The following is a 288,358-nucleotide window of genomic DNA, read 5'->3' on the forward strand; positions in this document are numbered from 1 at the left end:
GCATATTTTCCCGACTCGAAATTTACCATAGGTTTGTTCATTATCTTGCCTCTTAACCTTCCCACTCTTGCATTTCATAACAGGAAGAACTCAGATGAGGCTGACCTTGTCCCAGCCAAAGAAGCCAACGTCACTTGTCCCCAGGTGGTCATCTCTTTCTATGAGGAGCGCCTTACCTGGCACTCTTATCCCGCAGAGGAAGAGGAGAAGAAGGAGGAGGAGAAAAAAAATTAGCTAAGTGGACACGTCAGAGGAAGAGAATGCGAGGTGCAGGGTTGTAATTAAAGTACAGTACATACTCCTGTAGAGCTTAGTTTACTGTAATGGCCACTTTGGCAAGTGAAAAAGTCCAGGGAGTGGGGTGTTAGTTTCCACCATTTTATTTTCTAATTATTTTTTGGGGGGAGGGGAGGCTTCCTGTGACATGAAGATACATACTTCCATTTATCAAAATGTTTATTGAATATTTTTTATTGAATATTTTTAAAAGTATGTTTACCAGTAATTTGGTTATAGTGTTCTGTTGTGATTTCTAGCCATAAATTTTGGAGGCCAAAATGGGTGTGCATTGAAACAGAAGCTGTTATTAAATCTTATACAGTATGTGTACAGCTGTCCATTCATGTTGGCTGGGCTGTGGCAAGCAATTTGATCTCTTTCGTAAAGTTGTGTAAAAAATTAAGACGGCTGACAGTATTTTAATGCTGGCTGCTGAAGTCGATCAATTGAACAAGGCAAATATTTTTGGGACATACATTATTTTGTCTCTTAGTCCATCACCACCCACTAGTGGTCCTGCAAATTGCAAATTCTCCTGCATTCCTATTTTGGTTAGCTCAGTCCAAAACACTGATATTAAATATGCACAGCTAAACCAAAATACATACCTGGTTGTAATTGACCTCACTGTTGTAGCAAAGGGCACATTTTCCCTCATCCCATTGGTGGCTTAATATTTGACAGGAGGGATGATGTAGAGTTTGTTAGCTAAGCGGTTACTATTGTGTCCGGGCTGCAGCTAATGAATATTTTATTCTTCGAGTATCCTACTGAAAAGTCTATCCAATTATCAACTATTCGGATAAAATGTGTTTTTGCTTGGTTAAGAGCAATTATGAATACAAAAACAAACACATTTCACTTAATGAACAACCAGTAGGTTTCCTTTTTATATACTCTATATTCTCAACAGTTTTTATTTTTTGTGCATAGCACCAAACAGTATTTTATTGGCGAGAAACACTTTTGAGTGGGGAAATTTCAGTAAATATAAACAAATTTCTGTTAAAACATGGCATTTCTTGTATCAAAAACATGAGGCATTAATTAAAAAAAAAAAGCATTAACAGCCTTTGTGCAACTTCACTTAAGCAGCTAGCATTTTAGCATGTGACATTACAGTAGGTTCATGGCTGCGCTTTTATGACCTTGGACCAGCTCACGAGGAATAAGACAAATATATCGTTTATATTACCATGTATTACAAAGTTTTAGAACCTTTCAAACTAAAATGATAACACGTCAAAAGGGGAAAAACAAAGATTTGCTTCATTTGACTTCACCAAAGCCCTACTCTTGGGGTACATGCACCATTTTAGTCCTCTCTGACCACTTTTCCCAGGTTTTTTACCTACATGACTCAAAATGTAGCCAATTAAAGATCAGATGGTAGTACACTGGCTATATGTCACATAGTGCCTGAGCAAAACGTACAAGCGCCGTGTAGGAAGTATTTTTATGGTGGCAGGCATACTGTTGTCACCATTGTAGTAAACCAGCCAAAAATTCAACAGTAGTCATAATTAATAGAGACGTAGTTCCCCTCAGGGCTATGTTGTTAGTAAGGTACATTAACATTAATCTCACTTGAGTTGCGTAGCGTTTAACTTACCTCTTTTTGGGTTCTATGCGGCTTCATACTGGGCATCTTTGGTGGAGAGCAAGGTCCGCGTTACGACGATTACGTCACAGTGCTCGCCTCGCTCTTCAGAATGAAATGCTCGCACACTTTCCCATTCTCCGCATTTGTGAAACTCTTCGTCGCTGCCATGTTCCCGCTTCATCAACCAAATAGATTCGCTTCCGCATCCTACTTCCTTAAGGCCTCTTTATACTCCAGCGGTCGCGTGGCCGACAACGCCCGTAATTGCATCACATTGACCAACGAATTGGCCCGCGTGGCCGTTCTGCGTAGCATGAAGCGCACACGGCAAAAATTGTTGCTGCGCGTAGAATGCCGCGTAGATCATCTCTCGTGATTGTTCCATTTTAGTCACATGCTGTGACGATGTAATCAGCATTCCTCCCGGTTCCACATAGCGCCTACGCCGCCGCCTTCTCGATCGATTTTGCAGCATAATTAAACGTGTCCTCTGGTCATCCAGGTCCATTTGTTCTAGCAGACTCTGTTCCACGGTTGCCATTGTTGTTGCTTTGTTCCTTGTTACGGAAAGGAACGTAAAAGCAGCTTCCGGAAATGGCCACAAAACGCAGAAGAAACTCCACCCTGTGGGGTCCTAGCCAATTCTTGGGGGAGAACTGCAGCACACTTTCCAAACAGCGCTCGTGGGTTGCACTCGAGTAAAAAGGCAAACTGCGTGCGGGCTAGCCGCAGTGACGTCAGCGCGCTCGCCGTCCGCGCGAGTATAAAGAAGCCTTACGTTGACGTAAGCGCATTGTACCATATGAACGCTCGTGCATCCTTTGAGTTTCACACTAAAATTAACAGTTCCCAGGGGCAGAGAAAATTGCTCACAGTTTTTTTCTGTCGAGGTACTCAAAATACCGGAGTGTACTCATTACAGCCCTAATTTCAGTTCAACTCCAGCCTCTAGGTTGTTTCTCGATGAGACTGTAAAAGTATGCCATCCAATCACAATTACAATTTAGGAAATTACTGACACTCACTGATATACACTATGCCTCTTCACTGTCTTCTTGCATGTTCACTCTGTTGATCCATGTGCTTGCATACAGTTTTGTCAAACATTTTGTGCAGTTTTGCATTATAATAAAAACAGGATAAACGTGACATTTAAATTGTTTGTGACCAATTTTCTTTTTCCTCAGCCTTTCATCTTTTGGAACAATTACCTGGTTTTTGAATGATATTGAGAAGAGAATTATTTTATGCTCTGCAGTTGTTAAAGTGCAATTTACTTTTAAGCTACTGTAGTAATACAAATAACAGCTGTATATATGCATTGACAGAATAAACATGCGGTTAGAAGTAGCCTAGGCATTTTCATATAATTTGATCAATAATGGTAAAGACATTGCCCACTGAATTTCCTTTTGAAAATTAATTGTACTGATATGAGTGTTTGAATTATTGGCAGTTGTTATCCATCAAAAGGTCATAATTGTTTCTAAGAAAAATATTTGCTTAACTTTTTAAATGCCAAAATGTCTCTACTGTTAGGTGTCCGAAATGGAATTTCTTCATTTATTTTATCTTCTGAAGATGCGAATTGCATTTTGGTATATATAAGATTTTTCACCTATTGCTTAATATGCCTTTTCCATGAAAAACTGACTCGATTACATCTTGGTGTTTTCAGAGTTCTTTTTTTTGTTTTTGTTCTTTTCAAACGGTTCTTTGTCACTCAAGCTGTCTTAACCGTTAATGCCACTGGAGAGAGCCTCATTATGTTGTTGGAATAAACCAGCGGGATCTGTGAGCTGAAGTGCTAGGATGAGGCATCTGTTTTGCATTAACACAGTAGCAGGCTGCAAAATATATATATTTTTCTGAATATGTATGAAGAGTGAAAATGAACTATTGCATGTCTTTACCATTATGATTGTATGAAGACATGTATAATCGGTTTGAGTAGTTAGGGTCATTTATGCACTTGTATCTGCAGAGTTTGAAGGGCAACACGAAAATTGTGCAACATGATTTTTTTAAAGCTGTTTGTCTTTGCCATTGTGCACTTTTTTCTTTACCGTTTTAAAAAGTGTATTTCAGTGGGTCACCACCATTTGCTCTGTCATTAAGGGTTGCCTTTACTGTGAATGCCTAAAATGTTATATGATCAATAACTTTTTGAAAAATACGACTAAGCATGGCTGTTTTAGTATGGGAGACATTTAACCCATTAAACCAAGGTGGCATAAAAAAACAAAATTTGGACAAGCACTGCACACAACTCTGAAGAGTAATGGTTCACGGATGTGAGAACTAATATTACATTGAACATGTTTTCTATATTTAGTGCACATCCATATGTTCCCCATTCATACATTTTACCTTGTACATACCAATACAATTACCTGGTGGACTCCTGTGACATCAGCTGGAATACAATGTACAAAACTCAAGTATGTCAAAACGACCAGTACAACAAATCACGTGGACTTTATGAAATAGTAGGCCTTTAACACAAGATAGATGATTATTTTTTTTATTTTATTTTTTTGCAACTAAAACTGCTGTATTTAAATTTATCGTGCAACCCCAATTCCAATGAAGTTGGGACGTTGTGTTAATCATAAATAAAAACAGAATACAATGAATTGCAAATCATGTTCGACCTACATTTAATTGAATACAGTACAAAGACAAAATATTTAATGTTCAAACTGATAAACTTTGTTTTTAGCAAATAATCATTAAGTCAGAATTTCATGGCTGCAACATGTTCCAAAAAAGCTGGGACATGGTCATGTTTACCACTGTGTTACAGCACATTTTCTTCAATAAATGTTTGGGAACTGAGGACACTAATTGTTGAAGCTTTGTAGGTGGAATTCTTTCCCATTCTTGCTTGATGTACAGCTTCAGCTGTTCAACAGTCTGGGTTCTCCGTTGTTGTATTTTACGCTTCATGATGCGCCACACATTTTCAATGGGAGAGAGGTCTGGACTGCAAGCAGGCCAGTCTAGTAGACACACTCTTTTACTATGAAGCCACGCTGTTGTAACACGTGCAGAATGTGGTTTGGCATTGTCTTGCTGAAATAAGCAGGGGCGTCCATGAAAAAGACATTGCTTGGATGGCAGCATATGTTTCTCCAAAACCTGTATGTACCCTTAAGCATTAATGGTGCCTTCACAGATGTTTAAGTTACCCATGCCATCACAGATGCTGGCTTTTGATCTTTGCGTCCATAACAGTCAGGATGGTTCTGTTCCTCTTTGGCCCGGAGGGCACGACGAGTCCACAATTTACAAAAACAATTTGAAATGTTGACTCGTCGGACCACAGAACACTTTTCCACTTTTCATCAGTCCATCTTCAATGAGCTCGGGCCCAGAGAAGCCAGCGGCGTTTCTGGGTGTTGTTGATAAATGGCCTTTGCTGTGCATAGTAGAGTTTCAAGTTGCACTTACAGATGTAGCGCCGAACTGTATTTACTGACATTGCTTTTCTGGTGTTCCTGAGCCCATGTGGTGATATCCTTTACACATTGATGTCTGTTTTTGATGCAGTGCTGCCTGAGGGATTGAAGGTCACGAGCTTCCAATGTTGGTTTTCGGTCTTGCCGCTTATATGCAGTGATTTCTCCAGATTCTCTGAACCTTTTGATGATATTATGGACCGTAGATGATGAAATTCCTAAATTCCTTGCAATTGTACGTATAGGAACATTGTCCTTAAACTGTTTGACTATTTTCCCACGCACTTGTTCACAAAGAGGTGCACCTCGCCCCATCTTTGCTTGTGAATGACTGAGCAATTCAGGGAAGCTCCTTTTATACCCAATCATGGTACCCACCTGTTCCCAATTAGCATGGTGATTTGTGGGATGTTCCAAACAGGTGTTAGATGAGCATTCCTCAACTTTCGCAGTCTTTTTTGCAACCTGTTCCAGCTTTTTTGGAATGTGTTTCAGCCATAAAATTCCAAGTTAATGATTATTTGCTAAAAACAATCAAGTTTATCAGTTTGAACATTAAATATCTTGTCATTGTATTGTATTCAATTAAATATAGGTTGAACATGATTTGCAAAGCATTGTATTCTGTTTTTATTTATGTTTAACACAACATCCCTACTTCATTGGAATTGGGGTTGTATTTAGACACCTCATTGAAGTAATTATCAGCTCCTGTGCAAGTCTTGTACATTTTTATACTTTCAATATTGTTTTATGCAAACCTGTTATACATCAGTCTTCCGAACAGTCTGTTGTGATTCATTTTGTCTTGCCTCTAAAGCATTTCTTTTCATTCATCAAATTAGTATAGTTATTTTGCATGTATCTTGCAATGTCACTATTACTGGCCATTCACTTTTATCTGTTAAACAATAAAGTTTTTGATTTTCTTAAATGTGAATGATTTTTTGTTTAGAAATTATCTGACACACTTACCCTTGTGGGGAAAAGGAACAAAGAGAATTCAAGCCCATTAAATACAGTTGGTCTGTTATATTGCAGCCATTTGCTAAAATAATTTGTTAATTTTTTTCCTCATTCATGTACACACAACACCCTATATTGACAGAAAAAAAAACTGAATTGTTGAGATTTTTGCAGATAAAAAAAGGAAACTGAAATATCACACAGCCATAAGTATTCAGACCCTTTACTGTGACACTCATGTATTTAACTGGTGCTGTCCATTTCTTCTGATCATCCTTGAGATGGTTGTACACCATCATTGGAGTCCAGCTGTGTTTGATTATACTGATTGGACTTGACTATGAGGCGGCACGGTGATTGACTGGTTAGAGCGTCTGCTTCACAGTTCTGAGGACCAGGGTTCAATTGTCGGCCCTGCCTGTGTGGAGTTTGCATCTTCTGCGTGGCTGCGTGGGGTTTCTCCGGGCACTCCGGTTTCCTCCCACATCCCAAAAACATGCATGGTGGGTTAATTGACAACTCTAAATTGCCCGTAGGTGTGAATGTGTGTGGAATGGTTGTTTTTTTGTATGTGCGATTGGCTGGCAACCAGTTCAGGGTGTACCCTGCCTTCTGCCCGATGATAGCTGGGATAGGCTCCAAGCACGCCCGCGACCCTCGTGAGGAGAAGCGGCTCAGAAAATGGATGGATGGATGGACTTGACTATGAAAGCCTCACACCTGGCTATATAAGACCTTACAGCTCACAGTGCATGTCAGAGCAAATGAGAATCATGAGATCAAAAGAACTGCCTGAAGAGCTCAGCGACAGAATTGTGGCGAGGCACAGATCTGGCCAAGGTTACAAAAACATTTCTGCTGCACTTACGGTTCCTAAGAGCACAGTGGCCTCCGTAATCCTTAAATGAAAGACGTTTATGGGCGACCAGAAACCTTCCTAGAGCTGGCCGTCCGGCCAAACTGAGTAATCGGGAGAGAAGAGCCCTGGTGAGAGAGGTAAAGAAGAACCCAAAGATCACTGTGGCTGAGCTTCAGAGATGCAGTCAGGAGATGGGAGAAAGTTCTAGAAAGTCAACCATCACTGCCGCCCTTCACCAGTCGGGACTTTATGGTAGATTGGGCGAAGGAAGCCTCTCCTCAGTGCAAGACAGTTTGCAAAAAAAAAAAAAAAAAAAAAAAAAAAAACAATCCAAGATGGTGAGAAATAAGTTTCTCTCATCTGATGAGACCACGATAAAACATTTTGGCCTTAATTCTAAGCGGTATCTGTGGTGAAAACCAGGCACTGTTCATCATCTGTCCAATCCAGTCCCAACAGTGAAGTATGGTGGTGGCAGCATTATGCTGTGGGGGTGTTTTTCAGCTGTAGGGACAGGACGACTGGTTGCAATCGAAGGAAAGATGAATGCATCCAAGTACAGTGGTTAATCAGGATGAAAACTTTCTCCAGTGCTCAGGACCTCAGACTGGGCAGAAGGTTCACCTTCCAACAAGACAATGACCCTCAGCACACAGCTAAAATAACAGAGTGGCTTCAGAACAACTCTGTGACTGTTCTTGAATGGCCCAGCCAGAGCCTTAACTTAAACCCAATTGAGCATCTCTGGAGAGACCTGAAAATGGCTGTCCACCAACATTCACCATCCAACCTGACAGAACTGGAGCGGATCTGCAAGGAGGAATGGCAGAGGATCTCCAAATCCAGCCGCATTTTCTTTTTGGGAGAAAATGTAAGACTTAAGTACGCCTTATGGTCGTGAAAATACGGTAAATGATTTTAGCAAATGGCTGCAATATAACAAGGAATGAAAAATGTAAGGGGGTCTGAATACTTTCCGTACCCACTGTATATATGAATTTATTAAATTAATTTAATATATGCACCGATCCTGTTTATTGAATGACAAACCAAGTCTAAGATGGTTGGTGATCGAGGGACAGCAGATGTATTCACTATTTTACCAATTAGCTGTTTTCCAAAGTTCTACAAAGTGTAATACCTATAGTTTGAGTGCCCCTTTTAATATTTAGTGCATACAAGTAACTCCAAACAAATAGGTTACAAGATATAGTCCTTATTTGTTTATTGGGTGTTAATTATGTTTACAAAGTACAAGACTCGAGAATTTCATAAAATGTTTTTGTAAAAAGCTAAACAACTAAAGCCGTTCAAAATGGTGTTTAAGGTGCCACATTGAATATCAGCAGGCATATAAGACTTCCATAAAATGCAATAAATATAAATAACATGCAATTTATGAGTATTCTTCTTTTCCTTTCGGCTTGTCCCTTTACGGGTCGCCACAACACGTCATCCTTTTCCATGAAAGCCTTTCTCCTGCATCCTCCTCTCGAACACCAACTGACCTCATGTCTTCCCTCACGACATCCATCAACCTTCTCTTTAGTCTTCCTCTAGCTCTCTTGACTGGCAGCTCCATCCTCATCATCCTTCTACCAATATACTCACTATTTCTCCTCTGTATGTGTCCAAACCCTCGAAGTCTGGTCTCTCTAACTTAGTCTCCAAAACATCGAACCTTGGCTGTCCCTCTGATGAGCTCATTTTTAGTTTTATCGAACCTGGTCACCCCAAGAGCGAACCTCAACATCTCCATTTCCACTACCTCCAGCTCTGCTTCCTGTTGTCTCTTCAGTGCCACTGTCTCTAATCCGTACATCATGGCTGGCCTCACCACTGTTTTATAAACTTTGCCCTTCATCCTCGCAGAGACTCTTCTGTCACATAACACACCTGACACCTTCCTCCACCCGTTCCTACATGCTTGGACCCGTTTCTTCACTTCCTGACCACACTCACCATTGCTCTGGAAGGTTGACCCCAAGTATTTAAAGTCCTCCCCTTCTCTTCTCCCTGTAGCCTCACTCTCCCCCCACCACCCCCCTCATTCATGCACAAATATTCTGTCTTTCTTCGGCTAATCTTCATTCCTCTGCTTTCCAGTGCAGGCCTCCATCTTTCTAACGGTTCCTCCACCTGCTCCCTGCTTTCACTGCAGATCACAATGTCATCTACAAAACATCATGGTCCACAGGGATTCCAGTCTAACCTCATCTGTCAGCCTATCCATCACCACTGCAAACAGGAAGGGGCTCAAGGCTGATCCCTGATGCAGACACACCTCCACGTTAAATTCGTCTGTCACACCTACAGCACACCTCACCACTGTTCTGCTGCCCTCGTACATGTCCTGTATTATTCTAACATACTTCTCTGCCACTCCAGACTCCGTATGTAGTACCACAGTTCCTCTCTGGGTACTCTGTCATAGGCTTTCTCTAGATCTACAAAGACACAATGTAGCTCCTTCTCACCTTCTCTGTACTTTTCCATCAACATCCTCAAGGCAAATAATGCATCTGTGGTACTCTTTCTAGGCATGAAACCATACTGTTGCTCGCAAATGCTCACTTCTGTCCTGAGTCTAACCTCCAAGTCCTATTTCCCATAACTTCATTGTGTGGCTCATCAACTATATTCCTCTATAGTTCCCACAGCTCTGCACATCACCCTTGTTCTTAAAAATGGGCACCAGTACACTTTTACTCCATTCCTTAAGCATCTTCTCACACGCTAGAATTCTATTAAACGAGCTGGTCAAAAACTCCACAGCCACCTCTAGATTCTTCCATACCTCCACAGGAATGTCATCAGGACCAACTGCCTTTCCATTTCCATCCTTTTCAATGCCTTTCTAACTTCCCCCTTACTAATCATTGCCACTTCCTGGTCCACCACACTTGCCTCTTCTACTCTCCCTTCTCTGTCATTTTTCTCATTCATCAACTGCTCGAAGTATTCTTTCCATCTATCTAGCACACTACTGGCACCAGCCAACATAGTTCCATCTCTATCCTTAATCACCCTAACCTGCTGCACATCCTTCCCATCTCTAACCCTCTGTCTGGCCAACCTGAATAGATCCCTTTCTTCTTCTTTAGTGTCCAAGCCTTTGCCACCTCTACCTTTGCCCTGTGTCGCATCTCAATGTATTCCTTTCGCCTCTCCTCGGTCCTCTCAGTGTCCCACTTCTTCTTAGCGAACCTTTTTCATTGTATGATTTCCTGGACTGTGAGGTTCCACCACCAAGTCTCCTTCTCTACTTCCCTGCCAGAAGATGCACCAAGTACTCTCCTGCCTGCCTCTCTGATCACCTTGGCTGTAGTGTTCCAGTATTCTGGAAGCTCTCCTGTCCACCGAGAGCATGTCTCACCTCTTCCCGAAAAGCTGCACAACACTCGTCCTGTCTCAGCTTCCACCACATGGTTCTCTGCACTGCCTTTGTCTTCCTAATCTTCCTCCCCATCACCAAAGTCATTTTACACACCACCATCCTATGCTATCTAGCCACACTCTCCCCTACCACTACCTTACAGTCGGTAAGCCTCCTTCAGATGACATCGTCTGCACAAGATGTAATCCACCTGCATGCTTCTACCTCCGCTCTTGTAGGTCACCGTATATTCTTGCCTCTTCTAGAAAAAAGTGTTCACTACAACCATTTGTATCCTTTTTGCAAAGTCTACCACCATCTGTCCCTCCAAGTTCCTTTTCTGGATGCCGTACCTAACCATCACTTCTTCATCACCCCTATTTCCTTCACCAACATGTCCATTACAATCTGCACCAATCATGACTCTCTCTCTGTCTAGGATGCTCAATACCACTTCGTCTAGCTCCTTCCAGAATTTCTCTTTCACCTCCAGGTCACATCCTACCTGTGGGGCATAGCCACTAATCACATTATACATAACACCCTCAATTTCAAGTTTCAGCCTCATCACTCTATCTGATACTCATTTCACCTCCAAGACATTCTTAGGCAACTCTTCTTTTAAAATAGCCCCGACTCCATTTCTCTTCCCATCTAAACCATGGTAAAATAATTTAAACCCTGCCCCTAAACTTCTAGCCTTACTGCCTTTCCACCTGGTCTCCTGGACACACAATATATCAACCTTTCTCCTAATCATCATGTCAACCAACTCCCCAGATTTTCCTGTCATAGTCCCAACATTCAAAGTCCCCACATTCAGTTTTAGGCTCTGTGCTCCAGCATGGAGGAGCCTCCACGGGCAATCTTAAATCGAGGGACGTCTGATGTATCCTCCGCGGAAGTCCCAGAGCTCCTCAATGCACCAGCTGGATCGTGAACACAGCAGAACTTCTAAATAAATTGTTAAACTTCTGTTTTTGTCATTCCTTAATTTTTTGTAGTTTGAATATAAATATTTTGCTGAGTCTGTTGTTTGGGGCAGTATTTTATCGAAGGAATGTGTAGTAATTAGGCTGTCATTTTGTGAAATGCATTTGGGCACATAAAGAAAACAAAATTATGTTCAACAGTTGATTTTATTTTGACTGTGTTGATTATATTTGACTTTAATGTAATTCCACTTCACATACAAAGCAAGTGGACATTTGTTGTGATAGTAATAATTTAGCCACGCCGACTGTTCATTTGTGACACGTCAATGTTGTGACGTCTCCATGAAATGATGTCATCAAGAAACGATTGCCTTATTTCTACCAAACATTCCTCTGTCCTCCTGCATCGCCCCTCTTCGAAGACCTCATGACAAAGCAGAGTCTGGGGACTTTGAGGCGGGTTCTCCTATCTCTGGGGTTGAGCTCACTGGCTAAGGCTGTCCGCATGTTGAAGTGTCCTTGGGCAAGACACTGAGCCCTAATTTGCTCCCAGTGGGCCTGGCAGCGCTTTGCATGGCAGTAGTTGTCCATTGGTGTATGAATGTGTGTTGAGTAGGTGAATGTGAGGCTTTGTGAAGCGCTTAGGGCACTGTGATGGTGTAGATAAAGCGCTATATTAGTGCAGTCCATTTACCAAGGTGGTTAAAAAGCTCCTAACATCCGCCCGGAGTTCCTGAAGGCTCTGGATGTTGTGGGGCTGTCCTGGTTGACATGCCTCTGCAACATTGCATGGACATCAGGGACAGTGCCTCTGGATTGGCAGACCAGGGTGGTGAGCCCCCTTTTTAAGAAGGGGGACCGGAGGGTGTGTTCCAACTATAGGGGGATCACACTCCTCAGCCTCCCGGTAAGGTGTATTCAGGGGCTGTTCGGTCCCTGTATGACCGGTGTCAGTTTGGTCTGTATTGCCGGCAGTAAGTTGGACTCCTGTGAGAGTTGGACACAGGCTGCTCTTTGTCACCGATTCTGTTCATTACCTTTATAGACAGAATTTCTCAGCACACCTGAGGTGTCGAGGGGGTTCGGTTTGGTGACACCAGTATTACGTCGCTGCTTTTTACAGATGATGTGGTTCTAATGGCTTCATCAAGCCGTGATCTTCAACTCTTGCTGGAGTGGTTTGCAGCCGATTGTGAAGCAGCTGTGATGAAAATCAGCACCTCCAAATCTGAGGCCAAGGTCCTCAGTCACAATTTACCAATCGAGCTACGTTCCTACCCTTACCTATGGTCACAAGCTGTAGGTTGTGACCGAAAGAACAAGATCGAGGATACAAGTGGCCGAAATGGGTTTCCTCCGCAGGGTGTCCGAGCTCTCCTTGAGAGATAGGGTGAGAAGCTTGGTCATCCGGGAGTGGCTCAGAGTCGTGCCGCTGCCCCTCTGCATCAAGAGGAGCCAGATGCTGGTGGCTCGGGCATCTGGTTAGGATGGCCCCTGATGAGGTGTTCCGGGCACGTTCCACCGGGAGGAGGCCCCGGGAACGAGCCAGGACATGCTAGATAGACTACGTCTCTCGGCTGGCCTTGGAACACATCAGAATCCCCCCAAAAGAGCTGGAAGAAGTGGCTGGAGCAAGTGAAGTCTGGGCTCCCCTGATTAAGCTGCTTGCCCCCACGACCTGACCTCAGATAAGCGGAAGAAAATGGATGGCTAAAAAAATTGGAAATATAAACCCCAGATTTCTATCTTGTATTGGGCTAATGGCAAAAAAAATTAGAAACCTGAACAATAGTTGAACTTGAGTGGGCAGCTTAAGGAAATGAAAGGAAAGGATAATTTGGAATGGGGGACGGTGGGAGTCAGACAGAGCCGTAGATAGATTTTTATCTACGCTCTGCCCTCATATTGTCAAAGAGAATTTGTTCCTAAACAAATTCCTAAACAAACCTAAATGCAACAGGCTGAAGGTAACAGAACCTCATTGTTTTTTCAGAGTGACCCTAATAGACCATGTTATTTCATGTTTGAGCGCCGCAAAAAAAAATCTTGCACACATTTGACAGTTTTCATCCATCCTTCTTGCGGCGCTACCAGGCATTTGGGGCACGGTGAAATCTCGCTTTGGGCCCCTCCATGTAAATGCTGCAAATGGAAAATACTATTTTCTAGGGCCCTTGTCAGTCACGGACTCATAGAAATGGAATGGGGTGGGGGGGGGGGTGGGTGTGAACTTTTATTTATTTATTTTTTTATTATTATTTTTTTTTTATAAATCATATCAACAACACAGACCACAAACCAGGAGCCTCTTCAAATTCTCGTTTTTGCTGAGGAACTTTCCTATCCAAGCGAGATGACCCAGAAGTACTTGGAGGACAGGTTGTTCGAAATCTAAAAATACTTAGGAAAGGTGCCTCTATGCCACCTTTAGCATAGGTTACTCCTGAGCAACCTTCACGAAAGAAAAGGCGATATATTGCCGACAATCCTTTATGGCATCAATATTTTAAGCAATAAACCAACAGAGTTTACAGACTACACGAAGACACTCGCGAGTTTCATGCTAGAGACTTTAAAGACAATTAAAACTTATTTTAATAAAAAACAAAAATATTACGGAACTGTATATACAGTACAGCATAAATTAACATGCATCAAGAATACAGGCTGAGTGAACAAGAGCAATATGAACATAAACATTTGCCTCAGTAATTGATCAACATTACTATCCATACAAGAAAAACAGCTGTAAACACGAAATATTATAAAGTGCAGAAACGTCCGAGGGGTAAAACTTTGAGTGATTGAGAAAAAGGATAGAATTAAAAAAAAAAAAAAAAAAAGCTGGAGACCTGTTTTCATTAATATTTAAAAAACACATAACATACTGTACACACACAATGGCCAGGGGGTGATATACAATCAGTGACCAAAAGGCAGATTATCATATTACAGGACTACATTATAAAGAGCAGTTAGATTGAAGGTTTTAATGGCTTAAAAATGTCTAATAGTCTTAATACTGTATGTCTGATTTAATTTTACTTTCAATATTTTGTTGTTGTAGAAACACATGGGTAGAATCTGCAAATTATTTGAAAGGATACGTCTTTCGTTTTATTCTTAGATATTGTGGAAGTCCGCAACCTAAAGACTTACAGTATGTCTGCAATAGTCGGCATTGTGCGACATCAGTTTGGAAAAACTGGGCGCCCCTGATTAAGCTGCTGCCCCCACGACCTGACCTTCTGAGATTGGACTTTCCGAAGAGGCCCATGGTCTAAATGTGTCCTTCTATCCATCCACTTTCTATACTGCTTAGCCTCACTTGGGTCGCAGGTGAGCTGGAGTGTTAAATTAATGACATTAAATTAGATTTTCAGACGGCTGGCACTGGAGTAAATAATGAGATAACCTGCATTCAAACCAATGGGGTTAAAGTCAGTCCAGGCCAGCTAAAACTGAATGTAACGTTCAATATTTCTATTATTTTTTTAAATTATTATTTACATGTTGTCGCTGCCTGGTGTTGACACTTTTGTATTTCTTCACCTACATTCTGGACTTCTACATACAGTGTTGTTTCATGAATTCAATGAATGTCAACGTGGGGGGAAAATGTAGGCTAACAGTACCGTATAATAGAGAAAGTTAAGGTGAGCTACAATTTTGTATTATTTTTACCCAGCGCCAAATTATTTCAAAATCTGAAATGGAAAACTCACTGGCGTACAAAGGGGGAAGGTGGGAGGATGACCTCAGGCATCCACCTAGGGGGAGGCAGGGGTTTGGCGGGGGGGCATCCAAAAGGGTTGGGAATTGAAAATCACTGATGCACCCCCCCAAATCTGACTTATTTTCGCTTGGCAGAAAATGCTATTTAACTGGTAAAATTTCCATCCTCACCAGGCACTGAGTCAACAGCCTATTGCTGTAGCTCTGACTCACTTTGTATTTTTCCTATTGCTGTAGCTCTGACTCACTTTGTATTTTTTTTCTCCTTTCTTGAATCTCTCTGCCCATTTGCTATTTTTATAGTAAAAGATGTGTTGTTGGAAGTGTCAAAGCTATCAGAGATTTTTTTCCCTTTTTGTTTGCGATGCCTCACCTATAACCGTGAGGAACTACTGCCGTTGTCGCCTCTTACATAGTTGACCTATGACTGATGAGAGCCGGCGTTAAATAGAAGTGAGGGAGAGAACCCAATAGGACAGGACATTTGAACCGTTTTTTTCCTGTTGAACATTATCGGGTATATGAGGATACTCGCCAACTGACGAACTAACGGTTGTTGTTGCTCCAGAGTTCCATGTCAGGAGGAAGGAGTTTCAACTTCCACCTACATCAGAATTTTGATCATGTCCTGGGAGATGTGGGGGACTTTGAGTCTGTGTGGGACACTTTCGTACCTCCATTAGTGAGGCGACCGACCGAAGCCGTTGCCGTAAGGTGGTTTTTGCTTGAGCCCGTCACAATAATTTTTTTTAAAGACGATATATTTTCGCAAAAACTATCACGATAAATATTTTTTTTAATGCATCTGAAATCATGACAAATAAGGCCTGCCCTTATTGTTTTTAGTTTATTTGCTTTAAAATGAGTATTGTTGTTATTTTTTGTAATATCCTTTATTTTTTCTCTATTTAATTGCTTTTCTTTACTCTGATATGGATCCCCCTGAGTCTGAAATAAAGGAAAAAGCCCTGCAAGACTAGTCTGGTTTGTATGCAGTCTTCTATTCTGATTATAATCGGTTTAGAAGCCTAAACCTAATGAAAATGCTCCATATAAACATCTCAATCGGAATAAACAGGCCGAATCTGAATGGAATTTCATTTGGTTTCACACAGGCGGAATATTCCTTTTGCCAAACCGATCAGAAGTCAATTTTCTCCATGTAGATGTCATTCAGAATAGTTGGGAAAAGCTGTCTGTGCATGCTTCGAGTTGTCTGTGCATGCTTGATCGCGACGTTAAAACCGTATTTTCACGACTATAAGGTGTGCCGTATTAAAAGGAATGATGCCGGCTTTTACGAAAGCGCGAACAACAGTGCAAGCAGACATGTTAGCCCAAGCATCCATTCAAAAATTGTGTCATAACTCGCCCAGTGCTGCCTCCTAGTCTTAGTGAAGCTGTGTTCGCCATCTGTCATTCATCGCTCCCACGCCGTTCGCAACTTCACTTTGAACGCCCTTGTTTACACCAATGTCCAGCGGTTGGAGTTCCTTCGTCAAGCCTCCCATAATGATGGCAAGCTCCGAGTTATTGCACTCAGTCGAATGGTGACTGTAGAGACTGTTCTTTGATCATTAATCCATTCCTCGAGTTGGTCTTCCAACTCGGGCCACCTCGCCTTGTTTCCGCGGAAACTCAGCTTCGTCTTCTTGACTTGACGAAGCTCGTTTTCCTAGTTCCTCCACTTGCGAACCATGGATTCGTTGATCTTGAATTCTCGCGGCTGCTCGATTCCCATGTTCCTCCGCATAACTGATAGCTTGCAGTTTAAACTGTGCTTCGTAAGCGTGTCTCTTCGTAGGTGCCATTTTCGGGGGCCCTGAGCCAAACTGATATTGTTTTGCACAATGCGCATACCGCCCCTATATACCTACTGAGGGCGTGCCTTTAGCGTCCTCTGTCACGCACACCCTTCCCCCTTTACGTCCGCATGCTGTCCTTAGCCACTTCCGCTTTTCCTCTACATAAGCAGCGTGTCAGCAGGAAATGCTTCCAGTCAGTCAAGTGGAGCGCTTATCAAGTCACACAACATCTTTTACAGATTTTTGTAACCCGGTGCACACATAAGGCGCCCCGTCCATTTTGGAGAAAATGTAAGACTTTTAAGTGCGCCTTATGGTTGTGAAAATACGGTACACGGTAATGTCGGTTATGCACGGCATAAATATGGTGGGTCCCGATGGAGCCCGTATGCGACAGAGATCTTGTTTTTAACTGTTGTTTTAATTAAGCATGTTTTTTGTTTTTTTTTTGTTTTTTTTAAATGTATAAAAACAATCCCAACTACTGTGCTGAATAGACGGACCTCCATCTTGATAAATCACGTGATGTCTCACGGGTGTTCTGATTAAATGTAGTGCAAACCATGGAGACACCCGATCGGAATAGATCATGTCACGTCATCAGTTGACCAGAGATCTTCAATCGGAATGATTTCAATCGGGATGACAAACATGTCTCCGTGTAAACCCGGCTATTGTCAGGTTGGTCCGCTAAAGATGAGCCCTTCAGCTGTCCATCAAATATACATTGACGTTCGCTGTAGTCAACTACTGGCTGAATAATGTGTCCCATTCAGGTAATGCTTGATAAACAGTTAATGTTCACGTGTCTTCCGCTGGACTTCAACCAAAGTCCAGCAATTTATTTGTGTTAATTGGGGAATAACACCCACAGCAACTCAGAGAGGCATTGACGCTTTAAACGACTTTTCCGGAGTGGAGCGAGCTGTTTAGCTTCTTAACGCACTAGCTCGTTATCTCGCGGCCAGCCTAGCAAACACAACAAACAGTTAACTTTCTTTTAAGTGTCTCTGTTGTGTGAATCTATACGCTGCATATGGAGCAAGGCTGTGTAGTATTGGATAGAGCCAACACTGGCCGGGGGCATCCCATGACCCCACTAGCGGCTAATGACACAGCCGTCCAACTCTGTCAACTCACTGTGTGATCCGCGCGCCGGCTCACCATAACAATGGCAATTCATTGAGTCCAGAAAAACTGTCGTGTCCATTTTATTTATTGAACGATAAGTCGATAGTAATTATCGTGACAGGCCTATCGATGTTTATCGTGGCAGTAATCCCCAAATCCATGGGTGGATATGGGCTATGAGGGATGCCGTCAAGCTGAAAGAGTCCTATTGGGGCTTTTTGGCCTGTGGGACTATGGAGGCAGTTGATGGATACTGGCAGGCCAGGCAGAATAGAGCTTTGGAGGTTGCTGGGGAAAAAACTCAGGCATGGCAGAAGTTCAGTGAGGCCATGGAGAGCAACTTCCAGGCTGCTTTGAGGAAATTCTGGGCCACCATCCAGAAGCTCAGGAGGTGAAAGTACTGCACCATCAACACTGTATGGTTCGGATGGGGCACCGCTGACCTCGACTTGTAAGGATGCTGCTGCAGCGCATAGAGATGAAGCAGATCAGGTGGCTTGGGCATCTGGTCAGGATGCCTGATGGAAGCCTCCCTGTTGAGGTGCTGCAGGCTCGCCCATCCGGTAGTAGACCAAAGGGACAACCCAGGACACGCTGACGAGTCGCCTGGGAAAGTCACCAGATCCCCTGAGATGAAATTGGAGGAATTGATTGGGGAGAGGGAAGTCTTGGCTTCCCTGCTTAACCTGCTACCACCGAGACCCGACCCAGATAAATGGATGAAAAGATGGATGGTTTTGTGTTCACTCTTTATGTACAGCAATTTGTTTCAACTTAGGTCACAAGTTCAAAATCTGAAAGCAGATCTTAGTATATTACATAATTCATAATAAATTTGGACAAACATGGTGCAACGTAGGTCATGATTCATAAACAAATTGTATCGATAAAAATGTGACATTGTGATTTCCTACACCATTAGTTTAAAGTGTTGGGTGTTATTTATCTGATTCCTAAATCCATCCATCCATTTTCTGAGCCGCTTCTCCTCACTAGGGTCGCGGGCATGCTGGAGCCTATCCCAGCTATCATCGGGCAGGAGGCGAGGTACACCCTTGAACTGTTTGCCAGCCAATCGCAGGGCCCATACAAACAAACAACCATTCGCACTCACAGTCACACCTACGGGCAATTTAGAGTCTCCAATTAATGCATGTTTTTGGGATGTGGGAGGAAACCGGAGTGCCTGGAGAAAACCCACGCAGGCAAGGGGAGAACGTGCAAACTCCACACAGGTGGGGCCGGGATTTGAACCCCGGTCCTCAGAACTGTGAGGCAGACGCTCTAACCAGTTGGCCGCCGATTCCTAAATCATTGTTAAAAATACTGTGAGAAATCATTAACATGATCAGTCTTCAATAATAATGAATGTGAATAATTAATAATGACGTATAATTAATGGTAATTTGAGGGACGGAACTGCGGGGCTGGGTGTGGTGGTACTCTCTCCCTCTGTTTGTCCCGCCGGATGGGCCCAGCCTGCAGGAGCCATGCCTCCTAATCACAGACTAAGCACACACTCAAACCATTCACTGTGCATATTTTTTCACTCGTCACATCCGAGCACACACACATACGCAGGGTTTCTTGGGGGGCTGGTGCAGGGTCGTGGCGTCTGACTGGGATTCATTATGTCAGTGCTGCTTCCCTGTCTAGACACTCTGCTTCTCCGCCGTCACTGCCCCCCAGGTCTTTTAATGCATTACACACACTCAACCCCTTTGTTTTATGCATGAGATACACTGATTTCGGGGGGCGGGGGTTGCTGTGGTGAAGCAGTGCTCTGCAGCAGTGGGGGTTGGCTGGATGGGGTGGCGTTGGGCCCCTACGGCCTCCTCCAGGTCGATGGTTTTGAGGCACCTCGGTGGGACCAGTGGACCATCCTGGGTCCCTCGATGTGGTTGGTGTCCCGTCCACCACGCTGCTCCTGGGTGGGTTACTGGGCCCAACCTCACCTCTCGGGTGGGTGGGGTGGGGTCCTCAGTCCCCGCGGTGCAGGCGCAACAATTACAGGACACTTTTGAAGGTTATTGTGCATGCGAGACGGTGTCAATTCACTTGCATGCACATCCCAAAAACATGCATGGTAGGTTAATTGAAGACTCTAAATTGCCCGTAGGTGTGAATGTGAATGTGAGTACAAATGGTTGTTTGTTTATATGTGCCCTGCGATTGGCTGGCAACCAGTTCAGGGTGTACACCGCCTCCTGCCCGATGATTGCTGGGATTGGCTCCAGCACTCCCGCGACCCTTGTGAGGATAAGTGGCTCAGGAAATGGATGGATGGATGGACAACGTCCTAACTTCATTGGAATTGGGTTTGTACTAAGTCCATGATAGTCACTCTATGGAGGTCTAAATAGCCAAAATATGTGACCTTTAAGTGCGCAGAGGATGTTTCTGTCACCAAGATCGTCACATCAGGGACCAAAAGACAAAACATGGATGACCAAGGAGGTACGAGCCGCACGAGCCAATGCCGCCTTCAAATCTGGTGACGGTGAGGCTTTCGGAAAAGCAAGGTCAAACCTGAATCACACTATCAGAGCAGCAGAGCACACCCAAGGTCAGCATATCCATGTTTTTTTATCCAGGACCTGGTTAAGAATTAGACATCCTTGGAAGGACATCTGTCCCCTCCCCCTATCAAGACAAAATCAGCCTCCTCAATGAATGAAATACATTTTTGGGTTGGTTTGAGGGATGAAACACCAACCCTGCAATGAATGCGACCGCACGCTTGACGAGCAGACACTCAAACATGAAGCAGAGATGTGCGGAGGACACTGAGAAAAGTTAACTCACGGAAGGCAGTCGGCAGTCCCTCCAGGATTTCGCAGACTTTTTGGGATTATTGCGGACAAAAATGCCTGATTTTGTGGCAGTTTTTTTAAAAAATATATATTGCGGTGAACGTTGGAATCATTTAGGCTTCTTTCATTAACATCACGGGAACAAGGACTTTTGCAAATTAGCTAGTACAATCTTTTGTCAGTTTTTAGCCTAAAAAAGTTCCAGGATGCAAAGGTTTAAAAAAAATATGCTTTATTAGCAAAAATAAAATAAAAAAAGAAAACAAGAGTGTCAAGTGCAAAGAACACCCAAAAAAATGTCAGTGACACTCACAAACATGTTCCTTAGGTACTCCTATGAGATTCATTATGTATGCAATGCATGTAATGTGTAGTTAATAAAGACTGTAGTGCTGCTGTATATACCTTCTTCATGTATGCTGCATTGTCTGTATCAAATGCAATCACATTTTCACTGGCAATGGAGTATTCTTGCAGACATTTGATGACAAGAGACAGAGACTGTAGAATGGTTGCACTCCTCTAGGAGGACAGTGCCTGAAAGGTAGGGCAGCATCCTCCCAGAATCATCTTTATCCAGGGGGGCAATGAGGATGTTCAATTCAGATTTCCCCTCAACATCTGGAGTTTCGTCAAATATCACGGCAACGGGCCTTTGAAATGGGTCTTTTAAGTGCTTCTATTTAATTCTGGTAAACTGCAGCAAGGTATTTTTCTAGAAGCTGATGAAATCCAGGGATGGCTCCTCCTCTTCTTCTTTTCCTTTCGGTTTGTCCCTTTAGGGGTCGCCACAGGGCGTCAAACTTTTCCATGTAAGCCTATCTCCTGCATCCTCCTCTTGAACACCAACTGCTCTCATGTCTTCCCTCACGACATCCATCAACCTTCTCTTTGGTCTTTCTCTAGCTCTCTTGACTGGCAGCTCCATCCTCATCATCCTTCTACCAATATACTCACTATTTCTCCTCTGTACGTGTCCAAACCATCGGAGTCTGATCTCTCTAACTTTGTCTCCAAAACATTGAACTTCGGCTGTCCCTCTGATGAGCTCATTTCTAATTTTATCCAACCTGGTCACTCCGAGAGCGAACCTCAACATCTTCATTTCCGCCACCTCCAGCTCTGCTTCCTGTTGACTCTTCAGTGCCACTGTCTCTATTCCGTACGTCATGGCTGGCCTCACCACTGTTTTATAAACTTTGCCCTTCATCCTAGCAGACTCTTCTGTCACATAACACACCTGACTCCTTCCTCCACCCGTTCCAACCTGCTTGGACCCGTTTCTTCACTTCCTGACCACACTCACCATTGCTCTGGACGGTTGACCCCAAGTATTTAAAGTCCTCCCCTTCTCTTCTCCCTGTAGCCTCACTCTCCCCCCACCACCCCCCTCATTCATGCGCAAATATTCTGTCTTTCTTTGGCTAATCTTCATTCCTCTGCTTTCCAGTGCATGCCTCCATCTTTCTAACTGTTCCTCCACCTCCTCCCTGCTTTCACTGCAGATAACAATGTCATCTGCAAACATCATGGTCCACGGGGATTCCAGTCTAACCTCATCTGTCAACCTATCCATCACCACTGCAAACAGGAAGGGGATCAGAGCTGATCCCTGATGCAGTCCCACCTCATCCTTAAATTCGTCTGTCACACGTACAGCACACCTCACCGCTGTTCTGCTGCCCTCATCCATGTCCTGTATTATTCTAACATACTTCTCTGCCACTCCAGACCTCCGCATGCAGTACCACAGTTCCCCTCTGGCTACTCTGTCATAGGCTTTCTCTAGATCTACAAAGACACAATGTAGCTCCTTCTGACCGTCTCTGTACTTTTCCATCAACATCCTCAAGGGAAATAATGCATCTGTGGTACTCTTTCTAGGCATGAAACCATACTGTTGCTCACAAATACTCACTTCTGTCCTGAGTCTAGCCTCCACTACTCTTGCCCATAACTTCATTGTGTGGCTCATCAACTTTATTCCTCTATCGTTCCCACAGCTCTGCACATCACCCTTGTTCTTAAAAATGGGCACCAACACACGTTTCCTCCATTCCTCAGGCATCTTTTCACGTGCTAGACTTCTATTGAACAAGCTGGTCAAAAACTCCACAGCCACCTCTCCTAGATGCTTCCATACCTCCACAGGAATGTCATCAGGACCAACTGCCTTTCCATTTTTCATCTCTTTAATGCCTTTCTAACTTCCCCCTTACTAATCAGTGCCACTTCCTGGTCCACCACACTTGCCTCTTCTACTCTCCCTTCTCTCTCATTTTCCTCATTCATCAACTCCTCAAAGTATTATTTCCATCTCGCTAGCACACTGCTGGTACAAGTCAACATATTTCTCTATCCTTAATCACCCTAACCTGCTGCACATCCTTCCCATCTCTATCCCTTTGTCTGGCCAGCCTGAATAGATCACTTTCTTCTTCTTTAGTGTCCAAGCCTTTGGCACCTCTACCTTTGCCCTGTGTCGCATCGTCCTCTCAGTGTCCCACTTAGCGAACCTTTTTCATTGTATGATTTCCTGGACTGTGAGGTTCCACCACCAAGTCTCCTCCTCTCCTTTCCTGCCAGAATATACACCAAGTACTCTCCTGCCTGCCTCTCTGATCACCTTGTCTGCAGTGGTCCAGTCTTCTGGAAGCTCCTCCTGGAAGCTCCTCCTGTCCACTGAGAGCATGTCTCACCTCTTCCCGAAAGGCTGCACAACACTTGTCTCAGCTTCCACCACATGGTTCTCTGCTCTGCCTCTGTCTTCCTAATCTTCCTCCCCACTACCAGAGTCATCACCACCATCCTATGCTGTCTAGTCACACTCTTCCCTACCACTACCTTACAGTCGGTAACCTCCGTCAGATTACATTGTCTGCGCAAGATGTAATCCACCTGCGTGCTTCTACCTCCGCTCTTGTAGGTCACCCTATGTTCGTGCCTCTTCTGGAAAAAAGTGTTCACTACAGCCATTTGCATCCTTGTTGCAAAGTCTACCACCATCTGTCCCTCCAAGTTCCTTTCCTGGATGCCGTACTTACCCATCACCTCTTCATTACCCTTATTTCCTTCACCATCATGTCCATTACAATCTGCACCAATTACGACTCTCTCTCTGTCTGGGATTCTCAGAACTACTTCATCTAGCTCCTTCCAGAATTTCTCTTTCACCTCTAGGTCACATCCTACCTGTGGGGCATAGCCACTAATCACATTACACATAACACCCTCAATTTCAAGTTTCAGCCTCATCACTCGATCTGATACTCTTTTCACCTCCAAGACATTTAGCCAACTCTTCTTTTAAAATAACCCTGACTCCATTTCTCTTCCTATCTACACCATGGTAAAATAATTTAAACCCTGCCCCTAAACTTCTAGCCTTACTGCGTTTCCACCTGGTCTCCTGGACACAATATGTCAACCAACTCCCGATATCTTCCTATCATAGTCCCGACATTCAAACTCCCCACATTCAGTTCTAGGCTCTGCTTTCCTCTTCTCTTTCTGCAGAAGAACCCGCTTTCCACCTCTTCTTCGACTTCGACCCACAGTAGCTGAATCTCCAATGGCGCCCGGCAGGTTGACAGACAGTTGGTGGCGGACGTTGTTAACCCGAGCCACGACCGATCCGGTATGGAATTCTTTGGATAAACGCTCATATTTGTTTGGCAAAGTTTTAAGCCGAATCCTCTTCCTGATGCAACACTCTGCATTTATCTGGGCTTGGAACCGGCCTACAGGTTCCTACCGGCCATAGGGCTACATTCCAAGGCTGGCTCCTCTATTGACTACTTTTTCTTTTAAAAATGTTCTCAAAGCAGGGTGGTGAGCATATAGAATGACTATTTATACTTTAGTCTTGGCAAATCAACTGCTTATGGTTCAAATCACATTTCATGCTGGTTGGAGTCAAATCAAGACAAACGGTTCTCAAAATCTCGCAGCTGCGCTTGGGTAGCCGTGGCCCAATTGTTAAAGATCATCGCCTGCCACCGTGGGAGACCTAGGTTCAAGACCCCGACAGGACCATCCGCCAACATCCTCCGGACTCACGGCTGTGGTGTCCTTGAGCAAGACACTGATACCCCGAAATGCTCCCCGGGCGCGTCAGCTGCCCCCTGCTCCAGTGTGTTCCACTAACGTGTATGTGTTCACTGTGATGGGTTAAATGCAGAGAACAAATTTCATGTGCATGCATGCATGTTCATGACAATAAAAGGTGATTCTTCTTCTTCTTGTAAAGTTGACACTCACACAGATATCAATGCATACATTTGGAATATTTCTGCAGAGTTTGTGCAATATCAAACAGAAATTTATCTTTGGGTAACAAACAACTGAACGGAAGTTCACGGGTTGCAGTACTCTCCGACGCCAGCGGATGACACCTTGCGTGCATGTTTGGATATTAAGCAACTAGTATTAGTAGCTGTATTTGCATTCCATTGATCTGTACCAGCTTGGTCTCCCGGAGAGACTTGTTCAAACGAAGAAAAGGACTCTTTGATGAATGTAAACCAATAATTCGAGGGGACCTGCCAATAAATTTAGGGTCAGGGTCGGCGTCTTCTCGTGGCTGTCTCGAACAGAAGGCCTGCTGGGAAGAATGCAGTTTATCAAGCTGTGGGGGTGTCACTGTGATACCTCAGGTTGGGGGGAGCATGGCCGCTACATATCCCCCTTTTTGTCGGCTCGATGGCGGGTCTAGGCGACAATTCCTTGGAAGGTGGCACAGGTTGGGCGGTACGGCGCAGCAATGCAGTTACCAGAGTACAACATTAATGCATACCACCCCCTTTACAGCCATCACAGTTGTCCATAACAACTTCTTATTCAAGGTGTGTGTCTCTATGTGAATATAGATGTCAATGTAGGTGTATCTATGTGGTGAGGTCAAGAGATTGCACAGTTGAAAGAAAAAAGGAAAAAGCTAACACGGGCATTAACGGAGAGTCTTTGTCGCCTTCTCCAGAAATAGGAAAGAGGAGAAGAAAAAAGGGGGGGGAAAATCAGCCCAGCTCCTTCCTAGTGAAACAGAGGGAGTCTAAAAAAAAAAAGGGGGGGGGGGGGGGGGAACCTGAAACTTCTACTATTAGGTGTGAAGCTTACTCAAATAGCAAACCAAAAGAAGAGGTGAAAGACAGGGGTTCTAGTCTGGACAAAGGAAAGAAACCTTAGCCTAAGTAAAAGAAGAAGCGAGGAGGTCCGGGAAAGAGCTCAGTCATGGGGGGGACCTCCTGCACAGTTTGAACTGGTTAATTTTTGGGCTCAACCATTCCTTTCCACCGGAAGACCTCAGGCAAGAATTGGAGTTGTTCTGAGTAGTGCCGCAGCTCCTGGGTCTTTCAGTAGAGCAGGGAGGCTATGCTGAAACTCCTGTAGTGGTCGAGGTTCAAATTTACTTTATTCAAGCATTTTGTGGTCAAATTCTAATTTGTGCTGTTTGAAAAACTTAGAAATCACAATTTGGCTGTCGTAGCTGCCAGATGGCAGGTTGTACCCAGTGAAATCCACAGAGAAGAGCATGGTTATGGCCTGCCTATTTTGGTTTGGAGCTGCATGACAAGCGCTACTTTTAGCGTGTTGCTTAGCGACCAGGAATTGCCTACTTTGTTAGCCATGCGTTGTTGTGTGGTGGGGATTTTGGGCTGCAATTCCCGAAGTTGTGTCTCGATAGTAGTAAGGCTACAAACGTCACCGGTGGGGGGTGCTGTGGATGCGTTTTATTTCAGTCGTTATGTTATCGGTTTGCGGCGGAGCAGAGCATTCGGTTTCACCGGTGTGTTGGTTAAGCATTTGCGTTGGCAGACTGTAGCAAGGATGCTGTCACGGAGGTTGGACCTGCTTGACCGATCTTGTCTCACTGTGTTGACCATCATTCATTTCGTGCATGGTTCATCGTGGGCGGATACCCGTGTGACCCCCCCCCCCCCTTCGCTATGTGGGGCCACGAGTGGCTGAGAAATGAGCTCCACGGAGGTGCAAGAAGAAAAGTCCACGATAATGCAAATGAGAGAAACCCAGAGTTAAGCTTGCGTAGCTCGCAGGAAGGAATAATTGCAAGAGTGGCCGCCAAGGTGAGCCACAGAAAGATCAAACAAAAAGCAGGCAACTTCAACATCACGAACAACGTAGAACAGAAGGAGGCGTTTTTCACCAGTGGTTGCTCCAGGTGCAACAGAGAAGAGGTGTTGCCTGAGGGAGCAAAGGGTGGGCAGTGTGGGTAAAATGGCACAGAGGTGCACTTTGCAAGGTCCAGAGAAGAAGTGCACGGCAAGTCCGATGTCTTACGGAGTGATTTCTCACTCCGTAAATTAAACACGTCCACGGACATGACAGTGATGTCTGCTGCAGTATCCACGAGTCCATCACATTGGAACGTACGGTCAAGTGTGGTTGTCAAGTAAAATTTCCCTGACGTGTCATAAACGGTGAGCTTACCAAGAAGGTGCCGAAATGGCTGCTTGTCTTTTTTGTTTGACAGGTCGCTGGAACCATTCAGTGAGTCGCAGGGCATGGTCGAAGACTGTCGAGGTCTAATTGTCTAACAGGGTTTTGGTCCATGAATTTTGATTTTAGTAACAGGTGGTACCTGGTCACCGCAGTGGTCGCTTATGTGCGTGCTGACGGTCTATTGGATGGGACTCGTCATCGCTAATTGGAGCGTCAGCCGAATGCACGGAGACGTCGGCGTCAGAACAAACTATCACAGCAGGCTGGCCGGGCATGGGAGCGCCGCATCCAAGCAGGGGCTCAGGCTGTCGTGGGCCTTGCTTCATATTATTCGCCAAGCTGTGGATGATCTCAAAAATAGCGTGTGCAGCAGTATCAAATTCTCCGTTAACGACCCCTTGTGGGGTTGCGAAGGTGGATTCATGACTTTTGGGCTTGTCGTGTTTGAGCGAACAGTATCGGGAGTCCATTTTTACCGGCAAATGTTAAAAGTTTTGGCGCGCGTCATCACTTTACGACCAAAAATATTGTGAACCGACAGCTTTGTGTTGGTCTTTTTATGCTTAGCGAAGCCTTTTGCGGCTAGGTCGCGCAGTTTTGAGCTGTACAGCGTGCGAGGGCATGCTGGCACTCCCAAATGGCGTTTTACATGTGTGTGCATGTTTTCAACAAAAAGTGTTTTGAAATGTATGTCTTCTTCCATGTTCCGTTCATTTAAATTTCCGAAGTACGCTTTACAGAAGCGACAGTAGTAAGCTTGTGGCGTTTCGAGGCTCCCGTTTAACAGTAAGAGCTGCAGATATGCCGGTTGCGGCTTCCGGATCGTCAAATTTACGGGACAAAGCCTGACAGAGGGCTTGATAGTTAGCTGGTTGTCGTTCGATTAAGCTACTCACTTCTCGACGAGACGTAACTTTAATAAGGTACAATCTGTCGTCTGTAGTAGCGCTAGGAAATATTTTAACGTAAAAGTCAATGTCTTTAAGGTACACGGCTGTGTCGTGTGAGCCGTCAGATTGAGGTTCGAATCTCGGAATGTTGCGCACAATTCTGTCTGTCTTTTAAGCTCATACCTGTAGAGACGCCAGGATAAGAGACAAACGCAGGGGAGTCATTGAAGCGGGCTGCAGTTCGCGCGGCGGGCTCTCGATTTGGCGTGGCAGGGGTCATTGACTGTAACCCGGGGAGGTCGGAACCAAGTTCTGCTTTGTCGAGCTTATGACTGACAAGTGTGCGCTCATTGATTTCATCAGACAGTGTTTGCTGTAGGAAGACTTGTTGCCCGTTGACAATTAATTCGTGGGCTGCCTATAATTCCTGTCAAACAAGTGTTATTTCGGCTTCCTGTTCTAGCTTTAGCTTTTGAAGACGGCACGTCAGATTCTAGTACTGTCAATTGTGACATGAGTTCATATGAGTACTCAACCCTTTTAGCGCGTTCCTCTTTGAGCACCTCAGAGGTCTGTTTGAGCTGTCTGATTTCCTCAGTCGCATTACGCAGGAGGCACTCTGCGCGCATGTTAGCTGCTTTGGCTTGGCGTAATTTGGCTTCTGAGGGGTGATCGGTCAACTCCGACAGATCGCTTTTGAGTTCCGAAATTTCGGATGTGGCGGCTTGCAAAAGTGTTGTCTGTGTGCAGTTTGTTTGTGTGCACGAAGCAAGAGCTTGTTTGAGCTCCTCATTTTCACAGGCCAGTGCGGCACTGGGGGTGAGGTGCACACTGTGTGCCTTTGCATCTTCAAGCTGAGTTTCAACATCAAGGGGGCTGGCTTGTGCAAGGTTTAAACGAGTCTTGGACTCTGCTAGCTGTGCCATTAAGTTGATTTGTTGTTGCTGTTCAGCTTCTAGTTTGAGTTTGAGCGTTCGAAAGAGATTTTTATCTGTTAAGGTTTTGTGCTCAGCGTCACTCATAAGTTGTGCCATGTTGCTATTGAGGGCTTCCTGCCGTAATTGCGATGCATGTGCAGGAGCTGGACGTTGTGCAACGAGATTGCTTCTACTTTTAAGCAGTACGTCTAAATTGGAATAGAGGCACAATATAAGCGGTTAATTAATTGTTAAACAATTAAATAGCGTTTGCAAACTATGGTGTCAAGGTTCACCACGTCATTAAAAGTATTTGAGACCATGCGTAGAAGCGGTAATCGAATAGAACAAAATTGTAAAATTTTGTGTCGAAATTGCTGCGTGAGGTTTAGCAATTTGATCTTTGCTGTCAACCAGTTCAGGGTGTACCCCGCCTCCTGCCCGATGATAGCTGGGATAGGCTCCGGCACGCCCGCGACCCTAGTGAGGAGAAGCGGCTCAGAAAATGGATAGATGGATGGATTTAAAACAATTGCGAAGGCATTTAGGTGGAGTGAGACGAATCAGCTTGTCAACTAAATTTGAAAGTAATTTAACTAATTAATTTGTTAAGCTTTGATAAATAAATTAAATTTAGTTAGGATTTTGTTAAACCAATTGACTTGACTGTGTATGATGGCTATCACTGCAAGTCAATTCAATTTGTGAACGCAAGTTAGGACTTTAGCTAATTCACATAAATTTGATTTAACTTTGGTAATATTAATATTATAATTAGGTTTGTGAATTAATTAATTGCTTTTATGGCTTCCAATGATGTTGGCTTTGGCAGAGAAGGAAGGGCAAAACGAAAAAAGAATTTCCCCCAAAAATTCCTTGAAAAAGTTAATGAAAACAAATCAAATCAACTTAAAACAAAAGCCCAAAGTGATTAAAAATAAACAAGCAATTAATTAAAAACTCCACTTTAAAAAGAGATCCGTTAAGTAATTGTGGTTACTATAATGTGTTGTGTTAACTCAAGTTGCACGGTGCCGCGCACGTATGTGAACGGAAAGTGGCATTTATCGCTGTCAAAATTGGTTAAAAATAAAAAGGCACAAAGCTTCAATTGTACAATTGTAGTGGTGGTGTTTAAGCAAACGAGCAAAAACGGGAACGTTTAAATTAATAACAATTGCGATCGTGGCGTTTCGAAAAACGAGTAAAACGGAAGCTTTTAAATTAATAAAAGGCACTTGGTCGCGATCATGAGTGAATGCAATACCTTGTCTCGTAAAGGGGCACCAGGGTCACCGTTTATATGTATAAAAATGTAGGAGAAAGCGACGACAAACCTTTTATCACTCCCGTAATCTGAAGGTTTCTACATTTTATGAAATACGAGTTCTACGTCCGCCCACGGCGCTGTTACCCTGCAGAGCGCCGGTGGAAATTCAACTACTGTGGGTCGAAGATGAAGGAGAGGTGGAAAGCAAGTTCTTAGGCAGAAAGAGCACAGAGCCTAGAATTGAATGTGGGGACTATGACAGAAAAATCTCGGGAGTTAGTTGACATGATGATTAGGAGAAAGGTTGATATATTGTGTGTCCAGGAGACCAGGTGGAAAGGCAATAAGGCTAGAAGTTTAGGGGCAGGGTTTTAATTATTTTACCATGGTGTAGATGGGAAGAGAAATTGAGTCGGAGTTATTTAGTAGGAGCCAGTAATGTGCTGGACAGATGGAAAGAATACTTTGGGGAGTTGATGAATGAGGAAAATGAGAGAGAGAGGGAAGAGTAGAAGAGGCGTGTGGTGCACCATGAAGTGGCAAATATTAGTAAGGGGGGAGATAGAAAGGCATTAAAGAGGTGAAAATGGAAAGGCATTTGGTCCTGATGATATTCCTGTGGAGGTATGGAAGCATCTAGGAGAGGTGGGTGTGGAGTTTTTGACCAGCTTTTTCACAGAATTCTAGCGGGTGAGAAGATGCCTGAAGAACGGAGGAAAAGTGTGCTGGTGCCCATTTTTAAGAACAAGGGTGATGTGCAGAGCTGCGGGAACTATAGAGGAATAAAGTTGATGAGCCACACAGTGCAGAATCTATGACGTCCACATAGATTTTAGCAAGTCCACAGCTTTGTATAAAGGCATCAATTCGTCTGCGTTGTAAATCCTCCGTATTCACTCTGCTTTGAGATGACCTTTGTGCATGGATTACTTCATGGTTGAGCAAAGGATGTGGTCTGATGAACCGTGTATGTGCATATGTTTGTGAAGCTATGCCCCTGGTAGCCCTCGGTTGTGCTTCTGACTCAGAAAATTTTAAAACAATTTTATTAAACATTTTTGTTAACAATATACCGAGAAAAAAACACAGTTTAATACATTGATTCTTTGGTAAAGAGGCTTCAGTATCAGTAGTTCTGATCAGCCAGTTGATGAGGCCCTTGTATAAGCTAAGTAGCACACAGGTATACACACGGACGTGCGCTTGCCCTCATGTGGGTGACTCAAACAATCTAGGAAATGATGTATTTGTCGCTATACATTATAGGTAATGTAGTCCAAACGTTTTGAATGAAATTCGATCTCGTGTGTCGCAGGAAAGGACTTAATTTGTAAAAAAATAGATAATTACGCTTACCCTGTGGCAAATGTTGAATCGGTTGTGTGATGTAACGGCTGGCTGGTCATTCGTGAAATGGCGTAGCCGGAGCGATCCCATTGATGGGCGTTGTGGGAGGAGCGCGTATCCCATGGTTACTGTGTAAAGAATCAATCCGGAAGTTCCTGGTCTGATTCAGCCGCTCGCCACTCCCCGGTAATGTCGGACTGTTGTCTCAGGGAATTCGCTATGCTTCTGACTTCACCGTGCTAGGGGGCATGAACACACCGTCGTGATAAACTGCTCTAAAAGTTTTTTGTTGGCTCTCTGTTGATTGAATACAATTCACCAATTCTGTAGGAAATAATAATAATAAAAAAAAAAAAGAGAGAGGTTAGCTACACACCTAATATTCATCCAGCACGTGTCAAACTCTTGTAGAGTCACCGCGCATTTCCCGGTCATAATTCGATGAAGCATCTGATGCCACCGCTAAAAAATAAAAAGTAAAAAAAAAAAAGTGAGGGATGATGTGTTAGACTGTTTGTAATCGATATGAAAAAACTAATTATACTTGACCTACAATGCTGATCGTCAAAAATTAGTTCTCACAGTTCGATGGTAGTCCAGAATCGTAAAGAATATTACATCAGAGTCAGAGTAAATATACATGTCACTGAAAGGAAAGTAAAAACGGTGTCGTATATTTAAGTAGTACCAAATGTAGAGTTCCTTTGATAGGACCAAATGTTTTGAGATCAGTATTCAAGCCAACCATCTTTTCTTTGTATTTCTACATCAACGGAATTCCTTCAGCCCTTTGTATGTTTATTCGGGTTTTCCTTCTCTTCTCAGACAATAACCTGTCTTTGGTTTACAGCAGACGGTTCACGTCTTCAAAGAGGGCTGATTTGCATTTTAGGAGATTAAGGGTACCATTTGTGCACCAGGCCAGTTTGTTAGATGCCACCAGGCAGGAGTGGGTATTTCACAGAGACAGAGTGTCATCTTGTGGCCAGCAGAACCCACCTTCCGGGTAAACCCAGGAGCTGGGCTAATTCCACGCCCAGATAATTAAACCTTTATAAACTGGCATCCAGGAGTTTCGGGGGCTTTTTCGTTGTCCTGGCTTTGTAAGCAGCTGCTCTGACACTAAGGCTTGTTCAATAAATCGAATTAGCCCAAAAGCCAAGTGTCTCTAAGTCTTTCATTACTGCCCAACGGAAGCCGGTGTTCTCCCGGGGGACCATCAACTCAGAACCACAGGCGAAAAAAATCCACCTCAAAGTGGCGTCACGAACAGGATTCTTTGCTACATTTCCAGGTGACGGGGCCGCGTGGCTGGTTCAGATTGCATGCCGGCGAGAAGGTGAGCGCTTCCTCACTGTTTGAATCTGGCGGCAGCGCGGTGCTCTCGTCGTGAGTGGCTTGCGTGCGGCATTGAAACGGCTGTTGTGGGTGTGCCTGTGTATCTGTGTTGGCGGGGGTGTGTGACTGCTTCGTCTAAATTTGTTGTTCTTTTTGTTTTAAGAAAGTAATGAGGCCCTCTTGCATGAATGTGGAGACACGCGATGGAGTCAAATGAGAGTTTCAAAGTGAAACAAAGTGGTACCGGTAGGATGCTCGACAGGGTTCGTGCGCTTGGCTTCAGAACGGATGCATTCATGCGAATGTTTGAGCTCGCATAACGGCATGATGTCAGTCAGGCCGTATATTAGCAAGTCATGTCACTTTGTGAGTGCAACAGCCCATAGTCTTTAGTTACCGATTGAAACAACCTGGCCAGGTTACCATTTAGCAGAATGAGAGTGAAAGCGGCGGCACGGTGGCCGACTGGTTAGAGCGTCAGCCTCACAGTTCTGAGGACCCGGGTTCAATCCCCAGCCCCGCCTGTGTGGAGTTTGCATGTTCTCCCCGTGCCTGCGTGGGTTTTCTCCGGGCACTCCGGTTTCTCCCACATCCCAAAAACATGCATGAATTGGAGACTCTAAATTGCCCGTAGGCATGACTGTGAGTGAGAATGGTTGTTTGTTCCTATGTGCCCTGCGATTGGCTGGCAACCAGTTCAGGGTGTACCCCGCCTCCTGCCCGATGACAGCTGGGATAGGCTCCAGCACGCGCGCGACCCTAATGAGGAGAAGCGGCTCAGAAAATGGATGGATGGATGGAGAGTGAAAGCGTGGTCTGTGAGAGAAGTGACGTCAGCGGTCCATGTGAGGCCACCTGAGCTAGCTGACACGGTCATTGGCATTAAGTTATCACAATGCCGCTGGGTGAGAGGATAAGGCAGCAGAATACATATTTAAGGCGGGGCCGAGGTGGATCTGTTTCTGGAGACGAGGGTTCAACTCCCAGTCGTTGTTCATTTACACTAATCTGAGGCAGAGTGTCATCAAGTTGTGAGGAAATTAAGTAACAAATCATGGGAGCTCTATTTGGGAACTAAGTGGCTCACAGGAGATTTGGGGGGAAAACGTGATTACCGTATTTTCACCACCATAAGGCGCACTTAAAAGTCTAACATTTTCTCCGAAATGGACGGGGCGCCTTATAATGCGCCGCGCCTGCTGTGTGCACCGAGTTCTAAAATCTGTAAATGTGTGACTTTGATGAGCGCTTCGCTTGACTGACTGGGAGCATTTCCTGCCGACACGCTGCTTATATAGAGGAAAGGCGGATGTGACTGAGGACAGCATGTGGACATTAAAAGAGGAAGGGTGCACGTAAAAGAGGACGCTAAAGGCACACCCCCAGTAGGTATATAGCGCCCGTATGTGCATTGTGCAAAACAACATTGGTTTGGCTAAGGACCCCCGAAAATGGCACCTACGAAGAGACACACTTACGAAGGACAGTTTCAACTGCAAGCTATCAGTTACACAGAGGAACATGCGAATCGAGCAGCCGGGAGAGAATTCAAGATCAACGAATCCATGGTTCGCAAGTGGAGGAAGCAGGAAAAGTGCAGGAAAACGTCGCCAAGTCAAGAAGACGAAGCGCCAGGCGAGTATCGCCACCATATGTGAATGGATTGTGTATGCCTGGGCTAAGGTATCTGCTTTGACTGTTGTCTGAGCTGTCGCGAAAGCCGGCATCATTGCAACGAGACTGACTCCGACAATGACGAGAGGGAACCCGGCATGTTTGATAGAGAACTTGCCCAGCTGTTCATTTCGGATACAGAAGATGAGGACTTTGATGGATTTGTGGATGAGGATTGATAAAAAAAATAACGTGAGGATATTGTTAAATACTTCAATAAAGTTTCAACTGAACTCAGTTTTGCTACCGCTGCCTTTTTAAAAATGTTTTAAGCTAGCGTATGTTTTACAATGCCTGCGCCCAATAATACGGTGCGCCTTATGTATGTGTTAAATACAGAAATAGACCCCGTAACTGAGACTGCGCCTTTTAATATGGTGCGCCTTATGGTCTTGAAAATACGGTATGTGTGAATGATACGAATATTCTATGTGATACGACTTATTGTGTACAAGATAAAGAAAACCTTACAACTATGATAAATATAATTATATAAATATATATGTAAATACCCCTCCTTGAGCCGTCACCTTATTGTGGTGGAGGGGATTGTGTGTCCCAATGATCCTAGGAGCTAAGTTGTCTGGGGCTTTATGCCCCTGGCAGGGTCATCCATGGCAAACAGGTCCTCGGTGAGGGACCAGATAAAGCATGGCTCAAAGACCTGATGACGACAAACAATGGACTCACTTTTCCCTTGCCCAGATGCAGGTCACCGGGGCCCCCCTCTGGAGCCAGGCCTGGAGGTGGGGCTCGAAGGCGAGCGCCTGGTGGCCGGGCCTGCACCCATGGGGCCCGGCCGGGCACAGCCCGAAAGGGTAACATGGGTCCCCCTTCCCGTGGGTTCACCACCTCTGGGAGGGGCCATAGGGTCGGGTACAGTGCGATCTGGGCGGTGGCCGAAGAAGAAGCTGGCTCTCGGGACGTGGAATGGCACTTAAAAGTCTAACATTTTCTCCGAAATGGACGGGGCGCCTTATAATGCGCCGCGCCTGCTGTGTGCACCGAGTTCTAAAATCTGTAAATGTGTGACTTTGATGAGCGCTTCGCTTGACTGACTGGGAGCATTTCCTGCCGACACGCTGCTTATATAGAGGAAAGGCGGATGTGACTGAGGACAGCATGTGGACATTAAAAGAGGAAGGGTGCACGTAAAAGAGGACGCTAAAGGCACACCCCCAGTAGGTATATAGCGCCCGTATGTGCATTGTGCAAAACAACATTGGTTTGGCTAAGGACCCCCGAAAATGGCACCTACGAAGAGACACACTTACGAAGGACAGTTTCAACTGCAAGCTATCAGTTACACAGAGGAACATGCGAATCGAGCAGCCGGGAGAGAATTCAAGATCAACGAATCCATGGTTCGCAAGTGGAGGAAGCAGGAAAAATGCAGGAAAACGTCGCCAAGTCAAGAAGACGAAGCGCCAGGCGAGTATCGCCACCATATGTGAATGGATTGTGTATGCCTGGGCTAAGGTATCTGCTTTGACTGTTGTCTGAGCTGTCGCGAAAGCCGGCATCATTGCAACGAGACTGACTCCGACAATGACGAGAGGGAACCCGGCATGTTTGATAGAGAACTTGCCCAGCTGTTCATTTCGGATACAGAAGATGAGGACTTTGATGGATTTGTGGATGAGGATTGATAAAAAAATAACGTGAGGATATTGTTAAATACTTCAATAAAGTTTCAACTGAACTCAGTTTTGCTACCGCTGCCTTTTTAAAAATGTTTTAAGCTAGCGTATGTTTTACAATGCCTGCGCCCAATAATACGGTGCGCCTTATGTATGTGTTAAATACAGAAATAGACCCCGTAACTGAGACTGCGCCTTTTAATATGGTGCGCCTTATGGTCTTGAAAATACGGTATGTGTGAATGATACGAATATTCTATGTGATACGACTTATTGTGTACAAGATAAAGAAAACCTTACAACTATGATAAATATAATTATATAAATATATATGTAAGTACCCCTCCTTGAGCCGTCACCTTATTGTGGTGGAGGGGATTGTGTGTCCCAATGATCCTAGGAGCTAAGTTGTCTGGGGCTTTATGCCCCTGGCAGGGTCATCCATGGCAAACAGGTCCTCGGTGAGGGACCAGATAAAGCATGGCTCAAAGACCTGATGACGACAAACAATGGACTCACTTTTCCCTTGCCCAGATGCAGGTCACCGGGGCCCCCCTCTGGAGCCAGGCCTGGAGGTGGGGCTCGAAGGGGAGCGCCTGGTGGCCGGGCCTGCACCCATGGGGCCCGGCCGGGCACAGCCCGAAAGGGTAACATGGGTCCCCCTTCCCGTGGGTTCACCACCTCTGGGAGGGGCCATAGGGTCGGGTACAGTGCGATCTGGGCGGTGGCCGAAGAAGAAGCTGGCTCTCGGGACGTGGAATGTCACCTCTCTGGCAGGGAAGGAGCCCGAGCTGGTGTGTGAGGTCGAGAAGTTCCAAATAGATATAGTCGGACTCGCCTCCATGCACAGCTTGGGCTCTGGTACCAGTCCTCTCGAGAAGGGTTGGACTCTCTTCCACTCTGGAGTTGCCCACGGTGAGAGGCGCAGAGCAGGTGTGGGTATACTTATTGCTCCCCGGCTCGGTGCCTGTACGTTGGGGTTCACCCCGGTGGACGAGAGGGTAGCCTCCCTCCGCCTTCGGTGGGGGGATGGGTCCTGACTGTTGTTTGTGCCGATGCACCAAACAGCAGTTCAGAGTACCTACCCTTTTTGGAGTCCTTGGAGGGGGTGCTGGAGAGCGCTCCCGCTGGGGACTCCATCGTTCTGCTGGGGGACTTCAATGCTCACGTGGGCAATGACAGTGAGACCTGGAAGGGTGTGATTGGGAGGGACGGCCCCCCCGTCAAGAACCCGAGCGGTGTTCTGTTATTGGACTTCTGTGCTCATCACGGATTGTCCATAACGAACACCATGTTCAAGCATAAGGGTTTCCACACGTGAACTTGGCACCAGGACACCCTAGGTCGCAGTTCGATGATCGACTTTGTGGTCGTGGCATCGGACTTGCGACCACATGTCTTGGACACTTGGGTGAAGAGAGGGGCGGAGCTGTCAACTGATCACCACCTGGTGGTGAGTTGGCTCCGATGGTGGGGAAAGATGCTGGTCCGACGTGGCAGGCCAAACGTATTGTGAGGGTCTGCTGGGAACGTCTGGCGGAATCCCCTGTCAGAAGGAGTTTCAACTCCCACCTCCGACAGAACCTTGCTCATGTTGCGGGGAAGGCGGGGGACATCGAGTCCGAGTGGACCATGTTCCGCGCCTCCATTGCTGAGGCGGCCGACCGGAGCTGTGGCCGTAAGGTGGTCGGGTGCCTGTCGTGGCGGCAATCCCCGAACCCGTTTGTGGACACCAACGGTGAGGGATGCCATCAAGCTAAAGAAGGAGTCCTATCAGGCCTTTTTGGCCTGTGGGTCTCCTGAGGCAGCTGATGGGTACCGGCTGGCCAAGCGGAATGCAGCTTTGGTGGTCGCTGAAGCAAAAACTCGGGCAAGGGAGGAGTTCGGTGAGGCCATGGAGAAAGACTTCCGAACGGCTTCGAGGAAATTCTGGTCCACCATCTGGCGTCTCAGGAGGGAGAAGCAGTGCGCCATCAACACTGTGTATAGTGGGGGATGAGGCACTGCTGACCTTGACTCGGGATGTTGTGAGCGGTTGCGGAGAATACTTCGAAGACCTCCTCAATTCCACCGACACGCCTTCCCGTGAGGGAGCAGAGTCTGGGTTCTATGAGGAGGGCTCTCATGTCTCTGGGGTTGAGCTCACCAAGGTGGTTAAAATGCTCCTCAGTGGCAAGGCCCCGGGGGTGGATGAGATTCGTCCGGAGTTCCTCAAGGCTCTGGATGTTGTAGGGCTGTCCTGGTTGACACGCCTCTGCAACATCGCGTGGACATCAGGGACAGTGTCTCTGGATTGGCAGACTGGGGAAGTGGTCCCCCTTTTTAAGAAAGGGGACCAGAGGGTGTGTTCCAACTACAGGGGGATCACACTCCTCAGCCTGGGTGCTGGAGAGGAGGGTCCGTCGGGAAGTTGAATCTCAGATTCAGGAGGAGCAGTGTGGTTTTCGTCCTGGCTGTGGAACAGTGGACCAGTTCTACACCCTTGGCAAGGGTCCTCGAGAGTGCATGGGAGTTCGCCCAACCAGTCTACATGTGTTTTGTGGACTTGGAGAAGGCGTTCGACCGTGTCCCTCGGGGGGTCCTGTGGAGGGTGCTTCGGGAGTTTGGGGTACCGAATCCACTGATACGGGCTGTTCGGTCCCTGTACGACCGGAGTCAGAGTTTGGTCCGCATATCCGGCAGTAAGTCGGACTAATTTCCGGTGAGGGTTGGACTCCGCCAAGGCTGCCCTTTGTCACCGATTCTGTTCATACCTTTTATGGACAGAATTTGTAGGCGCCGCCGAGGCGTAGATGGGTTCCGGTTTGGTGGCCTCAGTATTGCATCTCTGCTTTTTGCAGATGATGTGGTTCTGTTGGCTTCATCAAGCCGTGACCTCTAAGTCTCACTGGAGCGGATTCGCAGCTGAGTTTGAAGCGGCTGGCATGAGCATCACCACCTCCAAATCTGAGACCATGGTCCTCAGTCGGAAAAGGGGGGCGGGCCCTCTCCAGGTCGGGGATGAGATCCTGCCCTCAAGTTGAGGAGTTCAAGTATCTTGGGGTCTTGTTCACGAGTGAGGGAAGAATGGAACGGAAGATCGACAGGCGGATCGGTGCAGCGTTTGCAGTGATGCAGACTTTGTATCGATCCGTTGTGGTAAAGAAGGAGCTAAGCCGAAAGGCGAAGCTCTCGATTTACCGGCCGATCTACGTTCCTACCCTCACCTATGGTCACGAGCTGTGGGTCGAAAGAACAAGCGGCCGAAATGGGTTTCCTCCGCAGGGTGTCCGGGCTCTCCTTTAGAGTGAGAAGCTCGGTCATCCGGAAGGATCTCAGAGTAGCGCCGCTGCTCCTCCACATCGAGAGGAGCCAGATGAGGTGGCTGGGGCATCTGATTCAGATGCCTCCCGGACGCCTCCCTGGTGAGGTATTCCGGGCATGTCCCACCGGGAGGAGACCCCAGGGATGACCCAGGACACGCTGGAGAGACTACATCCTTCGGCTGGCCTGGGAACGCCTGGTGATCCCCCCGGAAGAGATGGATGAAGTGGCTGGGGAGAGGGAAGTATGGGCTTGCCTGCTAAAGCTACTGCCCTCGCGACCCGACCTCGGATAAGCGGTAGAAAATGGATGGATGGATATATGTAAATATCTATAAAGCGCTTTAAATGTTACCAATTATATTTATTGCATAAATAAATAAGGTATAAGTATTGTCTGTATACATAGGTTTGCACTCGATATTCTGGAAGATAAATTAAATAATAGATAAATTAACGCGTGTGCAGGCGGATGTGATCATGCCAGGGTTGCGTCGTGGCTTTCTACTTCCGGGTTGATGGAGCGAACCAGCCGCGCCTCAGCGTGCCCGGGGGAAGCAGCCTGAAAATAGTAACGTACATTTTTCTTGTCAGAAGACGCTTCGGTGTTTGGATAAAGGAGGCTGTTAACTCTTGTGGAGCCGCGGCTGTGTTAAGGCACTTTTCCAAACAGGTCGGAGAGGTTTCGATGTAGCTCGGGGCGTTTCCGGTCCGTTTCGGGCTGCACCCGGAGTTTGAAATAATGGCTTGCAAGTTGCTGACTGAGATGGAGTTTACGGTATGAGCGTGATGTGGAATATAATAAGTGGATGAGTGTATTTTAGTGCGTTACGAGTGAATCACGGGTCGTGTATATGCGGGATGACATGAGTGTGCGCGGCGAGACGGCAATCGCAGCTAGCTGGCTAAATGTTTTCAATGGATGTAACTAAAAGGGGTGTATAGTACTTTTTAAAGTCAGAAAGGGGGAATGCGAAAGACATTTGTCAGGGTTACAGAATTACTTTTGTGTAGTGCCGAAGGGATTATCATTTAAAAGCATGGAAGTTTAATATTTGACTCGTGTGATGACAATGACGTTAGAAAGTGGGTAAAGGACTTTGCGGTGAGCTCAGTTAGTAGGGAGAACTTGAGAAATTATTTGTTAATTCATGTTGGATCGGGGATTTGAAATTTATGGCTTAGAGAGCACTTGAACTGATAAGAGGATCGTGAGAGGTACATTAACTCTTACGGTGGCTCTAGTCTTGTTTGCGCCGAGAAGAAGAGCTTTGATGTATGTTGCAAAGTAATGAAAGATGTGTTAACTTGCGTGTCAGAGGGAGTCATTTTTCATTTTTACGGAGTGGCACACAAGTAAGCGGCCGGAAGACTGTAATTAGGGATAATAAAGTGAAGTAACGAGGGAAGAGCATATTTGTAATATAGAAGCACTTTTGTCATAACATTAAGCTGTAAACCAGTCTATGCTCCATGAAAATTTGGGAATACAAAGAGAGTCTGTTATTATCGTAAGTAGATGTACATAAAAGTTCCTGTTTGTGGCAAACCGGATTAAGAAAATTACTCAAGGGACACAAGTCGACAATAGACATCCTTACAATATTAAGTTAATACAGTATAATCAGAATCAGAATCATCTTTATTTGCCAAGTATGTCCAAAACACACAAGGAATTTGTCTCCGGTAGTTGGAGCCGCTCTAGTACAACAGACAGTCAATTTACAGAACACTTTGGGGACATAAAGACATTGACAAAAAACAATTGTGCAAAAAGATGCAGAGTCCTCTAGCACTTAGAGCAGTTCGAATGACTAATATTGCAATAGTCCGGTGCAATGACCATTGTGCAAAGGGTGCTGAGACTTCAAGGAGTGTATGCGGTTTAAAGTGACGAGTAGTCCGATCATCTGGGACAATGTTGGTTGTGCAAATGTTACAGATACTCCTCAATCAGTGTGCAAATGGAGCAGATGCTACTCTGGCATGAGTGGCCAGTATATGCAAATAGTGCAGCATGGCGAGACAACTACAGTGAGTGCACGAGTAATACATAATTGGCCCCACAGAAATGTGACAACGAACTCAAGTCAAAAAATTTCCAGCTTGTTGTAATGGAATTATAGGTTAGGTGTTTAAGAAGTTGATCGCAAGAGAGAAGAAGCTGTTGGAATGTCTACTAGTTCTAGTTTGCGTTGATCGGTAGCGCCTACCTGAGGGAAGGAGCTGGAAGAGCTTGGTGACCGGGGTGCAGACGGTCCGAGAGGATTTTGCACGCCCTTGTCTTAGTTCTGGCAGCGTGCAAGTCCTCAATAGGTGGGTAGGGCGGTACCGACAATCCTTTCAGCAGTTTTGATTGTCCGTTGCAGTCGGAGTTTGTCCTTTTTTGTAGCAGCACCAAACCAAACTGTGATGGAAGAACACAGGACTGATTCGATGACCGCTGTGTAGAACTGTCTCAGCAGCTCCGGTGGCAGGCCGTGCTTTCTCAGAAGCCGCAGGAAGTACATCCTCTGCTGGGCCTTTTTGAGGACAGAGTTGATGTTGGTCGCCCACTTCAGGTCCTGAGAGATTGTAATTCCCAGGAACTTGAAGGTCTCGACGGTTGACACAAGGCAGCTGGACAACGTGAGGGGCAGCTGTGGCGAAGGATGCCTCTGAAGTCCACGATCATCTCTACAGTCTTGAGCGTGTTCAGCTCCAGGTTGTGTCGGCCGCACCACAGCTCCAGCCGCTCCGCTTCCTGTCGATATGCAGACTCGTCACCGTCCTTGATGAGGCCGATGACAGTGGTGTCATCTGCAAACTTCAGGAGCTTGACAGTCGGGTTTGCTGAGGTGCAGTCGTTCGTGTAGAGAGAGAAGAGCAGCGGAGAGAGGACACAACCTTGGGGCGCCCCAGTGCTGATGCTGCGTGTGGATGAGGTGGCCTCCCCCAGCCTGACCTGCTGTGTCCTGCCCGTCAGAAAGCTGTAAATCCACTGGCAGATGGCAGGTGAGACGCTGAGCTGGAGAAGCTTGGTTGAAAGGAGTTCAGGGATGATGGTGTTGAACGCTGAGCTGAAGTCCACGAACAGGATCCTCGCGTAGGTCCCTGCACTGTCGAGGTGTTCTAGGATGAAGTGCAGTCCCATATTGACTGCATCATCCGCAGACCTGTTTGCTTGGTAGGCAAACTGCAGGGGGTCCAGCAGGGGACCTGTGACACTCTTGAGGTGGTCCAGCACGAGACGTTCAAAGGACTTCATGACCACAGATGTCAAAGCGACAGGCCTGTAGTCATTCAGACCAGAGATTGCAGGTTTCTTGGGGACTGGAATGATGGTGGAGTGTTTGAAACAGGATGGAACTTTGCACATTTCCAAAGATCTGTTGAAGATCTGAGTGAAGATTGGAGCGAGCTGGTCCGCGCAGACTTTGAGGCAGGATGGGGACACATGGTCCGGTCCTGCCGCTTTGTTAATCTTCTGTTGTTTGAAGATGCGTCTCACATCCTGTTCATGGATGGTTAACGCAGAAGTCAGAGGTGTGGTTGTGGTCGCGTGTGCGGCCGGGTGGGTGTGTGGAGTGAAACTGTCCTTTTCAAATCTGCCATAGAAGGTATTCAAGTCGTTGGCTAGTGTGCTATTGTTCTCAGCTTGGGGGGATCGTCGCTTGTAATTAGTCAGCGATTGGAATGCATGCCAGACTGATTTTGAGTCGTTCGCGCTAAACTGTTTTTCCAACTTTGCTGCATAGATCCTCTTTGCAATGTTAATTTCTTTAGTAAGCTGGTTTCTAGCTCGATTATACAGGGCCCTGTCCCCGCTCTGATATGCATCTTCCTTAGCTTGGCGAAGCTGCCTAAGTTTAGCAGTGAACCATGGCTTGTTGTTGTTGAATGTCCGAAATGATTTTGTTGGTACACAAACCTCTTCACAGAAACTGATATAGGATGTGACAGTGTCCGTATATTCATCCAGGCTGCCAGCTGAATTTTCAAAGACACTCCAGTCTGTGCAGTCTAAACAGCTTTGAAGTTCCATCTTGGCTTCTTTGGTCCATTTTTTGACTGTTTTCACTGTAGGCTTCGCACATTTAAGTTCTTGCTTGTACGTCGGTATTAAGTGAATTAAGCAGTGATCAGACGAGCCCAGGGCTGCACGAGGTATAGCACGGTATGCGTTTTTTACCGTAGTGTAGCAGTGGTCTAAAGTATTTTTTTCCCTGGTAGGACAGTCGATTTGCTGCTTGTATTTAGGGAGTTCGTGGTTGAGTTTAGCTTTGTTAAAGTCCCCGAGAATAATGAGGGGTGAGTCCGGGTGTTTTTTTTTCAATTTCGTTGACTTGTTCGGCGAGCGTTAGCAATGCGGCATTCGTGTTAGCTTGCGGTGTAATATAGACTCCAGCCAGTATAAACGATGCAAACTCATGTGGCGAGTAGAATGGTTTACAGTTCAAAAACAGCGACTCCAAATGCGGGCTGCAGTGTGTCTGAGCACCGTGACGTCCGTACACCATTTTTCGTTGATATGGAGGCATATCCCGCCGCCCTTCGTTTTCCCCGATGATTCCATGTCGCGGTCCGCTCGATGAATGTTGAAGCCGGGAAGCATGACGGCGCCATCGGGTACAGCGTCGCAAAGCCAGGTCTCCGTGAAGCACATGGCTGCGGAACGTCCGAAGTCTTTACTGGTATTTAACAGAAGATGAAGCTCGTCCATTTTGTTGGGTAGGGAGCGTACATTCGGGAGGTGGATCGACGGGAACGCCAATCTATGTCCTCTCTTGCGGAGTTTCACCTGAATGCCGGCTCGTTTTCCTCTGTGGCGCCGCTTCCGCCTCCATGCGCCGAAAAACGCGGACGCCGCTCCGTTGAGTAACTCGGGGAAAAAACTGAGCGGATTTTCGAAAGTTGGTGACAGAAAGTCCGGAGTAGCCTCCTTGATGGTTAGCAGGTCTCCCCTTGTGTAAGTGAGTCATGTAAGGTCTCCAAAGACGGACGAAAAACACAAGAACAAAGACAATACTAGAGAGCGCGCTACCGAGGCGACCACACTGGTAGGCGCCATCTTAGCACAGTATAGTGAATGCAATCCTTTCCATTCACAGAAGAGGGAAGATGTGCCAGAGGTGTTAAGTTGATTCGCTGCTTAGCATAGTGACTTGCCAGTTCGGTAAGAAGGAAAAAATACGATAGATGAGAATAGAGGGAGTTAGGGTGTTTGTAGCCCAGCTACATACGCCATGAGACAGTGCCTAATTTGCATCATCCATCCATCCATTTTCTGAGCCGCTTCTCCTCACAAGGGTCGAGGGAGTGCTGGAGCCAATCCCAGTTATCATCAGGCAGGAGGCGGGGTACACCCTGAACTGGTTGCCAGCCAATCACAGGGCACATATAAACAAACAACCATTCACACTCACATTCACACCAACGGGCAATTTAGAGTCTTCAATTAACCTACCGTGCATGTTTTTGGGATGTGGGAGGAATCCGGAGTGCCCGGAGAAAACCCACGCAGGCACGGGGAGAACATGCAAACTCCACACAGGCGGGGCCGGGGATTGAACCCCGGACCTCAGAACTGTGAGGCAGACGCTCTAACCAGTCGACCACCGTGCCGGTAATTTGCATCATGTACAAGGGAAATTATGTGGAGTACTTGTCTTTGAGAATATAATATGAGGATTAATCTGTTTGGTTGTCTCCCCAGATTCAGCATTAGAGCAGGGAGGACAAAGAGGATTTTTCCATCTGTCTGGCAAGTAAATTTTGAGGAGGTTTATTTATTTGCATTCTGTCTCCGAATTCAGGTTGATTGACTAGTTAATGCTTCCTGGAGCCATAGCAGACAGAAGAACCCGTGAAATCCTTCTTTGCCCCAGAGCCTTAAAATTGCAGGGAAATAGCATCAAAATTTTTATGACACGACACAGGCGTCCCAGCTGGGGGACCAGCTTTACGACTGGGAGCATGTGCGAGTTTACGATCGGCGGAGCAGATGGTTGAGTGTAAGTGACTGAGATCAGGATGGTTGCAGAACATGTGCAACTGTAAAATGGAGAGTAAGAACAAAGGTTAGCTCGACTTAAAAATGGGGGCTTAGTTGAAGAAGTTAGAAGGTAAGCGGATATAAGAAGAACTTAGAAAGTATGCACTTGACAGAAATGCCGTTTGCTGTACAGGTGACTATGGGAGGCCCTGGTAGTGTCAGCTTGACCTTATTGACAAGTGAAAACCCAGTGTGCCCCATCTCATTCTGTACAGCGGCTGTTCTGTCGCCGGTTTCGGCTTGGCCATGCTAGGGAAGAACACCCTCGACAGTAACAGAGACTAAAGCAATGCTGGGCAGTCAGGAAGAGGGGCCCGGCTGTTAATATTTGTCATGATTGAATCAGAGAGACTCTTCAACCTGATGACTGCGTCTATATGAATGATGTTTCTTATGACAGAAAGGGAGCCAATGAAAGGACTTTGCGGTGGAGACTGTGAAAGCTGGGAAAGAAAAGAGGAGCTGAATGATCCTGTCTCAACGTGTACCAAGTTGGTTGGAATAATATGATGAAAGTCTGTTTCAGTGGGGGACAAAGTGGACACGACTAGAAGCCATCAAGGATGCTGTTTGGCTGAGGTCGGCGTCGGTCGGTGATCAGTGACTCGTCGGAACATGATCTTTGTTCCGGAGTAATAAAAAGTGGGATACAAGGGGGGTGGTATTGCAAAGGCCAGGGAGAGATTTACAACAGGATCGATTTATTATTAACAATGGATAGAGGCCATGGGCCTCATGTACAAAAGGTGCATATGCACAAAAACGTGGCGTCTGTTCTTTTTCACGGCAAAGTTCAGATGTATCAAGAGTGACATAACCGTGGAAATGTGCGGTGCTTCACGCCAACTGTATTGCTGGCGTACGCACGTTTCTGCAGCTTTTGGTGCTTTGGCGACACTTAGAGGTGATGCTGGGAAAATTTTCTCATATATCTGTACACCAGAGACACATGAATAATTAGCACTGATAACAATTCATGCCTGGCAACATTTGATTTCAACAATGCAATTGAGGCAATGACAGATAATTCATTTGTTAACCAGTGTATTTAATGAACCACTGATATTTGTGAGGACACCTATTAATTGATCAAGGCGATCATTTATGCCGCCTATGCCCTCACAATCGCTTCGTGACTCCAGCACATGCACTGAAAAAAAGAGTCCTTTGAATTTACTGAATTAGAACATGTACATCGGTTGCACATGATTAAAATGTGTTTAAATTGACATAATTTACCCCTCTTTTCAGTGTGCGTGTCCTCTCCTGTGTATTAAAAATAATAAATTGAGTAATCAAAAAGGACTCAAAGTTTTTTATATCCTCTTTGCTATGCTTATGTGCTTCTATTTTAATTCAAAAGATTACAAATACCGTACATACAACATTTACACATGAACCTTTATCTCACAGGGCTGAGTGTAGGTTATCGTATGAACACATTTGTTATGAATTCTAAAAATATATGATATTAACTTTGTGGTGTGATCATAGTGAGCCACGTGTCCTCCCATCACCCCTGAGAGAGCAGCGTCAGCTATGATTGCAGCGATTCTCTCCTCGAATGGGGTGAGGCCCTCTGCGCCGGTTCTTCCGCTTTTTTTTGGCCACATTTTGGCGGTGGGTTTCTAACTGTTCCTCCGCTTCACATCCACCTTCATGTCTAACCACTTCTTTTTTTATTTCAGCGTGTGCGCGCTATTCTGTCTCCACAGCATTGACAGCCGCACACTCGCTGTCCCATTCGCTCCTCTTTCGCGTGTTGTTAACGCCTGAGGACAGCATGCCAAAGAGGATTTGGCACTTCATTGAGCAACTTCACATTCAGAAAAAATATTTTTCTTCATTACCTTGCTCATTTTCCTTTTTTTCTGATCATGCATCTTAGGTGCAGGGTTCATTTAAATATGATTTGCATATTCAAATGTGGGCGTGGACAGGGAGGAGTCGGCTCCTCCAACGTGCGCTCATTTCGATTTTGATTGGAATGTACGAAGGAAATGTACTTGGATTCATGAGTATGCAGAGTTTCATACATCTGAATATTTTTGTGTGTACGACATTTTCTGGATTTGAACGTACGCCATGTTTTAGGAGGAAATCCACGCAAGTCTTTGTACATGAGGCCCCTGGTCTGTAGTGGTAGAGGGTGACTTGATTTTGAAAATATGCTAAATGTAATATTGGGAATTAGGGGACTTAAACAAATAGTTAGTTACAGCGTATTAGCAAAAGCTATGAAGGACACCTGTAGACTTGTAAAGGTACCTGGGGAAAATTATGCGCAGTGACGTGTGGTTTGTTGAGCGACATTTAAGCAAGCCGCTTCTTTTACACTTGGAGATTTTTATGTGATTCTTTGTTTATTGACATTGACACTTTTGTGAAACATGTTAACAATGAATTGGGGAATAATATCAATGTTTGGTGACAATCGCCGACTTGTCCCTTCTCCGGAGTATGTATACAGAAATTATGTAGTCCACCCCCTTGGCAGGAGCATCTTTTGCAGAGTTGTGATTAATTTATTAAAGGGCTTGTTTGCAGGACTTGTCAGCTGGGCCTCTGCGATGGGGAAGACCATCTGTTTAAATGTGGAGGGTGTTTTGTATTCCTGTTGTTGTGTATTTGCTGTGCTAGTAGCCTTTAGGAACTTTGCTGTACTGACTCTCACCAGTAGCATCTACTGTCGGGTGGACCAGGGACAGCTGTCGACAAAGCGTGCCTCGGGTAAAGTGGACACATTGATTCGTAATGTATCCCAAAGGGAGGTTAGTATTCCAATTTCGAACTTTGATTCAACATTCTACTTTTATTGGAGTTTTCTGGTTTAAGCAAGTGCATCACAGGATGTTGGATGGAGAAGAGAAGCTGTCTCCATGAGGGGACGGTAGATGGATGAAAGTTTAGGAAGAAATGGTGCATGTCTAGTGGGGTGCAGAGTATGACCGATATAGGAATGTCTAATGCAATAATGTCCAGGAATTTCACATGATATGGTAGTAAGTACATAAGCGTCACAATGACGCTGAGTACGATGTGATTGAGGGGAAATAATAATAAAAAAACATCTATTAACACCCCTGCAGAATGTATAATTCATCAGTGGCAGATGGAAGTTGGCATTAACAATAAAGATATAGTAACTATGGTATAATGAGTTATTATAGTCTGGGGTCTACTATGTACTAGATGACGCAGTCGGGTCCGAACTCGGATCTAAAAGATGTAGTGGACTAAAAGGGGAACGGTGAGAAAATGAAGGCAAATTTAAGTTATATTACGACTGAGGGTTAAAACATTACAAGCAACTGTGGGTTGATAGGGGAGTGTGCCAAGACTCCACTGGCTTGTGGAGAAATCATGAGGGTCTCATAGTGGCACCCCCGGACCTGTTGGGTCTGTTAATTCATGTGGCGCATGGGCAAGCCCATGGCGCAAGGGGGGAAGTGAAGTAGAAAATTACGAAAGAATATGGTTTTTGGGCACCATATTTGCTGGAACAAATTGACTATATTATAGGCAGATGCAGCCCTATGAGGGGCACAAGTCAGTGCAAACTGTAGGCCCGGATAAATGCAGAGGGTTGCGTCAGGAAGGGCATCCGGCTTAAAACTTTGCCAAACAAATATGAGCGTTCATCCAAAGAATTCCATACCGGATCGGTCGTGGCCCGGGTTAGCAATGTCCGCCACCGGCGCCATCAACCTGCGGGGCGCCGTTGGAAATTCTGCTACTGTGGGTCGAAGTCAAAGAAGAAGAAGAGGTGGAAAGCGGGTTCTTCGGCAGAAAGAGAAGAGGAAAGCACAGAGCCTAGAACTGAATGTGGAGACTTTGAATGTTGGGACTATGACAGGAAAATCTCGGGAGTTGGTTGACATGATGATTAGGAGAAAGGTTGATATATTGTGTGTCCAGGAGGCCAGGTGGAAAGGCAGTAAGTTTAGGGGCAGGGTTTAAATTATTTTACCATGGTGTAGATGGGAAGAGAAATGGATTATTTTAAAAGAAGAGTTGGCTAAGAATGTCTTGGAGGTGAAAAGAGTATCAGATCGAGTGATGAGGCTGAAATTTGAAATTGAGGGTGTTATGTGTAATGTGATTAGTGGCTATGCCCCACAGGTAGGATGTGACCTAGAGGTGAAAGAGAAATTCTGGAAGGAGTTAGACGAAGTAGTTCTGAGCCTCCCAGACAGAGAGAGAGTCGTAATTGGTGCAAATTGTAATGGACATGTTGGTGAAGGAAATAGGGGTGATCAAGAAGTGATGGGTAAGTACGGCATCCAGGAAGGGAACTTGGAGGGACAGATGGTGGTAGACTTTGAAACAAGGATGCAAATGGCTGTAGTGAACACTTTTTTTCCAGAAGAGGCACGGACATAGGGTGACCTACAAGAGCGGAGGTAGAAGCACGCAGGTGGATTACATCTTGTGCAGACGATGTAATCTGAAGGAGGTTACCAACTGTAAGGTAGTGGTACGGGAGAGTGTGGCTAGACAGCATAGGATGGTGGTGTATAAGATGACTCTGGTGGTGGGGAGGAAGATTAGGAAGACAAAGGCAGAGAAGAGAACCATGTGGTGGAAGCTGAGACAGGACGAGTGTTGTGCAGCTTTTCAGGAAGAGGTGAGACAGGCTCTCGGTGGACGGGAGGAGCTTCCAGAAGACTGGACCACTGCAGCCAAGGTCATCAGAGAGGCAGGCAGGAGAGTACTTGGTGTATCGAGATAGAGAGATGGAAATATGTTGACTGGTGCCAGCAGTGTGCTAGCTAGATGGAAAGAATACTTCGAGGAGTTGATGAATGAGGAAAATGAGAGAGAAGGGACAGTAGAAGAGGCAAGTGTGGCGGACCAGGAAGTGGCAATGATTAGTAAGGGGGAAGTTAGAAAGGCATTAAAGGGGATGAAAAATGGAAAGGCAGTTGGTCCTGATGACATTCCTGTGGAGATATGGAAGCATCTAGGAGAGGTGGCTGTTGAGTTTTTGACCAGTTTCGTTCAGTAGAATTGTAGTGCGTAAGAAGATGCCTGAGGAATGGAGGAAAAGTGTACTGGTGCCCATTTTTAAGAACAAAGGTGATGTGCAGAGCTGTGGCAACTATAGAGGAATAAAGTTGATGAGCCACACAATGAAGTTATGGGAAAGAGTAGTGGAGGCTAGACTCAGGACAGAAGTTAGTATTTACGAGCAACAGTATGGTTTCATGCCTAGAAAGAGTACCACAGATGCATTATTTGCCTTGAGGATGTTGATGGAAAAGTACAGAGAAGGTCAGAAGGAGCTACATTGTGTCTTTGTAGATCTAGAGAAAGCCGATGACCGAGTACCCAGAGAGGAACTGTGGTACTGCATTCGGAAGTCTGGAGTGGCAGAGAAGTATGTTAGAATAATACAGGACATGTACGAGGGCAGCAGAACAGCGGTGAGGTGTGCTGTTGATGTGACAGATGAATTTAAGGTGGAGGTGGGACTGCATCAGGGATCAGCCCTAAGCCCCTTCCTGTTTGCAGTGGTGATGGATAGGCTGACAGATGAGGTTAGACTGGAATCCCCATGGACCATGATGTTTGCAGATGACATTGTGATCTGCAGTGAAAGCAGGGAGCAGCTGGAGGAACAGTTAGAAAGATGGAGGCATGCACTAGAAAGAAGAGGAATGAAGATTAGCCGAAGTAAAACAGAATATAGGTGCATGAATGAGAGGGGTGGTGGGGGAAGAGTGAGACTACAGGGAGAAGAGATCGCAAGGGTGGAGGACATTAAATACTTGGGGTCAACCGTCCAGAGCAATGGTGAGTGTGGTCAAGAAGTGAAGAAACGGGTCCAAGCAGGTTGGAACGGGTGGAGGAAGGTGTCAGGTGTGTTATGTGACAGAAGAGTCTCTGCTAGGATGAAGGGCAAAGTTTATAAAACAGTGGTGAGGCCAGCCATGATGTACGGATTAGAGACAGTGGCGCTGAAGAGACAACAGGAAGCAGAGTTGGAGGTGACGGAAATGAAGATGTTGAGGTTCGCTCTCAGAGTGACCAGGTTGGATAAAATTAGAAATGAGCTCATCAGAGGGACAGCCAAGGTTCGATGTTTTGGAGACAAAGTTAGAGAGAGCAGACTTCAATGGTTTGTACACGTCCAGAGGAGAAATAGTGAGTATATTGGTAGAAGGATGATGAAGATAGAGCTGCCAGGCAAGAGAGCTGGAGGAAGACCAAAGAGAAGGTTGATGGATGTCATGTGGGAAGACATGATGGCAGTTGGTGTTCAAGAGGAGGATGCAGGAGATAGGCTGACATGGAAAAGGACGACGCGCTGTGGCGACCCCTAACGGGACAAGCCGAAAGGAAAAGAAGAAGATAGGCAGATGCACCATATGTCTGAAAAACAATGTCAGGAGAGGGGTGATAACACCTCCAGGTTACATTCCAACACCCAATTGCTTGAATGTTGTCTACAGATTTGATAAAATGAGTTTAAAATCATATGTGAATATAAAATAACCTCAACTTGATACTCTCTTTAGTCAGAGGTCAAGCATATCGGACTGACTGTTTATACTTTAGTTTTGGCAAATCAACTGCTTATGGTTCAAATCACATTTAATGCTGCTTGGAGTCAGAGTTCAAGCATTTCGGACTGACTGTTTATACTTTAGTTTTGGCAAATCAACTGCTTATGGTTCAAATCACATTTCATGCTGCTTGGAGTCAAATGAAGACAAACAATTCTCAAAATCTCGCAATTGCGCTTGTAAAGTTGACACACTGACACAGACATCAAGGCATACATTTGGAATATTTCTGCAGTGTTCGTGAAATATCAAAACAGATATTTATCGTTGGTTGAACATCAAATGAGAGTTCACGAGTTGCAGTACTCTCTAACGCCTTGCGTGCACGTTTTAATGTTAGGGAAATAGTTGGTAGCTGTATTTGCGTTACGTCGTCGACTGGTCCCTTTTGGGCTGTTGTGAGTTCAAATGAAGAAAGGACTCTTTGATGACTGTAAACCAAGATTTCGAGGGGACCTGCTAATTCATTTAGGGTCCACTAGGCGTCGTCTTGTGGGAGTCTCACAGCAGGGTGGCTTCGAAGGATGCAGTTTATCAAACCGTGGTGAGTCACTGTCACCTCAGTTTGCGGGGAGCATGTCTGCTGCACGGCCTCCGTAGGGTGTCCGGTCTCTCCCATAGAGATCAGGTGAAAAGCTCGGTCATCCGGGAGGGGCTCAGAGTAGAGCCGCTGCTCCTCCGCATTGAGAGGAGCCAGATGAGGTGGCTCGGGCATCTGCTTAGGATGCCTCCTGGGCACCTCCCTGGTGAGGTGTTCCGGGCACATCCCACTAGGAGGAGACCCCAGGACACGCTGGAGAAACTATGTCTCTGGGCTCGGAACCCCTCGGGATACCCCCGGAAGAGCTGGATGAAGTGGCTGGGGAGAGGGAAGTCTAGGTGTTCCTGCTAAAGCTACTGCCCCTGCGACCCAACCTTGGATAAGCAGAAGAAAATGCATGGATGGATGGATGGAAACTTACCGCAGAATGTAGAAGGGGATCCCGGAGGCGTTGGAAATCACAACACTAAAATTTTAACTATTTCTCCTAATACCTAAACCTAATAATTACATTTCTGAATGACAGAGGCAGATTGATGGTACTGAAATCGGTCAAAGCCAAAAAGAAACTTCTATTCAAGTACGTCCTGGTGCACTTCTATCCCGACCTGGCGACTGGGATACACTAATTTTAGAAGGAGTTCGACTCCGTCAGACATAGGCTTCATGACAAGGGGATTCGATATGCTTCTACCAGCCAGGCTTCTAGTGACGTACGAGGCTCAGGCGCGGGTTTTCGCAAGTCCGGCAGAGGTGGAAACTTTCATCAATTGGTTGGGACAAACGGAGGAACAGCGCTAACAGCTAGCCCGGTAGCATAAAGTCAACTCCATGAACCACGACGTGGCGATTAGGAGAGAAGAATGCTGAATGGGGACCTTTTTCATCATGGGTAATATTTTGGCAAAATACAAAATAAGCTAAGAGATGAATACATTATCCATTGCACCATTTTGGTTAATGCCGCAACATATTTCTTTAACATGTATTTGATAAATGTCTCAGGGATATGGATGGAGGAAGGAGAGGTAATTAAGTGGAACAATTGTGAGTTTTGGCCTTTCCTCACTGTGCGGAGAGGTCATCTGCTTTTCTAGGAAGTGAAGTGAGGGATAGGGTTAAAGCCTTGTTCAATGGCATCATCAATTTAAATGCAGTTCAGAGCATCCATCCATCCATCCATTTTCTGAGCCGCTTCTCCTCACAAGGGTCGCGGGAGTGCTGGAGCCAATCCCAGTTATCATCAGGCAGGAGGCGGGGTACACCCTGAACTGGTTGCCAGCCAATCACAGGGCACATATAAACAAACAACCATTCGCACTCACATTCACACCTACAGGCAATTTAGAGTTGTCAATTAACCTACAATGCATGTTTTTGGGATGTGGGAGGAAACCGGAGTTTCAGGCACATCAAGGATTTATGTTTTTTGTGGAATTTTAGTTTTTGTCTTGCAAGAGTCCCATTACTAACTTTATGGAAAATCTCTAACAGGCTGTAATTGGCAAATATGTCCAATGAGTTAGAGATCAAATTTACATCGTGGACTTGTAGAGGGTTGCAAAAATTTGTCAAGGTCAAACAGGTTATGAGGAGGTTAAAAGAGCTGAAGTTATTTGCCTCCAAGAAAAACACTTGGTTGGAAAGGATGATATGAAAATGGGGAGAAGGCAGGGGGGTGTAATATAATCGGCACCTTACCTTTTACAACCCAGCCGAGAGGGGTAATGACATACATAGGACCATTCCATTCAGGGTCAAAAAAGTGATTATAGATAAAATGGGCAGATACTTGATTGTGCCTCTTACAGTCTTCAATGAATATCTTCATTTAGTCAATGTTTATGCTCCATATAAAGGTGACCCTAAATTTTTGAATGATCTGTTCCTAAATTTGGCTTCTCTACAAGGAATATATATTATTGCAGAAGATTACAACTGCCCCTCCTTGAGCCGTTACCTTATCGTGGTGGAGGGGTTTGTGTGTCCCAATGATCCTAGGAACTAAGTTGTCTGGGGCTTTATGCCCCTGGCAGGGTCACCCATGGTAAACAGGTCCTAGGTGAGGGACCAGACAAAGCACGGCTCCAAAAACCCCTATGACGAGTACAATTAATGGATTCAGGTTTCCCTTGCCCGGACGCGGGTCACCGGGGCCCCCCTTTGGAGCCAGGCCTGGAGGTGGGGGAGCCAGGCCTGGACGTGGGCCTGGAGGTGGGGCTCGAAGGCACAGCCCGAAAGGGTAACGTGGGTCCCCCTTCCCATGGGCTCACCACCTGTGGGAGGGGCAATAGGGGTCGGGTGCAGTGCGAGCGGCCGAAGGCGGGGACCTTGGCGATCCGATCCCAGGCTACAGAAGCTGTTTCTAGGGACGTGGAATGTCACCTCTCTGGCAGGGAAGGAGCCCGAGCTGGTGTGTGAGCTCGAGAAGTTCTGACGAGATATACTCGGACTCCCCAGTCACATTTATTCAAGATATGCAATATTGTCCAAAATATCATCATAAGAGTGTCTCATTCTGTCCCATATTCACTGAAATGTCCTTGTGTTTAACATAGTCCAGAAATCCTCCTTGAAAGGTGTCCAGTTTACCTCCCAAAATATATGTAATCTTCTCCAAAGGTACATGCAGAGACAGTTCTTTAAACCACCCTATACAATACTTGGTTTTCCAAATGACCTCCATGACAGTGCAATCACTCTCTATGCTTGTAACAAATATGTCTATAAACATTCGTTCAAATTTATTTAGTTTAGGCTCACTGGATAAAGGCCGAGCAGACATTTTTTTGGGTCCAATCCCGCATTCACATACAGAATTGTTTGCATCATTGACCTAACATGTCACGTACGTGGTTAGGGCAAAGGCGAGGAACGCAAGGCAAGAACATGGTGGACCCAATTCCAGGGAAGCAGGAAGGCAAGGCAGGAGTGCGGGAATCTCCAAATAATAATATTTAATCACAATGACAAAGACACTGGCGACTATGACATGGCAAGACGTGACAACGACAATGAACCGACAAGAACTGAAAGAAACAAGGGAACTAAATACAAACAAATTGACGAGACAACGAGGAACACCTGGACAAGATATGAGTGGCTGGAGAGAGCTGATTGGTCGACGCAAAGTAGACGAGAACAGGTGGACACAACAACCTAATGAGCACACGACAAACATGGAACACAGGAAAACATGGAACAAAACTAAACACAACCCAAACCAAAACATAGACCATGACATAACATCTTCCCAGAATTCCTGTAACCTAGGACAACTCCATATACAGTGGAACAATGTCCCTGTATCCCTCACCACACCTAGTGCAAGTATCCGGTGTATTAGAATCAAACCTATTACGTTTTACGTTTTCTCCTTAGCCAATTATATTGTAATAGTTTGAGCAGTGTGTTGCCTGTTTGTTTTTGGGCTTTTACACAAATTGACTGCCTTTGTTCCATTGTAATATCTTCCTTTAAGTCATTTTTCCATTTGTTAAGTTTACATTGCAAGCTCTATATAGAAAACTCAGCCAGCATGTTGTAGAATTTAGAAACGATACCTCTTCCAAATGGATCTTTGACTAGATGTTTCTCCAGTAATGACATTGGTGGGATCTGCATGTCCCCTCCTTGTTTAGCTGCTATTAAGCTTCCAAGTTGCAAAAATGTAAAAAAAAATGATTTTGAGGTATACCAAACTTACAAACAATCCTTAAATGAATGAAGATTTCCATTTTAACTATCAAAACTTTACCTTAACTGTCCCACACCCTGTTTGGCCCAAATTTTGATGCCACCGTCAGCTCTGCCCGGTTCAAAATAATTTCCCCAAACACGGCTGAAGCGGGAGAGGAAAGAAAATTCCTCCATATATTTCCTAACCGCCAGCCATACAACTATCATATTTCTCACTATAGGATTACATGTGCTCTTTTTAAATTTGTTTAGGATCGTCTGAGTAAATATAAGATGGCATTGGTATCTTCAAAGAAACATAACTCTGATTCCTTCCACACATGTGAGCCCTCCTCTGTGTAATAATACATCAAAGGTCTCAATTGTGCAGCCCAATAGTACCATAACATGTTAGGACATTGGCGCCCAACCCTGTCGTAAGGTAAATACAGAAGAGACAAACAGAGTCTGGACAGTCTATTTTTCCATATAAAATTAATGATTAATTGTTTTCATCCTGGGAAATAGGGTTAGGAGGTGGCAGGGGATGATGTTCTGAAACAAATACAAAAGTTTGGGGAGTATATTAATATTTAAAATGTTAATCCTCCCGATCAAGGAAATGGGTAAAGCCGACCATCTATCAATCAACTTGGATATATATGTCATTACTGGGGTAAAATTTGTGGTTACAATATCACATAACAAAGGGACAATTTCAATACCCAAATAAGTAAATTTAGTCACTAATTGAAAGTGGCATGGGGAGAACATGCAAACTCCACACAGGCGGGGCTGGGGATTGCACCCCGGTCATCAGAACCGTGAACCTGTGTGGGTTTCTCCTTCCACATGCCCAAAACATGCTAGGTTAATTGAAGACTCTAAATTGCCCGTAGGTGTGAATGTGAGTGCGAATGGGTGTTTGTTTCTATGTGCCCTGCGATTGGCTGGCAACCAGTTCGGGGTGAGCCCCGCCTCCTGCCCGATGATAGCTGGGACCTATCCCAGCTATCGGGAGTGCTGGAGCCTACTCCAGCCTACTCCAGCACTCCCGCGACCCTAGTGAGGAGAAGCGGCTCAGAAAATGGATGGATGGATGGACCAGCAATGGTCTCCCTGCTCTCATCCCTCAATGCGGTAATAGTTCTTTCAGTTTGCAATTGTTTAATGCGCCATGCTAAGATCCATCCATCCATCCATCCATTTTCTTCTGCTTATCTGAGGTCGGGTCACGGGGGCAGTAGCTTGCTATGCGTTAATAGTTCTTTCATTTTGCAATGGTTTAAAGGTCAGAGGACAAAGATTTTGAAATTTCTCTTGATAACTCTAGAACCTCTTTACAAACCACAGCTGCCATTTCAAAGTGATTATAGGGCATATGTACAACAGTTATATCAATAAATATGATGCAGAATGCGCCTTCTGCTTTTTGTATCCCGCGCCTTCTGGTCTTTGTCTCTTTCTGGCGCTGTGACGTCACACAAGCCAAACATCTTGTTTATTCGGCGTTGTGTGCTATTGTTCCATGCTGTTGTTCCCGTCCTTGAATATTTGTTGTCGTATGATTTAACAATGTCACAATGGTTTATTGTGTGGCATTTGGTTGTACAAATGGTTCAGGCAGTGGCAAGAGTTTTTTTGGCTTTCCAAGTGAAGAAGAAATACGTGACCAATGGATAGTGAAAGTCACTTGACAGGGGAAGAAACGTGTTCAACTATGGGAGCCTAGCAAGCATTCCAATCTCTGTGCCGATCACTTCGAACCGGTGTGTTTTGAGAAAGCATTGGATACACGTGTGTATCCAATGCTTTCTCAAGCATTGGATACACACGTGTTGGATACACACGCTTGGATACACGCATTGGATACACACGCTTGGATACACGTGTGTATCCAAGCATTGGCTGCGGTGCAACCAATGCTTGGCTGCAACCACAGCTGCGGTGCAAACTATTTTTCTTACGGCCATCGGGACATCCACCGCCAGCAAGAGAACTAAATCTCGTAGCAGTGAAGCGGCACAGACAAGAGGTGAGCATTTCCTTGTATATACTCTATTATGGTTACTATGCACTGAGGAGTAGGAAAAAAAGACCCACACTGTACTTTTCAGTACTGTCGTCTGTACCTTTCCCTATATGACAAGCCAACAGACACATGGCAAAGACTTTGTGTGCGGCGTGTTATAATGCTACTCAAGCGAGGGGCACACTATATATAGGAAGACTGCATCCTATGTAAAAGCTTATGCTGTGTCACTGAAACATACAACTCCAATTCCAATGAAGTTGGGACGTTGCGTTAAACATAAATAAAAACAAAATACAATGATTGCAAATCATGTGAGGTGGATAGGCAGACATGGTGCATCTGATTTTTTTTGCCTGTGGTTCCGAGTCGGAGGTCACCCGGGAGAACTCCGGCTTCCATTTGGCAGGAATGAATGAAAACTTCGAGACACTTGGCGTTTGGGCTAATTTGATTTATTGAACAAGCCTTAATGTCATACCAGCTGCGTACAAAGCCAGGACAACGAAAAATCCCTTGAAACTCCTCGATCTCAGTTTATAAAGGTTTAATTCTCTGGGCGTGGAATTAGCCCTGCCCCTGGGTTTACCCGGAAGGTGGCCGCGCCACATGACCATATTTGGAGTGTTCTCCTGGCCACAAGGTGACACTCTGTGTCCGTGAAATACCCACACCAGCCTGCTGGCGTCTAACAGACTGCCCTGGTGCCCAAATGGTACCCTTATCTCGTAAGATGCAAATCAGTCCTCTTTGAAGACTCGAACCTCTGCTGTAAACCAAAGACAGGTTATGGTCTGAGAAGAGAAGGAAAACCCTAATAAACATACAAATGGTTGAAGAAAGTCCTTTGATGTAGAACTACAAAGAAAAGATGGTTGGCTTGAATACAGATCTCCAAATATTTGGCCCTCTCAAAGGAACTCTGACTTCGGTACTATTGAAATATACTACATATTCCCCCCTTTAATGAGATCCCCGAACTCATTACGAGACATAGAAGCAGCAACGACACCTGGCAAGAAACAACAAACCAGCGTTAGGCCAAAAAGATAACCTATTATCTACAATTTGGACGAATCTACTTGGTCAAGAAAGTGTATAATGCTCCAAGGCATCTACTTAAGGTTAACCATTAACTAGGAAAAACAATTATCCTAATAAGGCAGAATCACTCCCTGCGTCCCCTTGTCGCCTCCTGAGGTCACACGGGAGTACCAAACAGCCAAATAAACCAAGTCTCCTTCCCACGAACAATAACGACACAACGCTCACCAATCCTAAATTTATGCATTTGTACGTGCAGCCTCGTGGGAGCGCCAAGGATTCGCGGCTCTCAATCGAAAAACCTCTCTCTTAAGAGACAAGGAAAAGCGAGAGAGCCATATCAAGCCTCCTTCAGAGCCCCTTATAGCAAATCACCGAAGGGGACCCTGACACGGATGACAAAACATACACAACAGAATAATACAATCATAGAAATGAATGCAAAAACAGTGGAAACCACAAAAATAAAACTGTGGAAGCAAACATATTAAAATACACACAAATGAATATAGAAAAAATTCTTAATGGTGGTCTCCCTCCATATGGTCTACAGCTCGTGACATTGATGAAGAAATTCAGGACCCTTCTGCTCAGGCCCCGCTGTCCATTAGCACAATCCATGAACAAGTCCCAGAGTCTAGGTTTATACAAGCGGGACCCCGAACAGCTCCAGAACACTCCTGGAAAAACAAAAACATCTGCCAGTATTTTGCAACAAAATCAAACATAATACAACAAATTGTCCAATGGATATCTAACAATACATCAGATGGAGGACAGTCATGTGCACAGAGCAGGAGCAGACACAGTAGGGGGAGTCGTTTAATACTTGCCAATACCCCCCTTGCATCGCCCTTGGCCTCCAAACCAATGTGGACATGACTCCTGTGCGTACCACCGCTGAATATTTTTTATTTATTTATTATTATTTTTTTAAACAAAGTAGCATGACGGAATCTTTGTAAAGAAAGTGACTTAACTTCCAATTAAAAACAATCCACAAAAGTTCCCATTGGATATGCATGTAATACCCTGGACCCCATTGTTACCACATCACCATAAGTTTCATCCCCCTTTAACCCTCCTGTTATGTTACGGGTCAAATTAACCCGTTTTAAAGTTTGAAGATCTCGGAAAAATAATGACAAGTATTTTTGCAGGATTAAACCTCTTCTGCAAGCCTTAATTAGTGTAATCAATATATGAAAATGGTTCACTTCACATATTTGCAACCACCCCCTGCATGTTTTTATATATATATATATATATATATATATATATATATCCACCGTCCACCGTGCCACCATATATATATATATATATATATATATATATATATAAAAACATGCAGGGGGTGGGTGGTTGCAAATATGTGAAGTGAACCATTTTCATATATTGATTACATATATATATATATATATATATATATATATATATGGCGGCACGGTGGACGACTGGTTAGAGCGTCAGCCTCACAGTTCTGAGGACCCGGGTTCAATCCCCGGCCCCGACTGTGTGGAGTTTGCATGTTCTCCCCGTCCCTGCGTGGGTTTTCTCCGGGCACTCCGGTTTCCTCCCACTTCCCAAAAACATGCATAAATTGGAGACTCTAAATTGCCCGTAGGTGTGACTGTGAGTGCAAACGGTTGTCTGTGTGTTTGTGCCCTGCGATTGGCTGGCAACCAGTTCAGGGTGTACCCCGCCTCCTGCCCGATGACAGCTGGGATAGGTTCCAGCACGCCCACGACCCTAGTGAGGATAAGCGGCTCAGAAAATGGATGGATGGATGGATATATATATATATATATATATATATATATATAGATACTGTTTGGGTCAATTTGACCCACCAGTCAAACTGGAGGTAAAAGGGTGTCAGAAATATGTGTCAGACTATACCTTTCTTTGCAACTGTGAGACTTAGTCTCTCTCTCTCTCTCTCTCTCTCTCTCTCACACACACACACACACACACACACATGCACATGCACACAAACCACACAAGCACACTCCCACACCTTGTTCATACTGCTATTGCTTTTTACTGTGTTCATTTCTGGTTCACAAACAGCGCATGTCTGTAAAACAAAATTTAAATGATGTAAAACTATTGTGTCTTATATGTTTGTCTTTCAAAAGTAATGACGTGGCGAAACAATAAAACATTTGAAGATGTTTCTTCTTTTTTTTTTTTAAATGAAAAATTAGTGAATTATCCTAATTAAACCATTACCTGTGAGAAGTAGGGAACAAGAATATTGATAGAAGTATAGTATTGGAGTTAATAATTAAATATTAAAAATTGTTGGGAATTTTATGGTTTTTTCGGACGTCTTTTGGATAATTAAAAATTCCCCGGGTCAAATTGACCCGGGAAAATCATTGACGTTCCTGACAAATGAACATAACAGGAGTGTTAATACGGGCAACCGTGAGCAGCAAGGTACAGAAGCAAAACGTCACACACAAAGCCAATACGAGCGCGCTTGAAATTTGAACTAACACTGCACCCATAGGCCCAAACCTATCCCGTAACGAGGTATTGGCTGAACAGCCTGCTTCAGCCGAAGGGCCAAAAGCGTCTCGAATGACCTTTAACGCTTCCACTACGCAGGTGATATTATCTAAGTTGTTTTGTATCAAAGTGTAAAAAGCATCTCCTCAAACTCAGAGAAACACGCAAACCACCATGCCTGGCTAAAATGTAGTCAAGTGCCATATCGTGTTTGAGCAAAGTTGGTCGATGGCTTCTCTGTATATTCGACAAAAGCTCAAATTCATTAATCGTTTCATTCGCAAAACCCTGCATAGTGTACGTTATATTATCAGTGTGATCAGCCAAAAATGTCACTCCATACCATGGAAAACTCCAATGCCTCCCATTGAGCTTGACGGTTCTTTAAATCCCCTAAATCACTTTACTCCTTCTTGTGACCCCACTGGCCCGAAAAAATAGTCCTTGTCCCTTTCACTCGCGACTAGCCTGGTATCAGATTTCATGCCGGGTGTGGGTTCAGCAGTTTTCCTTTTGACATCAGACTTTACGGGATCTTTATTCCGTCGACTGCCTTTAGAGGAAACAATACTTCCTTTAATAGTTATCCCTTGAGATGGGGCTCTAACTCGTTCTTTGTCTTCTACCAGGTCAAGGAAATGGGTATTATAGGTTTGCTTTAACTATTTAGTAAGGTCACCCCGACAATTCGATAACGGTCTTATACAAGAACCTGTATATGGTCCCCAGTCTGTGGTTTGGACACGCTGTATGAATAGTGCACAGTCACCTTTGACCACAACCCTCCTCACAGTATTAAACAACAAGAGATTATCGTCTAAAGTTAACCTTGGCAGATCAAGTTTTTCCCATGATTATCTTTCCACTCGGGACCTTGTTTACAAAGATCAGTATCATATTGCGGACACCCACACGTTAGTCAAATGGAGTTCCCTTCAACTGGTTTTACCATATCATCAAAAGTCCACAACTAGTTCCCGCATTGGCCCATTGGGTGTTGGAATGTAACCTGGAGGTGTCAGTCATCACCCCTCCCCTGACATGGTGCATCTGCCTATCCATGCATCCATTTTCTGAGCCGCTTAACCTCACAAGGGTCGCGGGAGTGCTGGAGCCTATCCCAGCTATCATTGGGCAGGAGGCAGGGTACACCCTGAACTGGTTGACAACAAAGATCAAATTGCTAAACCTCACACAGCAATTTTAATTTGATCGAATTAATTTGTACACAAAATTTGACAATTTTGTTCTATTCGATTACTGCTTCTATGCATGGTCTCAAATACTTTGTGACATGATGAACCTTGACAAGAGTTTGCGAATGCTATTTAATTGTTTAACAATTAATTACACCGCTTCTATTTTGCCTCTATTTCAAATTAGACGTACAGCTCAAATGAGCTTAAAGTAGTAGCAATCTAGTTGCACAAGTCCAACGACACCCAGGTACACCCTGAACTAGTTGCCAGCCAATCGCAGGGCACATAGAAACACACAACCATTCGCACTCACATTCACACTTACGGGCACTTTAGAGCCTTCAATTAACCTACCATGCATGTTTTGGGGGATGTGGGAGGAAACCGGAGTGCCCGGAGAAACCCCCGCAGGCATGGGAAGAACATGCAAACTCCACACAGGTGGGGCTGGGGATTGAACCCCGGTCCTCAGTCTGTGAGGCAGACGCTCTAACCAGTCGTCCACCATCTGCCTATAATATTGTCAATTTGCTCCAGCCCATATGGTGCCCAAATCCATATTCTTTCATAATTTACACACCCCTTGCGTCATGGGCTAACTCATGCGCCTCCTGAATTCACAGACCCAACAGGTCCGGAGTGCCACTATGAGACCCTCCTGATTACCGTGCTATACCGTGCTTTACCTCGTGCAGCCCTGGGCTCGTCTGATCACTGCTTAATTCACTTAATACCCACCTTAAATGCGCGAAGCCTACAGTGAAAAAGTGGACCAATGAAGCAAAGATGGAACTTCAAAGCTGTTTAGACTGCACAGACTGGAGTGTCTTTGAAAATTCAGCTGGCAGCCAGGATGAATATACGGACACTGTCACATCCTATATCAGTTTCTGTGAAGATGTATGTGTACCAACAAAGTTATTTCGCACTTTCAACAACAACAAGCCGTGGTTCACTGCCAAACTTAAGCAGCTTCGCCAAGCTAAGGAGGACGCATATCAGAGCGGGGACAGGGCCCTGTATAATCACGCTTGAAACCTGCTGACCAAAGAAATTAACATTGCAAAGAGATACTATGCAGCAAAGTTGGAAATACAGTTTAGCGCTAATGGCTCTAAATCAGTCTGGCATGCATTCCAATCGCTCACTAATTACAAGCGACGATCCCCCCAAGCTGAGAACAATGGCACACTAGCCAACGACTTGAATACCTTCTACTGCAGATTTGAAAAGGACACTTTCACACCCCACATCCATCCAGCCGCACCCCGACCACAATCACCCCTCTGACTTCTGCGTTTACCATCCACGAACAGGATGTGAGACGCATCTTCAAAGAACAAAAGATTAACAAAGCGGCAGGCCCAGACCATGTGTCCCCATCCTGCCTCAAAGTCTGCGCGGAAAGGCTTGCGCCAGTCTTCACTCAGATCTTCAATAGATCTCTGGAACTGTGCGAAGTACCATCCTGTTTCAAATGCTCCACCATCATTCCAGTCCCCAAGAAACCTGCAATCTCGGGTCTAAATGACGACAGGCCTGTCGCCTTGACATCTGTGGTCATGAAGTCCTTTGAACGTCTCGTGCTGGACCACCTCAAGAGTGTCATAGGTCCCCTGCTGGACCCCCTGCAGGTTGCCTACCAAGCGAACAGGTCTGCGGATGATGCATTTATCCTCGACAGTGAACAGGAACCTCGACAGTGCAGGAACCTACGCGAGGATCCTGTGCATGAACTTCAGCTCAGCGTTCAACACCATCATCCCTGAACTCCTTTCATCCAAGTTTCTCCAGCTCAGCGTCTCATCTGCCAGTGGATTTACAGCTTCCTGACGGGCAGTACACAGCAGGTGAGGCTGGGGGAGGCCACCTCATCCACACGCAGCATCAGCACTGGGGCGCCCCAAGGTTGTGTCCTCTCTCTGCTGCTCTTCTCTCTCTACACGAACGACTGCACCTCAGCGCACTCGGCTGTCAAACTCCTCAAGTTTGCAGATGACACCACTGTCATCGGCCTCATCAAGGACGGTGACGAGTCTGCATATCGACAGGAAGTTGAGCGGCTGGAGCTGTGGTGCGGCCGACACAACCTAGAGCTGAACACGCTCAAGACTGTAGAGATGATCGTGGACGTCAGGAAACATCCTTCGCCTTCGCCCTCCACATCCCGGTCACCAGCTCTTCCAGCTCCTTCCCTCAGCTAGCTGCTACCAATCAATGCAAACTAAAACTAGTAGACATTCCAACAGCTTCTTCCCTCTTGCGATCAATTTCTTAAACACCTAACCTACAATTCCGTAACAAAATGCTGGCAATTTTTTGACTTGAGTTCGTTGTCACATTTCTGTGGGGCCAATAATATATTACTCGTGCACTCACTGTAGTAGTTTCGCCACGCTGCACTATTTGCATTTCTGTTGTTGACCAATACTGGCCACTCATGCCAGAGTAGCATCTGCTCCATTTGCACACTGATTGAGGAGTATCTGCAACATTTGCACAATCAACATTGTCCCAGATTATCGCGCTACTCGTCACTTCAAACTGCATACACTCCTTGAAGTCTCGGCGCCCTTTGCACAATGGTCATTGCACCGGACTATTGCAATATTAGTCATTCAAACTGCTCTAAGTGCTAGATGACTCTGCATCTTTTGCACAGTTGTCAAAAAATAAATAAATAAATGTACCGGCATTACCAGATAACTATTAACCCTTGATTGCTCAGTGACTGTTTTCTGTCAATGTCTTGATGTCTCAAAAGTGTTCTCTGTCAATGGACTGTCTGTTGTCATACTAGTGCGGCTCCAACGACCGGAGACAAATTCCTAGTGTGGTTTTTGGACATACTTGGCAAATATAGATGATTCTGATTCTGACTCATACATTGAAGCGTTTTCTGACAACAAAAACATCCGGTGCAGTTTCTAGGCTGCTTCCCCGGGCCCGCTGGCCCGCTTTGGTAACCCGGAAGTAGAACGTCACGACGCAACCCTAACGTGATCACATCTTCCCGGCACACGCGTTAAGTCCATCATTTTAATTTATCTTCCCGAATATCGAGTGCATACCTATACATACACACAATTTATATATGTAATAAATATAATGGGTACCTTTTAGAGCACTTTATAGATATTTTCATATATATTAATATAAATATATTTATCATAGTTCTAGGGTTTTCTTTATATTGTGTAGACAATTAATAAGTCATATTACACAGAATATTCATATCACTCACACTTAGTCCACGTTTTTTTCCCAAATAGAGCCCACCTGATCTGTTACTTAATTTGCTCACATTTGATGACGCCCGGCCTCAGATTAGTGTAAATTAATACCGACAAGGAGTTGAACCCTCGAATTCAAAACACAGGAATAAATCCACGTCGGCCCCGCCTTAAATATGGATATGTCCCCTCATCTTTTCACAGAGAGCGCCGTGTGTGATTACTTAATGCCAATAACCGTGTTAGCTAGCTTTGGCGGCCTCCCATGGACCGCAGACGTCACTTCTCTCAGACCACGCTTTCACACTCTCATTCTGCTCAATGGTAACCTGGCCAGGTTGTGTTCAATCAGTAACTAAAGACTATGGGATATTGTACTCACATGATGACATGCCTTGCTAATATACGGCCCGACTGACGTCATGCAGGTATGCGAGCTCAGACATTCGCGTGAATGCATCCGTTCTGAAGCCAAACACACGACTCATGTCGAGCATTCTAACAGTAACACTTAGTTTCACTTTGAAACTCTCATTTGACATCATTGCGTGTCTCATTCATCCAAAAGGGCCATCCCCCCCATGTTTTCTTAAAACAAAAAGAACAACAAATTTAGACGAAGCCTTCAAACACCCCCGCCAACACAGATACACAGGCACACCCACACCAGCCGTTTCAATGCCGCACGCAAGCCACTCGCGCGAGCGCTGCACGGCCGCCAGATTCAAACAGTGAGGAAACACTCACCTTCTAGCCGGGATGAAATCTGAAGTGGTCCCGTGGTGCCGTCGCCTGGCAGTGCAGCAAAGAATCCTGTTCGTGACGCCACTTGGAGGTGGATTTTTTCGCCTGTGGTTCCGAGTCGGCGGTCACCCGGGAGAACTCCGGCTTCCGTTGAGAAGGAATTAATGAAGACTTCGAGACACTTGGCGTTTGGGCTAATTCGATTTATTGAACAAGCCTTAGTGTCATAGCAGCTGCGTACAAACCCAGGACAACAAAAAAGCCCTCGAAACTCCTCGATCTCAGTTTGTAAAGGTTTAATTTTCTGGGCGTGGAATTAGCCCCGCCACTGGGTTTACCTCCGGGGCTAATGGCCGCGCCACATGATTTGGAGTGTTCTGCTGGCCACAAGGTGGCACTCTGTGTCTGTTAAATACCCACACCCGCCTGCTGGTGTCTAACAGACTGGCCTGGTGCCCAAATGGTACCCTTATCTCGTAAGATGCAAATCAGTCATTTTTGAAGACTCGAACCTCTGCTGGAAACCAAAGACAGGCTATGGTCTGAGAAGAGAAGGAAAACACTAATAAACATACAAATTGTTGAAGGAAGCCCTTTGATGTAGAACTAAAAAGAAAAGATGGTTGGCTTGAATACAGATCTTCAAACATTTGGCCCTCTCAAAGGAACTCTGACTTCGGTACTATTGAAATATAGTCCACATGTTCAACCTATATTTAATTGAATACGCTACAAATAAAAGATATTTAATGTTCAAACTGATACACTTTATTGTTTTTAGCAAATAATCATTAAATTAGAATTTTATGGCTGCAACATGTTCCAAAAAAGCTGGGACAGGGTCATGTTTACCACTGTTACATCACCTTTTCTTTTAACAACATTCAATAAACGTTTGGAAATTGAGGACACTAATTGTTGAAGCGTTGTAGGTGGAATTCTTTCCCAATCTTGCTTGATGTTCAGCTTCACCTGTTCAACATTCCGGGGTCTCCGTTATCGTATTTTATGCTTCATAATGCGCCACACATTTACAATTTTTTTTTTTTCAATGGGAGACAGGTCTGGATTGCAGGCAGGCCAGTCTAGTACCCGCACTCTTTTACTACAAAGCTACGCTGTTGTAACACATGCAGAATGTGATTTGGCATTGTCTTGCTGAAATAAGCAGGGGCGTCCATGAAAAAGACATTGCTTGGATGGCAGCATATGTTTCTCCAAAACCTGTATGTGCCTTTCAGCATTAATGGTGGCTTCACAGATGTGTAAGTTACCCATGCCATTGGCACGAACACAGCCCCAGATGCTGGCTTTTGAACTTTGCGTCCATAACATTCCAGATGGTTCTTTTCCTTTTTGATCCGGAGGACAAGACGTCCACAATTTCCAAAAGCAATTTTAAATGTGGACTCGTCAGACCACAGAACATTTTTCCACTTTGCATCAGTCCATCTTGGATGAGCTCGGGCCCAGAGAAGCCGGCGGTGTTTCTGGGTGTTGTTGATAAATGGCTTTTCTTTGCATAGTGGAGTTGCAAGTTGCACTTACGGATGTAGCGCTGAATTGTATTTACTGACATTGGTTTTCTGAAGTGTTCCTGAGCCCATGTTCACTTAACACATTGATGTCGGTTTTTGATGCAGTGCCGCCTGAGGGATCGAAGGTCACGGGCATTCAATGTTGGTTTTCGGCCTTGCCGCTTACATACAGTGATTTCTCCAGATTCTCTGAACCTATTGATGACATTATGGACCGTAGATGATGAAATGCCTAAATTCCTTGCAATTGTACATTGAGGGGCGGTACGGTGGCCAACTGGTTAGAGCGTCAGCCTCACAGTTCTGAGGACCGGGGTTCAATCCCCGGCCCCGCCTGTGTGGAGTTTGCATGTTCTCCCCGTGCCGCGTGGGTTTTCTCCGGGCACTCCGGTTTTCTCCCACATCCCAAAAACATGCATGAATTGGAGACTCTAAATTGCACGTAGGTGTGAATGTGAGTGTGAATGGTTGTTTGTTTGTATGTGCCCTGCGATTGGCTGGCAACCAGTTCAGGGTGTACCCCGCCTCCTGCCCGATGATAGCTGGGATAGGCTCCAGCACGCCCGCGACCCTCGTGAGGAGAAGTGGCTCAGAAAATGGATGGATGGATGTACGTTGAGGAACATTGTCCTTAACCTGTTCGACTGTTTTCTCATGCACTTGTTCACAAAGAGGTGAACTTCGCCCCATCTTTGCTTATGAATGACTGAGCAATTCAGGGAAGCTCCTTTTATACCCAATCATGGCACCCACCTGTTCCCAATTAGCCTGTTCACCTGTGGGATGTTCCAAACAGGTTTCTGATGAGCATTCCTCAACTTTCTCAGTCTTTTTTGCCACCTGTCCCAGCTTTTTTGGAACGTGTTGCAGCCATAAAATTTTAAGTTAATGATTATTTGCTAAAAACAATCAAGTTTATCAGTTTCAACATTAAACATCCTGTCTTTGTAGTGTATTCAATAAAATATAGGTTGAACATGATTTGCAAATCATTGTATTCTGTTTTTATTTATGTTTAACACAACATCCCAACTTCATTGGAATTGGGGTTGTATATGAATATACAATACGTATAGTCGTGCTAAAAAATATTGGCACCCTTGGGGTGACATTATTTCAAGCCACGACTGTATAAACAGACATGCTTTTGAAATACTCTCACATCGAGCCAGTGGCCACTTTCTTTTTCTGTTGTACAGCTGCTACTTGGCTGCTCGTCGTCGTCACTATCATGTTTCGGCCTCCTGATCGGCGCAAACATGTACACTTTGACGATGTTCAGTTGGGTGCTCCTGTACGTCGAAATCCTCCTCCTCCAATATGTGTCATAAATCAGAATCAGAATCATCTTTATTTGCCAAGTATGTCCAAAAAACACACAAGGAATTTGTCTCCGGTAGTTGGAGCCGCTCGAGTACGACAACAGACAGTCAATTGACAGAGAACACTTTTGAGACATAAAGACATTGACAAAAACAGTCACTGAGCAACAAAGGGTTGCTAGTTATCTGGTAATGCCGGTACATTTTTTTTTTCTTTTTTTTTGATGCAGAGTCCTCCAGCACTTAGAGCAGGAAGTCAATAAGATCCAGATTCTGGAGCCAGGAGGGCTGTAATTTCCATTTTGGGGTCTCGCCGTAGACCTGAATCCACATAGATCAAATTGTTAGGGGCATGGTTGGAGATCAAAATACTGTCAAAATTACAATCCTTTATTTTATTCATCAAGCTAGCCAAAATTAGAAAGTAATCAATTCGTGAGTATGAATTGAATGTACTGGAATAACATGAAAACATTGACCGACTGCGATCCCTCCAAATGTCCCTTAAGTTCAGCTCTTTCATAAAATGTCAGATACTTTCTCTATACTGTTTGTGGGGGTCATCCACATGTGTAGATTGGTCTATTCTTTCCATCGCACAGTTGTAATCTCCTGCAATAATATATAATCCTTGGAGAGAAGCCAAATTTAGGAACAGATCATTGAAAAAATTAGGGTCATCTTTATTTGGAGCACTAACTAACTAAATTAAGATATTCTTTACAGATTTTAAGAGGCAGAATCAAGTATCTGCCCGTTTTATCTGGAATCACCTTTTTTTACCCTGAATGGAATGGTCCTATGTATTCGTCATTACCCCTCTCGCCTGGGCTGTAAAAGGTGTCGAATATACTTCCCCCTGCCATCTCCTCATTTTCATATCATCCTTTCCAACCAAGTGTTTTTCTTGGAGGCAAATAACTCTTTTAACCTCCTCATAACCTGTTTGACCTTGACAAATTTTTGCAACCCTATACAATTCCAAGATGTAAATTTGATCTCTAACTCTGTGGACATATTTGCCAGTTACAGCCAGTTAGAGATTTTCCATAAAGTTAGAAATGGGACCCTTGCAAGACCAAAACTAAAATTGCACAAAAAACCTGAACCTTTGATGCTGTGAACTGCATTGAAATTGATGATGCCATTGAACAAGGCTTTTACCCCATCCCTCACTTCACTTCCTAGAAAAGCAGATTCTTCTTCTTTTCCTTTGGGATTGTCCCTTTAGCGTGTCATCCTTTTCCATGTAAGCCTATCTCCTGCATCCTCCTCTCGAACACCAACTGCCCTCATGTCTTCACTCACGACATCCATCAACCTTCTCTTTGGTCTTTCTCTAGCTCTCTTGCCTGGCAGCTCCATCCTCATCATCCTTCGACCAATAAACTCACCATTTCTCCTCTGGACGTGTCCAAACCATCAAAGTCTGCTCTCTCTAACTTTGCCTCCAAAAAATCGAACCTTGGCTGTCCCTCTGATGAGCTCATTTCTAATTTTATCCAACCTGGTCACTCCGAGAGCGAACCTCAACATCCTCATTCCGTCACCTCCAGCTCTGCTTCCTGTTGTCTCTTCAGTGCCACTGTCTCTAATCCGTACATCATCGCTGGCCTCACAACTGTTTTATAAACTTTGCCCTTCATCCTTGCAGAGACCTTTCTGTCACATAACACACCTGACACCTTTCTCCACCCGTTCCAACCTGCTTGGACCCGTTTCTTCACTTCCTGACCACACTCACCATTGCTCTGGACGGTTGACCCCAAGTATTTAAAGTCCTCCAATCTTGCTATCTCTTCTCCCTGTAGCATCACTCTTCCCCCACGACCCCTCTCATTCATGCAGATATATTCTGTCTTACTTCGGCTAATCTTCATTCATCTGCTTTCCAGTGCATGCCTCCATCATTCTAACTGTTCCTCCACCTGCTCCCTGCTTTCACTGCAGATCACAATGTCATCTGCGAACATCATGGTCCACGGGGATTCCAGCCTAACCTCATCTGTCAGTCTATCCATCACCACTGCAAACAGGAAGGGGCTCAGGGCTGATCCCTGAGGCAGTCCCACCTCCACGTTAAATTTGTCTGTCACACCTACAGCACACCTCACCACTGTTCTGCTGCCCTCGTACATGTCCTGTATTATTCTAACATACTTCTCCGCCACTGCGGACTTCCGCATGCAGTTCCTCTCATGATACTCTGTCATAGGCTTTCTCTAGATCTACAATGACACAATGTAGCTCCTTCTGACCTTCCCCTGTACTTTTCCATCAACATCCTCAAGGCAAATAATGCATCAGTGGTACTCTTTCTTGGCATTAAACCATAATGTTGCTCGCAAATACTGTCCTGTCCAGTCTAGCCTCCACTACTCTTTCCCATAACTTCATTGTGGGCGATCAACATCAACTCCGTCCTCAAAAAGGCCCAGCAGAGGATGTACTTCCTGCGGCTTCTGAGAAAGCATGGCCTGCCACAGGAGGTGCTGAGGCAGTTCTACACAGCGGTCATCGAATCAGTCCTGTGTTCTTCCATCACAGTCTGGTTTGGTGCTGCTAGAAAAAAAGACAAACTCCGACTCCAACGGACAATCAAAACTGCTGAAAGGAGGAGTACCCCCCTCCCCACCCTTGAGGACTTGCAGGCTGCCAGAACTAAGACAAGAGCGTGCAAAATCCTCTCGGACCCTCCACATCCTGGTCAACAGCTCTTCCAGCTCCTTCCCTCAGGTAGGCGCTACCAATCAATGCAAACTAGAACTAGCAGACATTCCAACAGCTTCTTCCCTCTTGCAATCAACTTCTTAAACACCTAAGTTACAATTCCATTGCAAGATGCTGGGAATTGTTTGTCTTTTTGTCTTGAGTTTGTTGTCACATTTCTGTCGGGCCAATTATATATTACTCGTGCACTCACTGTAGTAGTCTCACCACGCTGCACTATTTGAATATCTGTTGTTGACCAACACTGGTCACTCACGCCAGAAGAGCATCTGCTCCATTTGCACACTGACTGAGGAGTATCTGCAACATTTGCACAATTAACATTGTCCCAGACTATCATACTACTTGCTTGAAGTCTCAGCGCCCTTTGCACAATGGTCATTGCACCGGAATATTGCAATAATATTGTCTGTTGTCGTACTAGAACGACTTCAATTAACGGAGACAAATTCCTTGTGTTTTTTGGAAATACTTGGCAAATAAAGATGATTCTGATTGTGTGGCTCATCAACTTAATCCTCTATAGTTCCCACAGCTCTGCACAGCTCTTATTCTTAAAATTGGGCACCAGCACACTTTTCCTCCATTCCTCAGGCATCTTCTCACCGCTAGAATTCTATTGAACAAGCTGGCCAAAAACTCCACGGCCACCTCTCCTAGATGCTTCAATACCTCCACAGGAATGTCATCAGGACCAACTGCCTTTCCATTGTTCATCCTCTTTAATGCCTTTCTAACTTCCCCCTTACTAATCATTGCCACTTCCTGGTCCACCACACTTACCTCGTCAACTCTCCCTTCTCACTAATTTTCCTCATTCATCAACTCCTCGAAGTATTATTTCCATCTATCTAGCACAAGACAAGCACCAGTCAACATATTTCCATCTCTATCTTAATCACCCTAACCTGCTGCACATCATTCTCCTCTCTATCCCTCTGTTGGCCAACCTGCATAGACCCCTTTCTCCTTCTTTAGTGTCCAACCTGGCATACATGTCATCATATATATGCCTATTGTTTGGCCTTTGACACCTCTACCTTTGCCCTATGTCGGATCTCAATGTATTCCTTTCGCCTCTCCTCCTTCCTCTCAGTGTCCCACTTCTTCGTAGCTAACCTTTTTCCTTTTATGATTTCCTGTACTTTGATGTTCCACCACCAAGTCTCCTTCTCTCCTTTCCTGCCAGAAGATACACCAAGTACTCTCCTGCCTGCCTTTCTGATCACCTTGGCTGCAGTGGTCCAGTCTTCTGGAAGCTCCTCCTGTCCACCGAGAGCCTGCCTCACCTCTTCCCGAAAAGCTGCACAACACTCGTTCTATCTTTGCTTCCACCACATGGTTCTCTGCTCTGCCTTTGTCTTCCTAATATTCCTCCCCACCACCAGAGTCATCTTTCACACCAGCATCCTATGCTGTCTAGCCACACTCTCCCCTACCACTACCTTACAGTCCGTAACCTCCTTCAGATGACATCGTCTGCACAAGCTGTCATCCACCTGCGTACTTCTACCTCCACTCTTGTAGGTCACCCTATGTTCCTGCCTCTCATGGAAAAAAGTGTTCACTACCGCCATTTCCATCCTTTTTGCAAAGTCTACCACCATCTGTCCCTCCAAGTTCCTTTCCTGGATGCTGAACGTACCCATCACTTCTTCATCACCCCTATTTCCTTCACCAACATGTCCAGTACAATCTGCACCAATGACGACTCTCTCTCTCTCTGGGATGCTCAGAACTACTTCGTTTAGCTCCTTCCAGAATTTCTCTTTCACCTCTAGGTTACATCCTACCTGTGGGGTATAGCCACTAATCACATTTTACCTAACACCATCAATTCCAAGTTTCAGCCTCATCACTGGGCCCCCCACTGGAGCCAGGCCTGGTGGTGGGGCTTGAAGGCGAGTGTCTGGTGGCCGGGCCTGCACCCATGGGGCCCGGCCGGGCACAGCCCGAAAGGGTAACATGGGTCCCCTTTCCCATGGGCTCACCATCTGTGGGAGGGGCCATTGGGGTCGGGTGCAGTGTGAGCTGGGCGGTGGCCGAAGGCAGGGACCTTGGTGATCCGATCCCCGGCTACAGATGCTGGCTCTAGGGACGTGGAATGTCACCTCTCTGGCAGGGAAGGAGCCCGAGCTGGTGTGTGAGGTCGAGAAGTTCCGACTAGATATAGTCGGACTCGCCTCCACACACAGCTTGGGCTCTGGTACCAGTCCTCTCGAGAGGGGTTGGACTCTCTTCCACTATGTAGTTGCACACGGTGAGAGGCGCCGAGCAGGTGTGGGTATACTTATTGCCCCCCGGCTTGGCGCCTGTACGTTTGGGTTCACCCCGGTGGACGACAGGGTAGCCTCCCTCCGCCTTCGGGTGGCGGGACGGGTCCTGACTGTTGTTTGTGCCTATGCACCAAACAGCAGTTCAGAGTACCCACCCTTTTTGGAGTCCTTGGAGGAGGTGATGGAGAGCGCTACCGCTGGGGACTCCATCGTTCTGCTGGGGGACTTCAATGCTCATGTGGGCAATGACAGTGAGATCTGGAAGGGCGTGATTGGGAGGAACGGCCCCCGCCCGATCAGAACCCGAGAGGTGTTCTGTTATTGGACTTCTGTGCTTGTCACTGATTGTCCATAATGAACACCATGTTCAAATATAAGGGTGTCCACACGTGCACTTGGCACCAGGACACTCGAGGTCGCAGTTTGATGATCAACTTTGTGGTCGTGTCATCGGACTTGCGGCCGCATGTCTTGGACACCCGGTAAAGAGAGGGGCGGAGCTGGCAAATGATCACCACCTGGTGGTGAGTTGGCTCCGATGGTGGGGGAAGATGCCGGTCCGACGTGGCAGGCCCAAACGTATTGTGAGGATCTGCTGGGAATGTCTGGCAGAATCCCCTGTCAAAAGGAGTTTCAACTCCCACCTCCGACAGAACTTTGCTCATGTTCCGGGGGAGGCGGGGGACATCGAGTCCAAGTGGACCATGTTCCGCGCCTCCATTGCTGAGGCGGCCGACCGGAGCTGTGGCCGTAAGGTGGTCGGTGCCTGTCGTGGCGGCAATCCCTGAACCCGTTGGTGGACACAAACGGTGAGGGATGCCGTCAAGCTGAAAAAGGATTCCGCTCGGGCCTTTTTGGCCTGTGGGACTCCTGAGGCAGCTGATGGGTACCGGCTGGCCAAGCGGAATTCAGCTCTGGTGGTCGCTGAAGCAAAAACTCGGGTATGGGAGGAGTTCGGTGAGGCCATGGAGAAAGACATCCGGATGGCTTCAAGGAAATTCTGGTCCACCATCCGGCGTCTCCGGAGAGGAAAGCAGTGCACCAACATCACTGTGTATAGTGGGGATGGGGCGCTGCTGACCTCGACTCGGGACGTTGTGAGTCGGTGGGGAGAATACTTCGAAGACCTCCTCAATTCCACCGACACGCCTTCCCATGAGGGAACTACTTCGTCTAGCTCCTTCCAGAATTTCTCTTTCACCTCTAGGTTACATCCTACCTGTGGGGCATAGCCACTAATCACATTTTACCTAACACCATCAATTCCATGTTTCAGCCTCATCACTGGGCCCCCCACTGGAGCCGGGCCTGGTGGTGGGGCTTGAAGGCGAGTGTCTGGTGGCCGGGCTTGCACCCATGGGGCCCGGCCAGGCACAGCCCGAAAGGGTAACATGGGTCCCCTTTCCCATGGGCTCACCACCTGTGGGAGGGGCCATTGGGGTCGGGTGCAGTGTGAGCTGGGCGGTGGCCGAAAGCGGGGACCTTGGTGATCCGATCCCCGGCTACAGATGCTGGCTCTAGGGACGTGGAATGTCACCTCTCTGGCAGGGAAGGAGCCCGAGCTGGTGTGTGAGGTTGAGAAGTTCCGACTAGATATAGTCGGACTCGCCTCCACACACAGCTTGGGCTCTGGTACCAGTCCTCTCACAGCTTGGGCTCTGGTACCAGTCCTCTCCCATGAGGGAAGGCGTGTCGGTTCAATCCCCGGCCCCGCCTATGTGGAGTTTGCATGTTCTCCCCGTGCCTGCGTGGGTTTTCTCCGGGCACTCCGTTTCCTCCCACATCCCAAAAACGCGCATTAATTGGAGGCTCTAAATTGCCCGTAGGTGTGACTGTGAGTGCAAATGGTTGTTTGTTTGTATGTGCCCTGCGATTGGCTGGCAACCAGTTCAGGGTGTACCCCGCCTACTGCCCGATGATAGCTGGGATAGGCTCCAGCACGCCCGTGATTCTAGTGAGGAGAAGCGGCTCAGAAAATGGATGGATGGATAGTTTCAAATTAGGTCACTGATGGTGTAGTGGTACATTCGCCTGACTTTGGTGCGGGCAGCATGGGTTCAGTTCCCACTCAGTGACGGTGTGAATGTGAGTGCGAATGGTTGTCCGTGTCTATATGTGCCCTGCGACTGACTGGCAACCAGTTCAGGGTGTAGTCCGCCTTTCGCCCGAAGTCAGCTGCGCCAGCGCTCCGCGACCCTAACCAGGATAACCGGTGTTGAAAATGGATGAATGGATAGTTTCAAATTTAGTTGACAAGCTGATTCTTCTCACTCCACCTAGATGCCTTCACAATTCTTTCAAATCAAAGATTAAATTGCTAAACCTCACGAAGCAATTTAAATTGATCCAATTAATTTGTACACAAAATTTGACAACAATTATGTTCTATTCGATTACTGCTTCTATGCATGTTCTCAAGTACTTTTAAAGTTACGTGATGAATCTTGACACCATAGTTCGCAAGCGCTATTTAATAGTTTAACAATCAATTACACCGCTTATATTGTGCATCAATTCCAAACTCGACGCACCGCTCAAACGAGCTTACATTACAAACCATTCAGTTGCGTACCGCGTACAGCTACTGCACACGCAACGCAATTATAGCAGAACTTGTAAAAAAAAAAGTCCCAGCCATTATGAGAATCTCGACACGTTAACACGGCTTGTAAGTAACCTTACTAAAGACCTCCTCCTGGATTATGCCGACTCTGTCAAAGATGCGAGTCTTGAAGCCCTCAATACCAACATGGCACAATTTATGAGTGACGCTGAGCACAAAACCTTAACAGATAAAAATATTGCTTGAACGCTCAGTTGCATAGTTGTAAACCTAGTGTCACAGCTAAAATGGAGTGATGTGGAAGAAAACAGAATGAAACTCAAACTGGAAACTGAACAGCAACAACAAATCAATTTAATGACACAGCGAGCAGAGTCCAACACTCGTTTAAACCTTGCACAAGCCCGCCTCGTTGATGTTGAAGATGCTCAAAGATGAACGCGCTAAAAGCGTTGAGTACTTGTGAACTCATGTCACAATTGACAGTACTAGAATCTGACATGTGCCGTCTTCAAAAGCTAAAGCTAGAACAAACAAACAAGCTCTTGCTTCGTGCACACAAACAAACCGCACACAGACAACACTGTTGCAAGCCGCCGCATACGAAATTTCGCAAATCAAAGGCTATCTGTCGGAGTTGACCGATGACCCCTCAGAAGTCAAATTACGCCAAGCCAAAGCAGCTAACAAGCGTGCAGAGTGGCTCCTCGTAAGGACATCAGACAGCTTAAACAGACCGTTGAGATGCTCAAAGAGGAACTCGCTAAAAGCGTTGAGTACTCATGTGAACTCGTCACAATTTACAGTACTAGAATCTGACATGTGCCGTCTTCAAAAGCTAAAGCTAGAACAGGAAGCCAAAATAACACTTGCTCGACAGGAAATACTGGCAGCCCACGAATTAATTGTCAACGGGTCTTCCTACAGCAAACACTGTCTGATGAAATCAATGAGCGCACACTTGTCAGTCTGCCTCATAGGATCGACAAAGCAGAGCTTGGTTCCGACCTCCCTGGGATATGGTCAACGTCCCCTGCCACTTCGCAATGCCCCTCACCGACCCTGGCACTGCCAAATCGAGAGCCAGCTGCGCAAACTGCAGCCTGCTTCAATGACTCCCCTGCGTTTGTCTCTTATCCTGGCGTCTCTACAGGTATGATCTTAAAAGACAGACAGAATTGCGCGCAACGTTCCGAGATTCTAACCTAAATCTGATGGTTCACATGACACACACATGACTCCAGTGACCTGTCAAACAAAAAAGACAAGCAGCCTTTTACCTTAAGGACATTGACGATTTCCTTGTGCTATTACTAATGATAGATTATATCTTATTAAAGTTACGTCTAACCAAGAAGTAAGTAGCTTAATTGAACAACAACCAGCACATGTATTGTCTCACTTTCAAGCCCTCTGTCATGCTTTGTCCCGTGAATTTGACAATCTGGAGGCCGCAACTGGCTTATCGGCAGCTCTTACTGTTAAAGAGGAGAGCCTCGAAACGCCACAAGCTTACTGCGGTCAGTTGCGTAAAGCGTACTTCGGAAATTTAAACGAACCGAACATGGAAGAAGACATACATTTTAAAACGTTTTTTGTTGAAAACATGCACGCACATGTTAAAAAACATTTGGGAGTGGCAGCATTGCCCTTGCACGCTGTCCAGCTCACAACTGCGCAACCTAGCCGCTAAAGGCTTCGCTAAGCATAAAAAGACCAACACAAAGCTGTCAGATCACAATATTTTTGGCTTGAGCTGCCAAAATAATGACGCGCACCAAAACTTTGAACATTTGCTGGAAAAAACTGACGCCTGGTCCGGTTCGCTCGAACGCGATACGCCCAAAAGTCATTCATCCTCCTTCACTAACAAAGATTTGGGTACTGCTGCACATGCTATTCTTGAGATCATCCGCAGCTTGGCGAATAATATGAAGCAAGACCTACGACAGCCTGAGCCCATGCTTGGAGGCCACGCCCCAAAGCCCGGCCATCCCGCTGCAATGGTCTGTTCTGTTCTCACTCAAACTTCTCTGTGCATTTGGCTGATTCTCCAATTAGCGATGACAAGCGTCCCGTCCAACAGACCATGGGCAAGCACAAAAGCGACTACTGTGATGACCAGGTACCACCCATTACTAAAATAAAATATTTGCGGACCAAAACTCAATTCGACAATTAGACCTCGACAGTCTCCGACCATGCCCTGCGACTCACTGAATGACTCCAGTGACCTGTCAAACAAAAAAGACAAGCAGCCTTTTCGGTGCCTTCGAGGTAAGCTCACCGTTAATGACATGTCAGGGAAATTTTACTTGACAACCACAATACAACAGACACGTGCACAGCAGACATTGCGGTCATGTCCGAGGACGTGTTTGACTTACTGCGTGACAAATTACAGCAGGAAAGTCATACACTTAACCTCCAACACTGTGAAATGAAAATTCGCCCCCTTGCCTTGATGAACACAATTAAACTTGCTCGTGTGGTTACATTGGACAATAGGGCCACATTCCAAAATTCATCCTGTGTTCGTGTGACCTGTCAAGTCAGTACCTTTGCTCATTGGACAAGATCTGCTAAGTCGTTTCATGCCATTAGAAGAAGAAAAAGAAGAATCACTTTTTATTGTCATGAACATGCATGCATGCGCACGAAATTTGTTCTCTGCATTTAACCCATCACAGCGAACACATACACGTGTTAGTGGAACACACTGGAGCAGGGGGCAGCTGACGCGCCCGGGAAATATTTCGGGGTATCAGTGTCTTGCTCAAGGACACCACAGCTGTGAGTCCGGGGGATGTTGGCAGATGGTCCAGTCGCGGTCTTGAACCTAGGTCCCCCACGGTGGCATCGATGAGCTTAACCATTGGGTCACGGCTTAATTCACTATACTAGGCGTGAGATTTATGCACAGGTGCGGCGACCCCTAAGACGGCCAGAACACGAGAGAATCGTCCCAGTGCTACACTCTGAGCCTCCTGGATGCGCCGCCTCTACCAAAATCTCCCCCAGATGACAGCTTGACAAAAAGGGGGTGCACACCGGTGTCCACCAGTGGCCGCACTCATGCTTTCAAGCTTTTGAGACCACAGGACCCCTTGGTGAGATGCAAAACTGCACCCTGAGTCGCACATTAGGGGCCCTATCCCTCATCATTGGTCCACCTATTCAGCTGTCATGCTAACGTTGATTGTGTCTTTCTTGATTAACTAGCCGTCACTTTCAGTGGTAAGTGGTAAGTCATTGTGCTTATTTCATGATTTTCACACATGCATTGCTTCAACAGCACAAAACGTGTTGTCTCTTATGACAGACGACGAACTTCCCGTGCACTTCTTCTCTGGACCTTGCAAAGTGCACCTCTGTGCAATTATACCCACCCTGCCCACACCTTTTGTCAGGCAACACCTTACATCTTCTGCAGTAACCACTGGTGGTGAACGCCTCCTTCTGTGCTGCTTCACAGCCTTCCTCTTCTGTTCCACATTATTTGTGATGTCGAAGTTGCCTGGTTTTCGTTTAATCTTTCTGTGGCTCGCCTTGGCATCCACGCTTTCAATTCTTCCTTGCTGCGCAAGCTTAACACTGGTTTCTCCTTGGCTTTGCACTTGCTCATTTGCCTTATCGTGGACTTTTGTTACTGCGCCACCGTGGCGCTCACTTCTCAGCCACTAGGAGCCCCACGTAGCGAAAGGGGGGTCAAACGAGACTCCGCCCACGATGCACCATGCAGGAAACGAAGGATGGTCAACACAGTGAGACAAGCAGGTCCAACCTCCATAACAGCATCCTCGCTACACCAAGTCCGCCAACGCAGATGCTCAACCAAGACACAGGTGAAACTGAACGTGCTGCTCCGCCGCAAACCGATAACATAGCGACCGAAATAAAACAAATTCTGTCATGAACGGAACAGAGGATAGGACCCAAAAATGCAAGACTCCAAAACAAATGGACAGTTTCCAAAAAGAGAGGTTTAATAGACGGGCATAGGTCGGTACACGGGCAGGCAATCCAAGAAGGGCAACAGTATCCAAGAACATGAGGCAAAGAGGCAAGGTCGATAATCGGAACAGGGTCAAAGTCTTACTGTGAGTCTGTGACAAGGAATGCTGGAACGTGACGACAAGGTACAACGAACTGGCAACGAGTGGGAATGAGACACGAGGTTAAATACAATCGGTAATTAGGTATGAACGAGGCACAGGTGGTGAAGATGCTCACAGGAGCAGGTGTGTGAGAAACGAGAGAGAGGAAGACAAAACCTGGAACACACGCACACACACACACACACACACACACACACACACACACACACACACACACACATAACAGTACCCCCCCCTTAACGGCCGGCCCCAGACGGCCCTGGGGCCCCTGGATGCGCAACGTGGAAGTCCCGAATGAGCGAATCATCCATGATAAACGCAGACGGTACCCATGAACGTTCCTCAGGCCCATAGCCCTCCCAGTCCACCAGATATTGAAACCCCCTCCCCCTCCGACGAGACGACAACAGCCGCTTCACAGCGAAGACAGGGCCCCCATCCACAAACTGGGGAGGAGGAGGGGGCCTGGAAGGCGGGACCAGAGGGGACTCCCGGGCTGGTTTGAGTAGGCTGACATGAAAAGCAGGGTGGACTCGCATCGACCTTGGGAGCCTCAGCTTCACGGTGACAGGGTTGATGATCTTTGTGATGGGGAAGGGCCCAACGAACCTGGGAGCGAGCTTCTTGGACTCCACCCGGAGTGGAATATGTTTGGTCAAGAGCCAAACTCGCTGACCCACTTTGTAGTTCGGGGCCGGTGTCCTCCGACGGTCAGCAGCGGCTTTTTGTAGGACCGTCCCTGGCGCAGCAGCATCTGTCGGGCTCGCTCCCAGGTCCTCCTGCAGCGTCTCACCAAGGTTAATGCCGCTGGAACTGTGGACTCAGGGGCTATGGCAGGAAACAGAGATGGTTGGTAACCATGCACAACGTGAAAAGGCGATAGACCAGTGGATGCAGAGGGGTCGGGTGGCGGTCGCTGGACGAGCGCCGCCGGAGCAAGGACGGGTGGCGGCCGCTGGACGAGCGCCGCCGGAGCGGGAACCTGGCGCAGCTGCCGAGGAGCAGGAACGGGTGGAGGGGATTTGGCCTTGGACTTGGAAAAAACGTCTTTAATATCCTGGTAACAGGTGGGCACTTGAGATAAATCAGGATCCCCAGATGGGGTCTGTGGATTGTCCTTAGAAACATGACCCTGAACATCACATGGCGGCTTGAAACAGTTCCGGGCGCAATTGCTGCCCCATGACATAACCTGCCCAGAGGACCAGTCAATGTGGGGGTTATGTAATCTCAACCATGGGTTCCCTAAGATAAGGTCCTGATTCATGGCGTCAAAAACATGAAAACTAATGCGTTCCGAGTGAGAATCGGGAAATGTCAATGTGAGTGTTTGAGTGGGGTGAGTGATTTTGCCCATAAAACTGCCGTCTGCAGCATAGGTGTTGCGGTGGCATTTTATTTCAAAGGTTCTAAGGTGCATACGTTTAACGAGGATGGAGTTGAGTAAGTTTGCGTCAGAACCAGAGTCAATTAATACAGGTGTATGAATTTCTTGATCAGGAGAGCATAGTGTCACTTTAGGAAGAACCCGTGTAGGGTCTTCCTTCATCAAATTCAGACTCACCTCTCCCGTGCCCTTGCTACCGGCATCGGCAACTTTGACGTGACAGTTGCTCACGGAATGACCCAACTGACCGCAGTAGAAGCCCCGCCCTTCCCTCAGCTGGCGTTGACGTTCCTCAGGGGAGAGACGGAACCTGCCCAGTTGCATGGGTTCCTCCGTGGGGACGTTAGCCAGTGGGTTGAGACCGGAACCAGGGGATCTGCCTTGGTTTGGCTGGTCACCGAGGCTTGTCCTCAAAGTGCGCGGTGACGCAGCCTTCCGCCGATCTCCATCCAGCTCGCGATCCAAAAGCCTCTTGTCGATTTTTACGGCGAGAGCGATGAGAGTGTCCAAGTCGGTCGGCAGGTCTAGCGGGACTAAATGATCCTTGACGGCGGGGGATAGTCCTTGAAAAAAGGCATCGAGTAGCGCCCGATTATTCCAATGACTCTCAGCTGCTAGAATGCGAAACTCAATCGCGTAATCTGACACACTGCGCATGCCTTGTCGTAAGGTGACAAAGGAGCGAGCTGCCTCACGATCAGGAGTGGAAAATTGAAAAATTTGCTCCATAGTCTTTACGAAAAAAGCCCATGAATGACACGTGGCGGAATTGCAGCTCCATTCAGCAGTAGCCCACGCCTCCGCACGACCAGTCAGGTGGGAAATGATGAAAGCGATCTTTGCCCGCTCGGTGGGGAAGGCAGCTGCCTGGAGCTCAAAGTGGAGTTCGCACTGCGTGATGAACGGCTTAATGTTCCCAGAATTTCCAGAGAACCTCTCTGGTCGAGAGAGCTGTGGGCAGACAGCAGCGGAGGTGGCAGGTGGCTGCATGTTGACTGTTTCCTTTTCTTGGATAATTTTCATAAGAAGTTCAAACTGTGAGGCCACCTGTCTCATCATATTGTCCTGATGCCTTGACAGTCCCTCTAGATGAAGGTGGAGGGCAGCAAGCTGCTCATCCTGCTTCGAGAGGCGTTGACCCTGCGCTTGAAGGGCTTTGCGGACCGGGTCTGAGTCTGCTGGGTCCATGTTATGGCCAGTTTGTTCTGTCATGAACGGAACAGAGGATAGGACCCAAAAATGCAAGACTCCAAAACAAATGGACAGTTTCCAAAAAGAGAGGTTTAATAGACGGGCATAGGTCGGTACACGGGCAGGCAATCCAAGAAGGGCAACAGTATCCAAGAACATGAGGCAAAGAGGCAAGGTCGATAATCGGAACAGGGTCAAAGTCTTACTGTGAGTCTGTGACAAGGAATGCTGGAACGTGACGACAAGGTACAACGAACTGGCAACGAGTGGGAATGAGACACGAGGTTAAATACAATCGGTAATTAGGTATGAACGAGGCACAGGTGGTGAAGATGCTCACAGGAGCAGGTGTGTGAGAAACGAGAAAGAGGAAGACAAAACCTGGAACACACGCACACACACACACACACACACACACATGACAAATTCACAGCGCCCCCACCGGCGACGCTTGTAGCCTTACTACTATCGAGACACAACTTCGGGAATTGCAGTCCAAAATCCCAACCACACGACAACAAATGGCTAACAAAGTTGGCAATTCCTGGTCATTAAGCAACATGCTAAAAGTAGACGTTTTAGTTCTCAACATCTGCTGTTTCGCTTTAAAACAAAATCGGCAGGCCATAACCACGCTGTCGTCTGTGCTCCTCACGGTTTATGCTCACACACAGTTCGCTAGCTTGTTGATGAATGACAGGCTAAATGAAATTGCTCACTTTCTAGACAATTTAGGAATCGATAAAATTCTCCCTTATTAGGGACCCCTCGTCTTAATTGAAATTATTCGGTCTACGGCCCTGACAGGCTGGATGTGTTTGTCGGCAATCTTTTTACTGCAGCAGGAGCTGAAGATGGCCAGCTTTTCCTTGTAATCCGGTAGTCCTTGCCCGGATGGATAGATCAAAAGCACCAAGACGCACCTCCTTGAAAATGTTCGATTTTAATTTCTTCTGCAAGCGTTATTGCCCTCAGTCGAAGGGTGACAGTCGAGACGCTTTGCTCTTTGCTCATTAATCCATTGCTCGAGTTGGCCTTCCAACTCGAGCCACCTCGCTTTGTTTCCGCGGAAACTCAGCTTCTTCTTCTTGACTTGGCAAAGCTCGTTTTCCGGCTTCCTCCACTTGCGAACCATGGATTCGTTGATCTTGAATTCTCTCACGGCTGCTCTATTCCCATATTCCTCCGCGTAACTGATAGCTTGCAGTTTAAACTGTGCTTCATAGGCGTGTCTCTTTGTAGGTGCCATTTTCGGGGGTCCTTAGCCAAACCGATGTTGTTTTGCACAATGCATATACCGGCGCTATATACCCACTGGGGGCGTGCCTTTAGCGTCCTCCTTCGTGAGCACCCTTCCCCCTTTACGTCCGCATGCTGTACTCAGTCATGTCTGCCCTTCCTCTATATAAGCAACATGTCGGCAGGAAATGCTCCCAGTCAGTCATCGAAGTCACACAACAACATTTACAGATTTTGGAACTCGGTGTACACATAGGGCGCACCGCATTACAAGGCGCCCCGTCCATTTTGGAGAAAATTTAAGACTTTTAAGTGCGCCTTATGGTCGTGAAAATACAGTAAATATGATTTGCATATTTAAATGTGGGCGTGGACAGGGAGGGGTCTGCTACTTCAACATGTGCGCTCAATCCTACGGTGATTCGGATGTACGAAGGAAATGTGCTTCGATTCATGCTTACGCACAGATTCATACATCTGGATATTTTTGTGCGTACGATGTTTTCTGGATTTGAGCGTACGCCATGTTTCAGTAGGGATTCCACGCAAGTCTTTGTACATGAGACCCCAGGTCCCCAATTGCGAACCATTATCCTTGTACTGTGATTGTGTATGGTGGGGTGTCGTGCATTAAAACTGGGGAGACTGGTGGGGGTGAGACGAGACGGTCACACGGCAATGAATACCCACAACCGTCACCCCCACCCAGGCCAACCAACTCCTCAAAGGATGTGCGAATGTATGTGGTGCATTAAAAATCCGCGGGGAAAAGGCATGGTGGGCCAGAGAGCAGGCTGGAGTGCCGGAATGCCTGGCCGAGTGTCCTCCCCAGCCCGAACACTCCCCTCCCCCTACTGACTGGTGTATGATACATTAAAACTGGAGGCCCGCCAGGGCAGAGAAGGGGGGCGACCAAACTGGAGACAAGCACAGAAGTGCCAGTACCCGGCCCATGTCCGCCTCATCATGTCTCGTGCCAGCCCCCTAGGGGGCCCTGAAGGAGATGTGATTGTACATTGTGAATAATAAAAATGTGCTGTGTGTGACGTAAGAGGCTAGACTCCTGCGGGCCGGCCCGACCAGCTGGAAGACGAGAGAGAACCCCCTCCCCCAGCCATCACCCAGCGACCAGAACAGGGCACAGAAGGCGGGCCTGTCCAGAAGGAGGCGCCAACATCCTAACGTCGGCCCCAAGCCAGCTGTGGACCCCACACAGCTGAAGCAAGCAGGGGATCCCAGGTAGAGGGAAGAGGAGGAAACAGGCCCGGGATTCAGCAGCACCGACCCCAGCCCCCCACCCAGAGACCAGGACGAGGCCCCCGGAGTGGGGCCAGCGGGCACCTACCCGCCCTAGATTGTTTATCTTAATTATATTACAATATTATTTTCCATTACTATTACTTATGTGTAATTGACAAATTACCAAATTGAAAAAAAAAAATTATGACAAATTGCGGCTGCACAGTGACCGACTGGTTAGAGCGTCTGCCTTACAGTTCTGAGGACCAGGGTTCAATCCCCGGCCCCGCCTGTGTGGAGTTTTTATGTTCTCCCCGTGCCTGCGTGGGTTTTCTCCGAGCACTCCGGTTTCCTCCCACATCCCAAAAACATGCATGAATTGGAGACTCTAAATTGCCTGTTGGTGTGAATGTGAGTGCAAATGGTTGTTTGTTTGTATGTGCCCTGCAATTGGCTGGCAACCAGTTCAGGGTGTACCCCGCCTCCTGCCCGATGATAGCTGGGATAGGCTCCAGCACGCCCGTGATTCTAGTGAGGAGAAGCAGCTCAGAAAGTGGATGGATGGATGGATGACAAATTGCCAAATTAAATAAAAAAAAATAGCAACTGCAATTGTGGAGTTAGTAAATGTCTTGCATTTTTTATTTTTGGTGATTATTGAATTTTCGTGAATATGTTTGACAATTAATTGCAAACGAAATGCAATATATCCGCAAACTTTTACCTGTAGGAAGTAGTGGTCTCCCATTACCATCTACTACAGAAATCAGAATGAGAAAGTGTTTTTGATTTTTGGTGAATATTTTTGATCGGAAATTGCACACACTTTCACCAAAATTCAAGATACCAGCAAAGTTTGACATGTAATAAGTAGTGGATGCCCACTGCCAACCACTACAGCAATCAGAATGAGAGAGGGTGTTTTTATTAATTTTTGGTGAATATTTCTGATAATTAATTGCACACAGTTTAACCAAAATGCAAGATATCAGCAAAGTTTGACCTGTAGCAAGTAGTCTACTCCCATTGCCAAGTGCTACAGCAATCAGAAAGAGAAAAAAGTTTTTTATTTTTTTATTTTTGGTGAATAATTTTTACTTAAAAAAAAATTGCACACAGTTTAACTAAAATGCAAGATATCAGCAAAGTTTGACCTGTAGTAAGTAGTGGACTCCCATTGCCATCTACTACAGCATTCAGACTGAGAAAAAGCCTTGATCGTGTAACTTGTAGGCGATCAAAGGGCAATGGCAACACGAACGCACTACGTTAAAATTAAAGTTGACTGTTCCCAAACAGAACAGACACGTGGTTTGAATATGGCGAAGGTCAGGCGAATATCAAACGTCTGGCTAACTTTCTCTCGCTGCTTAAGTGAGCAATGCTAAATTGCACGCTCAACATTTTAGATAAATGAGCCCAAACACTACTTTGAATGAAAGTAAAAAACAGGTTGAAAACTTTTATAGCAGGAGCATCGTATTAAATAAACCACGTTTTATATTTGCCGCTTCCCGATTGTCTGTGTCGTCAAAAGTGAAGTGCTGCGCCTCCTGCCTGGCTTTACCTGTTGAATGAACCAACTCGTACTTGTTTTCAGTAACTTAATGCGATGAATAAAGGGCTAATGCTAACGCACTACGTTAAAATTAAAATTGACTGTTCCCAAACAGAACAGACATGTGGTTTGAATCATATGTGAACAACGACCTTTATTGTTAGCAAGGACGTTAATTTGTGCGTATTTACTTTAACGTTAGCTTACGCAAGCAATGCTTTTAAGCGTACCCCCAACATTTTAGATAACTGAGCCCAAACGCTATTCCGAATGAAAGTTACCCCTAAAACATGTCGATAACGTTTTATAGCATGAGCACTGTGTTAAATAAAACACCTACTCTCGGTATTTGCCACTTCTTGATGATGTAGGTCACCTGCTGTTTCTGCCTCCTACCTGCCTGCAGTTACCTGCTAAATGACCTGGATTCCCGCGTGTGCCCGACTTTCAATTGTTCGCTGGTGGTGACGTCAGCTTTTGACAGTTACAGATTTTAAATTTTTCACGCATTTGGTCTGCGGACCCGCTCCGATCAGCTCCTTACCAATCACTTTGACTGTCAGTTTGATGGTCTGGCCCACAGCTGGCACACATCTGTCCAACGGCCTTGATTGCTATGAGGATCTCGCGACTCGAGGGCGGATCCGCCCCAGACTCAGCTGCTGTCTGGTATGCCATACTGACCTAATGATTAATGTGCACAATTTAGACAATGTCGTTGACAGATACATTCATGTTCCATGAAAAAGTCCAAAATTAATGACAGTGTTAGGAGAAGCGGTTCAGAAAATGGATGGATGTTAAAAACTCACTGTTTCTTTTAAGTGTTCAATAGTGTACTGTAACTATGAGTATCACCTTTTCGAAATTTCAGACAAACCAATAGATTGACAAGGTGGCGCTTTGAGACTACAAAGAATGGCACATGACTAGAGAGAGCCAAAAGCATCAGCTTCAGAAGGAGGAAGTGATATGGAAAAAAATAATCAGTGCTTTTGCGGCTCTTTTTCAACTGTAACTAAAATTGTAATCATGGAAATTTCCAAATGCAACTGTAATTAAATTACACATTTCCTACCACAATTACTTACATTTTGTAATTAAATTACTATTCTCGTTACGTGTGATTAGTTGACTCCCCAACACTGCACACACTGTATGGCTACCTGGAAATAAAAACTGCACTGTTGCTCTCTTGTCTCATATTCATGTTTTGATATCAAACAAAACTTTTCAGTCCACATCAAACATGAATGGTTTGACCTCAGTGTTCCAATACTTTTGGAGGGGAATTAATGACTCAGGAGCAGACTTTTATTGTGAAATTACCAGAGAGCGAGGTCGTGAGCGCCACCTGTCGAGTGACATGGGCATATGGTTTTATTTGGTTGTCTGCAGCGTGAGCCAATAGTATCTGTCTGCGGCAGGGCGGCCCTGTAAGGAAAAATACTGTAGCCTGCCCTGTACTAGCCGTATGCGAGCGAGGTGGTGTGACAGCTCAGAGGTGTCCACGTCAACATAGCGAACGAAAGAGCACGTCGGCAATGGATTCTACGTCTCTGGTGAGCCTCTCCATCGTTTCACGGGACTTAGAATACGGGTTTCACTTTGGTGGGGGATTGTTAGTCATATTTAATGTGATGATGATACTGTCTTTGCATTTGTTTCCCTAAATGGCAGCTGTGGTTGGCAGGTAGCATACGGACAACCACGGGGTTCAGTGTCTATCAGAATAGCAGTTATTTCTTAGATGATTTTATTTGAATTGGACACAGCTACTGCCGATAGATCGCGACCAACTAATATGGCGTTTTATGCATTCCTTTACCATTTAGTGGGGCTGAGCTTGATATTCATGAAAGGGTTGTTATTACCATGAGTTGCTTTGTCTGCTTGACGAGTGAGCAGTGGAGGTGCCACGTCCACTGCATTCTCTCTTTCTCTCTCTCTCTCTCTCTCTCGCTCTCTCCCTCTCTCTCTCTCTCTCTCTCTCTCTCTCTCTCTCTCTCTCTCTCTCTCTGGCCAAATTATATTTACTAGGACAGCACTTGGAAAATATAAGGACTCAAGAAGTACATGCAATTTATATCTCAAAATAAATCAATGGGTATCTGTTGTGCGGACGTCAGCCAGCTCGATTTCTTCCGGTCAGTCTTCCTCCAAGCAAAATGACTGCATTCTTCACGTTTTCACGCAGTATTAGAAATTTCGCTGATTGACGACGTACAATACCTTGCATAGGTGTCAAAAGTATTCACGTTCATTACTCAAGTATTAGTATTGATATGAGGGTTTAAGAAGACTTATGAAGAAGTTGAAGTATCAACTCAAGCTTTTTACTCAAGTAAAAGTGTAAAAGTAATCGGTTCAAAACTACTTTAGTTTTTTAGTTTTCTTTAGTTTTTCTAGTATCAAAGTAAAAGTAATGCAAAGGGAACAAATTCAGTGAAGGACAAAAGCTAAGGCCATGTAACAGTGGCCTATTGTGCACTACCCCACCTCCCAATGGTTTTTTTCTCAAGGCCATGATGACTATAATCCATCCATCCATCCATTTTCTGTACCACTTATCCTCACTGGGGTCAAGGGCGTGCTGGAGCCTATCCCAGCTATCTTCGGGCGAGAGGTGGGCTCCACCCTGAACTGGTCGGCAGTCAATCAAAGGGCACACAAACAAACAAACATTCGCACTCACATTCAGACCTACGGGCAATTTAGAGTCTTCAACCAACCTACCATGCATGTTTTTGGGATGTGGGAGGAAACTGGAGTACCTGGTGAAAAACCACGCAGGCACGGGGAGAACATGCAAAGTGCACACAGGCAGGAACACACAGGCACTTGAACCCCGCTCCTCAGAACTGTGAGGCAATTGTCCACCGTGCCGCCTGATGACTATAATGTTATATTAAAATGTTATGTTGAAGGTTGCCTGTTTCAGCTCCATATATGGAGACTGAAAATTATCACATTTAGTCGGCCTACAATGGAAATACATTAAAGAACCATGTGTACTACTGGTAATTAACGTGTGTTTGATAGAACGGCAGACATGATGACTAGTTACCTAAAGTATTGTAATAGTGCAAAAAGTCAAACATCAGTGACAGGTTATCAATAACATTTATTATAAATTAAAGTGTGCATCCAAACTTAGATGCAGCAATCTGTTAGGGCCACTTATGTAAGATGACAAAACTGGCCAAAGTAATTAGTGTACACAGGGCAGGTTTGGGGCGGCACGGTGGACGACTGGTTAGAGCGTCTGCCTCACAGTTCTGAGGAGTGGGGTTCAATCCCCGGCCCCGCTTGTGTGGAGTTTGCATGTTCTCCCTGTGCCTGCGTGGGTTTTCTCCGGGCACTCCGGTTTCCTCCCACATCCCAAAAACATGCATGCTAGGTTGATTGACAACTCTAAATTGCCCGCAGATGTGAATGGTTGTTTGTTTGTATGTGCCCTGCGATTGGCTGGCAACTAGGTCAGGGTGTATGACGGATGATAGCTGGGATAGGCTCCAGCACGCCCGCGACCCTAGTGAGGAGAAGCTGCTCAGAAAATGGATGGATGGATGGAGGGCAGGTTTGGTAGCAATTACGGCGTATACATGAAGTGCTGTCAAAATGAATCATTAATCCAAGTCCAATGAGATTAACGTTAGTCTATTTTACTAACATAACATTCACTTTAGGGTGCATTTGTGTTAATTATGAGTGCTATCAAATGAAAGTTTGATAGCACTCATAAAGTATTTTTTTTTACGAAAAGTATTTCGTATTTTGGGCGAATGTGAACTGAATTTAGTTCATTTTTGCTGGATGAACACAATTGAGAACACGCTAATTCTGGCATCTGTGTGCGGTTTTCGAATGAATGTTCATTTAAGAGTGCCGGGTTTTGTTAGGGACTTCCAGGACAAAATCCGTATGAGCACACTAAATACGAGCCTTCATATGTTGGGGCACAAACGGGGTATTTGGCAACCGATTCAGTGCGGCCACCATTAATGTTTACATGTGCGAGGTGCGTTCAGTGACACTTCATAAATGGGGGAGAATGTGTTCTTTATTTGTATCAGAATGCTTTAGTTAAAAACACTGTAAACACTGTCATCATATGGAATTTATTTTGTTTTGCAATATTAGACGAGATAAAATATTTTGTTAACTCATTCACTGCCAGCCATTTTCTGAGCAGGGAACCCCCTAGACTGCCAGGCATTTTTGAGCAATTTCACTCATTTTTCAAGCCCCGCAGAATGTTTACTATGAATATGTAAACACCAAAACCACCAAAAGAAAGATCAGACTCTCTTCTTTCATAAAAAAAGGTCGTCTCTAGCTTATACCATTATTTAGTAATCAACTACTTCCAGCCAAATCTGTTTCTGGAGGAAACAGATTTGGTGAACGCAGACAGATCAAGCAGAACAATGACTCTGACACCAATGTTTTTTCTTTGGTGAAAATCGCAAACATCTGAACATAAAACAACACTGAGAAAGTTCTTTTGACAGAAAAAAAATGTATTTGCAAGTATAACTATGTATAGAAAAACATTAGACAAAAATGCGTGAACCAATGGGGGTCCCACACTTGCACTTTTTCCCTCCAAATTCTCCTCCTCAACCGTTTCAGAATCAGAATCAGAATCAGAATCATCTTTATTTGCCAAGTATGTCCAAAACACACAAGGAATTTGTCTCCGGTAGTTGGAGCCGCTCTAGTACAACAAACAGTCAATTTACAGAACACTTTGGGGACATAAAGACATTGACAAAAAACAATTGTGCAAAAAGATGCAGAGTCCTCTAGCACTTAGAGCAGTTCGAACGACTAATATTGCAATAGTCCGGTGCAATGACCATTGTGCAAAGGGCGCTGAGACTTCAAGGAGTGTATGCGGTTTAAAGTGACGAGTAGTGCGATCATCTGGGACAATGTCGGTTGTGCAAATGTTACAGATACTCCTCAATCAGTGTGCAAATGGAGCAGATGCTACTCTGGCCTGAGTGGCCAGTATATGCAAATAGTGCAGCATGGCGAGACAACTACAGTGAGTGCACAAGTAATACATAATTGGCCCCACAGAAATGTGACAACGAACTCAAGTCAAAAAATTGCCAGCTTGTTGTAATGGAATTATAGGTTAGGTGTTTAAGAAGTTGATCGCAAGAGGGAAGAAGCTGTTGGAATGTCTACTAGTTCTAGTTTGCGTTGATCGGTAGCGCCTACCTGGGGGAAGGAGCTGGAAGAGCTGGTGACCGGGGTGCAGACGGTCCGAGAGGATTTTGCACGCCCTTGTCTTAGTTCTGGCAGCGTGCAAGTCCTCAATGGTGGGTAGGGGGGTACCGACAATCCTTTCAGCAGTTTTGATTGTCCGTTGCAGTCGGAGTTTGTCCTTTTTTGTAGCAGCACCAAACCAGACTGTGATGGAAGAACACAGGACCGATTCGATGACCGCTGTGTAGAACTGTCTCAGCAGCTCCGGTAGCAGGCCGTGCTTTCTCAGAAGCCGCAGGAAGTACATCCTCTGCTGGGCCTTTTTGAGGACGGAGTTGATGTTGTTCGCCCACTTCAGGTCCTGAGAGATTGTAATTCCCAGGAACTTGAAGGTCTCGACGGTTGACACAAGGCAGCTGGACAACGTGAGGGGCAGCTGTGGCGAAGGATGTCTCCTGAAGTCCACGATCATCTCTACCGTCTTGAGCGTGTTCAGCTCCAGGTTGTGTCGCCCGCACCACAGCTCCAGCCGCTCCGCTTCCTGTCGATATGCAGACTCGTCACCGTCCTTGATGAGGCCGATGACAGTGGTGTCATCTGCAAACTTCAGGAGCTTGACAGTCGGGTTCGCTGAGGTGCAGTCGTTCGTGTAGAGAGAGAAGAGCAGCGGAGAGAGGACACAACCTTGGGGCGCCCCAGTGCTGATGCTGCGTGTGGATGAGGTGGCCTCCCCCAGCCTGACCTGCTGTGTCCTGCCCGTCAGAAAGCTGTAAATCCACTGGCAGATGGCAGGTGAGACGCTGAGCTGGAGAAGCTTGGTTGAAAGGAGTTCAGGGATGATGGTGTTGAACGCTGAGCTGAAGTCCACGAACAGGATCCTCGCGTAGGTCCCTGCACTGTCGAGGTGTTCTAGGATGAAGTGCAGTCCCATGTTGACTGCATCATCCGCAGACCTGTTCGCTTGGTAGGCAAACTGCAGGGGGTCCAGCTGGGGACCTGTGACACTCTTGAGGTGGTCCAGCACGAGACGTTCAAAGGACTTCATGACCACAGATGTCAAAGCGACAGGCCTGTAGTCATTCAGACTAGAGATTGCAGGTTTCTTGGGGACTGGAATGATGGTGGAGCGTTTGAAGCAGGATGGAACTTCGCACATTTCCAAAGATCTGTTAAAGATCTGAGTGAAGACTGGAGCGAGCTGGTCCGCGCAGACTTTGAGGCAGGATGGGGACACATGGTCCGGTCCTGTTGCTTTGTTAATCTTCTGTTGTTTGAAGATGCGTCTCACATCCTGTTCATGGATGGTTAACGCAGAAGTCAGAGGTGTGGTTGTGGTCGCGGGTGCGGCCGGGTGGGTGTGTTGAGTGAAACTGTCCTTTTCAAATCTGCAATAGAAGGTATTCAAGTCGTTGGCTAGTGTGCTATTGTTCTCAGCTTGGGGGGATCGTCGCTTGTAATTAGTCAGCGATTGGAATGCACGCCAGACTGATTTCGAGTCGTTCGCGCTAAGCTGTTTTTCCAACTTTGCTGCATAGATCCTCTTTGCAATGTTAATTTCTTTAGTAAGCTGGTTTCTAGCTCGATTATACAGGGCCCTGTCCCCGCTCTGATATGCATCTTCCTTAGCTTGGCGAAGCTGCTTAAGTTTAGCAGTGAACCACGGCTTGTTGTTGTTGAATGTCCGAAATGATTTTGTTGGTACACAAACCTCTTCACAGAAACTGATATAGGATGTGACAGTGTCCGTATATTCATCCAGGCTGCCAGCTGAATTTTCAAAGACACTCCAGTCTGTGCAGTCTAAACAGCTTTGAAGTTCCATCTTTGCTTCATTGATCCACTTTTTGACTGTTTTCACTGTAGGCTTCGCACATTTAAGTTCTTGCTTGTACGTCGGTATTAAGTGAATTAAGCAGTGATCAGACGAGCCCAGGGCTGCACGAGGTATAGCACGGTATGCGTTTTTTACCGTAGTGTAGCAGTGGTCTAAAGTATTATTTTCCCTGGTAGGACAGTCGATGTGCTGCTTGTATTTAGGGAGTTCGTGGTTGAGTTTAGCTTTGTTAAAGTCCCCGAGAATAATGAGGGGTGAGTCAGGGTGTTTTTTTTCAATTTCGTTGACTTGTTCGGCGAGCGTTAGCAATGCGGCGCTCGTGTTAGCTTGCGGTGTGATATAGACTCCAGCCAGTATAAACGATGCAAACTCACGTGGCGAGTAAAATGGTTTACAGTTCAGAAACAGCGACTCCAAATGCGGGCTGCAGTGTGTGCTGAGCACCGTGACGTCCGTACACCATTTTTCGTTTATATGGAGGCATATCCCGCCGCCCTTCGTTTTTCCCGATGATTCCATGTCGCGGTCCGCTCGATGAATGTTGAAGCCGGGAAGCGTGACGGCGCCATCGGGTACAGCGTCGCAAAGCCAGGTCTCCGTGAAGCACATGGCCGCGGAACGTCCGAAGTCTTTACTGGTCTTTAACAGAAGATGAAGCTCGTCCATTTTGTTGGGTAGGGAGCGTACATTCACGAGGTGGATCGACGGGAACGCCAATCTGTGTCCTCTCTTGCGGAGTTTCACCTGAATGCCGGCTCGTTTTCCTCTGTGGCGCCGCTTCCGCATCCATGCGCCGAAAACCGCGGACGCCGCTCCGGTGAGTAACTCGGGGAAAAAACTGAGCGGATTTTCGAAAGTTGGTGACAGAAAGTCCGGAGTAGCCTCCTTGATGGTTAGCAGGTCTCCCCTTGTGTAAGTGAGTCGTGTAAGGTCTCCAAAGACGGACGAAAAACACAAAAACAAAGACAATACTAGAGAGCGCGTTACCGAGGCGGCCACACTGGTAGGCGCCATCTTGGAATATACTTGTAGTGTTTGCTCAATAGTCCAGGTTTTTATTACCTTGTGCATAAAATCTAGCTAAGATTTATCCACATCTGGATTTTATGCGCGGCACGGTGGCCGACTGGTTTAGAGCGTCAGCCTCACAGTTCTGAGGAGTGGAGTTTGCATGTTCTCTCCGTGCCTGCGTGGGTTTTCTTCGGGCACTCCGGTTTCCTCCCACATCCCAAAAACATGCATGAATTGGAGACTCTAAATTGCCCGTAGGTGTGAATGTGAGTGCGAATGGTTGTTTGTTTGTATGTGCCCTGCGATTGGCTGGCAACCAGTTCAGGGTGTACCCCGCCTCCTGCCCGATGATAGCTGGGATAGGCTCCAGCACACCCGCGACCCTAGTGAGGAGAAGCGGCTCGGAAAATGGATGGATGGATTTTATGCTTTGGTGGTGTTGAATGGAATCTTGTTTGGTTCTCATTCTCCCTGAAACCAGTCCCTACTTCTGCTCGAAGCACAACCTGGACAGTTTAGAAATATAACTATTACTATAAAAATACATTGTTGAAATTGCTGTCGTGGGACGTGGAGGAAAAAAAAGCTTTCAATTACCTTTTTTGTCTTCACTGCGTACTGGAATGGGAGTCGAAAATCTGCTGGATGCATAACCTGTAAGTTTTAAAAAATACATACGATTAATAGAGAATAGTTTTTATTGATCACTTTTTTTCCTCCAAATTCTCCTCCTCTACCGTTTGCTCAATAGTCCAGGGGCCTCATCTACAAAAGGTGCATATGCACAAAAACGTGGCATACGCTCTTTTTCACGGCAAAGTTCAGATGTATCAAGAGTGAAATGACTGTGGAAATGTGTGGTGCCTCACGCCAACTTCATGGCTGGCGTACGCACATATTGACAGTTGTTGGTGCTTTGGCGACACTTAGAGGTGATGCTGGGAAACTAATAAATCTGCACATCAGAGTGAACAATTAGCACTCATGAACAATTAATGCCCGACAACATTTGATTTCAACAATGTAAAAGAAGCAAGAACTCGGAATTCACTTGTTAACCAGTTTATTAAATGAATCACTGATATTTGTGAGTACGCCTATAAATTGATCAAGGGGATCAGCCGGTTGTTGGAGTGTAATTGCGTCGGAGACGCTGGGGATGGAACGGGATGCCAGGAACGGGGGATGAATCCTGACACCAGTGATGCCAGCACTGAAAAAAAGAATCCTTTGAATTTAATTAGAATCAGAATCATCTTTATTTTGCCAAGTATGTCCAAAAAAACACACAAGGAATTTGTCTCTGGTAGTTGGAGCCACTCTAGTACGACAACAGACAGTCAATTGACAGAGAATACTTTTGAGACATAAAGACATTGAGAAAAACAGTCACTGAGCAATAAAAGTTTGCTAGTAATCTGGTAATGCCGGTACAATTATTTTTTTCATCCATCCATTTTCTGAGCCGCTTCTCCTCACTAGGGTCGCGGGCGTGCTGGAGCCTATCTCAGCTGTCATCGGGCAGGAGGCGGGGTACACCGTGAACTGGTTGCCAGCCAATCGCAGGGACATAGAAACAAACAACCATTCACACTCACAGTCATGCCTACGGGCAATTTAGAGTCTCCAATTAATGCATGTTTTTGGGATGTGGGAGGAAACCGGAGTGCCCGGAGAAAACCCACGCAGGCACGGGAAGAACATACAAACTCCACACAGGCGGGGACGGGGATTGAACCCGGGTCCTCAGAACTGTGAGGCTGACGCTCTAACCAGTCGACCACCGTGCCGCCACAATTATTTTTAAATTTTTATTTATTTATATTTATTTATACTAACCCTTTTGACAATTGTGCAAAAAGATGCAGAGTCCTCTAGCAATTAGAGCAGTTTGAATGACTACTATAGCAATAGTCCGGTGCAATGATCATTGTGCAAAGGACGCCGAGACTTCAAGGAGTGTATGCAGTTTAAAGTGACGAGTAGGGCGATAATCTGGGACAATGTTGATTGTGAAAATATTGAAGATACTCCTCAGTCAGTGTGCAAGTGGTGCAGATGCTACTCTGGCATGAGTGGCCAGTATTGGTCAACAACAGATATGCAAATAGTGCACAGGTAATGTATAATTGGTCCGACAGAAATGTGACAATAAACTCAAGACAAAAAATTGGCAGCAAGTTGCAATGGAATTATAAGTTAGCTGTTTAAGAAGTTGCTGGCAAGAGGGAAGAAGCTGTTGAAGTAGTTTTAATTTGCATTGTTCGGTAGCGCCTACCTGAGGGAAGGAGCTGGAAGAGCTGGTGATGTGGAGGGTCCAAGAGGATTTTGCACGCTCTTGTCTTAGTTCTGGTAGCGTGCAAGTCCTCAAGGGTGGGTATGGGGTACCGACAATCTTTTAAGCAGTTTTGATTGTCCGTTGCTGTCGGAGTTTGTCTTTTTTTGTAGCAGAACCAAACCAGACTGTGATGGAAGAACACAGGACTAATTCGATGACCGCTGTGTAGAACTACCTCAACAGCTAGTGTGGCAGGCCGTGCTTTCTCAGAAGCCGCAGGAAGTACATCCTCTGCTGGGCCTTTTTGAGGATGGAGTTGATGGTGATCGCCCACTTCAGGTTCTGAGAGACTGTAATTCCCAGGAACTTGAAGGTCTCGACGGTTGACACAAGGCAGATGGACAACGTGAGGGGCAGCTGTGGCGAAGGATGCCTCCTGAAGTCCACGATCATCTCTACAGTCTTGAGCGTGTTCAGCTCCAGGTTGTGTCGGCCGCACCACAGCTCCAGCCGCTCCGCTTCCTGTCGATATGCAGACTCGTCACCGTCCTTGATGAGGCCGATGACAGTGGTGTCATCTGCAAACTTCAGGAGCTTGACAGTCGGGTTCGCTGAGGTGCAGTCGTTCGTGTAGAGAGAGAAGAGCAGCGGAGAGAGGACACAACCTTGGGGCGCCCCAGTGCTGATGCTGCGTGTGGATGAGGTGGCCTCCCCCAGCCTGACCTGCTGTGTCCTGCCCGTCAGAAAGCTGTAAATCCACTGGCAGATGGCAGGTGAGACGCTGAGCTGGAGAAGCTTGGTTGAAACGAGTTCAGGGATGATGGTGTTGAACGCTGAGCTGAAGTCCACGAACAGGATCCTCGCGTAGGTCCCTGCACTGTCGAGGTGTTCTAGGATGAAGTGCAGTCCCATGTTGACTGCATCATCCGCAGACCTGTTCGCTTGGTAGGCAAACTGCTGGGGGTCCAGCAGGGGACCTGTGACACTCTTGAGGTGGTCCAGCACGAGACGTTCAAAGGACTTCATGACCACAGATGTCAAAGCGACAGGCCTGTAGTCATTCAGACCCGAGATTGCAGGTTTCTTGGGGGCTGGAATGATGGTGGAGGGTTTGAAACAGGATGGAACTTCGCACATTTCCAAAGATCTGTTGAAGATCTAAGTGAAGACTGGAGCGAGCTGGTCCGCGCAGACTTGGAGGCCGATTGGGGACACATGGTCCGGTCCTGCCGCTTTGTTAATCTTCTGTTGTTTGAAGATGCGTCTCACATCCTGTTCATGGATGGTTAACGCAGAAGTCAGAGGTGTGGTTGTGGTCGCGGGTGCGGCCGGGTGGGTGTGTGGAGTGAAACTGTCCTTTTCAAATCTGCAGTAGAAGGTATTCAAGTCGTTGGCTAGTGTGCTATTGTTCTCAGCTTGGGGGGATCGTCGCTTGTAATTAGTCAGCGATTGGAATGCATGCCAGACTGATTTTGAGTCGTTAGCGCTAAACTGTTTTTCCAACTTTGCTACATAGATCCTCTTTGCAATGTTAATTTCTTTAGTAAGCTGGTTTCTAGCTCGATTATACAGGGCCCTGTCCCCGCTCTGATATGCATCTTCCTTAGCTTGGCGAAGCTGCTTAAGTTTAGCAGTGAACCACGGCTTGTTGTTGTTGAATGTGCGAAATGATTTTGTTGGTACACAAACCTCTTCACAGAAACTGATATAGGATGTGACAGTGTCCGTATATTAATCCAGGCTGCCAGCTGAATTTTCAAAGACACTCCAGTCTGTGCAGTCTAAACAGCTTTGAAGTTCCATCTTGGCTTCATTGGTCCACTTTTTGACTGTTTTCACTGTAGGCTTCGCACATTTAAGTTCTTGCTTGTACGTCGGTATTAAGTGAATTCAGCAGTGATAAGACGAGCCCAGGGCTGCACGAGGTATAGCACGGTATGCGTTTTTTACCGTAGTGTAGCAGTGGTCTAAAGTATTATTTTCCCTGGTAGGACAGTCGATGTGCTGCTTGTATTTAAGGAGTTCGTTGTTGAGTTTAGCTTTGTTAAAGTCCCCGAGAATAATGAGGGGTGAGTCCGGGTGTTTTTTTTTCAATTTCGTTGACTTGTTCGGCGAGCGTTAGCAATGCGGCGTTCGTGTTAGCTTGAGGTGTAATATAGACTCCAGCCAGTATAAACGATGCAAACTCACGTGGCGAGTAGAATGGTTTACAGTTAAAAAACAGCGACTCCAGATGCGGGCTGCAATGTGTGCTGAGCACCGTGACGTCCGTACACCATTTTTCGTTGATATGGAGGCATATCCCGCCGCCCTTTGTTTTCCCCGATGATTCCATGTCGCGGTCCGCTCGATGAATGTTGAAGCCGGGAAGCATGACGGCGCCATCGGGTACAGTGTCGCAAAGCCAGGTCTCCGTGAAGCACATGGCCGCGGAACGTCCGAAGTCTTTACTGGTCTTTAACAGAAGATGAAGCTCGTCCATTTTGTTGGGTAGGGAGCGTACATTCGCGAGGTGGATCGACGGGAACGCCAATCTGTGTCCTCTCTTGCGGAGTTTCACCTGAATGCCGGCTCGTTTTACTCTGTGGCGCCGCTTCCGCCTCCATGCGCGGAAAACCGCGGACGCCGCTCCGGTGAGTAACCCGGGGAAAAAACTGAGCGGATTTTCGAAAGTTGGTGACAGAAAGTCCGGAGTAGCCTCCTTGATGGTTAGCAGGTCTCCCCTTGTGTAAGTGAGTCGTGTAAGGTCTCCAAAGACGGACGAAAAACACAAAAACAAAGACAATACTAGAGAGCGCGTTACCGAGGCGACCACACTGGTAGGCGCCATCTTGGATTTTGTGTTGACACCGGACGCAAAACATTTGCCTCCATGGCTTGGCAGCGGAGGGGCGTAATAAAATAGCGTCCACCAAGCAGCTGTTCAGTGTGGACAATGGTAATGTCAGACGCAGGATTTTTTTTCCCAATATCTTAAAAATCACTGTTATGACCGTAACGAGTCAACGTTCAGTGATTTCTGTAACAAAATATGGCTGAACTGACAAAAACAAGACATTGCCATGTCCAAAGTGCTTGGTCAGACAGCTGCTGTGGCTATCCTCACTGAGATGATTAGATGTGTCGCGAAGTCATCACAACGTGTTAACTTTAACACTCCCTTACACACTGGCGCCTTTCCACCTCTGTTATGCATCGGATACTAATTTGGAAGACAGCAAATCTGCGTGTCGACTACTTTTCACACAGGGCTAACAGCGAGCCGGGCAAACATTTTTTTATTAAGTCATAGTTGTAGTGATAATAATAAAACTAATTTTGCATTAATTAATATATTTTATTGTCAATATTTTCTTTTTATCACATCTTGTGTGGGGCGGGGGGATTGGTTCTGTGTGTGTGTGAACTATGAGTAACAAAAGCATAACGGCGTGAAAATATAATTTTCCCTCAGGATTATTTGATAAATGAATAGGATAAATAACTAACTACATCGGGCTCATTCCCATCATAACTTTACAACTTTTCACTGAGTTTAGTACTTAACTGATAAAATTTGTGCGTGTTAATGTACCACATGTCAGTTACGGAAAGCAATTATTTTAAGTTCAGTATTCTTTTTATACATGAGGTGTTACTTCAGATGAATAACGGGAAAAAAAACTTCCTCATTTTAGTTTACTTATCTTAATCTTCATGCTCGTTCCCCCCAAGGTGAACTTTATACAAGCTGGAAATAAGTCTTAAGTGTCTGGTCTAAGTTCTGTGATACACTCCGACTGTGAATCTATGCTAGTCAGTGCATAACAGAACTTTGTCCCGAGTCTAAAAAACTCTTCTGACAAACAAATGGACAGGTGAAAGAGTCTTTTGTTACATCCACATCTGGATATGGATTGAACATAAAATGGTCACAACAACAGAATGATAAAAAGATCAGTTTCATCAAGAAAAGCTTTCAGTGCCATGCTTTGTGCTTTTTTTGATTATGCATTTTGTCAATTCAGCTATCCAGTTTCTATATGCTTGTCCTCATTAGGGCTGCGGATGAGCTGTGACCTATCCCAGCTGACTTTGGGTACACCCTGGACTGGTCGCCGGTAAATCACAGGATACATATAGACAAACACTGATCTATTGACAATTTTGAGTCTTCAATCTAATTATCTGATTGGACATGTTTTTGGATATTAGAGGAAAGTACCCAAAGAAAACCTGTGTAAACACAGGGAGAACATTCAAATTCCACAAACAGGGCTCAAGACTGTGACCAAATTGGTCGCATATGCGGCCTTTTTTTCAGCTTTGTGCGATTAAAAAATTTGTCACAATTGCACGTTTTAAAGGAAACCCTGATTGTAATGACAAATACGTCTTAAAATACAACCACTGACCTCTACTTTTGAAATACAGTGCTACATAAAAATAATTCTTTTAAATTATGTAAATAGTTTTTGTTTGTGACTATTGTTTTTGCGTGCGCAAAGCCCACAAATTTTCTTTTTACATACTACATTATCAATGCTGCTACATTTGTCACGGCAATAAAACCAGTTGTTTCCCCGAGTGACATCACATATGATGGTCTCAAAATTACGATTATGTGTGTATGTTGGGGGATGTGTGTGTGTGTGGGGGGGGGGGCTATACGCTAACTGCAAAGATTGCCTGCTTAATTTGTCTCTCGTTTTCATTTCACTCATTATAACAAATACAGTCATGGGCAAACCTTAGCGAGCAAATCAATCAATCTATCAATCAATCTATCAATCTATCAATCTATCAATCTATCTATCTATCTATCTATCTATCTATCTATCTATCTATCTATCTATCTATCTATCAATCAATCAATCAATCAATCAATCAATCAATCAATCAATCAATCAATCAATCAATCTATCTATCTATCTATCTATCTATCTATCTATCTATCTATCTATCTATCTATCTATCTATCTATCTATCTATCTATCTATCTATCTATCTATCTATCTATCTATCTATCTATCTATCTATCTATCTATCTAAACCCTCGCAACCCTTTTTATAGCATAGACATATGAAGATGTCCAAGGTGAAAAAGACTTATTTAAAGAGGATTGTGTATGAAAACAAACTATCATTAATATAAAGTGCAATAATTATCCATGTTCTGTTTGGGACTATGATTTTAAATACACTTAAGGTAAATTGGTTTGTTTTGCTTGTAAATAGATTTCAAAATAGTGTGAATAATAATAAATGATACTTTGATATGGTGGTGGTACACTTAGGCAATTGTTTTTAAATGTAAGTCAATCATATGATTGTGGTAATGCTCAAGGTTAAGTGGTTTTCCCAGGGGAAGAGGGTTAGGAGCCCTCACTATAAGAGCTGGCTGCTGGACCCTGTTAGTCAAACAAATGATCAAATAAAAGTCAAGCTTTTGTTTTGTTTTGTCTTTTTTAAATGAATTTAACTGTTTTGTCTGCCACTGCTTGTTACATACACATTTTTTGTTCACAGAAAAATATTTTGCAAAAATATATCAAGTCAGGCGGCACGGTGGCCGACTGGTTAGAGCGTCTGCCTCACAGTTCTCAATGTGGAGTTTGCATGTTCTCCCCGTGCCTGCGTGGGTTTTCTCCAGGCACTCCGGTTTCCTCCCACATCCCCAAAAAATGCATGGTAGGTTAAGTGACAACACTAAATTGCCCGTAGGTGTGAATGTGAGTGTGAATGGTTGTTTGTTTGTATGTGCCCTGCGATTGGCTGGCAACCAGTTCAGGGTGTACCCCGCCTCCTGCCCGATGATAGCTGGGATAAGGCTCCAGCACGCGACCCTAGTGGGGAGAAGCAGCTCAGAAAATGGATGGATGGATGGTCAGCTCAGAAAGTCGGCTTTTGGCGAAATTCGCTGTTTTGAACTCAAAATAGGCCATTTACGTGAACCCGAGGTTACGCCTCTGTGCTTGGGGCCTGCTTTGGATAAGTCACCGGAATTGACGAGACCAGAAGAAAAACACTTCTGCCGCTGCTGCTGTTAAGAAATAACTGTACTTTTACTCCGTTACAATGATCTAAATGTCACTCAACTTTAAGCAGGCATCAGGGGCAGGTGGAGATGGTTGCATCTGCCTCACAGTTCTGGGGACCGGGGTTCAATCCCCAGCCCCGCCTGTGTGGAGTTTGCATGTTCGCCCCCTGCCTGCGTGGGTTTTCTCCGGGCACTCCGGTTTCCTCCCACATCCAGCCCTCCCGCGACCCTTGTTAGGATAAGCGGCTCAGATAATGGATGGATGGATGGGTTCGTGAGGAATTTCCAAGATAACAATTTTTCAAAGTTGCTATCTCAACTTTGAAAAATAAAACTTCAGTGGTAGAATGTTGAAAATTCACTTCGATGCATTACTTTTGACCCAGTAGCAGCCAATTTGTGTTGGATATCAGTCCAGATTAAGCGTGTTCATCCTTCAATATAAAATGACACTCCCTGAAAATAGGTCAGCTGCAGTCTGAAGTTGGTCAAGTATTTAAATCTGTTGTCATGATGCTGAGTTGGGACTAGAAAAACGTTTAACATTTACATCCTGCTTCTTTGCAGGAACCTTCCCTCTACACAGTGAAAGCTGTTTTCATTCTTGACAATGATGGCAACAGACTTCTGTCAAAGGTAAACTTAATACAACTGAATTTGAATGAAGTCGGGACGTTGTGTTAAACATAAATAAAAACAGAATACAATGATTTGCAAATCATGTTCAATCTATATTTAATTGAGTACACTACAAAGACAAGATATTTAATGTTCAAACTGATAAACTTGATTGTTTTTAGCAAATAATCATTAAATTAGAATTTTATGGCTGCAACACGTTCCAAAAAAGCTGGGATGGGTGACAAAAAAGACTGACAAAGTTGATGAATGCTCATCAAACACCTGTTTGGAACATCCCACAGGTGAACAGGCTAATTGGGAACAGGTGGGTGCCATGATTGGGTATAAAAGTAGCTTCCCTGAATTGCTCAGTCATTCACAAGCAAAGATAGGGCGAGGTTCACCTTTTTGTGAACAAGTGCATGAGAAAATAATCTAACAGTTTAAGGACAATGTTCCTCAACGAACAATTGCAAGGAATTTCGGGATTTTATCATCTACGGTCCATAATATCATCAAAAGGTTCAGAGAATCTGGAAAAATCACTGCATGTAAGCGGCAAGGCCGAAAACCAACATTGAATGCCCGTGATCTTCGATCCCTCAGGCGGCACTGCATCAAAAACCGACATCAATGTGTAAAGAATATCACCACATGGGCTCAGAAACCATCCATCCATTTTCTGAGCCGCTTATCCTGGGAGTGCTGGAGCCAATCCCAGCTTTCAACGGGCAGGAGGCAGGATACACCCTGAACTGGTTGCCAGCCAATCGGTAGCGCCTACCTGAGGGAAGGAGCTGGAAGAGCTCGTGACCGGGATGTGGAGGGTCCGAGAGGATTTTGCACGCTCTTGTCTTAGTTCTGGCAGCGTGAAAGTCCTCAAGGGTGTGTAGGGGGGTACCGACAATCCTTTCAGCAGTTTTGATTGTCCGTTGCAGTCGGAGTTTGTCCTTTTTTGTAGCAGCACCAAACCAGACTGTGATGGAAAAACACAGGACTGATTCTACTGTTACAGCGTGTTGTGCTAGTACAAAGTTGGAACTTGTGTGAAAGTGGTATTTTACCCCAAAATTAGTCGGAACTAATTTTGTACGTTTTGACAACAATTGTCAAGTTTTACTCACAACCGTAGATCAGTTGGCCATGGGGATGTTCTGTCTCTGAGCATCTCAGGAGGGAAAGAGGCAGCTTCAGATGAAAAAAGGGAAAATAAAACAGGCAGAAAAAGGAAAAAATAAGTATTTCTTCACGCGTTCTGAGGGAGAATACGACCATTTATCTTTCTGCCTTTTTCATGGACCCGCTGGTAAATCAGTGCGCTCACGCTTGGCTGGAAGCGTAACTTGTACTTTTAGCAGCAGCTTCTCTGATTGCCTGGCAGTGGACAAGTCGAGGGCGGGAAGCCGAGTTGCCATCCCAGGTTTCGCGTTGGCCCAAACCGCGTAGTTCGAACAAAGGAAAGGGGGTGTGGGGGGGCTGGCCGAAGCCACCCCGTAGCTGAGGATGTTCGCCAGGAGGAACAGAAAGCCAAGAACCAAGAGCACAAGAAAGACAAGAACCAAGATATGGCGGAAGTCGAAGAGTTAAATACCCAGGGGGCGTGTCTAAGGGACAGGGGAAGTGGAGAAGACCACACCCATCGACTTGGATTTAGTCTACAATTTGGCCCATAAAAATGGGTTTAAAAATCATATATTAATATAAAATACTCCCAACTTTGTACTCCCCCACACTTAGGAAAGAAACATAATTACAACAATTGTTACAACTCTCGCTAAACTTATGTTCTTGGCAGAATCAGTTTTTACAGGTTGATATCAAACACAATGGCACATTCAGAAGAAAAAATTCAGAAGGCAACCTGTAAAAACACAATCACACAGGCATCACTGTGTACATTTAGAATATTCCTGAAGGTTTGTTTTGCTTATTATACTGAACAAAAATCTGCCACACCTGTGAGGTGGGATGGATTATCTCGACAAAGGAGAAATGCTCACTAACACAGATTTGTGAACAATATTTGAGGGAAATGGCCTTTTGTGTATGTAGAAAAGGTTTTAGCTCACGAAAAATGGACGCATGTTGCGTTTATATTTTTGTTCAGTGTACAAACGTGGAATTTCTTTGTCATTTTAACATCCACAGACAGTGTCTCTAACCACCACTGGGGGGTGATTGTGTTCCATTGTTCAGTCATCAATCACTTCTTTCCCCCACAACCATGCTGTGCAAGTCATGAGATTTGCAACCAGTTTTATGGCATCAGATGATATAAACCAGGTTTCCTGTGTCTTGTGAAATTCTGGCTAGTTGAGGTTCAGGAGGCAGGAATGCAACAGTTTATCAGTTCTTGGAGTTGCCATGACAACTGGGCCATAGTCGCTACAATAATAGAGTAGAGAGAGTCTCAAACATTTTGGCTCATCGCTTTAAAGCTCTTCTAATGCTGGAAGACACAGATTTGTCAACACACAAAGACAAAATTGTAAACGGCATTGTTCAAACTTGTGGTCTGGATAGAATTTCTTTTGAAATGCTTAAAGCAGGAGGTAACAAATGTAATAAGATCCTTGTCAAATGATTTCAACTAAAATTTAAACCAATCTGATCGGCTTGATTGGTATCAGCAGATAATTAGCATTTTATGCTGATCGCCCGATCGGCTTTCATGTCATAATTCGCCGATCCAATCAATAAAGTCATCGATCGACTCCGTAAAAGACATTTACTCCGCGTCGCCGTTGTGTATGTATCAAAAACCTAGTTTATTTTTAGCCTTGTCACGTTTCTTGTGGCGTAGTACTATAACTATCTGGCGGCCAATAAAGTTTTTTCAATCTTTTCGGTGAAAGAATCACTCCCATCGGTGTGGGACTATTTTGCGGTGTCTCAGACAAACAACACGTATGTTATTTGCAGTCTGTGGACAACTGATTTTTGTCGTGGGGAACGTCATCTAAATGCTTCAACACAACACATTTGATCGAGCACCTAAAGAATGTGCACAAGGAGGAGCATGCCGCGTTCAAGCAACGCAGCGTGGAGGAAAAAAAAAAAAAAAAGGAAAAGCCAAATGGACGCAAACGCTGGACAACACCCGTCCATATAGCCGGGACAGTGACAAAGTTAGAGTAAGCTTCTCATTAGCAGTATTTGTTAAAGTAATTTAATTCCAATAAAGTAATTTAATGACAGTAAGTTAGCACCCATTATTTCTGTCATGTTGTAATGTTGTCATGTTGTAATGTTTGACCTACACCTATGTCAGTGGCCAATCCTTGAATGCCCCCTCGAGGTAATTGTTTTAACTTTTGTCTAAAATGCTAGAGAATACTTTTAAGATCCTCATTATACAGTACACAAGTATATACAATAAATGAACAAGTTATGGAAATAGACCCATTGCTCCATCTTGTGATCGGATCGTTGATTGGTTATCGTTTTTTTAAACTTGCTGATCGGTGATCGGCCCCAAAAATCCTGATTGTGTAATCGGCCCCAAAAATCCTGATTGTGTAAAGCCTAATTTCAATGCTGCTTGAACTTGCAAGAAGTACCGGCGACATAGAAAGACGCAGAAATCATTTTGCCACATAAATCAGGAGATAAAATGGACCTAAGAAATTATCGCCCAATAAGAATGCTTTCAACGATTTAAAAAGTCTTTGCAAAGATTTTGGACAAACAAATTGGAATCAAACTCAATGAAGCACAGTCGATAGAACAAGCGGGGTTTCATAGCGGTTTTAATACTATGGACCACATACAGACAGTTCAACAAATAATCGATCAACACTACGAATACGAAATGTCTCTATGTGTAGCCTTCATCGACTATGAAAAATCTTTGACTCAGTCACCGCCACTTCGATACTGCAGGCACTGGTAAATCAAGGGATAGAGCCGACCGATATCAACATTCTACAATCAATATACAACAATTCTTCTGGTTCAATACGAATTGATGATGAAAGAGTGCAAATAAGTATTGGAAAATGCGTCAGGCAAGGCGACACACTGTCTCCGAAGCTATTTACAGCTTGCCTTAAATAAATATTTTAAAAGCTCAATTGGGAAAAAGAAGGACTAAAAATTAATGGCGCTTATTTGAGCCTTCGTCGTTTTGCAGATGAGATTTTATTCTCCTACGATGCTGAACAACTACAGCGTCATATTCAGGAATTTGACTTAGAAAGCCGTTGCTCAGGTCTCAAAATGAACAAAAACAAAATGAAGGTCATGTTCAATCGTTACTGTCCACAAAATGATGTCAGAATGGACCACTATCTCCCAGACGCCGTCGACAACTACATCTATTGAGGCCAACTTGTAATAATGGATGGAAATACAACCACTGAAGTTGAACGCCGCAAAAAAGCTTGCCTGGCAGCCTTATGGAAGGCTTAGTGTTTATATTCAAGAACAATCTTGCCATTTGCATGAAAAAAAATGTTTTGAATCAATGTATTTTACCAGTCCTCACTTACGGGAGTGAAACTTGGACCCAAAGGAACATCCATCCATCCATTTTCTGAGCCGCTTTTCCTCACTAGGGTCGCGGGCGTGCTGGAGCCTTTCCCAGCTATCATCGGGCAGGAGGCGGGGTACACCCTGAACTGGTTGCCAGCCAATCGCAGGGCACATACAAACAAACAACCATTTGCACTCACATTCACACCTACGGGCAATTCAGAGTCGTCAATTGACCTAGCATGCATGTTTTTGGGATGTGGGAGGAAACCGGAGTCCCCGGAGAAAACCCTCGCAGGCACGGGGAGAACATGCAAACTCCACACAGGCGGGGCCGGGGATTGAACCCCGCTCCTCAGAACTGTGAGGCAGACGCTTTAACCAGTCGTCCACCGTGCCGCCCCAAAGGAACATGGAACGCCAAATGTTGAAAGTATCAATCAGACAGACAGCAGACGCGAGTTACGAACGCCATTCAAAACATAAAAAGCCTTAAATGGAAATGGGCTGGCCACGTTGCCCGAGCTGACAAAAGGGGGACCACAGAAACTATCAACTGGATACCACTGGGCGCAAAGCAGCCACGTCGAAGACCTGAAAGTAGATGGACAGATGAAATTATTAAACACACCGGAATACACTTCATGTCATAAGTTGCCGATCCGATCAATGATGTCATCGATCGGCTCCGCACAAGACATTTAACTCCGCGTCTTCATTGTGTATGAATCCAAAAGCTAGTTTATTTTTAGCCTTGTCACATGTCTTGTTGCACAGTACTGTAACTATCTGACGGCCAATAAAGTTTTTTCAATCTTGTCGGTGAAAAAACACGTCGGTGTGGGACTATTTTGCAGTGTCTCAGACAAACAACACGTAAGTTATTTGCAGTCTGTGCACAACTGAAGTACGTAGTGCGGAACGTCATCTAAATGCTTCAACACAACAAATTTGATCGAGTACCTGAAGAATGTACACAAGGAGTATGCCGCATTCAAGCAACGCAGGGTGGGAGGGGCAGAAAAAAAAAAAGGAAACTGTCAAACGGACTCAAACTGGACAACACCCGTCCATATAGCTGGGACAGTGAGCAAGTTAGAGTAAGCATGTCATTAACAGTATTTATGAAAGTAATTTAATTGCAATAAAGTAATTGATTTCACCAAAACTTATGTCAGTGGCCAATTCTTGAATGCCCCCTAGAGGTCATTGGTGTTTTAAGTTTTGTCTAAAATGGTAGAGAATAATTTGATCTGGGACGGCTCCAGCACACCCGCAACCCTTGTGAGGATAAGCTGGACAGAAAATGGATGGATGGATACAGTATACAAGTATATACAATTAATGAACAAGTCATGTAAATAGACACATTGCTCCATCTTGTGATGGGATCGGTGATCGGTTATAGTTTTTTTTTTAAACTTGCTGATCGGTAATTGGCCTAATAAATCCTGATCGTGTAAAGCCCAATATATATATATATATAAATATATATATATATATATATATATATATATATATATATATATATATATATATATATATATGTATATATATCCATCCATCCATCCATTTTCTGAGCCGATTCTCCTCACTAGGGTCGCGGGCGTGCTGGAGCCTATCCCAGCTGTCATCGGGCAGGAGGTGGGGTATTGGTTGCCAGCCAATCGCAGGGCACATACAAACAAACAACCATTCGCACTCACAGTCAATTTCACTCCGGACAATTTAGAGTCCCCAATAAATGCATACTTTTGGGATGTGGGAGGAAACCAGAGTGCCCGGAGAAAACCCACGCAGGCACGGGGAGAACATGCAAACTCCACACAGGCGGGGCTGGGGAATTAACCCGGGTCCTCAGAACTGTGAGGCAGACGCTCTAACCAGTCGTCCACCGTGCCGCCATATATGGATATCCATATCTACCCGGGGTTCAATCCCCGGCCGCCTGTGTGGAGTTTGCATGTTCTCTCCGTGCCTTTTCTCCGGGCACTCCGGTTTCCTCCCACATCCCAAAAACATGCATGGTAGGTTAATTGACAACTCTAAATTGGCCATAGGTGTGAATGTGCGTGCGAATGGTTGTTTGTTTGTATGTATCCCAGTTCAGGGTGTACCCCGCCTCCTGCCTGATGACAGCTGGGATAGGCTCCAGCACGCCCGCGACCCTCGTGAGGAGAAGCGGCTCAGAAAATGGATGGATATATATATATATATATATAAATATATAAATATATATATATATATATATATATATATATATATATATATATATAGTTTTGGACCATGTTCCATTCCTCCATTGCCAAGGCGGCCGACCAGCACCAACTACCTTACGGCTACAGCGCTGGTCGGCCGCCTTGGCAATGGAGGAATGGAACATGGTCCACTCGGACTCAATGTTTCCCGCCTCCCCCGAGACGTGGGTGAAGTTCTGCCGGAGGTGGGAGTTGAAACTCCTTCTGACAGGGGATTCTGCCAGACGTTCCCAGCAGACCCTCACAATACAGTTGGGCCTGCCAGGTCGGACTGGCATCTGAGCCTACTCACCAACAGGTGGTGATCAGTTGACAGCTCCGCCCCTTTCTTCACCCGAGTGTCCAAGACATGCGGTGTGAATGTGAGTGCGAATGGTTGTTTGCTTATATGTGATTGCGATTGGTTGGTGACCAGTTCAGGGTGTACCCTGCCTCTCGCCCAAAGATAGCTGAGATCGGCTCCAGCACGACTGCGACCCGAGTGAGGATAAGTGGTCGGGAAAATGGATGGATGGAGAAGACAATTATACAAGTATATATTATGCACAAACTTGAAACCTAAACCCTTCAATATCCAATCCAATCTATCAGCAATGTTATTTGTTTGTTTGTTTGCTGTGTTTTAATTTTGACTTTTGAAATCTGATTCATCAGATTTTAGACTTTAAAGATTTTTTTAAACTACAATCCACTGTATTGACTGATTTTTTTTGTGTGTTCAATGAAAAGTCGGTGCTTGAAGTCTAATGTTCTGGTTTAGTTTATGTACAAACTGTATTTGCTTTCAGTGAGTTGCACTTCGTGATTGCACTCTGTTGTTTATGCAGTTAGTCTTGGGTAAATCTGGAATTCTTGGATAAATAAAAAAAAAAAAAAAAAAAAATATATATATATATATATATATATATATATATATATATATATATATATATATATATATATATATATATATATATATATATATATATATATATATATATATATATATATATATATATATATATATATATATATATATATATATATATACACACACACACACACAAATATACAAATATACAAATATACCCATCCTGGAGCCATCAACTTATCGTGGTGGAGGGGTTTGTGTGTCCCAATGATCCTATGAGCTAAGTTATTCTGGGGCTTCACACCCTCTGGTAGGGTCACCCATGCCAGACAGTTCCTAGGTGAAGGAGCAGACAAAGCACGGCTAAAAGACCCCTATGATGAACAATATGTATGGTTTTAAGGTTTCCCTAGCCTGGATGCGGGTCACTGAGCCCCCCCCCCCCCTCCCCCCTCTGGAGCTAGGCCTGGAGGTGGCCTGTGCCTGGTGGCCGGCCGGGTCTTCACCCACGGCTAAGCACAGTCCCCCGGCGGTTTTTTTAAACTCGCTGATAGGCCCCAAAAATCTTGATCGTGTAAAGCCTACCGACTTTAACAAAGCTAAACTCAACCACGAACTCCCTAAATACAAGCAGCACATCGACTGTCCTACCAGGGAAAATAATACTTTAGACCACTGCTACACTACGGTAAAAAACGCATACCGTGCTATACCTCGTGCAGCCCTGGGCTTGTCTGATCACTGCTTAATTCACTTAATACCGACGTACAGGCAAGAACTTAAATGTGCGATGCCTACAGTGAAAACAGTCAAAAAGTGGACCAATGAATCCAAGATGGAACTTCAAAGCTGTTTAGACTGCACAGACTGAAGTGTCTTTGAAAATTCAGCTGGCAGCCTGGATGAATATACGGACACTGTCACATCCTATATCAGTTTCTGTGAAGAGGTTTGTGTACCAACAAAATCATTTCGCACATTCAACAACAATAAGCCGTGGTTCACTGCTAAACTTAAGCAGTTTCGCCAAGCTAAGGAGGACGCATATCAGAGCGGGGACAGGGCCCTGTATAATCGAGCTAGAAACCAGCTGACGAAAGAAATTAACATTGCAAAGAGGATCTATGCAGCAAAGTTGGAAAAACAGTTTAGCGCAAACGACTCTAAATCAGTCTGGCATGCATTCCAATCGCTGACTAATTACAAGCGACGATCCCCCCAAGCTGAGAACAATAGCACACTAGCCAACGACTTGAATACCTTCTACTGCAGATTTGAAAAGGACAGTTTCACACCACACACCCACCCGGCCGCACCCGCGACCACAACCACACCTCTGACTTCTGCGTTAATCATCCATGAACAGGATGTGAGACACATCTTCAAACAACAGAAGATTAACAAAGCGGCAAAGCACCATGTGTCCCCATCCTGCCTCAAAGTCTGCGCGGACCAGCTCGCTCCAGTCTTCACTCAGATCTTCAATAGATCTTTGGAAATGTGCGAAGTTCCATCCTGTTTCAAACGCTCCACCATCATTCCAGTCCCCAAGAAACCTGCAATCTCGGGTCTGAATGACTACAGGCCTGTCGCTTTGACATCTGTGGTCATGAAGTCCTTTGAACGTCTCGTGCTGGACCACCTCAAGAGTGTCACAGGTCCCCTGCTGGACCCCCTGCAGTTTGCCTACCAAGCGAACAGGTCTGCGGATGATGCAATCAACATGGGACTGCACTTCATCCTAGAACACCTCGACAGTGCAGGGAACTACGCGAGGATCCTGTTCGTGGACTTCAGCTCAGCGTTCAACACCATCATCCCTGAACTCCTTTCAACCAAGCTTCTCCAGCTCAGCGTCTCACCTGCCATCTGCCAGTGGATTTACAGCTTTCTGACGGGCAGGACACAGCAGGTCAGGCTGGGGGAGGCCACCTCATCCACACGCAGCATCAGCACTGGGGCGCCCCAAGGTTGTGTCCTCTCTCCGCTGCTCTTCTCTCTCTACACGAACGACTGCACCTCAGCGAACCCGACTGTCAAACTCCTGAAGTTTGCAGATGACACCACTGTCATCGGCCTCATCAAGGACGGTGACGAGTCTGCATATCGACAGGAAGCGGAGCGGCTGGAGCTGTGGTGCGGCCGACACAACCTGGAGCTGAACACGCTCAAGACTGTAGAGATGATCGTGGACTTCAGGAGGCATCCTTCACCACAGCTGCCCCTCACGTTGTCCAGCTGCCCTGTGTCAACGGTCGAGACCTTCAAGTTCCTGGGAATTACAATATCTCAGGACCTGAAGTGGGCGACCAACATCAACTCTCTCCTCAAAAAGGCTCAGCAGAGGATGTACTTCCTGCGGCTTCTGAGAAAGCACGGCCTGCCACCGGAGCTGCTGAGACAGTTCTACACAGCGGTCATCGAATCAGTCCTGTGTTCTTCCATCACAGTCTGGTTTGGTGCTGCTACAAAAAAGGACAAACTCCGACTGCAACGGAAACTCAAAACTGCTGAAAGGATTGTCGGTACACCCCTACCCACCATTGAGGACTTGCACGCTGCCAGAACTAAGACAAGGGCGTGCAAAATCCTCTCGGACCCTCCGCACCCCGTTCACCAGCTCTTCCAGCTCCTTCCCTCAGGTAGGCGCTACCGATCAATGCAAACTAGAACTAGTAGACATTCCAACAGCTTCTTCCCTCTTGCGATCAACTTCTGAAAACACCTAACCTATAATTCCATTACAACAAGCTGGCAATTTTTTGACTTGAGTTCGTTGTCACATTTCTGTGGGGCCAATTATGTATTACTCGTGCACTCACTGTAGTTGTCTCGCCATGCTGCACTATTTGCATATACTGGGCACTCATGCCAGAGTAGCATCTGCTCCATTTGCACACTGATTGAGGAGTATCTGTAACATTTGCACAACCAACATTGTCCCAGATGATCGCACTACTCGTCACTTTAAACCGCATACACTCCTTGAAGTCTCAGCGCCCTTTGCACAATGGTCATTGCACCGGACTATTGCAATATTAGTCATTCGAACTGCTCTAAGTGCTAGAAGACTCTGCATCTTTTTGTACAATTGTTTTTTGTCAATGTCTTTATGTCTCCAAAGTGTTCTGTAAATTGACTGTCTGTTGTACTAGAGCGGCTCCAACTACCGGAGACAAATTCCTTGTGTGTTTTGGACATACTTGGCAAATAAAGATGATTCTGATTCTGATTCTGACAACTTAGCTCCGAGATCATTGGGACACACAAACCCCTCCACCACGATTAGGTGACAGCTCAAGGAGGGGGCCTGTTCTTCAAAGTTGGGTGATGCAATCAACCCAAGAAACAGCTCACAAAACTTGTGAATATTGGCGGAAATTAATCCCTGGCCTCAGGCGGCTGGCTGCCCTCTACAAGGAGGCGTTACAGCGAAAACAAGCCTGCACAAATTCATATAACCTCACTATTTTCACTCGTTATTGTAAAAAAAAAAAAAACTATTTCAGACTTTGAATACAGGCGACAATTACGCCCCAGACTTGTTTGTGAGCCAACCAAGTACATTCACTTGTATGGGGATGTAAGACCTACTTCTGGTGCTTACATCACAGCTCAAGTGGGGTTTCGACCGAAATGTGAGCAGGTCAAAATCTGTTAAAAACCATCAGAAAATAAGTGTAACATAAATACTGAGTCTTTTTTTTGGGGGGGGGGGGGGAGAGAGAATTTCAGCAGGCAATGTTTTTAAGTCCAGAACTATGGAATAAATGCCAGTGTTCACAGAATTAAAGGGCTCTTTTAAGAAATTTGAAAGTGTTAAAAATAGGTTGAGAACAAATCTATTGATGCTGTTGAAGGTTCTATTGTGAGTGAAGTGAAGTGAAGAAAACTTCCCCTTGTCCCTCATTTTGCAAGCCATGGGCAATATGTTGCCTGACAACTGAGTCTGGATGTTTTTTTAGGCAATAACTAGTGAAAGTAGTGAGTTTTGATGCATTTGAGTAAGCCTGTTTTGTTAAAAATTGATTGCTGTAACGCTTCGGTATGAACTAGTGTGTCAGCAGCAGAGGTAGGTCTGTCCATATTCATTTAAGCCTATTAAACTTCTCATCATTTTATTGTTATAACCCATGGCTCTCAGACCTTTGAAATCAAGTCGGCCAGCTGGAGTGGGAGTGAGCTCGGCTGGCCATTGTGATTGTTGGGCTGCTCACCCCTCGCACCATCCAAGCAGCTTCCTGCGCCAGCCGGCCGGCTTCCGCAATCTGGTGGAGTGTTATACCATTTTAGTCAATGACAGCGTAATAAATTTTTTAGTGTATTAAATCAGCGATTGAACATGAGTTTGGGGTGGTCTTGTGTGGATGTCGGTGTGCAACGGTATTTGAAAGCAATGTAAGGTACAATACCAACTTAAACGATTTAGTGCTTGATAACTCAAGGCATTATTTTGATTTCCTAAAAAATTTTGATTTTGGAGATGTGAGGATTCTGCCTGACAGCAACGGCCAACAGTATGTAGCTTGTTAGTGCTGAATATTTACAAACTCTGTATGGTTTTCTTAGTAAATAAAGCTGCGTAATAAACCGGAACTGGCGAATACATGTCACATTCTCGCAATAGTAAAAAGACCTAAAATTAGCGGCCCCCATAAGCAAGTAGATGGAATGTTTTAAACGTACAGTATATTTTTAGAATAAACACTTTGTAGATTTACGTAAACAACAGCTGCTAAAGAAGATGTGCACATTTAGAGTATTGCACGTTTGACATCTTGGGTTTAGTTCTCCTTTTATATACAGTGCTTAACAAATGAATGAGACCCAATTAAAGTTTCGCACCACAGTTGCCCTAAAGTATCAGAACACGTTGGCAATAAGGAGAAGATAATATGTGACAAAGTGTCATTAATATTGTTATCAATTAACTTTATAATTTATGGTTGTATACCTTTTTTTGAAAAAAATAGTAAAAGCACATTATTATTACACTGGCATTTCTGAACGGAAAATACATTGTTTAGTTGAATGTGAATTTGGTTTCAGAAAGCCAGTGGGTTATTAAAAAGCTGACTTTATTTAGAAATTGCTCACTCTTTTTCAAAACGTTGACCAATGTATGATGGTGTTTTTTTTTTAAATGACAGGCGTGAGCGCTGTTTGTGCTCAACTGATTTTTTTCCCCCTTTCTTCACCCTCCATCTGACCTATTTTAGTACTATGACCCTGAGCTTTACTCCTCCATGAAGGACCAAAGGAACTTTGAGAAGAACATTTTCAACAAGACTCACAAAGCAGACAGTAAGTTTCATTTTGTGTCTCTGCTTTGTGTAATTGTACTGTTATTTGCACTCTTCTCTAATGTCATGTACTGTTGTCTACAAGTTCAACACACAGCCAAAAGCAATTTTACATTAGCATTAGAAAAAATATATTACTTTAATTTAATTTTAAAACAACAATATTTCAGTCATATCATTTAAGCAGTCCTATCACATTGTGCACTTTGAAACAGGGCTATGGCTATTCAGCTTGTGTATTTATTAGGGATGGAACGTTTTTTGAAAAACGTCAAAACGATTCGGTTTGACTGTTTTGGTTCAGTCCGCATGTGTTATGTTTGGTTCAAAACATGCATGACTTCTTTTTTTCCATTTAACAATGAGGTGACAGTGTCATGCGTTGTTAAGATTCCCATGCACTTTCCTGGCAGGAGACGCCCCGCTGCAACATGATTGGCTCCTGCTACGCAGATGTAATGAGATGACCATCCCAAACATCTTCTTTAAATTTGTATTAAGATTAAGTGTTTGAGGAGAAAGGTTGAGGGCTCTTTCCCTGAGGTCGTTGCAATAATCCTCTATTTGACTTCACCTAATCTTTGTCGAGGATTTTTCAAGCCGTCTTTTAGAAGCTGCCACTCTAATCATCTTGCGTATTACACAAAGATAGATAGGAGACTAAAGCCTCTAATGCACCTCTGTTGCTGACCGACGGGAGACAAAGAGCGTTAAAAAGCAGATGTATGCAGTTTATATAGGACTGGCCGATGCCAAGGACATTACAAAGCCAACTGGGCTGGCTAACCCTCTTTTAAGTCCTTAAAAGGTCAAATGTAGCAAGGATAACTATCAAAACATGCACTTCCTTAACTCATTCACTGCCAGCCGTTTCCTGAGCAGGGAACCCCTTGACTGCCAGGCATTTCCGAGAAATTTCACTGATTTTTGAAGACCCACAGAATATTGTGTACGATGACGATGTAAACACAAAACCACCAAAAAAAGATCAGACTCCCTACTTTCATCAGAAAAAAAAAGTTTGTCTGTAGCTTATACCGTCAGCTGTCAAATATAGGCTACTTTCAGCCAAATCTGTTTCTGGAGGAAAAAAACAGACAACAGCCTTTTGTGAAAGCAGACACATCAAGCAGAACAATGACTTTGACGGCAATATTTTTTTTCTTTAGTGTAAATCCCAAACATCTGAACATAAAACAACACTGAGAAAATACTTTTGACAGATAAAAAAATTATTTACAAGTATAACTATGTACAGAATTTACATGCATGAACAAATGGGGCTCCCACACTTGCACTTTTTCCCTCCAAATTCTCCTCCTCTACCGTTTGCTCAATAGTCCAGGTTTTTATTACCTTGTGCATACAATCTAGATTTATCCACATCTGGATTTTATTCTTTGGTGGCGGTGAATGGAATCTTGTGTGGTTCTCATTCTCCCTGAAACCAGAGAAAAAATAAAGCTTTCAGTTACCTTTTTTGTCTGCATTGTGTACTGGAATGGGAGTCGAACGTCTGCTGGATGCATAACCTGTAAGTTTTAAAAAATTCATTACTACAGAATAGTTTTTATCGATGACATGTTTTGCAAGGGTAAAATAAAACATTACTTTTCTTCGTCGCAATCCTAAAAGACGTTTGACTCCCGTGTCTTGAATTCCTGCTAGATGGACGAGCTGTAAGTGGAAAATTATTATCAATACTGGTAACAGATGTTACATTGTAATGTGAATTAGTGGGACTAAATTATGTTTTTATGTAACAAGGAGCGGCACGGTGGACGACTGGTTAGAGCGTCAGCCTCACAGTTCTGAGGACCCGGGTTCAATCCCCGGCCCTGCCTGTGTGGAGTTTGCATGTTCTCCCCTTGCCTGCGTGGGTTTTCTCCGGGCACTCCGGTTTCCTCGCACATCCCAAAAACATGCATGAATTGGAGACTCTAAATTGCCCGCAGGTGTGAATGTGAGTGCGAATGGTTGTTTGTTTGTGTGTGCCCTGCGATTGGCTGGCAACCAGTTAGGGGTGTACCCCGCCTCCTGCCCGATGACAGCTGGGATTGGCTCCAGCGCGCCAGCGACCCTAGTGAGGAGAAGCGGCTCAGAAAATGGATGGATGGATGTAACAAGGATTGAAGGAGCGTGTTTGCTCGCTAAATGTAGCTAATGCTCGCTGCAAACGAGTTACCTTCCTGGGACTTCGTCGGTCTTAGTCGGAGGAAGCTCGGGATGAAGCTCAGCTGCTTCCAGGCTATCCAGAGGGAGTTCACTCATCTGACGATTCCGGATTTCATTCATTAAAATCCTGGTCGGCAGACGATCAGCTGGCAAGGGGCCGAGAGCATCTCGCCATATGTATGGGCCGGCATTTTGGGCGATAGCTTTGCAACAAAGCGATCGGCTCGAAGCATCATCCTTTATTCGCCCGCATGATCTAAGGTGTCATTCCTGTCAGTCGCAGGAATATTTTTCTTGCCTTGATGCAAATTCTAGTACCGAAAGCATTTTTGTTTTACATTTTTGTTTTATTTTGTCTTCTCTCTTTTCCGCCATTATGTTTGCACGATACATTATTCTTCTAATTGTCTCCTGCCCCCCCCCTTCTTCTTCCTCTGAGGGAGGGACGTTCACCTCAAGGCATTGGTGCCATTCCTCACTGCAGTTATCCAGTGGCTTGATGGTCACACATAAACTGCACAAGACCCTCCCCCACCCACCCCCGTTAAAGAACGCCATTGACGTCTTTAGACGCCATTGGCAGGGAATAGATGGATTCTGAATGATATCTTTGGATGGCATTGGCAAGGAATGAGTTAAAAGGACAAGAGACCTTTTACCTATTTCCCTATGCATCTATTTCAGCACATAGCGTTTCCTGTCTCGCTATGGAGACGACTTTCAGTTTTAAGGAACTGGCCGCTCAACCTTTATGCGCCAGAGGACAGCCCAAATCATTAATCTTTTCTTGTATATGTGTGCATAACATATACTCATAATATTATCTAATTATAATTGAAGACATACAACAAGACACAATGTATTCAGTAAATAACATTTCATTGCAAACTCCCACTTACACAATGAAAAGGTCCTATTACTTCATCAAACTCATATATGATGATGTGGGCACAAACAATTGTGGGTCTTAACTCTTGGTTACCATAAAGAGAAATATAGATAATATGCTGCCAAAAGCGGTTACTGATTATATATGTTTACTAATATACATTGAGCAAGCAAATGAGTATAAGTGTATTGGCCTGTCTGTGTAAAAGACATATGTCCTGACCTGTTGGACTTCTATTCTGGCTCCATCTGGTGGTGGTGGGGTGGGGTGGGGTGGGGTCTCGGGTTCAGTGTAAGGGCAGGTGGAAAGGACCCAATGGCCTCATCCCCTTCGTTGCCCTCAATGATCACACACTCATCAGCCTTTGCGATCTTGTAAGGCTCGTGGCCGTCAGGTTTAGCCCATCCTTTTCCTTCCTCTCCTTCAGGCTCCGGAAAGGTGGCCCTGAAATCGGAATCTCCACATCCATTCCACTGTGGCTGTCTTACCGTGCTGATGGAAATAAGTTCCACTGCCCAGGTGAGAGGTTATACAACACCCACCATCAGGAAACAGCCATGTAGAGTGGTAAAAGGGGTGGAAGCTGCCAATCGGATCTCTGCTATTGCTCCAAACAGAGGGGTGTTGACTGACTGACCGACGTCACAAGGGTCACATTGGTGATCACCCTCAAATACTCTTGGCGTGTCAGATCATCATGGGGGAAAGACTCACCTTTAGGCAGATATAGACCATTAGGCAAGAACCATCCCCGGCCAGGCGCACAACGGAAGCAGCATGGTCCTTAGAATGTATTGCCATAGACTCAGTCCCATCTCATTGTAAACATCCCGCAAAGAACGCATGTAGGTATGCGTTTTGTCTAAAATTCATGAGTCCACCACAGTCTTATACACCAAAAAGGAAAATACAAAAAGAAATTGAGCAAATCTCATTTGATTTATTTAATCCTTACCTCCTCGTCCCTTCACCATACTAAATTTTTAGAAGGTGGTGAAGGTTGTTCATTTGCCTTACGTCTAAGGGGTCCAGTCCTGATTTGATCACTGAGCATAACAGCCTGTAGTTTAGACCTCCCTTCCTTTGTGGTAGGGTGCAAAGTGAAAAATGCAGCATAGGTCATGAACCAGATTATTAGGGTTGTTTGAGTAACAAATTCATACCACAGCAGAAGGGAAATGACTCTCCAGATTACTCCCCATATTAACAAATTTGGCAGTTCGGAATATCCATTCTCCCTCCTTGTCCATTCGCCATACTAAATTTTTAGAGGGTAGTGAAGGTTGTTCTTTAGCCTTACGTCTAAGGGGTCCAGTCCTAATTTGATCACTGAGCATAACAGCCTGTTCCTTAGACCTCCCTCCCTTTGTGGTAAGGGGCAAAGAGAAAAATGCCATGTAGGTCATGGACCAGATTATTAGGGCTGTTTCAGGAACAAATTCATACCACAGCAGAAGGGAAATGACTCCCCATACTACAAGTTTGGCAGTTCGAAATAGCCACATTCTCCTTGACCGTGGTTGTAATTGAGAGACAAGGCACATGATATACAGTGCAAAGGCCATGGCCAACATTCCTTCAATTATTACTGCCCCATATAATAGTGGCTATGCATAAATGGCCCATCGATGGCAGCCCATAATACAATCAAAACAGTTTCAGCTATGCCTTCTTATTTATTCGGCCATGTATGTATGGAGACCAAAAATGTTACCCAATCCCAATTTATAAATATTAAAGTAAAACTGCAAAACCAGTGTCTTAACAATTGATACTACTAACAAAAAAGGACATGTGGGTTGGTAAAGGTCCCAACGGCCAGTGGAACAGTAGCATACCCTTGTTAAATACAGGCACCAATATTCTGTTTCACTGATATCATGAAGGGCTCCGAGTCTCCTATTAGCTTGTAAAATCGAGTTCACTGTACGATTGTTACCATTGCTTGCCATGGTTCAGACTATCTATCTTCTTATTAGCTATGCTCAGTTTAAAAACAGGAACTTCAGTTTAAAAACAGGAACTGGACTACACAGGGTACAGCTCAGCTTGAAAACAGGAACTAGACTACTCGGGGTGTGGCGCAGCCTCCTGTTTTAAAGGGTGAGAGGCGCCTACCTGGAGCTGTGCAATCTTCATGAAGGACTTCTGGACCGTACCCTTGACTTTGGGTACCTCTTGTTCCGGTTTCTACATACAACATATGTTCCTCCTCTAACGGCTGCAAAGACTACCATGGCGGTGATGATAATGCCACCTCCCAACAGCAGCCAGTGCCAGGTCACACTGATGATCCATTGTCCAAGCTCGTAGGCTCCATCCTTGACGATCTATGCAAACTGTTTCGACCGCAACTTCTGTGGCTATGACAAATGGCAAGCCCCATTCTCATACCAGGTACATTCGTGTTAACACTGTGGCCACAATGCAGCCATCTTTCTTCAGGAGTGTAACAGTTGCCGTTGTTAAACATCTTGTTTTTCTCTACCCAGTTGAAACCTATCACTTCTTTTCCTGCGCAAAAACTTCGTCAGAAGGCATGTCCTTCAGGCAATGAGTATCTTGGCGTCGCATACAATAGTAATTCTAATATTATCTGGCAGGCGTTTCCTTTTGGGCGGCCGTGGCTCAGTAGGTAGAGCAGGGCGTGCAGTGACCGAAGGGCCAGTGGTTTGAATCCCTGCTACGACTGTCCGCATGTCGAGGTGGCAAGACATCCATCCATCCATCCATTTTCTACCCCTTATCTGGGTCGGGTCGCGGAGGCAGTAGCTTGAGCAGGGATGCCCAGACTTCCCTTTCCTCAGCCACTTCATCCATCTCTTCCGGGGGGATCCCGAGGCGTTCCCAGGCCAGCCGAAGGATGTAGTCTCTCCAGCGTGTCCTGGGTCGTGCCCGGGGTCTCCTCCCGGTGGGACGTGCACGGAACACCTCACCAGGGAGGCGTCCGGGAACCCGTTGGTGTCCACCAACGGGTTCGGGGATTGCAGCCTCGACAGGCACCGACCACATTACGGCCACAGCAATGGAGGCGCGCAAGATGGTCCACTCGGACTCGATGTCCCCCGCCTCACCTGGAACATGAGCAAAGTTCTGTCGGAGGTGGGAGTTGAAACTTCTTCTGACAGGGGATTCCGCCAGACGTTCCCAGCAGACCCTAACAATACGTTTGGGCCTGCCACGTCGGACCGGCATCTTCCCCCACCATCGGAACCAACTCACCACCAGGTGGTGATCAGTTGACAGCTCCGCCCCTCTCTTTACCCGAGTGTCCAAGACATGCGGCCGCAAGTCCGATGACACGACCACAAAGTCGATCATCGAACTGCGACCTAGGGTGTCCTGGTGCCAATGCACATGTGGACACCCTTATGCTTGAACATGGTGTTCGTTATGGAAGTCTAATAACAGAACACCGCTTGGGTTCTGATAGGGGGGGGGGGGGCGATCCTCCCAATCATGCCCTTCCAGGTCTCACTGTCATTGCCCACGTGAGCATTGAAGTCCCCCAGCAGAACAATGGAGTCACCAGCTGGAGCGCTCTCCAGCACCCCCTCCAAGGACTCCAAAAAGGGTGGGTACTCTCTCTGAACTGCTGTTTGGTGCATAGGCACAAACAACAGTCAGGACCCGTCCCCCCACCCGAAGGCGGAGGGAGGCTACCCTCTCGTCCACCGGGGTGAACCCCAATGTACAGGCGCCAAGCCGAGTGGGCAATAAGTATACCCACACCTGCTCGGCGGCTCTCACCGTGGGCAACTCCAGAGTGGAAGAAAGTCCAACCCCTCTAGAGAGGACTGGTACCAGAGCCCAAGCTGTGTGTGGAGGCGAGTCCGACTATATCTAGTTGGAACATCTCGACCTCACACACCAGCTCGGGCTCCTTCCCTGCCAGAGAGGTGACATTCCACGTCCCTAGAGCCACCTTCTGTAGCCGGGGATCGGATGGCCAAGGTCCCCACCTTCGGTGACCGCCCAGCTCACACTGCAGCCGACCCCAATGGCCCCTCCTACAGGTGTTGAGCCCATGGGAAGGGGGACCCACGTTACCCTTTCGGGCTGTGCCCGGCCGGGCCCCATGGGTGCACATTTCTGTGCACCCATGCACCCTTACCCTTTACCCTTTCGGGCTGTGCCCGGCCGGGCCCCATGGGTGCAGGTGAAAAATAACTTCACATGACACCAGTAAAAACGAAAGTAAAACAAGAAGGCATGAAAAAGAGTAATGAATGGAACCAAATGCTCTGTAAAACGTTGATTCCTTTACCTACCCACCGAAGTGACAAGGTTAGTGTTTGTGACACTGTGAGACGTTTTTGTGAATTTTGTCTCAATTCAATGTGATGTAAAGTTGCTAGTTTGACCTTTGATGTTTTAGCTCAAGGTTAACCTTGTAATACGACTGTTTCTACTTTTTTTCTAGTATCGTAATTTATATTTTATTTTTGTCTGTCATCAACTCTTACGTTGGTTTGAAGACTAAAATAAACGCTAAAAACAATCAGTACAAGAGTGCAACCCACCGTTTAACTTGTTTGCTGCCTCAATGTTGGCATTGACGTATTTGATTGTTTCACTCACCCAATTGACTTCACTGAAGTTCCGTGCGGTATAGGCTGAGGCTCGGAGCGGGAGGGAGCGCGTCAGACACATCGTGAAAGCCTCCTTTGCACAATACACTCTTAATCCAAGTGTTGCACTGAGGTGACTGGTCATTTATTTTAACATAGTTAAAAAAAAATTGTTCGCCGCTGCCATTGAGCACAAGCACGTCTTCGTGCATGTTCTCTGTTGGTTTTCGCCGCTTCTTCTTTGGTTTCCACCACTTTCTTCTTCGGGGTCGGCAGACTGTAAGCATCGAAACTGGGAACCGAATTTTTTTAATTAGAACGATTCCGAGAGAACCGGAATGTTAGTCCCGGTTCCAATCGGTTCTCGATGCCCAACCCTAATCTACTTTACCCAGGAGTTCCTCGGGTGGTGTGGAATGATTTAATTTCTCAAATCTATCTTTCACTGATGTAACGTATACGGGTCAAACAAAAATGTAATTAATTTAGGAGAAAAGAATAAGCCGGAAGCGACGCCTCCGTCACTTCCTGTTTAGCGTAATTTTAAGTCTAATTGTTAAAATCATTTTATTTATTAAAGGGATATCACGTCACTTTTTATGTGGATAAAGTTTACGAAAAGTAACGAGAAACCTTTTTATCAGTCTCGTAATCCTGAAGGTTGATACTCTTTATGGAATTTCTAGTTCTCAATGACAGAGGTTTACTTAAACTCAGAACACACGTAAAATACAACCAAGAGTGGAATTGTATTGTATATTTAATGTCATCTACAAGGGCTCTAGAGGGAAAAACACAAAGGGGTCTAACTAAAGAAAGAAAATAACACTAATAATGATAAAAAGAAGCCGGCATGGTGGTCGACTGGTTAGCACATCTGCCTCACAGTTCTGGGGACTGTGTGGAGTTTGCATGTTCTCCCTGTGCCTGGGTGGGTTTTCTCCAGGCACTCCGGTTTCCTCTCACATCCCAAAAACATGCATGGTAGGTTAATTGAGGACTCTGAATAGCCTTTAGGTGTAAATGTGAGTGTGAATGGTTGTTTGTTTATATGTGCCATGCGATTAGCTATCCTGCCCGAAGATAGCTGGGATAGGTTCCAGCACTCCCGCAACCCTTGTATGGATAAGCGGCTCAGAAAATGGATGGATGGATGGATGATGATCACCTTTTCTTTTAACAACATTCAATAAACGTTTGGGAACTGAGGACAGTAATTGTTGAAGCTTTGTCGGTGGAATTCTTTCACATTCTTGCTTGATGTACAGCTTCAGCTGTTCAACAGTCCGGGGTCTCCGTTGTCGTATTTTACGCTTCATAATGCGCCACACATTTTCAATGGGAGACAGGTCTGGACTGGCCAGTCTAGTACCCGCTCTCGTTTACTACGAAGCCACGCTGTTGTAATACGTGCAGAATGTGGTTTGGCATTGTCTTGCTGAAATAAGCGGGGGCGTCCATGAAAAAGATGTTGCTTGGATGTCGGCAAATGTTTCTCCAAAACCTGTATATACCGTTCAGCATTAATTGTTGCCTTCACAGATGTGTAAGTTACCCATACCATTGGGTAACACAGCCCCAAACCATCACAGATGCTGGCTTTTAAACTTTGCGTCCATCTTCTCCTCTTTGGCCCAGAGGACATGACGTCCACAATTTCCAAAAACAATTTGAAATGTGGACTCGTCAGACCACAGAACACTTTTCCACTTTGCATCAGTACCTCTTAGATGAGCTCGGGCCCAGAGAAGCCGGCAGCATTTCTGGGTGTTGTTGATAAATAGCTTTTTCTTTGCATAGTAGAGTTTCAAGTTGCACTTATGGATGTAGCGCCGAACTGTATTTACTGACAATGGTTTTCTGAAGTGTTCCTGAGCCCATGTGGTGATATCCTTTACACACTGATGTCGATTTTTGATGCAGTGCCGCCTGAGGGATCGAAGGTCACGGGCATTCAATGTTGGTTTTCGGCCTTGCCGCTTACATGCAGTGATTTCTCCAGATTCTCTGACCCTTTTGATGATATTATGGACCGTAGATGATGAAATCCCTTAATTCCTTGCAATTGTACGCTGAGGAACATTGTCCTTAAACTGTTCGACTATTTTCTCGCGCACTTGTTCACAAAGAGGTGAACCTCGCCCCATCTTTGCTTGTGAATGAATGAGCAATTTAGGGAAGCTCCTTTTATACCCAATCATGGCACCCACCTGTTCCCAATTAGCCCGTTCACCTGTGGGATGTTCCAAATAGGTGTTTGATTAGCATTCCTCAACTTTCTTAGTCTTTTTTTCCACCTGTCCCAGCTTTTTGGAACGTGTTGCAGCCATAAAATTCTAAGTTAATGATTATTTGCTAAAACCAATAAAGTTTGTCAGTTTGAACATTAAATATCTTGTCTTTGTAGTGTATTCAATTAAATATAGGTTGAAAATGATTTGCAAATCATTGTATTCTGTTTTTATTTATGTTTAACACAACATCCCAACTTCATTGGAATATGGGTTGGGAATGGGCAAGTTGTGTGTGTGCACGTCGTCTGTCATCTTAGCTGGAGTCGTCGTTGGTTGCAGCATGTCTTCTCATTGTAGGGTTGAGCTGTTGTCTTCCATAGCACCTCGGGTAGAAAGGTATTGCAGCTTCTGGTTACTCGACGTCGACTGCCACACCTCTTTCAGGACGATCAACATAGGATGTTTTGGTGCTGTCTTCGGTTGATGTCCTCAACGGTCGGTGGTGTCAGCGGCTTCTTGCGTAGGACGTCCTCAGGAAAATGATAATGACAAAATCAATGTCCTCAACTTTTGATTACATGGAATATGATTTTATTCAGAAGGAATAAAATACTTGTAATCCACCTGGCTGTCGTCCTCAGAGAGCGGATGCTCTGTGGAATGTAATTTTGTTCAGAAAGAACTAAATATTTGTAATCCACCTGGCAGCCGTCCTCAAAGAGCGAATGCTCTGTCGAATTTAATTTTTGTGTGTGTCTTGCATTTAGGAGAGGCTTCCGTCGAGCTACTCTGCCATAAAGCCCTGACTGGTGGAGGGCTGGAGTGATGGTTGACTTTCTAGAACTTTTGCCCATCTCCCGACTGCATCTCTAGAGCTCAGCCACAGTCTTTTTGGGTTCTTCTTTACCTCTCTCACCAAGGCTCTTCTCGCCCAATCTCTCAGTTTGGCCGGACGGCCAGCTCTAGGAAAGGTTCCGGTCGTCCCAAACGTCTTCCATTTAAGGATTATGGAGGCCACTGTGCTCTTAGGAACGTAAACTGCAGCAGAAACCTTTTTGTAACCTTGGCCAGATCTGTGCCTTGCCACAATTCTGTCTCTGAGGTCTCTGAGGCCGTTGACCTCATGATTCACTGACATGCACTGTGAACTGTAAGGTCTTATATCGACAGGTGTGTGGCTTTCCTAATCAAGTCCAATCAGTATAATCAAACACAGCTGGACTCCAATGAAGGTGTAGAACCATCTCAAGGATAATCAGAAGAAATGGACAGCACCAGAGGTAAATATATGAGTGTCATGGCAAAGGGTCTGAATACTTATGGCTGAATACTCAATATGGGGTGCTGTGTGTCCATTAATGAGGAACAAAATGAACTTAAATGATTTTAACAAATGGCTGCAAGTTGAATATTTAAGGGGGTCTGGAAACTTTCCATACCCACTGTATATTTCATATCTAACTGGAGACTGTTTTTCAAATTACCATTTCCTTGATAGGAAAATTTTTCGAGTTAAGAAACATTTCCACTTTACACTGAGTCTTTTTTTAAAATTATTGTCGTCAGATGTCTGATGTTTGTAACAAAACAAACCGCATGAAAATCGCTTGAAAATTATGATTTTCTTTCTTTTTGTTTTTTTAATTTTTATTTTTTTTTAATTTGTGCGCGTGTTCATGCCCAAAAATCTCAATAGAAATTAATGGAGTTGAGGGGAGCCCTCCTTGAACCATCACCTTATCTTGGTGGAGGGTTTTGTGTGTCCCAATGATCCTAGGAGCTAAGTTGTCTGGGGCTTTATGCCCATGGCAGGGTCACCCATGGCAAACAGGTCCTAGGTGAGGGACCAGACAAAGCACTGCTCCAAAAAACCCTATGACGAATACAATTAATGGATTCAGGTTTCCCTTGCCCGGACGCGGGTCACCGGGGCCGCCCTCTGCACCCAGGCCTGGAGGTGGGGCTCGAAGGCGAGCGCCTGGTGGCCGGGCCTGCACCCATGGGGCCAGGGTAATGTGGGTCCCCCTTCCCATGGGCTCACCACCAGTGGGAGGGGCCATAGGGGTCGGGTGCAGTGTGATCTGGGCGGTGGCCGAAGGCGGGGATCTTGGCGATCCGATCTACAGAAGCTGGCTCTAGGGACGTGGAATGTCACCTCTCTGGCAGGGAAGCAGCCTGAGCTGGTGTGTGAAGTCGAGAAGTTCCAACTAGATATAGTCGCCTCCACACACAGCTTGGGCTCTGGTACCAGTTCTCTCGAGAGGGGTTGGACTCTCTTCCACTCTGGAGTTGCCCACGGAGAGAGGCGCCAAGCAGGTGTGGGTATACTCGGCGCCTGTACGTTGGGGTTCACCCCGGTGGACGAGAGGTTAGCCTTCCTCCGCCTTTGGGTGGGGGGACGGATCCTGACTGTTGTTTGTGCCTATGCACCAAACAGCAGTTCAGAGTACCCACCCTTTTTGGAGTCCTTGGAGGGGGTGCTGGAGAGCGCTCCCGCTGGGGACTCCTTCGTTCTGCTGGGGGACTTCAATGCTCACGTGGGCAATAACAGTGAGACCTGGAAGGGCGTGATTGGGAGGAACGGCCCCCCCGATCAGAACCCAAGCGGTGTTCTGTTATTGGACTTCTGTGCTCATCACGGATTGTCCATAACGAACACCATGTTCAACCATAAGGGTGTCCACATGTGCACTTGGCACCAGGACACCCTAGGTCGCAGTTCGATGATCGACTTTGTGGTCGTGTCATCGGACTTGCGGCCGCATGTCTTGGACACTTGGGTAAAGAGAGGGCCGGAGCTGTCAACTGATCACCACCTGGTGGTGAGTTGGTGGGGGGAAGATGCCGGTCCGACGTGGCAGGCCAAACGTATTGTGAGGGTCTGTGGGAACGTCTGGCGGAATCCCCTGTCAGAAGGAGTTTCAACTCCCACCTCCGACAGAACTTTGCTCATGTTTCGCTGCGGTTGAGGTCACCGAGGTGGTTAAAAAGCTCCTCGGTGGCAAGGCCCCGGGGGTGGATGAGATTCGCCCGGAGTTCCTCAAGGCTCTGGATGTTGTAGGGCTGTCCTGTTTGACACGCCTCTGCAACATCGCGTGGACATCGGGGACAGTGCCTCTGGATTGGCAGACTGGGGTGGTGGTCCCCCTTTTTAAGAAGGGGGACCGGAGGGTGTGTTCCCACTACAGGGGGATCACACTCCTCAGCCTCCCTGGTAAGGTCTCTTCAGGGGTGCTGGAAAGGAGGGTCTGTCGGGAAGTTGAATCTCAGATTCAGGAGGAGCAGTGTGGTTTTCGTCCTGGCCGTGGAACAGTGGACCAGCTCTACACCCTTGGCAGGGTCCTCGAGGGTGCATGGGAGTTCGCCCAACCAGTCTACATGTGTTTTGTGGACTTGGAGAAGGCGTTCGACCTTGTCCCTCAGGGGGTCCTGTGGGAGTATGGGGGTACCGAACCCCCTGATACGGGCTGTTCGGTCCCTCTACGACCGGAGTAAGTAAGTAGTAATCCGGCAGTAAGTCGGACTCCTTTCCGGTGAGGGTTGGAATCCGCCAAGGCTGCCCTTTGTCACCGATTCTGTTCATAATTTTTATGGACAGAATTTCAAGGCGCAGCCGAGGCGTAGAGGGGGTCCGGTTTGGTGGCCTCAGTAATTTCAAGGCGCAGCCGAGGCGCAGAGGGGGTCCGGTTTGGTGGCCTCAGGATTGCATCTCTGCTTTTGGCTGTTGGGTTCATCAAGCCGTGGCCTCCAACTCTCAGTGGAGCAGTTCGCAGCTGAGTGTGAAGCGGCTGGGATGAGAATCAGCACCTCCAAATCTGAGACCATGGTCCTCAGTCGGTAAAGGGTGGCGTGCCCTCTCCAGGTCGGGGATGAGATCCTGCCCCAAGTGAAGGAGTTCAAGTATCTTGTATCTTGTATCTTGGGGTCTTGTTCACAAGTGAGGGAAGAATGGAACGGGAGATCGACAGGCGGATCGGTCCAGCATCTGCAGTGATGCAGACTTTGTATCGATCCGTTGTGGTAAAGAAGGAGCTAAGCCGAAATGCGAAGATCTCGATTTACCCGTCGATCTAAGTTCCTACCCTCACCTATGGTCACGAGCTGTGGGTCGTAACCGAAAGAACAAGATCCCGGATAAAAGCGGACGAAATGAGTTTCCTCCGCAGGGTGTCCGGGCTCTCCCTTAGAGAGAGGGTGAGAAGCTCGGTCATCCAGGAGGATCTCAGAGTAGAGCCGCTGCTCCTCCACATCGAGAGGAGCCAGATGAGGTGGCTGGGGCATCTGATTCGGATGCCTCCCGGACGCCTTTCTGGTGAGGTGTTCCGGGCACGTCCCACCGGGAGGAGACCCCGGGGACGACCCACAACACGCTGGAGAGACTACGTCCTTCGGCTGGCCTGGGAACTCCTCGGGATCCCCCCGGAAGAGGTGGATGAAGTGGCTAGGGAGAGGGAAGTCTGGGCGTCCCTGCTAAAGCTACTGCCCCCGTGACCCGACCTCGGATAAGATAATAGAAAATGGATGGGTGGAGTTGAGGGGCGGACCATCGCGGATCTCCCGGTTCAAGACAGCGGGCACTCTCGTGCAATCTATGTACACATTAGTTTCTTGCAGAGGACACGCTTTGGCTCGCTAACTTATCCCCGGTCGCCGTTGCTACACTTGTGTCACAACACACACACGTGCACGCACCTCGCGTAATCTATTCCTCAGTAGCGCACCTCTGCTCCACGCATGCGGAGTTGTGCATACATTCACACAGTCGCCACACACACACACACACACACACACACACACACACACACACACACAGTGAGCTCCCTCTCACATTGACATCAGGCAATGGTGTGCCCGTCTACCGCGCCGCCAAAAATAAATAAATAAACATACCAACACGCGATCTACCAAGGCTAAAGGCATCTTTATATTCCCGCGGTCGCGCGGCCGACAACGCCCGCATTGCATCACGTGACCGACGAATTGCCCCGCGCGGCCCCTCTGCGTAGCTTGACGCGCACATGGCAACATTTTTTGCTGTGCGTCAAATGCCGCGGAGATCATCTATCGTGACTGGTCCTTTTTAGTCACATGCTGTGATGACGTACTCAGCGTGCCCCTTGGTTCTACATACCATCTACGCCGCCGCCTTCTCCATCAATTTTACAGAAAGGAAAGTAAAAACGGCTACCGGAAATGCCCCAAAAAAATGCAGAAAAAACTCCACCCTGTGGTGTCCTAGCTAATACCAGCCGAAGCGACACCCCCGACTTGGAGGAGAACTGCAGTACATTTTCAAAACTGCGCGCGTGGGTTGCGCTCGAGTATAAAGGCAAACTACGCACGGGACAGCCGCAGTGACGTCAGCGCGGTCGCCGTCCGCGCGAGTATAAAGAAGCCTTAACTTCGCAATCGATGTATTGGCCACCCCTGACCTACGGCTTGTCATAATGCTAGCTACTGTATTGTTAGCGAGCAATCCCACATAGCTGAACATTCGTGCTGCACACAACGGAGGCTGTATAACACTAATGCGATTAGTTCTAAGTTATATTTTGGGGGAATGCACAGTCAATTAAAAATCCAAGTATGTGATAGATTTACCCATCGAGCAGAAATTAAGACACTTCCCTCCTGTGTCCATCAAGTTCCTCAGGGAATCTGAGTTGACGCCAGCCACCTCTCGAATAGTGGATCCAATGTGTATCCTAGTTTTATTTCTTTCTCTATCAGATTCCCTCTGTTTAGCCTTTCTGGTCTCTTCGCTCTGCTTGTTTTTCCTTGTATTAGAAGACCAAGTTGTTGGCAAACGAGAGATAGCTACCATCCCAGGCCAGGCCTCCAGTCTGTACAGTGTCTAATTGGACAATTCTCTCCGTCAAGAAGACTTCCTGAATTAATAATTTAAATTAAATTAGAGGCATTAGATGGGGACGCAGAGGGATGAGTTTTCAAAAGATTATTTAAATAATATTTTACTGTCTGGACATGCATAGAGTTTTAACATATATGACAAAAAGTGTTTTTTTCCCCTAACTGCTTTAAGACACCTTGATGGAAAACACAAATATTAATGTAGCCCTCACTGGCAGTACTCACAAAACCGTTGAACCCTCAGTTCACTGGGGAAAAGAAACCGAAACCCATTGGCGTAGGAACGCGCCCTCAAAACGCTTCAGCAGGCACAGCGACTGGATCCCGTAGCGTCGAAGGGGCAGCCCGGTGGCGTTGAGCAGGCAGGACCCGTGGCGTTGAGCAGGCAGGACCCGTGGCGTTCAGCAGGCAGGACCCGTGGCGTTGAAAGAGTAAATCCGTTCGCGTTGAAACAGTAAATCAGTTCGCGTTGAAACAGTAAATCCGTTCGCGTGGAGAAACCAGGTCAAGAACCCCCAAAAAACAACTCTTCTCTCCCGCCGCATCTCCCGCTCTTTTTCACACGACCCACCTCCTTCCCCCAATCCCATTGGACGCACCACCCATTCAATCAATCATTAAAAAAACAAAAACCCTGAAATGTTCACAGACCCCTCGGAATGCAGGACACCCCAGTATCCATCCACACAAAGAACCAAACAAACTTTTAACTAGTTTTCACAACAGCAATTCAAACAAATACAGTTCAACACATTTTAGTCAGTACACTACACTCTCCCCCCCCCCAAAAAAAAATGGTCATGCCCTCATGACATGTATAACAACATAACCTTTTATGTTGGGATAAACACTCCCCTCTCAAACCAATCCACTTATAAAAAGTGCTCTTGTACCTCAAAGGTGATGGAGATAAACCATCTGTCTTATCATCAACCTTAGCTAGAGGGACAGTATGAGTACTAACTGCCACGGAGCTTGGACTCCCTAACAAGTCATAGGTTAGTCGGGTAGGAAGCCTTTTCAGTCTCTGAGGCCGTCGTGCCTCGTCTGAACTCTCTGTAACACTGTCTTGTCTCGCAGTCGTTACATCAAATGTCTGTGCTTCAGTGTCCCTTCCAGTATCAACAGTATTTTCAAAAGTCTCATCTTGCACTACGGATCCATCGTCATCTGTTGCCGCAGGTGCCTCAACTGTAACCTCATCCATCTCTTGGTTAATTGGAGGGACAACTCGATCCAAATCCAGGCTGACAGGTTCTGATTGAACAGTTTCCTGAGCTTCCGGTTGTCTTGACTCACATATGGAGTGATAATCATACCACACATACCACACACACATCCTCTTCTGAGTCAGATGCAGACTCAATCTTTTCAACATGATCAAGCGCTGGTACACCAGAAAGATTACAGTTTTCAGCCCTCTTTGCTTTGAGTCTTTTGCTGGCTCTCCTTTTGCGTTGAAGTGTATCTTCGTTCTTTTCCACATTCAATTTCACTTCCTGTCCAATGGGCAGAATGTGATTTTGGTGCAATACTTTGTTTGAGCCTTGTCCGTTCTCTGGCTTCAACTTGAACACAGGCAAACCAGGGAGTTGACTCTCCACAACGTATGGTGTAGCTTTCCAACGATCAGCTAGCTTGTGTTTTCCTTGCAGTCCAAGATTTCTGATTAACACCCCGTCACCAGAGACTAATGGACAGAAACGAACTCTCTGATCGTAGCGTTGTTTGTTCCCTTCATTTCTTTTTTCTAGCCATGCCCTCGGCGAGCTATTAGGCAGTCTGTAATTCTCGTTTCATGTTTTTGACGTATTTCAGATAGAACTTGGTGGATGTACCATCACTTGAGACTCCAAATGCCACATCTACTGGCAGTCTAGCCTCTCGACCGAACATAAGAAAATATGGCGAGTGGCCTGTTGACTCATTTAGCGTGCAGTTGTATGCATGCACCAGCTGACTGATGTATTTACTCCATTTACTTTTGTCCTGTGCATCAAGAGTACTGAGCATGTTGAGAAGAGTTCTATTGAAACGCTCAGGTTGCGGGTCACCCAGCGGGTGGTAGGGTGTGGTTCTAGACTTCTTTATACCAAGCATACTCAACAGTTCATGAATGAGGCGGCTCTCGAAATCTCTGCCTTGATCCGAGTGTACTCGCTTCGGTAGACCATAGTGGACAAAATATTGTTCCCACAGGACCTTCGCAACTGTTGACGCCTTTTGATCCTTAGTCGCAAAAGCTTGAGCATAACGTGTGTAGTGATCTGTAACTACAAGCACATTACAAATGTTTCTGGAGTCAGGCTCAATTGTCAAGAAATCCATACAGACAAGATCCATCGGCCCCTCACTGGTAAGATGTGACAACTCAGCAGCTCTCTTGGGCAGCGTTTTCCTCTGAATACACCTTGGACAATTTTTACAATACGTCTCAACCTGTGTTTTCATACGAGGCCAGTAAAATCTCTCTCGCACCAACCCATAGGTTTTGTCAAACCCAAGGTGACCTGACTGGTCATCCAAAGACTGAAGAACAGTTTCTCTGAACTTCTGTGGGAGTAAGAGTTGTTGTCGAACTGGTTTGTTGGGAGGGCTTACTGATTCGGTACAGTACAGAGTCCTTGACCTTTAACTTTTCCCACTCTTTTAACCACAATGACACATCCGGATGTTTTCGTTTGTTAGCCCGGTCCGCAAAGTTCTGCACAACAGCACACCACACTTCTCCAATGCATGGGTCTTCCTGCTAAGAATGTGAGATGTCAGCTAAAGACATTTGGGGCAGTGGCTGAGTGCTTACAGAAGACACACTACAATAAGCTCTGGGTACATCATGCTTGGATGAGCCCAGGAGATCCACAGCTCTGCAACGGTGAGGATGAGGTGTTCTAATTGACGACATGTGACAGACAGCTTGGACGCTGGTAGGAGACATGGACACTTCCTCTTCACCAGACACATTGCTGTCAGCATGAGGACGCTGTGACAATGCATCTGCATCAATGTTTTGTTTTCCAGAGCGATATTTCAGGCTGAAATCATACATTGATATCTCCGCTAACCATCTATGTCCTGTTGCGTCCAACTTAGCGGTGGTTAAGACATATGTTAACGGGTTATTGTCTGTGTGAACCTCAAACTTGACTCCGTAGAGATAATCATGCAGCTTGGTAGTGACAGCCCATTTTAAAGCCAGAAATTCAAGTTTATGCGTGGGATAATTTTTTTCTGACGGAGAGAGGCTCCTACTTACAAATGCAACCGGGCGCAAACCTTCTCCTTGGTCCTGATAGAGGACACCTCCTAAGCCTTCTCTACTTGCATCAACATGCAGAACATAAACCAGATTTGGGTTTGCGATTGCTAGGACAGGTGATTCTGTAAGACTGACCTTTAATGTCTCAAAAGCTTTCTCACAGTCTTCATTCCACCTTGCCCCAAACAGCTCTGAGGGGTGGTACCACTCTGTTGTCTTCATGTATGTTTTTGAGTTATCTTTCTCTTTGTTGTTCTTTTCCATTTTAGTCTTTCCTCCTGGCCTTCCAGTCACAATGCAGCCCTGTAGTAGCTGATTGAGCGGATGACAGACTCTGGGAAAATCTTTCACAAACCGTTGGTAGTATCCGCAAAACCCAAGAAAAGAACGGAGAGCAGTTATGTTCTCTGGGCGTGGCCACGACTTCACAGCTTCGATCTTTGAAGGATCAGTAGCAATGGCATTGCTAGAAACGACATGCCCAAGATAGGTTACAGAGGGACAGCAGAACTGACATTTATCCAAAGATAATTTAAGTCCCTCTTCCTTTAATCTGTCAAGCACTTTAAGAAGGCGCTGCTCATGTTCCCCCAATGTTCTCCCGAAAACAATGACATCATCAAGGTACACTAACACTTCCAGCAGATTCATATCACCAACCGTCCTTTCCATGATACGCTGAAACGTGGCTGGTGCTCCGCAGATGCCTTGTGGCATTCTCTCAAATTGATAAAATCCTGCCGGACAGGTAAATGCCGTTTTTTCTTTGTCAGCATCACATAAAGGGATCTGATAGTAGCCACTTCGGAGATCAAGCACGCTGAACCATTTGCTACCACTCAGGCATGTCAGGGCATCCTGCACACGTGGGACTGTATACTGGTCAGGAATTGTTCTCCTATTTAATGTCCTGTAATCCACGCACATACGTATGGTCCCATTTTTCTTGCAGACCACAACGATAGGTGATGCATAGGGGCTTCTAGACTCTGAAAGTATTCCAGCTTCTTTCAAATCATTTAAATGTTTTCTCACAGCCTCCAAATCCTTTGGAGGTAAGCGTCTAGAGCGTTCTCTGAATGGTTTGTCCTCCGTCACTCGAATGCTGTGTTGTGTGCTCTTTGCACAACCAACGTCAAACTCACTACAGGAGAAAACCTCTTTCCTTTCCATCATTCTCTGACACAGCCTCTCCTTCCACTCAGGAGGCACAGGAGAATCTGCGAAGTTGAAAGACGAGGGGGATAGTTGAGATGTGGACGGCTTTGATGACTTCTTTTCAGGTACTGCATTTATTACATCCACCCTGTGCAAATGAGCAATTTGCATACCACGTTTCAATGTCACAGAATGATTTGATACATTTCTCAAAGTTACTGTGATACGACGACAATGAACAGCACTTGCTTTATCAACAACAGGCATCACTAACAGTTCTTCAGGGAAGTAACCCTCCTCTGGGCGTTCTACAAGAACAGCCTGACCAGAAAACCCCCCCGCAAATTTTGGCACGCCAACCACTTTTGCAACGCCACCAGGAGACAGCACTAAGGGCTTCTCTCGAGCTTCACAGACAGCAATAAGGGCTTCTCTCGAGTGAACCAGACTGTTCCTCTTTTTAGGTCAGCTGTGTCATCTGGGGTGCTCCGAAACTTCTCATAAGCCTCTTTTATTGCTGGGTGAACACAACAAGTGTTTCTATGGTCTTAGCTACACCCACTACATCTCCAGCAAACTCAAGTTTCAAACACATATAACCATCATATGGATATCGGTCTGCACTGAGGCCCCAAATCTCCAAACACTCAATAGGGGTCAAGGGCAGGTGTTTCAGATACTTGTCATAAAAGGAGCAGTACAGCAGGGTAACTTGGGTACTTGTGACCCACTACACCCACTATCAAGCAAAGCTTTGGCGTAGATGCCCTCAACCTGTACAGGAACAACAGAACTAGGTCCAATTAAACCCTCTGGCAAATCAGCCTTGCTTTCTTTTAGCGTATCACACTTTGTGGAACGTGTTCTCTCCAGAGCATCAGGCCGTTCCTTTACTGAGCTCCTGGGAAGTTTCCCATCAGCTGTTTTGCTTTCAGGAGACGCTTATTCACTTTTCGGAGATTCTCTGGGTTTTCACACTCCCGCTGAAAGTGACCATCTTCACCACATTTGTAGCAAAAAACATCTGCACCATATTAAAATCTGGGAGTTCTAGCTTTCCCACTTGCATATTTTACAGCAGCTTTTTGAGTGTGGTTCTGGATTGCATGCTGTGGTGGACTTTCTGATGTGGCGACAGAGACAGATAGCAGACGTGCAATATCACTTTTAAGCCCCTGAAGTTCCTTCTTCAGACTCTCTATGGCATGGTCGGTCTCCACTCCAACAGCTACTGATGGTGCAGACTCTGGTTGTTTTGACACCACTGACGCCGTAGCACAACCTGCACACTTAACCGCAGATGAAGAAACAACATTCTTCACTCTTTCTCTTTCAAGAACCATCCCCTCTTCTTCTCTTACCTCACGAAGGAGCTCTGTGAAGCTTGGAGCGGGCTTTAGCTTGTAAGTCATCCTTATACGAAGTGCAGCAAGATCATGCGTGAGAGCACCTCTAGCAATTTGCTCGATGCATGTCCTGTTCATGTCAGTGACGTCGATCCCACCTTTCCGATGAACAGCGTGCAGCAGTTTGTCTAACCTGAGTAAGTATCCTGACAACTTCTCAGTTTCTTGCTGGAATGTGTTACGGAACTTTACGATGAGATCAGCTGCACTATCTGTGGTCCCAAAAGCTGTTTCTAGGGCCTTAAGATACTCATTGGCAGTGGCACTGGGGTTAGTGGCTCTTAAACCCCGGACAATATCTGCTGCAGGCCCTTTGAGACTTTCAGCAATTCTCTGTTTCTTGACAACATCAGAACATTGCCACTCATCCAGCAGGTGGGTGGTCTGTTCCGCCCAAGAGTCATACTCCTCTTCTCCAGGTAGCGTTGGCTTTATGCCCGAGAAGAAGCGAAGTTTACGATAGCCTTGTCCGTCCATAGGCGGGGCTTGACATTTTTTCACAAGCAAAGAGATGGCATTGACAAGCTCTGTGTTCAAGTCAGGAACAGCGGGTGGGGCAGGCGTGGTCTTAAGCAAACCTGTCACATCATCTAAAGTCTTTCCTTCACTGGCTAAGAATGACACTAGCTTGGATTGGAAACCTCTTTTGTCACTAGTCACATGGAAAGCCTGAAAATCAGGGACACTTACTACCCACAAGTCTGACGGGTCCCCAGCAACCAACTGTTCAGGTAAGTCAGTTTTAGTCATGTCATCTGTGGTCTCAACTAATACGGACTGATTGTTGTTTGTGCGTGTTAGACACCGTCCTCTGATTTTAGTGCGACCAAAAATTTTAGCTTCATCAAGTACCTTATAAATGTTCTCATCAGTAACATCAAGAGAAACCCCACTAAGCACAATAGAATTCTTAACGTCAATACCTTTGTCGTCACACCATTTGATTATTTGTTCGTACTCCATGTTTTGTTTTGAGTTTTTTTTTCACACAAAACACACCCAGTATTGTGATTACAGTGCTATTCCAACCCCGGTCAACATTGACCGAATTTCTTCTCTTTTTTTTTTTTTTTTTTTTTCCTTTGCTCACAAATACACTAGTGAACAATAACAATCCCGGACGAGCCCCCACATGCTGGCAGTACTCACAAAACCGTTGAACCCTCAGTTCACTGGGGAAAAGAAACCGAAACCCATTGGCGTAGGAACGCGCCCTCAAAAAGCTTCAGTAGGCACAGCGACTGGATCCCGTAGTGTCGAAGCGGCAGCCCGGTGGCGTTGAGCAGGCAGTACCCGTGGCGTTGAGCAGGCAGGACCCGTGGCGTTGAGCAGGCAGGACCCGTGGCGTTGAAAGAGTAAATCCGTTCGCGTTGAAACAGTAAATCCGTTCGCGTGGAAAAACCAGGTCAAGAACCCCCAAAAAACAACTCTTCTCTCCCGCCGCATCTCCCGCTCTTTCTCACACGACCCACCTCCTTCCCCCAATCCCATTGGACGCACCACCCATTCAATCAATCATTAAAAAAACAAAAACCCTGAAATGTTAACAGACCCCTCGGAATGCAGGACACCCCAGTATCCATCCACACAAAGAACCAAACAAACTTTTAACTAGTTTTCACAACAGCAATTCAAACAAATACAGTTCAACACATTTTAGTCAGTACACTACATTAACTTAATGCATTGATGATCTTAACCATTGGGCCACGGCTACCCTAAGAGAAAGTTGATAGAAGTAGTAAGATAAGACATGAGAGTAGTTGGTTAGGAGGAGGCAGAAGGCTTACATGGAAAATGATGACATGCTGTGGAAACCTCTAACGGGACAAGGTGAAAGGGCAAGAAGAAGACATCTCTGAATTTTTGTCTGTACAAGCAATTGGTAGATATACACTGGGTACGGAAAGTATTCATCCATACATCCATCCATCCATTTTCTGATCCGCTACTCCTCACTAGGGTCGCGGGCGTGCTGGAGCCTATCCCAGCTATCATTGGGCAGGAGGCGGGGTACACCCTGAACTGGTTGCCAGCCAATCGCAAGGCACACATAAACAAACAACCATTCGCACTCACATTCACACCTACGAGCAATTTAGAGTTGTCAATTAACCTAGCATGCATGTTTTTGGGATGTGGGAGGAAACCGGAGTGCCCGGAGAAAACCCACGCAGGCACGGGAGAACATGCAAACTCCACACAGGCGGGGCCGGGGATTGAACCCTGGTCCTCAGAACTGTAAGGCAGACGCTCTAACCAGTCGGCCACCGTGCCGCCGGAAAGTATTCAGACCCCCTTAAATGTTTCACTCTTTGTTATATTGCAGCCATTTGCTTAAATAATTTAAGTTAATTTTTTTCCTCATTAATGTACACACATTAATTGTTATATATTGACAAAAAAAATGGAATTTCATTTTTGCATATTCACTAAAAAAGAAAAACTGAACTATCACACAGCCATAAGTATTCAGACCCAATGCTCAGTATTTAGTAGAAGCACCCTTTCGAGCTGATACAGCCATGAGTCTTTTTGGGAATGATGGAGTTTTTCACACCTGGATTTGGGGATCCTCTTCCATTCCTCCTTGCAGATCCTCTCCAGTTCTGTCAGGTTGGATGGTGAACGTTGGTGGACAGCCATTTTGAGGTCTCTCCAGAGATGCTCATTGGGTTTAAGTCAGGGCTCTGGCTGGGCCATTCAAGAACAGTCACGGAGTTGTTATGAAGCCACTCCTTTGTTATTTTAGCTTTGTCCTTAGGGTAGTTGTCTTGTTGGAAGGTGAACCTTTGACCCAGTCTGAGGTCCTGAGCACTCTGGAGAAAGTTTTTGTCCAGGATATCCCTGTACTTGGCCACATTCATCTTTCCTTCGATTGCAACCAGTCGTCCTGTCCCTGCTGCTGAAAAACACCCCCATAGCATGATGCTGCCACCACCATGCTTGACTGTTGGGACTGTATTGGACAGGGGATGAGCAGTGCCTGGTTTTCTCCACACATACCACTTAGAATTAAGGCCAAAAAGTCTCATCAGACCAGAGAATCTTATTTCTCACCATCCTGGAGTCCTTTAGGTGTTTTTTAGCAAACTCCATGTGGGCTTTAATGTGTCTTGCATTGAGGAGACGCTTCCGTCGGGCCACTCTGCCATAAAGTCCCGACTGGCTGAGGACTGAAGTGATGGTTGCCTTTCTAGAACTTTCTCCCATCTCCCGACTCCATCTCTGGAGCTCAGCCACAGTGATCTTTGGGTCCTTCTTTACCTCTCTCACCAAGGCTCTTCTCCTCCAATTGCTCAGTTTGGCTGGATGGCCAGCCCTAGGAAGGGTTCTGGTCATCTCAAACGTCTACCATTTAAGGATTATGGAGGCCACGGTGCTCTTAGTAACCTTAAGTGCAGCAGCAATTTTTTTATAACCTTGGCCAGATTTGTGCCTTGCCACAATTCTGTCTCTGAGCTTTTCAGGCAGTTCCTTTGACCTCACGATTCTCATTTGTTTGAAGCCTGTTGAATTGGCTCTAAGTGAATCTATAAATTCAGATTTTGTGGTAATCAATTATGTGTCAAACATAATAATGCAACGTGTGATGTGAGTTGTGCTGCTAAGCACAGAAATAAAACAATCCACTGCCTTTGTACTCCAGAGCACAAGACAAAACTAAAAACGAAACCAACAAAACAGAGAAGAAAACAAAAACAAACGACTCCAGACATCACCCCCCAACCCCCTTTTGACAACGTCATCCCACCTTGCTCACTTTAGCAAAATACAAAAATAACATAAAAAAACATTCTCAACAACTAAAAAGTGGTTAATACCGGACGGAATTTGGCCCAATGGGTTTCGACTCCAGTATTGGACAAATATCCTCAACAGCATCCATGGAAGTGGATGCTGGCAGTGTTGGTGGATGGGCAGTTTAGGTTCAATTGAATTGGCGGATAGTTCCTAATTAACCCTATATTTGCTGGTAGCCCAAACGGTGGGATTTGACTTGGGACTTGGGAAATGTCAAGGAAGCGGAAAAGAACATTGCGCATGAAGTTCAAATGCGTAAGGACGCAATGCAAAGCACATATGCATGTTTTGAAAAATCTGTGTTCTTGACAGAGTTAAACAAAAAACGTTCCCAATTAGTCATGCGCCGGCAGAAGGCTTACATTCTTGTAATCACGCTGAAGTTTGCTCCGCCAGAGAAATGTGCACAAAAGACACACAGCTGCGCATATACACACGGAGACAACATAACATTAAAAAAAACACACAGCTGCGTATAAACACACAAACAACATCCATCCATCCATCCATTTTCTGAGCCGCTTCTCCTCACGAGGGTCGCGGGCGTGCTGGACCCTATCCCAGCTGTCATCGGGCAGGAGGTGGGGTACACCCTGAACTGGTTGCCAGCCAATCGCAGGGCACCTACAAACAAACAACCATTCGCACTCACAGTCACACCTACGGGCAATTTAGAGTCTCCAATTAATACATGTTTTTGGGATGTGGGAGGAAACCGGAGTGCCCGGAGAAAACCCATGCAGGCACGGGGAGAACATACAAACTCCACACAGGCGTGGCCGGGGATTGAACCGGGTCCTCAGAACTGTGAGGCTGACGCTCTAACCAGTCGTCCACCATGCCGCCACAAACAACACTACATACAAAAAAAAAAAAAAAAACACACACACACACACACACACAGGAGCAACAGCTCACAACGTATTGGTTAAGTAGTAACACGCACACAGATACGTACAGTATCCACAGTGAACAACAGATCTATCTACCTGTAATCAGTCAAACAACGCACTTTCACCGAACACTTGGCCAAGATTCCAGCATTCGTCTCTCAAATACCACACACAGACAGAAACATACACGCACCAACACATCAGTAATCAGTAGACTGCACAGTCACTCACACAAAGTTGTTTTCGTCCATAAATTGAACACACGTCTTGTCAGTCGGATATTCTTATGTCTTCAGTCTCAAACACCTTTAAAGCTTTTGTTGTCATTTTAATTGCTGTAAATCACTTGGTGTTACATTTTTTTTATTTATAAAAGGTGCTAGATAAATACATTTTCTTTGATCATTTGACAGCATTTGAAACAAACATTGTTTCAAAGAAAACTGTTAACTCTGTGAGTGCAAACAAATCATGGTTCTGAACTCAGTGCTGTGAATTGCGCATTTTCACAAAACCAATATTCTCACCCCTCACAGTAAGTAGTTAACATTTTGCTTTTAACATTTGTGTTAATTTATATCATGGAATTAACCATGAGTTTACCCAGAATTTTTATTTATCGAGAACCCAAAAAAATAAACCAGTTTATTTAAAATTTTCAATCATCAATTAAAAATATGCATTTTGAATTCTTTTTCCCAGACCAACGAGCCACAAGTGAATAGTTACTTGAAAACCTTTAAAAATTACAAATCGTCTTACATGTCGGGTGAGAACGCAGCCCTATGAGGGGCACAAGCCAGTGCAAACTGTAGGCTGGTCCCAAGCCCGGATAAATGCAGAGGGCTGCGTCAGGAAGGGCATCCGGCTTAAAACTTTCCCAAACAAATATGAGCATTCATCCAAAGAATTCCATACCGGATCGGTTGTGGCCTGGATTAACAACGTCCGCCACCGGCGTCAGTGAAAATTCAGATACTGTGGGTCCAAGTTGAAGAAGAAGGTAGTGGTAGGGGAGAGTGTGGTTAGACAGCATAGGATGGTGGTGTGTAAGATGACTCTGGTGGTGGGGAGAAAGATGAGGAAGACAAAGGAAGAGCAGAGAACCATGTGGTGGAAGCTGAAAGGGGACGAGGGTTGTGCAGCTTTTCGGGAAGAGATGAGACAGGCTCACGGTGGACAGGAGGAGCCTCCAGAAGACTGGACCACTGCAGTCAAGGTGATCAGAGGGGCAGCCAGGAGAGTACTTGGTGTATCTTCTGGCAGGAAAGGAGAGAATGAGACTTGGTGGTGGAACCTCACAGTACAGGAAATCCATCCATCCATCCATTTTCTATCGCTTATCTGAGGTCGGGTTGTGGGGGCAGTAGCTTTAGCAGGGACGCCCAGGAAATCCATCCATCCATCCATTTTCTGACCCGCTTATCCTCACTAGGGTCGCGAGTGTGCTGGAACCTATCCCAGCTATCGTCGGGCAGGAGGCGGGGTACACCCTGAACTGGTTGCCAGCCAATCGCAAGGCACACATAAACAAACAACCATTCGCACACACATTCACACCTACGGGCAATTTAGAGTCTTCAATCAACCTACTACGCATGTTTTTGGGACATGGGAGGAAACTGGAGTGCCCGGAGAAAACCCACGCAAGCACGGGGACAACATGCAAACTCCACACAGGCGGGGCTGGGGATTGAACCCCAGTCCTTAGAACTGTGAGGCAGACGCTCTAACCAGTCGTCCACCCTGCCACTGGCCCAGGAAATCATACAAGGAAAAAGGTTAGCTAAGAAGAAGTGGGACACTGAGAGGACCGAGAAGAGACAAAAGGAATACATTGAGATGCGACATAGGGCAATGGTAGAGGTGGCAAAGGCCAAACAAGAGGCATATGATGACATATATGCCAGGTTGGACACTAAAGAAGGAGAAAAGGATCTATACAGGCTGGCCAGACAGAAGGCGAGAGATGGGAAGGATGTGCAGCAGGTTATGGTGATTAAGGATAGAGATGGAAATATGTTGACTGGTGCCAGTAGTGTGCTAGATAGATGGAAAGAATACTTCGAGGAGTTGATGAATGAAGAAAATGAGAGTGAAGGGAGAGTAGAATAGGCAAGTGTGGTGGACCAGGAAGTGGCAATGATTAGTAAGGGTCAAGTTAGAAAGGCATTAAAGAGGATGAAAAATTGAAAGGCAGTTGGTCCTGATGACATTCCTGTGGAGGTATGGAAGCATCTCGGAGCGGTGGCTGTGGAGTCTTTGACCAGCTTGTTCAATAGAATTCTCGCGCGTGAGAAGATGCCTGAGGAATGGACCATGATGTTTGCAGATGACATTGTGATCTGCAGTGAAAGCAGGGAGCGGGTGGAGGAACAGTTAGAAAGATGGAGGCATGCACTGGAAAGCAGAGGAATGAAGATTAGTCGAAGTAAGACAGAATGTATGTGCATGAATGAGAGGGGTGGTGGGGGAAGAGTGAGGCTACAGAGTGAAGAGATAGCAAGGGTGGAGGACTTTATATACTTGGGATCAAACGTCCAGAGCAAAGGTGAGCGTGGTCTGTAAGTGAAGAAACGGGTCCAAGCAGGTTGGAACGGTTGGAGGAAGGTGTCAGGTGTGTTATGTGACAGAAGAGTCTCTGTGAGGATGAAGGGAAAGGTTTACAAAACAGTGGCGAGGCCAGCCATGATGTACGGATTAGAGACAGTGGCACTGAAGAGACAACAGGAAGCAGAGCTGGAGGTGGCGGAAATGATGATGTTGAGGTTCGCTCTCGGAGTGACCAGGTTGGATAAAATTAGAAATGAGCTCATCAGAGGGACAGCCAAGGTTCGATGTTTTGGAGACAAAGTTAGAGAGAGCAGACATCAATGGTTTGGACATGTCCAGAGGAGAAATAGTGAGTATGTTGGTAGAAGGATGATGACGATGGAGCTGCCAGGCAAGAGAGCTAAAACAAGACCAAAGAGAAGGTTGATGGATGTCGTGAGAGAAGACATGAGTGCAGTTGGTGTTCGAGAGGAGGATGCAGGAGCTTACATGGAAAAGGAAGACACGTTGTGGCGACCCCTAAAGGGACAAGCCGAAAGGAAAAGAAGTCTTACATTTCGGGTGATTCCTCGATCACCTTAGGTCCCAGACCAAACATCTACACGGAGAATAAATCCTCAGACAATTACAAGTCATGATTCTACATGTCAAGTACTTCAATTTTCAATTTATATTTGTTATCCCTCGTCTTTTGTTGTCATGACAACAAAAAACAAAACAAAAAAAAGAACATAAACAACAGCACTGAGAAATCAAAATATTATGCTAATTCTGTCAATTGGACTGGTTTTGGAGAGGGGGAGGACATAATAGGACTAATCAGAATCAGAATCATCGTTATTTGCCAAGTATGTCCAAAAAACACAAGGAATTTGTCTCCGGTAGTTGGAGCCGCTCTTGTACGACAACAGACAGTCAATTGACAGAGAACACTTTGAGACATAAAGACATTGACAAAAAAAAGGGTCACTGAGCAATAAAGGGTTAATAGTTATCTGGTAATGCCGGTAATTTATTTATTTTTTTGACAATTGTACAAAGATGCAGAGTCCTCTAGCACTTAGAGCAGTTTGAATGACTAATATAGCAATAGTCCGGTGCAATGACCATTGTGCAAAGGGAGCCGAGACTTCAAGGAGTTTATGCAGTTTAAAGTGACGAGTAGCGCGATAATCTGGGACAATGTTGATGTTGCAGATACTCCGCAGTCACTGTGCAAATGGAGCAGATGCTCCTCTGGCATGAGTGGCCAGTATTGGTCAACAACAGATATGCAAATAGTGCAGCGTGGCGAGACAACTACAGTGAGTGCACGAGTAATACATAATTGGCCCCACAGAAATGTGGCGACAAACTCCAGTCCAAAAAACATTTCCAGCATGTTGCAATGGAATTGTAGGTTAGGTGTTTAAGAAGTTGATCGCAAGAGGGAAGAAGCTGTTGGAATGTCTGCTAGTTCTAGTTTGCATTGATCGGTAGCGCCTACCTGAGGGAAGGAGCTGGTACTTCGCACAGTTCCAGAGATCTATTGAAGATCTGATTGAAGACTGGCGCGAGCTGGTCCGCGCAGACTTTGAGGCAGGATGGGGACACATGGTCTGGGCCTGCCGCTTTGTAATATTTTGTTGTTTGAAGATGCGTCTCACATCCTTTTTCGTGGATGGTAAACGCAGAAGACAGGTGTGTGATTGTAGTCGGGGGTGCGGCCGGATGGGTGTGGGGTGTGAAAGTGTCCTTTTCAAATCTGCAGTAGAAGGTATTCAAGTCGTTGGCTAGTGTGCTGTTGTTCTCAGTTTGGGGGGATCGTCGCTTGTAATTAGTCAGCGATTGGAATGCATGCCAGACTGATTTAGAGTCGTTAGCGCTAAACTGTTATTCCAACTTTGCTGCATTGTTCCTCTTTGCAATGTTAATTTTCTTTAGTCAGCAGGTTTTCTAGCGCGATTATACACTGTCCCCGCTTTGATATGCGTCCTCCTTAGCTTGGCGAAGCTGCTTAAGTTTGGCAGTGAACCACGGCTTGTTGTTGAAAGTGCGAAATTACTTTGTTGGTACACAAACCTCTTCACAGAAACTGATATAGGATGTGACAGTGTCCATATATTCATCCAGGCTGCCAGCTGAATTTTCAAAGACACTCCAGTCTGTGCAGTCTAAACAACTTTGAAGTTCCATCTTTGCTTCATTGGTCCACTTTTTCACTGTTTTCAATGTAGGCTTTGCACATTTAAGTTCTTGCCTGTACGTCGGTATTAAGTGAATTAAGCAGTGATCAGACGAGCCCAGGGCTGCACGAGGTATAGCACGGTATGCGTCTTTTACCGTAGTATAGCAGTGGTCTAAAATTTTATTTTCCCTGGTCGGACAGTCGATGTGCTGCTTGTATTTGGGGAGTTAGTGGTTGAGTTTAGCTTTGTTAAAGTCCCCGAGTATAATGAGGGGTGAGTCCGGGTGTTTTTTTTCAATTTCGTTGACTTGTTCGGCGAGCGTTAACAGTGCAGCGTTCGTGTTAGCTTGAGGGGGGATATAGGCACCAGCGAGAATGAATGATGCGAACTCACGAGGCGAGTAGAATGGCTTACAGTTCAAAAACAGCGACTCCAAATGCGGGCTGCAGTGTGTGCTGAGTTCCGTGACGTCCGTACACCATTTTTCGTTGCTATAAAAGCATATCCCGCTGCCTTTTGTTTTCCCGATACGGCGCCGTCGGGTACAGTGTCGCAAAGCCAGGTCTCCGTAAAGCTCATGGCGACGGAACGTCCAAAGTCTTTACTGGTCTTTAACAGAAGATGAAGCTCGTCCATTTTGTTGGGTAGGGAGTGTACATTCGCGAGTTGGATCGACGGGAACGACTATCTGTATCCTCTCTTGCGGATACAGATTCAAAGGTATCTATCAATTATACTTCATAGTTGCATACATTAACTCCATAAGTGTGTATATGAATGTCTGGTGGTGACTGTAAATTAAATAACTAGCCTAAGTGAAGCAGTGTTATCAGTACCTTCATTGCAGAAAAATAACAAGAAGAAACAGCAATGTTGAATGCATGTGTGTCTGCATTTCGCCAGTTAAGCGCCGCTCTGTCTTTGGGGCCACCGGGAGTCAGCCAGAGGTCAGACGAACCGGGTCCCCCACCATCGATCACCACCATGAGTGCAAAAGCCCTTTTTTTCCCCCCTCCTTCGGACAGTCTCTATTCCAATGTCTATCCAATGTCTCTTCGTTCCACAATGAAACAATCTTCTGCAACGTTCCCTCCCATGTTCAGCTCCCAGCCTCAACCTCCTCAAATCTGGTTCAGCGTTGCTTTGCTATCCATGAGGCCGCACGGCCTGGCGGTGGAGGAGGGAGGCGGCTGCTCTCATTGTGACACTGCAGCAGGCTGTGTGAGAAGAGGGGCGGGGGGACTGTAGAAGTGCTGCATGTGGAGGGCTGTGCTATGGGTCGCAGGAGACGGTTGTGTTGTTGGTCTTCATCCAGATTGCACTCTTCTTGATCTTTGTCATAGGGTGAGGCCACTGTGGAACCCAGCTCGCGACCACAACCTGACATCCTCCCCTTGGCCAACTCGGACAGATTAGACCACAGTTATCATTAACTTGCCCTACATATAGTTTTGTCAGAAAGCTTCTGTCCGTATTCACATCTAAATCAAACAGTCAAGCACATTTCCAGACATTTGACAGTTTTATCGAAAAGTTCCAAAAGGTATTCCTTCTTTTTGTTTTTGTTTTTTCGTTGTACATGCTCTCCCTTTTGCTGGGTAACCATATTCATTTATTTCTCCACATATTCCACAGACTTCTCTCCATATTCTTCTCTCATACGAGACATAATAGGTGACGTATACACTGGTAATTCAGCCGTACTCTTTTTTTGCTCTTTCCATTTTCCAAGAAGCGCTTCTCTTTTTTACAATATTCGAACATCTTCGTCTTGTTGGGGACCTAAACCCCTGATTATTGGACTCAACCTGTGGACCCGAACCCCTGACTGTCAGACTCGAACCTGTAATTGTAGGGGACTCGAACCGCTAACCACATCGGACCCGAACCTGAGGAATCAAGTCCCTCACTGTCGGGGACTCGAACCCCTAACCTCCGGACTGGAACCAGGAGACTTTATAACCTGGACTTTAAGGACTCGAAGCTTACCAATGGAATGTGGGGAGAGTATTAAGTATTAAGTGGTATTACCCATACCACTTAATACAAAGGCACGATCGTTTCAAATACAGTACACCATATCAAATGCGCCGATTTTCAAGGAATTAAAATTTTCTTTACCGTAATACTTTGTTTGGAGGACAACTGGTCCGTTTGGATCCTGAGGTGATAGCCGACATCCAGAGCCCCGGCAGTCCCCCCGTCCTTAATTCTTTGGGTGGAGGCAGGACTCGTGCATTGGTCCTGGATGATCAATCACTGTCCCCTGGATCGGCGATCAATCCTAGGATCACACTTCTGACACCAACTGTTTTGGTAAATCATTTTCTGACAGAATAAGTAAGGACACAATCTTGTCTTTGTGGGTTTTTATTACAAAAAAGAAAGAAGACTCTTTGCAAAGAGACGAAAAGGTACAAGTCAAAGCAAAACAATCACCTCCATTATACAAAAGTGAGATTGACAGAGAAGCAAAGGAAAGCAAAACAATTATCTTTGTCCAGCTGCACTCAATTTATCTTTATCGAAAAACTGCTAGTCGTCACAACATGGCTAGGAACAACCAAGGACGCACAAAACGGCCGGAAAACAGCCAGCAGTCACAACATGGAACAATAAAGCTTGTATAAAACTAATAGAAGTATATATTGGTATATATAAAACTCATCATGTTGCTATAAATTGTGACTCTGCATGATCTACTCTCTCAAAGATTAAATGGGCCTAACTTGCATGCATCTCTTTAGTTTATGACTTGTTTTATTGCAATATAATGTATATACTGTATATATTTAATGTGTTGATTTAATTTTTCACTACAATCTCTCTCTCTCTCTCTCTCTCTCTCTCTCTCTCTCTCTCTCTCTCTCTCTCTCTCTCTCTCTTTCTCTCTAGATGAAATAGCTTTCCTGGAGGGAATGACTATCGTCTATAAGAGCAGTATAGACCTTTTCCTCTATGTGGTCGGAAGCTGTCAAGAGAATGAGGTAGAATGCATGCATCTCTTTCACCCAAATCTGCTTTCATAAAATACCCAGATAATGCAATTCTAAAGTGGAGCATGCCACCAAAAACCGGCATACTATAGATTTGCTGAGCACATTTAAAGTAACCTCTTATTGATATAACATAATCTCCAAATTCCTTCTGGAAATTCAAAATCCAGTGTTTGCATGGGTCTCTTGTCAGCTCTCAACAGGTTGCACTTCTTAAACAACCTCCAAACTTTCAAGATAATTCCACAACTAAGAACCCTTCAACCGACCTCAAAACTTTAAAGACAATTCCACTAGTAAGAACTAGACATGGGCTGGTGGTGTCAGATTCTGATAGTATGATAACCTTGATAAAAAATATTGCGGTATCACGGTATTGTAATAATAACTCTAAAATGTATTATTGTGAAAGATTTGGGTAAATAAATACAACTTATTTTCCTTTCAACACAATTATTTTTAAACAAAATATAGAATATTTCGTACATTAATAAACTTGTTGATTATATCACAAAATTAAAAACATCTCTTCTTCATACAAGGAACACATTTGTCAAAATCTGAAGAAAATTACCCATCTGATTTAAATTTCAGTCAGTCCTTTTCAGCTAGCTATAAGACCAGACAACGGGGACAATTTCAAATTGTTTTTGGAAATTGTGGACGTCGTGTCCTCCGGGCCAAAGAGGAAAAGAACCATCCGGACTGTTGTGGACACAAAGTTCAAAGGCCAGCATCTGTGATGGTATGGGGCTGTCTTAGGGCCAATGGCATGGGTAACTTACACATCTGTGAAGGCACCATTAATGCTGAAAGGTACATACAGGTTTTGGAGAAACATATGCTGCCATCCAAGCAACGTCTTTTTCATGGACGCCCCTGCTTATTTCAGCAAGACAATGCCAAACCACATTCTGCATGTGTTACAACAGCGTGGCTTCGTAGTAAAAGAGTGCGGGTACTAGACTGGCCTGCCTGCAGTCCAGACCTGTCTTCAATTGAAAATGTGTGGCACATTATGAAGCATAAAATACAACAATGGAGACCTCAGACTGTTGAACAGCTGAAACTGTACATCAAGCAAGAATGGGAAAGAATTCCACCTAAAACAATTAGTGTCCTCAGTTCCCAAATGTTTATTGACTGTTGTTAAAAGAAAAGGTGATGTAACACAGTGGTAAACATGACCCTGTCCCAGCTTTTTTGGAACGTGTTGCAGCCATAAAATTCTAAGTTAATGGTTATTTGCTAAAACAATAACGTTTATCAGTTTGAACATTAAATATCTTGTCTTTGTAGTGCATTCAATTAAATATAGATTGAACATGATTTGCAAATCATTGTATACTGTTTTTATTTATGTTTAACATCCCAACGTGTTTAACATTTAACATATTTATGTTTAACGTCCCAACGTCATAGAAATAGGGGTTGGACTTGAACCAACCATAGATCGCTCAAATTAAAAAAATTCAAAACAATCACAGTCTTACTGAATATTCGATGAATATATACACAATTTCGGACTCGCCGACATATGGAGAATAAAAAAAAGTCAGACAAAAAGGGAATACACTTTGTTTTCTTCAGTTCACCGCTCCTTCTCTAGAATTACTACAGCACTTCCAAAATACAGCCAACAATAATTAACAATCATGCTCCAATTTCTCTCTGCCTCAAAGTTGAATCAAACATGACACCTTCTCCAACCTGGCGCGTTACTTCTCTATAATGATGGGAGATTATGATTTACTAAGAATGTTTGTATTATATATAAACATTCTTAGTAAATCATAATGTCCCATCACTGGTGAGCCATTTTTAGAACAGACCCATGAGGTACTCTCTGGTCCTTGGGGGCTACCTGGTGCCTGCGGGCATCATGGTAAAAAAAATTTAAATAAATAAAATTCAAACACAGAGGTAACGAGGTCACTGATGGTGTAGTGGTACACTTGCCTGACTTTGGTGCGGGCAGGGTGGGTTCAGGTCCCACTCAGTGACGGTGTGAATGTGAGTGCGAATGTTTGTCCATGTCTATATGTGCCCTGCGACTGACTGGCGACCAGTTCAGGGTGTAGTCTGCCTTTCGCCCGAAGTCAGCTGGGATAGGCTCCACGCCCCGTGATCCTACCCAGGATAAGCGGTGTTGAAAATGGATGGATGGATGGAGGTAATGATTTACAATTAAACCTTTAACTGTTTATAGTGATGCACCGACATTTTGGAAAAGTCCATTTTCGGTTTCGGATCAAAAGACTTTTTTCACTGAAATAAAACTACTGATATAATACTGTATTGTTTGCGAATGTTTCGTTAAAAAGAACAAATCTTTTTAGTGAATGTATTGAAGGAAATGGACCTACCCTCACCTATGGTCCCGTGGTGTGGGTCGTGACCGAAAGAACAAGATACAAGAGTTTCCTCCGCAGGGTGTCCGGGCTCTACTTTAGAGGTAGGGTGAGAAGCTTGGTCTTCCGGGAGGGGCTCAGAGTGGAGCCGCTGCTCCTCCGCATTGAGAGGAGCCAGTTGAGGTGGCTCGGGTATCTGATTAGGATGGCATCACTTCACTGGTAAGGTGTTCTTGGCACATCCCGCCGGGTCAGCCATGGGTGGTTCGTTCATTGAACTTCTTTGTTCACGATCCGCTAAGGATTGACGGACTAGTACTGTATGTATGCAGTGAGCTGTTTTGCCATGAGATACTCATGCGGAAGTTCACTGCGAACTAGTACGGTGAGTAGGGTTGGGTATCGAGAATCAAGACCCGGTTGGAACCCGGACTAACGGTCCGGTTCTCCTGGAAACGTTAACATTTTAAAAAATCAGTTCCCAGTTTTGATGCCAAGTCCTCCAAATTTTAAAATTTCGCTTCCCAGTTTCGATGCCTAGTCCCTAGAACTCTTTTACTATGAAGCCACGCTGTTGTAACACGTGCAGAATGTGGTTTGGCATTGTCTTGCCGAAATAAGCAGGGGCGTCCATGAAAAAGACGTTGCTTGGATGGCAGCACATGTTTCTCCAAAACCTGTATGTACCTTTCAGCATTAATGGTGCCTTCACACATGTGTAAGATACCCATGCCATTGGCACTAACACTGCCCCATACCATCACAGATGCTGGCTTTTGAACTTTGCGTCCATCACAGTCCGGATGGTTCTTTTCCTCTTTGGCCCGGAAGACATGATATCCACAATTTCTAAAAACAATGTAAAATGTTGACCACAGAATACTTTTCCACTTTGCATCAGTCCATCTTTGATGAGCTCGGGGCCAGAGATGCCGGCGGCGTTTCTGGGTGTTGTTGATAAATGGCAGTTGCTTTGCATAGTAGAGTTTCAAGTTGCACTTATGGATGTAGCGCCGAACTGTATTTACTGACATTGGTTTTCTGAAGTGTTCCTGAGCCCATGTGGTGATATGATGCAGTTGATGGATCGAAGGTCACGGGCATTCAATGTTGGTTTTCGGCCTTGCAGTTTACATGCAGTGATTTCTCCAGATTCTCTGAACCTTTTGATGATATTACGGACCGTAGATGATGAAATCCCTAAATTCCTTGCAATTGTACGTTGAGGAACATTAAACTGTATGACTATTTTCTCACGCACTTGTTCACAAAGATTTGAACCTCTTTGCTTGTGAATGACTGAGCAATTCAGGGACGCTCCTTTTATACCCACTCATGGCACCCACCTGTTCCCAATTAGCCTGTTCACCTGTGGGATGCTTTAAACAGGTGTTTGATGAGCATTCCTTAACTTTCGCAGTCTTTTTTGCCACCTATCCCAGCTTTTTTGGAACATGTTGCAGCCATAAAATTCTAAGTTAATGATTATTTGCTAAAAACAAAAAAGTTGATCACTTTGAACATTAAATATCTTGTCTTTGTAGTGTATTCAATTAAATATAGGTTGAACGTGATTTGCAAATCATTGTATTAAGTTTTTATTTATGTTTAACACAGCGTCCCAACTTCATTGGAATTGGGGTTGTACAATAATAACTATATTGAGCATAGGGTGGTAAATACCGTGAGGTCTTGATAGATTTTTGAATATCGTTACTTGTTTATACAATAGACTATACTACTATAGACTATAAACTAGAAGTTTCTGGAATATACATTCATAAATAGTAAATCGAACACTGTAAATTATTTATTTTTAAAAGAGAGCTGTAACTTATTGACTTCTATGGTAGGCTTTTGTTTTAGCAAATTAGGAAATCATCTTTCTCTCTGAACACTTAATAATTCCCCTGTTATTTTCAAACAAAAAAATATATAAATAAAACAGACTCGTGCTTTGTTAAAAAAAATAGCACTTAAACAAATATGAAACATTTGGCACAGAGGTATAAACAGTAATTAATGCCTTAACAGGCAATATTCTGACAATCAAGTTTACTTTTGGTTAAAAAGTGGCAAGTAGCAACATTAATAACAACACAACAAGTAGATCAAAGCAACTTGTTTTGATTCACAATTCATACTGCTTTTTAAAAGTCTGCAGCCTTTCTTTAATCTCTGCATTGTCAACATGTTCAGTGGCCACATCTTTTAAAATAGTGAATAACACTATACTGTATATAACGTGAGCATACGTGCGCCATACACAGTCACGTATTTGCATTGTTTGGGCAAAGGGTTCCTTAATTGCAAGCTGACGGGAAACGGGAAATGTCCCACTGTGTTTTTGTTCGCAATCCCAAATTGTGTTTAAAATTGATTTTGTCACATTGAGGTTTTAAGTTGTGTTGTCGTCGTTGCGACTCCTTACAAATTCGACATAGCAGCTTGTTGGTGTTAGAAGGATGACCACATTCATCTAGCTTAAAACCAAAATGTTCCCACATCGTCGCGGTGGCTTTAGGCTTAGCAACTAATTCCATTGACGCACACACCCCAAAAACATCCATGGTAAGTTAATTGAAGACTCTAAATTGCCCTTCGGTGTGAATGTGTGCACGAATGGTTCTTTGTTTGTGCCTTTCGATTGGCTGGCGACTAATTCAGAGTGTACCCCGCCGCTCGCTCAAAGATAGGCTCCAGCACGCCTGCGACCCTAGTGAGGAGAAGCCGTATGGAAAATGGATGGATGGAACTTTCTCTAACTGTGCAGCTGCTGTCTTGCCATCAGAAAACTTAGCTTGGTGTACATAAGTGCCTGCATTTCAAAAGCATGCGCGTGCACACATACGGGCAATCAGACGGAGGGTCCCCATCCTTCACTATCTCTGATTGGTTTATACCCCATAATGGGTTTCATGTGTTGGAATTTTTTTTTTCTTCCGTAAATGACTGAGCACCTGTACGCACCCTCTTTTTTTTTTTTTTTTTTGCCGCACCATTCAGAAATTAGGGCGCATATGTGACCAAATTAGCCGCACTCACTGTTTCTCATAAAAAAAATAAAAAAAAATTCATACGCCAAATTTCTTGCACACACCGGATTACTAAACCATAGCTCTGCATCCTAAAACGCTGATTGATTTTACTTCATGCTAATTTTTGTGCGTCTCAGACGCGGGACGCATATCAAAAGAGATCCCTGCGTACTCATGAGCAGTGATGCCGGTAAAAATGTGGTCCGGTGACGTCATAAGTAATCTAACGCATTACTTTTTATATTACAGTAATCAGATTACAGTTACTTTGATTTATCTGCCAATAGTTACTTTTAGGTTCCCGAGAACCAGATCTTGTTATGCATTTGATATTAAAATATGCTATTTATGCTCAGCCAACAGAATTTATCATTAACAAACTACAGTGCTTGGGAACATGAGGCAAGCCAAGACACTTGATTCAGTCACGGTGCATGTCATAAGTGTAGACCATTTTTCAGCCTTTGTTTTAGTATTGACGAATAAAACAGATAAAACACACTATATTGTTAACTATCCATAACTAAAATACACACAACGACTAACTACAATATCGAAAAAAGGCGAAATATTTATAAAGGGAGCCATCTGGGGCAATGATGTCACGTGACGTGCCTGGGTGGGTTTTCTCTGGGCACTCCGGTTTCCTCCCACATCCCAAAAACATGCGTGGTAGGTTGATTGAAGACTCTAAATTGCCTGTAGGTGTGAATGTGAGTGCGGATGGTTGTTTGTTTCTATGTGCCATGCGATTGGCTGGCGACCGGTTCACGGTGTACCCCGCCTCCCGCCCGAACATAGCTGGGATAGGCTCCAGCAGCCCGCGTCCCTAATGAGGAGAAGCAGTAAAGTAAATGGATGGATGGATCTTCCCGCCTTTCCTAATTTAAATTAAAATAACATAACAACGCATCATCCTTCGGTGAATCAATCTTTTTCACAAACTGATGCTCGTGATTCAGTACACTCAAAAGAACTGCCATGCCCATCACTAATTACATGTCACACGTTGAACACACTACTGGCCGGGGCGCGTGTGTGTACACCTCAGAGTAACGAATCATTTACTATTAACAAGCAATGCCCTATCTAGCATTGCTGAATATCCAGTTGAGTGTACTGGGAGGTCACTTTATTACACACACTCTACCATAGGCGTATTTTATGGGGGGACAGGGGAGACATGTCTCCTGCACTTTTTCAGAGGGCAGTTTTGGTCCCTTGCAGTTGTATACCATCCAAAAACAGTGTAACATGATGTTGGCTCTATCTCACCCAACACCTATAAAAATAGACACAAAAGGAATGAAGACGCTGGTTTCTTTTGCTCATGAGGAGGGCGTATGGGAGATTGTTCAGATTACAGCCTCTCATCACGCTCTAAACAATCTCTCCCGTCGCTCCTGTATTTATTTGAAATAGGGAGGTTTTACAAGACATAACACACTAAGCTTACAAGACACAACACACTGAGGGTTTCAAGGTGAAGACATGAGACCAACACCTGCCACATCCCCGGCCACGTCCTTGGCCAAGGCGCCCTTCTATCGGATGATTCCTGCTGAGTCATCTTCTTGAAGGCGAGACATCTTCCTTTCTCAAAATCGTCCATAATACTAATGCAAGCTAAGCAAATAAATGATAACTTCTACAATATATTTAACACATGACAATAAACTCAGACTCAACAAGCACTAGGACCATGCGGAAAACCGCCGACAATTACAGCAGTGCATTGGTCAACACTGTATCGGCTGGCCCAATCACGTCACTTAGATGCTTTCACCACTGAATCACTGATGTTAGATTATCAATTTTCCCCACCAGCCAAGATCAGAACATGTGTGAGCGCAATGCCACATCCTCCTCGGACAGGCAATTTTCCAGATCCCTGTAGAAAAATCTCTGACATGTCTGTGAGACAGCCGCCACCACCTCGTAACTTTCCCCGCAGTAATGAGTCCGCTGTTACTGAGAAACAGGTGGAAGGGGAGCAAAGTAGGTGAGGGAGAGTCTGCAAGGGGAAGCTGAAGAAATTCTAGCAGTGACTTCATGAACAGGCACGCATGTCTATCAAATATCTGGTTTCGACCTCTTTGTATTTAAAAGCCTCTAGGCAAGTGCTTCTCAAACATTTTACCCCAATACCACGTGAAAAATATTACCATAATGACCAACAGTAAAATACAGTAGGCACTGGTTTTATTCCTATAAAGTATAATTAATATTTTAAATCATTGTAACATTATGCACAGTTGGAATGTAGTATATTTCAATAGTACTCAAACCAGACCTCCGTTGAGAGGGTCAAAGGGTGGGAGACGGTATTCACTCCAACAATCTTTTGTTTGCACCTCTAAATCCCAGGACATCTTTAAATCAGTTATATGGATAGTGGGGTTTCCGGCTAATCCTTGACCGAAACCTGACCGGTATTTACAACCGGGGTCAGGTCATCAGAGAAGACTGGTTTTCATTATCGCAACCAAGGGCCCCAGGGAGGGGGGAAATTGACATAGTAAAAGAGACACCCGCAGGGGAGTGCAAGTCCAAATATGGTCATGAGGAACGGCCCTCTCACGGGTGCCCCAAGGAGGGGCTAATTCCACGCCCAGAAAATTAAACCTTGATAAACTGAGATCCAGGGGTTTTTTGGGGGCTCTTTCGTTGTTCTGACCATGAAGCAGCAGCTATGACACTAAGGCCTGTTCAATAAATCGAATTAGCCCAAACGCCAAGTGTCTCGAAGTCTTCATTCAACCCATGCCAGACGGAAGTCAAAGTTCTCCAGGAAGATCAATCGACTCGGAAGCACAGGTGCAAGAAAATTAACCACAGGAACATTAACAATCTGCTTGAATATTGAAAATAAAAACTGTACTTATTCAATTAAGATGTATTGTACATGAAAGTTAAATAAAAATTGTACCTAAATAATTTTTTTAAAACACACATTGTTAAATGATTTAATGCCAATATATTGTATTGGATTTATAGAAAATAAGTTGAAGTCACTGCTACATCATGCACAGTTTGAACATTTAATTCAGTGATTCTTTCACCAACCACTGGAGCACAGGTGTCAAACTCAAGGCCTCGGGGCCAGATCTTGGGCCACACCACTTTATCTAGCCCAGTAAAGCAATTAAAATGTGTCTACTTTGTTTCTTACTAAATGACTTTGTTCTTTTCATGCATTTTTTTTCACTTTCAACAGATATTAGAAGATTTTGTTTTCAACAAATCCCTTCTTAACATAGAGTGAACAATTGTTGGACACTTAATATTTGTGTGTCACAATTTTCCATGACATCTGATTTCAAATTCAATTTGTTGTGACCAATATATGTAACAATCAATTTCTAGGGCAATTGTGTTTGTGAAATATGTTGAAATGTCCATACATTTAGATGGTTTTTTACATCAGCAAACCGCTTACGCACACAACGCCACACACACTGTCTGCCATCTGCCCTGGATAGTGAAAACCGGGATTCATCCGTGAAGAGAATACCCCTCCAATGTGCCAGACGCCATCGAATGTGAGCATTCGCCCACTTAAGTCAGTTACGACGACGAACTGCAGTCAGGTCGAGGCCCTGATGACGACAAGCATGCAGATGAGTTTCCCTGAGAGGGTTTCTGACAGTGTGTGCAGAAATTCTTTGGTTATGCAAACCGATTGTTGCAGCAGCTGTCCGGGTGGCTGGTCTCAGACGATCTTGGAGGTGAACATGCTGGATGTGTAGGTCCTGGGCTGGTGTGGTTACACGTGGTCTGCGGTTGTGAGGCCGGTTGGATGGACTACCAAATTGTACTACCATCCCGACTATATTGAGTTGGAAGTTCTCGACCTCACACACCAGCTCGGGCTCCTTCCCTGCCAGAGAGGTGACATTCCACATCCCTAGAGCCAGTTTCTGTAGCTGGGGATCGGATCGCCAAGGTCCTTGTCTTCGGCCACCGCCCAGCTCACACTGCACTCGACCCCTATGGCCCTCCCACAGGCCCATGGGAAGGCGGACCCACGTCACCCTTTCGGGCTGTGCCCAGCTAGGGCCCATGGGTGAAGGCCCGGCCACCAGGCACTCGCCTTCGAGCCCCACCTCCAGGCCTGGTTCCAGAGGGGGGCCCCGGTGACCCGCAAGGGAAACCGCAATCCAGGATCCTAGGATCATTGGGACACACAAACCCCTCCACCACGATAAGGTAACGGCTTCCAGGAGAGGCTATGTCAGACTACTACAATAAAATCTTGTATTTTGATATCGCATCCCGTCTTTTACAATCACTGGGCTTTAAAGTGTCAACTCAAACGTGACCAGATCCACTCGTTACCATGACGACGACAACAACAATAGAATCGCGAACAAGAACATAATGAGGAAACTGAGGAATGTCACCGGTGCTCGGGAGAGGATGTTCATTCAAGGATTGCTTGATTGCTTGATTGCTTGTTCACGGACTTTTAATACGATGCGGCTCGCAAGCAGGCAACAAAACGTTACGTAGCCTAGCAAGCTAGTGCTAGCTCTAACGGTCGTATGTAAACATGCCAGCGTTCTGTTTAATCATGCTCTAAATTTTCAGTGCGTCTGAAGTAATTTAATTACAGTAAGTTAGCCATTATTTCTGTCATGTTGTAATGTTGGTTTGTCAAAAATGCTAGATAATACATTTGAAGATACTCAGTATACAGTACACAACTATATACAGTAAATGAAAAAGTTATTTAAATAGACACATTGCTCCATCTTGTGATCGGATCAGTGATCGGTGATCGTTTTTTTTTTAAACTCGTTTTTAAACTGTAGTTAAGTGATTGATATAGAAATCATTCATCTAAACATATTTTATGTTTCATGGAGTCAAATTGGATGTCATTTTGGCTTCCAAATATGGCATGGATCATCCATATCCCATCACCTCTCCTGCACAAAATGTCTGTTGGCTGACTACAAATCAAATGTTTCTTTTTTTAAATTTACTTATATTATATTTATATGCGGCATGGTAGAGACTAGTTAGCACATCTGCCTCACAGTTATGAGGACCTGGGTTCAAATCCAGCCTCGCCTGTGCGGAGTTTGTTCTCCCCCTGCCTGTGTTTTTTCCCCCCGGGTACTCCAGTTTCACACCTACAGGCAATTTAGAGTGTTCAATTAATGTGCATGTTTTTGGGATGTGGGAGGAAACCAGAGTGCCCGGAGAAAACCCACGCAGGCACGGGGACAACATGCAAACTCCACACAGGCGGGGCCGGGGGGAAAAAAAACCCTAAAGCTTCTAGTTAGCGCTAGCAGCTAATGTTAGCTGAGCTATCTTATATGATAAAAAGGCTGTGCATGTTTTAAGTTTAAGACGTTAGCTAAATTGACCGTAGGTGTGACTGTGAGTGCGAATGGTTGTTTGTTTGTATGTGCCCTGCGATTGGGTGGCAACCAGTTCAGGATGTACGCCGCCTCCTGCCCGATGATAGCTGGGATAGGCTGCAGCACGCCCGCGACCCAAGAGAAGATGCACAGTGCTTTTTCTCGTGAACAGTGTGCATGTACACAAATAAGGTATCATTATTGTAAGTGTAATTCTCGACTGAGGCTGGATATTCACATGCAGAGCAATGTGCGGCTGTCATGGTGCTGACCTGTCTTAATTTCTCTGACCCATTTATGTGGTTCTGACCTAAGTTCTCTCTTCTGCACCTGCAGCAAGGGCATTGAAGGAGGGGTGGGGGCGATTGGAATGTTGTACTAGGGCCCCAAGCACGGAGGGGGCCTCGTACTTCGGAAGATTTTTTTTTCTTCTCTTTTCTTACTTGCAAAAACTGTATCAAGCCTGCGAACCATTGAGTTCACCAGACTGTTGCATTCTTCGTTTCAAATGCTTTTCCAGGCCTTTACTGCAGCCTCTTTCAGTTCTTGGTTTCTCCCTTCAGTCTCCTCTTCAGGAGGTAAAATGCATGCTCTATTGGGACCACCACCCCAGTCTGATTGACTTGGCCAGTCCTTTGTTGTGTTGGTAGTGTGTTTTGGGTCATTGTCTTGTTGCATGATGAAGCTTCTCCCGATTAGTTCTGATGCATTTTTCTGGCAAATTGGCCACTCCACACAGAATGCCACCATGGGCAGCGACCCGTATCACTCATATCAGAAACCGCCCCTGGTCACCATCATGTGTAAAAAGGTCCAAACAGATGGAGGAGAGTTGCTCCATCAGTAAGCAGCTAGCATACAGGATGGTGTTGTGTTAGCTGTGGTGGAGGGAATGAAGTGAGGGATTGGTGAATTACATCAGTATATCATTTTGTCATGATTTGTTTTGCAGCGGTTACGTTCAACAGCACGGATTGAAGATTTTCCCGCTTGAATAATAAATGTGGTGGGCGAGGGTTACATCGATGCCCACTCCAACCCGTTTGGATGCCCCAAAGTGGATGCCTGAGGCCACTGCACCGTTCGCCCCACCCTTTGCATGCCACTGGGCCAGCCTTTTGAGATCAATATTGTGAGCTCAAACTTAAAACACAAGTCACAAAACATAAGAAAACAAGTAAAGGATAGACTACAGTGTGTGTATAGGGCGCAGTGGAGGTGCGTTTTAGGTGAGGTGGGGGAACCCTTTAAGAGTCTTATTTATCAGGGCCCAGGATTTAGTGCTCCGCCCCTTCCCTGGAGAGCAGTCGTATCTGTGAGGTGTGCTCTTATTGTAAGAATTGCCTCAAGACATCAAAATCTCGAACCATTAAGATGACCCAATTGGTTGACTATAATGGCAATGTGGACACATTCAGTAACATGGGAACAACTGTGGTGGTAAATCTGCTTGACCAGAATCCCATACTTTTCCACTATACATCCTATGCTGGTTCAGCAACATCCGATGCTGGTCCACGAGCATCCCATGCTGGTCTACTAAAATCCTATGCTGGTCCAGCATTGTCATGGTGGTCCACCAGTAACACCAGCATCTGACCAGCACAAACCAGCATTAACCAGCGTACACCAGCCAAAAAAATCCATGCTGGTTGATGCTCGATTTTTCAGCAGGGTTGGGACTCTTTCTTGTATCCTTGGTTCCGGTATGTCCCATCCATCCATCCATCCATCCATCCATCCATCCATCCATTTTCACCATAGGTGAGGGTAGGAACCAAGTTTCAGTTTTTCAGAGATATATGACTACAGTAATCTGGCACTGGAATCACGGGCAGACATGTCAGGCACAGAGTGAATGTTAACAAATGGCTTTGTTTTGGTGGAGCTAAAGTGACGCTGCATCCTGTCATTTTCGGATGCTCTCCTGTCCTCTTCAGTACGCACTTGAAGCAACACCTCTGCTAAGTTCGAAGGTACTTTTTTTTTTTTTTTTTTTTTTTTTTTAGTTCCAGCTGTAAGCCCAGGCTGTGGTCCCAGCAGCCACGTTTGAACTGCTTTATAAGTGTCGGTCGCCATTCACCTGTTTTACACCACCTCTCTTCACAGCAGCACACAGGACACTCTGCAGCCTCTGAAGATAATCAGATGCCTTCTCACCTGGATTCTGATTTGTATTCAAGAACCTCGGAAACACCTCGTCACCATCCAAGAACCTGCAAACACCTCTTCACCATCCTCAGATTGTCATTAAATTACTTTAATAAATACTGACTATGACAGGAAAAGCTCAGGAGTTGGTTGATATGATGATTAGGAGAAAGGTTAATATATTGTGTGTCCAGGAGAGCAGGTGGAAAGGCAGTAAAACTAGAAGTTTAGGGGCAGGGTTCAAATTATTTTACTTTGGTGTAGATGGGAAGAAATATTAAGTAGAGGTTATTTTAAAGAAAGAATTAGCTAAGAATGTCTAGGAGGGGAAAAGAGATCAGAAAAACAGGCAGGTGAGTACTTGGTGTATCTTCTGGTAGGAAAATGGAGAAGGAGACTTGGTGGTGGAACCTCAACGTACCGAAAATCATACAAGGAAAGAGAACGGCTAAGAAGACGTGGGACACCGAGAGGACTGAGGAGAGGAGAAAGAAATACATGGAGCTGCGACATAGGGTGAAGGTAGAGGTGGCAAAGGCCAAACAAGAGGCAAATGATGACATGTATGCGAGGTTTGACACTAAAGAAGGATAAAAAGATTTCAACAGGTTGGCCAGACAGAGGGATAGAGATGGAAAGGATGTGCAGCAGATTCGTGTGATTAAGGATAGAGATGGAAATGTGTTGACTGGTGCCAGTAGTGTGCTGGATAGATGGAAATATTACTTTGAGGAGTTGATGGATGCAGAAAATCAGAGGGAAAGAAGAGTGGAAGAGGCAAGTGTGGTGGACCAGGAAGTAGCAATGATTACTAAGGGGGAAGTTAGAAGGGCACTAAAGAGTATGAAAAATGGAAAGGCAGTTGGTCCTGATGACATTCCTGTGGAGGTATGGAAGCATCTAGAAGAGGTGGCTGTGGAGTTTTTGACCAACTTGTTCAACAGAATTCTAGTGGGTAAGAAGATGCCTGAGGAATGGAAGAAACGTGTGCTGGTGCCCATATTTAAGAACAAGGGTGATGTGCACAGCTGTGGGAACTATTGAGGAATAAAGCCATACAATGTGAGTAGTGGAGGCTAGATTCAGGACAGAAGTGAGTATTTGCGAGCAACAGTATGGTTTCATGCCAAGAAAGAGTACCACAGATGCATTATTTGCCTTGAGGGTGTTGATGGAGACGTACAGAGATGGTCAGAAAGAGCTACATTGTGTCTTTGTAGATCTTGAGAAACCCTATGACAGCGTACCCAGAGAGGAACTGTGGTACTGCATGTGGAAGTCTGGAGTGGCAGAGAAGTATGTTAGAATAGAACAGGACATGAGGGCAGCAGAAAAGTGGTGAGGTGTGCTGTAGGTGTGACAGAGGAGTTTAAGGTGGAGGTGGGACTGCATCAGGGATCAGCCCTGAGCCCCTTCCTGTTTACAGTGGTGATGGATAGGCTGACAGATGAGGTTAGACTGGAGTCCCCGTGGACCATGATGTTCGCACATGACATTGTGATCTGCAATGAAAGCAGGGAGCAGGTGGAGGAACAGTTAGAAAGAAAGCATGTTAGAAAGCATGCACTGGAAAGGATAAGAATGAAGATCAGCCCAAGTATTATATGCATGACTGAGAGGCGTGGAGCGGGAAGAGTGAGGCTACAGGGAGAAGGGATAGCAAGGGTGGAGGACTTTAAATACCTGGGGTCAACAGTCCAGAGCGTGGTAAGGAAGTGAAAAAATGAGTCCAAGCAGGTTGGAATGGGTGAGGAAGGTGTCAGGTTTGTTATCTGACAGAAGAGTCTCTGCCACTATGAAGGGCAAAGTTTATATGACAGTGGTGAGGCCAGCCATGATGTCCGGATTAGAGACAGTGGCACTGAAGAGACAATACGAAGCAGAGCGGAAATGGAAATGATGTTGAGGTTCACCCAAGGAGTGACAAGGTTGGATAAAATTAGAAATGAGCTCATCAGAGGGACGGCCAAGGTTAGATCTTTTGGAGACAAAGTTAGAGAGAGCAGACTTTGATGGTTTGGACACGTCCAGAGGAGAGAGAGTGAGTATATTGGTAGAAGGGTTATGAGGATGGAGCTGCCAGGCTCGTTAGAGGAAGACCATCGAGAAGGTTGATAGATGTGGTGAGGGAAGACATGAGGGCAGTTGGTGTTAGAGAGGAGGATGCAGGAGATACGCTTACATGGAAAAGGATGACACGGTGTGCAACCCCTAACGGGACAAGCCGCAAAGAAAAGAAGAGGAGGGCATGTGACTTCCAAGAAAACAATCTAAAGTCCGGATACTCAACTTTCAGTGGTAATTGTCCAACGTGACTACATACTGAGAAGGTTTTTGCCGCAGTTGCTGGTTGCATTATTTCAAGATTACACATGGTCGCCGCATGTGACGTAATTCATTCCGTAGTGGAGAAGGTGCGAAGAAAAATCCTTGATGCCCATATCAGAATGTCCAGAGACTTTAATTTTGTTACACTGGACAGTTCTCAACAAGACTTTTATCAGTTTGTAAACTGTTACACCAAGCGTACATATTTATGCTAACACTAAAGATTCAAAAATGGTGACCCCACATCCCCCACTGGAAAAGTTAGACCACAACCACCCTGCGCCCCTGGGGCAAAAGATGCTCTGAGAAAATGCTTCAATTCCACAGACAAGAATGTGCTGCTCGAGCCACACGGTTATTACATTGACGGGGCCACACAGCAATTCAGACTCTCGGGTCTTTCACAGTTCCTGTGGCCCAGTATTGTAGGTGACCGTAAAAATCAATGATTTCAATGAAAGCAACAAGACAGATAATACAAAGTTACAAGTTAGAATTAATTATGCACATTTTTCTCAAAGATTAAAAAAATATCCTGTTATGAAGCAAGAAGGAAGTGTAACTCACCTTACCTAAACACATCACCTGACTGTAAATTTACTCACATAAATTATTTTTAGAAATAAGACTTTTATGAAGAATCTTAGTCACTGTATTTTTTTTACATTATTATGCGTTGATTGTACAATACAAAAACAATTCTGACTTCTGGCTCAGATACAGAGTAGCCAGTCGAAAATATGCTAAAATTCCCTCTGTAATACTCCCAGACTTTATCATTATCTCCTATGTCTGGCCCTCCAGAAGGAGAGTCAGTAATAATGTGGCGGGCTTTGCAGTTCATATGGTTTATTTGTCTGTGTCCCGCAGAACAGACTTGCTGCCTCTTTCCTCTTAAACATACTGAAAAAACTACACAATAAATATAATAGCACAGTGTCATGTTAAATCATAAACGCTCAATTAGATTGTTTGAACAACACAAAAAAACACTGACAACATGAAAATGTTTGTGTACTACATATGGACAAATAAGAAACTGCTTTCAATCCACAAGATTACAACATCAGCAGTCAGCTATCAGCTATCCATCCATCCCTCCATCCATTATCTACCGCATATCCGAGGTCGGGTCGCGGGGGCAGTATCTTTGGCAGGGATGCCCAGACAACCCTCTCCCCAGCCACTTCATCCAGCTCGTCCGGGGGTTCCCGAGGCGTTCCCAGGCCAGCCGAAAGACGTAAGTCTCTCCAGCCTGTCCTGGGTCGTCACCAGGGTCTGCCCAGAACACCTCACCGGGGAGGCGTCCGGGAGGCATCCGAATCAGATGCCCCAGCCACGTCATCTGGCTCCTCTCGATGTGGAGGAGCAGCGGCTCTACTCTGAGATCCTCCCGGATAACCGAGCTTCTCGCCCTCTCTCTAAGGGAGACCCCGGACACCCTGTGGAGGAAACTCATTTCAGCCTCTTTTATCCGGGATCTTGTTCTTTCGGTCAGAACCCACAGCTTGTGACCATAGGTGAGGGTAGGAACGTAGATTGACCGGTAAATTGAAAGCTTCGCCTCCTTCTTTACCACAACGGACCGATACAAAGTCTGCATCACTGCAGACGCTGCACCGATCCCACAGGCCAAAACGGCCCGATAGAACTCCTTCTTCAGCTCGACGGCATCCCTCACCGTTGGTGTCCACCAACAGGTTCGGGCACTGACCACCTTACAGCCACAGCTCCGGTCGGCTGCCTCAGCAATGGAGGCGTGGAATGGAACGTGGTCCACTCGGAATCGATGTCCCCCGCCTCGTGAGCAAAGTTCTGTCGGAAGTGGGAGTTGAAACTCCTTCTGACAGGGGATTCTGCAAGACGTGCCCAGCAGACCCTCAAAATACGTTTGGGCCTACCACGTCGGACCGGCATCTTCCCCCACCATCGGAGCCAACTCACCACCAGGTGGTGATCAGTTGACAGCTCCGCCTGTCATGGTGTGTGTTCCGGTTTTTGTCTTCCCCCAGTTTCACACACACCTGCTCCTGTGAGCATCTTCACCACCTGTGCCTCGTTCACCCTAATTACCCCTTGTATTTAACCTCGTGTCTCATTCCCTCTCGTCGCCAGTTCGTTGTACCTTGTCGTCGCGTTCCAGCATTCCTTGTTTCCACGTCACAGACTCACAGTAAGTCGATAATCGGAACTCCCTGTTCCGATTATCGACCTCGCCTCTTTGCCTCATGTTTTTGGATACTGTTGCCTTTCTTGGATTGCCTGCCTGTGTACCGGCCTATGCCCTATTAAACCTCTCTTTTTGGAAACTGTCCATTTGGTTTGGAGTCGTGCATTTTTGGGTCCTATCTTCTGTTCCGTTCATGACACCGCCCCTCTCTTCACCCGAGTGTCCAAGACATGCGGCCGCAAGTCCGGTGACACAACCACAAAGTCGATCATCGAACTGCGACCTAAGGTGTCCTATTGCCAAGTGCACGTGTGGACACCCTTATGCTTGAACATGGTGTTCGTTATGGACAATCTGTGATGAGCACAGAAGTCCAATAACAGAACACCACTCAGGTTCTGTTCGGGGGGGCCGTTCCTCCCAATCACGCCCTTCCAGATCTCACTGTCATTGCCCACGTGAGCATTGAAGTCCCCCAGCAGAACGATGGAGTCACCAGCGGGAGCGCTCTCCAGCACCCCCTCCAAGGACTCCAAAAAGGATGGGTACTCTGAACTGCTGTTTGATGCATAGGCACAAAAAACAGTCAGGACCCGTCCCCTCACCCGAAGGCGGAGGGAGGCTACCCTCTCGTCGACCAGGGTGAACCTCAATGTACAGGCGTCGAGCCGGGGGGCAATATGTATACCCACACCTGCTCGGCGCCTCTCACCATGGGCAACTGCAGAGTGGAAGAGAGTCCAAACCCTCTCAAGAGGACTGGTACCAGAGCCCAAGCTGTGTGTATGTAGGCGAGTCCAACTATATATAGTTGGAACTTCTCGACCTCACACAACAGCTCGGGCTCCTTCCCTGCCAGAGAGGTGACATTCCACGTCCCTAAGGCCAGCTTCTGTAGCCTGGGATCGGTTCGCCAAGGTCCCCGTCTTCGGCCACCGCCCAGCTTGCACTGCACCCAACCCCTATGGCCCCTCCCACAGGTGGTGAACCCATGGGAAGAGGGACCCACGTTACCAGGCCCCATTGGTGCAGGCCCGGCCACCAGGCGCTCGCCTTCGAGCCCCAGCTCCAGGCCTGGGTCCAGAGGGGGGCCCCGGTGACCCGTGTCCAGGCAAGGGAAAACTGAGTCCATTGTTTGTCGTCATCATAAGGGGTCTTTTAGCCGCACTTTGTCTGGTCCCTCACCTAGGACCTGTTTGTCATGGGTGACCCTGCCAGGAGCATAAAGCCCCAGACAATTTAGCTCCTAGGATCATTAGGACACACAAACCCCTCCACCACGATAAGGTGACGGCTCAAGTAGGGGAGCTATCAGCTAGCCTTGCAGCTAGTTAGCTAACAGGCCAAATAGCTTAACATGTGGGCATAACTATGGCATGACACATTTTATCAAGTTACAGTAGTCCCTCGCTGTATCGCAGTTCACTTATTGTGGATTCAGTTTATCGCAGATTTTTTTTATAGGTCAGTGTAGTGCAGCTACTCACCTCCACATCTCTGATACAGTTAGCTTTATTGGCTATGATTACAATGTGGCAGCAATGACTCAATTAAGGTCAATTGGGGTCTCTTTCTTGACAGAAAGACACAGTACTGTGTGGCGTATATTGGTGTTGGATAAAACGTAATTCAGTTAAGGAATTAATCCGTCAAAGGCGAACACCTGTGTTCACTTCCGGGTTAGTTCGATTTACGTTTTAACGTCACAATCAAACTATGTCTTGTGAAGGGCACCACGTCTCTTTTTTATACGTGTAGAATTGGGGAAAAGTGACGAAAAACCTCTTATCAGTCTCATAATCTGAAAGTTCTTACACTTAGGAAATATGAATTCTCGATTACATAGGTTTCATTGTTAAACTCAAAACACAGAAAACACAACAAGGAGTGGAATTTTATCGAATATTTATTTAAATCTACGAGGTATCTATAGGGAAACACACAGAGGGTCTAACTACAAATCAAAGGACAGACAGACTGGTAAAGAAAGAAAACTAGGCGTACGAAAAGGGAAATACGACATTGTGTGTTGCTGGGCTAAAAATGAAAATGTGAGCGCAAAATATGTTGCAGTGTGTTGAGCGAGTACAAAGTTGGAACTTGTGTGAAGCTGCCATTCTCCCCAAGATTATAAGGCACTAATTTTGCGCATTCTGGCAACGTTGCGGTGTGCTACTCACGACCATGGATCCGTAGGTCTTTGGGCTGGTCTGTCTCAGTCGACAGGTCTCAAACTCTTGCAGCTGGACAAGTAAAGCTGAAACAATGACACAGATATCAAGGCATACATTTGGAATATTTCTGCATAGTTCGTGAACTAACAACATTTTTAGTTAGACATTTATCTTCAGTGAAAGAAACTTCGAATGAGATTCCACACATTGCAGTACCTCTCAAACGCCAGCAGGTGTCGTCTGCATTCCAGCAATGTTCCCAGTGGTTGAGAAGGTTCAACCTTTTGGTCGATATCAGTTCTGCACAGGGTCTTTGATGTCTGGAATCCAAATTCGACGGGAAGCTGCTCATTAGTTTAAGGTCCTGCTGAGACACCAACGGTGATGGATGCCGTCAAGCTGAAGAAGAACTCCTATCGAGCCTTTTTGGCCTGTGGGACTCCTAAGGCAGCTGATGGGTATCGGCTGGCCAAGCGGAATGCAGCTTTGGTGGTCGCTGAAGCAAAAACCCGGGCATGGGAGGAGTTCGGTGAGGCCATGAAGAACGACTTCCGGATGGGTTCGAGGAAATTCTGGTCCACCATCCGGTGTCTCAGGATGGGTAAGCAGTGCACCATCAACACTGTGCATAGTGGCCGGACCGCCAGCTCTAGGAAGGGTTCTGGTCGTCCCAAACGTCTTCAATTTAAGGATTATGGAGGCCACTGTGCTCTTAGGAACCTTAAGTGCAGCAGAAATGTTTTTGTAAACTTGGCCAGATCTGTGCCTTGCCACAATTATGTCTCTGAGCTCTTCAGGCAGTTCCTTTGACCTCATGATTCTCATTTGCTCTGACATGCACTGTAAGCTGTAAGGTCTTATATAGACAGGTGTGTGGCTTTCATAGTCAAGTCCTATCAGTATAATCAAACACAGCTGGACTCCAATGAAGGTGTAGAACCATCTCAAGGATGATCAGAAGAAATGGACAGCATCCGAGTTAAATATATGAGTGTCACAGCAAAGGGTCTGAATACTTTGGCTGTGCGATATTTCATCCATCCATCCATCCATCCATCCATTTTCTGAGCCGCTTCGCCTCACGAGGGTCGCGGGCGTGCTGGAGCCTATCCCAGCTGTCATCGGGCAGGAGGCGGGGTACACCCTGAACTGGTTGCCAGCCAATCGCAGGGCACATTCAAACAAACAACCATTCGCACTCACATTCACACCTACGGGCAATTTAGAATTGTCAATTAACCTACCATGCATGTTTTTGGGATGTGGGAGGAAACCGGAGTGCCCGGAGAAAACCCACGCAGGCACGGGGAGAACATGCAAACTCCACACAGGATTGAACCCGGGTCCTCAGAACTGTGAGGCTGACGCTCTAACCAGTCGGCCACCCTGCCGCCGGGATATTCCAGTTTTTCTTTTTTAATAAATCAGTAAAAATGTCAACAATTCTGTTTTTTTTCTGTCAATACGGGTTGCTGTGTGTACATTAAGGAAAAAAATGAACTTAAATTATTTTATCAAATGGCTGCAATATATGCGGTGGCCGACCGGTTAGAGCGTCTGCCTCCCAGTTCTGAGGAGCGGGGTTCAATCATGTTCTCCCCGTGCCTGTGTGCGTTTTCTCCGGGCACTCTGGTTTCCTCCCACATCCCAAAAACATGCTTGGCCGGTTAGACCTACGGGCAATTTAGAGTCGCACTCAGCGAATGGTTGTTTGTTTGTATGTGCCCTGCGATTGGCTGGCAACCAGTTCGGGGTGTACCAGATGTTTTGGAAAAGCTCCTTTTAAAGGTCAATTTTGGCTAAATTGACCAAATGGGGGATATACACAGATTGTCAGCTTATAACACATTAATGCAACCATAAAATAGTCATCTATAACAGTCTTTATTTCTCCTTCTCTCTAGCTGATGCTGATGTCTGTACTCAACTGCCTATTTGACTGCCTCAGTCAAATCCTGAGGTAATTAACTCACATATTAAATGTCTGCTGCTCTGCTCTCAGACATGTTGTGGCTTGACTGTATGTTGTGCCCGTGTGTGTGAGAACACAATACTGTCAAGGTGGTGACAATAGATATTTGTATCATCCATCCATCCATCCATTTTCCGAGCCGCTTTATACTCACAAGGGTCGCGGGAGTGCTGGAGCCTATCCCAGCTATCATCGGGCAGGAGGCGGGGTACACCCTGAACTGGTTGCCAGCCAATCGCAGTTTCATTCTTTGTGTTAGACTAAAAAATTAAATGTCACTTTTTCCATTTTTGCCAACAGAAAATCGAGAGAATGAATGATAACATGATTCTTAGCTCCCACCAACATACAGAAATGTCAGTCTCTCAGTTGAGATGTGTCACTTCAACAGTATTAGTAGCTATGGCACCATCTTGTGGCATCTAGAGAACAGAAAGAGCACAAAATATGTCCATCCATCCATCCATTTTCTGTACCGCTTTTCCTCACTAGGGTCGCGGGCGTGCAGGAGCCTATCCCAAGCTATCTTTGGGCGAGAGGCGGGGTACGCCCTGAACTGGTCGCCAGCCAATCGCAGGGCACATATAAACAAACAACCATTCGTACTCACATTCACACCTACGGGCAATTTAGAGTCTTCAATCAATCTACCAGAGTACCTGGAGAAAACCCACACAGGCACTGGGAGAACATTCAAAGTCCAAACAAGGGAGGCTGGGATTTGAACCTCGGTCCTCAGAACTGTGAGGCAGATGTGCTAACCAGTCCTCTTCCGTCCCGCTCTATACAAAATATGTAAATGTTAATTTTTGAAGAGCTAACCGTGAACCGAGTTGCACTACATTGTGGAAATTGTTGGGTGGCCAGTGTTGGCCGCATCGACTCTAGATCTCTGGGGTGGCCAATCTGCCCACCCAGACAACGTGTCGGGCATATTGGGGAAACATTTTGGGTCGAAGTTCGATCATGTTGACGATCGTATTCAAGGGACAAAGATTTTGATCAGCCCAATTGTCCAATTTAGAATTTTAAATATATATTTATACATTTATATATAAATACATTTATTTATACATTTATATATAAATACATTTATATATAAATATATATATTTATACATTTATATATAAATATATATATTTATACATTTAGTGGTCCAAATAAAACTCCAGCACACTTAATCTGCCTCTCAGTTTACTACATACATTTTGTAATTGTATCCAAACTATGTGCTTAAATGCTACAGTAGTTATCAGAGCAATCATACTGAACTATATCACGGACATGAATTTGAATGAATTAATTTCTTGTGCTTTTCCTGCAGAAAAAATGTGGAGCGTAGGTGTTTTCTTGAAAACATGGAAGGAGCCTTTCTCATTGTTGATGAAATCATTGATGGGGGGTAGGAATTCTGATAAAAAGTTTATGCTATATGACCTGACTCACCACCTCAAATGTATTAGTGTAGGTTCCTAATTATATTAAGCCTTCGCTTGATGCTCTTTCTTTCCTGACACTTTTAGTTTTGCTCCTTAGTTTACTTCAAAATCAAAGAGACAAGAAAATAGAGAGATTTAGAGAGGTCAAAAAGTGTGTGGCTCTACCCCATGCTTGCCTGTCCACATTGCTTCCCAGGTTACAACACAAAGACTTAAGATTTTTTTAAGTCAACGCTACGGTGATGATTGTCGAGTTGATGTCAACTAATCGTTGATGTTGATATTTTTTCAGTTGTCAACTCGCTGTCCGCTTATCTGTTTGCCTTCAGCCTCAAAACACAAACTCACTCTGCCTGCCAACCTTGGTTCGCTCATCGAATCACATAGATACAGTTGCTCTTCCAATCACATTCAGACATCTTCATTGCCTCACAGACAGTTGGAAGTTGCAGAACTGTAACTAACACCAATTAAAAAAATACAACGACAAGGTCGCTACTCGCAACTGTACTATAATTATTCTCAGGGCATTGAATCGATCGCAACTGGACTGTTGTGGTTGTGTTTGAAGACATTTCGCCTCTCATCCGCACAGGGTTCATCTGTTCATGCACATAGGTTAGCTTGGACAGCTCTTAGCCTGAGTGTTGGTATACAAACCCAAGTACAACCCCAATTCCAATGAAGTTGGGACGTGTTAAACATAAATAAAAACAGAATACAATGATTTGCAAATCATGTTCAACCTATATTTAATTGAATACACTACAAAGACAAGATATCTGATGTTCAGACTTTATTGTTTTTAGCAAATAATCATGAACTTAGAATTTTATGGCTGCAACACATTCCAAAAAAGCTGGGACAGGTGGCAAAAAAGACTGAGAAAGTTGAGGAATGCTCATCAAACCACTGTGTTACATCACCTTTTCTTTTAACAACATTCAATAAACGTTATATGTTGTATAAATGATGATGATGATTTTGCGCTTCATAATGCGCCACACATTTTCAATGGGAGACAGGTCTGGACTGCACGCAGGCCAGTCTAGTACCCGCACTCTTTTACTACGAAGCCACGCTGTTGTAACACATGCAGAATGTGGTTTGGCATTGTCTTGCTGAAATAAGCAGGGGCGTCCATGAAAAAGGCTCTAAAGGGGCGAGGTTCACCTCTTTGTGAACAAGTTCATGAGTAAATAGTCAAACAGTTTACGGACAATGTTCCTTACACCTCTGTGAAGGCACCATTAATGCTGAAAGGTACATACAGGTTTTGGAGAAACATATGCTGCCATCCAAGCAACGTCTTTTTCATGGACCCCCCTGCTTATTTCAGCAAGACAATGCCAAACCACATTCTGCATGTGTTACAACAGCGTGGCTTCGTAGTAAAAGAGTGCGGGTACTAGACTGGCCTGCCTGCAGTCCAGACCTGTCTCCCATTGAAAATGTGTGGCGCATTACGAAGTGTAAAATACCCAGACCCTGGACTGTTGAACAGCTGAAGCTGTACATAAAGCAAGAATGGGAAAGAAATCCACCAACAAAGCTTCAACAATTGGTGTCCTCACTTCCCAAACTTAATTGAATGTTGTTAAAAGAAAAGGTGATGTAACACAGTGGTAAACATGACCCTGTCCCAGCTTTTTTGGAACGTGTTGCAGCCATAAAATTCAAATTATTTACCAAAAACAATAAAGTTTATCAGTTTGAACATTAACTATCTTGCCTTTGTAGTGTATTCAATTAAATATAGGTTGACCATGATTTGAAAATCATTGTATTCTGTTTTTCATCCATCCATGGATTTTCTACCGCTTATCCGAGGTCGGGTCGCGGGGGCAGTAGCTTTAGTCGGGATGCCTCACCGAACTCCTCCCATGCCCGAGTTTTTGCTTCAGCGACCACCAAAGCTGCATTCCGCTTGGCCAGCCGGTACTCATCAGCTGCCTCAGGAGACCCACAGGCCAAAAAAGCCTGATAGGACTCCTTCTTCAATTTGACGGCATCCCTCACCGTTGGTGTGCACCAACGGGTTCGGGGATTGCCGCCAAGACAGGCACCGACCACCTTACGGCCAACAGCTCCAGTCAGCCCCCTCAGCAATGGAGGCGCGGAACATGGTCCACTCGGACTCGATGTTCCCCACCTCCTTCGGAACGTGAACAAAGTTCTGTCGAGGTGGGTGTAGAAACTCCTTCTGACAGGGGATTCTAGACGTTCCCAGCAGACCCTCACAATACGTTTGGGCCTGCCAGGTCGGACCGGCATCTTCCCCCACCATCGGAGCCAACTCACCACCAGGTGGTGATCGACAGCTGTCGACAGCTCCGCCCCTCTCTTCACCCGAGTGTCCAAGACATGCGGCCGCAAGTCCAATGACACGACCACAAAGTCGATCATCAAACTGCAACCTAGGGTGTCCTTGTGCCAAGTGCACGTGTGGACACCCTTATGCTTGAACATGGTGTTCGTTATGGACAATCCGTGGTGAGCACAGAAGTCCAATAACAGAACACCGCTCAGGTTCTGATCGGGGGGGCCGTTCCTCCCAAGCACGCCCTTCCAGGTCTCACTGCCATTGCCAACGTGAGCATTGAAGTCCCCCAGCAAAACGATGGAGTCCCCAGCTGGAGCGCTCTCCAGCACCCCCTCTAAGGACTCCAAAAAGGGTGGGTACTCTGAACTGCTGTTTGGAGCATAGGCAGAAACAACAGTCAAGACCCGTCCCCCGACCCAAAGGCGGAGGGAGGCTACCCTCTCGTCCACCGGGGTGAACCCCAATGTACAGGCGCCAAGCCGGGGGGCACCTGCTCAGCGCCTCTTACCGTGGGCAACTCCAGAGTGGAAGAGAGTCCAACCCCTCTCAAGAGGACTGGTACCAGAGCCCAAGCTGTGTGTGGAGGCGAGCCAGACTATATCTAGTTGGAACTTCTCGACCTCACAAACCAGCTCGGCTCCTTCCCTGCCAGAGAGGTGACATTCCATTTCTCAACTTTTGACATAGATGGCCTCTCTCACTCTTCTTACGAACTAGCTGTCTTTTCTGTCCAGAATATTAAGTTTTTGTCTTCAGAAGAGTGCGGTTTCTCTTTGAGGTGCTGCTGAATCTGAATCATTGGTTGCTTGGTTTCTCAAGTACATACATCAGAGAGCCATCAACATTTTAATCTGTAAATAATTTAAATAGCCCCTTTTATCAAAGTAGACATAACTCATCTATTGTCAAAATATTCAGTCACCTAAATTGTACTAACCCTCGTGGCAACCCTGTCTGCGACAATGTACAGTATATTTCGTAAATATTGTAGTTGATTAACAACGTAGGATACATATTAGTTTGTTCTGATTGTAATTTAACAAACATACTTTAACTTAAATGTATTCTTTTGATAGAGTGATCCTGGAGAGTGACGCCCAGCTAGTCCTCCAGAAGGTCAATTATCGGGTAAGTTCCTGTTCTGGAAGGACCACTCTCATAATTGGCCTCTTCTTAACCACTCTCCAGTTCTGCTCATTTTATTTTCCCCTAAACTCTGTAAATTCTCTTCTTCCTGTCGTCTCTGGTTGGCACCAGCTAGTGTCAGAGCCTGCCTATGGTTTTGTCCTATTTGATCACATCACTGGTAACATCCAGGCACAAACAGACAAGAGCCAGCTGCTGTAGACAGAGAAGGGTGAGAGAGATAGTCCAGTGGCGAGAAAGGATGGATGCATGGTCAGAGAGTGCTATGACTAACAGAAGCTGAAAAGTTAATATTTGTGATGAGTGTACTTCATTAATACTGTATTGGGTCTGTGAATCACATTGGAAAAAAATCTAGACCTGCTCTAAGATAAATTGTGTGTTGATTCAGTTTGAGATGACATACAGTATAATACAGTTTATGTGACTTGCTTGGCTTCTGTTCATGGGAAACTTTACATGCTCCATCTTAAGGGTATAACGTAATTACTATTACAATAACTGAATCATCTTTTTCCAATTCCAATGGCGTGTGAAAACTTGAGCATGAAACAATTAGTTCCACCTCTAACTACACTGTATTATTTAAAGGAACCAATAAATAAATAAATAAGATTCACAAATGGACACTCCTAATGGGAGGCAGTTACATTTTCCATTCCCTCAAGGTTTGTAGCCTCACCTATAAATGTCAAAACAATGGACTTCCCCAAAGAGATCCCTGGTACTCTCTGCAGTTTCAGAATCAGAATTCAGATTTCAGAATTTAGTTTGGTCATTATCGACCACTTCACTGTAATTATAAGGTACTTAATCGATTAAAATTATAATTTAAGGATTATGCAAAATAAATAAATCTACTAGATATTTGGTATTTTAATATCCAATCCAATTTATGTATAAAGCACATTTAAAAACAACAGAGTTGACCAAAGTGCTGTACATCAGAGGATATAAAATATAAAAGCTATATAGTCTTATATAGTGAGCATGTCATGGTCTGGGATGCAAACATGAGTGCAAATATTTTACTGCTCACTGCTAACCGAAGCCCATTAACTATGATTGATTTGACTGATGTAAAGCTTTTTATGAGCTCAAATTCTGTTAACATTTTATGTGTACATGTTTATTTATATTCTGTCAGTCACAATGTTGCTCTTTTTGTTTTCATTTTTATAGGTTGATGAAAGTTCATTATCTGAACAAAGCGTAGCACAGGTAAAACACACATACACAATTACATATTGGAACACAAACGTGTTGGGTAGTAGCGGCATAACAAGTAGAGACATTAGTTTAACTACATTTCGCAGTAGCATGGTACTAATGTCTCCGTTTTCAAGATCAAAAAGCTTTTCAGTAGTGAAGCTTTTTGCATGACCACATACGCGGTAGCGTCCACAGAAGCTACTTTTCCCCTTGCGGTTCTAAACCTTAAACATATCCCTTCCGTTTGATGTCATGTACCAATCCGCCCTAGACGGTGTATAAAAAGATCTCAGCATTGTCTGGTAATCCAGCCGATCCAGTTGGAAAGCATGCAGCTGGAGACAATGGCAGAGATATCTAGGTCTATATCTCTTGAATCACCATTTCCATAACTTAACAAAATCTTGTTATTTACAGAGTACTGTAGTTTAGATACTCCTGTCATTTTACAACTTGTGCTATCCTCAAGTGGAGCTCTTCCAGTCACCAAGTCTGCCTCAAACAAGCTTCAATGCCTCTGCCCTCACCTTCACCCATTTCTGTCCCAGACTTGTTGGGGGTTCCTTTTGAATACCACAATTTCAGGGAGGGGTACAGCCATTGTATAGTGTTTTGCTTATATGGTTGGCTGCCTACTTAACTCCCACTGCTGCAGGAGAGGCCTGCAATACATGGTCTATTAACTTATATAAACCCAGCCGTTTTCAAAAGAGAACCCCCTCAGTACCAGCCATTTTAGACGATTTTGACGTATCTTTCAAGGGACACAGAATATTGTGTTCTCTGGCTATATAAACATGGCACCCACCAAAACTCCATCTTTCAAACAAACAAAAAAAAGTTAGTTTCTACCTTTTTCCATTCTTTAGTAATTAGTGGTAGAACATAGGTAAGTTATTCCAAAATTCCTCTGTGGGGACAAGAAAACAGAAAATTAGCTTTTTGTGAAAAGATGCATTTCAAGCATAACTTTGACTTTGACACTAATATTTTTTGGTTTTGTGACAGCTCAAATGTCTAAACAACTATACCACAACATAAAAAACACAAAATAATAATTAAAATAAGTTTATTTACAAATACAACACCATGAGCTATTTACAATTTTCACATTTGGAACTGGCCCTGCGATTGGCTGGCGACCGGTTCAGGGTGTGCCCTGCCTCCCGCCCGAAGATAGCTGGGATAGGCTCCAGCAGCCCGCGACCCTAGTGACGATAAGCGGTAAAGAAAATGGATGGATGGATGGACATTTGAAACTGACTCTGCGATTGTAACTGAACTATGTGAATTGGAACTGTGAGTGTGTGCGCGTGCATCCATCTAAATATTTTTTTTTTCTTGTGGTATGCAATAAAACAGGTGCCTTTATGCAAGGGCACACAACATGCACTCCACCATATTGTGGTCTCGCTACGCTTGCCTTGGCGCAGGCATTTTCTTTGTGGCCTAGACTTTTTCTTGGTGGGTTTCAAATATTTGAGTTTGTGTTTGTTTAGTTTCTGACTTGGTTGGTCAGTTTTGTAAGTTGCCCAAATTCGTAGGCATTTCTCCACACTCAGAGCCCCCTCCACATCTGACTCTTCCTCCTCTGACACATGATGATGTGCGGTCCATGAGTCTGCTGCCTTCATCATAAAACCCAGGAGAGAGGTGCGTTTAGCTGGGTTTTTTGCCTTGAAGAGGACATGGGCGTTGAAAATGCACATTTGGAAAAGGTATGCTACAAACGTTTTGGACCAGTTCAGTGACCTTTGTATGAAGGGGTAGTAGGCAATGTTCTGGTCCAGTTTATCTACCCCATTCATATGAGCAGTACTCCACAACACACCTTTTCTTTGTGTCCTTTCTTCCACACGTCCACTGATTTCATCGTATCTTGGTGGCAGGTTGTCACCATCGTTACAATCCGCTTGTCCAGCCACGCAACCACCACCATGTCTCCATTATGGCAGGAAACCTTTCCCTCTGCCCCCAAGCTTCTCTTTGTCTCTTCTTTGATCGGCTTAGTTCTCCCCCCGTTCTTTCTAAGCGTCCTGCAAACGTTGAACTGTGTGTCAGATGCTTGCACATGTCAGAGTTATAAAAATTGTCAATGAATAATGTATATCCATGTCCAGTGAGGCGGTCAAGGAGCATAAATACAGTATTGGCCAGAGTATACAATTCGCCATGATAAGGTTGCATGTTGAAGCAGTACCCTGATTTTGAATCACACAAAATGTATGATTTCATCCCATACTTCACAGGCTTCGGTGGGTTGTAAACCCTGAATGAGAGGCGTCCCTGCCACTGCATCATACCCTCACAAATGTTTTCATACGGCTAATACAGTGTCTTGAACTTGTCCACCAAGTAGTGTAGCACATACTGAACACTACATTTTATCCGAGGGATCATATGATGTATTTTGGTTGAAATGGAGGAACTGCAAAATTGCTTGGTAGCGGTTCCTTGCTATAGCCCGGCCAAAAAAGGGGATCGAAATCAGACCAATATAACGCAAGTGTTGGTTTCTGCACAATTCCTGTTATGAAACACAGTCCAAAAAAATGTATTCAGTTCTTCAACTGAGAATGGTTTCCATGTGCTTGCTCCAAAGTGTTGGCGACTGAAATAATTGTTCGCAAAAAGATTTGTTGCGTTAGCTATATTTGGGAGCAGCTCATCAGTCAAGAAAAGCTCCACGAAGTCGACCGGCTGATCTGACTGTGTTGAGGAACATTTAAAGCACACAGAATACATTCAAAAATAATATATTTTACACGTTATGTATGGAAATTACTTGGTCAAACATTGTTTTGTAATATAGTTAATCACAAGACCCAAAAAGACGCTAAAATGCAAAGGAGCACATACTGTACGTAGTAAAGATACAGCTGCCTGTGATTATGCACATGGGAAGCAGGTGGTTTCATGTGCAATGAAGCATCAAGAAATTAACCATTACTCGAACCAATGGCTGAAGTGTTACAGTGCTTCATGAAGCTTCATCTCACCATCACTACAAAACACTCCTCAATTGTCTTTGTTTTTCCATGTTCTCCACTTTTTGTACACCTTTCTCCATGCCAGGCCCCTCTACTTCCTCTTCCTCCCAAGTCTTTCTCTGCACTTCCTCCCCTGGTCTGTGCTGATTTCTTATCAAATGCACTTCTGCCATCTAGTGTCCATTTTTATGGGCATTAAAATTGCTCTCAAGCGTAATTGGTGAGAAGTGACATCACCCCCCTCTGTAACCTCTTGCACAAAAAAACGTAAAAGACTGATTGAGTTTTAAAAGATGTACGTTTTGAAGAGAAGCCCTGGGTCCCGGATCACCATGTCCTGTGTGACTGTCTCATGAGGGACTTTCATCATTGCCACCCTGAGCAACCTTCCACGACTTCCATGCCTGCCGAGGGAACAGCCCCTATGACTCTGTCCCACATCTCGGTCGAGAGCTCAGACTCCGATGGGGGTGAAAAACAGCCACAGTTCAGCACACACTCAGTGTTTTTCCACTTTGCCAGCCAGCCAACAGCCATCTCTGCCAGTAAGCCATGGCCACCTCTTGATCAGTGACTTTCTTGATTATTGATTATTGACTTCACTGACACGTTGAGATTGTTCACTACATGCCCATGCAAGACTCATCAGCACTTTTCATGAATTGATCTTCCGTTGTTCCCCCTGTCTGCCCCTGACCTTCCTGGCTTGTGGTTTTCCCAGGAATCCCATCAGTCTTCTTTCCCCGACCATGAGTTCTGCCTTAGCGTGTTCGCTGTCATCCGTGGCTGTTTGGTGTTTTGGTACAATAACAACGAAGTATGAGTTTTGACGTCCTGTTACCTGTGGATTACGGAGCATTAGAGGACATGTCTGAAACCTCCCCCCAATTTTCAAAGACTGGATTTAAAAGTTAACACTGTTGCTACTCACCCATTTGTTGCTGGACGTGTTGCAGTTGTTATTAAAAGTGTAATTCCAATGATTACTGTGTGTATTGCATTAGGGTTCTACACAAGCTTAGTCACTTAGCTTGCTACATCTCTATGGTGGGAAGCTGCATCGTGACACACAACATTATCCAAGTAGTTTTCTCAATACTGCATGGAGTTTTAGTGTAATGCATGGATTCTTTCTAACTCAAGCATCCTCTCGCAATTGAGGGTTTCATCTCGACTCGCCATGACAAGCAACGCAACGTCATAACGCGGCACGACAAGGACAATAAACACAGAATGAGTGAATAAAAAACGGAAACGAAATACAAACATACTGACGAAACAAAGAGGTACACCTGGACAAGACGAGCGGATCGAGAGAGCTGATTGGTTGACACAAGGGGAGCAGGCCTTGTGAGACCAGGTGGAGACAAAGATACACTATATTGCCAAAAGTATTCATTCACCTGCCTTGACTCACAAATTAACTTGTGAGTGACATCATATTCCTAATCCATAGGGTTCAGTATGATGTTGGTCCACCCTTTGCAGCTATAACAACTTAAACTATTATGGGAAGGCTGCCCACAAGGTTAAGGAATGTGTTTATGGGAATTTTTTTATTCTTCCATAAGTGAATTTGTGAGGTCACACAATGTTGTTGGACGTGAAGGCCTGGCTCTCAGTCTCTGCTATAATTTATCCCAAAGGTGTTATTTTAGGGTTGCGGTCAGGACTCTGTGCATGTCAATCTATTCATCCACACCAGACTCTGTCATCCATGTCTTCATGGACCTTGCTTTGTGCACTAGTGCACAGTGATGTTGGAAGAGGAAGGGGCCAGCTCCAAACTGTTCCCATAAAGTTGGGAGCATGGAATTGTCCAAAATCTCTTGGTATACTGAAGTATTCAGAGTTCCTTTCACTGGAACTAATCGGCCAAGCCCAGCTCCTGAAAAAGAACCCCACACCATAATCCCCCCTCCACCAAACTTGTCACAATGCAGTCAGACAAGTACCGTTGTCCTGGCAACCACCAAACCCAGACTCGTCCATCAGATTCCCAGATGGAGAAGCATGATTCGTCACTTAAGAGAACGCGTCTCCACTGCTCTAGAGTCCAGTGGCGACGTGCTTTACACCAGTGGTTCCCAATCTTTTTTCTCTTGTGTATCCCCTGAACAATTTTGTCATGCCATGACCACCCCCTCACTTTTCCATGTTGATGATTCTCCAAATGTAGAACTCAACATAACTGATTATTGAATGAAAAATATTTTTATTTTATCTCCATAATTTGAACATATATTTCTCAGGCATAGTCTTCTTTTTAACTCAAACAAAAATCAATGTTGCCTTGAAAATAAGTAATATAAATGTGAAATCAAAATAAATAATAAACCTGCCTTTGCTATATATACACAATAACTCATATAACTTATAATGGGAAAGACAAAAGTGCATAAAGTCAAGACAATAACAGATGTGTTGCCCTTCAAACTCTGCGGATACAAGTACATAAATTATCCTAACTACTCAATCTCATTACACACGCTTGTCTTTCGACAATCGTAATAACAGTAAAGAAACTGACACTTTTCACAAATTCATACATATTCATTCATATCTAACAAAACAGCACAATTTATTTTGCTGTCTGCTAAATATGAATGCAAAATGGCTGCCTACAGCTCACAGATCGCATAACATAATGAGGCTCTCTCCAGTAGGATTAACGATAAAGGCATCTTGAGTGACAAAAAGGACCATTTGTAAAAGAACCAAAAAAACAGAAAAGAAAAAAAAAGACACTAAGATGCATTTGTGTTAGTTTTTATGGACAAGGCATATTAAGCAATAGGGGGGAATCCTATATATCAAAAACAGGAATTAGCATCTTCAGAAAACATTGCAAATCATGAAACTAAAAAAGACATTTTGGGATTAAAAGTTTGAAAAATATTATTTTAGAATTTTCTTTCTTTCAGTTATGAATTTCTGCTGGACAACAATTGACAATAATTCAATTACTCCATCCATCCATTTTCTGTACCGCTTATCCTCACTAGGATCGCACGCATGCTGGAGCATATCCCGGCTAACTGCGGGCAGGAAGCAGGGTACAATCGCAGGGCACATAGAAACAAAACCATTTGCACTCACATACACACAATTTAGAGTCTTCAGTTAACCTACCATGCATGTTTTTGGGATGTGGGAGGGAACCGGAGTACCGAGAGAAAACCCACTCAGGCACAGGGAGAACATGCAAACTTCACACAGGTGAGGCTGGATTTGAACCCAGGTCCTCAGAACTGTGAGGCAGACGTGCTAACCAGTCGTCCACCGTGCCGCCCTTTGATAAGTTCAAACATAGTTAATTTTTTACCGAAGTATTATTAAAGTGTAACTGTTATTCACTTAGCATGTGGCGCCTCAGTTCTGAGGACCCAGGTTTAAATCAAATCATTCAAATGGCGTTATGTATTCTCCAAGTACTCCGGTTTCCTCTCACATTCCAAAAACATACATGGTAGGTTAATTTAAGACTCTAAATTGTCCGTAGGTGTGACTGTGAGTGTGAATAGTTGTCTATTTGTGCCCTGCAATTGGCTGGCAACCAGTTCAGGGTGTACCCCGCCTCTTGTCCGAAGTTAGCTGAAATAGGTGCCAGTGAGAATAGGCGATTCCGAAAATAGATTAATGGATGGATGTTCTTCACTTAAAACCGGTCCACTTTGCTACTACTTTGTATCTTGCTCGGTTAACTAAAAAATATGTTCAGTGTGGGCGGCACGGTGGCTGACTGGTTAGAGCGTCAGCCTCACAGTTCTGAGGACCCGGGTTCAATCCCCGGCCTCGCCTGTGTGGAGTTTGGTTCTCCCCGTGCCTGCGTGGGTTTTCTCCGGGCACTCCGGTTTCCTCCCACATCCCAAAAACATGCATTAATTGGAGACTCTAAATTACCTGTAGGCATGACTATGAGTGCGAATGGTTGTTTGTTTCTATGTGCCCTGCTGGCAACCAGTTCAGGGTGTACCCCGCCTCCTGCCCGATGACAGCTGGGATAGGCTCCAGCATGCCCGTGACCCTAGTGAGGAGAAGCGGCTCAGAAAATGGATGGATGTTCAGTGTGACATCTAATGGTTATTTACATGTCGTTTGGTTTTGCGACATGTAAATTATTACGCCACTTGGAGTTCAAAAGGGTGTCAAGAAATAAAATTAAATTTACTTTTAAGGAATGCCTGTCGTCATGTTGAATTATGTCAAATGTAATCTTTGTCTGATTTTTCCAGGTCCTGCAGTCAGCCAAAGAGCAGATCAAATGGTCCATACTGAAATAACAGAGATGTCAAGCTATCGGACGGCAGTTTCAACAACGTTAACCTAAAGTTTAGTAATCACTTTAATTGAAGGGCTATGTTCACTGAAATAACTTGAAACTAACAAGACTGGAGTTTGGGGAAGTCACTTTAGCTCAGTGTTGAGAGATGCAAAAATAAAGCATATATAAAATGAACTTTGACTACCTACTCTGTTATGTTCTGGGCTGCTTTGCTGCATTTGGCACAGGGTGTCTTGAATCTCTGTAGGCTGTGATGTAATGTTAGGACTATCAAGGCATTGGTCTCAAAAGGAAGTGAAACATGCAGTCTGGAAAAGGCATCCTTCAAACCGCAGCTGGAGCAGTTTGCTTATTAGGAATGGGCCAAAATGTCAACAGGTGGTGAAGTCAGAGAGTAACAGAAATGGTTTAATTAAAGTGATTTTCCTCAAAAAGTTACGCAACAAAATATTAAAGGGGTGTTTGCAGTCAAAAAAAAACAACAACTTTCATTTATGTTAAAACTGTTTGACCTGACAGTGGAATATTATTAAAATGATCTTGGAAAAAAATCATCCCTCTTTGGCCTCCTCTAATTTTGTTTTAATTATTAGTAAACCTTCATATGCACCCATATTACTGTACATCCATCCATCCATCCATTTTCTGAGCCGCTTCTCCTCACTAGGGTCGCGGGCGTGCTGGAGCCTATCCCAGCTGTCATCGGGCAGGAGGCGGGGTACACCCTGAACTGGTTGCCAGCCAATCGCAGGGCACATAGAAACAAACAACCATTCGCACTCACATTCACACCTACGGGCAATTTAGAGTCTCCAATTAATGCATGCTTTTTGGGATGTGTGAGGAAACCGGACTGCCCGGAGAAAACCCACGCAGGCACGGGGAGAACATGCAAACTCCACATAGGCGGGGCCGGTGATTGAACAGTACAGTAAAGAAATATTGTTTTGTAGGTTTTTTTCTAGGCCTAAAATGCCCAGTACAGTACAAAGTTGTTGTAAATAAATACCTTGGAAAATGTTGTGAAACTTTCAAAAGTTTTAAAGTTTTCAAAAGTTTGAAAGTTTCACATTTTATCAAAACTTACCACGCTTTGTTATGGTGAGATTGTTGACGTACAGTACTCATCATAGGCGAGTCGCTTTCATGAGTCGTGAGGAATTAGTGTGCTTCCTCATTCAAAATATGTTGCCAAAGGCGAACGGCTTGACAAAAAAAAAAAAACTAGGGATGTCCTGATTAAATTTTTTTGCATCCGATTCTTTGATTCTAAGGACCTGCCGATACTTCAAGAATGCATTAAAAATGTGTGCATCCAAATTTTCTCCATTCATCCATCCATTTTCTGAGCCGCTTATCCTCACTAGGGTCGCGGGCGTGCTGGAGCCTATCCCAGCTGTCATCGGGTAGGAGGCGGGGTACACCCTGAACTGGTTGCCAGCCAATCGCAGGGCACATACAAACAGACAACCATTCGCACTCACACCTACGGGCAATTTAGAGTCTCCAATTTATTCATGTTTTTGGGATGTGGGAGGAAACCGGAGTGCCCGGAGAAAACCCACGCAGGCACAGGGAGAACATGCAAACTCCACACAGTCGGGGCCGGAACCCGGGTCCTCAGAACTGTGAGGCTGACGCTCTTACCAGTCGGCCACCAAATTTTCTCTCATATATATATATATATATATATATATATATATATATATATATATATATATATATATATATATATATATATATATATATATATATATATATATATATATATATATATATATATATATATATATATATATATATATATATATATATATATATATATATATATATATATATATATATATACACGGCATGCTATATATATATATATATATATATATATATATATATATATATATATATATATATAGCTCCAGCTTGTGATCGGATATATATATATATATATATAACATCATCGACATCATATGACATCATCGATCGGCTCCGCACAAGACATTTAACTCCGTGTTTTCGTCGCATATGAATACAAAAGCTAATTTATCTTTAGCCTTGTCACGTGTCTTGTTGCGCAGTTCTGTAACTATCTGACGGCCAATAAAGTTTTTTCAATGTTGTCCGTGAAAAAACTTTGTCGGTGTGGAGTCTCTGTGCACAAGTGAAATACGTCGTGGGGAACGTCATCTAAATGCTTCAACAGAACAAATTTGATCGATTACCTGAATAGTGTACACGAGGAGCATGGCGTGTTCAAGCAACGCAGTGGGGGTGGGGTTGAGTCAAACGGACAAATTCTGGACAAGACCCGTCCATATAGCTGGTACAGTGAGAAAGTTAGAGTAAGCATGTCATTAACAGTATTTATTAAAGTAATTTAATTACAGTAAGTTAGCACCCATTATTTCTGTCATGTTGTAATGTTGATTTGACCTAAATTTATGTCAGTGGCCAATCCTTGAATGAATCCTAGAGGTCATTGCTGTTTTAACTTTTGTCTAAAATGCTAGAGAATAATTTTAGCTGGGACGGCTCCAGCACGCCCGCAACCCTTGTGAGGATAAGATGTACAGAAAATTGATGGATGGATGGATACAGTATACAGGACACAAGTATATACAATTAATGAACAAGTCATGTAAATAGACATATTGCTCCAGCTTGTGATCGGATCAGTGATCGGTTATGTTTTTTTTTAAACTTGCTGATCGGTGATCGGGCCCAAATATCCTGATCGTGTAAAGCCTAATACACACATATATATATATATATATATATATATATATAGTGTAGTGCTGATATATATATATATATATATATATATATATATATATATATATATATATATATATATATATCAGCACTACACTGACCTGTACAAAAGAAATCTGCATAAATGAACTTTGATATAGTGAGGAATTACTGTGTTTTAAATTACACCACGCCCAATGAAGATTAGCCTCAGAGACTTTAGAGACAGAAGGCATGGACAAGATGTCAATCAGTTGCCATACACACGTGGGCACATGCCACAGCCTCGTGGGCACACCCAGAAGCCACGCGCAGACATATTTCACTGGCCGGATTATTTAGCTCCAGTTAGCAATAAAAGTTAAAAAGATGGAACGAGACAGCTCTCAAGACGAAACAATGGTAAACATATGTAACATTGGTGACCTACGCAGACGCAGTCCAGCCACCGCTGGGCTTGGAACACACACGGTCACCGTACTCACCGGATGAAAGCTAGAATTAGCAACGTTTGGACACCAACGATGAGGGATGCCGTCAAGCTGAAGAAGGAGTCCTATCTGGCCTTTTTGGCCTGTGGGACTCCTGAGGCAGCTGATGAGTACCGGCTGGCCAAGCGGAATGCAGCTTTGGTGGTCGCTGAAGCAAAAACTCGGGCATGGGAGGAGTTCGGCGAGGCCATGGAGAAAGACTTCCGGACGGCTTCGAGGAAATTCTGGTCCACCATCCGGCCTCTCAGGAGGGGGAAGCAGTGCACCATCAACACTGTGTATAGTGGGGATGGGGCGCTGCTGACCTCGACACGGGACGTTGTGAGCCGGTGGGGAGAATACTTCGAAGACCTCCTCAATTCCACCGACACACCTTCCCATGAGGGAGCAGAGTCTGGGTTCTCTGAAGCGGGCTCTCCTATCTCTGGGGTTGAGGTCACCGAGGTGGTTAAAAAGCTCCTCGGTGGCAAGGCCCCGGGGGTGGATGAGCTTCGCCCGGAGTTCCTCAAGTCTCTGGATGTTGTAGGGCTGTCCTGGTTGACACGCCTCTGCAACATCGCATGGACATCGGGGACAGTGCCTCTGGATTGGCAGACTGGGGTGGTGGTCCCCCTTTTTAAGAAGGGGGACCGGAGGGTGTGTTCCAACTACAGGGGGATCACACTCCTCAGCCTCCCTGGTAAGGTCTATTCAGGGGTGCTGGAGAGGAGGGTCCGTCAGGAAGTTGAATCTCAGATTTAGGAGGAGCAGTGTGGTTTTCGTCCTGGCCGTGGAACAGTGGACCAGCTCTACACCCTTGGCAGGGTCCTCGAGGGTGCATGGGAGTTCGCCCAACCAGTCTACATGTGTTTTGTGGACTTGGAGAAGGCGTTCGACCGTGTCCCTCGGAGGGTCCTGTGGGGGGTGCTTCGGGAGTATGGCGTACCGAACCCCCTGATACGGGCTGTACAATCGGAGTCAGAGTTTGGTCCCCATATCTGGCAGTAAGTCGGACTCGTTTCCGGTGAGGGTTGGACTCCGCCAAGGCTGCCCTTTGTCACCGACAATTTCTAGGCGCAGCCGAGGCGTAGAGGGGGTCCGGTTTGGTGGCCTCAGTATTGCATCTCTGCTTTTTGCTGATGATGTGGTTCTGTTGGCTTCATCAAGCCGTGACCTCCAACTCACACTGGAGCAGTTCGCAGCTGAGTGTGCAGCGGCTGGGATGAGAATCAGCACCTCCAAATCTGAGACCATGGTCCTCAGTCGGAAAAGGGTGGCGTGCCCTCTCCAGGTCGGGGATGAGATCCTGCCCCAAGTGGAGGAGTTCAAGTATCTTGGGGTCTTGTTCACGAGTGATGGGAAGAATGGAACGGGAGATTGACAGGCGGATCGGTGCAGCATCTGCAGTGATGCGGGCTTTGTATCGATCCGTTGTGGTAAAGAAGGAGCTAAGCCGAAAGGCGAAGCTCTCGATTTACCAGTCGATCTACGTTCCTACCCTCACCTATGGTCACGACCCAGGACACGCTGGAGAGACTACGTCCTTCGGCTGGCCTGGGAACGCCTCGGGATCCCCCCGGAAGAGCTGGATGAAGTGGCTGGGGAGAGGGAAGTCTGGGCGTCCCTGCTACTGCCCCCGCGACCCGACCTCGGATAAGCGGTAGAAAATGGATGGATGGATGAATGATTTGGCCAACTTGAAATGAAAATGCTTTAACCACAAGAGTCCTGCTTTGGTCTGGGTGAGGTCCAGTTGTGGCCTGGGTGAGGACATGTTCTGGAAGAAATGGCACATATACACCTTTCAGACATATAATTTTGTTCACATTAAAACATTCACGTTTTGCACAATGACGTCTGCTGTGGCTTGTGATCCAGTGTAAATTCCTGTAACTCTCTGTATGTAAAATATCTAATTACTCAGTTTTTTATTAGCATTTCTACTACCAATCATGGTTTGCTCTAGGATTTTTCTTAAACTATGGGGGAGTGCTTCAGCATCGTCACTCCCATCCCTCATATTTAACAATATGTTAAATTATTATTTAAAAAAAATTTAAATTAAATAAATGTCACTAGAATATGCACAAATCTGACTTCAATTTTACCTTTTTGTTCACGTCTGTCCTTCTCGTTTCTCCAATGCTTGTACACTTTGTCCAGGTCGATGACTTCCTCTGCTTCTTGCTTTCACTTTATGCGCATCAGCTGGTCCAAATGTGCCACTTCAAGATGATTTCTGGATGCTGTTTTGATATGATTCATTAAACTAAATCTTCTTCACAATTTGCACTGGAAGCTTGAAATGTAGCACAAATATCCACAAGCTGTGAGATCTCCTTGAGCTCCTCACATTTAAGTGCTGCAGCAACCATATCTGAGAATGTTCTGATTGACCCCTGTTTAAGTTTTTGCTTCATTATGTACTTGAATTCAGCATATTGACTGTTAATGGCCTCCATAGACTGTGGGTGGTGGAGAATGGCCTCATACGTCTTTGCCAGTGTGGCAATGTCTGCTGATCCATAGTCAAAACTGATGTTTGAGCTCAATGCTTCAATGTCAAATGCAGACCACTCCTTTAATTCCATCCATCCATCCATCCATTTTCTGAGCCGCTTCTCCTCACTAGGGTCGTGGGCGTGCTGGAGCCTATCCCAGCAGTCATCGGGGAGGAGGCTGGGTACATCCTGAACTAGTTATCAGCCAATCGCAGGCCACATACAAACAAAAAACCATTCGCACTCACAGTCACACCTACAGGTAATTTAGAGTCTCCAATTAATACATGTTTTTGGGATGTGGGAGGAAACCGGAGTGGCCAGAGAAAACCCACGCAGGCACGGGGAGAACATGCAAACTCCACACAGGCAGGGCCAGGGATTGATCCCCGGTCCTCAGAACTGTGAGGCTGACGCTCTAACCAGTCGTCCACCGTGCTGCCCTCCTCCTTTAATTCATCCTCTGGAAAACGAGCATCCATGTGATCACAGAGCTTAGTCATGAAAAGACTAATCTCACCAGTATTTAGACAATCAGCTGATGAGGTCCCCGTTGCCTCTTTGATATAGTCACTCCACTGTACATCCTTCTCCCTCAAGTATTGGGAACGCAACTTCTCAATCTTTGCTCAAGAAAAGCAGCGTCCTTCCATCACAGTCAGGTTGCATCTTTGTAAAGTGAGGCAGAGTTGTGCTTGCTCACCAAAAACATCTCCCAGAGCAGTGACAGTAACCTTGAACTTTGAATCACTCAGCTTTTTGTAGCAATACTTTGCCACTGGGTCTCTGTTATCGGTGAATTCTCTTTTGCAGAATTCTTGAAGCACAGTGTAGTTCCTCAGAACAGCATTGCCAGCTTGGTGCCGTGACAGCCATCGCACTTCGTTCAGAGGCCTGAATGACAGTGTATCTCCTTCATCAAGAATCTTTGCTAGGTCCTCCAATTTGCCCCTCTTCACAGTGGACCGAGAGAAAGTGGAATACACAGTTCTAAGAAGAGTTTCCACATCTCGCATCAAAGGTAAATTTTTCCAGGCATCATCAATGCCCAAGTCCTCTCTTTGAGCCACACAATGTTGTTCAGTTAGGTGTGGTATTTGGCGCTTTAACAAAGCCGCAACTCCGTTGTGTTTTCCTAGCATTACTGAGGCACCATCGGAGGTCAACATCACCATTCTCTGCATGTCCAGTCCATGTTTGGAGTAACAAAGCTAAACTCAACCACGAACTCCCTAAATACAAGCAGCACATCGACTGTCCTACCAGGGAAAATAATACTTTAAATACTTTACTTTAGACCACTGCTACACTACGGTAAAAAACGCATACCGTGCTATACCTCGTGCAGCCCTGGGCTCATCTGATCACTGCTTAATTCACTTAATACCGACGTACAGGGAAGAACTTAAATGCGCGAAGCCTACAGTGAAAACAGTGAAAAAGTGGACCAATGAAGCCAACCAATGAACTTCAAAACTGTTTAGACTGCACAGACTGGAGTGTCTTTGAAAATTCAGCTGGCAGCCTGGATGAATATACGGACACTGTTACATCCTATATCAGTTTCTGTGAAGATGTGTGTGTACAAACCAAATCATTTCGCACATTCAACAACAACAAGCCGTGGTTCACTGCTAAACTTAAGCAGCTTCGCCAAGCCAAGGAGGATGCATATCAGAGCGGGGACAGGGCCCCGTATAATCGAGCTAGAAACCAGCTGACTAAAGAAATTAACATTGCAAAGAGGAACTATGCGGCAAAATTGGAAAAACAGTTTAGCGCAAACGACTCTAAATCAGTCTGGCATGCATTCCAATCGCTGACTAATTACAAGCGACGATCACCCCAAGCTGAGAACAATAGCACACTAGCCAATGACTTGAATACCTTCTACTGCAGATTTGAAAAGGACAGTTTCACACCCCACACCCCCCCCGGCCGCACCCCCGACCACAATCACACCTCTGACTTCTGCGTTAACCATCCATGAACAGGATGTGAGACGCATCTTCAAACAACAAAAGATTAACAAAGCGGCAGGGCCAGACCATGTGTCCCCATCCTGCCTCAAAGTCTGTGCGGACCAGCTCGCTCCAGTCTTCACTCAGATCTTCAATAGATCTCTGGAACTGTGCAAAGTACCATCCTGTTTCAAATGCTCCACCATCATTCCAGTCCCCAAGAAACCTGCAATCTCTGGTCTGAATGACTACAGGCCTGTCGCTTTGACATCTGTGGTCATGAAGTCCTTTGAACGTCTCGTGCTGGACCACCTCAAGAGTGTCACAGGTCCCCTGCTGGACCCACTGCAGTTTGCCTACCAAGCGCACAGGTCTGCGGATGATGCAGTCAACATGGGACTGCACTTCATCCTAGAACACCTCGACAGTGCAGGGACCAACGCGAGGATCCTGTTCGTGGACTTCAGCTAAGCATTCAACACCATCATCCCTGAACTCCTTTCATCCGAGCTTCTCCAGCTCAGCGTCTCACCTGCCATCTGCCAGTGGATTTACAGCTTTCTGACGGGCAGGACACAGCAGGTCAGGCTGGGGGAGGCCACCTCATCCACAAGCAGCATCAGCACTGGGGCGCCCATAGGTTGTGTCCTCTCTCCGCTGCTCTTCTCTCTCTACATGAACGACTGCACCTCAGCGAACCCGACTGTCAAACTCCTGAAGTTTGCAGATGACACCACTGTCATCTGCCTCATCAAGGACGGTGACGAGCCTGCATATTGACAGGAAGTGGAGCGGCTGGAGCTGTGGTGCGGCCGACACAACCTGGAGCTGAACACGCTCAAGACTGTAGAGATGATCGTGGACTTCAGGAGGCATCCTTCGCCACAACTGCCCCTCACGTTGTCCAGCTGCCTTGTGTCAACCGTAGAGACCTTCAGGTTCCTGGGAATTACAGTCTCTCAGGACCTGAAGTGGGCGACCAACATCAACTCCGTCCTCAAAAAGGCCCAGCAGAGGATGTACTTCCTGCGGCTTCTGAGAAAGCACGGCCTGCCACCGGAGCTGCTGAGACAGTTCTACACAGTGGTCATCGAATCAGTCCTGTGTTCTTCCATCACAGTCTGGTTTGGTGCTGCTACAATAAAGGACAAACTCCGACTGCAACGGACAATCAAAACTGCTGAAACGATTATCGGTACACCCCTACCCACCATTGAGGACTTGCACGCTGCCAGAACTAAGACAAGAGCGTGCAAAATCCTCTCGGACCCTCCGCACCCCGGTCACCAGCTCTTCCAGCTCCTTCCCTCAGGTAGGCGCTACCGTCCATCCATCCATCCATTTTCTACCGCTTATCCGGGTCGGGTCGCGGGGGCAGTAGCTTTAGCAGGGACGCCCAGACTTCACTCTCCCCAACCACTTCATCCAGCTCTTCCGGAGGGATCCCGAGGCGTTCCCAGGCCAGCCGAAGGACGTAGTCTCTGCAGCGTGTCCTGGGTCGTCCCCGGGGTCTCCTCCCGGTGGGACGTGCCCGGAACACTTCACCAGGGAGGCGTCCGGGAGGCATCCGAATCAGATGCCCCAGCCACCTCATCTGGCTCCTCTCAATGCGGAGGAGCAGCGGCTCTACTCTGAGATCCTCCCGGATGACCGAGCTTCTCACCCTATCTATAAGGGAGAGCCCGGACACCCTGCGGAGGAAACTCATTTCGGGCCGCTTGTATCCGGGATCTCGTTCTTTCGGTCACGACCCACAGCTCATGACCATAGGTGAGGGTAGGAACGAAGATCGACCGGTAAATTGAGAGCTTCGCCTTTCGGCTTAGCTCCTTCTTTACCACAACGGACCAATACAAAGTCTGCATTACTGCAGACGCTGCACCGATCCGTCTGTCGATCTCCCGTTCCATTCTTCCCTCACACGTGAACAAGACCCCAAGATACTTGAACTCCTCCACTTGGGGCAGGATCTCATCCCCGACCTGGAGAGGGCATGCCACCCTTTTCCGACTGAGGACCATTGTCTCAGATTTGGAGGTGCTGATTCTCATCCCAGCCGCTTCACACTCGGCTGCGAACTGCTCCAGTGAGAGTTGGAGCTCACGGCTTGATGAAGCCAACAGAACCACATCATCAGCAAAAAGCAGAGATGCAATACTGAGGCCACCAAACCGGACCCCCTCTTCGCCTTGGCTGCGCCTAGAAATTCTGTCCATAAAAGTTATGAACAGAATCGGCGACAAAGGGCAGCCTTGGCGGAGTCCAACCCTCACCGGGAACGAGTCCGACTTACTGCCGGATATGGGGACCAAACTCTGACTCCGGTCGTACAGGGACCGAACAGCCCGTATCAGGGGGTTCGGTACCCCATACTCCTGAAGCACCCTCCACAGGACTCCCCGAGGGACACGGTCGAACGCCTTTTTCAAGTCCACAAAACACATGTAGACTGGTTGGGCGAACTCCCATGCACCCTCGAGGACCCTGCCGAGGGTGTAGAGCTGGTCCACTGTTCCACGGCCAGGACGAAAACCACACTGCTCCTCCTGAATCTGAGATTCGACTTCCCGATGGACCCTCCTCTCCAGCACCCCTGAATAGACCTTACCAGGGAGGCTGAGCAGTGTGATCCCCCTGTAGTTGGAACACACTCTCCGGTCCCCCTTCTTAAAAAGGGGGACCACCACCCCAGTCTGCCAATCCAGAGGCACTGTCCCCGATGTCCACGCGATGTTGCAGAAGCGTGTCAACCAGGACAGCCCCACAACATCCAGAGCCTTTATGAATCTCCGGGCGAATCTCATCCACCCCCGGGGCCCTGCCACCGAGGAGCTTTTTAACTACCTCGGTGACCTCAAACCCAGATATAGGAGAGCCCGCCTCAGAGAACCCACACTCTGCTTCCTCATGGGAAGGCGTGTCGGTGGAATTGAGGAGGTCTTTGAAGTATTCTCCCCACCGACTCACAACGTCCCGAGTCGAGATCAGCAGCGCCCTATCCCCACTATACACAGTGTTGGTGGTGCACTGCTTTCCTCTCCTGAGACGTCGGATGGTGGACCAGAATTTCCTCAAAGCCGTCCGGAAGTCTTTCTCCATGGCCTCCCCGAACTCCTCCCATACCCGAGTTTTTGCTTCAGCGACCACCAGAGCTGCATTCCGCTTGGCCACCCGGTACCCATCAGCTGCCTCAGGAGTCCCACAGGCCAAAAAGGCCCAATAGGACTCCTTCTTCAGCTTGACGGCATCCCTCACCGTTGGTGTCCACCAACTGGTTCGGGGATTGCCGCCACGACAGTCACCGACCACCTTACGGCCACAGCTCCGGTCGGCCGCCTCAGCAATGGAGGCGTGGAACAAGGTCCACTCGGACTCGATGTCCCCAGCCTCCTCCGGAACATGAGCAAAGTTCTGTCGGAGGTGGGAGTTGAAACTCCTTCTGACAGGGGAAGGCGCTACCGATCAATGCAAACTAGAACTAGTAGACATTCCAACAGCTTCTTCCCTTTTGCGATCAACTTCTTAAACACCTGACCTACAATTCCATTTCAACATGCTGGCAATTTTTTGACTTGAGTTCATTTCTGTGGGGCCAATTATGTATTACTCGTGCACTCACTGTAGTAGTCTCGCCACGCTGCACTATTTGCATATCTGTTGTTGACCAATACTGGCCACTCATGCCAGAGGAGCATCTGCTCCATTTGCACACTGACTGCGGAGTATCTGCAACATCAACATTGTCCCAGATTATCACGCTACTCGTCACTTTAAACTGCATAAACTCCTTGAAGTCTCAGCTCCATTTGCACATTGGTCATTGCACCGGACTATTGCAATATTAGTCATTCGAACTGCTCTAAGTGCTAGAGGACTCTGCATCTTTTTGCACAATTGTCCAAAAAAAAAAGAAAAAGAAAAATGTACCGGCATTACCAGATAACTAGCAACCCTTTACTGCTCAGTGACTGTTTTTTTTTTTTGTTTTTTTTTGTCAATGTCTTTCTGTCTCCAAAGTGTTCTGTAAATTGACTGTGTTGCCGTACTAGAGCGGCTCCAACTACCGGAGACAAATTCCTTGTGTGTTTTTTGGACATACTTGGCAAATAAAGATGATTCTGATTCTGAAAACTGAGTTATTGCCGGCACAATATCCTGAGCAGTGCAAGCTGTCATTTGGATGATGCCACCAAACACAGTTTTATGTTTAACATCATATTCCTCCCTGTATTTAATATATAGGACGAGCATTTTGTGTACTGATATGTCTGTGCTTTCATCTACTATCAGGGTATGCCAGGGTGCATTTTTAACACTGCACATAGTCTCATTCTGCACTATTTCATTGATTGAGTTCACAAATTCAAAGGCATAGATTTTACTTCGCCAGCTTTCTGGCATACTTACATACTTTGCAATGTGATCGTGCATTTGTTTAACTGAGAGCATTGAAGCTTTCATTTTTATAGCAAGTAAAATATTGTCAATGAGAACTTTAACTTGCTCGGGGTCAGATTTTGCTTTGTGTGACAGCTCGTTCTTTTTCTCTCTGTCTTTTGCGCTCTCCCGCAATAATGTACCAATCCCCTGTCCCATCTTAAGTCTTTGTACAATTCCAACAACTTTCAAATGACATTTCTGCTGAATATGACGCTTGAGGTAGTCCAACCTCCATTCAGTCCACATTTTCCCCTCCGAAAACTCACTTGCTACTTTGGCTTCGCTGCATGTTTTGCAGAGTACATCTTTCTCACTCAAAAAGGAAAAAATCTCACCCAATTTCATCGCTTCATCGCTATTTGCACGTACTCCGACAGCCATTCCATCTTAAAAGAACCGCATTTATTTTTCACTTTGGCTTGGTGAGTGGATGTGTCGCTGCCCGTTCGTTTTGCCATGATAAGGGGTTAGCGTTTGTGTCTCTTAACTCCGGCGCACTGTTGTTAGCTCGTTAACTTGCACGGCGCGTAGGGGCAGGGCACATATGCAAGCATTATCAAAGTGTAGCGTAAGTGAACTGTATCGTGTCATTGGCTGGGCACCTGTCGTTCACAGAGTTACATTGCAAAATCGTACCGAAAACAATATTATTGGTCTAATTAATTAGATTATATCAGGTTTTCTATTGGATTTTTTTTTTTTGGTGCAGCATAAATTTTCTTGTGCACTGAGTATCTGCTAGCAGTGCGCGATTGCGCAGGCGCGCAGCTTAGAGGGAACATTGGCCATGACGTCACCAGAAGCCGGAGTGCTGTTGTTGTCAGAAGTCTAACCGCAAAACGGAAGTGGGGTCACCGGTAATTATTTATGACCATTGGCCTCGGGCCTTGATTTGACAGGTTTATGGCTTTGACCTTTAGGGGGTTTGTTTTGAACACGTGACATCATTATGGCTCCCTCTACCAGTCATAAAAATATAAAAACAATACTTCAAAGGGTCATGAGCTTCCACCTGGCACTTAAAGGGTTATTAAACAAGAAAAGTATTATGAGCGATAAAATTGGTACTTCAAAGGGTTATAAAACAAAGTCTGGCACTTCAAAGGATCACGTGAGGTCAGACAGGGTTACGTGAGATCACATGGTGTAATTATGGCAAAGGTCATGCATGAACATGTTGTGACTTGTTTGGTCAGGAAACACTGGGGTTGACAAAGGGTCAGTGAGAGGAGTCTACCAGCTTTTAGCAGAAAAGTACAGTTTATGTTGTAAAATCTCCTTTGAGGTCTTTGAAATAGGGTTTTATATATCAAATCTACCAATGAAACAACATTTTTACATTGCATCTTGTCAACATTAAATGGGGTCAATAGTATTGATGAAGGTAGAAAACAGATCTTACCATATCAGCATAAAGAAGGATAGGTTAGGATGGCTACTATTGTGATCTGCTGTAAGATTAAGAAGTCAAACAAGTTTGCAATAAGACTAATATACAAAGTGATACAGTTTAAAACACTAAAAACAGCATTTACCTGCAAAAATGGGCTATCTCAATGAAATATATACTTTTTTTCTTAAGCAACACCCAAACTTCTGTGTTTTATTTTTCTACTTCATTGATCTATTATGAATTTATGATTATGTATTACTAACAATAAAATTGTAAAGATCATAATAAAACGCAGTAGCGATGAGGTATGCTATGTATAGATCAGGAGCTGTCTTTATAAACTTAAAAGCCAATGCAAAAGTGTACTCAACATTAAAGGTACATGGACAAAATGTTTATTATTCTGTAGGTTTGTTACTGCAATACGGCATTAAAACACTGAAAACAGCATTTACCAGCAAAAATTGGGACAGAAAACAGCATTTACCAGCAAAAATGGGCTCAACAAAATCTATACCTTTTTTTCTTAAACAACACCTAACCAAACACTTTGTTGTTTTATTCTTAGTCGCGCGTAAAAATACACGTACAGTGGGTATGGAAAGTATTCAGACCCTCTTAAATGTTTTACTCTTTGTTTTATTGCAGCCATTTGCTAAAATAATGTAAATTATTTTTTTCCTCATTAATGTACACACAGCACCCTGTATTGACAGAAAAAAAATGGAATTGTTGACATTTTAGCAGATTTATTAAAAAAGAAAAACTGAAATAGCACACAGCCATAAGTATTCAGACCCTTTGCTGTGACACTCATATATTAAACTCGGGTGCTGTCCATTTCTTCTGATTATCCTTGAGATGGTTCTACACCTTCATTGGAGTCCAGCTGTGTTTGATTATAATGATTGGACTTGATTAGGAAAGCCACACACCTGTCTATATAAGACCTTACAGCTCAAAGTGCATGTCAGAGCAAATGAGAATCATTAGGTCAAAGGAACTGCCTGAAGAGCTCAGAGACAGAATTATGGCAAGGCAAAGAACTGGCCAAGGTTACAAAAAAATGTCTCCTGCACTTAAGGTTCCTAAGAGCACAGTGGCCTCCATAATCCTTAAATGGAAGACGTTTGGGACGACCAGCTCTAGTAAGGACTAGAGCTGGCCGTCCGGCCAAACTCAGCAATTGGGGGAGAAGACCCTTGGTGAGAGAGGTAAAGAAAAATCCAAAGATACTGTGACTGAGCTCCAGAGATGCAGTCAGGAGATGGGAATAAATTCTAGAAAGTCAACCATCAGTAGGGGCTTTATGGCGGAGTGGCCCAATGGAAGCCTCTCCTCAGTGTAAGACACATGAAAGCCCACAAGGAGTTTGCTAAAAAAGAAAAAATTTAAAAACGCCTGAAGGACTCCAAGATGTCACTGATGGTGTAGAGGTACACTCGCCTGACTTTGGTGCAGGCAGCGTGGGTTCAGTTCCCACTCAGTTATGGTGTGAATGTGAGTGTGAATGGTTGTCCGTGTCTATATGTGCCCTGTGACTGACTGAAGACCAGTTCAGGGTGTAGTCCGCCTTTTGCCCGAAGTCAGCTGGGATAGGCTCCATTGTCCCACAACCCTTACCAGGATAAGCTGTGTTGAAAATGGATGGATGGATGGACTCCAAGATGGTGAGAAATAAGATTCTCTGGTCTGAGGAGACGAAGACAGAACCTTTTGGCCTTAATTCTAAGCTATATGCGGGGAGAAAACCAGGCACTGCTCATCACCTGTCCAATACAGTCCCAACAGTGAAGCATGGTTGTGGCAGGAGCATGCTGTGGGGGTGTTTTTCAGCTGCAGGGACAGGGCATTTGATTGCAATTGAAGGAAAGATGAATGCATCCAAGTCCCGGGATATCCTGGACAAAAACCTTCTACAGAGTGCTCAGGACCTCAGACTGTGCCGAACGTTCACCTTCCAACAAGACAATGACCCTAAACACACAGCTAAAATAACAAAGGAGTGGCTTCAGAACAACTCCGTGACTGTTCTTGAATGGCCCAGCCAAAGCCCTGAATTAAACCCAATGAGCATCTCTGGAGAGACCGGAAAATGGCTGTCCACCAACGTTCAACATCCAACCTGACAGAACTGGAGAGGATCTGCAAGGAGGAATGGCAGAGGATCCCCAAATCCAGGAGTGAAAAAACTTGTTGCATCATTCCCAAAAAGACGGCTGTATTAGCTCAAAAGTGTGCTTCTACTAAATACTGAGCAAAGGGTCTGAACACTTATGGCTGTGTGAAATTTCATTTTTTCTTTTTTAATAAATCTGCAAAAATTTCAACAGTTCTGTTTTTTTTCTGTCAATATGAGGTGCTGTGTGTACATTAATGAGGAAAAAATGAATTTAAATGGTTTTAGCAAATGGCTGCAATATAACAAAGATTGAAACATTTAATTGGGTCTAAATACTTTCCGTACCCACTGTACATGATGATGAATGTATACAGCAGAGCAGACTATTACCCCAGACTTAAAAAAATAGTTATCCAACATTTATATGGTTTTACAGTCATAACCGCCTTTAAGGTTAAAGCTATGTGACACTGATTCCAAGCGTAACTGTCTCGACGAGAAAAGCTTTTACTTAACAAAGTATTTTTTTGTAACTTCATATACATTCCTATTGCTCCATTTATTCTGTTCATGTGCTTTTTGCCAGTTTAATTGTATTTTTACACAATTTAGTTCATATACGCCGGCACGGCGGCCGACTGGTTAGAGCGTCAGCCTCACAGTTCTGAGGACCCGGGTTCAATCCCCGGCCCCGACTGTGTGGAGTTTGCATGTTCTCACCGTGCCTGCGTGGGTTTTCTCCGGGCACTCCGGTTTCCTCCCACATCCCAAAAACATGCATAAATTGGAGACTCTAAATTGCCCGTAGGTGTGACTGTGAGTGCGAATGGTTGTCTGTTTGTATGTGCCCTGCGATTGGCTGGCAACCAGTTCAGGGTGTACCCCGCCTCCTGCCCGATGATAGCTGGGATAGGCTCCAGCACGCCCGCGACCCTAGTGAGGATAAGCGGCTCAGAAAATGGATGGATGGATAGTTCATATACTTTACTTGAATGAAGTGTGACTTCCTTCACTGCTGCAGCATTTAACCCATTCACTTTAAAAGATATTACAATATGTAAACATTTCCATGCTCCTCAACTAACTAAAGTTGCTGCTTTTGTTAGTTTCAATTATTATTATTATTTCTATTTTTTTTTTTCTACACATTTCACTTCATAGGCCATCATTTTCAGTCCAAAACAATAAATGTGCAACATTTATATACTATATTGCATTGTCATGTGCACATACTCTTTAATCCCGGTAATAAATGTTTCAATTGTATGTGGTTGTTGAGAACCCTGTAATATTTGCAATGTGGCATTTGTGTTGTGTGGGGTGAAACGTCTCATCAGTTGACAAACAGATTTGACATTAGACATTCAAATTTTGAAGAAATACAATCACTAGTGACATTGGTGTCAGATTCTCTGAATTACTGTTACAGGTTAAATTAGGTTGTAACATTACAACATTGTGATATTATCATCGAAATATTGCCACGATATTGTATGCACACAACTTCTCTTTCGTTCTCCCAGTATGATTGTGCTACTATCAAGTTGATGCTTTAATAAAAGTGTTTAAAAACAATGAAAAAACTTTTGCATCAACATGTTGTGATGGTACTCTTCATGTAAAACTGGTAAAGATCATATTCTTAAATTTAAAAATCCCCCACTTGCTTGTTAATTCAAAGTGTATGGATTTCAAAATTTCGTTATAATGTTTACAATCTATCAATTCATTTGAAAATCAACCACAAACGTATGGATAGCCGATATGTCGACAGGCTTCAGGGGCACGACTGAGTGACATTTCAGCCTTGTACTCTATGTTCTTATAGACCATAACAAATACATAACCTTCATTTTTCTAGAGGACTGCCCTCAAAGGCGTCTGTGCATGCACAGTCTTGACCTATCGCATTAATGTCACAGTATTTAAACAGTTTTTTTCATGTTCATTAACAAATTACGGGTAATGCTTTTGTCACTTTCAATGTATAACTACACAATGTCATATACATTACTCCTGATGCAATTATTCTGCTCACTTTACTCCAGTACTATATTACACTACATTATTTAAACATAACAGATAACTGAAGTGTAAGTTACTTACCTGCTACGTCATTTAACCCATTCATTTTACGACAGTATGATCTTACATTATTTAAACATTTTCATGTTCATCAACTAACTAGTGTAACGGACATGCTCTCGCCAGATGGCACCATGACCCCCAATCTCGGACTGGGACTGCATCCCTGTCTCCGCTCCCCCGCCAAAACAGACGGTCACGGGGATGCCTCGTTTATCATACGCGACGCTAAATGAATTACCAGCCAGTCCGAAGGAACTAATCAAAGCGGAGACAAGAGAATCCTGACTGCTCACTTTAAATTAATTAGCGCGTACCCCAGAAACCTGGACTCCCAGTCATCAGAAGACCCCCGTGTGTGTGCTGGGCTCAAGATACCGACACAAAAAGCTTGAAAATCCGCTGGTCGCACATGTCAAGATAAAAGTTCAAAGGACCATTTGTCCTTTGAAATGCAACTCAAGACCTCTGGGACAATGGATGGGACACGAGCGACACCCACAGGCCGTGGGGAGTTACTACACAAAGTGATGGAGAGTTACTGCAAACATATCTTAATGCTCCGAGTTATATTTCTTCGAATTTGAATGTCTGAAGTCAAATCTGTTTTTCAACTGAACTGGATGAGACGTTTCACCCCTCACAACACAAATTCCACATTGCAAATATTACAGGGTTCTCAACATCCACATACAATTGAAACATTCATTACAGAGATTAAAGAGGATGTGCGGGTGACAATGCAAAGCTGGAAACTGGTTTCGTTATCTTAGATCCACTTTTATCTTTTATTCCCACTGGTTTAAAAAAAAACAAATATAATCCTAGTTATGAACAAAGTAACATTAAGAGGCAGTCTAGCCTCTTAATGCTTTCATTGGTGGTGCTCTTCGTGCTGGAGTGTACAGATCCTGCAATGAGGCCACTGATAGTCTATGGGATGCATCGACAGACAGAAATATTTTCTGAGCAACACTGTCACTTCAGACATTTCAAATGATATCAAGAGTGCTCAGATTTGACAAAAGAGAGACCAGAGCGAGATCTGACAAGCTTGTTCCCATCAGCGATGTCTGGGAGAGATGGGTGCAGCTCCTTCCGCTGATGTTTAACACAGGGCCAGAGGTGACAGTGGATGAAAGTCTTGTCCCTTTCCGAGGAAAATGCCCCTTCCGGCAATACATACCCAGTAAACCAGGGAGATACGGCATAAAAATCTGGGCAGCATGTGATGCAAAAAAAAACAGCTATGTCTGGACTTACACAGGCAAAGCTGCGAGTAGCATTCCTGAGAAAAAACAAGGAAAACACGTGGTCCTCGACATGACCACTGTATCACTTGTGACCATTTTTTTTTTTTTTTACCAGCTATGACCTCAGACAAGAACTTCTCAAGAGGAAAATTACCATGGTGGGAACAGTGAAGAAAAATAAACCTGAGTTGCCTGCTGAAATCTTGCAGGTGAAGCGCCGGGCTCCACTTTCCTCAAAGTTTACATATACACAAGTATGTTCTTGCACACAAAAGCTTTTACTCGGATTTAGCTTTGTATTAGTTTTGGAAATAGTAATTGATTTCTATTCATTTGATTTGCTTGATTGGTTGTTCTTTATTTGACCATGCAAATCTATATTTGTGTCATGACCTGTTCTGCTTTTCATTTATTTTCAGTTTATATTCAAATTCTATTGCTGAAAGAAATGTTTTTTTTTGTTGCCTATGCTTGATGTAAATATATATGGGTTGAAACTGACCCGTATCACCATAGATGTTACTTGAGTTATTAATATTAAAATGAAAAAAATAAATAAAAAAAAATATTTAAGAGATGTGTTCTATACCACTCAGTAATAGTGAGGTAACACAACGACCTTCTATTTATTAATATGATTCCCTTCAGGTTCATTTTACCATTTTAAAAAAACATTTAAATCAAGGGGTATACTGACAAAAAAAAGCCCAGAGGCCCACACCAAAAGTATTAATGAGACATTTTACCCCACACAACACAAATGCCATATTGCAAATATTACAGGGTTCTCAACAACCACATACAATTGAAACATTCATTACAGGGATTAAAGAGGACGTGCGCGTGACAATGCAAAGCTGGAAACTGGTTTCCTTATCATCGATCCAATAATTAATCTTTTATTCCCACTGGTTTAAAAACCACAAATAATCCGAGTTATGAACAAAGTAATATTAAGAGGCAGTCTATCTCTATCTCCCCGTTGGGCCCCCCCACCTTTTGGCTGGGCATAAAGGCCGGAGACCCCCCTTTGTGGCTGGCTCTCGCTCGCTCGACCACTTTGCTGAAGACTGGCTCAACCAGGATGCCCCACCTCTCACCACGAGGTGGCGAGGACACATCAGACCTTTCCCTGCTGCAGGCCACCCTGCCAGCACCCCGAGCTACCCTTTCGTGTGCCGGGGCAGTTTACGGCCAAAGCTCCGTTGGGAGGGAAACGGGTTGCTACGAGCATCTTGTGACCAGCGATACCCACGTGGTTCGGCCGCCCTGCGCTTGGAACTCTTTTTCTTGCTTTTTCTTTTCTGTCTTCCTGCTTTTTCCATCAAATCCACCTGTTCCTGTACGGACTGGACCGGCCAAACATTCAGGAGATCGACCAGCCTGCCTAAAATGTGTTCAACACAAAGTAAGTCCAACTACTAAAGTACAGATTGGTACATATTTGGGTTAAATTAACGAGAACAGGAACCCCCAGCTCTATGCATTGTCACCGCATGCTCATTCCACCCTCAGATCACAAGTTCAGCCTCCATCTACCAGTTTGTCTGTCCTTTGTTTGGCTTTTCTCTGCATTATTCCCCTGGAGATTCTCCTGTTAGATTTCATTACATTTTCCATAAAAATCCACAACCCGTATTATTTGTGTGTTCGGATTCGACAAAAAACCTCTGGTTATCAAGAACTCTTATCTAATTCCTGTACCAACCTTCAGATTAGGCGACATTGAGGTTTTTCGTCACTTTGTCCTGAAGTTTTACACATCTTAAAAGAAACGTGGTGCCCCTTTTTTAGATAAAATAATTAGATTTTAACGCTTAAACTTAAAATCACGCTAAATCGGAAGTAAAGCAAGTGTCGCTTCCGGCTTATTCTTTTCTCATAAATGAATTACGTTTTTTTTGCATTCCGCAAAGGACCTTAGGACCTTGGGAAGCGATGGGGCGGGACTCCAAACGCTTTAGGCGCCATGTGGGGGAGACAGCGCGGTCCATCGGGTACTGCTTAGAAGCCAGTCACCGACTCAACATGCGTACGTGGACATCCAGCCGAATCCAGGATGCTTTTAGGTTTTATCTATAACGTTGAAGCAATGTACTAGGCATGTCCCGACATGTATGGAACATTGACTCATCAGCTAACCTATCTAAAATAGGGGGTTTCCCGATGAGGTTGTCTTTTTCAGTTTTTTTGCCCTGCCAAACCGCGATAAGTGGAATGTCACGTGACCAAACCAAGAAAACGGGGTAGTGAGGAAAAAGATACAATATTACTATAGCGCACTTTAGTGAAGGTATTTTTTTTCCATCACAGTACAAGTTTGAATTTAAAATTTGCAATAAACGTTTTAAAATCTAGGCCCGTCTCATGTTTCTTATGGTTGTAGCGGACACGCCATGGAAAGATGACACCCCAGTCTCCGGTGAGACTCGCTCTTCCCGCCGAGATAGACAACCACGGGGTGGCGATACTCAACTTCACATGCAGACGCTAAGTGAATCACCAGCCACGATCATCAGAAGCAAGACACAGACATTTGCTTTGGCATGCCGACGCTAAGTGAATTACCAGCAGGCGGAGCATCAAAGCGCAGACCAAAGATACAGAGTTCGCACTAGCACGTTAAATTAATTAACTTCCACCAACATCCAGCCCGGAGGATCTCGCCAACAAAGGCTTCGCCACCCTGTTGGTTACCGCTCCACTTGGCCAGCCAGCTGGGAGTTTAGACAGAGCAACAGCGACACCCACAGGCGACGTAACGGCACTGCGGACGCAGGTTCATTAAACAGTCTTTACTGGACTTGGCTGGGAGTTAATATTTTAAGAACTTTACAATAATGCCACTAGTGACTGTATTTCTGCAAACTTGAATGTCTGATGTCGAATCTGTTGTCAACTGAAACATGAAATGTTTCACTCCACACCACACAAACACCACATTGCAAATAGTAGTGTTCTTAACAATCATAACATTTGAAACATTCGCTACAGGTATTAAAGAGGATGGCCGTGGGACAATGCAAAGGGGGAAAATGGTCTCGTTATCTTAAATCCAATAATTAATATTTTATTCCACAGGTTTTAAACCACAAAATAATCCCAAAATGGAAAATTAACACTCGGAGGCAATCCAGCCCCCCTTGTGGCCCCGAAGGTGGTGGGAAAGAAACCAATTTTGGCTCACTTCGGCCATAAAAAGGCCGGAGCTATGCTCTCTGTGTCAGCTCTTGTCTCACCCAACGAACTTGCCGGAGACTGACTCAGGCAGGACGCCCACCTCACCACGAGGTGACGAGGACACATCGAACCATCCCCGAGTGCAGAGCATCCTGCAAGCGCTCCGGGCTACCCTTTTTGGGGGCCTGAGCTCACCCCGGGGGGGACAGAAGCGGGCACAACGCGCCCGTTCCGAACATCTTGCGAGCCGAGACACCCGGGCTCTGACCGTCTTGCCTGGGAACTTTTTGGGCTCCTCTTTTCCTTTTTCTTCTTCCTTTCCACCAAATCCACCTGTTCCCGGTGTGGACCGGGCCGGCCGAACACTCAGAAGCTTGACCTGCCTGCCTCAAATGTGTTCAAGACACGTATATCCAACATTGCGGTCTATGAAAAGTACAGATTAGTGCATATTTGGGTTTCAATTAACGAAAACAGGAATCCCCAGCTATATGTATTCACTACACGCTCATTCTACCAATCTCACATCACTCAGTCAATTTCCTTTGCCAATGTTCGTCTGTACTTTGTTTGTTTTGTGTTTTTCTGTGTTGTTGTTGCTGTCCTAAATTAATTACATTTTTATTTAACCCGTATACGCTACATGGTCAATGCATGGAAATCTGAAAAATAAATTCAGTTAGTGTATGTTTTATTGGTAAGAATGTGTTCATGTAATAGATGAGGTTAACACATTTTCTTCATACTGAAGTCTGTGACAATGGCCTTGTACTGATAGAAATTTAAGAACCACTCCTGAAGCGATATTTACATTTTGCTCAAAAGTTTAATGCTTTTGTTTAAATAGATGATTTCTCTTTAAATGGAGGGTTGATGATTTCTCTTTAAATGGAGAGTTATCTATTTCGATAACTTGCACTTTCATTGTACCTAAAATGATATCCACTACACAAGACTGTTTCAAACTACTAAGCAGTAGGAAGTACCCTCTTCATTTTACTTACTTTTGGTGATCAGACCCTACAATTCTAGTTTATTGATACTTCATGTGCATTATTAGCGTCAAGTAACTTATAAGGAAAACTAACACCTGATTTGATTGGAAAGACGAACAGTCAACACAGTTGTAAGAAGCAGTGGAAGCGTGCACATCCCAAGAGGAATAGTACATTTTCACATTATTAGTATACACAGAATGATAAAGCAGATAGTGCAGTGCTTTGAATGGATTAAAAGAACATTTCAACCTAAACAAAATAACCCAACATTAAAATATTCGTTAGTCATAAATAGGTCCCAGTAATATTTATCCAATTAAGGTAAAGTGGGGGTTATACAATTATGAACAGTGGCATATAATGAGGCGGCACGGTGGCCGACTGGTTAGAGCGTCAGCCGCACAGTTCTGAAGACCCGGGTTCAATCCCCGGCCCCACCTGTGTGGAGTTTGCATGTTCTCCCCGTGCCTGCGTGGGTTTTCTCCGGGCTCTCCGGTTTCCTCCCACATCCCAAAAACATGCATGAATTGGAGACTCTAAATTACCCGTAGGCATGACTGTGAGTGCGAATGGTTGTTTGTTCCTATGTGCCCTGCGATTGGCTGGCAACCAGTTCAGGGTGTACCCCGCCTCCTGCCCGATGACAGCTGGGATAGGCTCCAGCACCCCTGCGACCCTAGTGAGGAGAATCGGCTCAGAAAATGGATGGATGTATATAATGATGAAACAATACATTCTATCTGTATAGTGTCTATATAGCATTTTTTTTAATTTTTATTTATCACATTACAGAGCGATAGGTAGCAGGTAATGATTTTCAAAATGTGATATGAGTATCACTAGTGGTATAATGGTTCTCATGTGATATGTATAAAAAAAAAAATCAAACATTTACAGCATTTACAACATGCAATACTTGACAATAATTTTTCTAAGCCATTACAGTACATTTTTTAAGTGTACATTTTCTGAAGCATAATTGTTGTATTGTTGTATTTAACTTTTAAGTACAATACATCTACATTTAAACTCAAAGAATTGGTTTTAAACACGTATCAAAGTTCTTCATTAATAAAGTACACTTTTTTATTATATTTATGGGCTAATGATAAAAATGTGCATAATGTTACAGTGGCTTACAATGATAAATATATTTTTTTAATAGAATTAAACCTCCACATCATGTCTAATGAACACTCAGGTTGCTGTATTTTAATGTTTAATAAAATCTTTAAATATAAGTACAGCAATTATGCTTAGCACAATTTGGGTGTGTTTCAATTTTAAGTACAATCGGTTTGCATTTAAAATTAAAATGTACATTAAAATGTACATATTGTTCCAATGGTTTACAAATATAAACAGATTTTTAGAATAAAACCTCTGCCTCATGTTCGATGAATACTCAGGGCTTGTAACACGGTGCGAAAAAATGCCTTTCATACAGCTATCGAGTTTAGATTAGGAGTACTATCTTAAAGTGGGAGGATGAGTCTGTGGGAGCTTTCGCTCATTGGAATTTAAAAAAATCTTTTTAAAATGTGATTTTCTGGAATTTTTAAAAAGATATTCTGCCTCTCACTGTTAAATTAACCTACCATTGAAATTGTAGACCTCTCACATCTTTGTCAGAAGGGGAATTTATAAAATCCGTGAGGCATCAAAGAATTATTTCCGACATTGTATATGCCTAAGAATATAACACTATATAGAAATGATGGTTATTGGTTATGGTTGGAATTATATATCACACACAATAATTTCTAGAAATTACAAAAGATGATCATGTCAACATCTGGGTAATGAAAACTGTACGTAAATGAACTTTACAGGTAATGGTTTTTGTTTGTTTCATTGTTTTAGTACTGAGAAAAAAATACAAATGGTCTTGAGAATAGGAACATTTTGTGGTTTCAGCAAATGAGAAATAATGTATTATGCAATGTAATCAAATCGCCTTTTATTGTAAAAAACATCAAAGGTAGTGTGTATGTGGGCGAAGGGTGCAGGCCTTGGCATTCAGGAATCTTATCTATGAGGGCTCAGACAATGGTGTGTGTGTTAAATCTCATGTCATCTCTTTCTCTCTAGACACACACACACACACACACGCACGGACGCACACACATGCACGCACGCACGCACGCAGACACACGCACACAAACAAACACTCTTACATACTTTCATCCTGAACTTGAGATTTACAGTACTTATGACTTGGGCTTAGTCACGCATCTGCTCATAACTCTACAAGAAGGATACGTATGTATCTTCTACTACAAGGTATTCATATGATTCATAGTGTCTCAGCGTTGTCCAGCACAACCTCAGAGAGGTACAGCCTCATTCCAAACGTAAGTCCAGAACGGGCTCGTTGGATCCCTTAGCCTGAGTCAAACGTGTGTCTAGACTTTGTCTATGCCGAGCAACAGTGTGACTCGAAACCACGTGCTGCTACAACTACAGGTAAGCATAGTCAAGTACAAAAGTATTTACCATATTTTGACGACCATAAGGTGCACTTAGAAGTCTTAAATTTTCTCCAAAATGCACGGGGTGCCTGATAATGCGGCACGCCTTATGTGTGCACCGTGTTCCAAAATCTGTAAATGTTGTGTGACTTTGATGAGCGCGCCGCTGCATTTCCTGCACGCTGCTTATATAGAGGAAAGGCCTGACATGACTGAGGACAGCACGCGGACGTGAAAGGGGGAAGGGTGCGCGTGAAAGAGGATGCTAAAGCCACGCCCCCAGTAGGTATATATTGGCTAAGGACCCCCGGAAATGGCACCTACGAAGAGACACGCTTACAAAGCACAGTTTAAACTGCAAGCTATCAGTTACGCGGAGGAACATGGGAATCGAGCAGCCGCGAGAGAATTCAAGATCAACGAATTCATGGTTCGCAAGTGTATCCCTGAGTTAAGGTATCTGCTTTGACTGTTGTCCGAGCTTTCGCGAAAGCCGGCATCATTGCAACGAGACTGACCCTGACAATGACGAGAGGGAACCCGGCATGTTTAATGGCGAAATTGCCCAGCTGTTCATTTCGGCTACAGAAGAGACTGCGCCTTTAAATACGGTGCGCATTATGGTTGCGAAAATATGGTAGTTTTAAGTATTTTCTATTACAATATAATGTATCATGTAACATTAATTCAGAGACACTGACTGTATAATGTAAATATATTGATTTGAGTTGAAAGCGATGGACTATGAACTTCATCTGTTTTGTTTAAATAATGTAACATCATACTGCAGTAAAAATAAGTTGAAATTCAGCAGTAGTAATGTGTATGAAGTAAACTGCGTAGAAATAAATTTAAACTGTCGAAAAGCCCCAGCCCTAGTTAGTTGATGAACATGAAAATAAATATCCACTCATCCATCCATTTTCCTCCGCTTATCCGAGGTCGGGTTGCAGGGGCAGCAGCCTCAGCGGGGAAGCTCAGACTTCCCTCTCCCCAGCCACTTCCTCCAGCTCTTCCGAGGGGATTCCGAGGCGTTCCCAGGCCAGCTGAGAGACATAGTCTCTCCAGCGTGTCCTGGGTCTCCTTCCGGTGGGAGGCGTCCGGGAGGCATCCTAATCGATGCCCAAGCCACCTCATCTGGCTCCTCTCAATGTGGAGGAGCAGTGGCTCTACTCTGGGCTCCTCCCGGATGATGGAGCTTCTCACCCTATTTCTAAGGGAGAGCCCGGACACCATGCGGAGGAAACTCATTTCGGCCGCTTGTATCCGGGATCTTGTTCTTTCGGTCACGACCCACAGCCTGTGACCATAGGTGAGGGTAGGAACGTAGATCGACCGGTAAATCGAGAGCTTCGCCTTTCGGCTTAGCTCTTTCTTCACCACAACGGACCGATACAAAGTCCGCATCACTGCAGCCGCTGCACCGATCTGCCTGTCAATATCCCGTTCTATTCTTCCCTCACTAGTGAACAAGACCCCAAGATATTTGAGCTCCTCCACTTGGGGCAGGATCTCAACCCCGACCCGGAGAGGGCCACCCTTTTCCGACTGAGGACCATGGTCTCAGTGCTGATTCTCATCCCAGCCGCTTCACACTCTGCTGCGAACCGCTCCAGAGAGTTGGAGATCACGGCTTGATGAAGCCAACAGCACCACATCTTCGACAAAAAGCAGAGATGCAATACTGAGGCCACCAAACAAGACCCCCTCTATGCTTTGGCTGCACCTAGAAATTCTGTCCATAAAAGTTATGAAGAGAATCTGTGACAAAGGGCAGCATTGGCGGAGTAAAAAACTCACTGGAAACGAGTCAGACTTACTGCTGGCAATGCGGACCAAACTCTGACACTGGTGGTACCTGACTGAACAGCCCGTATCAGGGGATTCGGCACCTCATACTCCCGAAGCACCCCCCACAGAATTCTCCGAGGGACACAGTCGAACGCCTTCCAAGTCCCGAAACACACGTAGACTGGTTAGGCGAACTCCCATGAACCCTCGAGGACCATGCCGAGGGTGGAGAGCTGGTCCACTGTTTCATGGCCAGGACGAAAACCACACTGCTCCTCCTGAAGGAGAGATTTGACTTCCCGACGGACCCTCCTCTACAGCATCTCTGAGTAGACCTTAACAGGAAGGCTGAGGAGTGTGATCCCCTGTAGTTGGAACACACCCTCTGTGTCACTACCCCAGTCTGCCAATCCAGAGGCACTGTCCCTGAAGTCCATACGATGTTGCAGAGTCATGTCAACCAGGACAGCCCCACAACATCCGAGAGCCTTTAGGAACTCCGGGCGAATCTCATCCACCCCCCTGGAGCCTTGCCACTGAGGAGCTTTTTAACCACCTCGGTGACGTCAACCCCAGAGATAGGAGAGCCCGCCTCAGAGACCACAGACTCTGCTTCTCATGGGAAAGCGTGTCGGGGGAATTGAGGAGGTCTTCGAAGTATTCTCCCCACCCACTCACAAAGTCCCGAGTCAAGGTCAGCAGCGTCCCGTCCCCACTATACACAGTGTTGATGGCGCATTGCTTCCACCTCCTGAGATGCCGGATGATGGACCAGAATTTCCTAGAAGATGTTCGGAAATCATTCTCCATGGCCTCACCAAATTCCTCCCACGTTTGAGTTTTTGCCTCAGCAACCACCAAAGCTGCATTCCGCTTGGCCAGCCATCAGCTGCCTCAGGAGTCCCACAGGCCAAAAAGACCCCATAGCTGCCACAGCCGTGGCCCAATGGTTAAGATCATCGCCTGCCACCGTGGGGGACCCAGGTTCAAGACCCCAACTGGACCATCCGCCAACATCCCCCGGACTCACGGCTGTGGTGTCCTTGAGCAAGACACTGACACCCCGAAATGGTCTCCGGGTGCTTCAGCTGCCTACTGCTCCAGTGTGTTCCACTCACTTGTGTATGTGTTCACTGTGATGGGTTAAATGCAGATAACAAATTTGGTGTGTATGTATGCATGTTCATGACAATAAAAGGTGATTCTATTCTATTATCTTCTTCAGCTTGACGGCATCCCTCACTGCTGGTGTCCACTAACGGGTTCAGGGATTGCCGCCGCGACAGGCACAGACTACCTTACGACCACAGCTCCGGTCGGTCGCCTCAGCAATGGAGGCGCGGAACATGGTCCACTCGGACTCAATGTCCCCGCCTCCCACGAGACGTGGGTGAAGTTCTCCTGGAGGTGGGAGTTGAAACTCCTTCCGACAGGGGATTCTGCCAGACGTTCTCAGCAAACCCTCACAATACATTTGTTTGTAAATATGTAACTAAATAAGCAACCCACACTTAATTCATCTATGTTTAAATATCGTACTGGTATAAAGTGGGAAGAATAACTGCATCAGTAGTAATGTATATGAAGTAAATTGTGTATAGATTGTAAGTGGTTGATAAGAAAGACTAAATGTCACACTCTTTCATTAAATATATTAGACAGTCTGTTAAACGTCAGTAAGTGCAGCACATGTGTGATAAAACTTATTGCCGATGTAATGAGGAAACACCAATGTCTCTTGTGTGAAGCCACGGACCAATCACAAACTGCCTGAATAGATGTGTGCGTGGTCTCGAAGCATCATGGGAGCGGTGACTCAACGTGACTCGGGGCTGCGCTTCCTATGCATTTGAACAGGTAATATGAAATTTCAGCTATTTTAATGATGAAATCATCGAAATTATTGGATTAAAAAAGAAAATTGATGTAAAGCATGGACCACAGAACTAAAATGGATCAATTTAATGTATTCATAAGGTTTTATTTACTATTCACATGCAGTGGAAATGAAAGTCCACCAGGGGGCAATGAGGCTCTGCCTCACTTGCCTACCCTGACCGCACGTCACTGAAATGCTATGAATTAGCAAGCAAGTGAGATATTTTTCAAATTTAAGAATATGCTCTTTACCAGTTTTATATGAAGAGTGCCATCACAACATGTTGATACAAATGTTTTTTCTTGGTTGTTGCTGTTTTTTTTTTAAAAACACTTTTATTAAAGCAACAGCTTGATACTAACACAATCATACTGGGAAAACCTAAGGGAAAGTTGTGTGTATACGATATCGTGGCAATATTTCGGTTATAAATGGGGGGATTTCTGGTGGGGGATTTCCGTTACAACTTCCCGCTGGCGGAATTCCGGCTTCTGATGATACTGTTTTCGGGTATGACTTCCGGCCAGATTTCCGGTGGGGGATTTCCGGTCCCATTTCCAGTGTCCGGTTTGACTTTCGAACGGATTTCCGGTCCCATGTCCAGAGACGTCATTTCCAATTACGTCAACACTTCCGGCCTAAGGTCATAAATCATCACCCATCAAATTTGTCTTAAAGTATATTCTCTTTTACATGTTCAAATTAAGTAAATTCAAAGGAACTTTTCATTCAGTGTATCGGAGACTGTTGTCGTAGTCCAGGTGGGAGGTAATGAAGGTGTGGATGAGGGATGGAAGGAGGCAGGCAATGTTCCGGAGGTAAAAGAGGGCTGTTTCGGTTGAGATGGATACTCTGGAGCCGTCAATGTTTAGGGTGAAAGTTATAGCTGAATTTGTTGAGTGTTTTTGGTCCAATGTAAATGTATCTGATTTGTCACAGTTTGAAGAAGTTAAATGCAAGCCAGGTTTTAATTTTAGAAATCCAGTTTGTCAGGGTTGAGCAAGTGGCAGTGGAGATTGACGTGGTGGAGATGACGAGTTGGATATTGTCTGCAAAAGCAGTGGAACTGGAGACAGTGATGGCAGATTATGTGCCCAAGAGGGAATGGGTACAGCATGAGGAGAAGGGGACCAAGAACAGAACCTTGGCGCAGACCTTGGAGGAGGGGAGCAGTAGGGGATTTGAAGTTGCTGATTTGAATGAATTTGCTTCTGTCTGAGACCTCTCAGACCTATCTACCAAGGTAGTTCTGAACCAGAAGAGGATACTGTCGATGATGTTAAAGGTGGTTTGGTTTCAAGGAGTAAAGGTGTAATTTATGGTGTCGAAAGATGTGCTGAGGTAGAGGAGCATGAGAATGGAGCATGAGAATTTCGAGACTGCCACTATTCGAGGAGAGGAGTAGGTCTTGAAGAGGGCTGTCTCAGTCCTGTTGTTGGAGCGGAATCCGGATTGAAATGTTTCATATTGGTTATTTGTGGAGAGGTGATGTTTCAGTTGGAATGCCACAATGTGTTAGTATTTTTGATAAAAAGGGAAGACAATAATTTGATAAAAAGGGAAGACTGGAAATTGACCTGAAGTTTACTGGGGTGTCCGGGTTGGGTCCAGTTTTTTTCTTTTTTAAATCGGGGTGATGGCAGCCAGTTTGAGGGTTGACAACGCCAATTGACAGGAAGGCATTTATTGTTGCTGGGATTAATAGGGAAAGAGCAGTAAGGCAGGCCCTGAGAAAGCTGGAGGGGATGGGGTCCAGTGTGCAGGTGGCAGTTTTCATTCCAGTGATGAGTTTGGAGCGCTAAAACAGAGGTGAATTGTGACAAGGACTGGCAAGAAAAGGGGGGGGGGGCAGAAATTTTCTGTCGCAGGTGCTCAACCCAAACAAAACCTCCGGCAGGCCATATATCTGGGAGGACATTCGGTTGGTGGAGGGCACATTTTACTGCTCAAAAAACATGTGCGATTCACACACACACAGGATGCTTCCTGTGTTGTGGTGTGAAAATATGTTTCTCATAGTGGAGAATTAATTGTTGCTTATTGCTGTGGAGACGCCAAATGCTAAGATAAGTTTGAGTGATCATCAGCTCACTGATGATCACATGCATGTATACATTACTTTGACAGGAAGTGATGTGACTATATGCAAATGTTCAACATAGTTTTTCTTATCTTTGACTCTCTTTTATCTTCATCTCACGATTAGTGACCAAAATGGTTAGAGTGTCTGCCTCACAGTTCTGAGGACTGGGGTTCAATCCCCGGCCCCCCTGTTTGGAGTTTGCATGTTCTCCCCGTGCCTGCATGGGTTTTTTTCTCCGGGCACTCCGGTTTCCTCCCACATCCCAAAAACATGCATGGTAGGTTAATCGAAGTCTCTAAACTGCCCCTAGGTGTGAATGTGAGTGCGAATGGTTATTTGTTTATGTGTGCCCTGCGATTGGCTGGCAACGAGTTCAGGGTGTACCCCACCTCCTGCCCGATCATAGCTGGGATAGGCTCCAGCACTCCCGCGACCCTTGTGAGGATAAGCGGCTCAGAAAATGGATGGATGGATATTAAGAGTCTAACCCACACTCAAGGTCACATCTTAGACCTGGTCATCTTCAAGGATGTTGAAATTCTATCAGTTGTCATTAAGGATATGGCTACTTCTGACCATTTTTGGATATTCTTTGAATTACAGATTCTCCCAAAAGTTCAGACTACTTCTATGTCAATTAAGAAAAGGTACATAAATGAGAGTACCGTCACTAGGTTTATGAAGACCATAGCTGTGCCACAAACTGTGAATGCTGAGACGGTTGGGATAATTTCACTTGGAAAATATCAAATGTCATGAATGTTGTCGCTCCTATTAAGACTAAGACAATGTTGAGGTGACCTAGAACACTGTGGAGGAGCACAATGATGGTAAAGACCTCTAAATCAAAGTGTAGGAAAGCAGAACCTAAGTGGAGAAAAACTAAACTCCAAATTGACTATGACCTCCAGATGCAAAGTCTTTGTAATTTTAACCAATTTAATCAGGGCTGTACAGCAACACTTTTCTGAAATCATCAGTAAGAACTTCAACAATACTCACACTCTTTGCTGTGGTTGACATGGTCACAACCCCTCGAATCAGATTGCTCCAGAACTCCTAACAGCAGATAAATGCAATGAATTTGCTTGTTATTTTAGTGAAAAGATACAGTCCATCAGGTTAAATATCAGTACAAATCAGCTAAATGATAAAATGATACTACATCGGAAGCCATCCAAGAAAAATTCTATTGCCATGTCAGAATTTGATACAGTTGACCAAAAAACTGTAGAGAAAACAGTTCAGCAACTGAAATCATCAACGAGCTGTCTTGACTCGATACCATCTGACTTTTTCAAAGCTATTGCGTAGTCTGTGCTGGCGGATTTGCAGCAAATAATCAACTGCAACGGACCATCCGCCAACATCTCCCGGACTCCCGGACCCACGGCTGTGGTGTCCTTGAGCAAGACACTGATACCCCGAAATGCTCCTCGGGCGCTTCAGCTGCCCCCTGCTCCAGTGTGTTCCACTAACATGTGTATGTGTTCACTGTGATGGGTAAAATGCAGAGAACAAATTTTGTGTGCATGCATGCATGTTCATGATAATAAAAGGTGATTCTTCTTCTTCTTCTCTTAAATATGCAAATCATATTTAAATGAACCCTGCACCTGCGATCCCAATCTCTGCATGATCAAAAAAAAGAAAATGAGCAAGGTAATGAAGAAAAAAAATTCTGAATGTGACGTTGAGACCCTGCTCAATGAAGTGGAGGTGCGCAAGAAAATCCTCTTTGGCACGCTGTCCTCCGGCGTTAACAACAAGCGAAAGAGGAGTGAACAGGACAGCATGTGTGTGGCTGTCAATGCTGTGAGGCCAGAACAACACACACACGCTCAACTAAAAAACAAGTGGTCAGACATAAAGGTGGATGTGAAGCAGAGGACAGCTGCCCACAGCCAAAGTGTGGCCAAAACAGGCGGAAGAACCGGCGCGGAGGGCCACATCCCGTTCCAGGAGAGAATCGCTGCAATCATGGGTGACACTGCTCTCTCAGGGGTGTGGTGGTGGTGGTGACATGTGGCTGACTCTGATTACCCCACCATGTATTTTCATAACTCACAACAAATGTGTTCAATAACCTACACTCAGCCCTGTGAGATAAAGGTTAATGCATAAATGTTGTATGTCTGGTATTTGTAATAAATCTTTTGAATTCAAATAGAAGAAGTATGTCAGCATATTAAAGAAGAAATAAAAAATGTTGACTCCTATTTGATTACTCAATCTATTATTTTAATACACAGGAGAGGACTGCATGTCAGTCGCGCAGTCGCACCCACGCGCTACATGTTCGGAGGATTCGTCCACTGTTCCTCTGGCATCCCCAGCGTCTCCTACACAATTACACTCCAACAACTGGCTCCTGCTGCCCGCCTGACTGGCCGTGTCCTCAGCCGTGCACACTGATAAAAAAAAGTCCTTAGAATTTACTTGAACATCTACATCGGTTGCACATGATTAAAATGTGTTAAAATCACATAATACACCCCTTCTCCTACATAAGTCATTTTAACACATTTTAATCATGTGCAATCAATGTACATGTTCAACTTAAGTAAATTCAAAGGACTCTTTTTTCAGTGCATGTGTGGAGTCACAAGAAGAGATTGTGAGGGCAATAGGACATAAATGATCGCCTTGATCCATTAATAGGTGTCCTCACAAATATCAGTCATTCATTAAATACACTGGTTAACAAATGAATTCTGAGTCTTTGCCTCGTTTACATTGTTGAAATCAAATGTTGCCGGGCATTAGTTGTTCATCAGTGCAAATTGTTCACGTGTCTCTGATGTGCAGATTTATTTATTATTATAACAGTTTCCGAGCATCACCTCTAAGTGTCGCCAAATCACCAACAGCTGTAGAAACGTGCATACGCCAGCCATGAAGTTGGCGTGAGGCACTGCACATTTCCACGGTCATTTCACTCTTGATACATCTGAACTTTGCCGTGAAAAAGAACGCACGCCACATTTTTGTGGTTATGCACCTTTTCTACATGAGGCCCCAGGAGATGTAATATTGGTGGTTCTAACGCTCCAGCGGGTTCATGGGGAGGCCAGTTTAGGCTAATTAATCCATTATCTTCAATTATTCCGAACTGCAACGTCAGGTCATGAGGTCCTCAGATTTTCGGTCATATAGCTTTCCACATTGAAAGGTCTTTGTTATCGTGAAGTCCCATGACGGCATTGAGGGGTTCTTTATCTAGTTTTACGGGTCCACTTGAGTTAAAACAGAGGTCCGATGGTTTGTAGGCCTGGTCTGCTGGCTGAGGGTTCAGGGGGTAGGAATGGAAAGGTCATCAGTTCTTGGTGTAACATACGTTCGAAATAAATCTGGTCGGGAGTATCCATTACACAGTTATATTTTATTTCATTTTTAATGACATCGATATTTGAACATTTTCTCTCAGCATCAAGCTAAACATTGCTAAACTAGGGGCGTGATACGGCTTTTGTCAATAAACATACGTTTTGTTTCTTGATCATTCCGGTAATTCATTGTATTTATTACGGTGACTAAGGCTGTATGTATGTACTGCCTATTTTATACCAAGAAAGAAAAACAGAGCAGGATTGACTGGGAGTATAAAAACCCTTTTTTATAGGGTTGAGGAATGGGAATGGGACTTTTGGCTCAGGATTGGAATCAATCTCTGTGGGAGTGGGATATTTTCAAAAACTTTTTTTTAAACACTTGGGATTTGGCAGGATTTTTATTTTTTTTAAACACTTGGATTGGGAGCAATCTCTGTGGGAATGGGAGGGAGTAGGATTTTTTTAAACACACCCTCGGAATTGAGAGGGAGTGGGATCAACCTCTGTGGGAATGGGAGGGAGCAGGAGTCACCATCCGGTACCCTTCCCTAAAAGGTTTGTATCATCAAGTTCACTGTACGCTTGGAGGATTCCATGGACGAGGCATATGAGCGAAAACATCTGCGCTATCCTGATTTAGCTGCTGAACATAACATCACGGCTAGAACACGGCAGTCTACCCAGTGGAAGTTGAATGCAGAGGGTTCGTGGGAACGTCTACCATCAAACTGCTGAGGAATTTGGAGTTCAGGCCCCAGAGCCAGTGTGCCGCCATCAAAACTGCAGCAGAGAGAAGCAGCCAGTGGCTCTACCTGAAGAGGAACTACCCCTGTTGGGCCCCCCAGTGGCAAGGTATGCGGTTGGCTTCGGTCTTGTCTTAGGGAACAGGACACCCCTGTCATGCAGTCCCACAAGGTGATTCTTATGACTAATTGGGCATGGGACGCATCGTAGGTCTGAGCAGCCTGTAGCTTGCTGCCTCTGGTGAGGTGTATAGTGTTAAAGGCTGAAAACAACCCACCACTCACACCCCCTCATTTAAATAGAAAACACACCCACATGAACATGCAAACCCGCACATACACTCGCACACAGCACACATTGTATAATAGTGTACAGTGGGTACGGAAAGTATTAAGACCCCCTTAAATTTTTCACTCTTTTTTACATTGCAACCATTTGCTAAAATCTAAGACCAGAGAGCAGTGCATTGCAATAGTCTAAACAACAGGAGATAAAAGCATGCATCAGCACCTCTGTGTTATAGACCCATAGCAGTCCATTCTAAAGACTCTCTAACATAGACTTAGTATAAAAGTTTATTTCATTAAAAAAAAAAACACCTTGTTTTTGTCATATGAGTGTTTCAAAAAGCTGTTGGATCTATCTCACCCAACACCTATAAAAATAGACACAAAAGGAATGAAGACGCTGGTTTCTTTTGCTCATGAGGAGGGCGTATGGGAGATTGTTCAGATTACAGCCTCTCATCACACTCTAAACAATCTCTCCCGTCGCTCCTGTATTTATTTGAAATAGGGAGGTTTTACAAGACATAACATACTAAGCTTACAAGACACAACACACTAAGGGGAGGGTTTCAAGGTGAAGACATGAGACCAACACCTGCCACGTCCCCGGCCACGTCCTTGGTCAAGGCGCCCTTCTATCGGATGATTCCTGCTGAGTCGTCTTCTTGAAGGCGAGACATCTTCCTTTCTCAAAATCGTCCATAATACGAATGAAAGCTTAGCAAATAAATTATAACTTCTACAATATATTTAACAAAAGCCCCTCTGACAGCTACTTGTTTGACCCAGTTTTGTATCCGCTTTGTCCATATTTGGCTAAGACCGCCCCCTTTTCTCTGATCGGTTGGCTCGTGTGGAAGACCCACTTGTGAGAGTGTGTTTTTTATGTTGAGAGGGCTGGCTCGGGAGCGGAGAGGTAGGCGGAGATGTTTGCTAGCGACGAAGATACTAGAAAAAGTTGGTTTAGTAAAATTTGGGCCCTTCAATGCTCTTTTGGGGGAGTCCAGTCAGAAGATCATTACAATAGTCAAGTCTACTTGAGATAAAAGTATGTATGTGGTTCTCCTGGTCTACTTTGCACATGCAAGCCTTCACTCTGGATATGTTCTTCAGCTGGTAGAAGGCTGTTTTAGCGATTCATTTTAGATGAGATTAGTTGAAAGTCAGGTCGGAATCTATCAGCACACCAAGGTTTTGGACTTGGTCTGTGGTTTTCAATTCAATCCCAGCTCTTGATTTTTTTTTTTTTTTTTTGAAGTTGCAGCCTGATATATTGGTACAAGCATAACAAAGTGATTTTGAGAGCCTGACAGGTGAATAGGGTAGAGAAACCAAGTTGTCAGTACTTTTCCAGTCCAGCTGCACACACACACAAACACACGCTTACCATCCCAAAGGTGGGAGGAGAAAGGGTGTGCTTGCACAGGTCAAGGAATCAGGGAAGTCTAAACATTAACAGGTTGTACTAAAAACATTTACAAGGACAAACACAATCGCCGTCTGAGCAGTCATACCATAGAAGTGAAATTAGCAAAGGGGCATGCAACAACAAAAAAAATTCATCATAGGTGTCACATCTTTATAAGGTTCAAACCTTTGTCGACTGTCAAAAATGGAAGCATTGATTGAATTATATTGATCACAATAATTATGACAATGCAAAACCACAGAGGAAGGTTGTTAAAACCCGTGGGTTCCTAGCATGCTGGAGACATCATTATTCAGCCTCGTCAGGCTGATTATTCCCCCGTCTGTTGCAGAAGGAAAGGAAGGAGTCGCATGGTGGAGGAGGTAATTGGAAGCGAGGAGGTGATGCGTGGACCCACGTAGCTCTTGGTTAGCACTGAAGAAGAACCTGGAAAGCCCGGCCAGCCGCTGATGTCTCCACGTCTTTCTCGCCAGGTTTGATGTCGTGCAGAGATCCCTCGGCCGCTTCATGGCAGTGCTTGAGGGCTTGTTCCCTGAGATTGATTAGTCGATAATGTGCAATACCTGAACAATTCGTATGTCCATCGGCAGACCTGGCTTTGGCAGACCCGGATGGATCCGGTCCAATGTAGTGCCTGCAAAGACAATCTCAAAAAGGGGATAGGGCGCACACGCACCCTCATATATACTTGACCTAATTTAATTGACTTCCCAACATTTATTTGCGTGTGGTAGCTACCATGTGTTATCAGAAAGCCGTTGTCAGAGGAAAGCTTTCCAAGAATTGTAATGAAATTCTGAGAATTTTGGTTAATTGTGCTACTACCACTTACAGTACAACTGTGTGTCATCTGCATAACTGTGATAGTCAACATTAAGTGTCTGAAGAATTTTCCCCATGGGTGGCTTGTATATACAAGCTGAACAGAAGGGGTCCAGAACTGACCCTTGAGGGACCTCATACTGTATGTCATTCAATACGATTGATCACTTCCAATGGTTATGAAATAACTAATTTCCTCCAGGCAGGACCTGAACCATTTTAGGACTGTTCCATTCAGTTCGCTCCATGTTTCCAACCTGTTGAGCAGTATGTTGTGATCTACCGTATTAAAAGCCACACTGAGATCCAACAGAAATTGGTCTATAGTTGGCTAACATAGAAGCATCCAGCCTTTTCTGTTTTAGAAGAGGTTTATTGGCAGCTACTTTAAGAACTTTAAGAAACTCGCATGACTGTAGTGAGCAATTGATTATTTACTGCAAATCTGATAGCACTGACTTTACAATAGCTGTGAAAAGGTCAGATGGTATTAAGTCAAGACAGTTCATTGATGGTTTCAGCTGCTGAAGTATCAAATTCCGATATTGTAATAAGTTTTTCCTGGGTGGGTTCAGATGTAGCATAATTTTATTATCTTGCTGGTTTGTGCCGATATTTACCTGATTGTATTTTTTCACTACAACAGCAAGCAAACTCATTGCATTTATCTGCTGTGAGGAGTTCTGGAGCTATCTGATTAGGGGGGTTCGTGAGCTTGTCAACCACAGCAAACAGAATGCGAATATTGTTGAGGTTCTTACCAATGACTCTTGTCAATTTGGTGTTTAGTCTTTCTCCACTTACATTCTGCAGCCATAAAATTCTAAGTTAATGATTATTTGCTAAAAACAAAGTTTATCAAGTTTATCAGTTTGAACATTAAATATTTTGTCTTTGTAGTGTATTCAATTAAATATAGGTTGAACATGATTTGAAAAACATATTCTGTTTTTATTTATGTTTAACACAACGTCACAACTTCATTGGAATTGGGGTTGTAGACACCAGTGATGCTAATTAGAGGATACATCTTGTTTGAACATGTCTCAATGGTAAAATTATTTTCAATCTTTTCTATAGGTGTCATTATATTTGTCCAGGCCTGTTTCATTAGTTTGTTTTAGAAATCTATCCATCCATCCATCCATCCATTTTCTGAGGCGCTTCTCCTCACTAGGATCGCGGGCATGCTGGAGCCTATCCCAGCTGTCATCGGGCAGGAGCAACCCTGAACTGGTTGCCAGCCAATCCCAGGGCACATACAAACAAACAACCATTCGCACTGACAGTCACACCTACGGGCAATTTAGAGTCTCCAATTAATGCATGTTTTTGGGATGTGGGAGGAATCCGGAGTGCCCGGAGAAAACCCACACAGGGATGGGGAGAACATGCAAACTCCACACAGGCGGGGCCGGGGATTGAACCCGGGTCCTCAGAACTGAGAGGCTGACGCTCTAACCAGTCGACCACCGTGCCGCCGTTTTAGAAATCTATTGAACCACAATTCAAAAGCAAGAAATTCATTGTTTAATTTTAATTATATTTTTATTTAATATTACTTTTGTCATATTTGGGTTATTTCAGTGACCACTGTGGGTTTTTATTTCATTAACAGAGAGGTAGCAACAATTTTCTCAACAATTCAGTAGTATATTGTCCTCGGTCTTCACACATTTTCAGCTCTTACCTCTTGTATTTAAAAACAAAACACGATAATGAGTTTAGTTTGAGATCGTATTACTTTTATGGTGAGATATATATTTTAATTCTGCATATTTAAAATGGGTAGATATTGGCTAGGGAATCTGCGGGCCCACAGTACCCATATTAAGGTGTCGTAGAAATAAGGAAAAACATCTACAATGTTAAATACACATTTAAATATTCTTTTCTGGTTCTATACAGTATCAACGCGGTGACTTACGAATGCACTGGATTTAAAAAAAACGTTTAAGCCACTAACATTGTTTACATTTTGAACATTTAATTCAGGGATAGTCACTGATGGTGTTGAGGTACATTCACCTGACTTCGGTGCGGGCAGCGTGGGTTCAGTTCCCACTCATTGATGGTCTGAATGTTATTGCGAATAGTTGTTTATGTCGATATGTACCCTGCGACTGACTGGCAACGAGTTCAGGGTGTAGTCCGCCTTTTGCCCAAAGTCAGCTGGGATAGGCTCCAACGCACTGTGACCCTGAACAGGATAAGTAGTATTGATAATTCAGGGATTGTCACATACAGATAGAGGAAGCTCGCGTAACACTAGTGGTACCCATACCACACTTTGACAATCACTGAACTGGAGACAATTTGGGGGTCACAGTACTCTCGGGAGTTCCCTCTGGAACATGCATGCTGGCCTATGATTGAGAGACAACAAGCCAGTGCAAACTGTAGGCCGGTCCAAAGCCCGGATAAATGCAGGGGGTTGCGTCAGGAAGGGCATCCGGCTTAAAACTTTGCCAACCAAATATGAGCGTTCATCCAAAAGCAACAGTTTGGTTTCATGCCTACAAAGAGTACCACAGATGCATTATCTGCCTTGAGGGTGTTGATGGAAAAGTACAGGTAAGGTAGGAAGGAGCTACATTGTGTCTTCATAGACAGATTACCTAGAGAGGTACTTGTGGTACTGCATGCGGAAGTCTGGAGTGACAGAGAAGTACGTTTGAATAATACAGGACATGTATGAAGGCAGCAGAACAGTGGGGAGGTGCGCTGTAGGTGTGACAAGAGGAATTTAAGGAGGTGGGACTGCACGAAGGATCAGCCCTGAGCCTCTTCCTGTTTGCAGTGGTGATGGATAGGCTGACAGATGAGGTTAGACTGGAATCCCCATGGACCATGATGTTCGCAGATGACATTGTGATCTGCAGTGAAAGCCGGGAGCAGGTGGAAAGGAGTTAGTAGAGTGGAGGCATGCACTGGAGAGGAATGAAAATTAGCCGAAGTAAGACAATATATGTGAATGAATGGTGTGGAGGGGGCAGAGTGAGGCTACAGGGAGAAGAGATAGCGAGGGTGGAGGACTTTAAATACTTGGGGTCAACAGTCCAGCGCAATGGTGAGTGTGGTAAGGAAGTGAAGAAACGGGTCCAAGCAGGTTGGAACGGGTAGAGGAAGGTGTCAAGTGTTATGTGACAGAAGAGTCTCTGCTAAGATGAAGGGCAAAGTTTATAAGACAGTGGTGAGGCCAGCCATGATGTACGGATTAGAGACAGTGGCACTCAAGAGACAATAGGAACCAGAGGTTGCGGAAATGAAGATGTCGAGGTTCTCTCTAGGAGTGACCAGGTTGGATAGGATTATAAATGAGGTCATCAGAGGCACAGCCAATGTTAGATGTTTTGGAGACAAAGTTATGCTGCGTTCACACCGGATGCATTTTGGGCGTTTCATACGGCGCGATTACATAGAAATTCAATGCAGTTTGCGCAAACAGATGCGAATCCGTGCCGGGCAGTTCGTATGACGTGTTTGACGCGGCGCTAGTGGGCCAGGCAAGTGAAAATTTGCCTCCGTCAGTTCGCTTGGAGGTGGGAGAGTTAAACTACAAGCGACATTCGCGTGGTGACCAGCCAATCAGCGTCGAGAATGGACTACGTCACACACAGCGTTCTGTACAGTTGTTGAGTAGAGAAAAATGGAGGTGGTGATTGCTGTCGTCTTATTCATTTACTTGTTTACAGCTGTTGAACTGTGAGACAAGAAAGCAATACCATTACCCAACGCTTGAGCACAACTACCATCCACCTGATTACACAGATACACACTCTATTAATTTCTATTTACAGATGAACTTCATCAGACAGATGAGGGGGAACAGGAGGAGGTTCAAGGAGAACCGGAGGCCGCTGCCTCTGCCCCACCTCTAAGACCGCCCGGGGGTATGTACTGTACATACAGTACCCTCCAAAAGTATTGGAACGGCAAGGTCAATTCCTTTGTTTTTGTTGTACACTGAAGACATTAGGGTTTCAGACCAAAAGATGATTTATGAAACAAAAATTTACAATTCCAGCTTTTATTTCATGGTATTTACATCTAGATGTGTTAAACAGGGCTGTGAAATGGAAAAAGTAAAATCCGAGGAACAATTAGCGCTGGGGGGAGGGGGGGGGGGGGTTTCACACGCGCGCGCACGCACATGCATATATATATATATATCAATACATTACATAAATGAACAATATAACAAGTTAAACTAACACTGGTTAACTAACCAACCAACTAACTTGCACCTTGCCTGCCGTAATACGGTCTTCAATGCTGGAAACGGTCACGATTACAAACTGTCAATGTCAACAGAGTACGACGTTAAACACCCCAGAAATCTTTTTGCAAAATTTTTCCCATTTACAAAAATTATTTCTCTACGAGGAAAAGCCGCCGAATTTCACTTTTCACAGTCCTGCTTAAAAAACAGAGCACCTTTTATTTGAATCCACCCACTTTTCAAGTGACCAACATTATTGGAGCATGTGACTGATGGGTGTTTCTAGTTGCTCAGGTGTTGCCTTTTAGATTGATCTCTTAAACATTAGATAGTGCTTGTTTTTGGCTTTGGGTTTCACCTGTGAAAACTTCATTTCCTGTTAAGCAACCATGAAGACCAGAGAGCTGTCTATGGGAGAAAGGAAAAACCATTTTGAACCTGAGAAAAGAGGGAAAATCATCAGAGCTGCTGCACAAACATTGGGCATAGCTAATGCAACAATTTGGAATGTCCTGAAAAATAAAGAAACTACTGGTGTTCTGAGCAACAGACATCGATCAGGTTGGCCAAGGGTATCAATGGCAGTTGATGACAGAAACATTGTGAGAGCTGTAAAGAAACACCTCAAGACAACAGTCAGTGACATCACCGCCAACCTCCACAGGGCAGGGGTGAAGGTATCACAATCCACTGTTCGAAGAACAATTCTAGAGAAGAAATATACAGGGCATACCACAAGAGTTTATTAATTAATTGCTTGTTTATTTTTAAGTACTTAGTGTTTTTATTTTAATTTTCTTTTCATTTTTAATCCCTCCAAAAAAGGTTTTCTCTTCTGCCAAAGTCAACATCATTGTAAGTCGTACAAGCAATTAATTAATTCACACGCCTAATTATAGGTATATTTAACTTCTTTACCAAAGTTAAATAAATAAAATGTCTTCAATTTAACTAAAGTTCCAAATTGATTTCACAAATTTAATTGAATTACTCAGCAATAATCCAGGGTGCCCTTTGTAGTTGTTTTAAATCAACGATTAAAGTAATTGCCAACACTCACCCCTCAATTTTAATTTGATCAAATAAACTGTGTGTGTAAAATTAACGACGTCAACAATTTTGTTCGATTCGATTACTGCTTTCATACACTCTCAAACACATTTACGATTACGTGATAAACCCTCACCGCATAGTTTGCGAATGCTGTTTGATTGTTAACAATTACTTAACCCGTTTATCTCGTGTTTCAATCCCAAATTTGACGCACAATTTAAACGAGTTTACAATACTAACAATCCAGTTGCTACAACTGACAACTACTGCACACGCAACGCAATAATGGCGGAACTTCCAGGGTCCAAGTCAGTGTGACACTCAACACCTAAGAACAGCTTGAAAGCAACCTAACAAAAGACCTCACCCCAAGTTATTAAGAATCCGTCAAAGACGCTAGCCTTGAAGTCCTTAATAATAACATTGCACAACTCATGAGCGACGCCCAACACAAGACGTTAAAAGATAGGAATCTCACGCGAACACTATACTGTATGGTGTTGTTTAAACTTGGCTGAAGCCCGCCTCATCGATGTTCAAACACAACGTGATGATGCGGAGGCCCGGCTAGCCGACCTCACTGCTGCAGCTGAGGCTACGCAGTTGACGTCAAAAGACACCGTCAAATTAACCTGTGAAAACTGTAAATTAACTCGGGCCCTGACTTCTGACGAAATAACTTCGGGAGATCAACAAAGACAGCTGCACGCCGCTTCTGCAGAAATTGCTCAATTAAAAGCCAAGTTAACAGAGTGAGCCGAGCGACCTTTTAAAGACCAACTGCTTGAATTACGGGCCAAATACCAACGAGCAATCCTTCTGCTGAGTCAAGCTTCTGATGACATACAGCGGCTCACCGAACGAACCGAAACACAAAAATTTGATCACTCCAAAGATATGGAGCAGTCCTATGAGCTCAAGGCACAAATGGCAGTCTTGGAGACAGAGCTGTCCCGCCTCCAGCAACACCACCGCGACCAAGAGGATGAGTTAGCCCATGTCAGGCGTGAGCGACAATTAGCTCGACAATTGTCCGCCAACTCTCTAGCTCATCCTATCGCCACGGCCTCTGCTACACGGCCTCCTCCCTCGTGAGAAGTGTCACCGGGCCCTACAAAACAACTCCAACCTTTGGGCTGAATCCACTTTCGGGGGAGGCCATGTAGCCCCCTAACGGGCGGCGGCCCCACCAATGGCAGCTTCCCTTTGACTCACACCGACTCTCCCTGGGCCGAGCGCTGTGCATGACTTTAAAAGAATTAGACAAAGTTGCGCACAACATTCAGAGGTGGGGGCCTAAACCGAATGGGTCCCACGACACAGCTGCGTACCTTAGGCACCTTGAATTTCACCTTAACCGGTTCCCATTCGCTACCACTGATGATAGATTGTAGCTTATCAAAGTTACATCTAGCTGAGAGGTAAGTAGGTTCATTGAATGACAGTCAGCCCATATACTGTCCGATTATCCTGCCCTCCGTCAAGCATCGTCTCGGGAATTTGATGATCCAGAGGCAGCAACCAGCTTATCTGCAGCCCTCACAGTTAAACAGGGGAGACTTGAGACACCACAAGCTTATCACTCCCATTTGCACAAAGCATACATCGGAAGTTTAAACGAACCAAATATGGAAGAGGACAAAAATTTAAAAACACTTTTTGTCGAAAACCTACATCCAAATACCAGTCACCAATTAGGTGTGGCAGCGTGCCCGCACACACTTTCCTGCACCCAACTGTGTGAACTAGTCGCTAAACAAAAACATCCTCCCTCTAAAGCACAGGACAGTGGCGTCCTTGCCTTAGACAAACCGCCACAAATGGAACTAGAAGGAGCTACGTGCGACATGCTCACGGCAGACCCACAATGTTCTGACGATGTTAAACCCGACTGTGTCGGAAAGAGCCATAGAGGATGCGATAGTTCAACCGAGTACCCTTCGTTGTTCCCCTGATGACCAGCCAAGTCCCTCTGTGACCCCTGATGACCCTACGACAACTTTACCTCGCCGTAACCTTAGTGGACCATCTCTTGACGACCAATCCCTAACTCCCTACCGTGCCATCTTAATTGTCTGACTAGACCCAGGCGAGGCCCCTGACTCGCGTGACATTACGCTACTGAACAACGTCCTGCCATTCCACCAACTCTTGGGTGATCTGACTGCTGAAGGCACTTCCCGAAGGTTCTATTTGACCATTACACTTGAACATGAACTTGTCTGCGAGGCCCTGATTGAACCCGTGGCAGACATCACTGTTATGTCCCATCCGGTGTTCAACCAGCTTCTGACACTGGTACAAGCCAGTGGCCATGCCCTCGAGCTGCAACGCTGCACACTAACAATCCGTGCATTCTCAGTGACTGACACCGAACTAAACACCTTGACTATGCTCCACTGGAAAAGTGGCCCCACGATGTGAGTCCATCTGGTCTATGTCTCCTATTGAATCTGTCCCCCTGCTCATCGGACAAGACCTGCTCTACCAATTCGAGCCACTAATTGACGATAAAAATCTTCAACTGTGGGTGCAGGTGCAACAGGCTTTACTGCCACCAACGCAGGAGCTGTCCTCAAGCCGGTCTCTGGTGTTGGACCACTTGGATGACTGTGACTTGACAGATCGCAGTCCCTCCAGTAACGACGCCCCAATTGACAATAACATCGACTCCCATGGAGCCAACTCAACCCTGTTGACCGACTTTGGAAATTCGACACTTTGCTTTGCCATCTTGTCCAACCACCGCACCAAGAGCGCTATTGCCCCAATGTTGCTGGTGGGATTAATTTGTATGACTGCCTGACAGACAAAGTCGTCCTGGCCTTTTGGGCGGACAAATCGGCACTCTCTCTGTCACTGTTTGACACCCCGTGACTTAACCACCCTGACCCCCACTTGACGCCAAAAACCTTTCGCTTCCCTTTTAATACCGCGCCACCGTCTGCTGCCACTGCAGTGGGAGTGTGTGACCTGCACCTGCGGTGGAACCAACGTTCGTTAACTCATTGCTTCCTAGTGGTCTCCAATTTACCACATATAACCTATTTTGGCGGAAATGTACTTGTCTGACTGACCATTGAAGTTGCCACCATGAACAATGTCTTCTGGTTGTGCTTTAATACCGATCCCTCAAACCAAGCATTCCAAACTTGAAACATGAAGTTGGGACAGACTGCCCCCGATGCCTGCGAAGTTTTGAGCGAGGACGAAGTCATAGCACAAGCGTTGACTGTTAACTTTCCGATTCGACTGGTCGTGTGCGCTAACCAATCACAACCCATACTTTCTTCCAGCCATCACCAGAGTTCCACGTTCTGGGTTTGTCTTTACATGCCACACCCCACCTAGATGCTTCCGGGACCACCCTGCTACTGGTTCACCACCACACCGGGAACGACATCTGCATTCCCAGATCTACTAGGCTTGGCCTCTTGAGCTGCTCCGACTTCCACAACTTCAGTCTCACAGTCCCAGTGATTGGTCACCTGCCAAACCTTTCCCCAGTGCCTAGCTCTGGTGGAGTACAACTCACTGTCCAGTCGTGGAACATTGCTATCATCCCTGTGGGACCTACAGAGTGTGATAACATAATCAGGGTGGACCTGGCTATGGACCAACGCCTGGAGAGCCATAGAATCCTGTGACTCTTCCCACTCTCTCCAATTCCTAGGAGACCACTTTGCGATGCCTGTGGTGACGTGCGATAGTCACCCAATCCCTTATCCGGACTTCGAAATTCAGCAGGTCCTTGCGGATACTGACACCTTGAGTTCCGATGAAGAACGGCAGCGTTGCATGAGGTGCTTCGTTCTCTAAAGACTCGCTGGACTGCGCTGGAATGCGGCCTAACTGAGTAAGGTAAAGCAAGGTGCCCTAACATGGAACCCCATGGCAGTTTGACACCTCATGACTTCCCCTTTGACTTGCCCACCAATCCAGAGTTCTGACTCTCGCCAAACTTCCCAACTGGCTCTCCGACTTCAGTGCAAACCCCATCACTCCCGAGGACTTGACTGCCGATTGGGACCTTGCAGACTTGTGGCTCAAGAGGGACATGCTGCGTCTGGTCAAAGGCCTGCTCGTTTATGGCCCGAGGACCAATCTCCACCCAGGTTTTTGGTCCCACGGAGCCAAAGGGGGTAATACTGACCTACGCCCATGACGCACCTTGGGACGGACACCGCGGGGTCAAAGCAACAATCATGGCCCTGCAACAAGTAGTATACTGGCCATACATGTTCAAAGATGTCGCAACCTAAATCAAAGGCTTCCTGGTATCCTGTCAATTTTCCCCAACCACAGAGCACTTCTCCAACAAAGAGGAGTTGTATTCCCTTGGATTGACCTCCAGATTGACTGGGTGGGACCAATAGTCAAATCGTCAAGAGGAAATAAATACTTCCTCTGTCACATGGCCTTTCACCAAATGGATGGAGTGCTTGCCTGCACCAAACGACACCCCATAAACTACTACCTACCTGCTGATGAACCACGTGTTCTCCAGATATGGGTTACCCTCAACTCAGCCAGGGGAACCCACTTCACCGGCACGGTGGTACAAGAACTGTGGCGGCTCCTTGGGATCAAGTCCCAGCTGCACATCAATTGTGACTTCAAACCACAAAGATTGGGATATAATACTCCTATTGATACTGATGGCCACCCCACACGAGTCCACAGGAGTGTACCCTTTCGAAATAATGACAGGAATACGGATGTCACTACCTCTGCACTTGTTGTACCAAGTTGGTGAGGTTAACATAGCCACTGCCTATACGACTCACCAATACATGACTGACCTACACGCCCACTTAAAGGCTACATTCGCCTTTGCCCAGCAACACCTGGTGAAAAGTGCGGAAGGCCAGAAGGTATATTATGACCAGAAAACATCAAAATACAAATTCCAAATCGGTGACAAAGTGTGGTATTACCCGTTTACACAACCAGGTAACACCAGCCAGAAAAGCCCATGACCCATATCTCGTAAATTCCACCCCCGTTGGGAAGGACCCTGTGAGATTGTGGACAAACTCTTGCCCGTCGCTTACCAAATTAAAAAGAACCAAAGCCGCAAGGGCACACTTTTAAAGTGGGTTAATCGAAATCAAATCAAAAGACACCACCATCCCATGGTCTGCCTGGACTGGGGTTCGGTCCCAATGACAATGGACCAGTGGACCCGGTCCCATAATGTGAATATTGACACAACCTATGTTTACAACACCGAGTAAGACCTAAACTTGGGGTCGAACTCAAAGCTGGTGATCCTCTGAGGTTTTCAACCCCAAGGTTTGGAAACTCTGACTTGACATCAGATTAACCCCAACTCAGTAAAGTCACCTCCGTGTTCTCATTTCATTGCCAGGAAAAATTATGCTGCTGCTGAGCCTCGCACTGTAACTGCTCCCCATTAGCACACAACCTGAAATGATTTGTCTGAGACCCACCTCCGGAATCGCCCTGAAAGACCAACCAGGGCTGCTAATCACCAACTATCAGACCGACACCCAAAAAGTGTTCGTCCGCCTCGAACCGCGAGAAGTGTACTTGAAACACGTCGGGACATCCACCAAAACCAGTTACGCCGGAACTACCTGGTTCCGCAACGCTATCAACCATGGCGCCTTCGATGCTACACACATGCTCCAACAATGAGAGACATTTGCCGTCACTCAGGCCGACCTCAGCGTAATCCCCAGACGCTCGAAACATTTTGTGGGGGGCTACGCGAAATTGCTTCATCCATAGACAACTTAGCACTGGGTAAAATTTGTCCATACTTGGTACCCCTTAGCTTTGTTGCCCCATTAATCCTGTCCAAACCCACATGGCTTTTTCTCTCGGGTGCTCCACCGTTTTGTATGTCAACCCTGAGTTCCGAGAAATAGCCTACCTTGTCAATCTCCCAATTATCGATTCTCGAAACATCTATCGCTTAAAAGACATAACTAATGTTGGCATCTGCCAGGATGACTCTTACGTCCGAGTCAACACTCCCACGGTGGTCGCCTGTCATGATAGTAGTCCTGATCTGTACCTGACACCAAATTTGCATATGTGCACCCTCACAAAAGACATTCACTACCTGTGTCCCAGTAAGCCATTCATCCGAGATGTCGCAGATGGGATCTGTGGTCTGAAGCCCATGAAGGATGGGTCGCGGTGTAGAGCAGAAGGTACACCTCGCTACCAGGTCACTATTACTTACACGGAAATTGTTGGTACCAAATGACTAGTCAACACACCAGCCCGAAGTGGAACTTGAGTTACGACCACCACGACACCACAACTAGACTCTCCCGGCTTAATCAAACCATGTGGCTCGACGTCCCCAAATATGCCATTTTACATATTAAGGACGTCTGCCCCTTACCACCTGCCGGCCGACTATTATGTTAGCGAAATCGAGATTTCTAACTTTTTCGGACAATACAAATTCAAAGTAGACCCTGAAATGCTGAAACAAACTGAGTTTGAAGGAACTCAGGCGATTGACATCACACATATAGACAACACTCTACGCATCACTAGAAGCTAGTTTGTTTTCTCTCTTTCTTCTTTAGAACCTTATTGAGTTTCTCCTGTTTCTTTTTTGGAAACTCTCCAAATAGTTGTTTAACCTTAGTATTGGGTTTCCTTGTTCTCTTGGAATTGCCAGTCTCATGGCCATCCCAACACACGCACGCACACACACACACACACAGGTATACTGACATCTATATTCACATATAGGCACACCCTGATTAAGAACCTGTCATGAAGACCTATCATAGCCGTAAGGAGGGTGGTATGCACTAACGTTGTACTCTGGTAACTGCATTGTTGTGTTCACCTGCTCACCTGTTGCCATCCTGTCATGGAGACGCCGCCCAGACCACCATTGAGCTGGTTCCGGTCGCCGAAGGGGGGAGGTGTAACGACTACTCCCTAGAAGGTATATCGAACTGATGGCACACCAAGAACTGATGACATTTTACATTTCTACACCCTGAACCCTCAGCCAAGCAGACCAGGCCTACAAACCACTGGACATTTCTTTTAACTCAAGTGGACCCGGAAAACCCGATAAAGACCCCATCACTGCAGTCATGGGACTACGCGATAAAGACCTTTCAGTGTGGAAAGCTACAACGGCTGAAGTAAGTATTTAACACATAATTTTTCTCACTAAATATATTTCCAAAGGTGCTATTGATATATTTTCACCAGATGTTGGGAACAACCCAAGTAATCCAGACATTCAAAGAAAGTAGAACAAATAAGATCCGGAATTCAGTTGTGTGTAATAATGTGAAATGACACAGGGAAAAATTATTGAACACATGAAGAACGGGAGGTGCAAAAAGGCATGGAAAGCCAAGACAACACCTAAAATCTATCACTAACACTGGGGAACACAATTTTTGTTGAGTTAGCTCTGACAGCTGTTTTTAACTATTTTTGGGTGCGAAATCTAAAAATGTTCTCAGTTTTTCTGTGTAGCATGCCCGCTGGTGCTAAAGAGGCACTGCAAGCTGAATCACAGTGAACTGCAACATTTAGTGTGTTAAAGTCTTGCTTTCAAACCTACAAAACCCTGCATTAATGTTCTTAGTGTTGTCGAGTGGTAACAAAATAATCATTGCATCTGAGTGGTGACACAAATAAACCTACAGTGTACAATGCAATGAATAACATCAATCTATTACAAAATATGATTGGATTGTTAATTGGATGAATCTTCAGAAAATTCTTACCACAATTTACTAAAGATGTATTATTCCAAATGTCCACCAGATGCTGCCTAAAATGTTGCTCTATGAGTCCGCGAGCGAGAGTAAGAAGTGAAAGTCAACCAATCGTGTACAATTACAAGTTAACCATAAGATGGAGCCAAAGTAGTGGTCACTCAAGTGTTAAATGTATTTGCTTGCTAGATGCATAATTACAAACATATACAGTGGGACAAATAAGTATTTAGTCAGCCACCAATTGTGCAAGTTCTCCCACTTAAAAAGATGAGAGAGGCCTGCAATTTTCATCAGAGGTATACCTTACCTATCAGAGACAAACTGAGAAAAACAAAAATACAGAAAATCACAGTGATTTTTTAAATAACAAAAGTTCATCTCAATACTTTTGTTTTCTGTAACAGTGTTTTCACACACTGTTGCTGGTATTTTGGGCCATTCCTCCATGCAAATGTCCTTTAGAGCAGTGATCAAAAGTTTACATAACTCAGCTTTTAATTCCGTGTATTGCCCCCTTTAACATCAATGACAGCTTGGAGTCTTTTGTGGTAGTTGTGCATGAGGCTCTTTATTTTCTCTGATGGTAAAGTTGCCCATTCTTCTTGGCAAAAGGCTTCCAGTTCCTGTAAATTCTTGGGCTGTCTTGTATGAACTGCACATTTGAGATCTTCCCAGAGTGGCTCATGATATTGAGGTCAGGAGACTCAGGTGGCCACTCCAGAACCTTCACTTTATTCTGCTATAGCCAACGACAGGTCGACTTGGCTTTGTGTTTTGGATCATTATCATGTTGGAATATCCAAGTACGTCCCATGCGTAGCTTCCGGGCTGTTGAGTGCAAATGTTCCTCGAGTATTTGTTTGATAACATGCTGCATTCATCTTGCCATTAATTTTGACCAAGTTTCCCATGCCTTTGTAGCTCACACATCCCCAAAACATCAGCAATCAACCTCCATGTTTCACAGTAGGAATGGTGTACCTTTCATCATAGGCCTTCTTGACTACTCTCCAAATGTAACGTCTATGGTTGTGGCCAAGAAGTTCAATTTTGGACTCATCACTCCAAATGATTTTGTTCCCGAAGTTTTGAGGCTTGTCTCTGTGCTGGTTGGCATATTGTAAGCGTGATTATTATTTTTGTAGCATTGGCGTAGTAATGGCTTTCTTCTGGCGACTCGACCATGCAGCCCATTTTTCTTCAAGTGCCTCCTTATTGTGCATCTTGAAATGTCCACGGCGCTTTTTTAAAAAATTTTTTTTACAGCCACTACCAGAAGCACGCAAGACCCTGTATTTCAGCTGAAGTCATCTGTGGGTTTTTCTTTGCATCTCGAACAATTTTCCTGGCCGTTGTGGCAGAAATGTTTGCTGGTCGACCTGATCAGAATCAGAATCAGAATCATCTTTATTTGCCAAGTATGTCCAAAACACACAAGGAATTTGTCTCCGGTAGTTGGAGCCGCTCTAGTACAACAAACAGTCAATTTACAGAACACTTTGGGGACATAAAGACATTGACAAAAAACAATTGTGCAAAAAGATGCGGAGTCCTCTAGCACTTAGAGCAGTTCGAACGACTAATATTGCAATAGTCCGGTGCAATGACCATTGTGCAAAGGACGCTGAGACTTCAAGGAGTGTATGCGGTTTAAAGTGACGAGTAGTGCGATCATCTGGGACAATGTTGGTTGTGCAAATGTTACAGATACTCCTCAATCAGTGTGCAAATGGAGCAGATGCTACTCTGGCATGAGTGGCCAGTATATGCAAATAGTGCAGCATGGCGAGACAACTACAGTGAGTGCACGAGTAATACATAATTGGCCCCACAGAAATGTGACAACGAACTCAAGTCAAAAAATTGCCAGCTTGTTGTAATGGAATTATAGGTTAGGTGTTTAAGAAGTTGATCGCAAGAGGGAAGAAGCTGTTGGAATGTCTACTAGTTCTAGTTTGCATTGATCGGTAGCGCCTACCTGAGGGAAGAAGCTGGAAGAGCTTGGTGACCGGGGTGCAGACGGTCCGAGAGGATTTTGCACGCCCTTGTCTTAGTTCTGGCAGCGTGCAAGTCCTCAATGGTGGGTAGGGGGGTACCGACAATCCTTTCAGCAGTTTTGATTGTCCGTTGCAGTCGGAGTTTGTCCTTTTTTGTAGCAGCACCAAACCAGACTGTGATGGAAGAACACAGGACCGATTCGATGACCGCTGTGTAGAACTGTCTCAGCAGCTCCGGTGGCAGGCCGTGCTTTCTCAGAAGCCGCAAGAAGTACATCATCTGCTGGGCCTTTTTGAGGACAGAGTTGATGTTGTTCGCCCACTTCAGGTCCTGAGAGATTGTAATTCCCAGGAACTTGAAGGTCTCGACGGTTGACACAAGGCAGCTGATATGCATCTTCCTTAGCTTGGCGAAGCTGCTTAAGTTTAGCAGTGAACCACGGCTTGTTGTTGTTGAATGTCCGAAATGATTTTGTTAGTACACAAACCTCTTCACAGAAACTGATATAGGATGTGACAGTGTCCGTATATTCATCCAGGCTGCCAGCTGAATTTTCAAAGACACTCCAGTCTGTGCAGTCTAAACAGCTTTGAAGTTCCATCTTTGCTTCATTGGTCCACTTTTTGACTGTTTTCACTGTAGGCTTCGCACATTTCAGTTCTTGCTTGTACGTCGGTATTAAGTGAATTAAGCAGTGATCAGACGAGCCCAGGGCTGCACGAGGTATAGCACGGTATGCGTTTTTTACCGTAGTGTAGCAGTGGTCTAAAGTATTATTTTCCCTGATAGGACAGTCGATGTGCTGCTTGTATTTAGGGAGTTCGTGGTTGAGTTTAGCTTTGTTAAAGTCCCCGAGAATAATGAGGGGTGAGTCAGGGTGTTTTTTTTCAATTTCGTTGACTTGTTCGGCGAGCGTTAGCAATGCGGCGTTCGTGTTAGCTTGCGGTGTAATATAGACTCCAGCCAGTATAAACGATGCAAACTCACGTGGCGAGTAAAATGGTTTACAGTTCAAAAACAGCGACTCCAAATGCGGGCTGCAGTGTGTGCTGAGCACCGTGACGTCCGTACACCATTTTTCGTTTATATGGAGGCATATCCCGCCGCCCTTCGTTTTTCCCGATGATTCCATGTCGCGGTCCGCTCGATGAATGTTGAAGCCGGGAAGCGTGACGGCGCCATCGGGTACAGCGTCGCAAAGCCAGGTCTCCGTGAAGCACATGGCCGCGGAACGTCCGAAGTCTTTACTGGTCTTTAACAGAAGATGAAGCTCGTCCATTTTGTTGGGTAGGGAGCGTACATTCGCGAGGTGGATCGACGGGAACGCCAATCTGTGTCCTCTCTTGCGGAGTTTCACCTGAATGCCGGCTCGTTTTCCTCTGTGGCGCCGCTTCCGCATCCATGCGCCGAAAACCGCGGACGCCGCTCTGGTGAGTAACTCGGGGAAAAAACTGAGCGGATTTTCGAAAGTTGGTGACAGAAAGTCCGGAGTAGCCTCCTTGATGGTTAGCAGGTCTCCCCTTGTGTAAGTGAGTCGTGTAAGTTCTCCAAAGACGGACGAAAAACACAAAAACAAAGACAATACTAGAGAGCGCGTTACCGAGGCGACCACACTGGTAGGCGCCATCTTGGATTTCATGCATTTCGTAGTTTGGTTTCAACATAATCTCTCATTTTCCACTTCTTAGAGTTTGAACACTGCTGATTGCCATTCTCAGTTCCTTTGATATCTTCTTATAGCCCTTTCCTGTTTTATACAGTTCAATTACCTTTTCCCGCAGATCTTTTGACAATTCTATTGCTTTCCCCATGACTCAGAACCCAGAGATGTCAGTGAAAGGGTCTGTCAGGAGCCCAGAAACTCACAACCTTTCTACACACGCTGATTACAAGCAGATCAGACAGATCACAGTTACCTTTAGTAGCCATTCAAACCCATTTGTGTCAACTTGTGTGCATGTTATCAGTCAAGGGTATGTAAACTTTTGATCAGGGTAATTTTTGTAGTTTATGTTGTCATTATGATTTAAAGAGTAAACACAGTTGTTTGATAATAAATGACTTCACCCAAGCACTAACCGTGAGTGAAAGAAAGGTTTTTGTGTTATCATTCATATTCTCTTAAAAATGGCCAAGAAATCATAAATTCTGCCAGGGTATGTAAACCTATGAGCACAACTGTCAATACAATGATTAAAGATAATGGTGTGGTTTTTGCAGAAGCAATGGGAATAATCTTGGGTGGCGATGTTGTTCGGTTAACAGTGGTTATACCTCATCCCACATTCCCGACAACAAAAGAAGGTAATCGAGAATGGATTCAGTGGTGGACAGACAGATTGAAACTGCCAATGGGTCCTAATGCAAGTAAAATAAGTCCGGTATTTGCCTATGATCCCATAGTGAAATTGCTGGCAAAAGAAAAAGAGTACGAGCTAGTAGACGCGAATGCAAAATCTGCTAGTCGTTACAAAGAGTGTGCAGAATTACTAGATTTACTAAGGGAGCTGGTGCGACACCAAAGAAAAAGAAACAGAGACGTGAGCCCTGACCCAGAGGGGTATTCAACATTAGACTGGACCCCCAACTCGGTCGAGATAGTGCTAACACCAGAAGGTAAACATGTAAAACTCAAGTGGGACTCCCTGTCAGAAAAAGAAGACCTCCTTGAAGAGATGCTGGCTCATCAGAAAAGTAAGAGCAAAACAAAACACAGAAATGAGTAAAATGTGTCCCCTTCTTAGGACGGAACCGCTCCCAAGCTTAAGTATGTGGAGACCAATGGACAACCGAAGATTTGCTTGTATCACGGGGAATCATGGACGCTGGATGGGGACACCCTGTTGATACTGACAGACACTGAATTCCAACCGCACAACAAGAAATTTCGGACAAGATTCATGATTGAGACCGGTCCGGAATAGAGAGAGGAATAGAAGGAGGCCAAGAGACAACGAGGAGAAGATTCCCCGTCCAAGTTTCGAACACTGGTGACAAGTGGAGGTAATTTTAATTTTTACATGATTATTCACCTTCCCATACAAAAGTAAACCAAGGAACAGGAACGACTTGACTATCGAGATTTGATGACAAGAAGCCTTGGAGTTGGGTTGGACATTGAAAAAGGATCACAGTTGGTGATAGTTAACGTTCATGGGCTGCGTTCTCATAATCTGCCCTGGGAAGAAGCGGAAAGAGCAGCGGTGTGGACCATGAGAGTACAGGTAGCTACACCCTTTAATACCTTAGCGGGCAAGGAGTTGGTAATTGTAATAGCATGAACAACGAGTGAAAGAAGCTAGACCTGAGGATCTGCTCTGCTCCCCCCTGACAAAACCAAAGAGATCTGCCGTGCCAAAACAGACAGAGCCCCCAGCACCACCACCAACACAGCCCAACGCACCGTTGGCAGTGACATTCGCTGATGTAGAATGGATTGGGAGACAGCTTTGCCAAGAGCTGCAGCCTGAGCACCGGTGCGCAGAGCCCAGCCACCACTACACCAAGTGGGAAGGACAGGGGTAAGCAACCATTTATACCAATGACCCCAGTAAATGAAACCCAGAATGAAGTAGGGCGGTCAGCAGCAGTCCCGGGGGTCAATGAGGCAGTAGAACCCCTGATTTAAGATGAGGATGAACAGCAAAGTTCAGAAGAAGATGACGACCGAGCGGCCAACTTGAATTCTGTGGCAGTTCCAACCCGTGCAGCGGACCAAGAACCGAAAGAGTTGAGAGGGGCGACGTGAAAAGGAACCAAAAAGCCAGTGGAGGTGGTAGGAGTTTGGCAAGCTTCAAAGAAAATTGCAAAGAATAAGCGGCTGGGATGCGCCAATCTGTGGAGAAGCACCTGAAAAAGCTACAAGCAAGGTCGATTTGAATAGTACCTTCAAACTCCACCACCCCGGTGGAGTGGTACAAGCCAGTGGATCTGCCCGCCTCTCAAGATCGAGGAAGTGCAGGAAAGTGACCTGTCCCCAGCGGGTAAGGAAAGATTAATCAAAATTTTGGAAAAAGCATTATTAGCACATTTCAATAATGACTGTGGGGAATTAGGTCCAAAGTATATGCACAACAATTAGTGGGGGTTTACATCCACCAGTGAGACAGTACCCTCTTAATCCCAGGGCTGTGGCAGAAATTGACATGATTGTGAAAGAATTGTTGGCGCTTAACATGATATGAGAGGAGCCTAACCCCATTACCAACAGTCCTATTGAGCAGTGAAGAAACCTGAAGCGGTTGGGGGAGACTGGAGACCACTTAACTTTAAAGCTCTCAACTGCTGGACGGTGGTCAACCGAGCCAATCTCATAAACCCTCAATCGTCACTAAAAACACTGAAGGTGAGAAAATACAAATCTTGCATTGAGACTTGGCAAATGGTTTATTTTCACTGAGACTTGCTAAGCCATCACAAGGGAAGATGGCGTTTACCCACAAAGGTAAAGCTTACTTATGGCAAAGATTGCCTCAAGGTTACAAGGAGGAGGCCTATATGTCACAGTTTACATCGATGATGTGTACATCGCAGACGACACCGAGGAGGAACATCTTGACAAGCTATAAGCTGTGATCGAGAGGATATCAAATGCAGGACTCAAGCTCAACCTCAAGTGTCAACTAGCAAGATTTCAGGTAGACTACATGGGTTTCAAGTGTCACTGGAATTGGGGATATCAGAGGGATATAGACAGAAAATTGAACAAATTCTGCATCCTACCTCTGAACGCGAGCTCCAAAGAATATTGGGGTTGAGTAACTCTGTTCAAGATCATTTTCCCCACCACCAGAAGCACGCAAGACCCCTGTATGGGAAAACTCCTGAAGATGAAAAAGATTTGGCATTGGACAGCACAGGACCAAGAGAATATGGAGAACCTGAAGCAAGCTGTCAAAGAGGCCGTGAAGCTGGAACCCAGAAGCCTGGACGACAGATTGGACACAGAGCCAGGTTCATCGATTCCTGCGTATAATGACCACAGAAAGTACCAAAGCAACCAATGTGAGATGGGGAAGATATCCTACTAGACCCTGACCTTGAAACTGGACCAGCGATGACCTCAGCCAAGAAGCGAGTGGAACCGAAGCAAGCTGAAGACAGACCATTCAAATGGACTCTCTACACTGACGGGTCCATGTAGGGTGGAGACAGGTATGGTCACTGGGGTTTCATTCTTAAGCAGAATGGAGAGGAGATATGTCGTCGCAAAGGACGGACAACTGGCAGTGCTCAAGCCGGAGACGTTACTGCAGTTTTGGAAGGACTACTGGAAGTTATCATCCGACACATTGGGCAGCTAAGGATTATAACTGACAGTTATTATTGTTTTCAAGCCCTCTGGGAAGATTTAGCCATATCGGAAGAAAATGAGAGAAAAAGAGAGAAGAATTGCAGTTGTAGGTGCAGAGAAGTGGGACAAGACCCCAAATGGAAAGGCAGTCCCAGAAGGTGGTGCAGGCCATAAATGAAGCACAGAGGTAGTTGGAAAAATTGGAACTTTGGGTCTCAGAGAGCGCTGTTCGTGCCACCTTACGGGACTGTGAATTGTGTAACAGGTAGAATGCAGGACATCGAGGACACAGAGTGGACGGACTTACAATCAAGAGCACTGTGCCGTGGGGATCGGCTTGTATGGACGTAGCTGGACCCATGGGTGTGACCGGCACAAAAGGTGAGAAGTATCTTATTGTGCTCGTAGACTCAATGCCATGACATTTTGGAGTTAAAGCTGTAAGAAAAGCTCATGCTAATAGTGTAATAAAAACACTAGAAGATGACTATATCTGGCTCGGAATACCAAAAGAATTTAGAACAGACAATGGGACACATTTCAGAAATGCCCAAGTGGACAGGTGTGTGTGTGTGTGTGTGTGTGTGTGTGAGTGTGTGTGTGTGTGTGTGTATATATATATATATATATATATATATATATATGTGTGTGTATATACACACACACACACACACAGGCCTGCAGTCTTTCAGACCTGAGATTGCAGCTCTCTTGGGGACTTGGATGATGGTGGAGCATTTGAAACAGGATGGTAGTTCGCACCGTTCCAGAGATCTATTGAAGATTTGTGTGAAGACTGGAGTGAGCTGGTCCACACAGACTTTGAGGCAGGATGGGGCCTGCCGCTTTGTTAATCTTTTGTTGTTTGAAGATGTGTTTCACATCCTGTTCGTGGATAGTCAACGCAGAAGTCAGAGGTGTGATGGTGGTCGGTGGTGCGGCTCGGTGGATGTGAACGTGTCCTTTTCAAACCTGCAGTAGAAGGTGTTCAAGTCGTTGGCTACTCTTTTATTGTTCTCAGCTGGGGGGTTGGTCGCCCTTAATTGATTAGCAAGTGTAATTTATGCCAGACTGATTTAGAGTCGTTAGCGGTAAACTGTTTTTCTAACTTTACTGCATAGTTTCTCTTTGCAATGTTAATTTCTTTAGTCAGCTGGTTTCTAGCACAATTATACAGGGCCCTATCCCCACTGGAACTGGCGCCTACGAGCTTGGAAAGTGGATCCTTAATGCAACCTGGCATTGGCTGTTGTTGGGAGGTACTATTATTGTTTTGGTCATAGCATTTTATGCAGCAGTCAAGGGAAGAATCTCCACTGCCTGCGTGAGGAGAAAGAGGAAGTCAGTTGCAACAGTCGGGTGAGTGACCAGGAAGCTCTATGAGGAGATGAGACGCCTACGGGGAGGAGCCTCTCAGCCTTTAAAGCCAGTGGCTGAGCCGTTCCTTGGGTAGTCTGGTTTCTGTTTTCGAGCTGAGCAGCACGCCAAGCAGTCTAGTCTTCCCTTTGTAACTGATACAAAGCTAGAAAATAGTTTGAGTCATGGCATGCTGTGGTAGAAATAGTACAATCAATTCAAGCCTGAGAACTGAGAGACCCGGAACGCTTCTTGACGTGTGAAACTGAATATTGGTGTCTTTACTTAACCTGAGTATGCTACGGTTGTACTGGCCGATGGGACTGTTATCAACCCATGTGCCCCTTTTTGTTAGTGGTATCCATTCATAAAACACATTTTACGATTTTGCTACAATACTTACACCATGGGACTAGGTATTTTTCTGGTTTACATACATGGCAGAATAAATGTTAAAATATCAACACCCACAGGCATAGCTACAGTGGGGCAAAAAAGTATTTAGTCAGTCACCAATTGTGCAAGTTCTCCCACTTAAAAAGATGACAGAAGCCTGTAATTTTCACCAAAGGTATACCTCACCTGAGAGCCATAATGACAAAAAAATAAATAAAATCCAGAAAATCACGTTGTCTGCTTTTTAAAGAAATTTATGACCAAATTATGGTGGAAAATAAGTATTTGGTCAATAACAAAAGTTAATCTCAATACTTTTGTTACATACCCTGTGTTCGCAATGACAGCGAAATGTTTTCTCTAAGTCTTCACAAGGTTTTCAGACACTGTTGCTGGTATTTTGGCCCATTCCTCCATGCAGATCTCCTCTTGTGATGTTTTGGTGCTGTTGCTGGGCAACACAGACTTTCAACTCCCTCCAAATATTTTCTATGGGGTTGAGATCTGGAGACTGGCTAGGACACTCCAGAACCTTGAAATGCTTCTTATGAAGCCACTCCTTCATTGCCCAGGCGATGTGTTTGGGATCATTGTCATGCTGAAAGACACAGCCACGTTTCATCATCAATGCCCTTTCTGATGGAAGGAGGTTTTCACTTAAAATCTCACGATACACGGGCAGAAAAACAGCCCCAACGCATGATGTTTCCACCCCAATGCTTCACAGTAGGTGAAGCTGCATGCACCTGTGGATGGTGTTGTGGACCCAACCACGCCTGCATTTGGCATTACGAAGATGTTTGGACTTCCACAACGAGTACAGAGCCACAATGCAGGTCAAATCGTCATCCATTTCTGGTCGCGTATGGCAGAAGGAAATGCTGTCTTTACCTCTTGGAGGAGAAGCCCCTCTTCTTCAGCATTTACAGCGCAAATGAAGCAAATGCGCATTCAATGTGCATTTTTTACTCCCGCGATCAAACTCAAGCGAAAGACGCGAGGCGAAGCGAGCCTTCGCGTCCAGTGTGCACGCAGCATTAGCGAGAGCAGACTTCAATGGTTTGGACTCATCCAGAGGAGAGATAGTGAGTATATTGGTAGAAGGATGATGACGATGGAGCTGCCAGGCAAGATTTCTAGAGGAAGACCAAAGATAAGGTTGACGGATGTAGTGAGGGAAAACATGAGGGCAGTTGGTGTTCGAGAGGAGGATGCAGATAGGCTTACATTGAAAAGGATGACACGCTGTGGCGACGCCTAACGGGACAAGACGAATGGAGAAGAAGATTGCCATGGTGTGAAGGTATGAGTTGCCAACTGTAATTTTTTCATGTCGTCCCACTTCAGTCGCGTTCGCTCAGTGTGTGGCAGGCCTTAGGGGCTTTACAGGGCTTTGATGCCATCAAGTGACATCTTAGAGAATTTCAGGTGTTTTTTTTTTTTTCAGCAAATAAATGACAGGTTCCCCCCTGACCAATCGATCTGCTAATGGAGGATCACTGTCATACCGTGCGCATTGATCTTCACGTCCACTTGGACAGTCGCTCAGTGTGTGGCAGGGCTTAGGGATTTTGCAGGGCTTCGGTGCCATCGAGTGGCAGCTTAGAGCATTTCAGAGCACAAAAACTGAATAGGTTGAGTTTTTTCAGCAAATAACAAATGACAGGTTCCCCCCTGACCAATGAGTCTGCTCACGGGGGGATCACTGTCGTACCGTGAGCTTTGACCTTCACGTCCACTTGGACAGGCATGTTTTCATTATGTTTATATATGGTATTTGGAATATTCAGCATTGAAAACCACATATACAATTATTTTTTTATTTTGGACTTTTTTTACCCACAAGCTCTTGGAGGTGACAATTTATCCTTCATACCGGCAGCTGACAAGTCTCACCACTAGGTAAATACATCGATATACGATTTTAAAATGGACCAACATATATTTTATGTAATAAAATTCCGTTTGTATTTTTTTTTTTTTCTCCAAATGAGAAGGTTATCCAAAGCTAAGCCTTACATTTCCTTTAATGACTTTGAGAGGGTTAGTTATGCTGTTACTTCCACCAGGCTTGATGATTGTCATGCCCTCTATGTTGGTATCAGCCACGCTTCCCTTGCCCACAAAACTAGCCCAAAATGCTTGCTGCTCAACTTTTAACCGGATCACTCAGGCGAGACCACATCTCACCCGTGCTGGCGTCACTCCACTGGCTTCCAATACATTTTAGAATTCACTTAACTTTTAAAGCAGTGAATGGGCTGGCTCCATCCTACCTCTCTGAACCTTTACACCCTTATACTCCAACACGGTCTCTGAGGTCTTCCGACAGATCTATCCTTGTTGTCCCAAGAGCAAAGTTGAAACGCAGGGGAGACAGAGCCTTTGTTGTCACTAGCCCCAAAACCCTGGAACGAGCGCTCCCTGCAGGTTAGATTAGCTCCCACTCTCCCTCCATTTAAATCCCATTTAAAAACCCATTTGTTCTCCCTGGCTTTCTCAGGCCCGTTATGAGAGTTGGTAGTGTGTTGTGTTATTTTGTGATTTTGTAAAGTATTTTTATGTCCTACATTTGTTTTTGATTATTGGTGCTATATTTTATGCACTTTTATATTTCATATCCTCTGATCTACAGCAATCTGGTCAACTCTATTGTTTGTAAATGTGCTTTATAAATAAATTTGATTGGATCTTTCACCAAATGTATAACCTTTAGCGTGAACAATAATTAAACCAATTCCATTTTCCTTAGGTTAAATAATATATTTTCTGTAATGTTTATTTACAATTTATCATTCAACTGCAATGTTATAAATTACACAAGAGCACAAAATATGTCATGATAGAACTTACAACTGAAAAATGTTAGCTCTGCATTAGGTGAGGCGTTATCAAATTATTTTCCCTGAGCATTTGACACTTACTGACATGTGAGCAGAGTTCAAAGGGCTCAATCATAACTGCCAATCTCTCCCACTAAAGGGTTTGAATGGCAACGTTTGACAGGCAGTGCCCCTGGACAGATTTCAAACAGGAAGTCAGGAGTCTACTCCAAAAACAATACTTTTTACATTTATGTATGCACAATTTTGACAAGGAATCACTACTTAATACATAAATGCTACCTCTAATGCAGTCTGCACTAAAGAAAACCAAAACTGGTGGTGATAAAACATTTTATTTGTATAGTTATTTTCTAAATACTCAAGACACTTAACAAGGAAAGAGAAAACATCAAACAATGACATGATGAATAAAAAATACAAATAACTTTAAAAAGAAAAAAAATAATGTCAGTAGGATTTTGGATATTTCAACAGAAATATAACAGCTACATACAGGAGCCATAATGAAACTTTCGCAAACTGACCTGGATCTCATGGCCGTCGCATCCAACTACAGATGTATCTGGAATTATTTTATTTGCTAAATTAATCTCTACCCTGGTGATTTTTGTACAAGTAAAAAGTCTTTTGGGGGCAGTGTGTGGGTCCTGAGCTACAGACAAACAATTTTCTGTGTGTAACTTCCAAATGCAATTATGTGGGCACAAACTGGCTCAAGTGCACAGTCACAATAACATACTAGCTGGTACATGGGCTGGAAAAGTACAATGTTTAACACATAAGTGTAACAAGTAAAACCTCGTCTTACAGTGCTTTATTTGAAAGGTAACACATACTCTTTTGGATTTTAGGTACAAGTCACTAGGCAAATTTGACTTGATAATGCTGGCATCTTTTTGAAACAAATTTACAATTTGTATTAAAGAAGACTTAATAAAGGGCTGTAGTGTGAGTATCTTCGTCTGGAAGCTATACTTGAAACAACAGGAGTTCCTCAATGTTTATCTATAGGTAAGGCTTAAGAGAATGTGTACTTTATCAAGTAGTCCTGATACGCAGAATGTACATAGTGGCAAGAAGTGGAGTGAAAAGAGGGTTCAGTAACATTTTTCCAATTGCATAAGTCTCATTAAGAAAGAAAACATAGGAACATTTGTTAACCTACTTAATCTTGAAATTTAGGGTTGAAATGTTTCTATAAAAAGAAATTCAATAGAATTAGGTTAAGCATATAGAATTTTTCATGAGGAAAGAAGGAGAGGAAGGAGGGGAGATTGTTAACTTATGACCAGTATGGATCATACATTAGGGGCAAGATGTAAAAAATATATAAAAAAAACAACTATTCAGTAATTATCTCACCAACTTCATAATGTTGGCAGTTTTCCATTCCCACACACATGTCCCAAAAGGAGCTCACTCCGGCATCTAAACATTGGTTGATGTCCTCAATTCTTACTGCTGGAAGTGGAAAAGTAGAGGGGAAGAAGAGTGACGGTTTTGGTGGATGAGCTATGAGGAGGGACACTGGTTCCTGAAATTTTATTGATTGTAGAGTGAGCGCTGCTCCCAGGGCATAGCCTGGATGGTACGTGGCACAGGCGAAGGCTTGAGTGTTGTTGCTCCATTTGGATGGAGGGAGTGGCCATGGCCAATGGTGTTGATAGTGGTGAGGGCCCGCTGAGGGGTCAGAGAGAAAGTGTCCTGGTGCTTTGGCTGTGGCAGAAAGTGGCAAAAATAATGACGATGAAAGAAGAGACAAAAGGAAGAGTAGTGGAAAGAGGGAGATGGGTAGAGGGGGAGGGAGAGAGAGAGAGAGAGAGAGAGAGAGAGAGAGAGAGAGAGAGAGAGAGAGAGAGAGAGAGAGAGAGTGAGTCCCTGGACAACAAATTTTCAAGTTCATTGCAATAATAACTGGAAAACAATCTTGTGCCTCAATGTACAGGTGATGACCTACGACTACCGAGCGAGGTGGGAATGCCAACATGCAGTAAAATAAACCTAAACACAGAGTTATAATGGTGATTGATAAGGATTTTACAAGGCCTTTAAGTGTCTTACCATTTTCACGAAGAATTTATCAAATGCAAACATTTACGCACCAACAGGTATGCTCATAGTAAGATGACAACCAGAGTACAGATAATACATGGGGTGAGTAAACACCAGTGTACTACAACGCTCTGATACTTTCCCCAGCAGTGGCCGTTCGGCGCGCTGCTTTTCCGCAGTCGCAGAAACTGAAATCAGTTCCCCTGTAATGCAAAGTTAAAAACTGCGTGGTATGCTTCAAAAGCTGCAAGAGAATTCGCAAATAAAAATAGATCAAATTAGAAATCCGTGAGTAGCCACTCAATATTGTATCTCAATCTTTTGATTTCAAATTTTGAGATTTATAAATGAATATGATTAGTTTAATCATTAATATATTAACACAGTGCACAAGATTTCATTTTGCATTAATGACTCACTATTAGTGACAGGACTTTCACACAAAACCGTATAGTTCAACTGAATTTTCATTATCAGCATATACATTTGGTCATCTATCCAAGTAATATTTTGTGTTACATGTCACAGGACACAAACCACCACAAACTGTCGTCGCATCTTTTAGTGAATTGTGTCAGTAGTTTACGTCTACAAAGTCTTTAATTTAGGGATTCAACCTCTCTTTTTCTAGGGTAGAATAATTATACAACATATCTGTACATCAATAATGATCAAAAACAATAATTGGTAGTTTTAATTAATCTTTGGTTTATTATAATCCACACATCTTCCAAATGAAATTTTGAAGATGTGTATATTTATTCCATCCTGTAAAAAAAAAATTAAGAGTTCAAAATAAATCAAAATTGCAAAGACTTTAATTGACACTGATGCCAGGGGATGGGAATTGATAAGAATTTAGCAAATCCGATTCCATTATCAAGACTGCTAATCGATGTGATTCCTTATTGACATTCTTAGAGACATCCAGAGCCAGGTCCAGATCCGGACCCAGAAGCAGTCTCATACGGACCCACACCTATCGCTGAAAAAGAAAGGCTATGATTCGAGACATACAGGGCGATCCCATTTTAAATGGCGCAGCATTACAAGCTTTACGGTAGTGACGAAACGTACAGACCAATCACATGCAAGTTACAGTAAGCCAGCCCACTTGACCTTACTTAGCCAATCAAGTCTGCATCTTAGGACTGTAAACACTGACTGAACGCAGACCAGACAGAAAGAGAAGACAAAGCAGGGAGAGAGAAAAAGACAACAGTGTGGAAATTGAATTAAAGGTGGACAAAGTTGGAACAAATGGCGCTCTCCCCCAAAATTAAAATGAGACAGCCAGAGTCGTCGTTAATACGTACGTCTCAGTGGGAGCACCTAGCATACGTAAAAGGCCATTATGAGACAAAACAAAGGTTTTTAACAAACAACCTCTTAAAAGGTTCAGTTATTAAGATTTTTTAAATTAAAATATGTAAAATTGTTTGAGACTTCACTGTTGTGTCAAGATGCTAAACAAAAAAAGAGTAACTTTTTTTCTTATTTTTCAGACATCAAGCACTTTATTTGAATGTGTCATTTTCACTTTTTATTTAATTGCTCTTATTTTGAAATTCAGCCCTACTTTTTTTTTTTTAATAAAACGTAAGCCTAGATTGAAGATACATTTCTTCATCAAGCCTATTCAAACTGCTTGTAATTGTACTACTTTTTCCAGTTTGCCCGTGTTGCCGTCGCTGGCTGAAAGTAATCCGCCTATACGTCTGGCAGTTTACTTTCACTTTTCACTACTTACACATGTCTATGGAGCAGTGGCCAACAAGGGGACACAGTCCGTGTACATCTGCACAGGTCGGAGAGTACGGAAAATGTGCTGGCCCTGCTGCCCAAGTTGTGGATTAACATAGTAGTTAGCATCGTTAACCTTGGCTAGTCCAATCTGCTCACCAGGGAGAAAGAGGAACGAAGGGCAGCGAGTGGCGCAAAATCAATGAAAGTCCATCTTCGTCTCCAATATTATGTCCAATCACATGAGTACGACTGTGTGCCAACGGGACTTTATTCCAACTCATTCCTATTGTGCAGATTCCTAATGCAGTGTAGTGTGTATTTCGTGCAAACTGTTGTTAACCTGGCTGCACAGAGACCGTTGGGCTGTCACGACTCCTTTGAGACAGCAAGAGAAAAGTTGTTTTGTTTTTACCTATTTTGTTATTTAATTTCTGGCCTGTAGCACATATTGTAAATCTGTTACGGTGTTAACTCAATGTTTACGTTGTTAAAGTTTGTGGCACAGACAGCAAGCCAGTTTCCTAAACTCCACAGTGCTTTGTGGTTATTATATTTGAGATGGTAGCTGGTTTTCGAGAAAAGTTTTAGTTTTTACATAAAGTTATTTAATTTCCGGTTTACAGCACGGACTGTAGACTATTTTTCTTATTTTTACAAAATGTATGTGTCCTAAATAAATAGTCCAAACTTTTCTTTTTTTTGTTTTCTACACAAATGACTGATGAAAAGTTTACATATCCTTGAGATTTTGCCCTGATAACATGCACACAAGTTGACGCAAATGGGTTTGAATGGCAACTAAAGGTAACCATCCACACCTGTGATGTGTCTGCTTGTAATCAATGTGTGTAGAAAGGTTCAGTGAGTTTCTGGGCTCCTAACAGACCTTTGCACTGATATCTCTGGGTTCTGAGTCCTGGGGAAAGCCAAAGAATTGTCAAAGGATCTGCAGGAAAAGGTAACTGAACTGTATAAAACAGGAAAGGGATATAAGAAGATATCGAACGAACTGAGAATGCCAATCAGCAGTGTTCAAACTCTAAGAAGTGGAAAATGAGAGATTATGTTGAAACCAAACCACGATCAGGTCGAACAACAAACATTTCTACCACAACGGCCAGGAAAATTGTTCGAGATGCAAAGAAAAACTCACAGATGACTTCAGTTGAAATACAGGACTCTGGAAAAAAAAGTGGCGTGGATGTTTCAAGATGCACAATAAGGAGGCACTTGAAGAAAAATGGGCTGCATGTTCGAGTCTCCAGAAGAAAGCAATTACTATGCCAAGGCCATAAAAAAAAAAAAAAAAAAAAAAAATCACGCTTACAATATGCCAAATAGCACAGAGACAAGCCTCAAAACATCTGGAACAAAATTATTTGGAGTGATGAGACCAAAATTAAACTTCTTGGCCACAACCATAAACGTTTTGGAGAGTAGTCAACAAGGACTATGATGAAAGTTACACCATTTCTACTGTGAAACATGGAGGTTGATCGCTGATGTTTTGGGGATGTGTGAGCTACAAAGGCACAGGAAACTTGGTCAAAATTGATGGCAAGATGAATGCAGCATGTTATCAAAAAATACTAGAGGAACATTTGCACTCAACAGCACGGAAGCTGCGCATGGGACGTACTTGGATATTTCAACATGATAATGATCCAAAACAAAGCCAAGTCGACCTGTCGTTGGCAACAGCAGAATACAGTGAAGGTTCTGGAGTGCCCATCTCAGTCTCCTGACCTCAATATCATTGAGCCACTCTGGGGAGATCTCAAGTGTACAGTTCATACAAGAAAGCCCAAGAATTTACAGGAACTGGAGGGCTTTTGCCAAGAAGAATGGGCAGCTTTACCATCAGAGAAAATAAAGAGCCTCATACACAACTACCACAAGACTCCAAGTTTGTGGTAGTTGGGGGGGGGCAATACACGAAATCAAAAACTGGGGTATGTAATCTTTTGATCAGGGTCATTTGTGTAGTTTCTGTTGTTATGATTTAAAAAGAGTCAACATAGTTGTTTGATAATAAATGGCTTCACCCAAGCACGAATCATGAGTGAAAGAAAGGTTTTTGTGTTATCATACATATTCTCAGAAAACTGTCCAGTCATAATTTCTGCCAGGGTATGTAAACTTATGAGCACAACTGTATATATATCACAATAAATAAGGCCCTTTCAGACCTTTGCTGCAAGAAAGTTTCTCAATCTGGACCTTTATAAATTTAAGTTGAATATATTACAGATATTACACTGATATAACAGACCGAGTGTGGGTTGATTGGTCTTGCCTGGAGAACAAGGAAAAAGGATGACATTATAAAAAGGTGACTGTCGTGTTGCTGCAGATATTGGGAACAACCCAAGTAATCCATACATACAAAGAAAGTAGAACAAATAAGCTCCGAAATGTACAGTGTGAGTACCAAAAATGTGAAGTGTGTGTAAAGAAAGAGGCAAGACTCTCGCAGGTCCGGTCCGACCAGCCGGTAAATCACAGAGAAAAGGGGGGGGAAGCCCCTCCACACACTACAGCTAATTCCGACCCCCCGCAAACCAACCATAGCCCAGTAACCACAACAGGGCCAGAAGGCGGGCCCGACCGAGGTGAGAGGCGCTGACAGCCACCATGAGCCCCAAGTCAGCCGGGGACCCCACACAGCCCCAGGGAGAGAAGGGTGCGGCGCAGGGGCTTCAAAAAGACCTGGAATTAGCAGGTACTGTTGTCACAAGGAAAAATGAGTAATGCACTCCGCCGCCATGGCCTGTATGCACGCTCACCATGCAAGACCCCATTTCTGAAAAAATAAAGCATGTCCAAGCTTGTTTAAGTTTGCTAAACAACATTTTGACAAGCCAGTTACATACTAGCAGAATATAGTCTGGTTGAAAGAGAGCAAAGCTGAACTGTTTGGATGCCATAACGCACACTATGTTTGGAAGAGAAATTACACTGCATATCACCCTAAAAAACACCATACCAACAGTAAAGTTTGGAGGTGGGAACATGATGGTGTGGGGCTGCTTTTCAGAAAATGGTACTGGTAAACTTCACATTATTGAAGGATGGATGAATGGGCAAATGTACTTAGCCATTCTTGTCAAAAATCTGCTGCCATCTAAGAGGATGATAAAGCTGCTAGAATGGTCCAGCCCATCAGCTGACTTGAATCCGATTGAATCCGATTGAATATCTATGGAAAGAACTGAAACTCAAGGCCCATAAAAGAAGCTCACAGAACCCTCAAGATTTGAAGACTGCTTGTGTGGAGGAATGGGCCAAAATCACACCAGAGGAATGGATGCGACTAGTCTCTCCATACAGGAGGCGTCTGGCCTCATCACTTTTACCCCTGATTCAATTCCAATGGAAAACCTATTCCAATTTTGGGGAATTAGGTTCTCACGGTTACAAGGAACTTTAAAAACTTTACATATCAAAGGTGTTGCAAAGGAAAAGCACCCAATGCAGGTGCAAATCCAACCAATTAAGTCTTCAAGCCCTGAGAGCAGATGACTCATGAATGATGCAAATGCTAGCAGCTAGCAGTTCCTTTGCTTACATACAGTACATACTACCACCATGTTATTGGTAGACAGTAGTAGTTTAAGTCTTGAGTACGCATAAGCTCCCTTTCTCCTGATGTTAGTAGGCACACAACGAAAAGCTGCTAGTCAGCATATAACAGACGGTGGTTTTCTCTCCTACCATGAGATTGGTGCTCAGCCTAGTGTATCCCAAGCTCATCTCCTTTACCTCAGGCACCAGGGGCTGGAGAAGAGAGTAGGAGGATGTTGCCGTAGTGCTGGAGGAGATGTGTTTGGAGGAGGTTGAACTCCTCATATTTGGCTGGCTGCTCTGGGACGACACAGTGCTGGCCCGACCCTGTTGGCAATAACAGTGATAATGGTTGTGTGTGTGTGTGTGTGTATATATATAAACTAATAGAATACAGCTTTCATCAAACAAGTGCTATATGATCATGACAGGTTTATAGCTTTGACCTTTGACCTTCGGGGGGGGGGGGGGTGTTTTGATTACGTGACATGACTTCCTCTTACGGTCATAAAACAATACAATCTGTACTTTAAAGTGTTCTAAAACAATAAAACGAGTACTTCAAAGGGTCACAAGCGGTCACCTGGCACAGTCACCTTGGCACTTCGAAATTGTTATTAAAAAATTGTATTTAAAGGGTGGGGGAAAAAAAAAAGTATCACATCCTATGAAATCGAAACTTTAAGGAGTTGTAAAACAAAAGGATCATGTCCTATACAATCTGGTGCTTCAAAGGGTCATAAAGTGTCACATAGTATTGTAGCGTATATGGGTTAAATCAAAATGAAATTAATTTAGGAGAAAAGAATGAGCTGGAAAGGGATGCCTGCATTATTTCCGGTTTGGCGTAATTTTAAATTACAGCGTTATAAATCAAGCTATTTTATCTAGTAAAACGTCACTTTTTATGTGGATAAAATTTAGGGGAAGTGACGAAAAACATTTTTGTCAGTCTCGTAATTTGAAGGTTGCTACACTTTCTGAAATCTTGATGAGTTCTAGACGGCCAGAGGTTTCTTTCCTCGAACACAAACACACAACAATGCAGGTAGTGAATTTTATGGAAAATTTAATGATCTAACATGGGGAATCTACAGGGAAGCAACACAGAAAAACACAAAACAAAAAGTACAGACGAACATTGGCAAAGCAAACTGCAAACAAATTACCAATCTCTCTGACGTGAGATTGGTAGTGAGCATGGGGTGTCAATGCATATAGCTGGAATTCCTGTTCTCGCTAGTTTAAAACCCGAATATGCACTAATTGTACTTTTAGTAGACACAAAATTTGACTTACGTCTGTTGACCAACTCAGGCAGGCGGGTCGACCTTCCGCGGGTTGGCAAGAACGCTCACGAGGGATGGTTTGCAGGAAAAGGAAGCAAAGAGAAAAAGATGCACTTCAAGTGCAGGTGGGTCGGCGTGCTGGCAGTGGCAATGCTTGCCACACGGTCGGGGAAAACCTGCACCGCAATTCCTTGCCAACGGTGCCTCGTTTGTAAACTGCCCCACACCCAAAAGGGTAGCTTTGGGGAGCTGGCAGGAGCTCCCTGCGGTCCACGCTTGGCAGCGCGGCAGGGAGGTTCCAGCCTCCGCCACCTTGTGGTGAGGTTTGGGGCTCCCCAGGCCTTCAACAGGTGGCAGTGGAAATGCTTGCCACGCGGTTGGGGAAAACTCGCACCGCAATTCCATCCCAACGGAGCCTCGTTCGTAAACTGCCCCACACTCAAAAGGGTAGCTTTGGGGAACTGGCAGGAGCTCCCTGCAGTCCACGCTTGGCAGCGCGGCAGAGAGGTTCGGTGTCTCCCAGTCTCCGCCACCTTGTGGTGAGGTTGGGGGCTCCCCAGGCCTTCGGTAGGTGGAACAACGAGAGTGTGAGAGAGTCAGCGCGAGAGCGTGAGACAAAGGAGCTTCTGCCTTTTATCGGCTTCATAGAGCGAGGCCGGCCCCTTTTGACCAAATGGAAGGCAGACCACGCCTCTGGAATCGCATTTCATCTTAGTCTAATTTGTGGTTTAAAACCAGTGGAATAAAATATTATTGGGTTTAAGATAACGAGACCATTGTTCTGCTTTGCCTTGTCATGCAAGGCAAAGCCTTGCCTTGTCATTTTTTTTGCCTTGTCATTTTTTTTGCCTTGTCATCCTTTTCCTGCAAACCATCCTCTTTAATCCCTGTAGCGAATGTTTCAAATGTTATGTGATTGTTGAGAACACTAATATTTGCAATGTGGCATTCGTGTTATGGGGTGAAACATTTCATCTGGTTCAGTTGACAACAGACTCGACATCAGACATTCAAGTTTGCAGAAATACAGTCACTAGTGGCGTTCATGTAAAGTTCTTAAAATATTAGATCCCAGTCAAGTCCAGTGAAGACTGTGATAAGTGAACCCGCGTTTGCAGTGGCGTTCCGCCACCTGTGGGTGTCACTAATACCCCATCCATTGTCCCGGTCTGGCGAGGAGGTGTCATGGCACCCAGCAGGGAGGGGACACCTTTGTTGGTGAGGCTCTCCAGGCTGGCTGGTGGTGGAAGTTAATACATTTTGCATTCTGGTGCAAAACCAGTGTCTCCGCTTTGATGCTGTTAATTCGCTTAGTGTCAGCATGCAAAACCACTTGTCTGTGTCTCACTTTGATGCTCCTGGCTTCTAATTCACTTAGCATCTTTATGCGAAGTTGAATCTCGCCACTCCGTGGTCGTCGACCTCGGTGGGGAGAACTGCGGTAGCAAGAGACTGGGGCGCTGGGTGTCATCTTTTAATGGCGTGTCCGTTACAGTATAAAATCTGTCACTTCAAAGGGTCATAAAGGGCCAGTGGGAGGAGTCTATCAGCTAATATTTCTTTTGGAATTATTTATTTATTTATTTTTACAAATTATTTTCATTATTAAATTGAGTTTTTTTTTTTCCTTTGATTTATTTTTTTATTTTGGAATTTTGTCTTTGACAAAAAAAACCCCATCTTTAAAAAAAAAAAAATGCTCTTTAAATGGCTTCTTGTTTTGATGCCTCTTCACTTGGCCAAAAAGCCAGACCCGGTACGAGCCAAACAAGCAATCAATTAATTTATAAGTCTAATCATAAGTACCCGTCCTTGAGCCGTCACCTTATTGTGGTGGAGGGGTTTGTGTGTTCCACTGATCCTAGGAGCTAAGTTATCTGGGGCTTTATGCCCCTGGCAGGGTCACCCATGGCAAAGGTCCTAGGTGAGGGAACAGACAAAGCACGGCTCAAAGACCCCTTATGATGACGACAAACCACGGACTCAGTTTTCGCTTGCCCGGACGCGGGTCACCGGGCCCCCATCTGGAGCCAGGCCTGGAGGTGGGGGTCGAAGGCAAGCGCCTGGTGGCTGGGCCTGCACCCATGGGGTACAGCCCGAAAGGGTAATGTGGGTCCCCCTTCCCAGGGGCTCACCACTTGTGGGAGGGGCCATAGGGGTCGGGTGCAGTGCGAGCTGGGCGGTGGCCGAATTCCAACTTGGCAATTCAATCCCCGGCTACAGAAGCTGGCTCTAGAGACGTGGAATGTCGCCTCTCTGGCAGGGAAGGTGCCCGCCGACCTTGTGTGTGAGGTCGAGATGTTCCGACTAGATATAGTCTGACTTGCCTCCACGCACAGCTTGGGTTCTGGTACCAGTCATCTCGAGAGGGGTTGGACTCTCTTCCACTCTGGAGTTGCCCACGGTGAGAGGCGCCGAGTCGGTGTGGGTATACTTATTGCCTGTACGTTGGGGTTCACCCCGGTGGACGAGAGGGTGGCCTCCCTCCGCTTTCGGGTGGGGGGGACGGATCCTAACTGTTGTTTGTGCCTATGCACCAAACAGCAGTTCAGAGTACCCACCCTTTTTGGAGTCCTTGGAGGGGGTGCTGGAGAGCGCTCCCGCTGGGGACTCCATCGTTCTGCTGGGGGACTTCAATGCTCACGTGGGCAATGACAGTGAGACCTGGAAGGGTGTGATTGGGAGGAACGGCCCCCCCGATCAGAACCCGAGTGGTGTTCTGTTATTGGACTTCTGTGCTTATCATGAATTGTCCATAACGAACACCATGTTCAAGCATAAGGGTGTCCACACGTGCACTTGGCACCAGGACACCCGAGGTCGCAGTTCGATAATCGACTTTGTCATCGGACTTGCGGCCGCATGTCTTGGACACTCGGGTGAAGAGAGGGGCGGAACTGTCAACTGATCACCACATTGTGGTGAGTTGCTTTCGATGGTGGGGGAAGATGCCGGTCCGACGTGGCAGGCCCAAACGTATTGTGAGGGTTTGCTGGGAACGTCTGGTGGAATCCCCTGTCAGAAGGAGTTTCAACTCCCACCTCCGACAGAACTTCGCTCATGCTCCGGGGGAGGCGGCCGACCGGAGCTGTGGCCGTAAGGTGGTTGGTGCCTGTCGTGGCGGCCATCCCCGAACCCGTTGGTGGACACCAACGGTGAGGGGTGCCGTCAAGCTGAAGAAGGAGTCCTATCGGGCCTTTTTGGCCCGTGGGACTCCTGAGGCAGCTGATGGGTACTGGCTGGCCAAGCGGAATGCAGCTTTGGTGGTCGATGAAGCAAAAACTCGGGCATGGGAGGAGTTCGGTGAGGCCATGGAGAAAGACTTCCGGATGGCTTTGAGGAAATTCTGGTCCACCATCCGGCATCTCAGGAGGAGGAAGCAGTGCACCATCAACACTGTGTATAGTGGGGATGGGTCGCTGCTGACCTCGACTCAGGACGTTGTGAGCCGGTGGGGAGAATACTTAGAAGACTTCCTCAATTCCACCGACACGCCTTTCCATGAGGGAACAGAGTCTGGGTTCTCTGAGGCGGGCTCTCCTATCTCCGGGGTTGAGGTCACCGAGGTGGTTAAAAAGCTCCTCGGTGGCAAGGGTGGATGAGATTCGCCCGGAGTTCCTCAAGGCTCTGGATGTTGTAGGGCTGTCCTGGTTAACACGCCTCTGCAACATCGCGTGGACATCGGGGACAGTGCCTTTAGATTGGCAGACTGGGGTGGTGGTCCCCCTTCTTAAGAAGGGGGACCCGAGGGTGTGTTCTGACTACAGGGGGAATCACACTCCTAAGCCTCCCTGGTAAGGTCTATTCAGGGGTGCTGGAGAGGTGGGTCCGTCGGGAAGTTGAATCTCAGATTCAGGAGGAGCAGTGTGGTTTTTGTCCTGGCCGTGGAACAGTGGAACAGCTCTACAGCTTTGCCAGGGTCCTCGAGGGTGCATGGGAGTTCGCCCAACCAGTCTACATGTGTTTTGTGGACTTGGAGAAGGCGTTTTACCGTGTCCCTCGGGGTCCTGTAGGGGGTGCTTCGGGACTATGGTATAGGGTACGGAACACCCTGATATGGGCTGTACGAGAGTTTGGTGCACATATCCGGCAGTAAGTCGGACTCGTTTCCGGTGAGGGTTGGACTCCGCCAGGCTGCCTTTGGTCACCGATTCTGTTCATAACTTTTATGGTCAGAATTTCTAGGCGCAGCCGAGGCGTAGAGGGCGTCCGGTTTGGTGGCCTCAGTATTACATCTCTGCTTTTTGCAGATGATGTGGTTCTGTTGGCTTCATCAAGCAGTGACCTCCAACTGTCACTGGAGCAGTTCACAGCAGAGTGTGAAGCGGCTGGGATGAGAATCAGCACCACCAAATCTGAGACCATGGTCCTTAGTCGGAAAAGGGTGGCGTGCACTCTCCAGGTCGGGGATGAGATCCTGTCCCAAGTGGAGGAGTTCAAGTATCTTGGGGTCTTGTTCACGAGTGAGGGAAGAATGGAACAGGAGATCGACAGGCGGATCGGTGCAGCGTCTGCAGTGATGCAGACTTTGTATCGATCAGTTGTGGTAAAGAAGGAGCTAACCGAAAGGCGAAACTCTCGATTTACCGGTCGATCTACGTTCCTACCCTCACCTATGGTCACGGGCTGTGGGTCGTGACCGAAAGAACAAGATCCCGGATACAAGCGGCCGAAATTAGTTTCCTCCGGAGGGTGTCCGGGCTCTCCGTTAGAGATAGGGTGAGAAGCTCGGTCATCCGGGAGGATCTCAGAGTAGAGCTGCTGCTTCTCCACATCGAGAGGAGCCAGATGAGGTGGCTGGGGCACCTGATTCGGATGCCTCCCGGACACCTCACTGGTGAGGTGTTCCAGGCACGGAGACGACCCAGGACACACTGGAGAGACTACATCGTTCGGCTGGCCTGGGAACGCCTCGGGATCCCCCCAGAAGAGCTGGATGAAGTGGCTGGGGAGAGGGAAGTCTGGGCGTCTCTGCTGAAAGCTACTGCCCCCGCGACCCGAACTCGGATAAGCGGTAGAAAATGGATGGACGAATGGATAATCATAAGCACATTTGACTTTTACCCAAAGTTAAATAAAACTTATGTGAATCAGCTGAAGGCCTAAATCGCTTCACCAATTGAATTGACTTGCAGTGATAGCTATCACACACCGTCAAATCAACTTCAAACTTACGGTCCCCGTGATTGGTCACCTTCCACTAGACCTCTTTCCATTGCCTAGCTCTGGTGGAGTACAACACACTGTTCCTTCGCGACACATCGCTCTCGTTCATACTCATCGCGAACCATCTTGCCTGCACCGGTGAAACCGTGCGATAGTCGCCTACTCCCTTATCCCGACGTTGAAACTCACGTGCAGCAGGTCCGAGCGGATGCTGACGCCCCAGGTTCCGATGACGAACGACGGCGTTTGCGGGAAGTGTTAACCAAACATGTCGCGTCATTTGTTAAAGACTCACTAGACTGGGCTATATCACTAGGCTATTTTTGGTCACCTGCAGCATCCACTGTTGATATTAGCCTCCTCCTGTGCTGGTTCCCAACCTTCCGCTTCTGTTCCACATTTTTCGTGATGGCGAAGTTGCCTGCCTTTCTTTTGATCTTTCTGTGGCTCGCCGTGAACGGCGGCGTTCCTTCTCTTCTTCTTTCCTGCGCGCTGCGAAAGCTTGACTTCGGTTTCTCCTTAACTTTATACCTGCGCATTCGCATTATCGTGGACTTTGGTTATTGCGCCTCCGTGAAGTGCACTTCACCGCCATTCGTGGCCTCACGGTGTGAAAGGGGTGGGGTCACACAAGACTCCGCCCACGATGCACCATGCACAAAATGGAGGATGGTCCACACACTGAGACCAGACCACTCAAGCGGGTCCAACCTCCGTGACAGCATCCTTGCCACACCAAGGACTGCACCATGTCCGCCAACGCAGACACCCGACCGAGACACAGGTGAAACCAAATGCGCTGCCCCGCCGCAAACCAAAAACATAACGACCGAAGTAACAGGAATCCACAGCGCCCCCACCGGTTCCCCTGACCTTAATCGAAAGCATCCTGTCTAAAGCTCTGGCAAGCCCCATTAGTCCTGTCCAAGCCCACTTGGCATTTTCTCTCGGGGGTTCCACTGTCCTGTATGTCAACCCTGAGTTCCAAGAAGTAGCCTTCCTTGTTACTCTTCCAATTATCGACTCCTGCAACATCTTACGCCTAAAAGACGTAATAAATGTTGGCACCTGGCAAAGCGACACATACGTCTGAATCAGTACTCACGCGGTAGTCGCCTATCATGATAGTAACCCTGATCTGTATCTGGCACCAAATTTGCACATGTGCATCCTCACCAAAGACATCCATTACCTGTGTCCCAGTAAGCTGTTCATCCGAGATGTAGCGGATGGGATTTGTGGCCTGAAGCCCATGAAGGATGGGTCGTGGTGTACAGCAGAATCTACACCTCGCTACCGGGTTACTACTACTCAGGCGGAAATTGTTGGGTCCAAGTGGCTTGTCAACACACCAGCCCTAAGCGCAACGCTGAGTTATGACCACAACACCACGACCAGACTCGCCCTGCCAAATCAAACCATGTGGCTCGACGGAAATCGAGATTTCTAACTTTTTCGGACAGTACAAATGGGAAGTTGATCCTGAGACGCTTACACAGATTCAGTTTGAAGGAACTCAGGCAATTGATCTCACCCACATTGACAATACCTTATGCGCTATTAGCACTGAGGACAGAACACCCGAGCTCCCGCTCATCCATTCCTGGCCCGCAGCAGATACCATCTTAATTGCCATGGTCTGTCTCGGTTACTGCATGACCTTCGGCATCGCCTACCTGCTCTGCCAAAAGACTCAGAACTTGCAGGGTCTTCTGAACCAGTGCTCAGGAGCGCGACACAAAATTTTACGTAGGAAAAGAACGACTGAACCCGAACCTAACCCCATACAGACAGGGGAGGAGGTCCTCCTAAATAGCCCCCCGGACCGCTCCACCCCCTTTTAAATCTAGACTAGGATTCAGATGTCCCCAAGATAAAAACCTCTACTTGGCACCTTCCCTCTCCTTGATTGATTTGTCGTGTTCTACACCTGACCGCTGTGCCCCCTACGTATACCAAGTTGGAGCTAGCTACCTTTTCTCTCTCTTTCTCCCCTGTAGAGCTGTGTTGTTTCTCCTCGTGTTTTTTTTTTTTTTGTGTGATTTTTACTGAGAACTCTACACCTAGGTAATGCCTGCCCTTAGTTTTAGCTCCACCCATGCCCCATATTTCTACTCTCACTGCCATCCCAATAGCCACACCTACACACATCCATCCACACACGTCAATCCTGACCCCTACATCCATATACACATATAGCCTGACCTTATGTTGGAAGTTGCCATGAACAACAGCATGAATATCCGTAAGGGGGGTGATATGCACTAAGGTTGTACTTTGGTAACTGCATTGTTGTGTGTGTTCCTGCCAACCTGTGCCATGTTTCGAGATGTCAGCTACATCCGCCATTGCAACCCGGCACCCCAGCCTCGCACTACCGCCGCTCCCCGCCGAGGTAGACGAGAGAGGCTGGCGAGACGCAACGTCACACGCAGACTATAATCGAATCAACGCCATAAACCATCAAACACAAGACACAGACATTTGCTTTGCCATGCCGACACTAAGTGAATCACGGCTGCCTGGCGCTTCAAAGCGGAGACCCAAGGATGCCGAGTTCGCCCCCGGACGCTAAGTTAATTAACTCCCCGCCAGTCAAAGGAGCGCACCAACAAAGGCGCCTCCACTCTGTTGAGTACCACCACTTGGGAGTTGGAACAGGCAACAGCGACACCCACAGGCGTGTTTTGCTGCAAACTTGAATGTCTAACGTCGAATATGTTGTTAACTGAACCAGATGAAATGTTCCACCCCACACCACAAATGTCACATGGAAAATAGTAATGTCCTCCACATCACAAAACATTTGAAACATTCATTACAGGTATGAAAAAGGATGAGCGTGGAACAATACAGGGTGAGGAAATGGTCTCGTTATCTTAAATCCAATAATTAATGTTTTACTCCACTGGTTTTAAACCACAAAATAATCCTAAAATGGAAAAATTACACCAAAAGGCAGTCCAGCCCCTCTGTGTTCGCGAAGGTGGTAGAAAAGGGCCATAAAAGGGGCCGGAGCTGGGACCAGTTAAAAAAAGTTTTTGGAGTTTTGGTGGAGAAGTCTTCCTTTGGTCTCACCCCGACCAACTCGCCGACGACCGGGCCAGGCAGGACGCCCACCTCCGCGGAGGTGGCAAGGACGCGTCAGATGATCCCCGGCTGCAAAGCCTCCTGCAAGCGCTCCGAGCTATCCTGTTTGGGGGCCCGAGCTCAGTCCGGGAGAACGTCTTACGAACAGAGACACCCGAGAGGCTTCCTGCCTGGGCACTCGTTGGCCTCCTGCTTTTCCTTCCTCCCTTCCGTCAAATCCACATGTTCCCGGTGCGGAACGGGCCGGCCGAACACTCGGGAGCCTGACTCACCTGCCTCAAACGTGTTCCAGACACGTAAGTCCAACATTCGGTCTACTAAAAGTACGGATTAGTGCATATTTGGATTTATATTAACAAGAACAAGAGTCCTCAGCTATACACATTCACTACACGCCCATTCTGCTCATCTCACATTACAAATCTCTTCCTTTGCCAATGTTCGTCTGTACCCTGTTTGTTTTGTGTTTGTCTGTGTTTTATCCTGTAGAAACCCCTTTTTATTATTAAATTTTCTATAAAATTCACCACTTGCATTTGTGTGTGTTTGGGTTCGGAACGAAACCTCTGGAAAGTCTAGAACTCAAAGTTTCTAAAGTGTAGCCACCTTCCAATAAGAGACTGAATAAAAAGGTTTGTCGTCATTTCACTTCAAGTTAAACTTGTAAAAATATGACGTGGTGCTCCTCATATATATCAATATATATATATATATCTTTATTTATAATGCTGTAATTTAAAATTACGATAACCCAGAAGTGACGCAGGCGCCGCTTCCAAAATCATCGTTTCCTTCGAAATTAAGCACAATTCTTATTCCATCCATAATCGCTACAAGTGGTGTAATTAATGCATCCTTGTAAAACAATAATGTGTTAGAGTAAGGTCACGTGCGGTTATCCCTGAACATGTCAAAGCAAGGCATAACAGGAAACACTGGGGTTAAGATGGGATCAGTGAGAAGAGTATCAGCTCTTAGCAAAAAGTATATGTTGTCAGACCTTTGATGTATTTAAAATAGCATTTTATATATCACATCTACCAACAAAACATTTTTTACTTTGCATCTTTTTAACATAAAAACTATCCAATAGCATCAATTAACATTCCTCGTGTTAGCTTTCTGTTATCATCTCTTATGTTACAGGTCGGTTTTGACCCATGTATTAAATCAGCTATAAAATACACTAAAAACAAAAAGCTATCATCCAATTTGTTTCTCTTCTCTTGGTTACCTTGTTAGGCCTCCTTATCCATGAAAATGTTGGTTTTAATACTTTTGGTGTGGGCCTCTGGGCCTTTTTTTTGTCAGTATACCCCTCGATTTCAATTGTTTAAAAAATGGTGAAATGAACCTCAAGAGAATCATGTTAATCAGTAAAAGGTTGTTGTTATCTGAATATTACTGAGTATAGAACACATCTGTTAAATGTGTTTTATTTATTTTTTCCTTTTAATATTAATAACTAAAAGTAAAATCTATGGCATATATGTCAAAATCAGGCCCGGGGGCCAAATTTGGCCCACGATGTAATTATATTTGGCCCGCAGGACCATATCAAATGTGTATTAGAGCTGGCCCGCCAGTATATAGCACATGCGCCACTAATATTACAAATCCCAGAATGCTTTGCTAGTGTGTTGGCCCATCAGTCTCGACCGGCGAGCGACCCTTCCCTTTCTGTTGCTGTAGTTAGCAACTATGCTACCAGTCTCATCGGGCCAATTTACACTTCCCCTTTCCAAAAATGGCCAAACGAAAGATGGAAAACAGTTAACTTCCAAGACAGGTGGGAGGCAGATTATCTGTTCACTAAAGTAAAAGACAAGTTTGTTGTGTGCGCAGCAACGTGGCTGTAACAAAGAATATAACAATTGAATTAATGTTTTTTTAAATGCCCTTTATCAACTCCTAGGCAGGGACTAATAGTTTGAAGTTTGGCTTTTTATTGAAGGACATTCTTATTTTTTGGGGTTGTTTTGTTGTTGGCCTATGAAAAAAAGATTTATATAAAAAAGAAAGGTAGTTGGAGATAGATAAATAGAAGATAGAGAGAGACGAATATATGTTATCTATTTAAATACAAAACAACAAATACCACTGATGTCTTTTATCGCAAATTTGTTTTCTTATGCGTTTATAATATTAAAGTTTGTTTATCCCCTCCTGGAAGCCGTCACCTTATCGTGGTGGATGGGTTTGTGTGTCCCAATGACCCTAGGAGCTAAGTTGTCTGGGGCTTCACGCCCCTGGTAGGGTCACCCATGGCAAACAGGTGCTAGGTGAGGGACCAGACAAAGCACGGCAAAAAGACTCATATGATGGAAAATATAAGTGGATTGAGGTTTCCCTTGCCCGGATGCGGCTCACCGGGGCCCCCCTCTGGAGCCAGGCCTGGAGGTGGAGCTCGAAGACGAGCGCCTGGTGGCCGGCCGAGCACAGCCCGAAAGGGTAACGTGGGTCTCCTTTCCCATGGGCTCACCACTTGTGGGAGGGGCCATAGGGGTCGGGTGCAGTGCGAGCTGGGCGGTGGCCGAAGGCAAGGACCTTGGCGATCAGATTCCCAGCTACAGAAATGTCACCTCTCTGGCAGGGAAGGAGCCCGAGCTGGTGTGTGAGGTTGACAAGTTCCGACGAGATATAGTCGGACTCACCTCCACACACGGCTTGGGCTCTGGTACCAGTCCTCTCGAGAGGGGTTGGGACTCTTCCATTCTGGAGTTGCCCACGGTGAGAGGCGCCGAGCAGGTGTGGGTATACTTATTGTCCCCCGGCTCGGCGCCTGTACGTTGGGGTTCACCCCGGTGGACAAGAGGGTAGCTTCCCTTCGCCTTCAGGTGGGAGGACGGGCCCTGACTGTTGTTCGTGCCAATGCACCAAACAGCAGTTCAGAGTACCTACACTTTTTGGAGTCCTTGGAGGGGGTGCTGGAGAGCACTCCCGCTGGGGACTGCATCGTTCTGTTGGGGGACTTCAATGCTCACTTGGGCAATGACAGTGAGACCTGGAAGGGCGTGATTGGGAGGAACGCCCCCCAACCGATCAAAACCCGAGCGGTGTTCTGTTATTGGACTTCTGTGCTCATCACGGATTGTCCATAACAAACACCATGTTCAAATACAAATACGGGGTGTTCGGTCCCCGTACGACCGGAGTCAGCGTTTGGGCCGCACATCCGGCAGTAAGTCGGAATCGTTTCCGGTGAGGGTTGGACTCCACCAAGGCTGCCCTTTGTCACCATTTCTGTTCATAACTTTTATGGACAGAATTTCAAGGCCCAGTCGAGGCGTAGAGGGGGTCCGGTTTGGTAGCCTCAGTATTACATCAGAGTAAAAGCTTTTGTGTGCAAGAACATGCTTGTGTATGTGTAAATTTTGAGGAAAGTGGAGCCCTCCCCCTCACCTGCAAGATTTCAGCAGGCAACTCAGGTTTATTTTTCTTCACTGTTCCCACCAAGGTTAGTTTCCTCTTGACAAGTTCTTGTCTGAGGTCATAGTGGGTAAAAAAAAATTGTCAGAAGTGATATTGTGACCCTGCAGTCCAATGGTCATATTGAGGACCACACGTTTCCCTTGGTTTTTCTCAGGAATCCCACTCTCAGCTTTGCCTGTGTAAATCTGTAGAGTGCAGGCATGGCTGTTTATTTTTAATCTCAGGCTGCTCAGATTTGTATACCGTATCTCCCTGGCTTACTGGGTATGTATTGCCGGAATGGGCATTTTCCTCGGAAATGGACAAGCCTTTCTGTCACCTCTGGCCCTGGGTTGAACATCAGCGGAAGGAGCTGCACCCATCGCTCCCAGACATCCCTGATGGGAGCAAGCTTGTCAGATCTCGCTCTGGTCTCTCTGTTGTCAAATCTGAGGACTCTTGATATCGTTTGAAATGTCTGAAGTGACAGACTATCAGTGGCCTCATTGCAGGATCTGTACACTCCAGCAAGAAGAACACCACCAATGAAAGCATCCAGGTATTTCCACGTCGCCATGGACTTTTTTTCTTCAAGGGTCGTCATAGTAATGATGATTCTTTTTAGTGACAATGGCATAAATAGCTAAAACATGTCTTTATGTCACTGACTCTGGTCACAGCAAACCTTCTAGGGGTCATTTTGATGACATTTGCAGCAGCTGCCCTGCCATGTACATCATGAGGTACTAAGCTCCAAAGGATCTTACCATTTTAGGACTTTAATCTTTCAGCAGGAGCAGCTTCAGCTCATCCAACTCATCAGATGCGTCTGTGTCTTGTGGATGATACTCCACTTTGTCTTCCTCCTCAGAAACCTGCTCATCTGAATCGTTATGCTGCTCTGTGTCTTCTCCCTCATTTTCACCAAAGATTTGATCCAGAACTTGGCTCAGTGTAAATCATGTCATTTTTGCATGCTGCAAATTGTAAATGTGCACTCTGCAAGTCAAATGGCCACTCAAATGAGTGAATTCACCTCACGTCTGGACATCCCCGTCTTTGTTTTGTTTTTGTGCAGGTATACAGGAAAACCACGCAACATGAGAATCCCCGAAAGCTCACATGATTAGGAGAGGAGCTGGGTGTCAGTGTGTCAGCTGACAGTGCTGTTATGATTTCAGTTTTGGGTCTAATTATTGCTTTATAATCATATTATAACTGGGTCAAAACCGACCCGCACAACACAAAGGTCATAATTTCAACGAGAGCATTTTATAATTTAGTGAAAAAAAATTGTTTTCGTTTATTTTGTTCAAATAGAGATTCCTGACAAAGTCAAAAAGCCTTGATGCAATAAACACATTTATGTGATTCTTTTATGCATATAAAATTTTAAACGGGTCAGTGCCGACCCTAACACAAGAGGAAGGTATATATATATATATATATAACAAAGTATTGAGATGAACTTTTGTAATGGACCAAATACTTATTTTCCACCATAATTTGATAAATTCTTTAAAAATAATTTTTCTGGATTTTTTCCCCCTCATTTTGTCTCTTATAGGTGAGGTATACCTATGATGAAAATTGCAGGCCTCTCTCATCTTTTTAAGTGGGAGAACTTGCACAATTAGTGGCTGACTAAATACTTTTTTGCCCCACCGTATATGCAATTATGGTATGCTTTTCACAATGAGTAGTACTGTATTCCATACTTTTCCTTTTGTATTAAATTATTATTAGTCTGGGCTCTAATTTCAATATTTTAGGTTATAGTCATAAATGGTTTGGGTTTAACTACCTATTATTGATTCTTGCGTACTAAGGCACCCAAAATAAAAGGTATTATTGAAGGCACCCAAAATAAAAGGTATTATTGATATAATTAAAAAATATAACCTTTACTAATTGCTTTATATCACAAAATGTTTCCATTTCATACAGGAAAATGTAAATGTTGAGGAGCATCTTCTCAGTCTCCTGAAGGAGCGTACAAACGTTCATCGACCGAAAGATACGCTGCTCGAAGATACGCTGTTCATGACAAGCATGAGATGCCTTCCTTGAAAAGATTGCCACTAGAATGGAAGGAATGTCAAATTTCAAATTAATAAATTAATGTATGAACAGAGCACATTTACGCTAAATTTGGACCAATTGGATCAATAATGTCCAGGAGGCAATCTTTTCCAGGAAGTATTCAGCCTTTTATACTTTTATTATTTTGTTCATGTTTAGTGAAATTTTTTTTTTTAGAATCCACTTTTACAAATTTTTGTCTCACATTTTTCAGAAAAAAAATAGTTATTACATACATAAACAACCTTGTGTGCCTTACCAGGTTTAGTTCAGTATTTTACTACCATGTACAAACAGTTTTGTTTGGTTACCTGCTAAATGTAGTCCATACATTTTACAGTGTAGCTATTTCAAAAGTGATGCTTTATTGCCTCACAATATAATTAAATAGATCATGGATAAAATACTGTATATAAGCAGACAATGTTTATTATGATATGCAAATAAATTATTACAATAAGTAATAATATACTATAAGTATATATTGTATAAGTTCTGGATCAAACGGGTGCAATTTGGTGCTGATAAAGTAATATTGCAAGAATTTTGAAGTATGTGTTAAGTTGTAGAACTGGGGGTGGAGAACCACATGCTTCCCATCCTGTGCTCCACAGCAGAGAGGAAAATCCCACAGCTCCTCAAATTTCTCAGCAATTTTCTTTCACTCTTCTGTGGCGGGCACAGCCATGAAGCAGTCCCAAATCGCTGTTGCCACATCAGGGAATATCGTGGAGCCCCCAACACGGAAAATGTCTTCCATGGTAATGAATGAGTATCTGCAGCATATAAATCCTTTAAATTGACCAGAGTTGTATTAAAGATACTGTAGAAGTCTAGATACATAAAACATAATGATGATAATCACATACAGCCATGGCTGAAAACATTGGCACCTCACGGTACAATGACTGTGTTGTCTATTTTATATATTTATCTTAAAAAATAAAATTAAAAAAACTCATATCATCATTATTCCATTATTTAGCAAATACAAATAGTTTTGTAAATCCCAAAATCCCAATTGACCTAAAACAGGAACAGGTGAGTCTTTTAATGTCAGTCAAAATGTTGTTGAAAAAACTAAATCATGACCGTAGATAATAAAAATATTGAATACAGTACATCAAGCAGATAGATAAAACGGTTGCTAGTAGTTGTACTACTTTATTGATAGGGGTATATACTACTGCTTTCCAAAATAACCATAAATTCCGGGAACCTTATAAAATGTTGAAGTTGTACACAGTTCACAGATGTGTATAACTGTTGATCAGATAATCTGTTCGATCCAACCTCATTCATGCCATTCCTTTCATCAATACATTGCTTTTAACAATTTGGCAGCATGATGTAGTTACTTCAACATCATTTTTGACGCATTTTAGCACTGTAGTAAACCTGCAGTGTGTGACTCAGTAGATAGTGTATATTAATTTATTGTGACACACCAATTAACAACACAAAACTTCCACTCACAGGAGAAAAATGGACAGGTGCTCTGCAGCTGAGATGGAACGCCTGTAGTATAGTTGTTTGTAGGAAAATCCTGGGACCAATTCGAACAAACGTCGTCAAACTGGGCACAGGACAAGGCTTCTTTATACTCGTGCGAGCGGTGACCGCGCTGACGTCACTGGGGCAATCCCGCGCACAGTTGGCCTTTATACTCAAGTGCAACCCACGCGCGCTGTTTTGAAAATATGGTCCAGTTCCCCTTCAAGTCGGGGTGTCGCTATGGCTGGTACTGGCTAGGAGACCACAGGGTGGAGTGTCCTCTGCATTTTATGGCCAATTCCAGTAGCCGTTTTTACTTTCCGGAACAAGGGAAAAAACAACAACGGTGACCGTGGAACAGTGCATGCTAGAACAAGTGGACCTAGATGACCAGATGATGCAATTAAATTATATTGCAAAATCGATCAAGAAGGCGACGGCGTAAGTGGTATGTGCGGCCACTAAATGAAAGTCGTTCAAGCAATGGTGTGTTCACCAATTTAATCTGACCTCTTCGCAACATGGATGAAGAAATGCATTTCGTGTATTTCAGGATAAACGCAACAAGTTTTGATGATTTGGTGTTTCGACTTCCCCTTCACATTACACACCAAAACACATATGGCCCCCATAACCCTGCAGGAGAGGCTTGCGGTAACACTTACGTTTTTGGCCAGCAGTGGAAGCCAGCAGGTAATTGCCTCAAGATACCGCATTTCCATAAGCGGTGTCTCGGGGATTGTGATGGAGGTTTGTGCTGCACTGGAAAGCATTGCAGCTGAACTCCTCGCTCGGCCGACTGATGCTCAATGGGAAGCAGCCGCGGTGGATTACTGGAGATTGTGGAACTTCCCTAATTGTGTTGGAAGTCTGGACGGGAAACATGTAAAAATCCGGGCCCCGCCACGGTCAGGGAGCACATACTACAACTACAAGGGAAGTCATTCTATTGTTTTAATGGCCACTTGTAATGCGCGGTACTAATTAACAACAGTACCTTTTACTGCTAATTTTATTTTTGTTTATTATTATTGTAGTTTTGTGATATTTTATGAGTAACACAGCTTTAAGATGTTGGTGTTGGGAGCCGTGGTCCAATGGTTAAGATCATCACCTGCCACCGTGTGGGACCTAGGTTCAAGACCCCGACTGGACCATCCGCCAACATCCCCCAGACTCACGGCTGTAGTGTCCTTGAGCAAGACACTGATACCCCGAAATGCTCCCCGGGCGCTTCAGCTGCCCCCTGCTCCAGTGTGTTCCACTAACATGTGTATGTGTTCACTGTGATGGGTTAAATGAAGAGAACAAATTTCGTGTGTATGCATGCATGTTCATGACAATAAAAGGTTATTCTTCTATTCTTCTTGGTAAGTAATAAATAGGCTCCAGACATATTTGTACAATTAGTGTAAAGTATGAAAACATTAACAGTAACATATACTTATCAGAATCAGCTTTATTGGCCAAGTATGTTACAAGACACACAAGGAATTTGTCTCCAGTAGTTGGAGCCACTCTAGTATAACAACAAACAGAGCCACTATGACGAAATATACATTTAAGACAAACAAAAAAAACATGTTGAGAGTCATTGAGCAATGAAAATGTACCACTAGTGGAGTGACATTGATATAATGGCAATTGTGCAAATGATGCAGAGTCCTCAAGCAATGTAGAGCAGATTAAATGACTAATAGTGCAATGATCTGTCTGGTACAGTGACGATTGTGCAAATGGTGCAGATAATTCTCAAACACACGACTGGCCAGTAGTAATCAACAACAGAATGTAAATAGTGCAGCATGATAAAACTGAGTGTACGAATAATGTAGAAGTGTCCCGACAAAGATGTGCAAAACTAGCATGTTGCAATGCAACTAAGTTATCTGTTTAAGAAGTTAATGGCAAGAGGGAAGAAGCTGTTGGAATGTCTGCTGGTTTTAGTTTGAATTGTTGGATAGTACCTACCTGAGGGAAGGAGCTGCAATAGGTGGGGACCAGGATGTGGAGGGTTCAAGAGGATTTTTCCTTGATTTTGTCCTTGTTTTAGTTCTGGCAGCGTGCAAGTCCACAAAAGTGGGTAGGTGGGTACCGATACTTTTTTCGGCAGCCATGACTCTCCGTTTCAGTCTGATTGCACCAAACAAGACTGTGAGTTGGATGAACACAGAACCGATTCCATGACTGCTGTGTAGAACTGCCTCAACAGCTCTTGTGGCAGGCCATAATTCCTTAGGAGCAGTAGGAAGTACATCCTCTGCTGGGGCTTTTTGAGGATGGAGTTGATGTTGGTCTCCCACTTCCGGTCCTGAGAGACTGTAATTGCCTGGAACTATATGGTCTCGAGAGTTGACACAGAGCAGTTAGAGAGCGTGAGGGGCAGCTATGGCGAAGGATGTTTCCTGACGTCCACAATCATCTCTACCGTCTTTAGAGTGTTCAGCTCCAGGTTGGGTTGGCCACACCAAAGCGCCAGCCGATATACTTCCTGTCGATACGCAGACTCGTCACAATCTTTGATGGGGCTGATGAATGTGGTGTTGTCTGCAATCTTCAGTAGTTTGACAGCTAGGTGCATTGAGGTGAAGTCATTCGTGTAGAGAGAGAGAAGAGCAGCGGAGAGAGGACACATCCTTGGGGGATCCCAGTGCTGATGGTGCATGTGGATGAGGTGGTGTCCCCCAGCCTCACCGGCTATGATTTGCCCATCAGAAAGTTGTAAATCCACTGGCAGATGGCAGGTAAGACGTTGAGTTGGAGAAACTTTGAGGAAAGGAGTTCAGGGGTGGTGATGTTGAACGCAGAGGTGAAGTCCATGAACAGGATCCCCACATAGGTCCCTGTGCAGTTGAGGTGTTCCAGGATGAAGTGCAGTCCAATGCTGACTGCATCATCCACAGATCTGTTTGCAATAGGCAATGATGAACTGATGAAACATGATTAAGTTCATCTGCAGCACCCACCCATCCATCCCTCCATTTTCTGTACCGCTGCTCCTCACTCCTCACACCTACGAGCAATTTAGAGTCTCCAATTCATGCATGTTTTTGGGATGTGGGAGGAAACCGGAGTGCCCGGAGAAAACCCACGCAGGCACGGGGAGAACATGCAAAGTCCACACAGGCGAGGCCAGGATTTGAACCCCGGTCCTCAGAACTGTGAGGCAGATGTGCTAACCAGTCATCCAATATACCGCCATCTGCACCACCCACTGTCTGAAATTTTGGTGACACACAAAAGTCTGCATAGCAATTTTATATTTCATGATCCATGGGGATAATTAATGCAATGATTCTCAGGGGGACATTTTATTTTTATTTTCCTATGAGGGGTGGGATAATGTAAAAAATTTAAGATTATGGACAGGTACAAATATTGCTGGAGCCTATTCATGACTTACCAACATCTTAAAGTTCTGTTACTGTGTTTAGGTATAAATTTTATTTTAATCCTTCTTAAGTACTGCATTATCTGTATGATCATTCCATGTGTATATGTGTGAATTTTGATTCTGTGACAGTGTAATTTCCCTAAGGACCCACTTCCACTACTTCTTATGAGTGTGTTGAATGCTAGTCTTTCCACAAGATGCCGCCAAAGCCGAACTCATTTCGTTAGCCTGTCTATGGCGTTTTCCTTAGTTTGTCAGCATTAACCTCGCTGACTTTCCCAAGAAAAAGCTGTGTGGTTGTTTTAAAAACTCAGCATGTAATTATTTTTTGTTTCGTTAAGCTTGACAGTAAACTTCATCTGAAAGTGGCAATAAATTTCTTTTTTTTTTTCCTGTTAGCCATTCATCATCACTACCACTACCATCATCCGCATTTAAATCAAAGTATGTGCTCAACTACCCTAATGCAGCCCTATGGGGGGCACAAGCCAGTGCAAACTGCAGGCCGGTCCCAGGCCCGGATAAATGCAGAGGGTTGCGTCAGGAAGGTGCATTGAAAGGCTTAAAACTGCCAAACAAATATGAGCGTTCATCTAAAGAATTCCATACCAGATCAGTCGTGGCCCGGGTTAACAACATCCGCCCCCGGCACCGTTAACCTGCAGGGCGCCGGTGGAAATTCAGCTACTGTGGGTTGAAGACGAAGGAGAGGTGGAAAGCGGGTTCTTCGGCAGAAAGAGAAGAGGAAAGCACAGAGCCTAGAAATGAATGTGGGAACTTTGAATGTTGGGACAATAACAGGAAAATCTCTAGAGTTGGTTGACATGATGATTAGGAGAAAGGTTGATATATTGTGTGTCCAGGAGACCGGGTGGGAAGGCAATAAGGCTAGAAGTTTAGGTGCAAGGTTTAAATTATTTCAACATGGTGTAGAAGGGAAGAGAAATGTAGTAGGGGTTATTCGAAATGAAGAGTTAGCTAAGAATGTCTTGGAGGTGAAAAGAGTATCAGATCGAGTGATGAGGCTGAAACTATAATGTGATGATAATGATTTTATGTATAATGTGATTAGCGGCTATGCCCCACAGGTAGGATGTGACCAAGAGGTGAAAGTGAAATTCTGGAAGGAGCTAGACGAAGTAGTTCTGAGCATCCCAGACAGCGAGAGAGTCGTGATTGTAATGGACATGTTGGTGAAGGAAACAGTGGTGATGAAGAAGTGATGGGTAAGTACGGTAAAGGAACTTTGCAGGACAGGTGGCGGTAGACTTTGCAAAAAGGATGGAAATGGCTGTCGTGAACACTTTTTTCCAGAAGAGGCAGGAACATAGTGTGGCCTACAAGAGCGGAGGTAGAATCACACAGGTGGATTGCATCGTGTGCAGACGATGTATTTGAAGGAGGTTACCGACTGTAAGGTAGTGGTAGTAGAGAGTGTGTCTAGACAGCATAGCATGGTGGTGTGTAAGATGACTCTGGTGGTGGGGAGGAAGATTAAGAAGACAAAGGCAGAGCAGAGAACCATGTGGTGGAAGATGAGAAAGGAAGAGTGTTGTGCAGCTTTTCAAGAAGAGCTGAGCCAGGCTCTCGGTGGACAGGAGGAACTTCCAGAGGACTGGACCACTACAGCCAAGGTGATCAGAGTGACAGGAGGGAGAGTACTTGGTGTATCTTCTGGCTGTGAAGGAGAGAAGGAGACTTGGTGGTGGAACCTCACAGTACAGGAAATCATACAAGGAAAGAGGTTAGCTAAGAAGAAGTGGAACACAGAGGACCAAGGAGAGCCGAAAGGAATACATTGAGATGCGATGAAGGGCAAAGGACAGGTTGGACACTAAAGAAGGAGAAAAAGATCTCTACAGGTTGGCGGGACAGAGAGATAGAGATGGGAAGGCTGTACAGCAGATTAGGGTGATTAAGGATAGAGATCGAAATTTGTTGACTGGTGCAAGTAGTGTGCTTGACACATGGAAAGAATACTTTGAGGAGTTGATGAATGAGTAAAATTAGAGAGAAGGAAGAGTAAAAGAGGCAAGTGTGGTGGACCAGGAAGTGGCAATGATTAATAAGGGGCAAGTTAGAACGGCATTAAAGAGGATGTAAAATGGAAAGGCAGTTGGTCCTGATGACATTCCTGTGGAGGTATGGAAGCATCTAGGAGAGGTGGCTGTGGAGTTTTTCACCAGCTTGTTCAACAGAATTCTTGCGGATGAGAAGATGCCCGAGGAATGGAGGAAAAGTGTGCTGGTGCCCATTTTTAAGAACAAGGGTGATGTGCACAGCTCTGGGAACAAAGTTGGAATAAAGTTCGTAAACCACACAATGAAGTAATGGGAAAGAGTAGTGGAGGCTACACTCAGGACAGAAGAGAGTATTTGCGAGCAACAGTATGGTTTCATGCCGAGAAAGAGTAACACAGATGCATTATTTTCCTTGAGGATGTTGATGGAAAAGTACAGAGAAGGTCAGAAGGAGCTACATTGTGTCTTTGTGGATCTAGAGAAAGCCTATAACAGAGTACCCAGAGAGGAACTCTGGTGCTGCATGCGGAAGTCTGGAGTGGCAGAGAAGTATGTTAGAATAATACAGGACATGTACGAGGCCAGCAGAACAGTGGTGAGGTGTGCTGTCGGTGTGACAGAGGAATTCAAGGTGGAGGTGGCACTGCATCAGGGATCAGCCCTTAGCCCCTTCCTGTTTGCAGTGGTGATGGATAGGCTGACAGATGAGGTTAGACTGGAATCCCGTGGACCATGATGTTTGCAGATGATATTGTGATCTACAGTGAAAGCAGGGAGCAGGTGGGGGAACAGTTAGAAAGATTGAGGCATGCACTGGAAAGGAGAGTAAAGAAGATTCGCCGAAGTAAGACAGAATATATGTGCATGAATGAGAGGGGTGGAGGGAGAAGAGTGAGGCTACAGGGAGAAGAGATAGCAAGGGTGGAGGACTTTAAATACCTGGGGTCAACAGTCCAGAGCAATGGTAAGTGTGGTCAGGAAGTGAAGAAAAAGGGTCCAAGCAGGTTGGAACGGGTGGAGGAAGGGGTCAGGTGTGTTATGTGACAGAAGAGTCTCCGCTAGGAGGAAGTGCAAAGTTTATAAGACAGTGGTGAGGGCAGCCATGATTTACGGATTAGAGACAGTGGCACTGAAGAGACAACAGGAAGCAGAGCTGGAGGTGGCGGAAATGAAGATGTTGAGGTTCGCGCTCTAGGAGTGAACAGGTTGGATAAAATTAGAAATGAGCTCATCAGAGGGACAGTCAAGGTTAGATGTTTTGGAGACAAAGTTAGAGAGAGACTTTGATGGTTCGGACACATCCAGATGAGAGAGAGTCAGTATATTGGTAGAAGGGTGATGAGGATGGAGATGCCAGGCAAGAGAGCTAGAGGAAGACCAAAGAGAAGGTTGTTGGATGTTGTGATGGAAGACATGAGGGCAGTTGGTGTTAGAGAGGAGGATGCAGGAGATGGAAAAGGATGACACGCTGTAGCGACCCCTAACGGGACAAGCCAAAAGTAAACGAAGATGTGCTCAACTACCCTGTAGATGTTTCCTGTAGGCCTACTTGTAACATGCACTACCTTAAGACACTCAGAGTTGGGAGTGTTTTTGGAAAAAAGCTTCTTTTGCAACTCAATCCTTATTGTTTTTATGAGTGAAGGGAAAAATACATAAATAATACATGATATTCTATCTGTTCACTTTTAAAAATCTGTGCCATGGTTCCGATTGTGTCATGGCTTGTAGTGGAATCTACTCTTTTTTTTTGTGATTAAATGCTCCGCATTCTAACTATCTGTCTAAGGGGCTGAAATACGCTACGTCGGTGCATAAAGAAAAACTATGTAATCAAAGCAGAAAATGTGTTATATTTATTTATTATTGAAGCATTGGACTCATCAGGGGAGATCAAGGCATGTGTTGAGACATGTTGAAATCACAAGGTAATCTGACAAAAAAAAAAAAAAAAAAAAAAAAAAAAAAAGTTGGGATCTTGTGCAAAAGGGCGTGGGGGTGTTTCCTTGTGCTGAAGTATTTCCCCAGTTATTGGAAGCAGGTTTAATTGAATACTGGAATCTTAGTTTTGATTTTAACTTCATCCATCCATCCATTTTCTGATCCGCTTCTCCTCACTAGGGTCGCGGGCATGCTGGAGCCTATCCCAGCTGTCATCGGGCAGGAGGCGAGGTACACCCTGAACTGGTTGCCAGCCAATCGCAGGGCACATAGAAACAAACAACCATTCGCACTCACAGTCATGGCTACGGGCAATTTAGAGTCTCCAATTAATGCATGTTTTTGGGATGTGGGAGGAAACCGGAGTGCCCGGAGAAAAGCCACGCAGGCACAGGGAGAACATGCAAACTCCACACAGGCGGGGCCGGGGATTGAACCCGGGTCCTCAGAACTGTGAGGCTGACGCTCTAACCAGTCGGCCACCGTGCCGCCTGGCAATGTTCCATTATGAGAAAAATTTAAATTGAGAAAAGTGTCTTTTTGTATGTCACTCATCAGTCTGCAGGTAGTGATCGGCTCTGTTGACCAATATATGTAGTCATGGATATTAATACTTCCTTTCAACGATGTGTGTTGAAACATCGTCTCTATTGATTTGTGACTTTCAATCTGGGGCTATTAAATTAGGTGAACTCAATTTAAACTCTGATAAAACATTGTTTAGCATTTTAGATTCATACGTGGGAAACTTCAAATGTAGAAAATGTTACATAATTACAACTTTACAGGTGTAGCGTATATAGATTTTGGATAAAACGTAATTTATTTAAGAAATAAATTTGTCGAAGAGGAACGCCTGCGTTCATCTCCAGGTTAGTCCGATTTAAATGTTTTAAATTAAAATCAGACCAATTTATCTCGTAAAGGGGCACCACATCTCTTTTTAGATGTGTAAAACTTTAGGAAATAGTGGGGAAAAAAACTATGCCTCATAATCTGAAGGTTGCTACAGGAATTAAATAAGAGTTCCCAAAGGTCTCGTGTCGTATCCAAACACACAAATGATACACGTAGTGGGATTTATATTGAATGAAATCTAAAAGGGGTCTAACTACAGGGAAGCAATGCAGAGAAAAGGAAAACAAGGTACAGGTAAGCATTCGTAAACCAAGTCGAATTTGTGGTGTAGGTGTGAAGTGAGGATGCAATGCATAAAGCTGGGATTCCTGTTGCCGTTAATTTAAACCGAAATAAGCACCAATCTGTACTTTAGTAGACCGCACGTTGGACTTACTTTGCGTGGAACACAATTTAGGCAGGCTGGTCGATCTCCCGGATGCTTGGCCGGTCCGGTCGAGGACAGGTGCTCTTCACGGAAAAAGGAGGAAGAAAATAAACAAAAAGCTTCAAGTGCAGGGCGGCCGAAGCCCCCGTTTCCTTCCCAACGGAGCTTTGTCCGTGAGCTGCCCAAGCATCCGCACGGGGGGTTGGCAGGGTGCCCTGTGGCGGGGGAAGGTCAGGCGCATCCTCGCCACCTCGTGGTGAGACGTGGGGCTTCCTGGCTGGGCCAGGTTCTTCTGCAAGGTGAACGAACGAGCGAGAGCCAGCCAAGGACAAAGGAGCTTCGGCCTTTTATGCACAAAGGAGAGAGAGGGAGTGCCCCCACCTCCTCGGGACCAAAAGGGAGATAGACCGCACCTCTTAATTCAATTTTTTTTTAATAACTAGGATTATTTGTAGTTATAATCCAGTGGGAATAAAAGGTTAATTATTGGATCTACACTGAACAAAAATATAAACGCAACACTTTTATTTTTGCTCCCATTTTTCATGACCTGGACAACAAGATCTAAAACTTTTTCTACATACACAAAAGCCCATTTCGCCTCAAATATTGTTCACAAATCTGTCTAAATCTGTGTTAGTGAGCATTTCTCCTTTGTCGAGATAATCCATTCCACCTCACAGGTGTGGCATATCAAGATGCTGATTAGACAGCATGATTATTGCACAGGTGTGCCATAGGCTGGCCACAATAAAAGGCCACTCTGAAATATGCAGTTTTATCACACAGCACAATGCCACAGATGTCGCAAGTTCTGAGGGAGTGTGCAATTGGCATGCTGACACCAGGAATGTCCACCAGAGCTGTTGCCCGTGAATTGAATGTTAATTTCTCCACAATAAGCTGTCTACAAAGGCGTTACAGATAATTTGGCAGTACATCTAACCGGCCTCACAACCGCAGACCACGTGTAACCACACCATCCCAGGACCTCCACATCCAGCATGTTCATCTCCAAGATTGTCTGAGACCAGCCACCCAGACAGCTGCTGCAACAATCGGTTTGCATAACCAAAGAATTTCTGCACAAACTGTCAGAAACCATCGCAGGGAAGCTCATCCGCATGCTCGTCCTCCTCATCGGGGTCTTGATTTGACTGCAGTTCGTCATCGTAACCGACTTGAGTGGGCAAATACTCACATTCGATGGATTCTGGCACGTTGGAGAGGTGTTCTCTTCACGGATGAATCCCGGTTTTCACTGTTCAGGGCAGACGGCAGACAGCATGTGTGGTGTCGTGTGGGTGAGCGGTTTGCTGATGTCAACGTTGTGGATCGAGTCGCCCATGGTGCCGTATGGGCAGGCGTATGTTATGGGTAACGAACACAGGTGCATTTTTTTTTATGGCATTTTGAATGCACAGCGATACCGTGACGAGATCTTGCAGCCCATTGTTGTGCCATTCATCCACGACAATCACCTCATGTTGCAGCATGATAATGCACGGCCCCATGATGCAAGGATCTGTAAACAATGAAGCTGAAAATATCCCAGTTCTTGCATGGCCAGCATACTCCACGGACATGTCTAATCAGCATCTTGATATGCCACACCTGTGAGGTGGGATAGATTATCTCGACAAAGAAGAAATGCTCACTAACACATTACATTTAGACAGATTTGTGAACAATATTTGAGGGAAATGGCTTTTTGTGTATGTAGAAAAAGTTTTCGATCTTTGAGTCCAGCTCACAAAAAATGGGAGCAAAACCAAAACTGTTGCATTTATATTTTTGTTCAGTGTAAGATAAGGAAACCGGTTTCCAGCTTTGCATTGTCACACACACCCTATTTTATCCATGCAATGAGTGTTTCTATGTGGGTGCCGAGAGCATTTAGTATTTATAATGTGGCATTTGTGTTATGTGGGGTGAAACGCCTCATCCGGTTCAGTGGACAAACAGATTTGACATCATTCAAATTCGAAGAAATACAATCACTCGTGACATTGGTGTGGTGGTAGACACTGGGAGCATCCATGGAAAGTTCTTAAAATATCAAAGCAGAGACATTCGGTGAGAACATGTTGCATTAGCTCTCAATCGTAGAGTGCAGTTACTCTCCACCGCCTGTTGGTGTCGCTCGTGTCACATCCATTGTCCCAAAGGGTTTGGCAGCATGCAATTTTTAATATCAAAAGAACATAGTTCGTTGCTGAATTTGAGTCGTTAAAAATGCGGTAAATATTGATTCCATTGTTGTCAAACTGTCTTGAACAGTCACACTTAAAAGCGGGTCTCTCAAATTCTCAGTTATCACGACAGTTTGCCGAAAAAGGCCATTGTTGGTGAGACCCTTCAGACTGGCTGAGGGGGAATGACTGTTAATTAGTTTAGCGTCATTGTGAGAAGTCGGAACTCCTGTGTTTCTCCTTTGATCAGTGGTTCAGGCCTCCCATACATGTCCTGTGTACAAAGACGGGCCCAGCAGGGCGGCAGAGGCAGGCATGCCGGGCAGTCAAGAGATTGGGGCTCCTTGGTGCCATTTGCTCCAGCAGGGCACACTCGCTATACAGGATTTTCGAAATATCAAGCGTGTGTGAGCGCGCCTTAGAAATATTTGCAATACCAACTTCATTTAGTCAGAGGAAACAGTAGGAATGTAATTTTATGGCGCAGCAACATTCCTTGGGTTTGGTGAGGTGTGACTTGTAACCCCATTACCTCAGTTAGGTGCAAAATATCTCAAGGTCTGTCTTGTGTTGTACGAAAGACACTCCCCTTACTTTCTGGTAGAATTCAAGGGTGTAAAAACATTAAATAATAGTAATTGAGGGATTTTAATCTAAACTGGCTTGACAATACTGTTGGGTAAAAGGCAGCATGAAATTTGCTCTTTCATTTTGACACTTGAATTTTACTTGACAATTGATAATACTTGATAATATGGCCGAAGTACAGTAAAACATAGTCCCCACAGAAAATACTTAACTGAGTAACTGCTGTCTAACTTCTATTTCAATATACGAAGAGACATGCTTACAAAGCACAGTTTAAACTGCAAGCAATCAGTTATGCGGAGGAACATGGGAATCGAGCAGTCGCAAGAGAATTCAAGATCAACGAATCCATGGTTCGCAAGTGAAGGAAGCAGGAAAACTAGCTTCGCCAAGTCAAGAAGACGAAGCTGAGTTTCCGTGGAAACAAGGCGAGGTGGCCCGAGTTGGAAGACCCACTCGAGCAATGGATTAATGAGCAAAGAACAGCCAGGAGAAGCGTCTCTACAGTCACCATTCGACTGAGTGCAATACCTCGGAGCTTGCCATCATTCCAGGAGCCTTGACGAAGGAACTCCAACCGCTGGACATAGGTGTAAACAGGGCGTTCAAAGTGAAGTTGCGAGCGGCGTGGGAGCGATTGATGACAGATAGCCAACACATCTTAACTAAGACTAGGAGGCAGCGCCGGGCAAGTTATGCCACAATTTGTGAATGGATTGTGGATGCTTGGGCTGACGTTTCTGCTTGCACTGTTGTCTGAGCTTTCGTAAAAGTCAGCATCATTTCTGAGGAGCCGCACGGCAACGAGACTGACTCAGACAATGACGAGAGGGAACCTGGCGTGTTTGATGGAGAACTTGCCCAGCTGTTCATTTCGGATACAGAAGATAGGACTTTGATGGATTTGTGGATGAGGATTGATCAAAAAATGTGAATACATTGTTAAATACTTCAATAAAGTACAACCGAACTCAGTTTTGCTCCAGCTGTATTTTTAAAAACATTGTTTTAGCGTGCATGCATGCTACCGTATGTTTTAAGCAAGTGTGTTTTACCATGCCTCCGCCCAACAATAAGGAGTGCCTTGTGTTGTGTTAAATACAGAAATAGACCCCGTAACTGAGACTGTGGCTTTTACTTTTAATACGGTAGCCTTATGGTCGTGAAAATTCGATATCTCAATGAACGCTTGAAAGTTTGGAAGATACTTACTTTGAACTGACACTCCTATGCACACCAAGCTCTCCCGGCATTAAAAGTGTGTGGGGAGGTAATCTATGTAATGTTAACACTGCTTAAACAACTAACATTCTTTAAAAGATTGGAGGAGATTCTTTTTCATCTAATGAAACAACGGAGGCGCGTTCTGTTAGGTGTGGATATGAAAATGGCAACTCCTTTTTTACGCCCACATTGTTGTGCGGTTCCTCACGATCAGGGCGGAGTTTCTTTATGTAAAATCAGCCACCCCTTGTAAATGTTGCTTTTAGTGTTTTAAAAGCTGCATCGCTTTGTATATTCTTCATCAATCTACCAAACTTACAGAGAAATCCTAAAGTTAATGACGTGTCCACATTTATACTGGTTTATAAAGACCACCAGATTCATAGCTGATTTAAAATACTGCTTTACCAGAGCGATTTAACTTATTTTTGTTAGCGATTACATTTTTTACACTGATAAGGCTGTAACAGTGTTAAAATGCAACCTGGAGGATAACCTTCCCTAAGTCTCGGCTAATAGTCTGTTCAACTATTGCACTAGCACAATAATTATGACATATCTGGAAATGACTGTTGTTGACATACAATTTCCTTTTGCCGGTCATATTAAAACATAAAATGTCTTTATTGATTGATGCTATGTACATAAGATCAGAAATAGCCTTAACTCTTATTTAAAACATCAGATCCCTCATTTGCTATAACATCCACCTCCCATCCTTTTCCTCTCTCACAGACACCCTCCACGCAGAGCCTCTAGCCTGAGAGCCACCCTGAAATGCAGGCACCACTCCCCTTAAAGAGCCTTCCTCAACCCTGGTACCACTTAATTGCTTTACGACAGACAATAGACAGTGTCCAGTGTCCATTTGCACACTGATTGAGGAGTATCTGTAACATTTGCACAACCGACATTGTCCCAGATGATCGCACTACTCGTCACTTTAAACCGCATACACTCCTTGAAGTCTCAGCGCCCTTTGCACAATGGTCATTGCACCGGACTATTGCAATATTAGTCGTTCAAACTGCTCTAAGTGCTAGAGGACTCTGCATCTTTTTGCACAATTGTTTTTTGTCAATGTCTTTATGTCCCCAAAGTGTTCTGTAAATTGACTGTTTGTTGTACTAGAGCGGCTCCAACTACCGGAGACAAATTCCTTGTGTGTTTTGGACATACTTGGCAAATAAAGATGATTCTGATTCTGATTCTGATTCTAACCTATGCTGTTTTACAACTCTCTGAAGTAGTGTTGTTTTGTTTTGAGCTTTAAAGATGTTCCTTTGCTTAACAAAAAAAAAAAGGTCTCCTCGGAGCTGGCTGATGTCCATCTGCTTCACCTTGGGATAAGGGTTGGGTTGGACAAATCTAATTATTTTGCCAGTAAAATCCGTTTTGACGAGGGTTGGCATCGAGAATCGAGAACCATTTGGAACTTTACATCACAATGACGTGGGACAAAATTTACATAAACGTTGTTTCACAGTATCACAAACATTAACCTTGTGCCTCATCGGTGGGTAGAGAAAGGAATCGATGTTTTAAAGCATTTGGTTCCATTCATTAAAAAATAAATCACCTGTGTC

General features: G+C 45.0%; 3 protein-coding genes across 12 annotated transcripts in view; 2 read left to right on the plus strand and 1 right to left on the minus strand.

Moving 5' to 3' along the window:
* LOC133415087 (chromobox protein homolog 1-like) overlaps window positions 1-6,277 on the plus strand; it is a 59,526-nt gene extending 53,249 nt beyond the window's left edge. The window contains exon 5 of the mRNA XM_061700907.1: window positions 84-6,277. Coding sequence (XP_061556891.1) covers window positions 84-234 — 151 coding nt within the window. The 3' untranslated portion in view covers window positions 235-6,277. The remainder of the gene's footprint in view (window positions 1-83) is intronic.
* Window positions 6,278-89,941: 83,664 nt separating this feature from the next.
* copz2 (COPI coat complex subunit zeta 2) lies at window positions 89,942-210,241 on the plus strand. Of its 8 annotated transcripts, none has more exons than XR_009769995.1 (10): window positions 89,945-90,111; window positions 105,479-105,547; window positions 118,333-118,417; window positions 152,293-152,384; window positions 173,882-173,937; window positions 175,274-175,351; window positions 178,788-178,839; window positions 180,040-180,078; window positions 206,433-206,571; window positions 208,704-210,241. XR_009769995.1 is itself a non-coding variant. In XM_061699592.1 (10 exons), the coding sequence occupies exons 1-8, from the start codon at window positions 90,094-90,096 to the stop codon at window positions 179,056-179,058; spliced, it is 540 nt and encodes a 179-aa protein (XP_061555576.1). In that variant the 5' UTR covers window positions 89,945-90,093; the 3' UTR covers window positions 179,059-179,068; window positions 180,040-180,078; window positions 187,295-187,332. The 8 variants fall into 8 exon arrangements, 6 of the variants coding, with proteins under 6 accessions (XP_061555579.1, XP_061555576.1, XP_061555578.1 ...); XR_009769996.1 differs by having other exon boundaries at window positions 206,433-206,526; XM_061699592.1 differs by lacking the exons at window positions 206,433-206,571; window positions 208,704-210,241 and adding exons at window positions 178,969-179,068; window positions 187,295-187,332.
* A 40,308-nt stretch (window positions 210,242-250,549) lies between these two features.
* Window positions 250,550-288,358, minus strand: part of LOC133414344 (zinc finger protein 646-like) — a 115,196-nt gene continuing 77,387 nt past the window's right edge. For 2 of the 3 annotated variants that reach the window (XM_061699625.1, XM_061699624.1), the window contains exons 5-6: window positions 257,746-257,922; window positions 250,550-251,949 (exon numbers count right to left, since the gene is read on the minus strand). In XM_061699625.1, the coding sequence (XP_061555609.1) occupies window positions 251,776-251,949; window positions 257,746-257,922 (351 nt within the window). In that variant the 3' untranslated portion in view covers window positions 250,550-251,775. The remainder of the gene's footprint in view (window positions 251,950-257,745; window positions 257,923-288,358) is intronic. The other variant, XM_061699626.1, reaches the window with a different exon arrangement.

The sequence above is a fragment of the Phycodurus eques genome, chromosome 16, assembly GCF_024500275.1.
Source record: "Phycodurus eques isolate BA_2022a chromosome 16, UOR_Pequ_1.1, whole genome shotgun sequence".
Classification (NCBI taxonomy): Eukaryota; Metazoa; Chordata; class Actinopteri; order Syngnathiformes; family Syngnathidae; genus Phycodurus; species Phycodurus eques.

What these genes read in the sequence shown, in the direction of transcription:
- copz2 (XM_061699592.1), top strand. An exon ending in GAAGCTGTCAAGAGAATGAG is followed by an intron (nt 152,385 to 173,881) that starts GTAGAATGCATG and finishes CCTTCTCTCTAG; the next exon opens with CTGATGCTGATGTCTGTACT. An exon ending in TGCCTCAGTCAAATCCTGAG is followed by an intron (nt 173,938 to 175,273) that starts GTAATTAACTCA and finishes CTTTTCCTGCAG; the next exon opens with AAAAAATGTGGAGCGTAGGT.